Source organism: Paramisgurnus dabryanus, chromosome 20 (assembly GCF_030506205.2).
Source record: "Paramisgurnus dabryanus chromosome 20, PD_genome_1.1, whole genome shotgun sequence".
NCBI lineage: Eukaryota > Metazoa > Chordata > Actinopteri > Cypriniformes > Cobitidae > Paramisgurnus > Paramisgurnus dabryanus.
This window is the reverse complement of record NC_133356.1, coordinates 15542726-15785248: the sequence shown is the minus strand read 5'-3', so window position 1 is coordinate 15785248 and position 242523 is coordinate 15542726. Positions and strand designations below refer to the sequence as shown.

At 38.4% G+C, this 242523-nt stretch overlaps 6 protein-coding genes across 12 annotated transcripts; 2 read left to right on the top strand and 4 right to left on the bottom strand.

Moving 5' to 3' along the window:
* The first annotated feature begins 8845 nt into the window (after positions 1-8845).
* On the top strand, positions 8846-27381 carry b3gat2 (beta-1,3-glucuronyltransferase 2 (glucuronosyltransferase S)). Its single transcript, XM_065296653.1, has 4 exons — positions 8846-9897; positions 15407-15551; positions 21651-21799; positions 26899-27381. Exons 1-4 carry the CDS (start codon positions 9286-9288, stop codon positions 26983-26985), a joined length of 993 nt encoding a protein of 330 aa, XP_065152725.1. The 5' UTR covers positions 8846-9285; the 3' UTR covers positions 26986-27381.
* A 143-nt stretch (positions 27382-27524) lies between these two features.
* On the bottom strand, positions 27525-195617 carry smap1 (small ArfGAP 1). Of its 4 annotated transcripts, none has more exons than XM_065296649.1 (11): positions 195311-195617; positions 161572-161705; positions 117172-117257; positions 112450-112525; positions 102077-102148; positions 100534-100614; positions 54008-54086; positions 48778-48896; positions 36704-36929; positions 35833-36149; positions 27525-28680 (listed from the first exon to the last, which is right to left on the bottom strand). In XM_065296649.1, the coding sequence occupies exons 1-11, from the start codon at positions 195426-195428 to the stop codon at positions 28546-28548; spliced, it is 1443 nt and encodes a 480-aa protein (XP_065152721.1). In that variant the 5' UTR covers positions 195429-195617; the 3' UTR covers positions 27525-28545. The 4 variants fall into 4 exon arrangements, with proteins under 4 accessions (XP_065152721.1, XP_065152722.1, XP_065152724.1 ...); XM_065296650.1 differs by having other exon boundaries at positions 100534-100611; XM_065296652.1 differs by lacking the exon at positions 102077-102148 and having other exon boundaries at positions 100534-100611.
* On the top strand, positions 184056-191275 carry LOC135786987 (uncharacterized). 4 transcript variants are annotated; one of them, XM_065296646.2, is made up of 10 exons: positions 184056-184131; positions 184260-184380; positions 185062-185157; positions 185290-185464; positions 186188-186777; positions 186969-187148; positions 187536-187676; positions 187946-188000; positions 188165-188318; positions 190419-191275. In XM_065296646.2, exons 2-10 carry the CDS (start codon positions 184354-184356, stop codon positions 190564-190566), a joined length of 1566 nt encoding a protein of 521 aa, XP_065152718.1. In that variant the 5' UTR covers positions 184056-184131; positions 184260-184353; the 3' UTR covers positions 190567-191275. The 4 variants fall into 4 exon arrangements, with proteins under 4 accessions (XP_065152718.1, XP_073668951.1, XP_065152719.1 ...); XM_073812850.1 differs by lacking the exon at positions 190419-191275 and having other exon boundaries at positions 187946-187998; positions 188165-188301; XM_065296647.2 differs by having other exon boundaries at positions 184098-184380; positions 185294-185464.
* A 1996-nt stretch (positions 195618-197613) lies between the features above and the next one.
* On the bottom strand, positions 197614-198866 carry sdhaf4 (succinate dehydrogenase complex assembly factor 4). The gene is made up of 3 exons (XM_065297538.2): positions 198688-198866; positions 198373-198504; positions 197614-198189 (listed from the first exon to the last, which is right to left on the bottom strand). The coding sequence occupies exons 1-3, from the start codon at positions 198764-198766 to the stop codon at positions 198080-198082; spliced, it is 321 nt and encodes a 106-aa protein (XP_065153610.1). The 5' UTR covers positions 198767-198866; the 3' UTR covers positions 197614-198079.
* Positions 198867-204121: 5255 nt separating this feature from the next.
* On the bottom strand, positions 204122-207684 carry tlx1 (T cell leukemia homeobox 1). The gene is made up of 3 exons (XM_065297537.1): positions 206849-207684; positions 205674-205911; positions 204122-204430 (listed from the first exon to the last, which is right to left on the bottom strand). Exons 1-3 carry the CDS (start codon positions 207315-207317, stop codon positions 204220-204222), a joined length of 918 nt encoding a protein of 305 aa, XP_065153609.1. The 5' UTR covers positions 207318-207684; the 3' UTR covers positions 204122-204219.
* Positions 207685-229146: 21462 nt separating this feature from the next.
* Positions 229147-231817, bottom strand: lbx1a (ladybird homeobox 1a). Its single transcript, XM_065297536.1, has 2 exons — positions 230719-231817; positions 229147-230351 (listed from the first exon to the last, which is right to left on the bottom strand). The coding sequence occupies exons 1-2, from the start codon at positions 231041-231043 to the stop codon at positions 229867-229869; spliced, it is 810 nt and encodes a 269-aa protein (XP_065153608.1). The 5' UTR covers positions 231044-231817; the 3' UTR covers positions 229147-229866.
* Positions 231818-242523: the final 10706 nt, after the last annotated feature.

The following is a 242523-nucleotide window of genomic DNA, read 5'->3' as shown; positions in this document are numbered from 1 at the left end:
CTCAACACACTGCATGTCTGTGAAGTTTAATTAAGAAAGTCTTCTTTTAAAACCCTTCCTGTGCATACTAACTAACAGCCCTTAGTGGACACTCAATCCTTCTTAGGGACTGTGAACCTTTCTGCTCCATCCTAATATCTCCCATCACTGAACAATGAAGCTAAAAGATCGCTGCTCTGTCATGGTTAAAAGTATACTAGAAGAACAGCACTAAAAGATATTTCATCGGCTGCTCACTCCATTAAACATTTGGTTTTCTGAACTCATAAAATGTTGATAGTTCTGCCTGTCATAAAGAAATTAATTCTGTACTGCACTGTTTTTGCTGAATTAAATTTTTAAGTATAATTGGCTGTAAATTTCAGCTATTTTAAGTCTAGTGATGAATTGCTATAACTTTAAATGAAGAGTTTGGTTCCAAAACACGATAAATGACATTAGTTACCACCAAAATCAGTATTGTATCAGGTCAGTATTAAAAAGTAAATCCTTAATTTAACGCAAAATCCGATATCCGCCGTGTTATTCTGTCATCTTTTCTCCTTTTTTTCCCAGAACGCACTAAACGCCAGTCCTCCTTCTCTGCAGAATGCAATAAATCCACTCAACCCATCACAGCGCACCATTCCACGAATTGTAAACAATGATGTCGCCGCTTTGAATAAACATGGAATCCTAGTTTTCCTCGTCTACTTTGTACTCCGTGATCAACAAACAAACAAAAACTAAATCATAATTTTGATGGCATTGGTTTTCTGTGGTGGGGAAGAAATGCACGTCATCAAAATCGAATAATTTACGCAAGAGGCACTCGGGCGATAGAAAAATGGCGGCTGTTGCTTGTTCTCACACGACAATCAAGCTTCTGTCATGCTAACACATTGACCCCAGGGGATCTAATGAAAAAACGTTCTATTATTTTACTCGAAGTCAACGAAAATCAAGCAGGACCAAAAATTTTACAGCTGATCGCTGTCAAAAAAGTTCAAGGATGTCGCAAGGATGCAGCAGGAATTAAAGTGTTCTTAACATGACAAAGTAAGTGTTTTGATTAATGCCATTAATATTATTTAGTTGATTTTTTAATCAGTGTATACCACTAGGCAACTAAATGAATATAATATGGCAAAGATGAATGCACATTTATATATTGATTCAATAAATTTACAGCATTTTGAAAAAAACTTTGATTTATTGCATTTTGCTGAAAAAAATAATTTTTTATAATAAATCTTTGAAAATCAAATTATGGATTTGAATTTTTTATGTTACTATAACCTAAAGATGTTATGTGAAAGTTTGTAACAGAAAATAGTGGTTTTCATTTTGTCACTTGGTATAGAAAACATATTTTTACCGAAATTAGTCAAAATGGATTTATTGCGTTTTGGAACCAAACTCAAAATTAGTTTTTCATACAAAACCTGACCATTAGAAATTAATAGTTTCAACTGCATGACAAAAACCTACCATATTATACAAAAGCCATTTGAATCCTCTCTGTATCTAACTAAATACGACCTATTGAAAAATGTTATATATTGTGTGTCTCCTAAAGAGTTTTAGAATAGATCAAAACAATATCACAGACTCTGCTCATATTTACCAAGATACCAAGCCTGCAATCACAAGTCAGAGATTTCAATATGAACTCAAACATTTCATCAACTTCCTCCTAGACACAATTATCTGGGCGATGCCATCCTGATGGATTTCATAGCTCCGTACTCCTACTGTATGTCTGTACATCTCTTGTATGTAACGGTCTCGTTGGCTTCTATTTTCATTTCTCCAAAGAAATTTTGGCAGAGATGAGCTCCAGGTGAGCACACCGCTCAAGGTGATGGAGAACATACACCAACCACTAGACTGCCGTTTCATTAATATCAAAAGAAAAAGAGACATTGTTGAATTTTAAATGAAACATAGCAGGGAACTTGACTGAACAACCTCTGGCCAATACAGTTTTCCTCCGTATATTTATCTGAGTGTCCTTTTCCCAGATTAAATACATTTTAAAGGTGACATAGAATAATTGAACGGGGTATTTATCCTTGTTCTGTGATGTGACATGTAGACAAAACATTTTTTGTTTGGGTCTGTAATGCCTTAAAAGCTTCTTCAAAACCTCTCTCAGATGGCTCTATTAGGATGGGGGATTTTAAACAAGTGGTTTTGCACCTATTTGGCTCCCCCTACTGGCTTAACTTGCAATCTCATTACTGATTGGCTGACTTTGCTGCCACTCAAAAAATGTAGCCAATTATTTTAAAGTGGAGGAGCAGTGAGATGCCTGTGATGTCATTAGCATCAGTTTTTCAGATTGGGACGATTTCTGGCTGACATTTCTAAAAGAGGAATTTCTATGAGACTGAGATGTTTAGCATGTCTAGCACTTTTTGTATGTTCGCGAATGCGGGTAGACTACCATTATTCAACAAAGACCAGGTAAAAATGGTTTTTCATTCTCTGTCCCCTTTAAGGGGAGGCAATCATTTATCATTGGGAGAGAAAGGAGTCAGGGGTCTAATTGGGAGAATGAGGGTCTCTGTACAGAAAATCCATCCAGTATGCAAGTGGAAACAACACTGTGGGGTCTGCTGGTACACATAGAGTTCAGTTCCCAGTGGAACTAAACAAACCAAATCAAGAGAGTTTCCAAAGAGTACAGAACAGTCCAGAGAAAGACAAGCTTAATTGATCACCCTGTCACTGCTCTTTATTGTTAACGGCTTCGTGTCACGGTAACAAATTAGATTGTTGCGGGATGAGACCAATTAATTGTGATGTTAGACGGCCCTGTCAAGTTCTCTGTGCCAGATGCGATTGCGAACATGGGTGATTTCTTGAGTTTACTGGAGCACTCTATCAAAACGCCATTTTCTATTCTGCATCTTTCAAGATTTGTGTAGGTAGGAGCAGACAAATTTAAAAAGAATTTTCAGTAGTCACATCTACAATTTCTCTTTCACTTCTCCGTCACATCAACATGCACCTCACACATGCGTCAACCCTTTAAAGCTATATTAAGATATCTGATGGATGCAATGGTTTTGATACTAAGATGGTAATATTTGCTATACTTTCATAATGATTCTCTTCTCTGTTTTGATGTGTGTGAGAGCAGTTTAGTCTCAGCCTCAGACGTCACACCCACGAACTGTTGGCTTAATTGGAAACACCTCAGCAGTCGTTCTCTGATGGGTGGAATTTTTCAGGATTTCTGGGAAACGTGCGCATCACGTTCTTTAACCGTACGCCTGGAAACAAAACAGCTGTCTGATTGAGAGAAGGCTGTCGTGTTTGCATTAGTTATTATGAGAATTCATCAAGACTAAATGCTGGATTCTTAAAAGTGAGTCTTATGCACACTGTAAAAAGTGAAATTTGGATTAACTTAAAATAATCTGTAATACCTAAAAAAATATTAATTTTTTTATAACAAATACAAATGTGACACACTTTCAATAAAGATTAATGTTTCTACGGGTGAAATGCTCCTTTAAGTGAAAATTTAAGTTGACAAACATATTTTTTTAAATGTTACCAATTGAAGTAATTTGTTAAAGTACACATCATTTCCACTTTTCTAAATATGACACAGCACAAAACGAAACATGATTGGATGCCACTTTGGTGGTTTTCAGACCTTCTGCCGTCAGTCTGATGGTTTGGCTATGGGAGACTACATTGTAAAAATTCCTTGTTGCACTTAAAGGAAAACACCACAGTTTTTCAATATTTTACTATATTCTTCCCTCAACTTAGATGATTGAATACATACCTATCTTTATTCAATGCGTGCACTTAAAGGTGTAGCGAAGGATTTTCACGAATTTTAGAAAAGAATCGCCTTTTCCACTTTTAAAAAAAAATGCAATTGTGCAACACTCCTGATTGACAACTAGGAGGAGCAATAGTCTTGATGATCCACCCGGAAAAAGAAAATCCTCCGCAATACTTTTAATCTTTGTACAGTGCTTCATGAATGTGTTAGCACTTAGCCTAGCCCCATTCATTTCTTAGGATCCAAACACGGCTGAATTAAGAAGCCACCAAACAATTCCATGTTTTTTTGGGTGAAAGAGCATTTAGATTGAAGCACTTCGACATCAGGCGCAGTAATATTGACGGAAGTTTGAGCGAGAGGGGGAGTAGTCAGGAGTAATGATGTTTCTGCACGCCGAGATTGAACTGCTGCAAACTAAGTGCTCTTCCGCCATACAATATAGTTCTCATTTTATCTGGTTAAAAAAAATCGCCACGTTTTATTTTGTGTCACCATACTTACTCATGTAACTACTCATGTAACAGTCTTTAAATAGGGAAAACATGGAAGTGTTTGGTGGCTTCTAAATCCTTTCGTGTTTGGATCCTAAGGAATGAATGGGGCTAGGCTAAATGCTAACACATTCACGACGCACTGTAAAAGATTAAGTGCACACATTAAAAAAGATAGGTATGTATTAATAAAAAAGTTGAGGTAAGTACATAATAAAATATTTAAAAACAGTGGTGTTTTCCTTTAAATGTTTAAGTTTAAACAACTTAAATGAATAATTTTTTTTAAACAAAATTAAAATTTCTTAAATGTAAATGTTTTTGAATAATTAGAAGTTGTTATAAAATATAAAAATAAAGTTGTAATAATTTTTAAGCCTATTCAATGTTTTTTTTAATCCATACCAACTTCTCAGTAGTAAAGAAAGTTAAAATTACTTGTTTAAGTTAAGTTGTTGTTAAAATTGAAGTGCAACAAGGATTTTCCAGTGTAGTCCGGCCAGTATACACAATACACATTTAAAATCATCTTGTGTAAAGATCAAGGCCTGAATCGATCCAAATCAGCCGTCCATAAGATGCTGCAGGTTAGTAAACACTCTTAATCCATCCATTCTACTCTAGAATCTCAGCATATATCAAATAGATCATTTCCTCATGAATTAATTAAAAACCTAAATGACCTTTTACTGCATGCATGTTTCACAGTCTGAATATAGAGAGCAGTGATTAAGGAAAACGCTATATGGCCATCAGTGTGATGGTCTGAGGGTCTCACAGGCTGCGTATCATTAAATCACCAATCTGCCCTGCTAGTTCCAGGAGACAATTAATATTCTGTGTGGGCTAACAAACACAACTAAGCTTAGCATCTCGGAGGAGCCACAGTAGCAGGTAATTGCTGAAGCAAGTCACAGTGTGCTATTTGGTATCACAGGTGCTAATATGTGTTGATCCGGAGGCTTATACCTTTGATGTAGGCTCGGATGAAGGAGTGTCATAATCTACTAATGTAGCCATAATGTGGTTGGTGGAATGGCACATTAGCACTTTGGCTCTATATTTACTTGAGATTGAACTCTCAGAGATATCTTTTGTTATGTAAATCAAACCTAGAGCAGATATTCTGGAGTATGGTTTCAAGGTTATTACAACACATATCGCTGTCCTAGGGCAGTGCACTTATTTTGGAGTTAAAGAAGTGGAGGGTTCCCTCTGCTCGCATAGTTAACTAAAACGCAGGTGTTTGTGAAATCTTAAAGACTGCATTAAAAAAAATTGCAAACGATTGATTGCATGCTTGGTACACTAAGTGTTGTCTCAGATATCCTTGAAAAGAAAGAACTTGCAAAGTTTGACAAACCGTCATTTAGAGAACTACTGTAGTTGCATGACCAGCACATATCCAGCCTGATCTCAAGAGAATTCGTACATATTTTACGAGTTGGCTAATTCGTATGAATTAGTACGAAGTTAATCGTGCAAAAACGTATGATTATAAAAAAACAATAACGAAAGCCCAACCCTTACTCCGCCCCTAACCCAATTTGTACGAATGTGGTTGTACAAATTAATCGGATTAGCCACCTCCTAAAATACGTACGAATTGTCATTTAGAGATCTACAGTAGTTGCATGATGAGCACATATCCAGCCTGATCTCATGAGAATTCATACATATTTTACGAGTTGGCTAATTCGTATGAATTAGTACAAAGATAATTGTGTAAAAACGTATGATTATTATTAAAAATATACAATAATAACGAAAGCCCACACCTAACTCCGCCCCTAACCCCATTGTCACAGGCGTCAAGGCAAATCATTAAAAATTTGTACGAATGTGGACCTACAAATTACTATGAATTAGCCACCTCGTAAAATACGTACGAATTGCCATTTAGAGATCTACAGTAGTTGCATGATGAGCACACATCCAGTCTGATCTCACGAGAATTCGTACATATTGTACGAGTTGGCTAATTCGTATGAATTGGTACAAAGTTAATCGTGCAAAAACGTACGATTATTATAAAAAATTAATAATAATAACGAAAGCCCACCCCAAACTCCCTCCCTAACCCCATTGTCACAGGGGTCAAAGCAAATCGTTAAAAAATTTACGAATGTGGTCGTACAAATTGCTATGAATTAGCCACCTCGTAAAATACGTACGAATTACCATTTAGAGATCTACAGAAGTTGCATGATGAGAACATGTCCAGCCTGATCTCATGAGAATTTTTACATATTTTACGAGTTGGCTAAATCGTATGAATTAGTACTAAGTTAATTGTGCAAAAACGTACGATTATCATTAAACAAATAACAAAATAAAATACGTACGAATTGCCATTAGCCTTGCAACATCTAATGTTGTTCCTGAAATGAACCAACCCTGCAATTCTCACTAAGACCGTTGGTGTTTTTAAGAGATAGTTGAATTGGATATAAAGCAAATTTTGCTTTACTGCTAAAAATCCCATTTAACTGCAACACTATAATGGTTTGTAAACAATAAAATTTATTTTACATAAACCGTTATCATGTTAAAAAACCTTTTCGAGTTACACTTTTCAAGAATTGCATTAGACTCGGAACAAATATAACTATTTGAGTGCTTCGATTTTTTTGTTTAACATCATTATAAGTCAAACTGCAACTTGTTTCCGTAGCTTTTAAAACAAAGACCTGCGTTAGATACAGACCAATTGATTCCATTGATTTATGTTGAGAAAATGTATCTGCTCGAGCCAAATTCACACAATAATGGAAAGCAATGAAAAGTAATTTCTATGCAAATGGTGTTGACAAATGTATTCTATATTTCCTGTTTATAGTGTGGATCCAAATTGCTTTGCCTCAGTCTTATTGAATTGAGACCTAAATTATCGTTTAATCTAGTTGCGCTCTGATCTATTTTCAAGGGGCACTGCTTTAATTGGTTATTATTGCATTCTGTGGGCTGAACAGCAGGTATGAGTATTGAAAGGATATTTCTCCATCAATAACTGCTTTTCTTTGCCTCCTCCCCCTCACTGAAAGCCATTAAACAGTCTAGTCCATTCCCTACTGCATAGCATCATCGGAATAAAGGAAGATGGAAGAATCACGGAATTACACTGAAAAAATGCATGTTTTATACAACCATCACTTTCTTTCTGAAAGAGTCCATTTGAACAGCATAAATCCTCATTATTCCACCACATCTTATTTTCTCCACTTGCACAAATAACAGAACAGTTCCCTTCGGATCAGTTCAATTAAATGTGAAGCTAGTTTTTGAATAAACAGTCCATAACCATTTGGTTTTCTATTCAAGATCAAAGGAAAATCACAATAGTCAGTTTTACCTGTCAGATTTTAGTCATCTGCAACAAAAGAGTCACCACAATAAGACAGCAGTCGGTGGCAGTGCCTTCTATTTTCTGTGATTGACATTGTCTGCGCTTGGCAAGGGTGGCACTTCAGGGAAAAGAGAGGACAAGGCGGGATGTCACAATCCGTACCGTAGCTGTCAGCATACTGTGAATAGAGACACAAGACAGTCAAACAGACACAACCAGCATTGAAATGAACATATAAGCCTGCAGGCCAATTAAAATGTCAGCCATTTTGATTACAATGCAGACTGTTCTTTGAAAATGTAGTGTTGATTTTATCTTGTTTTTTTTTTCAAATGAGAATGAATTTTAAAGGAAATTTGTACACAGAGTCAAGCTTACTAACAAATGATGCAACATTTTAAGTTGCACTAATAACCACATTATCTGCTTATTACATGGCCACCTGCTACATTTAATATTTGGACACAAAATATTCATTTGAAATATTTTAATTTTAAGAAATTGAAGCTGTCTTTAGAAAAGAGACCTGTGAGATACATCAATCAAAAGTAGTCCCGCCATTTTTAGTAATACCCGGATGAGAAAACTAGCGGATTGTCACAACAGACTAATCAGAATCAGGCATTTTAGAAAGTCGTGCAAAAATTTTATAGGCTACCCTCCATCTTTAAAGGAACACTTCACCCATTTGCATTAAGCTTTGTATAGTTAGAACCCCAATCATGTTTTTGAATGGTCATGCATCATTTCCTCAGTTGCCGCTGAGACAGGAGAAATACAGATTTCAGTGTTGCACTTCCTTCTTTCAATGATGTAAAAATCATCAGTTTGCATCATTAAAAGAAGGAAGTCTTTGTTGAGGTGGTGACACTACAAACACCCCTTTTCTCGGTCAGATAGGCACCAAATTCTAAATGTATTTTACATTTCGTTTACAAATATGACACACTTTCAATAAAGATTAATGTTTCTATGGGTGAAATGCTCCTTTAACAAAAATCAATAACTTACAATTGTTAAATAAAAAAATGTACGCATATCATTTAAAAAACGATTTAAATGCCGCACTTTTTAGGTTTAGCTTGGTATTATGCGTTTGACAATATAGGCTAATCTTCATCTAGACCCTTGGGAACAAACACGTGGTGTTAGTCTGAGAGTTAATCCCATTTGTTTTAAAGTAAATGTAATGAACAAGTGAAATGTCAGTGTGGATATCATCCCTCTCTTCTATGTTCGCCAGTGCGCAAGCGGGAAGGGGGGGATCTCAGTTTGAAGTCTCCGCGTCTTCTTCATCTGTCAGACCATCAGCTCAGTCACATCATATCGATATACAGCAGTTTATTTCGAGTACCTACACCTCACAAGGCTTTGAACGTAACGAAAACAATGACCTGTTGTTATTTTTTGGTATTTGTTTAAGTGCTGATCGGTTGAGGACGCGGCATCATCCATCGGAAACGAGCGCAGGACGGGATGGGATCGCAACAGCGCATTTAGGATCGGCACGGGAATGGGAAGTTTAAACGCGCACGGACTGCGAGGACTGCAGAGCCTGGTTAACAACAACCCAGGATCTGTTTTTAAAGAAGTTTGCTTGGGTAAATGCGTTTTAAAGTAATCCTCACCAACAGCACATGATGTGCGACAGTCTGTGAATGTGGGTTAATAAATTGCTAGACTGCTCTTTGGCCACAATGAAATCCATCTTCTACACTCGCTTTTTCATCCTGCTTCCGTGGATTTTGATCGTGATCATAGTGATCGACATCGACACTAAAAGATCGTCGGTTCGGAACACGGCCAGCTTCTATTTATCACGGCTGGGAAATGCTCAGCAGCGGCAAGACGTCCGAGCGACTCGAACCAGCAGCAGCATCAGCATCAGCAGCAGCCGGGGCGGGAGTAACGGCACATCACTCCCGGTCATCTATGCCATCACTCCCACTTACAGCAGAGCAGTGCAGAAAGCGGAGCTCACCCGGCTGGCCAATACTTTTCGCCAGGTCCCGCAGTTTCACTGGATCGTAGTGGAGGACGCAAACTCTCGAACGGAGCTCGTGTCGCGGTTTCTCGCCCGCTCCGGGTTGCGGTACACCCATCTGAACGTGTTCACCCCGCGCAGATTCAAGCGGACGGGGATGCCCCGGGCTACCGAGCAGAGAAACGCAGCGCTCGGCTGGCTCAGAGGACATCGCATCTCTAAAGATAAAGGAGTTGTTTTCTTCGCCGATGATGATAACACTTACAGCCTTGAGTTATTTGAAGAGGTAAATAACACTTCTTCAAGCAACTACACTTGAAAAATAGTATTACAACAGTTAAAATAGTAGAGTACTTTCGTATTTACTATTGTAAACTGCAGTCAATTGTACAATGCTATATATATAGGCTATATAGGCAAACATTTGGTTATACCGTGTATAAGATATTACCCCTAAAATCATGGTTACTAGTTAAACTATGGTCACCACAAAATAACAATGGTTATAATGTAGTAAATGATAATCAATATGCAAAAAAAAACATGGTTACTACAAAAATCATGGATAATATTTATAAAGGCAACATACATTTTGTTACAATAGCAATGACGTGTATGTTGTGGAAAGCAGGTCCAATAATTACAATAGATTATATTAGATTCAGCATTGCTGTCTGTGGAGAGTACAATATGTGTACCTAGCTCAATGCAAATGACTACATGCAAGTGCATTTAATACAGCAGGTGGTATAATGAGGTAAGAATGTGCAAAAGGAATGGACAAAAATATCAGTAATGTGTGAAGATGTCAATAGACAGAATGGCAAGAGAAACCTTAGATGAAAAAATGTTTACAATGTTTTTTTAAATATTTTTTATACAGTATACAAGTGCTACTCTTATGCAGAACAGTTCAAAAGCATTTACTGTCTATCAAAAAATCATTTTGGACAGCAAACATTTGGTTACACACACACACCGTATATGATATATATCCCTAAAATCATGGCTACCAGTTCTTAACCAAATGTTTGCCTTCCAAAATTATGCTTGATAAAAAGTAAATGCTTTTAAACTGCTCTGCATTTAAGAATTGGGGCAATTAACCTCAATTTTTGTTGTTGTTGTTATTTACTTAAGTATAAATCAATATACAGTTTTAGGCAAAAATATTGGCACCCTTGGTAAATATGAGCAAAGAAAGCTGTGAAAATAAATCTATGTTTCTCCTTTTGAGCTTTCATTTAAAAAACAATTCACAAAAATCCAATGTTTCATTGATAAAAATATTTAAAAGCAACATGGTAATCACATCATTTTTTTTTTTCAAATTGACCACATCAATTATTAGCCCCACTTCATTTAACTCCCATTTATATCTCATAACAGCTTTGAGTCTTCTTTTATCATGTCCAATGAGGTTAAAGAATCCATGGCAAGTGATCTTAGATTATTCCTCCACACAGAATTTCTCCAGACCCTTTAAATGTTGGTGGTCTTTCCTCTTCAGTTCACTCTAGTCATTTTATGTATGGTTCAGGTCAGGTCAGCTTATAGTGATAGTGACCCATTTTTTGTTGATTTTGATGTTTGTTTTGAACCAATTTCTTGATGGAAGAACAAACCATCATAATTTCTAGCAGAGCAACATTATGTTGGTTTTTGAAATAATTCATAATTCCATGTATCTGAATAAGATGTCCAGGACCTCTGGTATAAAAGTAGGTTCACAGCAATAATGATTTGGAGGTATTGGACCTATAGACATGGAGCACGTATTAATCCTTATGTGAACCAAAGCTATCTTGTGTTCCTGCTGCCAATAAACTCTTTTGTTTCATATGGCCACAGAATCAAGTCATGTTTAGTTCCAGTACGGCAAATAAATATGCTGGAGGGTTTTTTTAGCATGAGAGCAGAGGATTTGTTAACAGCTCCCAAACAGCTTGTGGTAATGGTGGTGCAATTTACTTTATTTTTTTAAGCTTTCTGTCTCCAAGATTCAATTGATTTCTGAAGTTCCCCATCTGTGATGCTTGGAGAGTCTTTGTCCACTCAAATTATTCTCCTTAAGACAATATAAACACACGTCCTCTTTCAGGCAGATTTTAAACGTTTTATTAAACGTCTTCATTGGGGAGATTTTTATAGTTTTAAGTAACTATTTCCTTTAAGCCAGTTTCTACTTTGTGTAGGTCAACAATCTTTTGCTGCACATCAGAACTATAGCCTTTGGGTTTACCCATTGTGATAAATGAATAAGAGGATTTGGGCTTTGTATATTTCTTCCCCTATGAAACAGGAAGTCATGACTGGACAACATCATGTTTCTGGTAACCTTGGTGTGCTAAAAATGTTAATATCAATGGGAATATACTTCAGAGACTTTTTACTAATAAACATTTCTAGGGGTGCCAATAATTGTGACCAGTGTCTATTAGAAAAAAACATTTCTGTTACCCACCCCCGCCCAATTTCAATTGTTTTACTTCAATAAAACATTGTATTTTTGTGATTTTTTTTATCAAATCTCAAACGGAGAAACATTGTAGATTTATTTTCACAGCTTTCTTTGCTTATATTTACCAAGGGTGCCAATATTTTTTTCCACAACTGTATAATTAATATGAATAGTGCAATGAATTGCTCTAGAGTGAATCTAACGTTCATGTTGTGTGCAATCTATTTCTCATGACATTCTAAATACACCGTGCTTCCTGCACTTAAATGAAGGCGACCCATCACACTGTGTATCCAAGCAGAGTGAATTAACCCAGTTTAAAGCAGTGGAAATCATAGAGAAACGACAGAGTGACCTGACAGCTGGGAAATGAGAATGTGTCTATTTAAACGCTGGTCTGCAGAGGACAGACAAAACAGATAACAGGTTGAGGTGATGAGAGACACTTAGTTGGCAGTTGGCTTTGATTCACTTAGTTTTCTAAATTGTGCAAAATATGTACTTTTGGCTAGTCACCGGGGCAGTGCCCTGCACTGTGACCTTTAATAGCCTACTCCTTATAACGTACAACCTCAATATGTAACCTAGATAAGGTACCGTACAACATACATTTCGACTGATGTGAAGGGGACAGCAGATGTCCCATTTAAGGGTGCTGTGACAAGATAAAGATAAGCAGCTATATAGATGTTTTCTGTATAGCATTTGTCCCTAACTGGCGCATGAAAACAAAAACTAGGGTTAGTCAATTTAGATCTCAGTCAAACATGACTCTTCCTTGGCCAGAATAAGATGCATATTGGAGCAGACATCAGACAACTATATATGCAGTAACACAGAAATCCTCAAAATAATCTCATCGTCTCATTTATCTTATTGATTAATCTAGCCTTTAGTTTGTCGTGTCTAAACTGAGCCGCCCGCCCTTGTTTCCTCAGCTCTCTTACTCCTTTCCTTATTTCCTCAATGCTTGCTTTGTGCATCTCCCCTCCTTCCGTCTTACTCGCTACATTTCTCAAGAACACAGCTGGACGTGTGCATGAACATGAAATAGACCCTGAGGGGTAGAGCACCATCAGAGTGCTGATCACCTCTGCCCTATGAATACAAACACATTACACGGCTCAACACTGAAAGCTCACTAATATCATTTTACTACTCTACCAATGTTTGATAATGACAAATATTAATGACACATTAAAGCAGACACCCAGAAAATACATTAAGATTTATGCATTTGCAAGATGCTTTTATCCAAAGCTATTTTTATGTCCTCAGTGCAATATGTGTGTTCGCTAGGAGTCAAACCCACAATCTTTTGCGCTGCTAATGCAATACTTTACCAATTGAGCTCTAGTAGAAAATTCTCCCAAAAAGGCTTGACTTACCAGTGCTGTAATCTTATTCACAATATGAATTCAAGTGCGTATACTGATGTAATAGCAACAGCACAATGGCACTCAGCACGCTTAAACCCTTGCCAACAATTTACATCTTCTAAATGCATTCCCACTGCTGCTACAACAATTAAAAATTAGACGGTAATTGCTTGAAAATCACAGAAGGTATTTTTATACGAAGAAACATAGTGTTTTACCAATCCACCCTGTTCGACTAGTGTCGAACCTGACCTGAATGATTGGCGGTGAAGGCAGGAATCAAACCAGCTTTGTCTAAAGATGTTTGAGTATTGATGCTTGAGTTCCACTGATAATGAGAGACATAAAATAGGTGAGGCAGTGCAGTTTTATCCATTAGCAATACACGCGTTTAATGAATAAGTTAATTAACGTTATTACACCGTGCACTGAAATGCTAGATTCTGATTGGCCAGTGGCAACATTCCAAAGTTTGTTATTCCCAGAGTCTGAAACTAACAAACTAACAGCCTCATCCGTGTACATATTAACATAAATATGCATAATTAATAACGTATATGAGGTTATATTTACAAATGAATAATATACCAATGCATGTTTGAATGTTAAACTAACGCTGGGATTTCTTCTGCAATAACTATCAGCCGGCTGTACATTATTCCTTATGAAACAGCTAACATGGGAATGGTCTCCTAACTAACACCAAAGCACAAGTACATGCACTTATAACAACCAGATAAAAATATTTCAATGCTACGCTGATCCCAGTCTGGACAAAAGGAACAAATTGTGTGCACATTTAGGTCGTAAGTCATGAACGTTTCTATGGCTGCCGAATCCACACATACACAGATAGCAGGCACTGTGCTATACTATAATGAGAAGTGGCATTATTGATCTGAAATAACTTATCTTACACCATAAATTTACTGCCTTATTAGATCCATTTTGTCATCGAAAGTGATTTTGCCGCCTAAAGATACTAAACACGCTCCTCTACTACAAATGCATGGGTTAGATTTTTTTTATCCCCAGTCGCTGCAGGAAAATGTGTGGATCATAAAGACCACCAGACACAGATACCTACAGTTAGATTAGACTAGATGACCATGTTTTTGTTGCCTGTCTCTATCTGGAGCTGTGGGGGTCGGCACAAATGTCTCTGTTTTTTACTATGCGCTCGAAAGCCTGCAAGGTTACATACATAATGTGGCAAGAAAAGACTATAGCTTACCTGTTTAATCATGTGGTTGCCGTTTCGACCAATCACATGATCAGTGTATATGACATTGCATTCGATGGCTTTGCCTGTTGCTTTTGTTGTCAACTCCGGCGTGTTGTCAGTCAGCACCTGCAGATGACATCCTCTTTGAATTTGCCTTTGAGCTGTCTCATTCAAGAGCACAATTATGTAGACAGGGCTTTTAAAAAATCCCCGTTCCTTGAGGAGAGAAGAAGGTAGATAGGCATAAGAAACACACAGCTAAAGGGGGAAAATCATGGCTTCAAAGCTTGTCCAACACTTACGGCCGCCAGCCACACACACACACACACACACACACACACACACACACGTCATGCTGCTGCATGCAGCACTCACATAAATAGCACAACCATTAAACTTTCAAAGGCTTTCTGACCATTTGTTAGAGAAATTACCCAGCAGTACTTGTTCGAGAGATGAATCGTTTTTATTTCTTATTTGACAGTTTCTGTGTTGTTGATGGTTCATTCAGATGTGATGGTGTTTATGAAACACGAGAGCAATGTGTGCCGTCTCCAGCAGATTGCAGGTGGATGGATTTATTTATACTGAAAATGATCCAGGACTCATGATTTGAATAGCTTTACTATACTATACACTTTTAGTTTACTATTTTTAACCCAACAGTTGAGGCAAACCTTGCATTAATTGTACTGTAACACGTCACGTGTCTATATCTGCTGCCATACAGATGAGGTCAACCAGAAGAGTGTCAGTGTGGCCAGTAGGGCTCGTTGGAGGCCGGAGGTATGAGCGACCCCTGGTGGAGAACGGAAAAGTGGTTGGTTGGTACACTGGATGGAGGGCTGACAGACCATTTGCAATTGATATGGCAGGTAAGATGCCACTAAGATATCTTTGATTTCCGTCTATTAATGGTCTTTCATTTCCTGATGAAGATCTTTTGATCAAACGTTGCCACTATTTTTATAAATATAGGGAGAAGCACAGTGTTGATTATTGAGGTCAAAGTCATAATGAAATTGAAATTAATTTTTTTTATATTCTGGTATACAAATGACTAATCTGTGAGTTTTATTATTTTTAAAAAATTCAGGTGCCCTCTTAAAGGTCCCGTTCTTTCTGTGTTTTTGAAGCTTTGATTGTGTTTACAGTGCGCAATATAACGTGTTCAAGTTTCACGTGAAAAAAAACGTGATATTTTTCACTGTCCTCAAAAGGGCTGATGTCTTCCTTATTCTATGAAGTGAAGAAATATGTATCGAGTTCTGATTGTGTAGCTTGTTTAGTGTGTTGTGATTCGATAGCAGCTTAGCTTGCCGTTAGCTTAGCTGGCGACTGACATATCCCTGTGGGCGGAGTTTAGTCAAAAACCTTTTTTTTACTGACGTCATTAAAGCAGGAAGTAGAGGGCTGTAGTCCAAACCGGACGTTCGCTGTAGGCTTTGAAAGGCGAATTCTGTTAAAGAAAATATATTGCCTTGCAGTGAAATTTGAGCTTTATCATTTTTGACAGGTATTATTTATGCTATTATAGCAACATTACACACTTACTAGGGTTTAAAAAATGTGATCAGAAAGAGCGTGACCTTTAATCTTTAATCAAAAACGCTTATTTCATCCCCTTCTCGAAACGATAGGCTTGTTCGACTTCATGAGGTGCCACAAGAACCGACAGCAAGATGACGTCAAAGTTCCTCCGTTTGATTTCGCGAATCGCTCTCGCAGTACTTTAACATTATCAGGTTGTCAATTCTTGCGGCGCCGCATGAAGTCGAACAAGCCTATTCTCTCTTTACTTCTGGTCACAAGGAACAGCACGAGGGCGGGGCCAGGGAAAAAAATGCAGCGATTAGCAACATCACCCATCTTCCAATAATCCAGTCATGAATTTAAGTCCCACCCTAGCTTTTATTCTTATTTTAGAAGCCTTTTCACTCGGATATATGTCACGAAGGGGAATATAAGACAATCGCGACTTCAGTTTCATTGTGACGTCATATCTTTATAATGGCACTTATTACACAGTATTATTAGTTCTGCTAAATGCATTGAATTGATAAATGCAAATTGAACACAACCATCAGCTCTTTTCACTTTATGCTTTGACTGAAACCTTCCATTTATATTTAATCATTTGGCAGACGCATTTATACAAAACTGTTTACAGTGCACTGAAGGTATATATTTTATTTTTATCTGTATGTGTGATGCCTGGGAATCTGCTGCCGGCCGTTTTCATTGCAAACACTGCGCTTTACCATGAGATACAGGAACCTGTACTAGATGACCTTTATTAACTGAACTGATGACGACATTTTTAAAGTTCAAAACCATTACATTACCAGCATTACTGTAAATGTCTTGAAGGTATTGGAGAGGCAGAACATTAGCTGGAACATTATGTCATCAAGTTACACCACAAGGTTTCTCGCTTTTATCTAATGTTATTAAGATATCAAACTCCCCTCACCCACAGCTCAGTCCATCTTCTTCTGAATCTAGAGGAAATTTTGCACACATGACATCATGTATTGTGGATAATCATAACATCAACAATGTGGGCAGCAGCCTGCCTGCTCCAATAAGCACATTTTTTGCAGTTTGCTTATGCTGACACTTTTCTCAACTGGAAAACGTTTTAAAAGCATGTAAATCTGGCACTTTTATCACCACAAGGTATTGCAAAATTATTTATTGTGGTCAAACAGACCCTAAACACATCCCGTAACTCAGAAATGTAGGCTAAAAATGATCCTATGATAACTTATACTTGTCCATGCATATAATGTTGTAATAGGAAAAGTATACCTAAAATAATAACTGTCAGGGAAAGAAAAACCCTATAATTATAGAAAAAATAAGGTGTCGGGCACCAACCGCACTGTGCTCCCTATAATTGGTAAAAAACTACCTTTGCCAAAGTTAAATTCAGCAATTTTGTTGTGCATTTTAGCAAACGTGAGCTCTCAGGCAATGCATTAAAGAGGGTGGGGTGAGAACATGCTGACAGGTCGGAAATATCCTAATGGAGAAAGGCAGGGCTCGTATCCAGCTCGGGGGAATGAATATAACGCTGGAGAGGAGCAGTTAGTTGAAGCATCCCTTATTCCCCAGACTCTAGGCCTGCTTCTGAATGTTTCGCTCTTCATGAAACTCTAATAACAAGAGGTGATATCATCTTACTCTCATCTAATATCTATTCCTTTTCTCTATTCTAAAAGGCCATTGCTTCTCTTCCATAGCTTGCGTTCATCTCACTTGTTCACTCACCCATAATATCATCATCAGTGATAATGTATTCATTGTTAAGCCTTAAATGACATTGAGAACATCTTTTACAAACCCTCCACACAAAATACGCTCGCTTTCTCTCATCTCTGCCCTAGACTAAACCGGCAACCCTACAAGCTGTTTAAGGTTCATAAATCTGCCCGCTCCACTACGCTTCACTCTGAACAAAAGCCGAGAACAATGAGGATATTTAGTATTCCTGTGGTACGTCTTCTTCTGAGAGCAAACACAATAGTGGAGAGAAGGTCCTGAACCGCCTCTCATTGCTTTCAAGCGCAGCTCTTTACCTGAAGAGGAGCTCAAGTGCTTGTCTTAACATCGAATCCTTTTTAAAACACAATAGCTCTGTTTTGAGCATTAGGCGGAGAGGGGGTGAAAATTATATTTATTTTAATAACCGAAACAAAAGCTTTATTTGTGCCGTACTCAGTGATTAATGTGTGTGGAGAGTCATACTAACCTTTCCACAGTTTGAGAGGGCCCAGACATAATATGAAGTCTTTAAAATTTGCAGAAGAATGGATTTACAGTATATGTGGTAAAATAGAGAGTTTTTCAGTGGTAAGAGGCTCTCACCACTAAAAGAGTCAAAACATTTAATAAATATGAAGAAGGTATACCAACTAAGTGGCAGGGATGCATAAAAGTCCCTTTAGCTCAGTATACGATGATAGGCATGCGAAGGTCAGGGGTTTGATTCCCAGGGAACACACAAACTAATAAAAAATGTATAACTTGAGATGGTTTCAGAAGCGACAGCATAAACAAACCGTGGACCAAACTTAAAGGAACACGCCCACATTTTAGGAATTTAGCTTGTATCCCCCAGAGTTAGATAAGTACAAGCATACCTTTCTCATCTCCGTGCGTGCTATAACTCTGTCTGACGCAGCCCCCGCTAGCTTAGCTTAGCACAAAGACTGGAAGTGAATGGCTCCAGCTAGCATACTGCTCCCAATAAGTGACAAAATAACGCGAATATTTTTGTATTTATATAGTCACAGCGTGTACAAATAACAAGGTCCTTTGAGACACAGCCATCTTTTAACCGTATACACACTGGGAACTATATTTTCCGAAGGCGAAGCACTGCTACTTGGGCGGAGGGATTAGCACAACTCTGACCGAACTCTCTGCTCCTCACCAGGGTGCTTCTCGGGTGCTGCGAGCAAATCACTCCGCCCAACTAGCAGTGCTTCGACTTCTGAGAATAAAGTTCCCAGTATGTATACTGTTTAAAGATAGCTGTGTCTCATATGACATTGTTATTTGTACATGCTGTGCCTGTGACTATACAAATCACAACACATAAATAGGAAAATGTTGGTGTTATTTTGTCACTTATTGGGAGCAGTATGCTAGCTGGAGCCATTCACTTCCAGTCTTTTTGCTAAGCTAAGCTAGCGGGGGCTGTGTCAGACATTTACAGCAAGCACAGAGATTAAAAAAAAGGTATGTATGGACTTATCTAACTCTGGAGGATATGGTGAATAAGCTAAATTCCTAAAATGTGGGCTTCTGCATTAAATCAGTAACAACAGAGGCCCACTAGAGAGGATTATTTCTGATAACAAGCAAAATAAATAACCAGTTAATTACCTTAGTAGTTCAAATCATAGCTACAGTATCAACCATTCCACTAATCTAACGTTACTGTGTAAAATTAACTTATACAATGTTAGATACACATACTTGAATTCTTGCGTGGCTGCAAAATCCGCACAGCAACATGTCTCCCCTCGTTTTTGGAAACCGAAACATTTTTCACGCAACGTATTTGTTCCAGAGGTCAGTTTAAGTAGCCAGACCGATAAACAAGCACAGACCGGAAGTACGTTCGGTCCAGATGCGTAACTGCGGCAACGCGCGTGTGCAAAAATCGTCAACGTAGACGCGCGCTCTTTTCTCCAGGCACGTAGGCGCCACAGCCAGTTGAAAAAAATACTTCAACTTCTTCTTCGACGCGGCCGCGTTTTCTGCGCGGTAGTAGACTCAAAATGTGAACCGCCCCTAAAGTCGCATTGGATAAAAGCATCTGCTAAATGTGTTGCTGAAGGGGCTTATCAGTTTCCGTAGGTTACCTTACAAAATACCCTGTGTTATTTCCGGTTAGCACCTACATCATTTTCTTTTTTACACGTCAAAACATTTTATATTTTTAATCTAGATTGAAATAGATTTAGATCTTCAAAAAAAAGGCTAAACGTTAATAAGGTTTAAAATCTGACTTACAAGTGCACATCAAGTCTTTTTCATTATTTCTCATGAAACTCATGTTTTATTAATGTGCAAAGAAACTTTTAAAAGAAAGTAGCAAGGCAACTAATTGTGTAACATCATTACTGACGCATTAATACTTGCTGATTTCTCATTGGCTGAGAGCGCTCTTCCAGACACGCACGCCCGCACTCACAGAGAACGAGAGAGGGGGGGGGGTGATGTTACGTATACCATTTTAAAGCTCCTAAAACTGACACAATAGGGTTTAGTGTTTTTTAATGTCAAAATGATATCAATCGGAACTGTTTATCATTTTTTATATTCAGTAACTACCATACATTTACGATTAATAGAACCTCTGGCGGTAGCCACAGAGTGCATTGTTTATGTCTCATTCAACAGAACATTCAGACAATCCCTGGAGCACTGGTGGTCCAACACCAAAAGCCCATCCGATATCAAAGCCATGTCCCTGACTCTCAGAAAATAAGTCCTTACATCATTCCCCAATACTCTTACAGTGACATCAAAAGGCAATAAAGTCATTAAATAAAGAAATAGATCTAAAGAAGGAAGCTGGCTGACTTTCAGCTGCTAATAAACCTTGCGTGTCGATGTAAGGGGAGAAATGCTGTAACTACACAAGGACACAGTTAGCTAGAGCTCAAATCTACATTACATTACTGTCATGAGGTCGCCTCTGCGGATTTGAGGAAAGCCCAGGTGGCTTTAGCTGAAATGCATGCTGGCGCCCCAGAAAAACAGCCTGTATAGAATAAAAAGCCCTACAACAGAGGATTATATTCCCTATAGTTATATTTGAAAATGTTTTGGCACTGAGAAATGGAAACGAGAAGGTGAAATATTCGTTCTGACCCACATGCAGCTGCGGGTTCATCTTGCTCCCATGAGAAAATGCACCAGGGACATCCATGAATATGGAGTCCCATTACATTTGTGAAGCATTGCAGACATTTAAACTATTAGTGTACATAAAAGAAGCTTATGATGAGAAGTAATTTTTTTTATTTTACACAAATTGTAATGCTTATTTCATGTCAAGCTCATAGTTATTGTAAGAAAAAGGAGAGAGAGAAGCTACTTTGATAAAGAATGGTAAGCACACAGTTGACCCATTGAGTTCCATAGTAGGACAAACATATGATTGTCATTGGGTGTCGTCAACTGTGTGGTTACCGTAATTTATCAAAAATCTGCTTCTGTATTAAACAGAGTAAAGGTTTATATGACAGAATTTTCATTTTTGGTGAACTATCCCTTTAAGATGTTTCATTTTAGTGATCAGTAATGTACAACACATATCTGTTTAATGTTTAAAGGAATAACAGGAGTACTTTTCAAGGGTCCTGCCCTAATGTCAAGCTCAGTGTTTCGGTGAGGGGAAACCTTTTTATTTGAAAGATAGTGTGTCATAGATATGAATCTCTTACCATTGGCAGGCTTTGCAGTGAACCTGCAGGTCATCCTGTCAAACCCTCGTGCCCTGTTTAAGAGGAGAGGAGCCAAACCAGGGATGCAGGAGTCAGATTTTCTAAAACAAATCACCAAGGTTGAGGACCTGGAGCCAAAGGCACACAACTGTACTCAGGTCAGTAGAGAAGACTGCATTTGCAATATATAAGTGTTATACAAAGATCACCAATATGCAGGTTTAATTCTGTAATTTGTATTTATTTAGAAATTAATATATATCATTTTATACCAATTATCCTCTATTATATAACAGCTCTTTGTCGAAACAACATGCAGCTAAAAATATAAGTTTGGGCATTGTGAAAACGTGTCTCTTTCTGCTTCTGTCTATTCTTAGATCTGTGTCAGTAGTGCAATAGTGGATACAGAAATAGCGCAGGAAGTGCTTGCAATTGAAAAACACATTTCTACTTATTTGACCAGTTTCTGATTTTAAAAGCTCCTACATTTCAGCCATGGCCTAATATCTCAGCTGCTGAACTCAAACCTTTTCAGTCCAAAATGCGTTCTTATACATACAGCACATCACGGCTACTGCCATCATCGTTATTACCCAATTACCCTAATGGTAGCTGCACTAGGTTATTAATAGTGACTATTAGCAGGGATGACAATTCCACTAATCACCAACATAGCAAAAGCAGGACACAGTTATAACACCGTCCAAGGAGCTAAGGCGAAACTGTTATGCGGACTGTAAACACACTTCAGAGAATTCGATTTATTCTCGCGGTGCAATTCTGTGCCAATAAACTGAAAGGAAAAGGCACTGAGAGTTACATAGAAGTGTGAGTTGCCTTCTGGATAGAGTGGGAGTTTAATATACTTATATTTGTGGCTGTGGTCCAATTAAGCTTTCACATCTTATATGCGGATAGCATTTCGGAAGTAAACAAAGGGAGGCGGAGAGAATTGTGCCAATAGTTATGGGTGTGTTCCAAGGTCTATAATACCTGGAGAAAAACAATACGTTTACATTCCTATTAATCTCAATAGCAGTTGTTTAGCTGGTGCACGACCCCCTTGGAAGTACCTTAATGGAAACGCTGAATATTTTTACTAGCCAATTACCCGACTCGTAAACGTCATGACGAAATAATTCTGAATCTGTAGGAAATACTGCTGTGACGTTGCCAATTGTGTACACTTTTTATGCATTTCGAAGCCATTACGTGTTTAAAGTTTAAACAATGCAGATATCTCAGTCTCAGATGTCTATATTTGGTGGTTTAAATATCCATGCAAGGTCTCTGTTATATGTTTTTAAGGCATTTTTCATAGTAAGTGCAGCTTTTGAAATGGTCACATAGATAGCTTTGTTTCATCATGAATATTTAAGTAAAATAAATATTTAAATATTTAGATTTATATTATGTATATTTAATTAAGTGCTTTTTTAAGAGTCACTTTTTTGTGTTTTATGGCTTCTGATTTGTGCATTTCAACTCACCGAATTCCTACAAAGGATGTTGTCTCTCAAAAACGTGTGTCCTTTTTTTGTCACATCCATAACACATGTATATTTCCCTCTAAATAGACCACGTTTATAATATATTCTCCAAGAATTTATATTTCAAAATTTGATTGCAAATTCACATTTATTACGTTGAAATTGCTCAGGTGCTAGTAAAACAATATTTGGCTAATTCTATGGAAATATCAATTTTTCTGTCCCTATAGCCTTTAAAGAAATATTACACTTGAAACACCCTTTAGGGTTAAAAATTTTTTATATTTTAAAATGAAACAATATGTTATTTGAACAATTACACCTTCTTGAGCCATCAATGTAGCAATATTTGATTTTTATTAATTTATTAGAATTCCAAGCACCACAGAAGTCCTCGTCCCCACAGTCATGTACAGAGGGAAAATGCTTTATTTTGAGCTCAAAAACAGTGTTTTCTTCCATTTAAAATACAATAATGTGTCCATAACTATCAAATATATTATGTAAATTACATCAAAAGACAAAATGTTGTGTCACTGGTGTTTAACAAAAAAGCTCTTATTTTTAAATCAAAATCACACTGATGACATCACTTGACTTTCAATTTCCTGGAGATCTATGAAGAGACACCCATATAAGTCCACTGTTTTTTTTCAGTTATCAGAAATCTTCTCATTTATCTCATGATTTCATATGAAGCTTTTAGTTTATGTCATTGGGATGACCTCCCTTATTGTTTGGGAATGGCAAAAAAACTAGAATACAAATGGATTAAACTACTTAATTTAGTGAATATACAATGATTGACAACATGTGGTTTGACACTTTGTAGCAGAAATTTTGTAAAATGCAGTTTTCATGAATATTGTCACTGGTGTTACTGTGGTGTTACCTTCCTTATGGGTAACAGCAGTGAAGATCAGTAACACCATGGTGATTTGTTGTGTCACAGGTGTTACTCTGTTTTTTTTTCTTTCACATTAAATAAAATCTTTCACATGTGACATGATGATCATTTTTCATTCATTGAATTCTGCTACACTTAAGAACTAAGCTTTAACACCTTCATAAAAACCTTTTAATATTGCTAAAGAAGTAAGGTAACACCAGTGACAAAAAAAAGGTTCTATGCAGTCTTGAAGTACATGCACACAAAAAATAAAAAATCATTAAGCTGTCATTTATGTGTACTTATAAAGTCAAAGCGTAATCTAATAATGTGGTCTTAGTTTACATGTTAAAAACGAAATACATTTTAAGACATCTTGCCATGCTAAAAGTGGACGTTTCTGTAGAATGACCCATTTACTATTGTTTAATATTTTCTTCTAATAAATAGTTTCATGAAAATAGCTAATACTAAAAAAAAACTTTGAAAGTTTAAAGTTTTAAAAGCAATTAACACGCGGTCAGTAATAAAATTGTCAAAAATATTTACCATGTAGGTACAGATATGTATACATTTGGTACCAATATGTCCCTTTAATGTATAATATGAACTCTTAGGTGCAAATGTGTACTTTAAAAAATGTATACTGCCCCAGTGACAGCTAGAGACTGTTTTTTGTCCATATTTCTTTCTAGCAGTACAGCAGGGACTCATGGGGACATGCTAACCAGCCTAACCTTGACCCTTTGGTCAGTTCTTCCTCATCATCTTAACATAAGCAGGCATGAGAGGGCATCTGGCCAAAGTGGAGCACTGCCAGAGAGGTTTTTAAGAAAGGTCACATTTATAGAAGAGTTCTTGAGGCTCCCTTGCAGATGACTGTGGCCAAGCCTGCGGGTAGGCTAATATGGCCAACTCCTAGCATGCACTTTAGTATTAAAGGCGGTCGGGCTGGGATAGATTGGGGGTTCAGCTTATGTGTTCATGTGCCGAGCAATCAGACTGAATTAATTTGACAAGGACGACACAGAAACAGAGGGTGAAAGTCAAAAAGAGAAGAGAATTTAGAGAATCTTGTTAAGATTGGGTAAGAGAGGGCAAACATATAGACAGAATGAGAAACTATTATATATATTGTCCTAATTAAACCTTCACACCATTAAGACCGTATAAAAGCCAAATCAAAATGTAAACCCAAGATCAATGAAGGTCCTCTGTGACAATAGTTTCCTTCTCACCTATAGTTTCCTGTCCCATCGAATAAATTGGTAAAAGCTAAAATAATTTGTACAGAAGCAATAAAATGCAACTCTGCCCTTGAATGTTATATAAACTCTCATATGCCCATAAATTCATAGCTAAAGATTGCTCTTAGATTAGTCCAAAAAGTATGAAGTGTTTAAATTTTAATAACCTTTTCTTGGATTCCATTTACAATTACCAAAGCCCAAATGACTGCTGGCTTCACACCTCCACACTGACTGTTATATCAATGCTTTCAACATTCCCGTGCGGAGTTGTAGCTATTATATTATCAGCATTAAAAATTAAAGGATTTATTTCGTACGAAAGGAGAAGCATATAAATCTAATTCCTTATGCATTACCTCATCTTATTAAAAAAATAAATAAGGAAGCACTGTGGTTTCTAAAGCTGCATACTAAACATCTAATGAAGTTTAACCACCCACAAACAATCAGAAACAACCACAGGAAGTTAACAGTTTATATCCCAGAACTTTAGACTAAAATTAAGGCAAAACATTTTGGAGAACTCGATACCAGTGGGATACATATAACCCTTAAACTCTGCTGACCCGCCAGTGGGTCCACAACTGCATCATCAAAAATGTATAAAAAAATGCATTCACCTAAAGGATTATTAGGAACACCGGTTTAATTTCTCATTAATGCAATGGTGTAATGGTTTGGGGGATGTTTTCTTGGCACACTTTAGGCCCCTTAGTGCCAATTGGGCATCATTTAAATGCCACAGCCTACCTAAGCATTGTTTCTGACCATGTCCATCCCTTTATGACCACCATGTACCCATCCTGTGATGGCTACTTCCAGCAGGATAATGCATCATGTCACAAAGCTCAAATCGTTTCAATTTGGTTTCTTGAACTTGACCATGAGTTCACTGTACTAAAATGGCCCCCACAGACACCAGATCTCAACCCAATAGAGCATCTTTGGGATGTGGTGGAACGGGAGCTTCGTGCCCTGGATGTGCATCCCACAAATCTCCATCAACTGCAAGATGTATCCTATCAATATGGGCCAACATTTCTAAAGAATGCTTTCAACACCTTGTTGAATCAATGCAATGTAGAATTAAGGCAGTTCTGAAGGCAAAAGGGAGTCAAACAGAGTATTAGTATGGTGTTCCTAATAATCCTTTAGGTGAGTGTATATAAGTTGTGGAGCACAAAGTTTTGTGTAAAATAAGATAATATTTATCTAATTTACTTTAAAGTGTGTGGGTAGATGACTCATATTGCTAAATAAAAAGTAGTTGGCCAATCTCTCTTCTGGTTTTGCAGAAATACCCTTGTTGTGATAAACAACCCAATTTGCAGTGCCATGCGTCACATCACACCTGGCTGCAGTCATTTTAACAGCACTTGTGCCCTGCATTGTTTCAACCGGATATAATTAAGACATGTTATAAGCAAGAGCGACTCAGAGATCCCGATCCAGCCTCCTTCACACACCAACAGACCATAAAATAGCTCCCTTGTGATATCGGACTGAAAATGACCTTATTTCTCTGTTGTGTTGTACTTTTGTGTATTTTGTTTCCTGCGCACCTGCCTGTTCCTCCTTCAAATATTTGATGGCACTGCACTTAAGATTTCAATGGTTTCTTTCAGGTCCTGGTGTGGCACACACGCACTGAGAAGGTCATCCTGGGCAACGAACCAAAGCGACAACAGGATTCTGTTTTTATTGAGGTCTAGTGGACTAAACTCACTGTCAGAGGAATTGTCGAATGGACCGGAGGGCCGTGGGTATTTGCAAAAACTGAAATATAGGATACCTGCTCTGGGGACAAGAAATGTTCTTCAACCAATCAAATGCTCTGGAGTTACAACTATGTTCCTGGTTTGTTTGTTGATCTGCTGGAGATTCTCAACACACTGGATTACCTGTTACATGGTGGTGGATAAACCATGGAAAAATAGACATCTGTATGTAAAACTTATCTATTCCCAATGCATCCGGAGTGGAGTCTGGAAAGCCAAGCATGGATGCAGATATCCATCACTGAACCAGATAAAAAGGACTGGTTTTATAAACATTGCACATTAAAAGCCTAACTACTGATGGGAGGTTATGAAGGATACACTATCACTATGAAGAAAATCTTGAATAAAAGAGGACTTTTAAGGAAAAGTAAAATTCCCTGGAAATAAAGAATAATCTGGTAAAAAGTAGACAAGTCTGAAGCAGTCTGTGTATCACAGCACACACAAGACACCATTACAGCAACAGAACATTTGGATTACAACTGTCTTTATTCCTCTTTAAAAGCAAAAAAAAAAGGATGGGTGAAATCGGGAGAACATAACTTTACAATAAATGCGTCATTAGACAAAATGATCACACAATAGTTCATGGCTATTCACTGTTTAATGCACGAAATAACATTTCTGTCTCTGTACTAGGCACCAGAAAATGTAAACACATTAGAAATAAACCTGGATGACAAGATGAAGATGTTTATATTATTGCACAGCAGAGAGAACCTGTCTCAGCGGAAAAATGCTCTGCTACAGCGTTGGATCGCATGTGTTTAATTGCACGCTTTTGTTGACTCCATACTCTCCAAAACTGGCTAAAATGTTTTGCTTGTAACAAACCCCGCTTCACCTTAATCTATATCCCCGCCCCCGTTAGCAGTAACAGATGTAAAGTCGTCCAGGTTTATTTGCTTTTCACTCACTGTGCTTCTTTGTAACGCACACATTAAAACATCACAGTAATAATGAAGTTTGTCGTGGAGCTACACGGATGTGATAGGTTGGGGGGCGAGGGTTTTCTCATGAATACATACATTACATGGGTCTATACGATATCCGCTACAGGGTTCTGGGACACAGAAGTTAGGAAAGAGAGAGGGGGTGGTCACAAATATGATAGCCATACCTCTGTCATTTAAATACTATTAATCACTATTGATTTGGTAGAGATATATTATTAGAGAAGCCTGTATAATTGGTCCAGCAGCTTTTATAGCTGATATGTGTGTGTTTTGAACCCCCCAAAAATATATATATTTATATATATAGAAGAAAAAAATGCAAATAAGACGGACAAAGCTTCCAGTCTCTTTAACTCCACGCTCCTGCTCACTTGATCAACACACAGAGGTCAGGTTGAGCTGATGCTCTCCAGAGCGGTAATGATGGGAGAGAAAAGGGAAATAAACAGTACATGAATAAAACTGGGTGCAGGTGGTGCTGGAGGAGAGATGGAGAGATGATTTGCCCCCCGTTCATCCACCTTCCCTCATCCATTTACTTCCAGAGCTGGGTACTAAGGGTCTGACCGGAGGGCGGTGCCACCCAGCCGCCCATGGTGGCACCGGGTGGGCCGAACGCCACCGGAGCAGCGGAACCGTTAAGGTTCACTCCAGACATCTGCTGGTTAATCTGTCAAAGACAAGACGACATTGTGAGAAACCAAAATAGAAAGACTTTACAAGGCTATCAAGTTTTAACATATATTTTTTTACCTGATTTCTACAATAGTTTGGAAGCACACAAACACAGTTTTTTAGTTTTTTTCTTCATAATAAAGTAGGAATAAAATCTAGAAACTGTATTACAATATGGTTATGTAAACAATATTACATAACACATAAATCATTAAAGGTTAGAATGAAAAAGTGCACAAATCTGTTTTTAAAGAAAAATATTTCCCTTAAATACCTGTTAAATGTTTCTTTTTCTTTTTTAATGTCATGGCAGCATGCTAGCGCTAAAATAATGGCCAAGGCCAGGTTTAGTTATTAAAAACAAAACTAAATGTTAAGAGTATTTATTTTAGTCCTTAAAGGACCCATATTATGCAAAATCCACTTTTACAAGGTGTTTGGACTAGGGCTGGGAAAAAGATTTATCGCAATTTTTGGCATAATATATGAGTGTGTACTGTGTGTAATTATTATGTACATATAAATACACACATTCATGTATGTATTTAAGAAACATTTACATGTGTATATATATTTATAAATATTTTTATATATTCTATATTATATATAAATAAAAAAATGATATATAAATACAAAAATCTGACATGAATATATGTATGTGTGTGTGGTTAAATATACACAATAATTACACACAGTACAAACACATATATTATGCAAAAAATTACTTTTATTTTGTATGCGATTAATCACGATTAATCTTTTCCCAGCCCTAGTTTGGACATAAATGTGTGTTAGTAGTTTGTGAACACAACCACCCTACAATGAAAAAACCCACCCTCTACTTCTTTTAAAATCCCCATTAAATCAAAGCAGTCTCATTAGACATGCTGTTTTGACTCTCTTGTTAATATGATGTCACACTAACAAAGCTCCGCCAACATCGACTGACTGATTAATTTTACCCAAAAGCTTTTTTTGTAGTTATTTTTTGGGCCATTTTTGCCTTTATTGGATAGATGGTAACTAAGGAGACGACAGGAAAGTATAGGGTTAAGAGGGGTATGGGATTGTCAAAGGACCTCGATCCGGGATTCAAACTTGGGTCGCAAGAAGTGCGTCTGCACCATGTGTTGGAGCACCGTTCACTACACCAGTGGTGCCAACCCCAAAAGCTTTTCTAAATTTGTTTGTTAGCATGTAGTGGCACTAATATGGCTAAAGATGCTATTGTCTTAGGCTGTATTCAGAGGAATCAGATCTATTTTTAACCGAAAGCAGTTCATTTGCATTTAAAAATACACCCATGAAAACAGCACTTTTTGCTCCCGCCCAAATAGGGGCATTTTGGACATGCTATAACAAACGATCTGTGGGGTATTTTGAGCTAAAATGTCACAGACATAAGGGGAAAATTAGTGTTAGAGCGCAATTACAAAAAAGTGTCGATGGGAGTGATAGTATCTGAGGGTTATTTACTAATAAAATGCAAATTAAATAACACAGGCGCAACGGCTGATTTCTGTAATGACCAATGCAATCTACTAAGAGCAGAGCAAATTAGTTCAGGGTCGCAAATAAGCGAAGCTGATCTTGAGTTCAGCACCAAGGACATCGGGGTGTGTAATCCCAGCTAACAAAGCCTCTTTTTTTTACACTGAATAGAACTGGAGGAAAGAAAGGTTTACAAGAATTTTTGAAATGTCTGCTATTGTGTGAATTCTTATAGTGACTCCTATTTTATTTACTTCAGCAAATAAAAAATAACATGGCTTGGCAAAAAATATTTTTGAATATGATATTCCCTTTGGAATTCCAAATAAACTATTACAGGTTAACACAATCCTCTGCATTGTATCATGCGTTCTCTGCTTTCTGTGATGCCTCTTTTTTAGCAGTAATCGCAGCCATTCCAAGTGCAAAGTAATTTAAGACATACTTTTTTCTGCATTAATAAATAATGCCACAAATATCAGTAAAATCACAGGTGCAAACATTGGTAATTTGCGTTGCGTGAATCATGTATATATTCTCCTTACAAAAATATTTCGTCTAAAAGGGAAACGGCAATAAGGTCAGTCGTAAAAATAACAAGACCATTTCAGCATTTATTATCCACTGCGCATCTTTAGTAATCCCGACAGTCGTTATTAAATGCCAAAATGATGATTTGCGCTATTAGTAAATCTGGCCCTTAATGTGTTAATGATATTGCACTTGCATTATCACTCTAAAGCAGTAACTCTCAAAGTCTGGTCCGCCGACCACTAGTGGTCCGCCAAACCCCCCCCCCCCCAGTGTTTATACAATCGTCACTTATTTAAGTAGATTTTTAATGCACTTGTGAAACTGTGATATCAGTTCTTGCCATTCTGTTTTAATAACGTAAAAATGGATCGGTGGCTAAACCAAAGAGGAGTCAAAAGAAAAGATCAAGCGTCAACTGAAAGCAGCTAAAATCCACAGATCTATTAGTTTTGTAATGTACTAGTTTTTGTTTCATGTGTAAAATTCCTGTAATTTCAGTGATATTAGACATTAAGGGGAACATTTTTGTCAGCATTTTATTGTTACCATAGTTACAACCATAGACTTCATATACCCCCCGACCTCAGTTTTAAACTAATGGCTCTTTGGAATGACATTAAGTGGGACCTAGGCTGTTATAGTATGTTTAATTGCAGTTTTTTTCACATGTGCAGTTTGTTGTTCATATTAAGCTGCAATTCATTTCACATTTACTATTTCAAATGAAATAAAATTCATATAATAATTTCTGAACATAGCATTGCATTTGTGTTTAAAAAATTAGTTTTTGACTTAAAACAGTTGCATATTAAACTTAAATTGAGCTTATCCTTTCTATTATGTTGTTTAATTGGGGGCGTGTTAGAGTGAGATTTTGTTAGGTGGTCCTCAGAAAAAAATTGGAAGATAAAGTGGTCCTTGGGCTGAAAAAGTTTGAGAAACACTGCTCTAAAGTTATATCCCAAACTAGATCTCTGTTAATGTAATGCAGGTAAGTTATACTGGACATAGCTTTACACTTAAAGGGCTAAAGGTTCTACACTTATAATGTCTGTGTGTACACTTTTGAAAATGTTTAATCACTTCCACTCATAAGTACTATTCGGACAGGTTAGTTGTACATAGGGATGGGGGTAAAGCAATTTTTATCAGAGCTTCTCAGTGATTTTAGTCCCGTCCAAATGCTCCATGTCAGTAATCATTACGGACAATGTCAGTAAAAATTATGCCGACTTTTACCTTCTTTAAAATGGTCTGGGAAATCACCTTAGGTAATACTAATCCAGTGCGAATAGACCAGCTGTAAATATTCACATAATCTTGTAATTTCCTGTTATTTTGCGGGTTTCTTTCACATATAAAAGCCCTTAAAAGAAGCATTTACTTGCGTTCTAGGCCGAAGAACAAGTCAGTGGCAAGTCAGTTCCTGAATACCATGACACAAAAAAAAGTCAAATTCACTTCTCAGAGGTTTCTGAAACTGACGTTCTCCCCAAACTGAATACAAAAACAGTGTTTTGAGTTTTTCTCGTCTGTGTCATGCACACGTGATATCAGGAACTAATGTGCACGTGACGACAAGAGAGGTGAAGGTGACGTGCTGTGTAATTGAGTTACCCAGGGGCGTCATGCACCATTTTTTTTAAGGGGGCACAGTGTGCACAGCTCACAGAAATTTGTGCATACACAGACAAACCAAATATTATAGAGCTTTCAGTCTTTTCCATGACACTTACATTTCTAACAATCTGAGCGCCCCAGCACCTTCATGCAAAAACTTACAAAATAAAAGTGTTGACTAACTTTTATATCAAATACTATTTAATCGGAATAATGACACATTGGCATCATATTTACATCTTAAACGGCATGTTTTGTTTATTAACGTTTTGTTTAATGCCTATTATTTAATTGTGTTATAAATGCATTTCGCACAACAACTGCATTATCCTATAAAATTAATGTCATTTTAAATCCATAAAGTATAAAAACAACGAAAATGACACAAGCTTTTAATTGATTTTAATGTTCAATAATGATAAAACAAAATGTTTATATAAAATTATTAGAGGAGCAGATTTTTGCATAAAATTTTACCTCATATGTGAGCATGTGTGACTCCGCGTCCCTGTGAACGCTGGCGAACTTGGGCGTTGTACCAAGATGAATCTAGAAATCTTTACTAATATAATGCGGAGACAGTCACATTTTAAACCATAAATTTTCTACACAGAGGAGGTTAACTGCACTTTACCGTACTGGTGTTTGGAAATGTTGTGAGTTTCTTACATGTTTTAATTCCTTAGATAGCAAAATGCAGCAGCAACAGCAAAGAGCTTGTGAGCTCGCTCAGACGCTGATGACGTCTGTGACTGCCCTGACTGCAGCGCCTGCCGCCAAAATAAAGTAATGTAACACGATCAAAAACACTATCAAAATGGCAAAAAATCTCTAAAAAGTGACACGCAGCACAGAATTGATAATATTGTGCATATTAAACAGATTAAAAGACAATAAATAGATTAATGGATGCTTCTTTGATTTCGAGGATGCAAAATCAGTTTTAATGGGCATGAAGCCTCTGGAGTTACCCCTCCCGCTTCTGAATGTTTTACTGAGATTTCTAATACCGTGCGAACTGACCATCAATATTACAGACGTCCTGTGGTAAAATCACATTACGCCATCTACCCCCGTAAAACTAATCCCGTCCGAATAGCATTTAGTGCTCTTTCATTTGTAAGTCGCTTTGGATAAACAACACATCTTCTAAGATACACGAATTTAAATGTAAGTGCTTTAACTGTATACAGTTAAGTTATGTATAGCAATAAGCAACTAAATTTTTTTTAGATAATCAACATTACGCCACAAATGCTGACACTTGAGCTTTGAACCTGTGATATTCCTTTATGAGAGTTACACATTTTTCTGGTATTAAAATGTTTGCAGCACATAGTCAAACCGAACACTGAATCTTCTGACAAATTGTTTCACCTGCACCTAGCCTTTTCTTCTAACTTTCTCTCATTTTTTTTTAAGGTTACTAAGCTGTTCTCTGATCTTTAAACTTAATCATCGCTCTTCTCACCTTTAGTTCACTCTGCTTCTCTCTCTTTTATATCCTATCTTCTATGCTTCAGCCCTTCCCCTTGACTCCCATTATCACTGCTCTTTCTGTGAGCGGAGCAGCGTGGAGTAAAGGGTCCAGAGCGTCTGCTGGCCCATCAGTGGGCTGACTGATTTATGGTGCTGGAGGAAAAACTCTTAAGAGTTTCACATAAATCTCTCTAGTTTCAATTAGCAGGCTGAACGTTGGAAATATCAGTTTGGAGACCATGATCCTGATGGAAACAGGAGGATTGTACTATGTAGATTCCCATTCCATATAATTAAAGGCATGTTATGATGTCACACTGCGTAAGTCTGCATATAACTGCACAATTATCTACGTAAACCAGCATCCTAGCCTGACCTGTCAATGATTAAATTCAAATCAATTGATAAAATCAATCTTTGATTGAAATAATTAGATCATGAGACTTTAGCCTGGATTCACAGACAGGGTCACAAATGTTCGAACATCCATCTCGGACTGTTCCCGTACGATCTTCAAATACAATCTACTCTACCACCAACTAATCTAATGATGGCATAGACCTGCATCACATTTCATTGGCGTCTTATTCAATTGCATGAGCTAAAAGCTCTTCCTGAGGTGGTGAGGGAGGTTATCCATCACCATGAACTCCTGGAGTGCTCTGCCGTTCGCAAAGTGACTAAACTGCTTTAGGCCGTGCAACGTGCGATTAGAGTGAGCGTATACAGAAATAGTTTGAAAAAAATTACCTTAAATATACTTCACGAGATCAACCCTGGACCTGGACTTCATTTTGTGCTCAAACGCACAGCAGGACATATTTCGCGCCAATCTCAGCAGGTAATTACACCTGCTTCCTCCTCACACAATACTGCCTACGCGCAAACAAACGTGTGGGCTACGAGACCATACAAATTTCTATTGAAAATATTCCAGGAACTGTGCGGGGCTATTCGGGGAGTGAACATCTAACTCTAATGAATCTTCTCCTCCCTGCGCACTGGCTCGCCTCTGATCATCCGATGTCCTCAAAGCAACAAGGAAGTCACACTGGGTGTTTGTTGGATAATGAAGAAAATCATCTAAAAGTCAGATTCATCTCTGCAAAAATGAACCATTAAACAAATGCATTTCTTTCCTCTCAAAATACCAATGCAGTGCTACGAGCCTATAAGTCAGAAAGCACACACGCACAGTTGCATTGTGGGGAGGGATTTTAATTAAAGCGGCATGAGTGTATTGATTTATGATGTGTAATTAACCTCCTGCAGGCTGAAATCTCTGACTCCCTTTGCACTCATACACAGGGAGTCAAGGGCCACTGGAGATGAGGAGGGTGGGGCAAGAGACGATTTCGGTTGAGAGGTTGATGTCACTGCGCTCTCATCTTTACGGGCCACATGCAGATAGGAGGATTACGGTTACTTTCTTGATTTTGGAAATGTGAGATGCATTTTCCAAACATTAACTTCTCACTTCGGATGGAAAATTCGGATTTGAATAAAAGGCAAGCGTTATGCTGACCTCAGCAAGAACATGGCAGGATGCATTCTGGGAAACTAAAAGGGCTGATGAATGGTAATAGCTATAGATTTAAATGTTCTTACTCTAAAAAGGCCAATAGTGATCTACTACAGTCATTGTGCTGTGCTAGTAACTAATGATGTTTTATAACCGATGACTCATGGTAGGTCATGGTTTAAAAAATACACCAAGGTAGAGCATTAGGAACCTTCAGAGTAGCATCTTTCTGAACCTTTTTTCACACATAGACTGTATTTTAGGTATTGCTTTTCATGATAAAGTAATAATTTATCTGTGTCTGCATTGGGTTCCAATATGGCCAGACTTTTTTCCCTACACTTCCTGAGTCTATGCACCGCAGGTAAACCAATGTGATTATCTTCAGCCAGTAAGACCCAAAAGTATAAATAGTAAAAAACCCATGATCTGCATTTCACATGACACCAAGAAGTAGGGAAATTCAATACATAGTCATCCACATATTTGGATCTAACATACCTGTGCCATATTCCACTGGCCCTGCTGACCTGGCTGCATGGCATACATGTTTTGAGGGGGCACCATGCCCTGAGGTCCCATCATGCCCGGGGCCAAGCCCATCACCCCCGGCTGTGCATTTCCCATGAAACCATTGGGCATCGTCATGCCAACCATCATGCCCGTGTTCTGGCCCATCATAGCTCCGCCCTGGCCCATGACGGGCCCCATCATGGTAGTGGGTGGTATGGCCCCTCCCATCCCAGGGAAGGCCTGGAAATTTCCCTGCGGCTGCGCTGGGAACTGCATCTGCGAAGGCCCCATGAACATCGCAGTCGCTGCGGGAGCAGAAACACACAAAGGTACACAATGAGAAAAGATCCATAGACGTTTACACATGACAACGTGTTCAATAGTTTCAGTGAGACAAAAGCGAAAAGCCAAAGGAGAACCTGGGCAAACAGAGCATCGGAGACAGAGGAAAGAAATCAATATCCACGCTAATGTGTGCAGTTCTTTGCCCTGAGCTCCGAGGAAATGGATCTTTCAGACAGGAGAGGTGTTCAGGATAAAAGGATACGTTTAAAAGTGCCCTGATGGTTGAGAAATAGCACGGCCTTCATTTGAAACCTCTGAGGTTTTGGGAAATGTCCTCTTTGAAGAGAAAGGCAAACGAAGCAACCACGTTCAGCAGTATCAGAGCCACGCAATGCTTAAATTATTGATACCTCCATTAAAGAAGGGGTTCTCAAGAACCTTGCATGCTTTCTTTTTCTCGTGGATACACACACGTAGCACCATTAGAAATAGATTTAGGACGTAAAACGCCATTTATAGAACTGCATTCTCCTGGATTCAGAACAAAAAGCAGCAATTCAGAGGATGCTGGTACCTTGTGCAGGCTGTTGTGGGACGGCGCTGGAGCCGTAGAGGGAGAGAATGGAGTCCTTGGAGAGCGGTTTCTTGGCCGAGTCCTCTGCTTTGCTGCTTCCACTGTTTTCGCTAAACAGGTCCAGATCTCCTTGTGCCGGAACAGCACTTCCTGTTCCTGCAGCTCCTGCCACCAGACCTCCAGAGGAGACGGACTGAGCACTCACAGCTGTCTTAGTGGAATTGGCCTATAGAGCACAAGAGACAGTTCACATTAAGAGACAGTTCACATTAAGAGACAGTTCACATTAAGAGACAGTTCACATTAAGAGACAGTTCACATTAAGAGACAGTTCACATTAAGAGACAGTTCACATTAAGAGACAGTTCACATTAAGGCACCCCATTTACACTCTTAATAACATCATATGGTTTACACAGTCAGTCACAGTATTGATTAACTTATCAGTCTATAGTGAATAAAAAGTGGAATTTGCTGAAAATAAATACATTTGCTTTTGTCAGAATGGCAAGAATTAAAAGAAAGCTTTTAGAGAAAGTGAATAAATGAATGACAAACGATAAACAGATGACGCTTTACCATTGCATAGTACCCCACGGCTTGGGTCGGGTCAGCTTACTTTTGAGGGCGTTTACACTGAGTGCAGTACGCAGTTCCAGATACTTTTTTTAGTACCACCTTGGTTGGGGTTCCAAGCGACACGAGCTGATACCAAAACGTGACGCGAAGACACTGTAGATCACTGATTGGTCTGAGAGAATCGTCACTACCAGCGTCATCGCTATAATGTGAAAGATTAGCTTTACCTTCGTGCTAGCTTGCGCTGTCTTAAGCAAACACGTTGTCATCTGTGCTTTCCTGTAAGTTTTCAAACTCCCTTTTATCAATGAAAAACATCCACAGGTTGTGAATCAGGAACACCATAACAGTTTTTTTCCAGACTTGCAGTTTGTGGCAGCACATTCGCAACGTGCACGCCCGCATATATGCTTAAATGCAAATTAAATGAGGCTCAGCGGAGCGCGTGATAAACGCGATGTGCAAATATCTAATTGTGGTGGTCAATTTTGATTTTGTGGCGGACTGAGAAATAAATAAATGTATGGGGATGTATAGCATTTCAACAACGCTCTCACTTGTATGATGTCACAGCAGTAGGCAGCGCAAATATAACCACATGCCTGTAATCCCTCCCACTCCAAAGTGTTACTAAACCTGATGAAATAGCTAACCAAGCCAAAGGGAGGTGAGCTGACCCGACCTAAACCGTGGGGTACTATGCAATGGAAAAGTGCCAAGAGTGTGTTGAGTAAACCCAATAAACAGAATACAGAACTTTGTATGTATATGTATATGTTTGTACACCCTAAAAAGCTGTTTAAAACCTTGTAAGGACGCACAGAATGATCGACAACTAATACTACTTGGCAACCGAACAGTTTTGGTTGCCAAGTAGTATTGGTTGGCAAACATTCTGTGCAATGTTCGGCAATCAATTTTCACTTATTCTTCTTATTCGGAAGAAAAAGTGAAAAGACTGATTACATTTTACTGAACAATGATGCTTTTGATGACACAATCAAATAGCAACCAGCATATACATGTGCACATGCTTCATAAACGCAGCAAACTTGTCGTCAGTGTGAAAACATTTTAAGGTGTCCTAGAAAGATGTCTTTTTGCTATTTTCAGTCAAACAAACACTTTGGTTACCGAACATTCAGCACAACCTTTGGTTGGTAAAAAAAATGGACAAACCCAATGGTTGGATTTTATTAACCTAGAATATGTCCTTATTTAACATAAATATAGGTTGTAAAAACCCAGCACAGGATAATTTAAAACAATGGTTGGGAGGTTGTCCCTATCATATCCCTCCATGGGTCAAAAAAAAGCATTTATTTTGAAGTGAAGAGAGTGTGTGTATATGCAGTATAAATATATAGACCCACCATGAATCCACAATCCACAGACAAACAATCCAAATAAGTATGCAAAAAAAGTCATCAGAGCAAAGGCGCAAACGGTACACAAACAAGCCAAAAGACTTCATCAGCTTGAAGCAGAGAAATGACATTAATTACACCGCAGCTGTGATGAATGAATCGCTCAGGAGGAAGAGTAGACACAATTCATCGTTTACATAACGTTACAGCGCACATAGGCACGCAAACAGCAGAAGATGGAGGACAGAATCAGTAAGAGACGTTTGAGTTCAGTCAAAGCACCTGCATCTGTTTACTCAATTACAGACGTATGAAGGCAGGCATGTAGTCACAAAGCTGCAGATGGTGCGGCTGATGCCATGGTTACCCTCCAAAAGTCTGTCATTATGAATCTGAGGTAAAGTTTTGTACCTAAATCATATTTCATGAATCCAGGAAGCTCAACATCCAATGCCTTACAAACTCAACAGTGTACCAAGGTCATCTGATGTGATGGTAAAGGATAAGCAATCCCACGGAACACATATACTGTATAGCTTGAATGCACTGTTAAGCCCACCATAGTGAAAATACATAGATTTAATGAGAGAAAAAGAAAGATAAAAGCAGAGTAAAGAAATAACATGGGAGAATGTGCCACATCCTTTGGATGCAAACAAAGTGATGCGAAATAGATACGTGTATCAATTGATTTCCACACAAAATCTCCCCCGCTAGTATGATTAAGTGGCAAACACACCTGCAACGATAGAAGATATCAAACAGGCTATTAATCTTTGAACTTCAACGATAAAGTATGTGCCCGAAGAGCTTCTAAATAAAATAAAAGGTAAAGGAAAGAAAAGATTCAGAGTTTCGTCCAAGCTCAGTGTCCTGCGGTTTTCCCACCAGTGTCCCGGGCATGGAAATGCTTTGCGGTAAACAGAGACAAAAAGCAAGGCCGGGGGATGGGTGGAGGTTGGCAGGGACAAATCCGACCCCTCTCATTCCATTTAGATGTGCCGGTGATACACAGCGTTGCGTTTAGGTATGCAGGACTCAACATCTTCAGCAGCTGCAGCAGGCATATCTGATAAGAACTGAAAAGCGCTGAACCCGGGTGAAACAGCACTGCGGTGTGATAAGGCAAACACTGCCTCGCAGATCTGATACACAAACTTTCCGGCTGATTAACCTGCGAGGGTCGACACTAACCCACAATTGCAAACAATAGCCAATTATGTCTACAGGTTTTGATATGACATAAAGAAAGGGGAAATAACTAAATATGAAGAGTTTGGTTCCAAAACGAAATAAATCCATTTGGACTAATTTCGGTAAAAATGGGTTTTACATATAAAGAAAGTGATAAGATGAAAACCACTATTTTCTGTTACAAAGTTTCACATAGCATCTTTAGGTTATAATAACATTAAAAATTCAAATCCATAATTTGATTTTCAAAGATTAATTATAAAAACGTATAATTTTTTCCGCAAAATGTTATAAATCTATTGAATCAATATATAAATGTGCATAAATTTTTATCATGTTATATTTTTTAGTTGACTAGTGGTATACATTGATTAAAAAAAATAAACATTAATGGATAAATTAAAACACTTTGTCATATAAAGAACTGTCATTGCTGCCGTCATCCTTAGGACGTCGTTGCTGAATTTTTTGACAGCGATCAGCTGTAAAATATTTTGGTCGTTCTCGATTTTCGTTTACTTTGAGTAAAATAATTGAAAGTTTTTAATAAGATCCCCTGAGGTCAATGTGTTAGCATGACAGAATCTTGATGCTGTCGTGTGAGAACAAGCAACAGCCGGCATTTTTCCTTCGCCCGAGTGCCTCTCACGTAAATATTTGATTTTGAGGCTTATGTTTCTTCCCCACCATAGAAAAAAAACACAGTTTTATCAATGCCATCAAAAGTATTATTTTTTTTTGTTTGTTTGTTGATCACAAAGTCCAAAGTAGATGAGGAAAACTAGGATTCTGTGTGTATTCAATGCGCCGCCATCATTGTTTACAATGTGTAGAATGATGCGCTTTGAATTGTTGAGCGGATTTATTGCATTCTGCAGAGAAGGAGGACTGGCGTTTGTGCGTTTTAGGAAAACATACAATGATGATAAAATGACACAGCGGATATCAGATTTTGCGTAAAATTAAGAATTAACTTTTTAATACTAACCTGATACAATACTGATTTTGGCGGTAACTAATAAAAGAAGCAATTTATCGCATTTTGAAACCAAACTCTTCAAATATTGACTCAACAACAAGCGAGAACATACCAGTAGGAAGTGAGGATTTGGAAAAAGAGATGGCACAGCGTCTTTTTCCCTGTTTGTGATATGAGTGACATTTGAAGTTTTCCACCGGGAGTCCACAGAGGAACAGAGGAAATGCTATTAGAATTAAAAATAGATAACATGTGGGAGATGAGGAAAGAGTCCCATACTCCACAATTCAATTGAGTCATATTACTCTAACGCTCAATAAAAGAGCAACCGAGCGTGCAGGAGACAGAAATGGCTTGCACAGGTCTGTTGTTTATTGTGAAGGTTAACACATGCATCTCAACTCCCCACACATCCATACAACATATTAACACACACAAGTAAAACTTGTTCTCATCCACCACCAATCATTCCTGCCCCCGAACCTATGAATATTTGATCTCTCCCAACCCCACATTAACGAACACGCACACAGAATACACACATTCACACGCACACACACAGTGCAGCCTGTATTTCACAGTGACATTCAAAGAGCTCTATGGATATTTTCTTGCTTTACCCACCCCCAAATGAGAGAGAGATAGAGAGATTGAAAGATTTGTGTGCAACAGAGTAAGCTTTGTCTGATTAGCAGCCCCATACAGATAATTAGCACTCCGGTGGTGCTATGGGTTGGGCTAATCTAGTTTCTACCCACAGTCTCCTTCTGCATGGGAAACCACAAAAACCTGAGGAAAATGAGTGCAGAAGAGGAGTAGTGAACCATAGCCACAAACGTCTTTGGTTGGATTTGGTGAAGATGGCTGCAGGTGCATTATGGGTTTGAGCCAGAGCACAGTCTGGTGCTCCCACTGCACTCCAGAGTCTGAGGATTAGTCAGCAGGAAGCAGTACTGTAGATGTGATGAGATCATCTGGAGCAAACATGACTACACAATTACAATAGCCTACACAATATGAAGAGAAAGACTAAAATAAATGTCTGTATAGCAAAAGGCTGTTCAAGTTTAACTGCAATTAAATATGAATTGATGCCATTTTTCCAGGCAATCTTTCTCTAAAATTTACCTAACCAACTCATTAAAATCAAAATATAATTTAAAAAGCCTTATAAAAACATATTTTCTTAGTATAACAGTACTTTGGAGACACCTCATGTTGTGCTAAAACTTGGCCAATGAAAAAGCAATTTACTGGCCAAATTAGGCCCTCTAGCTACCATTGTGACTCGAGTAATCTCTCCACTAATAAAGGGATGATGATCCAACACACCATCTATTATTTCTCAGCACTGTTGCGCTTTAAACACTTTGCATTGTGCCTGCAACTATTTAAACTTCTTCCGAATCCTTACCATGGCGAGTTTTTAACGCGTCTTTGTGTCTACAGATGCTGATCATTCTCCTTGGTCTGAAGTAAGAAAACAGCAGGAATCTTCTGTCGATCAGTACTATCTCCAAGGTTCCCACACCTTAGTTAACTTCAAATTCAAGGACCTTCAAGGACTTTCCAGGTTCAATACCCTCAAATTCAAGGACTAAATGTGGGGACACATTTCAAGTGAGAGCAAGGTTACATTGTGTTACCTTTTAAGATACATTGTTACAGTTCCCTTTCGAGGGAACTTGCGCTGCGTCAATGCGGTGACCCTTTGGGGATGCCTCCAGGGGTAAGAAGTGCGTCTGAACGTGTATATCAAATACAACCAATGGTGAGGCTTAACGACAAAGACAGGGGCTTTTTCTCAATTCTAAGAACGCAAAGAACAGACTTGCGTTCTCGTGGAGACTGGTCTTGCCAGGCGACCTTGGAGGAACGAACTCAGAAGGTCCCGAGAACACAGACCACACTTGTGAGAATTGAGATGTGTGCGATCTTCCTGCTGGTCACGTGACCTCCCCAGATTTCAACGCGCAAGTCTGTACTCGATGCATCCTCGATTTCAAGAACCCACCTGGGTATTTTCACGCGTCCTCTGTACTTGCGTTCTTGAGAATTGGAATTGAACTTCGACTGTTAATGATGACGTAGAGTGAGGACACAAGGACGCAAGATCGCTGAAGAACGTATATTGAGAAACAGCCAGCGTGACGCCAGGAAGTATATCGCTATCTGAAATATTGCCAAAGACGGTGTTACAGGGACGCAGGAAGTATGGCAAGGGAGACACAGCGTCTCGTTCCCTTCTCAGGGAACAAAAGTTACATACGTAACCCAAGACGTTTTCATGTGTCAAACACAACTACGCAAAAAAGCATTTTGGTATGAATCAACATTCACATACAGAAGATATAAGCATTTAAAGCTAACAGTTTAGCACGTGTTATACTACACCTGGAATTATATGGATTTTTTCCCAGAAAACTTCTTGCATAAAATAGATTCAAGCACTTTCAATGACCTGCATCTATGTATGTATATTTTCATAAACTTCCCAGGGCCTTGAATTTTTCCCCCAGATTCACAAACTTTCAAGGATTTCAAGGACCCGTGGGAACCCTGTATAACGGTCGTGACATGCACGCAGTGCGTCACACACTTTTTCCAAACGCATCGGCGCAGCCGCCAGCTGAAAATACTTCAACTTTTCTGAATGCCGCGTCAAAAGTGCGTTGGAAAGAAGAATGAAAGCGACACGGTTGTGATTTCCCCGTTGTTTTAGACGCGAAATGTGAACCGTCCCTAATGCTACCTAACACACCAGCCAGAGCACCAACATTGGCTCACGCACCAGAGAATGTAGGCAAAGAATATGAACCATCAAAGGAACACACATACACACAGCATGTGACAAAAACTGAACCAATTAAGGCCAGCTTACCCTTATCTGGTCGTGAAAAAAATGAAAATGTTTGGTGATTTTCTGTTCTTGAATCCTAAAATATGAATAAGCTTTCTTTAAATATCTCAATAATTTGCATGTGGTCACGAGCGATGGCTTCACCTTATATCTAAGACGCACATGCACAGTGTCGCAGATGGATTGGCTATGCTTTTAAGCTCTGTGGCTGTATTTAACATTTAGCAAATTAGGAAAGGAAAATAAATTCATGCAAGTGAGTGGATTTATCTTTCTCTCGAAACACTGGTGTTTAAACACTAATGGCATTACCGGCAACAGGTCATTTAAAAAAATTATAGTAGTTTTTCTTTCACACATACTGTATGCTTGCAAATGCGTAGCCATACAGTATCATTTAGGCTTTCAAAGTAAACTGAAGCTTTTGGATTATACAACACCACACTTTTAACACATCGCATATACACAAACCCTTGCACATCCGGATGTCAGTGGCAGTAATAGCCCTCAAACCAGATGATATGTCTGCCGGTGAGTCACTTCCCAGACAGCAGATATTTTAACAGCATCATTAAAACACAACAGTGCCAATAACAACAATGATGTAAAATCTACAACTATCAAGACAGCGACATTTCAATGCATTACAAATAAAGGCGTATGTATACATAACATACAGAGTACTATATAGTCTAAGACTATACGAAGAGACAGAATCCAACCTGAATCTAACATGATATGTTTGATCTCACTTTGATCACATTTAATTAAATAACCAAAGCAAAGAATAGTTCCTATCGACACAATAAAGCAAATCATATAAACAAAACAACATAAATAAAAACATCTACATTTCTTTATTCTGACCAAGAATTCTGCACAGTACATATAAACATATTTATATATGCATACATACGTGCTGGCCCTAGTCACAAAAAGAGTATTGTTACATAGCCATATAGATAAATGATTATTGCTGGTTAGCAACAAAGCCTGCATTTTAAACCAGAACAAAGCAGTTGTCCCCCAGCATGCCGGCCACTGCCGAATTTGCTCTTTGTAGTGATGTACACCAAACTAGCTCGGCTTTCATTAGGCATAAGTCCTACTGAGAGGCCATCTGTGCTTAAAGCACACACACACACACACACACAATACTGCCTACACTGAAGCTCACTAGTGTGTCTATATACAATGCACATATATTCATGTGTGTTTTATGCACTCTGAGGGAACTGCTTGTGCTTTTCCACTGTGCTGCATGCATGCGTGCATTGCCAAATGCGTTGGGCATGCTGGCATCACCATATGTTGAGAGCGAGGACTCATAGGGCACAAAATGAACCCAATCACTGCACTCTTAAAGGTATAGTGAAGTGTTTTGTTCTGATGAGATAATTGTATATTTTAGGTTAAATATACCAAAAATAACTGCAATGCAACTAGCTGCTGCTGAATCATGCTGCAAAGGTGCAGAGACTGTATTAGGCAAATTCTCTTAACTTCCAACATTTGAGTGTTGAAAAGTTATTACAGATAACTTTTATTTGCAGAAACAGCACTGACAGCTAGATTAGAAAGCAAGAGCGAAACAGAATGCTTGGTCAATAACGAAGAGGATTTGTTGCTAACTGAGCATCATGGGATACAGAATCAGCTGGTTGTTCACTCACACAGAGGCAGCGGGGAAGGGGAAGTACAGCAAAAAAAGGAAAACGCAACGAATGACACGTGTGTCTCAGGGGTTGAGATATGAAAGTTGGCAGCGGACGAGATGTGGAAAAGGAAGTATGCAGACAGATTAACATGCACAGGCTGGAGTCACTCTGAGGAATGGAGAATACAGAAGCCTGGCAGTGTCTCATCACGGGCTCCACGCGTCCCTCATACTCTCATCTCGCTTTCCCCTAAGGCTGAAGGAGAACTAGGAGCACATTGATTCAGACCTCTACGCCAGCCAATCAGAAATCTCCTGCATGCCTGCTCATTTCAACACACTGCATTTGGTCTTGTGGCATGGCAATATTTTTGCATTTTGTCACTTGCAGATTAGTCACATGCAGAATATGAGATAAGGCTATGTCTTGCACTTAAAAAAAAATTACTACTAATAATAAAAATGATTTTACCAGCTTTAAGGAACAGTTTACCAAAAAATTTTAATTACCTCATAAATTACCTTAATGCCATCCTACGGTAGCTGTATATAACTTCAATTCTTCCAAAACCTAGTTTTGGTTTTCTAAACCCATTCCATCATCAAAAAGTAATCCATACGTGAGTGGTATTTAGCCATCAATACATCATGTTCAAATGTGAACACAGGACCAAGTATGCAAAAAATACACAAAAAATGGCTTTGATCATTGGTTCTCGAAAGTCTCATGACAAGTTGTATATGCATCATAACTATAGACTTTAAAAAATATGGACGTATTGTCCCTGATGTCATCTGTAGGTTTGTGAAGAGCATTTTTAAAGTGCAAAAGAGGCAAAGCCTGCCGTCGCCGTCTTGGCAGCACATCACCTCACATCACTTGCAGATAACTCGGCAAAGAGGCGGAACGTGGGTGGACGTAAAGTAACTGGTTGCTGAAACCATGCCCACATAGCGGCAAGTCACCTATCACTCAAGTGGGCACACCCTTTATTATGCAGAACTTTAAGGCTTAATATAATTTAAACAGATGAGTTACACAAAAATCACCCCACTTACAGTAAACTTACAGTCACCCAACTAAAAATATGGACGTAGTGTCCATGATGTCACCCGTAGGTTTGTGAAGAGCATTTTTGAAGCCCAAAATAAGCAGAGCCGGCTAACGCCATTTTGGCAACACATCACGAGAAGATAACCGCAAATAAATCAGCTAAGAAGTGGGATGTGGGTGGATCTAAGGTGACTGGTTGATAAAACCATGCCTGCATAGCTCGACGGTAGTGACAGCAGCAGCAAGTCACCTGTCAATCAAGTGGGCACGCCCCTTTATTATGCAGAACTTTAAGGCTTAAAGAGCACCTATTGTCCGATTCACGATTTTACATTTCCTTTGGTGTATAGGTGTGTATTAGTGCATTTAACGATATGCAAAAGGTACAAACCCAAAAGTAAACGATGATGCGAGTTATCGTCTCCAACGTAAATCTCTTTTCTTGGACTACAACAAACAGCCTGTAAGTTAACTCCTGTCAGTATTGCATTGTGACCCAATCTTTCAAACATGGTAAGGAGCATTACATTTCTGGCTGACATTAGAGGTATTTAGACCACTGACAACGTACAGATTAGCTGGCCAATCAGGGACACAGAGCTTTTCAAATCCGTTCATTTCAAGAAGAAATTAAATCTGGAGATATGTGGAAAATAATATCCAAATACACAAAAAAAGTTGTTTTGAGCAATAAAATAGGTGCACTTTAATATAATTTAAACAGATGAGTTACAAAAAAAATCACCCCGCTTACAGTTGTCATGAAGGGCAAAATTAGCCATGTAGACCAAAAACACTTTTTGTACCATGTTTATTTCTGCTGTAAAGTTGGGCAGTTTAACATGGTGCCAATGTGGGGATTGACTCCCTCTTGAAGCCAGTCTCTATTGGCTATTCTCTAGGGGGGTAATATTAATTTTTGGGCAAGTTATTCCTTTGATTCACACAGAAAATTTCACATTTGTTTTGGAGAAAAAACTGTCAAGTACCTGACATGTTGATTTAATCTCCAAAGCCTGTTTTTACTTTAATTTGCCCCTGTACCTGCATACCTAAAGTGCTCATGCATGCATGCACAGAAAGGGTTCTTGCGATTCGCTTATAAAACAAAAACACAAATCCTTATTCACACACACAAGTAATCCAATTTTTATAAGTGACACATCTTCAAACATACGAAATGCTTGCAAATCCTCTATGCGTGGCTCCAAACAAAGACTCACAGAGACACAACAAACAAGAATCAAGGCATAATGCTGCCATCCTCCCTCTTCACACACCTACTGCCACTTCATTCATCTGAAGAATCAAAGCTGAGATTGACAATGTGCTGTTGACACTATCGGCTTGTGCTTTCTGAGTGATCCGACACCATTCGCACAAAAATCTATCTTTAGCTCATCTTTTTTTGTATCCCATGAGGATGCAGAATGCACACAAATGTATATCTGTGCATCGTGTATATATTTAACTGGTAAGGAAAGGGCTGATTTTACAGGGGCATCAATTATTCTGGTTGAAATGTTCAGGCCAATCCAGGAGCTCTACAACACCTCTCAATAAAACATTGATTTAAGTAGGGGAAAAAAAAACATTGTTGTCGAAGCTTTCCTGGCTTGACCAGCACCGCTTCAGGCCTCAAGGATAAAAATTTCTCCTTGTTTTGTGTGAGGACAACAGACCGGACAGGTGTGTGGAAAAGGAGGAAAAAGAGAAACAAAGAGAGGATCATGCTGGTCCCAATGTCGGAAAGGGTTTCAATACCAGTGAAGGGCGCACTGAACTACAAAGCTGTCAGTGGGGTCCCTGTGCAGGATGGCCATATGTAATGACTTTAATACACAGACCACCGAGTCCTGTGGCATCACCTTTAGCTGACTGATAGAGATAGAGGACCTACATGCACTCGCTAACCCAATTTCTCCCTTTCCTCTCCAACATCACCCTGTTCTCATCATTCTCTTCCCTTGACATTATTAAATTTCCCTTCTCTTCACTCTCCTCAACGAAGGACCATAATAAATGTTAATATCCCCTCATTATTCATGGTGCGTCCTTTGGCCAGGAAGACCCAGTCTGCAAATCAGTTCTGTCAGCCGCAACAAGACAGGCCAAACCTAATCATTTTGTTTGCTAAGGAAATTAAAACAATTGAGCTTGACCTTTTCATTGTCTCTCTTAGTCAGTAGATGCTGGATTGAATGGAGACAGGCAGGAACAGAAGGATGGCTTGTAACCTTAGAAAATAATAGTGTTTCCTGTGTATTTACAGCGGTGCCCTAAAAATAGGTCTGCTAGGCATTAGCCAGCATATGCCATGAATCTGAGCACACCTATACCTCATTTAATAGGCGACTGGTGTTTGCATTAGTTCACTCATGTACCTGGTTTGTGTTGGTGCTTGAGGGAAGAGGGTTGGATACCATTGGTCCAAAAATGTCTAGGTCATCACTGATTGGAGCAGCACTGCTTGTTCCCACCCCACTGCCTGTTGTGGGTGCATCTGAGTAAGAAAAGGGCAAAAGTAGTGGTGAGACAACATTCAACCAAAGGGATAGTTTGGCCAAAAATGATATTAAACCCATTTACTCACCCCGAAACTGTCCGAGATGCATATGTCCATCATTTTTCAGACAAACAAATTTTCTGTTATTTTAGAAAATGTTTTAGATCTTTCAGTTAATCAAATGTAAAGTTACAGGGTCCACGTCCTTCAAGTCCAAAAGATGTGCATCCATCCTTCACAAAGTAAATCCAAACGATGATAAACAAAGGCCTTCTGAGGGTAATGCGCACCGTTTTGTTGTAAAAAATATCCATATTTAAAACTTTATAAACGAAAATAACTAGCTTCCGGTAATGCCGCCATCTTAGTCGTGTCCGCATTCAAGATGAGAGCATACACGCCCTCCGCATTTGTCATACGTCACTAAGAAAATGCGTACACTACACTAATAATATCTCCTGAATACAGAGGAGTCTAAGATGGCGGCGTTATCAGAAGCTAGTTATTTTAGTTTATAAAGTTATAAATATTGATATTTCTACAACACCACCACACGGATTACCCTCAGAAGACCTTTGTTTATCTTCCTGGAGCAGTTTGGATTTCTTTGGGGAAGGATATATGCACATTTTTTAGATTTGAAGGACGTGGACCACGTAACTTTACTGTTGTAAGATATAAGACATTTTCTAAAATAACTGTAAAATGTGTTCGTCTGAAAAATTATGGACATACTCTCTTGGACGGCTTTGGGGTGAGTAAATCATGGGTTTAATATAATTTTGGGCCGAACTATCCATTTAACATGAAAAAGGCTGTTAAAAAAAACTAAGTTTGGGAATTTTACATGGGTAGACTCAAAATTATTTTATGAAATCAAATTGCAAAATTTAGACTAGTGGTGGGCAAAGATTAAACGCCTAGAAAATAAAAGTGAGTTTTTATATATACATTTTAGAAATTTTTATTTATATAACAGTTTTTTTGATTTATATTTAATATAGAATATAAAATACAAAATAAATAAACATTTTAACCTACACAGATGTAAATGTTTCTTCAAAGCAGGGTATCTGATTTGATCCAGTAACATCTTTAGATATGCTGGTTGAAAGTCTCCTCACATCCTGATAGCAATCACTATGTTAAGTAGGGCTGGGTATCGATTCAGATGTTCCAGATCGATTCGATTTCGATTCACAAGCTATCAAATCGATTTGATTCCGATTCTCGATTAAATTTTCGATTCCGGTTCTCTGGTAGGTTTTTATACTCAATTCTCGATTCAACTCAATGAATATAGATTTAATACACATACTATATTAATAAAAAAGAACAGTGAACAGCAGTTTACAAGTGGGTAATTAATCAAAAGAAATTAAAAGCCACAACACATCTTGCTTGCGAAATCTAAAATGCTTCCATTCCTCCGTTCAATGTTTGCGGAAATAAATATGAAAAAAATCGATTCTGCTCTTTGAGAATCGATTTTTAATCGACCGCGTTTTAAAAATCGATTAATCGAAAAATTGATTTTTTTGCCCAGCCCTAATGTTAAGTTATCAAAATGTATTTTTTTTTAAATATATGTCATCTGTGAAAAGTGAAGGACCAAAAAATGTTCAACAAATCATTTAAATCGGACCAAATGCAATAATTGGACGCATGCAATTTTGCTCCTCTTCTGTGAACGTTTTTTGCATGCCACTGTGCGTTGCTTATGTAGTTTGTGTACCTTTACCAATTAGCAATTAAAAATGACTAGCAAACTAGTACGTCTACACAACTTAGAAAACTTGCAGTGTCTAATTTGAATTTAAAACAGTTGTTTATGTTTGTTATTTTTGTAATGTTATTCACTTTGTACTGCAAAGTTTTCTCAGTGATGAATGAGACGTGAATGGGCATCTGGTCTGTGCTTGTTCATGTGTTTTGGAGGAGGCTTGACTGTGGATGGCGATTTAATTGGAGAGTGGGATCGTGATTTCTGTGCTAATAGGGTAAAGTAAGCATTTGTCAAAATCAGATACCCTTCCTTTAAATACATACATGAATGTCTGTGTATTTATATATACATAATAATAACACACAGCACACATTCATGTATTATGCAAAAACTCACTTTTATTTTCTATGTGATTAATCGCAGTTAATCTTTGTAATGTAATTTAGACACATTAAAAAGCATTTGTTTTATGTTGCTTTTTTAAATATCATAAAAACATGAAAACTACTGTATAATGTATTGTATATTAATAATACAGTAAGCACATGAACAGGGTTAGGCGACTGCTAAAATGTCTGTAAAAATAGTTTTCACAAAATCTTGATCCACTTGATTTGAAAACTCATTAGCTGTGAACTGAGATTCATACAGTATTTAAATGTGGCTTCAGTCCCCAAACACTTTTAATAGTAAACAATAACAGTTCTTCATCAAGTACTTAAAACTGAATATAATAAAGAAGTATCAAATCAGAACCAGAACCACTGATGATACCATTTCGTAGCTGTACAGACTCTTTTCATAACAATTCAAATACACTGAATCAGTAATGACCAGTTCCTGGCTAAACCTGTTCAGACAAGACTTTGTCTTTGTTAAAAGAAAACAAAGGACCTATCTTCTGGCAGCGGCATACACCGTCTGCTCAGCTTGCCTTTCCCCTTCCCGCTACCTATCGACTCTATCCAAGAGAGTAGGAAATCTAATCACACTCCGCATACGACTCCGCCAACGCTCCCGCTCACCCCCGACGCCGACCTGTCGCTCATACGTGCTCTCTCATTCCATTAAACTCAAAGACACCATAAGAGCCCAGGCTGTGTTCACACGTTACAGTGCACAGAGAGCCGGTGGCTTCTTATATGACTGATAAAATCTATAAGAATAAGAGCTCATAGTTATATTACTGGAGAGAAAAGCGATGCCTGTGGGGAAGAGGAGTTGATGAGATGGGGGTTCAATAAAGGGAAGAAGAAATTAGAGAACCAAGGTGTAGAGATACTTGTACAGTATGAAACCCCCTACATACGGTTTTAAATGTATTTTCATGTAAAAAAATAATAATGATGAAGGGCCTGTTTATACATAACAGACTATAGGACACCAAAAAGTCAGAAACACATAAACAGACAAATTTTCTAATTATAAACACAGGGCCAAATTTTTTTTATTAAATCAGAAACTGTCCTCCAAACAAAATCCATAACCGATTTACAAGAGACCCATATGAGGCTCATGCAAATATCAGGTACACTCTAAAAAATGCTGGGTTGTTTTTAACCCAGGGCTGGGTCACTATTGGACAGAACACATTGCTGGGTTAATATGACCCAATTAATGATTTTATTAACAATAACCCAGCAGTTGGGTTAAAACAACCCATTATTTGGGTCATTTTAACCCAGCAATGTGTTCAGTCCAATAGTAAATAATACCTTTTTTTATTATGTTTTTTGGTACCTGAGAAAAGAAAAAAGGTATGACAAATAAACAGACTTGGGTTCCATTGCTGGTGTGGTGAAGAGGTGGAGAGAGACACCAAAGCCTTGAGCAAAAACACATCAATAAGATGCATGTCTCAATCTCAACACCATCATCTCCCCCCCCTTCATCAGCTTTGACCCCTATTGCCTCGCAGCAGAAAACATACATCTAAACACACACACAAACACCCTTCTCTCTCGGTGGGCCCTGTGTACGGAAATGTATATCTTCTCTCTCGATTCCCACCAACCCTCAGTCTCTTCACTGTCTCTCTCCTTCATCATAACGGACAACTCCGTATCAGACTGAGATCGAGAGAGTGGGAGATATCGAATGAGAGCGAGAGAGAGATAGAAGAAGCGATAAAAACACAAAGATGGAGTGGCGAAGGAAAGCTCCAGGGCAGCAAACAGAAACTTTCATTTCCCAGAAAGTAATATAACATCAATTGTGTTTGGTCATCTCAAGGGCTCAAGTTGCCGGTCTGATCAATACTGCCAACCAACCAGTGTGTTTTTCTGAACCTTAATCTAAACAGCAATGGCAGTCAATGTGTTCTCTATCAGGGCACTAACGCACTTTCCAAAAAACGTCTCAAATGGGAGATCAACCCATTGTCTTGGAGTCGTTCAACTCTTTTGATACAGCTTAAGCCAGGGCTGTCAGTTGATTAAAAAATATAAATCAAAACAAATACATGATACACTGACTCATCAAATGATCTATCAAATAAAGACAAAAGAGTTTGAAAGCACGAAGGTGCGACTTAAAGGGACACTGCACTGTTTTTGAAAATATGCTCATTTTCCAGCTCCCCTAGAGTTAAACATTTTTAGTTTTTTGGAATCCATTCAGCTGATCTCCGGGTCTGGCTTAGCATAATCCATTGAATCTGATTAGTCCATTAGCATTGCGCTCAAAAATAACCAAAGAGTTTCGATACGTTTCCTATTTTAAACGTAACTGTTCTGTAGTTACATCGTGTACTAAGACCGATGAAAAATAAAAAGTTTGATTTTTTTAGGCTGATTTGGCTATGAACTATACTCTCATTCCAACGTAATAATCATTCCGACTTGCTGCCGTACCATTGGTGCAGGAGGAGCAATGATATTACGCAGTGCCCGAAAACTATTAAAAATATAAAAAAATTTAAAAGTTACCAAGGGGACAATTTTCAGGCGCTGCGTAATATCATTGTTATTTTTGAGAATGATGCTAATGGTCTAATCAGATATAATGGATTATGCTAAGCTATGCTAAAAGTGGTACCGCCAGACACGAAGAACGGCTGAATGGATTCCAAAACGGTAAAAATCTAATGTTAAACTGTAGGGGAGCTGGAAAATGAGCATATTTTCCAAAAAAGAGTGTCCCTTTAAAGGTCCAGAACACACTTATTTACATTTTAGTATTAGAGGGTCTTTATGGACATTCAAAGTCTGAACATAAATAAGATGGGATGATATCACAAATATCCTGATTAGGAAATGCCAAAACTGATAGTCCCAGTGTTGTGCAGATCAGTATTCTTTTGTTCCAGCTTGTATTAGAAACAGATTCCAGTATCAGTTTTTCTCAATGGAAATGGATGAGTAATCAATTATTCATGCCTTACCGAGACCTAGCAGGTCGATGGCGGGCTCAACATTCTTTTTAGGACTGGCTCTGGAATCTATCTGGTTATCTTCTCTTTTCTGGAATGAAGGGAGATAAAAAGAGAGAGAGACGTTATCAAGCAGTTTTAAGATTGCAATTAAGGCATAATGGCACTATTATTTATTGGTCATAACAGGTAATTCAGGGTTTTCTTATCTACTTAATTAAATTAAATTATTATATATATATATATATATATATATATATATATATATATATATATATATATATATATATATATATATATATATATATATATATATATATATATATATATATATATATATATATATATATATATATATATATATATATATTTTATATTTATGCTTTATTCAAACCAACTTATAGTACACTGAAGACATACACTTTTTTTAAATGCATGCACTCCCTGGGAATCAAACCCGTAACTGTTGCATTGCTAGCACCATGTTCCACCACTTGAGCTACAAGAACACTTGAATAATTAAAATGGCGTTCTTTACCAAACACACAGCCCTTGGGTGCAACAGTATGTATACATAGCCGGAAGCAAGTACGTCCGGATTTCTAGCTTTCTTGCGAGTATAATTCAGCCCCTAAATATTTTCGCTTCTATTTGTTCACCACCTGAACGACACTTAGCTGTTGACTGACCACACCGCTTTACAGCTGTAGTTCAAAGATGGTCTTGAGGTGGCTGTGATTTGCGATGGGCAGACAAGGGCCATCTCGGCTGAAAAGCTGAACCTTAATCCGTCCCGAACCGCCGATCGATCGGCGCTGTGTTAAAGTCTGGATCAAAGCCAGGCAGAAGCTTTTTAAAACTTCGTTCGACACAAAAACACACTCGCAAATATACACAAACAGAAGCAAACTCGAAGGGACAGCAGTGCTATGCTTTACTTGGGAGAAAACAAAGGAGAAGATGACGAAAGGCAGAGAGGACACGACAACACAAACACACACCGAATCAGAACGCGCTGTCAAATCAGAATTCGACCTCTGCCTTATAAACACATGATAAATGTGAATTCGCCAGGATGTGTCATCTAACGTCATTGTTACTCGAATGTTCCTGGCAAAAAGATTGGAATCGAGCGATGGAGATGGTGCGATTGAAAGGCAGGATTGAACTGACACAAGAGCTCTAATGAGCATCTGCCTGCTCGGTTTTGTGGCGAAGTGTCAAGCCAGGTGCATCATGGGTAGAGGATTAAAAGTGAAAAAGAACATTCGCTGTTGCTCTTCAGTGAGCCTGAGATTCAGGGCCATTCAACGGTGCAGTTTAATAAAAAAAAAAAAAAACACGTACGTAACCTAACAAAAAATGCCTGATTTTAAAAGTGTGAAATTCAGTTTCTGATAAGAAATTACATTGATCGGTTGTAATTTTACAAGCTCCTGAATTATGAAAGCTATCAGAAGAGCAGTTTTATACATCGCTGAGCCCTAAGCTCTTGAGAAAAGGTTGGAAATTGAATTAAAGTGAATTGAATCTTAATCTTTGGTGGTGAAAAGCCTTTGCAGCCTTGCATGTAAGCTTTGTGTACAACTCTGTGTGGAGTCTTTCACTTGTGACCATTTTATTTAAGCTTGTAAAAGCACAGAAATGATCAGTCAGGAACGTGAAGTACACCAACCCTTCACAAAACAGATGCAGACCTGTTATTCACCTCGATGATGGAAATCTGCAGCCTTAAAACGGTTGGCTATGGCTGAATTATGCATGAATTCAGGGGCTTAGGTGCTTTTCTATTTGTTGACTTTAACACGCACATTTTGAGGACAAATTTGAAGACGAAATCCATCAAGAATGTATTTGTGTTCCAGATGATGGAAACACATCAGCCTGAGACAAACAAAAAATATTCACAAGACAAAGAAAAAAAAAACAAAGGCACGCAAATACAAAAGACAAACATACGCACAGCTTGTATAGCATACATCATTTGTTCCCTGTGCTATGTTTTTTCCATACATACGAAATCTACAAAAACGTTTTTCTCTCATTTCCACCTTCCATCGCTCTGGGAAGGCATTCAGTGAATGGGTGTGAAATTGCTTGAACCGTGGCGTTCAGTCTCAGGAGCCTCTCCAATCAAGGTCATTTCTAATTCATGAATACTTCCCTTTGATGAAAGAGTAATTCCATTTGGGTCACATTCCCTCGCACTCAATGCGTCCGCACCACGCAAACAGGATCACAGGAGATGCTTGCATGCACTCAGGCGTTTGCACAGGGCCACTCGTTCTGCACTTCTTTCTGGACTGATGCACAGCTAAACACACTTGGCTGAGCACTCACAACTTTATGCATCCCTGCAAAGCCTATCGGGAAGCTACAGGTGCTGTATAAAAGAGTCTGCTACCTACTGATGCATTCATCAACACTAGCTGTGATGTTTATTTCTGGATATTAAAAGATTAAGAGATGTGCAAGAGCGAGAGATGGATGACTGACTTTGAAGGAGCCAGACATGTGAAAAGTTCAAACTGTAAACAGTATCATCATAAGTTTGTTTTGACAATAACACACATATGGTTGTCTGTAATGTGTATGAAAAAATACTATTTTGGGATTAAAAAGGACAGTGCATCTTTATTGGCCACCACTCATAAAAAATGTATATGACAAAGATATTCTCAAAGAATCACACACCGCCTGAAGGTCACATGTATTATGGTTTTACAGTTGTCTCTATAACAGCAGTACACTATGGTATTTTTGCAGATACTATGGTACATTTCTGTGAAGGACACACATAAGTTTACATGAAGCATTGCCATACAGTAAATGACTAAAAATAACACAAAAGTACCTGCGTAAAACTTTTTGTCTGAAAAATAAATAATTGTAGATATAAAATGAAATTGTTAGTCATATGTTACAGTATTAGTCCAATACGATGGCGTGTTAACACAGCAGCACAGAATTAAGTGTTCAAATCAACAAACTTACAAAAAATAAGCGAAAATAGCCCAACAGACGCATATTTACGCATCTGTCTATGACACTGTTGTCATGTGGTTTCTACATTAACTCTTTCCCCGCCATTGACGAGATATCTCGTCAATTAAGAGAAAACGCTTCCCCGCCAATGACGAGATTTTCCGTCTTTCCGCAATACCGCTATTATCCACCATCCCTTCCGCAACTTTTTAAAACCGGAAGTATTGCCCTATGGCAAGCTGCTGCATGTCCGTGTCTGTTTTAAAGATCGCTCTGAATGGGATCTCTATGAAAAGTCCGTCACAAAAATGGAATTATCTCTGCTTTTTGCTGAAAATATGGTGTTTTTGCAAAAACCTACCCATATTCAAAAGCTGATTGCAAAAGAACCACTAAAGGTAGGATGAAACGTTTTTTTTTGTTTGAAAGCAGAGGGTCTGTTCTTTCATTTGGTTTATTGTATGTTTATATATTTAAAGAAGAACATTTTCTGGAAGGCATTAAACTTTGGTGAAAATCATGAAAAACGCTGGCGCTGGCTGGCAACTTTTTTTAAAAACGCTGGTGAAAGAGTTAATAAAGGCGGTAACAAAGGGTAACGTGGATCAGTGTTGCCAGGTTTGCGGTTTTCCCGCACAATTGGGCTATTTTGAAAATACAGTTGCGGAAAAAAATTCGGAGCTGCGGGTTGCGTTTTTTGGGTTAGATTTATAATGTGCCGCGGCCCCGAAAATGTTTATCTGCAGACTTATAAAATGAACGTTCTTTATTTTCCTAATGTGCATTAATCCCATAAGCTATACATGTCAACACAAGGACCACTGCAGCGTCAGGAAGTCAGTGGAAAAGTGAGTGGAGGGGCGTATTTTGCTCTTAATATCACATCAGAAACAAGAAATTATCTTATGTAAGAAGTTACGTCTATACTAAAAGAGTATATTTACAGACCATGTGAACCCTTCTTTGTATGATCTTTTCAAGTTAAATAAAAAAAATTAAATACAGAAATAGTATGTTAAAAGGGCAGAGTTCATATTCTGTCTCAAAAATGGCACGGTTGGGTACACTTATATGTTCAGACGTACTAAAGTAGATTTTTTTGTATATATAGAACAGAATAGTGTGTAAAAATAGAGCACTTTAAGTGCATTAGGAAAATTTTCATCTGGAAAGTACATTTAAACGAATAGTAAGAGTTTACTTTACAGCCTTTTGTTATAATCCCGCAGTTTTCAACTGTGTTTGGACAAATAAAAAATTGGGCTAGTTTTCTTTACTTTTGGGTGGGTTGTCATTGGGCTGGAAATTTTTCTTGGACCTGGCAACCCTGACATGGATATTAACATCTGCACTGCCCCGTGTCACTTTTTAGAATTGCAATTTTCTCATAATTTACAAGTAGTTAAAAACATTAGAGATATTGTTAGTAATCAGCTGGATAAAATATATAACACTGCCCTAGTGGTTTTTGGATATTTTACTGCAAATATCTTACAAATTGTACCTTTAAAGCCACATGTAATACAAAAGCTTTTTGTACTATCCAAAGACCACTTGCACAGTGTGATATTTCAAGCAGTTGTGTACCTACATTATCCCAAATATTATTACAGATTTTAAATCTAGAGAAATTCTGGCATGGGCTCGACAATAAGGAAACCCAATGGCTTGGGACTAGCGTGAACAATGCTCGGACCAGTTGACAGAACGGTCACTAGCCTGATCGGGCACAGTCACGAAAGTTTATTATTTGCACAGGGTTTGCACGCATTTTAAATTTTGAACATAAGATGACGTGAAACAGATAAGAAGATTTGTATGTGCGCACATCCAAAGTGTGCAACCGTAAAGCACATCTCCATTCTACTTCATTATTCCTTTGAAAATGTGCCCTAGAAAAAGTTACATATTGTGCCTTTAAACAACAAACTCTAAATTGCAAAGTATTAGAAGATAAAATAAAAATAAATGATCAACCATATTTAAAAACGACCTTCTTTGGCACCGACATAATGTGTTTGCTAAACGTACAGAGAGCACCCATGAGTGTTTCAGTGGGCATGTGCCATTTTCTGTAGCCCTGTTAGAGAGCCTGTCCTTTACAGGTTCATAGACCGGGAAAGAGATTTCACTCAACACAGCTGACAGTAGAGTTATTAATTATGAGTGAAACCACCCAGTGATGAAAAGGCAGGTTAGAAATCTTGGAGACTTCTACAATCCGATTTTAGTTAATAATAAATGGAGATCGGTATGAACGGTGCTTTACAGAATACTGATCTAATGGTGATGTCTCCTACTTTGATGCTCATCTACACTAAGGCCTAAACCACAATTGGAGAAATTTCAGCTAGTGCTTGTTGTCAAAAAACTATAAATAAACTATAAATGAAACCGCGGTTATGCACAAAATCATAAGCAGGCAAACACACTTAGTTTTCAGTAATTAAAGCAAAACAAAACCCAGCCAGCGGTTAATGGCAGCATCTGCCAGCGGAGGCACAGAATGAAGAAATGGAGGCCTGTGCCGTGGGGGGAGAAAACAAGACTCTGTTATCATTTAATATGCTTATCATTAATTATAGTTCATCATTGTGCTTATCAGGGATCTAAACCGAGGGCGGCCTGAGGAGTCTTCAGCACGGGCACTTACATCCCTGATTACTTATTCCAGTTCCACTTTAATCAGCTGTTAATCCATGAGCTCTCCATCAGAGTCCACACTTCCTGCGGTACAAGGCCCACGTTGCAGCTTAATGCTGCTGAAGCTCAGAAACACACACTCATAGACCCACACACACACACACACACATGAAGGATGGAGTGACGGCTAAAAGCAAAAGGAGTGATAAAGGCAATTACAGGGACATTTTTAGTCGCAGTTGGGAATGCGAAGAAATAAGAAATGCAAATTACTCTTACTATACATAAAAGCACAACAAACGACCAACAACATTTCCTTAAATGACGCACCAAGATGCATAATGTTGCGGATTTATTTATTTATTAAGGGGGTTGCAAATTCCCAGCATGGACAGTAGCCTGACATCAGTAAGGTCTTTGCACACTGTTGTCCATAATTTTCGCATCCGTTTTTCCATATTCCGTAAACTTGATCAGATTTTATTATGATGGACAAAAGTTTCAGAGACAGTGTGTAAATGTGATTGACATAACATGAGGTCATATTTATTTTTTAAAGGTCATGTTCTTCCTGATCCCATTTTTCAAACTTTAGTTAGTGTGTAATGTTGATGTTAGAGCATAAATAATATGGTCCCTCCAGGAAAACGTGATTATGCGATCGCATGGTTCAACGCATAATCAGCAAAAGTCCGCATATTTATGCAGGGGCCGCATTTTTTTGAATATGCGGCACTTCCGCAGCATAAATTGCAGATTTCCTTGTGCAAAATATGCGAGGCTTGCATGAGTTCATAATCCCCGCATTTTTGTAGCAAAAATTACATGCATCTTAGCAGAAAGTTGAAAAATGTTGCATTTACTTCACACAAGCGCAGCCATGTGCCCTGTTGCCATGGGAACGTTAAGAAGTGATGTGATTATGTGACATGAACATCATTGAAAAGCTGCAAAAAGTTTTTGCAAGTTCCCGCAATTTTTGCAAGTTCCCGCAATTTTTGCAAATTTTTTGAGAAAACATGCTGCAAGATCAAGGATTTTTGCCTGCAACAATCACAAAAAAAATTTGTTTTTCTGGAAGGACTGATAATACCCGTCAAATGATAAAGCTCAAAGTTCACTGCCAGGCGATATATTTTCTTTAACAGAATTCCCCTTTCAAAGCCTACACAGGGAACGGACGATTTGGACTACAGCCCTCTACTTCCCGATTGAATGATGTCAATAAAATAGTTGTTGACTAAACTCCGCACACAGGAATACGTCAGTCACCAGCAAGCTAAGCTGCTGTCGAATCACAACACACTAAACAAACTACACAATCAGAACTCGTAACGTATTTTTGAACGAGGGACTTCATAGAACAAGACAGACATCAGCCCATTTTTAGGACAGTGAAAACAGCGCAGTACATATAAGTAAACTGTGTAAAAAAATACTGGGTTTTTTTACACGTAAAACATGAACAAAGTTATATTGCGAACTGTAAACACAATCAAAGCTTCAAAAAGAAAGAAAGAGGAATCTTTAACATGCAAACATTTCGGATGCAATTTTTTTTGAGTCAATGTGCACAAATATTCAGACAGTTCATGTTATAAGAAGTTATAAAGCAGTACAATTTTATGTAAAAATCATCAAAACATCTGCTATGGAGAACATGCAAATATTTCTTAATTTCCAGTGAGGACATGAAAAGGAAAACAGCTTGGTTATGCACAGCACATCCCCTGCAATGTACAGCGTATGGAATTTGTGTGCTTTAACAGTTTAAAGTAAATATGGCCATTGTAAGCTAGAATATGTATGAGGTGGATTGCGAGTGTATTTTTCAGTCAAAAGCCTTTGTTGTGGAATGGACAGGCATGAAAATTTAAAGGATCACAATAGATGTTTGGCGAGAGAGAACAGGAACGATGGTACGAGAGCAGACTTTTGTGAATGATGTACTGCAGGGGATCTGTGCAGAGCTTCTGTCCCGTCACAAACTGTCAACGCACATCACACCGAATAGACAGACTCTGGTGCGTTGAAACTTCCACGCCTGCTTGCTCACACAAACACACACACAGAGTTTCTCCCTTGACACTGCGCTTTTGTGAGGACTTCAGAAACAAACTTTGAGGGGTTAAAATCCTCCAGGCAGAAAGGCTTTTCTGCTTAATTCGTTTGACGGGCAGGGAAAAGCGTATCAGAATGTTGAGGGGGGGACTACAACAGACTGAAAGTACTGCTGCATAACCACACAAAAACTCAGTGGTATGACAAGGAAAAGCCAAAAAACGAGACATTACTTTGTGTACTAAAGGAAAAGTTAATATAAACTGGAAACATTTATTTATTTACGATCCCAAATGTCATTTCAAACCCAAATGCTCTTATTCATATTGTGGCAGTTAATAGTGACCACCTGTCTGGCTTCAAAAAAATGATAAAAAAGCTAAAGGATACCTAATATGGGAAGTTTTCATGTTTTAATAAAAGTCGTAGGTGTCCCCAAAATGTGCCTGTGAAGTTTCAAAAATACCCTATAGATAATTTATTATACTATGTAAAAAAGGCTAATTCTTGGGTTTTTGTGTGTGTGTCTCTTTAAATGCAAATGGGCTGCTGCTTTTCTCCGTTTACTGTTATTCGTTTACTTGTATTTAACAAGAAAAATCACCTTACTTTATTGTTTATATTTTTGTGATAATGAATTGTGTAAAGAAGATTTAAAACAGAACTTGTGACATAACTGTGGTCTTTGGATGCCTGTGGGCGGGGGCCTGCGCAAAATAATCAGTTTGTTAAAAAAAGGCAACAGCTTGTTGGAGTGGGCAGATTTTTATCATTACAGTGTGGTTGTGTACAAACACAGGCGACACACAATTATGTTCAAACAACTTTTAAAAGTGAATTTCTCATATTAGGTAACCTTTGAAGTACCCAATACTTTATTATAAACTATGAGTGAATAATGATTTTAATTTCATTCGGTGTCTCCCACAAAGCAACCGCACGGCCTAAGACTTCAATCCTACACTGTAAAAAATTCCTTGTTGCACTGGAGTTGCTATAAATAATAAAAAAAGTTGAATTGACCCAAGTTATTTAAAAAGAAATGTCATCATCTATGTTTTTCTGTGTACTCATTAATGGTTTCAGCGGCATTAATATTAACAAACAATGTTTGTGACACAAACGTAACTTCTATTAGATTTCCGTAAAGACTCAAGTCCTTCTAGAGTACATTTTTAATTACTAGGGATGCACTGATAGGATTTTTTTGGGCCGATACCGATATAAACAGACAACTTCTGGCCGATGCCGATACCGATATTAAACACTTGTATACAATACTATACAGTTGGTCTATTAGCTAGTTTATTTCTGCATCAAATATTTTTTACTGAACATGGATTGGATCTAATTAACATTCAACTGACCAACATAATAAGAGAGGCACAAATTAAGCTAAAACAAATATAATAAGACAGCATGACAACCTTCAAAGGTGGTTTTTGCTATTCAGCAATTATTTTATTAACAACATTAACTAATTTTTTACATATAATGGATATTTTTATGAAGTTAATTGATAAACAATCAGTATCAGCCTTTCTCGTGCTATTGCCGATATGCCGATGGTTTCAAATTCATCAAAAATCGGCCGATAAATATCGGCGGCCGATACATCGGTGCATCACTATTAATTACCTTAGTTGGAATGACGCAGTGGATAAAACACACGCCTTTGGTGTGAGAGACCTGGGTTCGAATCCACTGTGACACACCATTGTGTCCATGAGCAAGACACCTCTGACATATATAGCAATTGTAAGTCGCTTTGGATAAAAGCTTCAGCTAAATGAATAAATAAATAAAACTAAAATGAATGTATACAATGTTAGCTACAGATCCTTAAATTCTTGCCTGGCTGACAAATCTGCACAGCAGTGATCCTGTGATCCACTGTCTTCTCTCAATGTTGGAAACCGATTTTTTTATTTTCCACAAGAAATTTGTTCCATAGGTTAGTATAGTTCCTAGCCAGACTGATAAACAAGCACAGACTGAAGGTTAACTTCGGGCTAGGCGCGTAACCGCTGAAACGTCCATGCGTCCGATGAAACAGTTTAAAATTGAGGTTCCCAAAAGTTCCTTGTCAGGTTATATAATTCCATAAAGCAGTGGTTTTCAAACTGGGGGCCGGGGCCCCCAGGGGGGCCGCGCGATGGTGCCAGGGGGGCCCCAGTTTTATGACATTTTATGAAATACATTAATTTATCATGAATTCTGTGTAATTAAACCTAAAAAAAAAATAAGGCCACTAACCAAAAGCACTACTTTTTTGTATAATTTAATGTTTTTTTATTAAAATGTTGAGTTTTAGAACTGTTTTTGTCACAAATTTTCTTTGGGGGGCCGCAAAGGAATGCACCGTACACAAGGGGGGCCGCACGCTGAAAAAGTTTGGGAACCACTGCCATAAAGAACCTTTTTACGCCTGGTCACTTCATCCGTTTTCTCGGATCAGATAGCTATTCAGACAAAACTGGACAAGTGTAAATACATTTAATTGATGAAACCACATCTCAGCGCATAACTTCTCCCAAACGTAAGCACGTCAACTGGAAGTTAGCTGGCAAAGAGACAAACAAACAAAGACGACACGCTTATTGCTTTATGGAGAGACGACAGCGGGTTAAAAAGCTTTCTAGAACCAACAAAAGTACAAATGACAAACTAGAATGATATTAAACAAAGAAATAAAACTTTGAGAGAGAGTTTTGTGAAGCTTTTCACCATGTACGTTAAATCATCGCCCATCACTCACCTATTGCTCTGTACTGCGCGCTCCCGGTCATGCCGAGCAAGGAGACGTGCGTCCCTTGCCCAACATACAATACAACATACAGTAAGTGCTGCCTTTTGTTGCATAAACGTAGTCTTAAGTTTTTAAGGCGGAGTAATGAATAATGTATTTGCATAATGCGCGGGAGTAGAAGATTGGATTCATATCGGTTTTGCCAAGACGCATTTATGTGGCCAAATGGAACAATTTTAACATCAGATAGCTATCCAATCAGAGAAAACATATGAAGTGACCAGGTGTAAAAAGGCACTTTAACATCCATGTAACTTTTCTGTTGCATAGAAAGCTCTTTAGTGGAAAAGGATTCTACAGATAATATGGGTTCCTTGAAAAACCAAAAATGCTTTGTCTTATTATCAATATGCTAAAAAAGAAAATGTAATTTTAAACAGTGTACAGGTTTGGAGCAACACAGAATTAGATTTTGATATTTTTAGTTTTTTTGTTATGAGTGATATTACCATGGGTTCACACCAGCCACATTTGATGCGTCAAATTCGCGTCTACCCTGTCTAGTTTGCCACTTGAACATTTTGAGTTTACTTCCTTCATTAAAGCCTGAAAGCCGCGCGTGAAATTTTAGTCATCAAGACATTCACGCGGACATTCATGGGAGGGGTTTCTGTGACTCGATTCATGTAATCATGTCACTACTAGAGTAAGCTCCTGATTGGTTAACGCGGCGCGTTTTTCCGCCGAAGTTCAAAATTTTCAACTCACGTGTTTCCCGTGGCAATGCTCTATTCGCATAAACTAGATCAGCGAATGAGGCAATATCGCGTCTACCGCGCCGCGAGACCTCCAGATGCTTGTCAACGCGTCTTTACATTGACTTTACATTGAAATCGCTTGACGCCTCTACCGCGGCTGGTCTGAATGCAACATTACAAGTAACGTGTGTGTGTTTTTGCGTGCGCGTGTTATCACTGCTCCCCTGCTGTGTGATCTCATTCTCTAAAGGTTGCTCACACACTCATCTTTCCATAAAACCCCGATGAGATTCAAAGCTCCCACCATCTCCCTCACCTTTATTCTGACATCACTACCCCCGGCCGCCCTGCTAATGTGAATTCTGAGTGGATGGGCTGAGTTGTTAAGGTTAATGACGATGCCCTCACTGCAGTATATACGCAGCTCAGCAAGGACTGCCAGAGCCCCAGTGCCACTTCACACGTACCTCAAGCCCTAAGTCAATGAGATGGTCAGTCCTCAATCTCAAGACACACACAGGGTGGGAGTTACAGGCTCTCCACTCCAGGCTTCTAACCACACAGTCATTTTCACGCCCACTGGATCCTCACGCTCTCCAAATTGTTTTCGCAAAGGTCAAATGCAATGTTCAGCTCGGAGGGTATGACGGTGTAAATGGAGAAGAGAAGGGAGGGAGACAAACCCTTTGGCCAAAAACGAGAAGAGAAGGCTGAAGTGTACTCTGAAAACGTTTATTCTTTTCTTTTATCCTCCCACCCTCTGAAACAAAGCCATTCAGCATCCAACCATCCATAACTCTCAGCAAGTTCATTAACAATAAAAAAAAATGCGACCGGCCGAGCAGCACATTACATTTTCGCAATCTCGTATACCGCATGGATCTACAGCCATGTTATGCACAGCTGAACGGATGAATCTCGAACTTGTAAAGCTGCCAAAATTAATGAGGAGAAACGCAAAGTTTAATACAGTCCAAAGTGTGTAATTTTTGCAACTTCAAACACCAAATGTTGTGCAGGATGGGAAATACATTTTATTAAGCATATCTGGTGTTGCAAGAGGTGACCCTGATTTACCATCTGCACATTTGAAAACAAATTTAAAGACCGTGTCAGATTGGAAAAGATTGCATATTAGGAGAAAGATATGAGGAGAGATAGTGTTTGGAGTGGGTGAGAGACAGACACACAATTAAAAGAAAAAAATCTACTGACAGCTTTTAGAAGTTCCTTGCTGGCTTTCAGGATAAGCATGAAAATCTACTTGCTTAAAAAATACATTTGAAAGTAGCATTTCCATTTTTCCAAGCCAGAAAGCTGCCAGTCACTGGGTCTCTAGAACTCATTTGCTCTTTCCACATAAAAGCAATCTGCTATTTGTTCACAAAGCATTGTTAATAGCATAACAAGAGTTTTATTTGGTGCTTAATAAAAATACAACGGCTTCCACTTTGCATAAAGTAATTGGATTTGCCGTTTTTACAGGAGTGGGTCTTTGCCAATCAGCAGGCGGTTATAAAAACACCATTGTGAATCAAAACTACAGGGGATTGTCTTTGCAAGTTTGCTTGTCCAGACATTTAAATGCGAGCTCTACCTAGACAAATTTCTAAGATTATATCTTTCTTCTAACTTCACACAAAAACGCACAAAAAATGCTGTCGCCCCATTACCCATCCATCCGCCAGCCGTATACTTTTAATTAAAACTTTTCATTAATGTTTATCTTTATTACAAACAAATCCTCTGAGCTCAAAAAATTTTATCCCTCATTTCCTCAACCAAACACCTAAAACTGATGCAGATCTAATTATGATTTCGGTGTAGTGTCATCTTGACCTGCAAGTAATTTCCAAAACCCTCTAATATTAAGCCTTTAGATCAGTGGTTCTTTTTTGGCCTGCGGCCCCCCTTGTGTACAGTGCATCGCTTCATGCCCCCCCCCCTAAAGAAAATGTATGAAGTAAAACATTCCAAAACTTACATTTGAATTAATTATATTATACAAGGTAGTGATGTAGTTAGTAGTCCTATTTTTCTGAGGTTTCATTACACAGAAATTATGAGAAATTAATGCATTTTATAAAATGTCATAAAACTGGGGCCCCCTTGGCACCATCTCGCGGCCCCCAGTTTGAGAACCACTGCTTTAAATCAGGGGTGCCCAAAGTTTTTCCTGCCAAGTAAATGTTGCTGTGTTATATTAAAATAAAAGTTGCCCTGATTATCCTAATTTATAATTTTCTAATATTTAAAAAATAAATAAGCAAACATTACTATGCATAACTAATGCAGTTTTATTTTCATTTTTTTTTTTTATTTTAGGTAACTGTTGTAAAAAAAGAAATAATTTTGCCAATCATTTTTTAAAGCTGCCGTCAGCAACTCTGGAGGATTGAGCAGTTTCCAAATGTTTACAATTTCATGTCCCTCCCCCACTACCTCCGAGCAACCTCCCTCAGAGCACGTTCTCGTCAGCGCGTGTGCAAAAGTATTATTGTGAACGCATACTTAGCAAGAATACTTAGATTACTTACATAACACTCCGAAATACAATCAATGGTTGATAAAGCACAATTACCTGTCGAGAAGAAATGTGGCAAGCTCTGCATCCAGCTTGAAATCCGGTAGATTCCTTTCAAATGCCGGTCCGATATTGATCCTAGTTTTAATACGGTCACAGTCGCTTTCTATCTTTGTTTCCTTCTTTTCATTGGTTGTTTTCCTAGCTCTAGTTGTTAACCGAGAAATCGGAAGTTTGTTACTGAAAGTTCTCTCCGCCATCACGCTGCATTCAAACCAAAACAACTATGAATTCAGGCGGATGCACGTGATATTGTAACGCGCGCGAGGGGGATGGGGATCTGTGGCGCGTGCAGGTACTGTGATTGACAGGCAGATTTTACACAGCCCTGCGCTGATTGGACCAAATGAACCAGCCTGCGCTGATTGGACCAAATGAACCGGGAGCGGTGGATTTTTGCAAAACAAATAACAGGCTCCAGGTGGAGCTAGAAGCGCGGGGTTTTTTCTTAAACAGTCTAATTTATGTTGTTCTATCGGAGCATAGTGTTGGTTTCAGTGAATATGATCAAAAAATATGATAAAATAAGTTGTCGACGGCAGCTTTAATTTCCCCTGCCTCGACCTCTCCATTATTAGCCTGTAGTACCAGAGTTCATTGAGTTTCGTGATGCATGCTATACACCTTCAAGTATGCATGTTAATAAATAAAAAAAGATTCACTTGAATTGCATTTAATTTCAATTTACATTTTTGTAATGTACAAATAAAACAAAAAAATTTGCATTTTAGAAAATGTTTCATTGGAAATATGAACATCTGCGTCAATGATGTTTATCCTTTTTCCTTATCTTACGTGGCATGATGGGTCAAATTAAAGGTCATTGCGGGTCAACTTTGCCCTAGTTTGGGCACCTCTGGGATTATAGGCGTGTCGTTATATTTGCGCTGCCAACTGCTGTGAGATCATACAAATGAGAGCATTGTTGTACATTCCCATACATTCTTTATTTCGATTGTCAGTCCGCCACAAAATTAAAATTGACCACCACAAATAGATGTTTGCACATCGTGTAAATCACTACCCTGGTCTCACATGACAGTTTCTGTACAAACACCTGTGGCGTCAGTCGACGCACTCTGCTGAGCCTCATTTAAGTTGCATTTAAGCATATTTGTGGACGTTTGCATCGTGACTGTGCCGCCACAATGTATGGTGTTCCTGATTCACAACCTGTGGATGTTTTTCATCGCTAAAAGGGAGTTGGGGAACTTGCAGCAAAGCATAGATGACAACAGGTTTACTCGAGACAGCGCAAGCTAGCATGAAGGTAAAGCTAATCTTTTACATTATAGCGATGACGCTGATAGTGATTCTCTCAGACCAATCAGTGATCTATAGTGTTTTCGCGTCACGTTTTGGTATCACCTCGGGTTGCTTGGAACACTGACAGAGGTGGTACTAAAAAGAGTATCGAGTACTACGTACTGCACCCAGTGGAAAAGCCCCCAAAAGTAAGCTGACCTGACCTAAACTAAACCGTGGGGTACTATGCAATGGAAAAGCGCCATTAGAAACAAGGCATCAAACAAGCAAGGATAAAAAGTTCTTGTGTGCTTTAGTTCTGCATTCAACACCTTTAATGAACACTCTTGCAGTGGCAAGCGGACACTAGTAAATGTCCTAAGTGCTTCGATATGTGCAAGACACAAATTAATGCACACGCACGAGCGCATCATACAAAAACACATTCTGCGAATAAACCACAAACTCCCCTGACTCTGATCAGGAAACAGTCTCGGCTAAATCCACAGCTTTAAATCCAGCCAATATTGATTAGGCCCCCGCAGCGGTGATCGATCGACCCCTTGCAGGTGTGTGTGCATGCGATTACGTGTGGTTTGAAACTAAACTAGGTCTCTCTTTGCAGGGTGAGCGAGTAGATGGTGGGGGAGGGATGCGTCTAGTTAGGGTGAGGAGTGTTGTTTGTCAGAGGACGATGCTCATTTAGGGCGCCCTTCACTCTCTCTCTCTCTCACACACACCCGTGTGCATGCGCTCATCGCATTATAGCAGTCAGCAGTGGGGGCTGGAGGCAGATGTTTTGTTGAAAAGCAGAGGAAGAGATGAAGATAGTGGAGGAGTTGAAGGGAAGGAAAGCCTTTGTAACATTATATTAAGGCCATAGCAAGCAGCTACATGCTAATGGGCATCACTAACAACGATCAGTTGCTTTTGAATTCATAGTACCGTAGTTACAGCTTGTAATACAAATACACACACAAAAGTAAGGTTAAGACAATGTTAATTAATGAACAGGTACACAAGCAAAACATTAAACTAAACTAAAAGCACTCTCTTATTATCTTTACCCTTCAATTTTCCATTTTAGGGAGTTGGATTATCAGAATGAACTCATGGGAATTTGTACATATTTACGAGTTTGCTAATTGGTATGCATTTGTATGAAGTGAATCATACAAAAACGTACAATTACCTTTATAAAATAAACAATAATGAAACCCCACCCTGACCTCAATGTCACAGGGGTGAAAGCAAATTGTACAAAAACGTATGAGGAAAAGATGTACGAATTGCCATGAGATTGCGTTGGAATAACTTTACTGTTATTTTGGTATAAAATAGATACAGTATCAGTGTGTATTAGGGGTGTAACGGTACGCAAAAATCACGGTTCGGTGCGAACCCCGGTTTTGAAGCCACGGTTCGGTTCATTTTCGGTACAGTAAGGGAAAAATGCAAACATTAAACTGCAGGTTGTTTATTACTATAAACTTTTTTTTTACAATTTGTTTACACTTTTTTTTTAAAACAGTTTTTATTAAAATATAACATATAAAATATATATAAAATGAAAAAATTATAAATAAAATACTACTGCAAAGTTCTTTTTTACATTATTTTATAACAGAAGGTAACTCTTTTCTTAACCTTCTCTTAAACTTTTTCTACTAAAACCTTGAACTAACAAATTCAATTCCTGAATACATTAATGAACTATTAGCCTACATTTTTGCCACCAAAAATTTTCTGTTTTGATTTATTTTGGATTGTTTAACTCACAGTATTGAATTGGCTATGTACCATCTCTGTATAAAAAATAATATTACTGCTCTATGTGTAACTGCATAGCAAGCAACATGATGATATACTTATTATACACTCATTTTGAGATTAGTGAGCTGCATACATAGCCATCTTTGATCTTTTGCACGTTTATCCTAATCTTTGCTTGTGTCGTCAATGTAAGCTGCCTGTGACTTTACTAACGAACCCCTCCGTAGCTGAGTAACAACTGAGTAAGCCCGGGTTACAGCTCTTCTCTGTCCCGACCAGCTGATCGCATTGTGACAATGATATGATTGACGTGATCTGCAGATGAAAAATCTGATCACGCATTCCTTATTCTCGCTGTCACAGAAAGCGCGTCTCATGAATGCGTAGCAACGAAAGACGTGCATCCTCTCACGCACTTTTGAAAGAACAAAGCAGCGCGTTGACACGCGTTTAACATGCGCTTTTAGATATGACAAGTAAACGTTTACACCAATAATCAAACGGATATACAACTAAGTAAATAAAAATCTTTCTGCGGGCCGAATTATGTTATATGTTTGACAGAAGACTTGCGCTGAACGCGGAGACTTCCGCCACTTAATATGTTCGTGCGGAAACGCACGTATTATGTTCCGCACAGGCGCACACAAAATGCATTCGGCCTTTCGGTGCACGCGTGCACCGTGCCGAAAGCCCTGAACCGAAACGGTCCGGTTCGAATACACGTACCGTTACACCCCTAGTGTGTATACATACATATTTAAAGAACATTAAAGTTTTTTCATTAACGACAAACACAAAGTTATGCGTAAACCTACTTCAGACATTTGGCAAACACTTTATCTAAAGCGACCTACAGTGCATTAAAGCTATACATTTTTGTAATCAGTAAGTCAGTATGTGCGTTTCCTGTAAATCAAAATACTCTTATTAAAGGAAAACACCACAGTCATTCAATATTTTACTATGTTCTTACATTTACTTAGACGAATTAATATATACCTATCATTTATCAATGCGTGCACTTATTCTTTTTACAGCGCATCGTGAATGTGTTAGCATTTAGCCTAGCCCCATTCATTCCTTAGGATCCAAACGGATGAATTGAGAAGCCACCAAACACTTTCATGTTTTCCCTATTAAAAGACTGTTACATGAGAAGTTACATGAGTAAGTACGGTGGCACAAAATAAAATGTGGCAATTTTTTAAGCGGATGAAAAATTAGAACTATATTGTATGGCGGAAGAGCACTTAGTTTGCAGTACTTCGACCTCGGCGCGCAGTAACATCATAACTCCAGACTACTGCCCCTCTCGCTCAAACTTTCATCAATATACCGCGCCTGAGGTCGAAGTGCTGCAAACGAAGTGCTCTTCCGCCGAAAAAACATGGAAGTGTTTGGTGGCTTCTAAATTCATCACTGTTTGGATCCTAAGGAATGAATGGGGCTAGGCTAAATGCTAACACATTCACGACGCACTGTACAAGATTAGGTGTACGCATCGTAAAAAATAGGTATGTATTAATTTGTCTAAATTGAGGTAAGAACATAGTAAAATATTGAAATATTGTTTTCCTTTAAGCTCCTAACTCAATGCCATACCAACTGAGCTACTACACCAGACAGTTTGTTAAAATTATTCTAAAAAATATTTGAAATAAATTAATTGTGTTTTTTAAATGTAAAAATACAATTACACTGATAAATGTTTGTATGGCTTAAAGAAAAGCTTGCTACGGTAGTCTAAAACGGTTAAATCAAAACAGTCATTCTCATATCTTGGCTGAGGTATACAGTATCTTTGTTAGTGTTTTCTGGACTTTTTCCATGTTATCACGTCTTTCACAGACTAATCCTCCTGCAATACATAGAGCACGGCATGCTGACAAGCTCTGATCTATACGTTTACTGACTCGCAGATAGGTTGTTGACTAATACCGCACGGTTCTCCGCAGCACACGCTTGGTGCAGCCTCAAGGGACAACAAACACGAAACAGCATAAAGTTATTCATTCACATTGTAAGCCATCCTCACCCTGACACAAGCACGCGCTCCATCTCAGAATCTAGGGCCAGATCATTAGTCTTTAACATGAAGTTAAAACCATACAGCAGAGTTCTGGGAAATGTCGAGCAGACAGTATGCAATGCATATAACAAAGGGATAATTCTCTTTCTTTTTCACTCACTGATGTAGCACTTGTGTGATACAGTTCATCCTACTGATGCCACAATATTCCTCTGTGTTCAACAGTGTCTTCTAACCGCAAAAATAATGCCTGTTGTGGCCACCGTGTAAATTCTTTCAGCTATTTGGGGTTAGCAAGAATTAATATAAAAAAACAAATATTTTTCTTTGAACATTACGCAGTGTATTTGTCCACTTTTATGTACAACATGTTCCAGTTACACAGAATTAAGTATTATGGTGCAAACAACAAAAAAATTGATGTCCAGGTCTTAGGAGGTTAGGGACACGCCACTGTTTTGAAAATATGCTAATTTTCCAGTTCCCATAGAGTTAAACATTTGATTTTTACCGTTTTGGAATCCATTTAGCCGATTCTTCGGGTCTGGCAGTACCATTTTTAGCATAGCTTAGCATAATCCATTGATTCTGATTAGACCATTAGCATCACGCTAAAAAATAAAGAGTTTCAATATTTTTCCTATTTAAAACTGGTCTCTTCTGTAGTTACATCGTAGCCTATATCCACACATGTATAATAGCATATATATGCACATGAAGGGTTAAACTTCAGTCTTAAATTGACACACAGAATATGTCTTAACCATAGACTGTAAAAAAAGATAGACGACGCGACGTCGCCTCCCTCCATTGTAATGAATTGAAGCCAAAAATGTCCGTCCACGGTCGCCGCCATGTTACGTAAAAAACGTCAGTTTGGAGCCAGGGCATGCGCACAAGGAATCGTCCGTGGAGCCAGAGGCGGAGCCGCGGTATCAAACTTCCGCCTAAACGCTCGCGCGACAAATTAAACCACGCCAATCTAAACGACACGCCCCGTTTCTATAGCATCAAATAACTAGCTAAAATGAAAGTTATCACAAAAATGAACACTTGAACATATATTAATGTGATAACAACTACTTAAAAAGGACTAAAACTATCTTTCGGAAACTTTTATTGGAAGTGTAAATATTTTTTTTATTTAGAGCAGAGTCCCATTTGTTTGAATGGAGAGGGCGGGGTTATGACTTGTACTGCAGCCAGCCACCAGGGGGCGATCAAAGAGCCAGAGGCTTCACTTTTCAAGACTTATGAGGCACACCCGGTCTTAACACAAGCACCATTCCCTTCGCCTGGTCTGAAACTGCTGACTTACTGCTCCCACAGGAAAACATTGCATTTCTCACATCCTGTCGATTGACTGAGTCGGCCCCCCACTCCATTCTTTTTAACTCCATATAACATTCATCTCGTCATCACCAATGCTCTCTTTTCTTCAGTAAGAAACTTTTCCAATAAGTTAATTGTCTGATGCCATTACTTTCTTAGTGACACAATTTCTTCCATACCCCTCATGTCTTGATTGATCGTCCACAACAAGGACATTATTCCAACTCTCGCCAGGGTCTCCAACACTCTCCATTAACTGCAAGCTGCCAACATCGCCACACAAAGGCCTTTGCTCTTCAACAACTCGCACTGATTAGTCAAGATCTCATACACGCTCACTCAGAAAGAAAGCTTTGAGCGCATTCTTTAGAAGAAGATCTGTGCCAGGAAATCAAACCAACTCATAGCTGTCTTGATCAAACCAAAAAATAACAATTTCCAAACTTAGAAGTACTTTAATCTTTAAATGGCGAGTGCAGCTCTGGTCCAGAACTCAGCAAGCTCATGTGGTTTAAGAAATACAGAAACATGTGATGTTACACATGCAAAGCTTGTTATAATATGATTATGCTCCCTAACAACATCATCCTTACGAGGAGTGACGTGACAAAAGAAAAAAATACAACTGCCGATATAAAAAAAAAGAGTGATGAAGGTTCATTTTCAGAGAATAAACCTCAATCTTGAGGTGAGTCGTGCACTATAAATAACAGACGGGCAGCAGTGAGCTCAGCACAGGTGTGGAAGAAGCCTGGAGGAATGAAGCGGTGTATTGAGCATTTATTATAAGTCAGAATCATGAAGATGAGATTAAAGTTAACATACAATGGCATTTAAAACTCATTTTACTTCCCATAACCCAACAAGTCTCTGAGTAAAACGGGAGATTCAAAGACATGACTTGATTTTATCTATGGAAAATTGATTGGAACATGAAAAGTGAGCCATACGTGTGATACTATAATGAAGCTATTTAATTGAAAGAGAGGAACTAAAAGAATCAGAGAGACTGGTGAGGTCATCAAAAAGTCATTTCAGAGGCGAGACTTCCTTGATTGTTACTTGTTAGATTAAGTGACATTTTAATGGAACAAATATTTAACTAGCTGGTTATTACATTATGTTCATTTTATGTAGGGGAGAGCAGGGCAAAAGTACGATTTTTCACCATGTTTTAGACAGATATATTTTTGGGTCTGAAGTAAGTTAACACAACAAAACAAGATAGATTTTGTGTTACATTTATTTTTAGTAAATATACATGACTATGGCCTTGCTTATATGTAACTGCAAGCATATTTTGTCATTTATCTTTGCAAAAAATAATGAAGTTACATTTTCATTTTAAATTTCAGTTTTATCAAATGTTTCAAAAGCAACTCGACAGTGCAAACTTGATTTGTTGAAAATAAAAAAAAATTAACAGTTTGATCACTAGAAGTTAAATTAAATCAAATAAGAATAATATACATTTTCAACATAATGCAACAGTATTAGCAGTGGGACAAAAGAAACAAGAGTTACTTTCGTCCAGACAGGACCCCCTGACCTTATTTAAACCCGATTTACTTTTATTTCAAGAAGTCAAATTTCAGAATAGAGCAGTGGTTCTCAAACTTTTTCACCACGCGGCCCCCCTTGTATACGGTGCATTCCTTCACCGGCCCCCCCAAAGAAAATTTATGACAAATTTGTTCTAAAACGTAACATTTTAATTAGATAAAACATATTAAAGTATACAAAAAAGTGCTGTTGGTTAGTAGCCTTATTTCTTTTTAGGTTTAATTACACAGAATTCATGATAAATTAATGTTTTTTAAATAAGTCATAAAACTGGGGCCCCCCTGGCAACATCTCGCGGCCCCCAGTTTGAGAACCACTGTGTTAGAGCACTAAATAACCTAAAGATTGATCTGTATTTTAATACATGAAACGAGAAACACAACGCATTATAAGAAAAAATGACCGCTTTAGGGATTTCCCCGTTTTTTGTCATGGTTTAAAACAGCTTTCCGGACCTACACGCGCAAAACGGTAAGAAAAATAATGCGATATTTGTCAGGTCTGTCAAGGGTTGCGTGCTAAAGATGTTGTCATCATTTGGAATGCAAATGTTATCAGGGCTCTGTTACTTTCGTCCCGCGTTACTTTCGCCCCAGTTCTCCACTATCAAACTAATTGTTATCTAATAGATAGGCATTTAATAGATTGTAATTAGGGCTGTCAAAAGATTAATCGCGATTAATCGCATCCAAAATAAAAGTTTGTGTTTACATAACATATGTGTGTGTACTGTGTGTAAATATTATGAATATATAAATAGACACACAATCATGTGTATATTTAAGAAAAAAAAATTATATTTCTATATAAAATATTTATATTTCTATATAATATAAATTATATAAATGTATATACAGTATATAAATGCAAATATTTGTTAAATATATACATGAATTTGTGTATATTTATATATACATAATATTTACACACAGTACACACACATATTTTATGTAAACATAAACTTTTATTTTGGATGCGATTAATCGCGATTAATCTTTTGACAGCCCTAATTGTAATACAGTATATAATAAATAATATTGCATAATATGCATAGTACACATAATATAAAGTACCTCACAACAAAAACATAGTTTTCAGAATCTAAGCTTTGGTACATCAAAATGTGCCATATTCATATTCATATAATGTGCCAAAAAATGCCGACCAGTAAGCAAAATCTCTCAGGTCAATTTAATACATTATTTAATTTTAAAACATTATATAAAATAACTTTTTTTTTACATTTAAGACACATTTAATACAAGGGACAGAAACACTAAAGGCCGAAATATGGTCCACTTGTTATGCATACGCGAGGGTCCGTGTGCAGTGCACGTGACGCAATTTTCGCCATAAGAGTAGTGTGCACGTACTGTATGTACGTACAGAAAAATGTAGCATGTAGCCCAGAAGATGCATTGCATTTTGTAGCACTTCTGAGTACACGTATGAGTCAACGTCAAACTATACTTTGAAAGGCTGTGCGTTCGACCGCACGCGTACGTTATATACAACAATACTCCAGGCTTTGCGCACGTGCACACACACCTTTAGGCAGAGTGGACAGTGAAATCCCATTCCATGCATGAGTGACCCAGTGAGAATTTACAGCAACCTTATAGCACACACACACACACACACTTAAGCTGTGAAGTTCCTCCTTCTCCATCTCACACTAGCCGTCTTTTTCATCTTTTATCGCCTCTTCCTCTCCTCCATCTCTTTTCCTTTCATTCACACCTCTCCCTTGATACTTCCATCTTATTTTCCTTCCCTTTTGTTCTGTCTTCCCCTCTCTCGCTCTTTTTATCACAAACCTCATTTCCTTCACCATCTCTCTCATCACCGGTCTCTTGTCTTCTGTGCCCCCCCAGCAAAACCCCATCTCTCAATGACTGTTTGCTATAAGCAGAGGCCCAAGGTCATTGTTAGCCTAGATTAGGTATGAAGCGGCTATCACCATGTGACCGACTTTCTTATTATTTGGTGTCCTCAGGCTGAAAAGTAAATCAGCATCTACAGTACAGACAGACTGTGTGAGGGAAACAAATAAAACGGAGAAGCAGTTAGACTGTGCTTCAATAAGGCAACATGAAAGAGATTGCAAACTCATAAAACAACATGCACATGGTTCCTTTAAATACAAGTGAAAGGTCTGAAGTGATATCCCACCTCACCTTTTTTTCGAAACCTGTGCGATGAGCAATGTTAAAAATATATGCTAGATGGATTCGCTATTATTATTCACACAGTAAAAGAAGTCTTTACGCATAAATCTGTTAATGGATTTAATTTTTAATTCATGAATTCATTCTTTGCTTTTAAAAAAATCTGTGCTTCGACATATGGTGCAGACGCACTTTAAGCGACCCAAGTTCGATCTCGGGCTCGAGGTACTTTGCCCTCTCTCAATCCTGTCCTCTCCTATACACAGTCTATCAAATAAAGGCAAAATGGCTTAAAAATACAAATAAAGCAAAGAGAACGAGAGCTAAAGAATAAGAGAGGGAGAGATACATATGACGTGTTAATGTCAGGCCTTGAGCTTTAAATATCTCATCAGCATTAATTATGCACATTACCTCACAAAGACTTCAAAGGGAAAAATATCACCTGCCAGCACTACACTTACACAAGAGCAGAGATCACATGCATGAACGCGAACTCTTACAACAGATAAAAGCCTTTTAATACTAAAAAGCACACACACGTGTGTTTAGCTGTCAATCTACATTAACTGCAGTAATCGGGTCACGTCTTGTACACAACAGAGACATGTTCAAAAATTATTAAAATAAAAACACGCATAATGTAGATAACAGGTCATGCACTGTATTAGCAGGTAAATATGCAACTGTGCCTAACCCCCATACTAATCTCACCCGTTCCTGTTATCCTCTGAAACTCTGTGTCCCATTGCTTAACAGTACAACATTCCTGGAAGAAAGGCTTCTGAGAGGGGGTGATGTGGTTATGTATTCTCAGTTGGCTTGTGTTTCCATCCCAGCAGGGCACACTGCACAAAAGCATGCTGGGAGCATTCAAAATATGAAGCATTTCGTTCTGCTCGGTCATTCTTTCATAGCGAATAAAACGGCAGACACACAAAAACAAAGTGACGTCAGAGTCTTTTTAAAGCACCACTAACATCTACAGGCGACTATTTCCAGTAAAGCTCCTAGCTACTTGAATGGAGAACGCCAAACATGTCAAATCAACAAATAATCCTGACATCACTGGCTTAACAAAACTGGTCAAATTTGATTGTTCAGTTGTAAAGGGATGGTCACACTTGATTCACTTTATTCATGCATATGCAAATAAGAGTTTTAATGGAAAGATGTGGCTTGGTTCCCAACACTTTTTGGCTAGAGTCGCATGTAAATGTTGCATCCATCTCCCCAGCAGCAGGCTGCACATCTGGACAGCCCTTTTTTTACAGATCTTCACATGCAAATCTCTTGGTGTAAGCATCCTCTCCAGAACGCCGTCACAGAAAAAGCAGGAAGACACCAATATCTCCTCAACAAACCAAAGTGCAGAAAAGGGAATTTATAAAGAATGAATTGCATCCACCGATATGCAGCTTTAGCATCAGTTGCACAAAAGTGAACAACGAAAATTAGGTTAAGATGTAAACACGGCAATAATACCTCTGCTTAAACAGAATTTGCAATTCGCAAAACTTTTTTTCTTTACCTTGCGGTGCTTGCAGTGTTAGATTTTGGAGGAGATTTGGTATTTAATACTGGGACTGTGCAGCATCACAACACTGCTGCGATCCAGGCACCTGAACAAGCTCTTGCTTCTACTTTGATAATTTATTTATGGCCCGAACAGAGCAGTGGATGAGAGAGAAATAGAAGATAGAAAGAGAGAGAGAGAGGTTTTAGAGAGGCAAGACAGGACTTCTCATCAAAGTCTATTAATGAACAAAACGGATAAAAAACATACATTAACAACCGGAACGTGTCATTATGTATGGATTCACATGTTTTGTGTGAATGCAAACCCAGGAGACAACACAGATGCAAGCCTCACATGCTGCACATGGCAGCATCACAAGCCAATCAGAGGAAAAGATGATGTCAATTGGAGCAATAATGCACAGTTTAACCATTGTAATTCTGGACATATCGTATGGAAAAGAGGGTGGCGTGTAAACAAATAGATAATATGTTAATATGTGCAGTTACCTTGTCTACTGGCCTTGCAAAACACATGGGATGATACAGATGTGGCCTTTAAAAACGCGCGTTTTCTCCCGCGGCATTCGCCAAATCGTCTCGCGGAGTCACGCAGAATTCTGCAAGTGTTTTCGGGGGGGCTACTTTCCCTTTTCCCTTAATGTGTTTCGCTTCACAGAAAATCCACCAGGTGGCGCATAAAAAACTACATTTTTATATGCGTTGTCATTGCGGTTGTTTCCAGAAGTTATTGCTGTATTGTAGGGCATTGCTGAATATTTAACATTTCTATTAAAACACCAAAGTGAAGTCAACCAATTCTTGCAAGCATAACAGCGCATACATATATTAAGATGACTGTACGTGCAATGGGCATTTATACTAAGTGCAACAAAGAATTTAGTGTGAGCCTAATACACTTAACTCTATTTACAATGTATATCTTAATTATTTGTGTTGTCGAATTTTGACACCGTTTCATTGTTTGTTCATAATATTAATAATTATGTCCGTTTTTCTAAAAGTATTAATATTTTAAAGAGATTCATGTGGTATAAAAATACATGTTTTAAAGTTAAAAATGTTGTAAAAATATAGTAGTATTATTGTTCTTAATATATTAAGAACAATAATATGACACATGTATATTGCGCTAAATTGCTTTACATATGGAAAGAGGAATTCTACTCAACCACCACCAATAAAGTTTAAAAAATATTCTTTAAAAACGGCGTTTAAACCCACGCAGAGCGAACAAGAAAACATGGGCCTACATACTGTACAGTGGGCATATGATATCTTTATTTAGTTTTACATATTTAAAACTTTAATAATACCTTTCTTGCGCATATAGGCAGTCAGTGTTATGATTTTTTTTTTATCCTTTCAGCCGTTATTCATAACAGTAAAAATATTCAGTGGCTTTGTAAATATATTACTAAAATATTATATAAAATCTAATTTATAAATTAAAAAACAAAGTTTTAAGTTAAGACAATAATAAATATGTTTATTTTTATTGAAAGAAAAACGTAGAAAATGTTATTATGGGTATAGTTGATGCAAATAAAGTGTGCAGTATACAAAAAATGCAAACAAATTATTTCTAAAAGTGGCAAGATTTTAAAAAGATAAAGGTGGCATAAAGAAAGACATGAGAAAAGTAGAGGTATGCAAAAGAGCACAGTTTAGTTATTGTTAATTAAAGCGGTTTTATACACCTTTGTTTGAATTGACAAGCATTTTATTCGCCACTTTCAACACATTTTGTGATTGATTTACTGATTTATTACAGAAAATTGTTGTCAGAAGCAAAGCTATTTTACAAAGCATCTTTATATGTATGTTTTAAAGTTAAAAATGTTGTAAAAAATATATTAGTATTCTTTTATATTAAGAATAACAATATGATACATTTATATTGCGCTAAAATGCAATAGGCCTATACATTATTCTGCAATATAAATTATTCTCAACCACCACCAATAAAGTTTAAACATTATTCTTTAGAAAAAAAAACGGCGTTTAAACCCGTGTTGCGTGGAGCGAACAAGAAAACATATGCTTACATGCTCAATCGGCACCGGGCGGGTATCCTTTTCCTCCAGACCTTGACGCATGGTCGCGGAAAAGCGAGAAATATATTTTTTTTAAGTAAAAATATTTTGCACAATTGATATATTACTTATGAATATTTTAGGAAATTATTTTTGACACACGTAGGTTATTACGTGTATTTTGGATTTTAATTTCATTACTGTGCCTATCCGTGGCCTCATCCGAGCGCACTTTCTTTGTCTTGCGTCTTTTAAAGACATTGGTACAGCACCATGACCCAGAAAAGACTCACACACCTTTCCCTGATGCATGCCCACACAGAAATACTGAACTCCCTGGACATTCGTCCCCTAGCTCATGAGAGACTTTGGAATTTCTATTATACAACCGGCGCAATGCGCGACGCGAGTTTTTTTCTGCGCGAGTAAAGAGCGCATTGATAATATGCGTATTAATGGAATGACAACGCGGGTTTGTTTATTACATACATGGATGCGCAGCAGCACAAAAACGCTTTTTAATATGAAAAATTAAAGGATTAAAATGTAACAGATTATTATTGAGTCTCTTGGACATAAATGATGATCAATTATGAGACGTTAGAAGGCTTAAATAGCTGCTTCATCTGTAGCTAAGTAAATAAATGCTTTGCTTTAAACAAATGCATCTTCTTTTAAATGTTTTTTTTAAATGCTACCCAACGGATTTATTGTATATAATGACTCTGCACCTGTAGATATGGTGAGATGAGAAAACATTTTAAGTAATGCTTTTAAAAAAAACATTTCGCTGTCCAAGTGCTGAAATGGCTCTCCACACGTTTGTAAATTCTTTATCTTTTGTTTGTAACAAATAGAGTATTTTTACAGTACAAACCTTATATAAAGCCTATTCTAAAAATGTAATTATACACCATGTATTTCTTTATAAAAGTATACAATATCAGAACTAAACCCATCATTATTTTTGTTCAAATTATGAATTATTTATAAGTTTAAAAAAGACAGTAATAGTACTATTTAGTAAAAAAAAGATCTATATAAAAATATACTAGGTATGTTAATGTGAGAATATTTTACATCTGTCGTGTGATTCTAACTTAAAAACGAAAGTAAAATATGTTCGTCCGCATGGACATTGAAAATTGTGAAGTTTAATTAATATTATATGTTGTTATAATATTATATGTTGTATGTAAATTGTAACGAAAGTAATTCCCCCTGGGATAAGTATTTTTGCTTCTGATTAATAGCGCATATTCATCTGAGAACTGATGATGTCTGTGTGTTTCAGACCCTGGCTGTGTGCCCTGAAGTGTATATGACAATAAAGTAGTAAATCTCAATGTATTTATTTTTAAAATGTATTTTAAATAGGCCTATAGGCTCATAGGTTTTTTGGTTAAAAAATTCACAGCACCCCCTGTTCAAAATGACTTCCAGCGGCCCTGCCTTGACGCTTTGTGTGTTCGACTTTAAAAGGTTTTTTTTTTTTTTTTTTTTATTAGAGAACATATGAACATTAATACAGAAAACAGGCATCAAAATAGAAACTTCCAAAGTTGAATAACAAAATAGTTATAAAAATAAAATAGAAGACATTCACAGGACGCCAAATACAAGAGAGTGATTTCTTTTAAGAAAACCAGGTGTAAAGGATAAGATTTTAACAATCTACATTTATGAATAAAGAATTTGCCATACAAAATGAAGAAATTTACCAAATTGTAAATGTTTTTATCATCATTCTCAAAGTAACAAATAATATCTTTCATATTAAATGTTATGACTGTGTTAGTTTTAGTTGATAGGACAGAAAAACATTCATTCCAAAATGCCTGAACATTTTGGCAATCAAAAAATAAATGACATAAAGACTCCTCAGTATTATTACAAAATGAACATTCGTTCCCAATGTCCATAAATTTAGAAAGTAGTAAATTAGTTGGGTATATTTTGTGTAATATCTTCAAATGAATTTCTCTCACTTTATTTGAAATACAAAATTTATAGGGCAGCAACCATGCTTTACACCAAATTACATCTCTTAGAATGGAATTCCAATAAAATTTTCCTCTTGGAGTAACTCTCTTCCTTTCATGAAAAACTTGTCTAATATCTTTATTAGTGCATTTTTTTTCAAAAATATTTTTTCGACTTTAAATGGTGCGGCGCTGACTGGTCGGCGTATGACATCAGAGTACCGCGAGAGCAAAGGTAAAGTCGGACCATTTGTAACATTTCGACTTGCTCTCGCGGTACTTTGATGTCTTCGTTGCCGAACTGTCTGCGCAGCGCCACATAGAAACGCCCTTTGACTCTTTAAGGCAAAGTACCAGCAACATGAGAAGTGGTGGCACGCAAAAGAAAGTGAAGGTACGCAGTACGCTAAAATATAAAGCGTCTGTACTGCGAGCACTGGTATAATTATTTACATCGTGTGTTGCTCTTTCACCATTGTGCACCCGCGCACTCGCTCTGTAGTTTGTAGCTCGCGCTCCGGCTTCGATAAACACCGTTTCTCAATACCAAGTAGGGGAGAGTGAGGCAAAGTGAGCCAGTGGGTAAGTTGACCCACCCCCTTTATCTAGGCAACCATACAGATTTGTAGCCGTGTGACCACAAATACAGGTAGCAACCATAATTTATATGTTAAAGAGAAGGACAAATTAAAAAGTTATGATTAAAGTATGATTTTTTTAACAAAAAAAAAACAGTTTTTATCCTATCAAAGTAAAATTTATACATACCAGGTATAAAGGCTGTTATGTTAAAGTAGATTTATCCAGGTCTAAATATTCATACCATAAATATTTGTGATAGGCTAATGTATAAAACCATGTGAATGATTTAGCTAAAGATTAGCCTGAATTACTAAGCTAGGCAGTTTCCCAGAACGGTGGCTGTGGGGCAAAGTGAAACAGATGGGGTAAACTGAACCAGGGGTTCAACCCCACCATGAGGCACTGTAACCATTGAATATGTTTCATTAAAAAAAAATTCTGTGTAGTTTCGCACAACTGATTTGTTCATTTTTAAACATTTTAGAAAACATATCATGCTAAGACATTACCATATTAATAAATTTTTATGCATTTGGCGTTTTGCAGGTCTACACTGAAAAAACAAACATACCACTCAGAAACGTCCATTGACAATCTCCAAACAATAAGTTGTTCCTCAAAATCTGTATTTTCATCTGATACAGACTCAAACATGAGTGGATGACATCAGAGTACCGCGAGAGCGATTTAAAACCAACCTCCTCCGCTTTATTTCTCGCGGTACTCTGATGTCATCTGCTTGTCGGTTCTTGTGGCGCTGCGTAAAGTTGACCACACCTAAAAAATGTACTGCTAAACTCGACAGAAATGCTCTGTATACCAGCACCTCCTTTATTAATTTGTATAGCAGGAAAAGTTCTATTTTACTTCTCAGCGTGATAAATAGCTTACAAGGTTTGGTGTGTGAGCGTGTGAACTGACAGAAATGCGTGTGTCTCATGGCGATTGCGTGGGACTTAAGAGCCTAGGTTATATCAACATATGTCAAATTAAGTTACCTGATATCCACTTAATTTTATAAGTTATAAACATTCATTTAAAATAACATACAGCTTATGTATTAGGCCTATTTGCTTAAATTACATTTTAACAAAGAAACTGCAAAGGTTGATATTAAAACCCAACACGCTGGTGAAAACTGGATAAACCGGTTTTCTTTGATGAGGTGATCGATTAGCATTGGGGGTTGGCAAAGAATTGGCAGACCTAGGGGTGGGTGGTTTTTAATTTCTTGACTCTCTGTCACTGGTAGCTGCTAAAACAAGCAGCTAAACCATGTACAATTAATTACATTTTGGAATTAACTTCCTTCATGTCTTTTTATTTATACACTGTAAAAAATATTTTCTGAATTTTTAAGTAAAGTTAGCATTAAATATGTTTTACAAACAATTGATTTACAAACTCTGGGATGTTTGTGATTATCATCATTCAGAAAAGTGGTGCTTGTGTTTAGACTCATGTTTTACGTGATTAACCCCCAGGGGTCCAAAAACGCGGGGACGCGTTTTGACGTGTTTTCTCCTTATCATAGCAGAATCAACTTAAAATACTCCATCATTAATAATCAAACACTTACGTGTTTGACATCATTTGAAACTCTGAAGGGTCCTCTTTAATTAGTTCACATTCACAATAACAAGAGATCTTTGTGTTTTTGTCAAATAAAGAAAATAAACAGGGTGCGCATTCAGACATTTCTGTCTCCGCCAGCTGTCTCTTAAAACACGTGACAAAAATCAGTTGAAACTCCGCGAATACTCGTCACACAAACATTATACACATATCCAAAGAAAGCCTGAAATGTCTACTTTTAAACAAGCTAATTATAATCAAAAACAAATATTTCCTGTTTATATAATCTGCATTGAAGTAAAGAGAGTACAGTTTTTCCTGGCTGAGCTCATTATCTCTAATGCGGCCACGCCCTCAGGCTGTTGACATGGTAATGAAGAGACAGCAGTTCCAACAATAATAAACAAAGCGTGAAGTTTTATCAGATTTAAAGACTTTACCGCATGTTTGGATTATAAACTTTATACACACACGTGAGGAATATCTTCATTTATGTTTGGACATTGAGGAAGAGAAGCGTTTATCTTTAACGTTACCTAAGAAGAGGAACGATGGAAGACGCATTGGAGAAGGATATAACTTATTCCTGAAGAAACTGTAAGTCATTTGTCTTCATTTATATTTGCTATCATGTAATATGTTATGGCTTGTGCAGTTCAGCCTACATAAGCAACATTAGCAGACTGCACGCTTCGGATTTAAAAACGTTCGCATTGTTTACAAACGAGGGCGCGTGATTTCACGTAATGGCGGATTTCATTGATACATGCTGTAAGTTACAGTGTTAGACAGAGTTATTCACTTTCGTATCCTTCATGGCAACTTTGAGTAATGGAGCTGCACTGCTGTATCTTTTAAGTGTGTGCTGTAATATGATTCCATGTTTACATGCTTGTTTACAAACGAGTAAGTTACGCGCGTGATCACGTAATGGCGGATTTCATTGTTACATGCTGTGTACAGTGTTAGACGCAGTTATTCACTTTCGTATCCTTCATGGCAACTTTGAGTAATACTGCACTGGGGGATCTGCTGTAATATGATATTGTTTACATGCAACGCATTCCATACATTGCGCTTTACACGCGACACTGTTTTATTATGAGCTCCGCGTTGTTTACACGGAGACGCGAGCTCGCGCACATCCATTTGCGATGTGTTTTTGAAGTTCATACTCGCTTACAGAAACGCGTTTAAAACAGAAGCTAGACGATAAGGTGATGGGCATCTGAAAACAGCTTTTTATATAACTAATCATTGCAGATGTTTATTTGAGATACTAATTTAGTTTATAATAGTTTATCTGAATGTAGTGCTATCATTTACCCATCAGTTATGTATGTAAGGGTATTTCTGTGGACAATTTGTGATGACAGCTGTTCATAACTCTCTTAGAGGTCTGCATCCCTCTCATCAGTACAAAACTATGAAGTGGAAAAACATATTCACACTCTTTGGACATAAAGTTATATGGTAACATGAGCCACATGAAGTTTACAGCTCTGTTGTTTATCAGTTTCTTATACAAGTTCAGTGTTTTAATAGGGTTTGTTACCAAATACATTGAAAATGTCCTACTGACCTTCATTTCTATTTTGATTATATTGTTAACTTCTTAATAAACCTCAAACAAACATGTCCATTTGTCCTCACATTCTTTACTGTAGTTCCCTCCTGCCTCATTATTATGCAGCTCATTATGCGAGCCTTTGTTTGCTAGCTGTCAATCAATCCTTCTCGCATACGGCCACTCTAAACAAAAAGTGTCTTACAATTTCTAAAATAATATATTGGTTTATGTGAATGAGTAGGCAGGATGATTTTCACATCATTTTAAAGAAAAAACTCTAGACTACTAGATTATGTTTAGGAAAGTCTTGTTAAACCATGTTTAGTATGGGTTTTGTGAACTTATATCAGTGACTTAAAAATTTTACTTTTTTAAAAACCACGCATAAACCTTTTTCTCTCAAAAATACAAACATGTACATACATGTAGCTCATATAATATTTTAGCCCAGTTTGTGCTGAACACAGTGGTATGAGACACTTGCCATTATTATGTTTAAAAGCAACTGAAAAAAGACCAAATGTAAGAGCATGTCAGAACCTCTGAGAGTGTCCCAAAATGGTTGGACCCCAGAGGGTTAAATCAGGTTACATTAGTTTCTTTTCAGTGTAGAACAGTTTGTAATCAAAATGCAAAAATATAGTACATTTATAAACATCGCTGAAACAAAGAGTGAATTAAAATTAAAAAAGTAATAAAGTTAAAGCTGCTGATAATTTTGTTTATATTTACTAGCATTTTCTGAGTGAAAAATGTTTAGATTTTGTTAAGTAGCCTAAATCCTACTCCAATTTATTTCAGTGTAGGTTTCTCATTTTTATCAGCTTTCTTTTGCTTTTCAAAGGGCCGTCTACCTTTGCTACCGCCAGTGCTTTAATGTGGGCCAGTACCGCCACTTCCAAATATAGCTCTTGAGCGTACCACCGCCTCTCCCTGCGCCCAGAACCTACTTCTAACGTACCAGAACGCTCGTTTGCACATCTGTTTAAATCAGAGGCTTAATTTAATTATTTGGCTGCGCTGCCGCTTTTCAAAGCGCCCTTCACAATGCAAGCTACCTAATTCGTCCCACCGAGAGCAGAGACTACATTACCCATTCACCTTTGAGTTTTACAAGTTAAATGCGCATGCGTAGCTTTTGCTGCTGTCAATAGGCTTGTTCGACTTCATGCGGCGCCCCGAGAATCGACAGCCAGAAGACGTCACAGTATCGCGAGAGCGAGGCGAAATATGATTTCTTGAATCATTCTCGCGGTACTCTGACGTCATCCGGCTGTCGGTTCTTGCGGCGCCGCATGAAGTCGAACAAGTATAGTGTTAACAACGTGGTTTGGAGAGGTGTGTGAAACGCGCAACCATAGCTGCTCTGTTAAAATGAAAATACAATGAATACTTAATATGCCCTCCTGGTTTTAGACTTTAAGGAGTAAAAGAACAAGGTCAGAATCAGATGACTCTCGCTGGCTGACATCCCAACAAGCCAGAATGATATCGCTGCAGGTCAGATGCAAGCTTTTTCCAATACCCTTCTGTAGGTACGTGACAATCTCTGCTGTCGCGGCTGTCAGCTTGGTTCCCCTCGACGCAACTTCGGATTTCCTCAGACGATGTGCAGACTGATTGTATTATACATACTTGCTAAACTACAAGTGTACGAAATTTCAATGAATTTAAACGACGCGCACAGGAGTTTTACCACACGCAAAATGGAAAACAATGGGACAAAATAAAGTGATGACTTTCGAGTTTCAAATGGCCAATATTCTGTTATTCTTGAACCCATAGACATGGTCTTGGTGTCCAGAGAGTATCTTTGCCCGACAGCGACAATATGTTATTAAAAAATAAATTACATCATTATGGATAAATGAGTGCTTACAGAATATATATGTTTGAGAATGCTTATCAGTACTTTTTTGTTTCTTAAACTTTAAAGATGAATATTCTCCTTTAGAGATGGGCAATTTTCAGCAATAGCACATTATATTCAAATTTTTGAGCTCATAAAAAATATTTTTTCGCTTATTTAAATGACTTTTTTATGTTTTTATGCACGTTTAGTTTTGGTGCAATTTCATCAAAAGCTTGTAATTAGGAAATACACACAACATGCTTAACGTGTATTTTCTATATGTTAAAAAGTTTGTAAAAATTGCGTATTCTTATATAATAAGAATAACAATATGATATATTTATATTGCGCTCAAAATGATTTAGAAATGGAAAAAGGAATTCTTCTCAACTACCACCAATAAAGTTTTAAAATTCTTCTTTAGAAAAACGGCATTTAAACCCACGTGCACCGAACAAGAAAACGTATGCTTACATACAGTCCGTGTATGATATCTTTTTTATTTAGTTTTACATATTTTTATTTATATGCATTTAATAATAAGGTCATAATGTACACACTGTTAAAAATGATTCAGTGGCTTTGTAAATATCTCTAAAATAAATGATTAAAGTAACTTAATAAAATCTCTTAATGCAGTTATGCGATTTTTTTAGTTGGAAAATAAATTACTAAAAATAGAACAGATATTTTGTGTAAAATGTACATATATTATTTGATGTATACGCCTTAATAATATAAGTATTACATTTACAGATTATTTTAGTCAATATATTTAAAAAGGTCAGAGTAATATATTTAAGTTTTTAAAACTGTAATAATTGCATATTTCAAATTATTATTATTTCTATTTGACATCAAAAATGTGTAAGTTTTACGCCTAACTTGAAGTATGATTTACTTATATTTTCACATTGATATTATTTGAGTAAATGTAGGCAAAAAATAAATTAATAATAAGTAGAAAAAATGTCAATTTTAAACAATCACATAGCCAACGGTTTTTAATCAGCAACAAAGAAACTGCGCATTTTGCCGATGACAAACACATCAGAAACTCCTCGAATTTATGAATATTTACACTCACAATATGATTTTATTTCCTTAGTACAAAAGTATAACATATTATACAAATTCTCAGTGAAATGTATTAAACACCAATGCATACTTTTTATCGTGTTTCATACCATGTAAAGGGAAACATAATAATATAAAAAGTAGCCTACTGTTCAGTAATGCAGAAAAGCGCACCACAACCATGTTAAAGCTATTAAAACGTTCAGATGCAAAAATGAACTAAATGTAAAATTAGATAAACTAGTTAATGATATTGCGTAAATGCGCTCGGTCTCTTCAAAGGTCTTCGCGAATTATTTTGTTATAAGACTCGATTATCATACATCACGTCTCTTCTACTGTAAGTACACGGAAAAAATAAGACAAATGATCCGCGTTTGAGTCGGATTTTTATGAAGAATATGTGACTGTTTATGTAACTGGCAAAAGAAAACTTCGCCAACAAAATGTTTGCCAAAAAGCATGCATTTGTATGACATCAAAGTCCGTGTCATGTTACTTCAATATCATACAGTATACGCTCAGCATGAAGTCGAGCACACACATTGTCGTCAGTATGGCCTACAAGAAACACGCCTGCCCTCTACAGGTTTTTATATTTCCTGCGTCCCCCACCGAACCCCCCTTTTGCGGGATCTCGCAGAATTTCGGAAGTCTCCGCGGCATTCTGGTCTCAGAGACGCGCATTTTTAAAGGCCACATCTGTACAAGAGACGAGAGAGAGAGAAAGAGAGAAAGAGAGAGAGAGGGGGAGAGAGAGAGAGAGAGAGAGAGAGAGAGAGGGAGAGAGAGGGAGAGAGAGAGAGAGAGAGAGAGAGAGGAGAGAGAGAGAGGAGAGAGAGAGAGAGAGAGAGAGAGAGAGAGAGAGAGACTGATTGCATTCAGGTAGAGTCGCTGCAAATGAAAACAATTGTGCTGCATCTACATTCATTAGCTCAGAAAGAGGGAGCTTTTCATACTAATTCCACTTAAACCCTAATGAGCATCTCACTGAGTATTAATGAGAAACAACACAAGATATCTGGGCAGTCACTGACTGTCTATTGGTGTGATTGAAAATCCGATCACAATCTAGTAACATTAATTTAAAAAAAAAGGTAAGTCATCGAAGTGCAGTTAGTTAACTCCAATTTAGGGCCATGCATGGTCTATAATGTCTTGAAACTGCTACTAAAATGGCAACCAATACAGTTAATATTAGTTGTTGTAAAATACTAAGATTTTTTATTATTAAACCGCATAGGAAACATAATGGGGGTTACAAAGAAAGAGAGAGATTGCTTAAAGATAGATTTGCTGGGTGGCTGTGATGGTGAAGGTAACTTTAGTGGAGTCTGGGTCTGGCTCAGGTGAGCTGTTTAATAGGATTGAGCGTTTTTCTCCTCCGTCCGCACTCATTCCTTCTAACACGAACCGTCAGCACATTTCTCTTCATACACTTACAGAGATTAACCAGCTTTCCACTTCGCCCACAGAGAACTGCTCAATCTCGCTCGCTGGATCCATTTAAAAGTCATATTCAGTGTGTGAATGCACACTCACCTCTTAAAGCTTACATGCACTACTTACACTTGAAATTCAAACACATATATTTCATATTAAAATGGTAAAGCTGGACTGTTTAGAATGAAAACACAAAATAATCACTGGCGGTTTGCATGCTTAACCAAAACTGCCAGTTATATGTTGTGTTTTCATCTTGGCTATGGTGCCAAGTGAGCCAAGATGGCAACACAAAATGTGCCCATGAGTGCATGAGCCTTACTTCTCCTGCCGCTCTGTTTACCATTCCTCCTTCATGAGCATGAAACAACAATCCAAACATTGATCCTACATTACTCAGGGTTCCCACACCTTAGTTAACTTCAAATTCAAGGACCTTCAAGGACTTTCCAGGTCCAATACCTTCAAATTCAAGGAGTAAAGGTGGGGACACATTTCAAGTGGGAGTAAGGTTACATTGTGTTACCTTTTAAGATACATTGTACAGTTCCCTTTCGAGGGAACTTGCGTTGCGTCACTGCGGTGACACTTTGGGGACACTTCCAGGGATAAGTGCGTCTGAATGTGTATATCAAATTCAACTAATGGTGAGGCTTAACGACAATGACAGAGCCAGAAAGTATATCGCTATCTGAAATATTGCCAAAGACGGCGTTACAGGGACGCAGGAAGTATGGCAAGGGAGACGCAGCGTCTTGTTCCCTTCTCAGGGAACAACAGTTACATACGTAACCCAAGATGTTTTAATGTGTCCAACACAACTAGGGATGGCGAAAACGAAAAATTTTCTTGACCGGCCACCGAGCCTCATTAGCCGGTTGAAACCGGTTAACCGATAGGCCTATTAGTTTAAAATATGCTATGCTATTTAAAATAACAGCCATTTCTAGGTATGTGACAAAATGACGTAATACGCACGAGCGCTTTGTTCCCACGGCTGTGTTCCCAGCAGGTATTCAGCGCCAGACACGTTGGTGACTTAGGAAATCTGTCATATCTTTGCTTTGTGAATACCTCTAAAGCCCATATACTAGTGACATAAATTACTTCCTCACGTTGATTCTCACGTTCGAATTTCCAAGACAGCTGTCGTAAGAAGAAAGTTATAAGCGAAGCAAAATTTCTCTCGTGTTTGACATTGAAATCCTCTATGAAGGCGAGTATTTTTTTGTTTCAAACCAAATACTTTTTATAGAATATACATTTAACTTGAATTAGGTGAAGTTTGGGATTGATTGTAACATTCGCATGTGCTTTTTTAAGATCCGCAAGTGACGTTGTTGTCAAAAGCAGAATTGCCCATTCAATCATATTGGCTTCCAAAACTTCTCCGTTTTCATCAATTCGTGCAGTATTTTTCAAAGTAATCATACAGAACGAAGGATTAGACTCTCTAGATTACATTATTGGCATAATTTTGTCAAACATATAAATAAATACATGCATGCATTTATTGATTTATGAATGATAAATTACATAATCATCAATTAATGTATTAATAATATCTGACAATTTAAATTGCTCGCCAGCATTATTAGTCAATTAAGAAATATTAAAGAAACAATTAAATGTTTCTTTAATATATAAAAATACAGCAATTTTATTTGAGAGGGCTTTGATTTCATATGGAAAGATATGCGTGGATTGATGCTCTGGGTTTCATTAATTAGTGGTTAATCAAAAATAATAACATTTTTATATATCTTTTAAAAAGATGTCATCTTAATCTTGTTGGGCTTTTAATTACCTACAATGTGGTGTTTGAATTATGCAAATAGACCAAGAAATGAGTTATGATATTTTAAAGTGTTTGGTCAAGCGGAAGAGGTCACAGTTTTTCATAGTTTTATTGTTTTAATTGGGTACAAAATGCCCCCTAATTTTCGAGATAAAAAATTCCATAACTTTCTTAATAATTATCCGATTTTAATAATTTAAAAACCATGTTAAAGTTCTTTTATAGTATCTATCATATGGTTATAATTATATATGAATTTTCTAGTATTTATATTTTTTTGTCACATACCTACCATTTCGAGCCGCGCCTGCAATTTCGCAACTTGCACCTCTCTGCGCTCTGCCTCCGGCTCACACACACACACACAGACCTCACAACACTTTTTAAATCCCCTACAGCGCGAAACATAAGTCCCGCAAACGCGGCGCCGTGCTTAGTTTCGAAATAGTTTAGGTACTAGGTGATCGCGTTGAACTTGAAAATAAAGGCGTTTGTGAAGCTCATTTGAAAATTGCCGCGGCTCATTTAAGAAAATGACAGCTCAGAAGAGACTGCGCTTTAGTTTGGGGTAGTAATAATAAAGACATAGGATGATCATCATTACCTTTTCTGTTACCACTGAAATATAGATGTAATGTATTTCCAAATCTAAACCCATCTTATGCGGAATGTTGCCTAATAGACTGCAACACGATAAAACCAATGGATTAAACGGGCACCTTCAGAATGTGTAAAAGACGCACCGGCCAAAGCAGGTCTCGCACTGTGTTTGTTCTAGAACAAATGCAGCAAAGATATTTAATGCTTGTATGAGGCATATAGGCCTACGCTGAGTTTTATTTATTTATGATGAGGTGCGTTCTAATTAACAATGCAATGCAAGTAAACGCGCCGTGCTGGCGCCTTCATGCACGGACCGGTAATTATATACTCTGCTATATTTGCTTTTTATTTATTAAATACATGCATTTGGTTGATGAAACATTTATTAAAATTAAGATACAATTTATACAAAACGAAATTCACTTTAAAGAAATGCTTTCTACAAAGCAAAACTTAATAAAGTGGTAAAAATCATGGCTGAGGATTTACAGAAACAAAACTTACTCTGCACTTTATACTGTTAGCCTAAAAGACATAAGTGTTAATAATTTGGAACACAACCAGGAGAGACTTTAATTTTAATTATTTTATTGCTGTATTTTATTTACTATTCGAATAAAGGAATTTATCAAAAAATAGCCTGTAGCATTTACTTTTCGCAAACCTTGTGAGCATGCGAAACCAAACGCAGTGACCTCGCGCCAAATGTTTTTTTATTGTTTTATAAAGTACAAACAGACCAGTTATGAAAAACTGAGTGTGAGGGATTTGTTCACTTCACACAAAATGATCTTGGAAAGAAAGAGATGACTAACTGTAGTAGGGTTTAGTCCACTGTAATAGCCTAATTTACAGATCCCTTTTTTTAACCGACAACCGACAACTTTGACCGGTTAACGTTGATACGGTCAACCATCGGTCAAACGGTCATCGGTTAACATCCCTAAACACAACTATGCAAAAAAGCATTTTGGTATGAATCAACATTCGCATGCAGAAGATATAAGCATTTAAAGCGAACAGTTTAGCACGTGTGCTTAAAAAGTCTAGAATTTTTATGATATTATCCTACACTACACAGGGAATAATATGGATTTTTTTTCCAGAAAACTTCTTGCATAAAATAGATTCAAGCACTTTCAATGACCCATATCTTTGTATGTACGTTTTCAAAAACTTCCCAGGGCCTTGAATTTTTTCACCCAGATTCACAAACTTTCAAGGATTTCTAGGCCCATGGGAACCCTGATTCCTGGGGTTATGGAGAAAAAAAATTACTAACGGATTATACCAAGAACAGGCTGGTGAAGTCTGTCTGTATTTCCGGTACTAGAAACAGCAAATGCCCAGCATCCACAGCAGACAACTGAATTCAGTTTGTTTTTTATCATCTCAGAAAGGCAAACACACATTTGCTCACTCTTCAATATATATTTTTGTTTAGCTGCCTGCAGGGTGGTGTACAAATACATGCACAACTTTGCTTGTTCATTCTGTTAAGATGACAGCTGATGGTCTGCGGCTGTTTCCCTACACATTCTTTGTCTTCTTCCATTGTCACACATGAAGCCAGACTGCCAATTTAATCAGTCTACAAACTGACCTCAGGTCAGCGCTGCCAGTGACACTCTCTCTGGCTTTCTCTTTTTCACACTCCCCAAGACACACACACACGGCACTGGCAAACTCAACATGCCTCTCACAAACTGTGGATAAGCAGAGGTCAGGCTGGGGCATAACAGAGGCAACACAATCTCACACACACACACAGAGCACTGAAGGTTTAGAAGAGGCTATGAATATCATTGTAAGGTCCTCGCTCGGCTGATTTTAACATAAGCCAGCGCACGTCGTTGATGGCAAAGGAAATATGTATGGAGATTAACTGACAATGACAAACAAATGAAGGTTGTCGAGGAGGAAAATGTGCATCGGATGCCACAGCGCCCCATTATCCGCAGGAACGCTTTTGAGAGACACGTGTGGCAAATTAAGTATTGACGGATTGTCAGCTGTGAAATGATGCCTACAGTCAATGGAGACAGAGAGAGAAAGAGAGAGAGAGGGCCAGACAAAATCATGCCAGCTTTCATGTCAAATTTGGAATGGGGTGTGTGCATGTCAATGTACTTCTTGGGGAAATAAAATATTAGACTTCATCTCCACTCCATAGATCTCTATAACATGAATCAGTATATAGTTAACCTGAATTCAAGCATTAGCAAGGACCTTGATTCGCAAGTTAATACTGACATACTGAAATTATAATTACATAGTCCCTCATGTGTTTATTTTTGCATGTCATTTTTTAATAAATGCAAAAATGAGGTATAAAAACAGAAGAGAAAGACTATTAAAGCTAATACTCTTAAAAGGCACGACAACCGTAAGTACTGCACCTGACCATCTTTAATTTATGCTGCAGTCTCCGAATTTTAAGAAAACAAGATTTTCAGTGCCCTTATAAATGGATGGGTTGTGTACTTTTTAGTGTCAAAGTCAACTTAATTGTCATTATCAGCACATTGCATGGAAATAGTTAAAAACAAAAAATAGTTCCTTCAGGGAACAACGGTGGCACATAGGGGCAATTTCTCAGACAGGTTTTAGATTTATCCAGGACTAGGCCTTGGTTACATTAGGACATTTAAGTAGTTTTTACAAACCTTACAAAAACAATACAACTCAGGGCTCCAGACTGCCCCCAAATGGTGGCATTTTGCCCCTAAAATTTGAGTGTGTGCCACTGAATTTTACATCCAGTCGCACATGTGCAATCATTAAATTTGACCTTTTTTTCCAAAAGTGCACAATAAAATGTGACACTGGATTTGAAACAGCACATTGTAATTTCTGCATCTATCATCAAGTATTTATTAGTAATACAGTGGAAATTAGTAGAAATGTGAATATTTGGTTAGAATGTTGATTTACGTTGTGTGCCCCTAAATTTTCTGGTTGCGCCCCTAAAATTTTCAGTTGGGGGCCACTGTGCTCCTAGTGAAAAAAGTTAGTCTGGAGCCCTGCGACTGTGCATCTTAAGACAAAACAATGGCACTTATATATGTTAGGATATGTCAGTACAAGGTGTTTTCAAAATATGGAAGCTCAAGCATGCAATTTTGTCTGAGACTAGGATAAGTCCTGTCCGGGAAACCACCCCATATGTATAAGGTAAATACAATAGGAAAAAGAGTACCAAATGAGAAACAAATGAAGAGTTTGGTTCCAAATCGCGATAAACGCCATTTTTTTTATTAATTACTGCCAAAATCAGTATAGCATCTGGTCAGTATTAAAAAGTAAATTCTTAATTTTACGCAAAATCCAATATCCGCCGTGTTATTCTGTCATCATCTCTCTCTTTTTTCCCAAACCGCAAATAACATCAGTCCTCCTTCTCTGCCGAATGCAATAAATCCGCTTTTTTATTACATTGGAAAATGTTGCTGTATGTTTATTGTCTTGTATGTTTGGTGAGCCAAAGAAAAATTTCCACACTGGTGAACAATAAAGATTTATTCTATTCTATTCTAAATCACAGCGCACCATTCCACGCATTGTAAACAATAAGGGCGGCACTTTGAATACACACAAAATCCTAGTTTTCTTCATCTGTTTTGTACTTCGTAATCAACAAACAAACAAAAACAAAATAATAATACTTTTGAAATCTAATGATTTATGTGAGAGACACTTTGGGAGATGGAAAAATGCCGGCTGTTGCTTGTTCTACTGAGAGCATCAAGCTTCTGTCATGCTAACACATTGACCCCCAAGGGATTTTATGAAAAACTTTCCATTATTTTCCTTAAACTCAATGAAAATCGAGCAGGACCTAAACATTTTACAGCTGATCGCTGTTAAAAAAGTTCAGCAACGACGTCCCAAGGATAACAATGCCATTAATGTTTATTTTTTAAATGGTGTATACTACTAGTCAACTAAATGAATATTACATGGCAAAGATGAATGCATATTTATATATTGATTCAATAGATTTATAGCATTTTGAAAACAATTGCAAAATTTTGCAGGAAAAAAAATCAGTTTTGTAATAAATCTTTGTAAATCAAATAATGGATTTGAAAGTTTTATGTTATTATAACCTAAAGATGCTACGTGAAAGTTTGTAACAGAAAATAGTGGTTTGCATCTTGTTACTTTCTTAGTATAGAAGACACATTTTTACCGAAATTAGTCCAAATGGATTTATTGCGTTTTGGAACCAAACTCTTCAAATATAGATAATGTTACAAGGTTCAAGGAAAAGAAAGAGCAAAAATTGATTGTTGCCGTATCATGTTGAAATAAGAATGTAAGATGATATCATCATACTGAAATACTAAAAAAAAAAAACACGGTAGTGTCTTCTGTGGTCTGTACGTCCTCTGTGTGGATGTGTTAAATGTGTGCAGAGGGACACACACGAGCTGTCACATATGGCGAGAGAGTAAGGCACAAAGGTTTTAACTGGCCTGCAGAGATCCCCTCCTCTAATCCTCTATCTTTCACTTTTCTCTCTTCATCTCATCCCTCTCTCAGGGGATGAAGCGAGGACACGAGGTGGCCGTGCAGCACTAACTCTACTTTAATGCTCTGTCGTCTTGTACAGGCTCTGAATATTCTTGACTCAGTGGAGTGGAAAAACCGAAAGATTGCTGCTGGACTTCCAAAGGGCACAGCATTTCCAATCTTCCCCACCGTGACCCATGGTTGAAACAACTCACACTTGTGTCATTTCTGTCTCGTGTCTGTGTCTGTATGTAAGTGAAATAGAGAGAGACAGAGAGAAAGAGAGAGAGACAGAGACTACTATGCCCTCTACTCTCAGTCAAGGCCACAGATCCTCACCCAACTAGCTGTCAATCAAATATCACCATTGGTCCTCTGACAGCGAGATGACAATAGCCATGTTTCCAAATGACTCGCACACTGTCATTTCTCTTGTACGCACAGTTGCCATTTACTGAAGCTTATTTTCTATATTGTGATGCCAGATGACCCCAAACTGTGCTTTAGGGAGGGGAATGTTTGTACTTGTGTGTCTGAGCTTGGTTGTAAAAAGTCTCTATAGCCTCAATTGAGGCAAAGAGCCTGGAGTTAGCAGATTGTTACACAAGTACAAATATAATATGCTTGTTCAGAGGTTTTTCTGTGATCCGTGTATGTATAAATGTTGACTGGATGCATAATTTAAGTTATTGCTGCTGTGCACATTTCAGCACATTTAAGTGTTTGCTTGTTTGCACAACAAACCAATCTCTTTTTTGCCACTGTGAGCACTATATGGCAGAACACTCTCTCTAGAAAGACTAAAAAGACTGTGAAAAATGCTCACAGGGGAGTAAACACATTTTGCCAAATAATTGCTACCAAACCTGCCTCTCATTAGCAAAAGCAAACATCAAAAGGACCAAGACAACACACAAAAAATAATTAAGGTATTAAAGAGCCCCTATTACATTGCTAAAAACAACATAACTTTGTGTATTTGAAGAGTTTGGTTCCAATTCCAGAGAACTCAGTTTTTAAACATTTTTTCAAAACATGTATATTATTATGTTATGTTTTTATTGTGTTTTATTGTGCAATTAAGCTATATATTTTTTTTGATGAATGCTTAAATCAAAACAAACTGCAGTTTGATTGATATCAATTGGAATGCTATCAAAAAAGCAAGATTTTTGAAAAATAAAAAACTGAGTTATCTGGTTTTGGAACCAAAATTAATTTGCTGTAATACAATCTGTCCGCGTGGTTTGTGAAGCATGATTTTCCACATAACGTACATTATTGTTAACCAGTACGTTGTGATTGGCCTCAACACTGACAGGAGTTAATATCGCCTTTACTACCTTATCAATACAAGCTAAATCTGATAAAGAAAATGCAGATGACCAATCTGATCGATCAACTTTACCAGCGTGGCTTGAGCAGAACGTAGCAGATTGGTAAGGTAAGGATACTTAAACATAAAACCATGTCTTCATTTGTGATTGTAGAAACGACAAACAACAAGCGCTACTTTGCACGCTCAAAACTCGTTTGAATCATGGTTTAGTCCGTAGTAAATTCTTCAAATATGAAAACATAAACGTCTTATAAACTGTAAATTAGAAGCGGGCGAATTATGATAATGACTGGCGTGTACATGTCAACAGGCCAAGGAAGTTAACTGTTGCTGACAATCTGTGTGTTTGTAGTCCAAGATAAGAGATTTAAGTTAAAGAAGATAACAAGCATCATTGTTTACTTTGGGATTTGTACCTTTCCATATGGTTAACGTACTAACACACACTTACACACCAAAGGTCAAATCGTAAATTTAGTAAATTGATACTCTTCAAAGTAAAATGGATTGAAATTCTTGTTATTATGACTGATAATCCCTCCCTTTCCTGATATGACCTATTTTGATTTTTGGGTACACTTTTCCTTTAAGAAATTCAGGGTGAGGCTGATGGTCCAGTATCGGGTAACCTGCTTTTCAAACAGAACCTCCTCATTTACAATGATTTATAAATACAGCTCTCATTAAAAGGGGTAATGGCTTAGTGTTATTTTGTGAGTAATGAAGTCGATTACCTTCTCAAAAGCTGCTTGCTTGTTCCCATTATTTGTGTCCTTTTCCCTCTTCTTCTCCTCCTTTTTCTTTTCTCTTTCCTTCTGTGTCAAAATGAGAGAACAAAAAATGCAGTGTCAGGACCAACCTCACTCAGAGGAAAGACGAGCACACACACACACAAAAACACACGAGTACATCATGCTTTAACACACAACAAAAGAAAAAAAAGAAAAGAAAAAACAAGGCATGGTCACTTGTCTTCTCAAGTGCACAATGAATCAACGTTGAGGTGTTTTATTTACGGTGACAGATGATGTCTCTTGATATTGTGTCACATCTTACAGTTTTTTGTTGTTGCCCTGAGCATCCTATTTAGGACAAAGTCTAAAAATAACCCCTTTGAAGACCACTTTCAATAAGGCACCAAATAGCTTGTCTCAAACCTGTGTTCTGGTCTATTCATGTGTGCTTCATCCATCAAGATGTTTGAAAGGAAGTCGGCTATGTGCCATGTATGAATCAGTGAATGTGAATAATCCAATGAGCTTGATTAAAAGCAACGGTGTACAAAGTGCATGCAAATTCCTCTGAATAAAAAAAAGAAAACAACAAAAACGACAAACGAGCCGTGGATCGCCTGAATGACAATTTTTTTAAAGGTCTCTGTAATGTGTTAATTGGTTAAATGACAGAAAGATTCAGCACAGTTCAATGTAACAGATGTCTGAGGTCTCGACACAGTTTGAAAAGTTGGACTATTTTAACAGCTAGAGTGGAATGGTTAAATACATGGCTACTGGGGCTTAAAACAACATATTTTCAAAGTAATCACATGATGCACTCTGTCTGTTAAAAGCCTCTGCAAACCGTATATATGGTGCATTAAAGGTCCACCGTAATGGCAAACAAATCCATCATAAAAGCCTGGCCTTGATATCAAACCCTTCTCTCACTGCAAATCAATTGCAGCAAAAATGCAAGAGTTCAGGTGTGGGAGTGAGGGATCAGAGCGGGTTTTCTGCGACGAGGCGGTGTCTGGCCAGCACTAAGATTACACCCAGACAGAACAAATGGAGAACAGGCCTGGAGGTGAGGTGCGGATTGGCCGTTTGGAGCTCTTTATGGGCACATTGATTATTCCATTTCCCCTCTGCATGCTGACAGAGCTGTGCTATTGATTCCTTTCCACAGCAGAGCACAGACGCAACACACTTGAACAAAACCACAGCAGTTTTCATCAACAAATCTGATCCATTCTGCGTGATTTCTACAGACTTACCCTTTCCTGCATCATTAGCACCTCCATCAAACAAAATTGTAACAAAAAATTAACCGGTTTCCCCAAAGAGTCCATTTGGCGGGCAAACTCACGCAGGCCAACGAGCCAAATGTTTGGAAATTACCCGAAAAGCATGCATGGATACACAAATCAATCATTAGAAATAGTACACTATGCGCACACTACACACTTACGCTAAACTGGGAATTGGGATGCAGCCTAAGATACTCGTGTTATTTAGCAGCACAGATGAGCATCATACACAGAAGCACGCGTTACAGTACCTCAAGCTTGCTTTTCTCAGCCGCTTGCGAAGAGGGTGACGATACTGAAGGCAAAGCAGCATCAGAGGACTTCTGCAGGGGTGAAAGAGGAGAGACAGGACGATGAAAGAGAAGCCAAGTAATAGAGAGCAATTGAAAGAGAATGAGATAAAGTAGGATGAGGGGAAATAGAAGAAGCAGAAGGAGAGAAACCAGGATTAATAGGCTGCAGTGATCAAACCCCAAACACCGATTAATTATTCAGCCTACGGGAATGAGGGAAATGCGCAATTTATACAGCTACATCACACAAACACACATTTGTGTGTTGTGTTTCAAATAAAGCACCCATCAAAAATGTTTTGCCATCATAATTTTTTTTTAGATTTATGCTTAATACAAAAATTTTTGTTTGTTTATTTTTAAAGGATTAGTCCATTTTCATAAAAAAATTGCCCCTCAGCTAACGTGTATCATTTAACTTGGGTATGGATTGACCAGTTCTCACCATGAATACCATAGCCATAGATACTAAAATGGCATTAAAGGATTAGTCCATTTTCTTAAAAAAAATCCAGATAAACACCACCATGTCATCCAAAATGTTGATGTCTTTCTTTGTTCAGTCGAGAAGAAATTGGAAACAGGATTTTCTCATTTTAATGGACTTTAATGGACCCCAATAAATTCTTTGGCAAGAAAAATATAAAATATGCACTTTTAAACCACAACTTCTCGTATATCTCTGGTCCTGTGACGCACCAGCACGACCTCATGTAATACGTCATCACGTCAAGAGGTCACGTATGCGAAACTATGCCCCAAGTGTTTACAAGTGTGGAGAAAGAGGACCGTTCCGACGTTGTTGTATGTCGAATGATAATGTCTTTGTGTCAGTTTATTGTTTAAAATGGTCCGCAAATGTGCGTTTCATATATTTAACATGTGACCTTTCCACGTCATTACGCAATTAGGGAGGTCCCGCTGGCTCGTCAAACAGCCTGAGGAAGAAGAGAAGTTGTGAAAAGTGCATATTTTTATTTTTCTTGTGAAAAATGACAATTGTTTCACTTGCTAAGACCCTTACGCCTCGTTTGTGATTGTTTAGAATCCTTTGAAGCTGCGTTGAAACTGCATTTTTAAACTGCATTAAAACTGTTAAGTGTTGGGGTCCATTAAAGTCCATTAAAATGAGATAAATCCTTGAATGTTTTCCTCAAAAAACATAATTTTTTCTCTACTGAACAAAGAAATACATCAACATTTTGGATAAAATGGTGGTGAGTAAATTATCTGGATTTTTTTAAGAAAATTGACTAATCCTTTAATGCCATTTTAGTATCTATGGCTATGGTATTCATGGCGAGAACTGGTTGATCCATACCCAAGTTAATTGATACATGTTAGGGGAGATGCAAACTCCACACAGAGAGGTCACCTGACCTAGCCAGGGTTCGAAACAGGGACCTTCTTGCTATGAGATAAAATGTTGTAACAAACTGATCTTGTTTAAGGGTGTTCAGATATTTTTGAATGAAAATACATAAATAATTATATGTAATAACACATTTATTACAAACAATTCCTTTACCTGGTTTGAAAAGAAACACCATATCTTGTCACACATGTTGGCGTAGTTACACAAGTAGCAAACCAATTCTCAAAACACAATTTAAACAGCACAGACTCTCAGAGATGTCGAAGACTCTATAATGTAAAAAATGACTCCATCTGCAGAATCCGCAGTTAGGAGTACATCAAACACCATAGGCAAGACAGCCTCAAATCAATACAATTACCTCACAAGTGTAGCCACAGCAAATAACTGCATCAATCAGACGCAGAGTGATGCTTCAAAAGATTGCTCATATACGTTTACATATACAAAGATATAAAGCCCAGTCAAGGTTAATGGAAATCTTTTTGCAGTGTCATTAAGAATTTCAGCGTCTGGTGTGGAAGGGCATTGTTTGAGGAATGACAATCCAGACCTGAAACATTTCAATTACTGATTACATTAAAAGATTTCAGAGGTGATTCAGGATATTTTCCTGGAAATGAGGCTGAAAAGCAGTCATGTCTGACTGTATACAGTTCATATGACTGATAGCTGACAGTGTATGGAATACCAAAAGGCACAAAACTATATAAATGCGTTTGGAGCGTGAATGTTAATTTCCTATGTGATTACATGGCAAAACCTGCATAGACAGACCAAGGCACTCATTATGTATTCAAGTAAAGTATTTATTTTTGTTAAGCAATATTAACCATACCTACTGTTTCAATGCAATGCATTTGAAACAGGTTTTAAAAATAAAAATTCACCTCTTACACTTTCTGGACAGATACTTTTTGAGTAATTTGTGAACGCTTGCTTTATCATCCACTGCAATTAATCAGAACCTCTTTGACCCTTTCTTTCTTTGGTGGTCTTCTGTTTCCCCCTCACTGTGTTCCTTTCATTTGCTGGGGGGCAGTTTTTAAGGCTGTCTACCATTGGCCCTGGGGCAGATAGATGACTGTGCCCCTACACTGAATCCCACAAAGGCTCTTTCTCTCTGTGCATGAAAGATCGAGGGAGGGAGGGCATGTCTGGGTCAGGGCCAAGGTTCTTACTCAACCTCTGTATCATCACCTAAGTGGCAGTACGATCCCAAATGGAAAGATGAAAAGAGAGACAAAGGACCATTTCCACCCATCCAATCTGAAACCATTATGTGTATTTCCACTGCAAACTCTGGAGTGGAAGAACTGGCCTCTAAATTCTGCAGGTCTCGATTCAAGAGCATGTGGTATGTCTCCAACTACTTTATGTCCCCATACAGATGAAAAATGTAGTGATTGTATTCACAAATATAATGTGCGAGTGCTATGAATTTTATTTATTATAACTTTGGACTGCTGCGATGAAACATATAGCAATCAATCAAATCAAAGCTTTATTACAGAACACAACGTCCAAAATAAAAAAGAAGAATCAAGAACTGACAACAACATACTGTATATATTTAAGAAATATTTACATGTGTATATACATTTGTATATTTATGTACAATTTATATTATGTTACTGTGCCCCGCTCTCCCCTAATGCTTTTTGGTTTTGGCTCAATCATTCAAAAAATATTTGAGTTTGATTAATTATATTACACAAGCAACACAAACATCTATGCTTAAAATGAACATTTGAAGTTTGTTTCTAGTATTTACCATTCTTGGACAATTACACCAAACGTGACAGAAGTGCAAATGTTACAACTTACCCCATAGGTGGGGTTAATTGTAACAGGCAGGTGGTTAGTTGTAACACTTGCTAAAAACTAAGTTTGCAGGCAAATATTTCAATACTAATTTTTCTATATACTTTAAATGGATAATGTTTATATATCTGTCTATACTTGACAGGTATCCACACTGTATTCATTCATCCAGCCTTTTTCTTACAATAGTTCAATTATAAATAGATACAAATGTCTAAATATGTGAGAAAAAGCAGCACAATTATGACAAAAAATTTTTTTTTATATGTGACCCAGTCTGTAATAACCATACTAAAGTTTCAAAATCAAATTCTGAGATAATAAGCTTTAAAGTCTGAGTTTAGCCATTAATTTCATTATGATTTCAATCTTTGACGTGACCTTATTCAATCAATATTAAAGATATGAACAAAAATACATTTGACACACAATTTTTAATAAGACATGCACATTTATTTTGTTGGCAGCCAGTAATCAATCGTGTGTAGCCTATTTAAAACAACGGCAAGAATTACGCTAACGTTAGTGGTTTTGATATCGTAAGTGCTGAGGGGTTAGTTGTAACAAAGCATTACAATTAACCCCGCTGGGTCAAAATATTTTCAAGCCCACCAAAAAAGTTGCTAAGAGCTGCAGACATATTTCAAAATAATGCTATGTTTTAGTCAACAAGACACTGATTAATATGACATATTGGATTTGGTATCTTACACACCCAACTTAGAAACCGAAAAAATGTACTGACATGCCACTAAAAAACCATTATACATTTCCAATAATTTGCGGGAGATCGTCTTTTGGCAGCGTGAAAAAAATACCGGAAAACAAAACGCTCAACCTTGTGCATCAATGTAAACAGTCTGTGTTAAAACTAACCTGCGTTAGATTTTTTCCTGCGCACCCCTACTTAATACATAAATACATATATTTAAAAAAAATTATATATGCATGTGTGCATATTTATATATACGAAAGCCGCTTGTTTATATTGTTACTGCTGAAACGGTCTATATATCCTCATCATCTGTCAAATGCTCGGTAATAAAATGTCCAAGATAAATTACTTTCTCATTCACCTTAAGACTCTTATCAGACAGCATGAAAACAGGAAAATGTATGGTCTTATCCTCCGTAGTTCTGCAAATCATACTCATTTTTTTCCCGCATTATATAAGACATCATATTCATAGCCATAAGTAAAGCATATATATTTAAGAACATCTGCGTTCATGATGTGATTTACTAGGATTTTTCCAATCATACATCCAGATTTACAGGTTTTCATTCTAGGCAAAGGGTGACTACACTGAAGATGATAAAATATAACAAGAGTTTTGATTTGTTTTGGATGATTTTTGATTTTTATCACAACAGAATTCCTTTAGTTACATTTGTGTTATAATACGTATGCAATACTTGTAGATTGTAAGTGTATAGATATTAAAATATATAAAAATACAGAATAATATAAACAGACGTTGACTAGGTGGTGCTGAAGTAATATCACAGACAGAAAAGCAAAGAAAAATATTAATGATGGTGGCAAGACAAGTGTTCAAAGAAAGAAGAAGGGACAGGAAGACGGATAACTTTGGAAGTATTCCCCATATGGAAGTATTGGTGTCAGCAACATGGGTCCACGGAGCCCAAACCGAACAAGTAGGTCCATTATAGCCGGATTGAACGCAAAAGTGTCCGGGCTGGTTCATTACCTGCTGATGGATCCTCCTCATAATCTGTTTTTATTGGGTTAGCATCAGCACTATGCTCCACTGCAGCACAGGCCCATATTCATTAGAGAGCCATTAAATAATACCAAGCAATACTTCTTCTCTTCCTTCAATCCCTTTAATACAGCGCACCCGCCTGGGGAAATAAGTCCAGAACAGACAGCAGGAGGAGATGAAGAGCAGCGGTCAATAAGCAGAGACAGCAATCAGCCTGGAGTGTGAGAAGAGACCCGATCTCCATCTTAATGCAGCTGAAGGCGTGAAGCATCTAGACTCCCATCCTCTCGAAGAAGTAACAGCATCAGCGTGGGGTCCAAAGGTCCCCAGGCTTTCTAGCTGAGGAGTAATAGAAGGAGCGGGCAGATAAATGCCCCATAATGCAGTGCAAATGGCCAAGCAAGCCGGGTCACTAGGGGCTGAATGAGGCTTAGATGACTGCAGTAAGAAAAGAGAAACGGTGATGTATGAGAATGGGCAAACGACTGAAGTTATAATTAGTTACGCTCCAATATCTTATTTTCACATTCACACTCGCTCAGACACAGCAGCGGCGTAGAGAAACCGGCACTGTCTTCAAAAATCAAGTTACATTTTCCATAGCAGCGCTGAGCCTGTGATGCTCATACTCCTGATGCTTTATTCATATTCTGTTCTTAAGATTAAAAACGGTCCGTTGAGATTCTTCATTTAGCCCATTTTCTGTGGTTCGGAAACACTTTGATCAGAATAATGAAAAACATCACAACAAAAAAACACTAAAAAGGGGAAAGGCACGCTTTGAAAACATCAAAACAAGGAAGTGCAGACTGATGCTTAATATCCTGGGACGTTTTTTTCAGAGGTTCCGCTTCGCTGTTGGTTTCACACGCACAAGATCATTAAATGGTGCGAATCTGTGGGGAAGGATCGTGACTTCAACGCACTGACTCGGTGTGAGCCATTCAATAAGACACATTTATTCCCCATCTACTGCCAGAGCAGAACTTTCATTATTGTCATGCTGGAAAGACAATGAGGAGGAAAGTGAGGGAGGTTCTGTTAAACTCTCTTGAGCTTGTTTTAGTAATTGAAGCAAGGAGAGGCTGTAATATTGCATCTCACCTTCCATTACAGCTGGAAACAGGCAACTATTGATTTTTTTACTTTTCAGCCCAGTTGACAAAGGCAGGGAATCAGATTACTCTATTTCATTCCACATCACATCATAAGAGTTGCAGAATACCTGTACAGGGGGAAAATCCCTGGCGTAACAAAAAGTGATCCTGCTTAAACCCAGTTAAGGTGTCCAACAGCCAAGACTAGGGGTGCACAGATAAACGCTGATATACGCTTATAATACGTAGCCGATAACTATTCTGGATCGCACAGCTGATACTATTCACAGCTATTTCATGTACTACGGTTTTTGATCTTTTGTTAGTTTAAGTCATTTAAAACATGCATTTGTAAAAGCAAAACTCGTCAAACAGAATCATTACACATATTCTTTATTATCATGAAAATACCTGAAAAGGTTTGAAGAACCTGCGTGTCATATCTGCGTTTCTAACGATTGTTCTTCTACGGCCCATATTGAGTTTCTGCACGAGAGCGCCCTCTGGTTTTGGATGTAGCAGCATTTCAATGTAATTCATTGAGAAGCATGCAAGCATCATTGGCAGATATATTAGAGCACCCCTAGCTAAGACACATTGCAAGCAGTCAACTGCATTAAATGCTTAGTTTAAAATGAAAACTCTGAGGTCATTACTCTGACACCATAATGTTTTCCATACCAATTTATTGTTGTTTTTTATGAAACACAAAGTCATTTGAAGAACCTTTGCTCTATATATTTTCAAAAGCTACTGAGAGCTATTAGCTAAAGTAACTTTAATTACATTTGGTTCTTCATACAATAGGTCTTTTATAGCCTTTAGTCTGTTCACTAAGCTGTTGTTTAAAAAAAAGAGCAGCATCCAAAACCAAATCACTAACCAAACTTTTTCCCTTTTTGCTTAAAAAAAAAGAAAAAAATCAAGGAAAGTCATACAGGTTTAGAATGAAGGAGTGTAAATGATTTTGTAACTGCAGGTAAACTCTTCCTTTAGCCAACATTACTTCATATTTCTTAACTACTGTGTATATTGGAAAGCCCTAAACAAACTAAAATTATGTTGAATGATGATGTTGAATCAACCCTAACAATTCAAAACTCTTCAGTTACAACCAAATCTGTAACCCAAATGTTTTTTTGCTGGTCAGGTAACAATTTATAGATCAATGTATACATGGATTTCAGCTGACGTCACTCTCTTGTTTTCCGCCATTTTGAGGACCTGAAGTGGTCGCAAAAGAACTAGAATCCATGCCTTCAATATGCTGTGAGCATCAAAATCGCTATTTTAACAACACTAAGAAGGCTCAACACAACATGATATTTTGCTCGAAGTATCGCCTGTGTCTCTACACGTGAACTCGAGCATTGAGAACATTGTTTGTGAACACAGAGTTAACTACAAAGAAGGTTTTGAACAACTGACTTTGGATGATTTGGCGTCCGTCCGCTCGCCGCCTTCTTCCCAGTCAAGATGTATCCATCTCCAATTGCGACGTAAGGAGGGAGGAGAGTAAAGATTGATATCTCCTAAAGCATAGTTCCATAAAAATGCACGGATAATTCGTTGTTTTGTCGCAAGTGAAAAACAATATTGACCTTCTAGTTGAAAAAGGAGCCTCAGATGAGATTCATTCATTCACATTCGGAAATCGATTATTTACGTCTGGCAGAGATGACGAGCGGACATCATTACAGCCAAAGTCAGTTGTACAAAACCTTTATTTTTAGTAAACTCCGTGTACACAAACAATGTTCTCAATGCTCACGTTCATGTGTAGAGATCCAGGTGATACTTCCAGCAAAGTTTCATGTTGTGTCGCGCCTTCTTATGTTGTAAAATAGTGGTAGTTCGGTAGAAGCGGACAGCGGCTGGAAGAACGCATCAGGGATCGAGTAGGCATCACACCCTAACCAAGATATATCTTTTTAAAGTAGCGTTTATTTTCATGACAGTCGAGATGCGACATGTTGTCTTTCGTAGCCCTTTACTGCATCCGTAAGAATCATAGACAGTAAAAGATAAGAAATCCGTAAATCGTAGCAAGGTAGCCAATGCTTGTCAATAACCTACTGGTACTCGGTAGGTCCTCAAGATGGTGGCATGACGTAAAAGGTCACATGACTGAAATCCATCTATATTGCTATCTGCAGTGCTCTTTAAGATAAATTGAATACAGTATAATCCGATGCAAGAACAAACAGTGAGTCAGGTGTGAACTCAAACAAGGATCCTAGTAGCAAAAACAAATACAAGAGGTTTTATTTTGTATTTACAGAAGAGACATACAACATCCATCCATCCATCCATCCATCCATCCATCCATCCATCCATCCATCCATCCATCCATACATACATACGTCTCTTTCAAATAGATCAAACAAAGCTATGTATTATCAATTATTTGGATGTAAAAGGCTCTATCCGAACGAGTGGAAGAGGACAGTCTGGGATCACAGTTTTTAGGCAGCACCATAATGCTATAGTGTAGCACATAGCATTGGCACTGTTATGCATTTTAGTTAAACTAACTACAAACCAACTAACTTAGTGTTACAGCATAGCAAATAAAAACCCTTTCGCATTTCTTTTTTGTTTTTATTCAACTAATCAACTAGCCAGCCAACTAACTTTTTGGCACAGTGAAGCAGATTGCACGGGACTATTATTGCATTAAAGCCTTGCTTTTTCTGTTCAACTAACTAACTAACTAGTCAACTGAATGACTGTCTATCACTTTACTTTTTCCAAACACTAGGCTGCTTGCATAAAAGTGTGTTTGTGACTTCTCAGTGATTTGATTGGTTGTTTGTGCTTAGAGGTACAGACTTTAATTGGCTGACTCAGACAGGCCTGTCAGAAAACCTGAGCTCTGCTTGGGTAGGCTTAAGTAGAGAAAAAAAAAAAAAACAGTAATTGTACAGGGCAGCCTAGCAGAGTTTGATCGAAAACCTTTCACATTGCAGCCATGTTTCAGACTTCTCTGATCCAAAGCAATCAGAAAAGGGCAAGGGAGGCTGCTTGTTTAGAGCTAAAACCCACACAACATATAGAGACTGGCCAATCAGCATTCTTTGTTGGGTACTTAAATATGTCAAGCACAAACACTTAAATCCAAAAACAAAAAATACAGCAAAAAGCCATTTGACAGAATTTAATTGGCTGTTTGTCCTGTCGGAAAGCACTGCATCTATATATTTTCAGAGTCTAAGGGACAGCTGCAGCCCACCAGGCTGTGTAATGTGAATTTGAGGGCTCACTGGTCAACACAACTGTTCACCAAATCAGCCCTAATGCAATCTAGAACAGTGATTCACAACCTGAGGTTCTGATTTTACTTTGTTAAACCGATAAAACAGGTTTTACTGAACTACAGAATATCTCAAATGACCTCACAATATGATACATGACGAAAAATACACCACAGTTCAATAGCTTGTGATAAAGAAGAGTACAGTAATTGAATAAATATTAAGAAAGTTAAAGCCAGCGTGTCTGTGAGAGTGAATCTGCATGATCAGCTTTATAGACGCAACACAAACTCAAAGTTTCTGCTTTTTTAGACAACCTGCGTCCTTATTCAAAGAACTGCAGGAAGTAAAATAAATACAAGGATATATAAAATATACACAGTTATAAATACAATGATCTAGACTCTAGAGTAGTGATGCTATGTCACAAGGAAGTGTCCTCGTAAGCTTCTCATTATACATACAGTACTTTGCAAAAGTCTTAGGCCACCATGCTACCATTAGATGTGTTGTTTTTGCAATTGTATAGTGATCATATATAATTATTTCTCAGTCTTTTTATTAGAATACAACCAGAAAATACAGGAATGTGTATAAAGTATTAAAAACAGTATACAAATAAGCTGAAGTGTCAAGTATTTAGGGTAAACTCCCCTTTTACTTGAGCAATAGCAGGCAACTGCAGGATCTCTTAAACCTGAATGAAATTAAATCCTAATTTCTAATTCTAATCGAATGAATTCAGTACTACAGTTTTCTCAAAAAAAGCTCAAGATGTGTTTCGTGCCAAGAGAGGTCACACTAAACACTGAAGAAAACATTTAGTTCTGAAAAATTGTTTTGTTTTTCATTTTGTGTACATATTTCCGGTAGTTTCTGTTTTATTTTACAAGAGTGAAAAATAAAGATGGATGGGCATTAAAACTTTGCTAAAACAACAAAGCTGGTGGTGGTGGTGGACTAAGACTTTTGCATAGTCCTGTATATACATCATATACACATATATCAGAATAAAGCTTGGTAGGTAAAGTGAATGAGTGAAGATGATACTCACAATGGCTCCATTGACAGCGTTTTTATCATAATACTTCTTCCTCTCATACTTGTCCCTGATGAAGAACTCCACAGCTCTGAAATATTGCTCAGGAAAACTGAAAACACTGATGCTTTTTAACAAGACAGTTATCACAGCATAAACCATCTTCTGACAGATAGGGAGCAATTCATTAAAGACAAAGCGCTGTTTATTTGCACATCCTGTCTGCATTGCTTCAACAAACGGTTCACTAAAGGACATCAGGTAATCGTGCTAACAATCCCAAAAATCTTCAATCTATAAAGTCTATAATCTTTCTTCTCTATTGTTCTCTAACAAACACTAAATAGCATCTCATTGACATGAACTTTAAAACCACAATGTTTTGTTTGAGCCCTTGCATTGTTTTTGATAAGTCTCGCATTGGCCAAAGCGGTTTAATTGGAATCTTGCCCTGTGGGTTGCTGATCTCACAGAACACCTCTTCTCTCTCCTCATTACTAAATAGACCGGACCACCATCACCCCACCTCACCCGACCCGGACATACAACCAGACGTAACCTATTCTGAAGACAGAAAAATGGAAACGACATCTAACCAAAATGGTTTAATCTCAAAATTTTCTTTCTCAAAGCACACAACTGCTGTTGCACATACAGCGACAAAATATAGCGCTTAAATAACGACACGCACATACAGTTTATCATATTTACACTATTATGAATCCTTGATCAAAATACAAGAAAACATTTCTGATGAAATCTGAATTAGAGTGAAGTAAAAGGCAGTGTGAAGGGGGAATGAATGTCATTACATTTATTTAATTTATTTACATCAGGAGGCGGGTCTGCGAAAATCATCTAAATTCAGAGTTACTTTGAAGAAGGTGATGTTTATGTGTCTGTCACTCTGTGTGGATTTTCATTAAAGCTGACAGAAAAGTAATTTTCTCCATTACTTCGTGTTGCTTCATGAAAGGCAACAGTACAAATGAAATAAGATATAGTTTACATTTTTTCAACACAAAGGGAAAGGAAGGAATAAAGAACAATTTTATTTTTAAAAGAAGAAAGACTTTGCACCTAGTTTCATCTCTGCTCACTGTTATGATGTCCATATTAACACGGCCAACTTTTTCATTAGAGTGATCAGAGAGGGCAGAGAGGAGATGAGAGAGAGAGAGAGAGAGAGAGAGAGAGAGAGACCCAGACTACAGCACAAAGATCCGCATTTCCATCTAAAGAAACCAAACCTGTGATAAAGCAAATTCCATCAAAGCTGTTTTGTGGAAGAAGCTCACCTCCGCTGTCCAGATTAATCCATTTTGACGGTTAAGAATATTTTACCTCATCGGTCAGCATACAAATGAAGCCATTTCCATAGCCATACCAAAAGTAAGAGCTGATAACAGGCCGCGGATGCCAGTGAAATTCAATTAGGGATTCTGAAGGCGCCAACGAGGAGAATATGGAATTACCCCAACTGCCACACATACCCAATTAGACTGACGGTGTAAAATAAGTCGGAGGAGGATACCCGAGGCAAGAAGGATGCGGGGGGATATGAGAGAGATGGTGCAGTGCGGTGTAAAGGAAGGCCCTCCTCAGCTCGACTCTGTGTGAAGGTGCTGGAAACACCAGCTGTGCCTCGGAATCTCAGATCTGTAGCCAGAGGTGTAAAGTCGCACATGCCTTCTATCTGACAGACCTGCAAACTCCCACATAAACCAGTGTCTCCTGTTAAATGAGGATTTCCCTACTGGAGCCTTATGAATTTCATGATGCAGCTGCCAGGGTTTGTGTGACTGTGACAGAACTGACATTGCAAAAAAGTTTAAAGAGCTAAAATAGCTTATAAATATTTATATCACGAGCCTGATGAATGCTTTATTCTGATTGGCCGAGAAATGTTCCATGGGTGTTGATTATTTTTCTGTAAACTGCACACCTAACCTGTCAAATGTCTTACTAACCATGGTATAAGCGGATTACATTCGCGTCGTGCCGCACTACCCACCTTGGGTGTGCATTATTTTCGAATAATTCAACGACCCGTCGTCAATTATTCCTTACCTGGATTTAATTTTCACCTGATAAATAACAAAGGTTTGAACACTGAACTGAAAGTACGTAATGTAGAGATGGGAGAATTAAAAATTTGTGTGAATTTCAACTTCTTGTTTTTCCTATTGGAGAGAATTCTGCTGAAATACTACTCGTTTTTTCATTACTCCAAAACAAAGAAATTCATTTCTAGGCAAGTGAAATTGTTGGGGACTTTGTGGTTCACAGGGCGCTAATTCTTTTCACATATTTTGTGGTTGTCCTATTATTAAACGTTTTAGGAAAGATAAACAAAGTATTGGGAAACAGACATCTCAGTCGATTTCAATTTTGAGGCACTCTATATAGGAAAGGTGTCAATTGTTTCCATGGCAAAGAAAAACACACATGTATAGAATTATTCTTGCTTCAAGTAAAAAAGCTATTACTAGATGCTGGTACAAACCTAACCCACTAGACTGGATTGATATTTTTAATTACTTTCTGTATAAATAATCAAAAGATATATTTGACTTTTGGTCCGAATGGATAGAGTTATAACCCCTATTGAACCAAATGTTTTTTATTGAACATGTTTTGTGATTATATAAATATGGTACCTACATCCCCTTTCTTTTGTTAATAGTTTTTGCTACAATTGGATTATATTTTAACTCTTTCCCCGCCATTGACGAGATATCTCGTCAATTAAGAGAAAACGCTTCCCCGCCAATGACGAGATTTTCCGTCTTTCCGCAATACCGCTATTACCCTTCCGCAACTTTTTAAACCCGGAAGAATTGCCCTATGGCAAGCGGCTGCATGTCCGTGTCTGTTTTAAAGATCGCTCTGAATGGGATCTCTATGAAAAGTCCGTCAAAAAAATGGAATTATCTCTGCTTTTTGCTCAAAATGTGGTGTTTTTGCAGAAACCTACCCATATTCAAAAGTTGATTGCAAAAGAACCACTGAAGGTAGGAAGAAACGTTTTTTTTTGTTTGAAAGCAGAGGGTCTGTTCTTTCATTTGGTATATTGTATGTTTATATATTTAAAGAAGAACATTTTCTGGAAGGCATTAAACTTTGGTGAAAATCATGAAAAACGCTGGCGCTGGCTGGCAACTTTTTTAAAAAACGCTGGCGGTGAAAGAGTTAAAGAGATATATTGATCAGTCTTTGTCATGAAGAACTTGAGTAGTTTTTTTCTCTCTTTTTAAATGCTGTAAAAGTGATGTCAAAACCTGATGTTGTGAAATTGTCCAAAATCTCTTTCCAAAAAAAGCTGAAGTATAAAAAAAGTATGTAATGTATAGTTTAGCAAAACTGGTCATTTTGTGACTAAAATGTTACTTAACACTTTCACCGCCATTGACGAGATATCTCGTCAATTAAGAGAAAACGCTTCCCTGCCAATGACAAGATTTTCCGTCTTTCCGCAATACCGCTATTATCCACCAGGTGGCAACTTATACAACCCGGAAGTAGCGCCTCACGTGAAAGAGAAAGATCTCCGTGTATGTTTTAAAGATCGCTCTGCATCTGATCTCTATCAAAAGTCCTTCGCAAAAATGGAATTATCTCAGCTTTTTGCTCAAAATTGGGTGTTTTTGAAGAAACCTACCCATGTTTGAGAGGTGATTACAAGAGAACTAATGAAGGTAGGATGAAACTTTTTTTTGTTTGAAAGCAGAGGGTCTGTTCTTTCATCTGATATATTGTTTGTTTATATATTTAAAGAAGAACATTTTCTGGAAGGCATTAAACTTTTGTGAAAATCATGAAAAATGCTGGCGCTGGCTGACAACTTTTTTTAAAAAGGCTGGCGGGGAAAGAGTTAAGATTAAGCTTTTTCCCAGTATTAAGCATAAAAAAGCATAAAGTATAAAAAATATAGAAATATTGCAAATGTGCATACTGCAAAATGCAAACAACAATGGCTAGTCAAGGTGTATAGTCAAGGTGCCTGTGTATGCTTGAGTGCATGCTCATGCTCTTATACAAATGAACATATGAAAGATTATGAACGGTCAATCAGGAAGAATGTAAAACATGTATAATTGTTATAAAATTAGGTTTAAAAATAAATTTGTATATAGTTTAAATGGATTTTGCAGCCTACAGCATTATCATACTGCACATCACAGTATTTAAAGAGTTAGGACATAATGTTTTCCTTCAATGTGCAACCCTACATTTTATTATAGCAATGTAAAAGTGCTGATCTTCAAAACAGACTTCATCACCACATACACACTCTACACCTTCTTCCATTGCTCACAGGGGTAATTCACTAGGGCTGGCTACAGAATCTGCTAACTTGTTTAAATTTGGCAGCAGAGAGTAAATAGTGGGAAGGCGACAGCACAAACTCTGCTTAGACTCACAAATAAACAGTTCTCTCCATTACAACTCTGCAGTTTGTCTCCTCTGGAGCCAGAAACATTTTTTTTTCTTTGAATCTCAGAATTCGCACAGCATGACGCAGAATACATTTGTGCTATCTAAGGAAAGGAGTTACACACCACCCCTGAAGCTGTAAGTTAACAAGTAAAACGGAGTTGGAGATGCATGTTAGTGCACATGCTGTTGATATAGAAAACTCAGGTTTAAATCCAGCCTCTCTGCCAATACATTTCTGTCTCCTTTCTGCTTCTTATTGTAAAAACTACAAAAATGTACAAACAGAATTAAGGATACTGGTCAGTTTGTGGCCGTCTGAAATTTTCTGGGAGATGAGCTTCATACAGCTGTCTTGCCTTGGTGTTGCCCATGTTCTCCACACTCTGAAAGAGAGAGAAAAAGAGAAAGGTAAACACTTAAACAGAAAATGAGCACAAGACTACAGGTGGGAATAAACATTTTACATTTCCATTAAATTTGGCAGAAGCTTTTATCCAGAGGGACAAACAATGCATTTGAGCACTATTTGAGTTGCAGAAAAATGAAACTGTGACATGAGACAAATGCTTTTTTAAAGCCATGCCAGCTTCTTTGGCTATGTTCATGGCGAAAGTCTGATTTAATTATAAAAAATAAAATTAAATGTTTGTTTTAAATTAGATTTATTTTTATTTATTTAACTGCAAAACTATATTTGGACTGGGTTGGTCAAAGACTTAAAAGTATCAGAACCTGATATTGTATCAAATCAATAACTAAAGGTAAAAACTAAAATATTGTGATTATTTACATTTTTAATAGTTTTTTTAAACTGTGAAAAATCACGATATTCTTTTACTCATTTTGTTTTTTTTAAAGGAAAACACCACCTTTTTTAATATTTTACTACATTCTTACCTCAACTTAGACAAATTAATACTTGCCTATCTTTATTCAATGTGTGCACTTAATCTTTGTACAGCGCGATGTAATTGTGTTAGCATTTAGCCTAGCCCCATTCATTCCTTAGGATCCAAACAGGGATGAATTTAGAAGCCACCAAACACTTCCATGTTTTCCCTATTTAAAGACTCTTACATGAGAAGTTACACAAGTAAGTATGGTGGCACAAAATAAAACATGGTGCTGCAAACGAAGTGCTCTTCCGCCACACAATATAATTCTCAATTTCATACGCTTAAAAAAAAATCGTCCACATTTTATTTTGTGCCACCATACTTACTCATGTAGCAGTCTTTAAATAGGGAAAACATGGAAGTGTTTGGTGGCTTCTAAATTCATCCCTGTTTGGATCCTAAGGAATGAATGGGGCTAGGCTAAATGCTAAAACATTTATGACACGCATGCTATATGGCACTAAAAACAGTTCTTCTATGATTACGAGCAAAGAACCACTTTTGGTGCTATATAGCACCGTTTGTTTTTAGAGTGTACGCGGACGTCCCTAGTATACTTTTGGCTTTAGTCTTTATGCAAGTAGCTGGTTCTGAGTTTGGATTTTTGTTGAATACAAATAACAAAGTGTGCATTGAGCTAATACAGTAAGTTTTGAAATAATATCTGCATTTTTGCAAGAAATATCTATGCAAAACATTATATTACATTAAAATATTATAGGGGAAATATCATAATACAACAATACAAGCTGGTATCATTCTGTATAAGAAGAGGGTAGATAAAGTAATTCAGGACAATGGACTTATTACTCAAATCATTAGATAGAGACTTTCTAATGAATTTAAACATGTACAGTTGAGAGCATACAAAAGTAAAGGCCTTAATAACTCCTTTACATAGATCACATTCAGGGAAGAATAATCTAAATATGAGATCCAAGAAATTGCCTGTTTTCTTGAAGTGAACCATCCGTAAAAAACAATTTGTATTTTGTAAATTAACGTTTTTGCCAAGCAGCCTCATTTTGTCTATGTAAAACATTACACATCAGCAAATGATTAATACCCTGGGAGGGCAATTTAAAATACATAAATTAACTACAATGTTAGAAAGAAAACTTTTTCAGGATAAACTAAGATAGAAACATACATATTCATGTATTTTGCTGCTTATTCCCCCAGAAATCTAATCTAGATCTTCAACATCATAGGAATCCAATTACCACTAGATAAAGATCAACCTCATTCGTCATTGGAAGAGGGGGGATTTCATTGGCTGTGCAATGGGAGCGACAAAACAAAATTTATGCGGTGATTACCGTCCAACATTAACACAAAACCCCTGATATCCCCAACTAGCAAAGGTCTTGTTGAAAACATATGACCCTTCACCTGAAACAGGTGCTCATGTAGAGACCTCTGGCAGAGTTCCACTTAACCAGAACACAGATCTAATTCCTCATTAATTGTGTAATCCAGTACACAATTGCTCGGAAAACCAAGCCGTGTCAGAACATATTCAAACTAGATATGCAATTCCCAAGGAATTACCAGTGCATGAAAATGCAAAAAGTTGATTGCCAGAAATGTAAAAGAAATTTAGTCTAGTAGTTTACCTGGCTGTTGACATGTTTTAGTGTGAAGCTAGCATGATTTAAAAAAGTTATCATGATGAAATATGATGCTAGCATGATTAGCATGATTCAGCATGACGTTAGCATGATGCTAGCATGATTAGCATGAAGCTAGCATGAAGCTAGCATGACTAGCATGAAGCTAGCATGATGATAGCATGATTAGCATGAAGCTAGCATGATGCTAGCATGATTAGCATGAAGCTAACATGATGTTAGCATGATTAGCATGAAGCTAGCATGATGCTAGCATGATTAGCATGAAGCTAGCATGATGTTAGCATGATTAGCATGAAGCTAGCATGATGCTAACATGATTATCATGCTGCTAGCATGATTAGCATGATGCTAGCATGAAGCTAGCAGGATGCTAGCATGAAGCTAGCAGGATGCTAGCATGATTAGCATGAAGCTAGCAGGATGCTAGCATGATTAGCATGAAGCTAGCACAATGCTAGCATGATTAGCATGAAGCTAGCACGATGCTAGCATGATTAACATGAAGTTAGAACGTTGCTAGCATGATTAGCATGAAGCTAGCACGATGCTAGCATGATTAGCATGAAGCTAGCACAATGTTATCATGATAAACACGAAGCTAGCATGATTAGCATGAAGATAACACGATGCTAGCATGATTACCATGAAGCTAGCACGAAGCTAGCATGACTAGCATTAAGCTAGCATGATGCTAGCATGATGCTAGCATGACGTTAGCATGATGCTAGCATGACGTTAGCATGATGCTAGCATGATTAGCATGAAGCTAGCATGAAGCTAGCATGACTAGCATGAAGCTAGCATGATGCTAGCATGATTAGCATGAAGCTAGCATGATGCTAGCATGACTAGCATGAAGCTAGCATGATGCTAGCATGACTAGCATGAAGCTAGCACGATGTTAGCATGACTAGCATGAAGCTAGCACGATGCTAGCATGATTAACATGAAGCTAGCACGATGCTAGCATGATTATCATGAAGCTAGCACGATGCTAGCATGATTAGCATGAAGCTAGCACGATGCTAGCATGATTAGCATGAAGCTAGCACGATGCTAGCATGATTAGCATGAAGCTAGCACGATGTTGGCATGATTAGCATGAAGCTAGCACGATGTTAGCATGATTAGCATGAAGCTAGCACGATGCTAGCATTATTAGCATGAAGCTAGCACGATGCTAGTATGATTAGCATGAAGCTAGCACGATGTTATCATGATTAGCATGAAGCTAACACGATGTTAGTATGATTAGCATGAAGCTAGCACGATGTTATCATGATTAGCATAAAGCTAACATGATGTTAGTATGATTAGCATGAAGCTAGCATAATTTGCATGAAGCTAGCATGATGCTAGCATGATTACCATGAAGTTAGCATGAATTTAGCATGAAATTAGCATGATCCTAGCATTATTAGCATGATGCTAGCATGATTAAGATGATGCTAGCATGACTAGCATGAAGCTAGCATGATTTAGCATGAAGCTAACAAGATTTAGCATGAAGCTAGCATGATTTAACATTAAGTTAGCAAGATTTATTATAAAATTAGCATAAAGCTAGCATGAAACTAGCACGAAGCTAGCATGACTTAGCATGAAGCAAGCATGAAGCTAATATGACCCAAAGACCCAACCCCCATGTCTCTATGATGTCCGGATCCAGAGATATAAGGCTTTGTTTATTATGTTGCTAGGCTGCTCATATTTGGTTGCTAGGGGCGTGGCTTAATACCTCAATAAGGATGGTGAGAGACTGATTGGATGCCTGAGTAAAATGAGCCCACCCCCATGTCTCTGTGACACTGTGCTGCAAAGATATCCATCTGGGCATTTTATAATGGCAGTCTATGGGAGATGTTGCTAGGGTGCCCAAAATGGTTGCTAGGGGCGTGGCTTGATAGCTCAATAAGGATCCTAAGGGACTGATTGGATGCCTGAGTAAAATGAGCCCACCCCCATGTCTCTACGACACTGCGCTGCAAAGATATCCCATCTGGGACGTTTTTATTTCCTTATATGGGCATGATTCCTGCCCCATTATAAGTCTATGGGGAAATTTGGGGGCCTCTTACACCCCAGGGGTACAACTTACACCCCATTGTGAGGTATGTTCTTACAGAGCCTGCCAGCCTCTTCAAATGTGGCAAGTCACAAGTTTCTGTGAAATTCTAGGTCTGAGCTACGACTCGTCAAAGTTTGTCTCCATGTTAAGTCAATGGGATTTTTCGGCTGCTTTTTCGCCCCTGGGGCGAAGACCGTACCCCCGATCGCTTATAAAAGTCATAGCCCACTATTCCCGAATAGTCCGCACGTTTGAGAGTTTGAATGAAGTTTCTAAGTTAAGCGGTTCGAGCCGTATTAATTGCCGAAATTTGGTTGGAAGAATAATAATAATAACTAGATAGGTACATTTCCTGAAGAAAATGTGAGTGGTGCTTGCCGTGGCAAGTTTCGGGGACAATTTATGATTATACTCCAAGCCAAAGGTAAAATGGTCCAACCCCCATGTCTCTACGATGTTCTGATGCGAAGATATAAGGCTTTGTTTATTCCGTTGCTAGGGTGTTCATATTTGGTTGCTAGGGGCGTGGCTTAACACCTCTTGGCATTAACTAGTGATTACCCTTCGAGTCACGAGTAAAACGGTCCAACCCCCGTGTCTCTACGATGTTCTGATGCAGAGATATAAGGCTTTGTTTATTCCGTTGCTAGGGTGCTCAAATTTGGTTGCTAGGGGCGTGGCTTGGGAGTGGCCAATGATTTGGCCAGTGATTACACCCCGAGTCACAAGTAATACGGTCCAACCCCCGTGTCTCTACGATGTTCTGATGTGGAGATATAAGGCTTTGTTTATTCCGTTGCTAGGTGTTCATATTTGGTTGCTAGGGGCGTGGCTTAACACCTCTTGGCTTCCACTAGTGATTACCCTTCGAGTCACGAGTAAAACGGTCCAACCCCCGTGTCTCTACGATGTTCTGATGCGATGTTATAAGGCTTTGTTTATTTGGTTGCTAGGGTGTTCATATTTGGTTGCTAGGGGCGTGGCTTAACACCTCTTTGCATTAACTAGTGATTACCCTTCGAGTCACGAGTAAAACGGTCCAACCCCCGTGTCTCTACGATGTTCTGATGCAGAGATATAAGGCTTTGTTTATTCCGTTGCTAGGGTGCTCAAATTTGGTTGCTAGGGGCGTGGCTTGGGAGTGGCCAATGATTTGGCCAGTGATTACACCCCGAGTCACAAGTAATACGGTCCAACCCCCGTGTCTCTACGATGTTTTGATGTGGAGATATAAGGTTTTGTTTATTCCGTTGCTAGGTGTTCATATTTGGTTGCTAGGGGCGTGGCTTAACACCTCTTGGCTTCCACTAGTGATTACCCTACGAGTCACGAGTAAAACGGTCCAACCCCCGTGTCTCTACGATGTTCTGATGCGACGTTATAAGGCTTTGTTTATTCGGTTGCTAGGGTGTTCATATTTGGTTGCTAGGGGCGTGGCTTAACACCTCTTGGCATTAACTAGTGATTACCCTTCGAGTCACGAGTAAAACGGTCCAACCCCCGTGTCTCTACGATGTTCTGATGCAGAGATATAAGGCTTTGTTTATTCCGTTGCTAGGGTGCTCAAATTTGGTTGCTAGGGGCGTGGCTTGGGAGTTGCCAATGATGTGCCCAATTGTTACACCCCTAGTCACAAGTAAACCGGTCCAACCCCCGTGTCTCTACGATGTTCTGATGCCGAGATATAACTGTTTGAATTTTATGTTGCTAGGGTGCTCAAAAGTGGTTGCTAGGGGCGTGGCTTAGTTTGTCTTTAAGGATCCTAAGATACTGATTGGATACCTAAGTAAAATGAGCCCACCCCCATGTCTCTATGACACTGTGCTGCAAAGATATCCACCTGGGCATTTTATAATGGCAGTTTATGGGAGATGTTGCTAGGGTGCCCAAAACGGTTGCTAGGGTAACCTTACACCCCATTGTGGGGGACGTCCTGACAGAGTCTAGCACCCTCTTCAATTTTAGTAACCCACATGTTTCTATGAAATCCTCACTTGGACCTGTGACCTGTCAATTTTTTTTGGCAATGTTAGTCTATGGGATTTTCGCCCCATTGACTTTCCATTAGGGCACTTTTGGGCACCTCTTACACCCCAGGGGTACAACTTACACCCCAATGTGATCCATGTTCTTACAGAGCCTACCACCCTCTTCAAATGCTGTAACCCACATTTTTCTACAAAATCCTAGAGTGGAGCTATGACCTGCCAAAGTTCGACGCAATGTAAAGTCAATGGGACGTTTTCGGGAGGTTTTTCGCGCCCCTTTCGGAAATCCTGCACCCGATCGCTTATAAAAGTCATAGCACACCTCTCCTCAATAATCCGGTCGATTTGAGCCCTCTTTCATGGCACTACGCCAAACCGTGCGAGACGAGTTACGCGCCGAAAAAGTGTCCAGAAAAAGAAGAATAATAATAATAATATCTTTGAGGAATAGTAATAGTGATGCTTTGCATAAATGCAAGCACCACTAATAATAATAATAATAACTAGATAGGTACATTTCCTGAAGAAAATGTGAAGTGGTGCTTGCCGTGGCAAATTTCGAGTGACAATTTGTGATTGTACTCCAAGCCAAAAGTAAAATGGTCCAACCCCCGTGTCTCTACGATGTTCTGATGCAGAGATATAAGGCTTTGTTTATTCCGTTGCTAGGGTGTTAATATTTGGTTGCTAGGGGCGTGGCTAAACACCTCTTGGCATCCACTAGTGATTACCCTTCAAGTCAAGATGTAAAACGGTCCAACCACCGTGTCTCTACGATGTTCTGATGTGGAGATATTAGGCTTTGTTTATTCGGTTGCTAGGGTACTGTATTTGGTTGCTAGGGAAAAAAATGGCATCCACTAGTGATTACACTTCGAGTCACGAGTCAAACGGTCCAACCCCCGTGTCTCTACGATGTTCTGATGCAGAGATATAAGGCTTTGTTTATTCGGTTGCTAGGGTGCTGTATTTGGTTGCTAGGGAAAAAAATGGCATCCACTAGTGATTACACTCCGAGTCACGAGTCAAACGGTCCAACCCCCGTGTCTCTACGATGTTCTGATGTGGAGATATAAGGCTTTGTTTATTCCGTTGCTAGGTGTTCATATTTGGTTGCTAGGGGCGTGGCTTAACACCTCTTGGCTTCCACTAGTGATTACCCTTCGAGTTACGAGTAAAACGGTCCAACCCCCGTGTCTCTACGATGTTCTGATGCGAAGATATAAGGCTTTGTTTATTCCGTTGCTAGGGTGTTCATATTTGGTTGCTAGGGGCGTGGCATAACACCTCTTGGCATTAACTAGTGATTACCCTTTGAGTCACGAGTAAAACGGTCCAACCCCCGTGTCTCTACGATGTTCTGATGTGGAGATATTAGGCTTTGTTTATTCGGTTGCTAGGGTACTGTATTTGGTTGCTAGGGAAAAAATGGCATCCACTAGTGATTACACTTACAGTCACGAGTCAAACGTTCCAACCCCCGTGTCTCTACGATGTTCTGATGTGGAGATATAAGGCTTTGTTTATTCCGTTGCTAGGTGTTCATATTTGGTTGCTAGGGGCGTGGCTTAACACCTCTTGGCTTGCACTAGTGATTACCCTTCGAGTCACGAGTAAAACGGTCCAACCCCCGTGTCTCTACGATGTTCTGATGCAGAGATATAAGGCTTTGTTTATTCCGTTGCTAGGGTGTTCATATTTGGTTGCTAGGGGCGTGGCTTAACACCTCTTGGCATCCACTAGTGATTACACTTCGAGTCACGAGTCAAAAGGTCCAACCCCCGTGTCTCTACGATGTTCTGATGCAGAGATATAAGGCTTTGTTTATTCCGTTGCTAGGGTGTTCATATTTGGTTGCTAGGGGCGTGGCTTAACACCTCTTGGCATCCACTAGTGATTACACTTCGAGTCACGAGTCAAACGGTCCAACCCCCGTGTCTCTACGATGTTCTGATGTGGAGATATAAAGCTTTGTTTATTCCGTTGCTAGGTGTTCATATTTGGTTGCTAGGGGCGTGGCTTAACACCTCTTGGCTTCCAATAGTGATTACCCTTCGAGTCACGAGTAAAACGGTCCAACCCCCGTGTCTCTACGATGTTCTAATGCGAAGATATAAGGCTTTGTTTATTCCGTTGCTAGGGTGTTCATATTTGGTTGCTAGGGGCGTGGCTTAACACCTCTTGGCATCCAATAGTGATTACCCTTCGAGTCACGAGTAAAACGGTCCAACCCCCGTGTCTCTACGATGTTCTGATGCGAAGATATAAGGCTTTGTTTACTCTGTTGCTAGGATGTTCATATTTGGTTGCTAGGGGCGTGGCTTAACACCTCTTGGCATCCATTAGTGATTACCCTTCAAGTCACGAGTAAAACGGTCCAACCCCCATGTCTCTACGATGTTCTGATGCAGAGATATAAGGCTTTGTTTATTCCGTTGCTAGGGTGCTCAAATTTGGTTGCTAGGGGCGTGACTTGGGAGTGGCCAATGATGTGGCCAGTGATTACACTCCGAGTCACAAGTAAAACGGTCCAACCCCCGTGTCTCTACGATGTTCTGATTCCGAGATATAACTGTTTGAATTTTATGTTGCTAGGGTGCTAAAAAGTGGTTGCTAGGGGCGTGGCTTAATCCCTCTGTCAGGATCCTGAGAGACTGATTGGATGCCTGAGTAAAATGAGCCCACCCCCATGTCTCTAAGACACTGTGGTGCAAAGATATCCATCTGGGCATTTTATAATGGCAGTCTATGGTATAGGTTGCTAGGGTGCCCAAAATGGTTGCTATGGTAACCTTACACCCCATTGTGGGGGACGTCCTGACAGAGTCGAGCACCCTTTTCAAATTTAGTAACCCACATGTTTCTATGAAATCCTGGCTCGGACCTATGACCCGTCAAAATTTTTGCAATGGTAAGTCTATGGGATTTTGCCCCATTGACTTTTCATTGGGCATTTTTGGGCACCTCTTACACCCCAGGGGTACAACTTACACCCCATTATGATGTATGTTCTTAGAGAGCCTACCACCCTCTTCAAAAGTTGTAACCCACATGTTTCTATAAAATCCTCGAGCGGAGCTATGACTCGTCAAAGTTGGGCGCAATGTTAAGTCAATGGGATTTTTCGGGTGGTTTTTTGCCCCCCTTTCAGAAATCCTGCACCCGATCGCTTATAAAAGTCATAGCACACCTCTCCTCAATAATCCGGTCGATTTGAGCCCTCTTTCATGGGACTACGTTAAACCGTGCGGGACGAGTTACGCGCCGAAAAAGTGTCCAGAAAAAGAAGAATAATAACTAGATATGTACATTTCCTGAAGAAAATGTGAGTGGTGCTTGCCGTGGCAAATTTCGGGGGACAATATATGATTATACTCCAAGCCAAAAGTAAAACAGTTCAACCCACATGTCTCTACGATATTCTGATGCGAAGATATAAGGCTTTGTTTATTCGGTTGCTAGGGTACTGTATTTGGTTGCTAGGGAGAAAATTGGCATCCACTAGTGATTACACTCCGAGTCACGAGTCAAACGGTCAAACCCCCGTGTCTCTACGATGTTCTGATGCGGAGATATAAGGCTTTGTTTACTCTGTTGCTAGGGTACTGTATTTGGTTGCTAGGGGCGTGGCTTGGGAGTGGCCAATGATGTGCCCAGTGATTACACTCCGAGTCACAAGTAAAACGGTCCAACCCCCGTGTCTCTACGATGTTCTGATGCAGAGATATAAGGCTTTGTTTATTCGGTTGCTAGGGTGCTCAAATTTGGTTGCTAGGGGCGTGGCTTGGGAGTGGCCAATGATGTGCCCAATTGTTACACCCCTAGGCACAAGTAAAACGGTCCAACCCCCGTGTCTCTACAATGTTCTGATGCCGAGATATAACTGTTTGTATTTTATGTTGCTAGGGTGCTCAAAAGTGGTTGCTAGGGGCGTGGCTTAGTAAGTCTGTAAGGATCCTGAGAGACTGATTGGATGCCTGAGTAAAATGAGCCCACCCCCATGTCTCTATGACACTGTCGTGCAAAGATATCCATCCGGGCATTTTATAATGGCAGTCTATGGTATAGGTTGCTAGGGTGCCCAAAATGGTTGCTATGGTAACCTTACACCCCATTGTGGGGGACGTCCTGACAGAGTCTAGCACCCTCTTCAAATTTAGTAACCCACATGTTTCTATGAAATCCTGGCTCGGACCTATGACCCGTCAAAATTTTTGCAATGGTAAGTCTATGGGATTTTGCCCCATTGACTTTTCATTGGGGCACTTTTGGGCACCTCTTACACCCCAGGGGTACAACTTACACCCCATTATGATCCATGTTCTTACAGAGCCTACCACCCTCTTCAAATGTTGTAACCCACATGTTTCTACAAAATCCTCGAGCGGAGCTATGACTCGTCAAAGTTGGGCGCAATGTTAAGTCAATGGGATTTTTCGGGTGGTTTTTCGCCCCCCTTTCGGAAATCCTGCACCCGATCGCTTATAAAAGTCATAGCACACCTCTCCTCAATAAGCCGGTCGATTTGAGCCCTCTTTCATGGGTCTACGACAAACCGTGCGGGACGAGTTAGGTGCCGAAAAAACGTGCAGATGTAAGAATAAAATATAATAATATCCCTGAGGAATAGTAATAGTGATGCTTTGCATAAATGCAAGCACCACTAATAATAATAACTAGATAGGTACATTTCCTGAAGAAAATGTGAGTGGTGCTTGCCGTGGCAAGTTTCGTGGGACAATTTATGATTATACTCCAAGCCAAAAGTCAAACGATCCAACCCCCGTGTCTCTACGATGTTCTGATGCGGAGATATAAGGCTTTGTTTACTCTGTTGCTAGGGTACTGTATTTGGTTGCTAGGGAAAAAAATGGCATCCACTAGTGATTACCCTCCGAGTCACGAGTCAAACGGTCCAACCCCCGTGTCTCTACGATGTTCTGATGCGGAGATATAAGGCTTTGTTTACTCTGTTGCTAGGGTACTGTATTTGGTTGCTAGGGAAAAAATTGCATCCACTAGTGATTACCCTCCGAGTCATGAGTCAAACGGTCCAACCCCCGTGTCTCTACGATGTTCTGATGCGGAGATATAAGGCTTTGTTTACTCTGTTGCTAGGGTACTGTATTTGGTTGCTAGGGAAAAAAATGGGATCCACTAGTGATTACCCTCCGAGTCACGAGTCAAACGGTCCAAACCCCGTGTCTCTACGATGTTCTGATGCGGAGATATAAGGCTTTGTTTACTCTGTTGCTAGGGTACTGTATTTGGTTGCTAGGGAAAAAAATGGGATCCACTAGTGATTACCCTCCGAGTTATGAGTCAAACGGTCCAACCCCCATGTCTCTACGATGTTCTGATGCGGAGATATACGGCTTTGTTTACTCTGTTGCTAGGGTACTGTATTTGGTTGCTAGGGGCGTGGCTTGGGAGTGGCCAATGATGAGCCCAGTGATTACACTCCGAGTCACAAGTAAAACGGTCCAACCCCCGTGTCTCTACGATGTTCTGATGCGGAGATATAAGGCTTTGTTTACTCTGTTGCTAGGGTACTGTATTTGGTTGCTAGGGGCGTGGCTTGGGAGTGGCCAATGATGTGCCCAGTGATTACACTCCGAGTCACAAGTAAAACGGTCCAACCCCCGTGTCTCTACGATGTTCTGATGTGGAGATATAAGGCTTTGTTTACTCTGTTGCTAGGGTACTGTATTTGGTTGCTAGGGGCGTGGCTTGGGAGTGGCCAATGATGTGCCCAGTGATTACACTCCGAGTCACAAGTAAAACGGTCCAAACCCCGTGTCTCTACGATGTTCTGATGCGGAGATATAAGGCTTTGTTTATTCGGTTGCTAGGGTGCTCAAATTTGGTTGCTAGGGGCGTGGCTTGGGAGTGGCCAATGATGTGCCCAATTGTTACACCCCTAGTCACAAGTAAAACGGTCCAACCCCCGTGTCTCTAAGATGTTCTGATGCCGAGATATAACTGTTTGTATTTTATGTTGCTAGGGTGCTCAAAAGTGGTTGCTAGGGGCGTGGCTTAGTAAGACTGTAAGGATCCTGAGAGACTGATTGGATGCCTGAGTAAAATGAGCCCACCCCCATGTCTCTATGACACTGTGGTGCGAAGATATCCATCTAGGCATTTTATAATGGCAGTCAATGGTATAGGTTGCTAGGGTGCCCAAAATGGTTGCTATGGTAACCTTACACCCCATTGTGGGGTACGTCCTGACAGAGTCTAGCACCGTTTTCAAATTTAGTAACCCACATCTTTCTATGAAATCCTCGCTCGTACCTATGACCCGTCAAAATTTTTGCAATGGTAAGTCTATGGGATTTTGCCACATTGACTTTTCATTGGGGCACTTTTGGGCACCTCTTACACCCCAGGGGTACAACTTACACCCCATTGTGATCTATGTTTTTACAGAGCCTACCACCCTCTTCAAATGTTGTAACCCACATGTTTCTACAAAATCCACGAGCGGAGCTATGACCCATCAAAGTTGGGCCCAATGTTAAGTCAATGGGATTTTTGGGGTGGTTTTACGCCCCCCTTTCGGAAATCCTGCACCCGATCCCTTATAAAAGTCATAGCACACCTCTCCTCAATAATCCGGTCGATTTGAGCCCTCTTTCATGGGTCTACAACAAAGCGTGCGGGACGAGTTAATCGCCGAAAAAAGTGTCCGGATGTAAGAATAAAATATAACTAGATAGTAAAGTTTGAAGACAAACTTTCTGTTGGCTTGAGAAAGCGTAGCCTGAACGTTTAAAACGGTTTGACATAAGTTTAGTTTAGTAGGCTATCTGGCTGTTCGTATGTTTAAGTATGAAGGTAGCATGATTTACCATGAAGCTAGCATGATGTTAGCATGATTAACATGAAGCTAGCATGATGCTAGCATGATTAGCATGAAGCTAGCTTGATGCTAGCATGATTAGCATGAAGCTAGCATGATGCTAGCATGATTAGCATGAAGCTAGCATGATTAGCATGAAGCTAGCATGATGCTAGCATGATTAGCATGAAGCTAGCATGAAGCTAGCATGATTAGCATGAAGCTAGCATGATGCTAGCATGATTAGCATGAAGCTAGCATGAAGCTAGCATGATTAGCATGATTAGCATGAAGCTAGCATGATGCTAGCATGATTAGCATGAAGCTAGCATGATGTTAGCATGATTAGCATGAAGCTAGCATGAAGTTAGCATGATTAGCATGAAGCTAGCATGAAGTTAGCATGATTAGCATGAAGCTAGCATGATGTTAGCATGATTAGCATGAAGCTAGCATGAAGCTAGCATGATTAGCATGAAGCTAGCATGATGTTAGTATGATTAGCAGGAAGCTAGCATGAAGCTAACATTTATTGCGTTGCTAGGGTACTAAGTTTGGTTGCTAGGGAGAAAATTGGCATCCCATAATGATCACACTTCAAGCCACAAGTAAAACGGTCCAACCCCCGTGTCTCTACAATGTTCTGATGCGGAGATATAAGGCTTTGTTTATTCCGTTGCTAGGGTACTAAGTTTGGTTGCTAGGGAGAAAATTGGCATCCCATAATGATCACACTTCAAGCCACAAGTAAAACGGTCCAACCCCCGTGTCTCTATGATGTTCTGAAGCGGAGATATAAGGCTTTGTTTATTCCGTTGCTAGGGTACTAAGTTTGGTTGCTAGGGAGAAAATTGGCATCCCATAATGATTACACTTCAAGCCACAAGTAAAACGGTCCAACCCCTGTGTCTCTACGATGTTCAGATCCAGAGATATAAGGCTTTGTTTATTATGTTGCTAGGGTCTTCATATTTTGTTGCTAGGGGCGTGGCTTAATACCTCAATAAGAATCCTAAGAGACTGATTGGATGCCTGAGTAAAATGAGCCCACCCCTATGTCTCTATGACACTCTGGTGCAAAGATATCCATCTGGGCTTTTTATAATGGTAGTCAATGGGAGATGTTGCTAGGGTACCCAAAATTGTTGCTAGGGGCGTGGCTTGATAGCTCTGGGGTGATCCTAAGAGATTGATTGGATGCTTGAGTAAAATGAGCCCACCCCCATGTCTCTAAGACACTCTAAAGTGAAGATATTCCATCTGGGACGCTTTTATTCCCTTTTATGGGCATGTTTCCTGCCCCATTATAAGTCAATGGGAAATTTTGGGGGCCTCTTACACCCCAGGGGTACAGCTTACACCCCATTGTGAGGTATGTTCTTACACAGCCTGTCAGCCTCCTTAAATGTGGTAAGCCACAAGTTTCTACAAGTTTCTCACTCGCAGCTTTGACCCGTCAAAGTTTGTCTCAATGTTAAGTCAATGGAAATTTTGGGGTGTTTCAGCGCCCCGTTTAGGAATTCGGAAGGTCCCATCAGTTAGAAAAGATATAGCACACCTCGTCAGATCAGACCGAAAGTCTGTCCAAAGTTTGATGGCTGTAGCTTGAAAGCTCTAGGACGAGTTAGAGTTAGAAATTTTAGTCTCAGAAGAAAAAGAATAATAATAATAACTAGATATTAAAGTTTGAAGACAAACTTTATGTTGGCTTGAAAAAGCGTAGCCTGAACGTTTAAAACGGTTTGACAGAAGTTTAGTTTAGTAGGCTGTCTGGCAGTTAGTATGTTTAAGTATAAAGGTAGCATGATTAGCATGAAGCTAGCATGATGCTAGCATGATTAGCATGAAGCTAGCATGATTACCATGAAGCTAGCATGATGCTAGCATGATTAGCATGAAGCTAGCATGATGCTAGCATGATTAGCATGAAGCTAGCATAAAGCTAGCATGATTAGCATGAAGCTAGCATGATGCTAGCATGATTAGCATGAAGCTAGCATGATGTTAGCATGATTAGCATGAAGTTAGCATGATGCTAGCATGATTAGCATGAAGCTAGCATGATGTTAGCATGATTAGCATGAAGCTAGCATGATTAGCATGAATCTAACATGATTAACATGAATCTAACATGATGGTAGCATGATTAGCATGAAGCTAGCATGATGCTAACATGATTAACATGAAGCTAGCATGATGTTATCATGATTAGCATGAAGCTAGCATGATGCTAGCATGATTAGCATGAAGCTAACATGATGTTAGCATGATTAGCATGAAGTTAGCATGATGTTAGCATGATTAGCATGAAGCTAGCATGATGTTAGCATGATTAGCATGAATCTAACATGATTAGCATGAATCTAACATGATGGTAGCATGATTAACATGAAGCGAGCATGATGCTAACATGATTAGCATGAAGCTAGCATGATGCTATCATGATTAGCATGAAGCTAGCATGATGCTAGCATGATTAGCATGAAGCTAGCATGATGCTAGCATGATTAGCATGAAGCTAGCATGATGCTAGCATGATTAGCATGAAGCTAGCATGATGTTAGCATGATTAGCATGAAGCTAACATGATGCTAGCATGATTAACATGAAGTTAGCATGATGCTAGCATGATAAGCATGAAGCTAGCATGATGTTGGCATGATTAGCATTAAGCTAGCATAAAGCTAGCATGATTAGCATGAAGCTAGCATGATTACCATGAAGCCAGCATGATGTTAGCATGATTAACATGAAGCTAGCATGATGCTAGCATGATTAGCATGAAGCTAGCATAAAGTTAGCATGATTAGCATGAAGCTAGCATGATGCTAGCATGATTAGCATGAAGCTAGCATGATGTTAGCATAATTAGCATGAAGCTAGCATGATGTTAGCATGATTAGCATGAAGCTAGCATGATGTTAGCATGATTAGCATGAAGCTAGCATGATGTTAGCATGATTAGCATGAAGCTAGCATGATTAGCATGAATCTAACATGATTAGCATGAATCTAACATGATGGTAGCATGATTAGCATGAAGCTAGCATGATGTTATCATGATTAGCATGAAGCTAGCATTATGCTAGCATGATTAGCATGAAGCTAGCATGATGCTAGCATGATTAGCATGAAGCTAGCATGATGCTAGCATGATTAGCATGAAGCTAGCATGATGCTAGCATGATTAACATGAAGCTAGCATGATGCTAGCATGATTAGCATGAAGCTAACATGATGTTAGCATGATTAGCATGAAGCTAGCATGATGCTAGCATGATTAACATGAAGCTAGCATGATGCTAGCATGATTAGCATTAAGCTGGCATGATGCTAGCATGATTAACATGAAGCTAACATGATGTTAGCATGATTAGCATGAAGCTAGCATGATGCTAGCATGATTAGCATGAAGCTAGCATGATGGTAGCATGATTAACATGAAGTTAGCATGATGCTAGCATGAAGGTAGCATGATTAGCATGAAGCTAGCATGATGTTAGCATGATTAGCATGAAGCTAGGATGATTTAGTATGAAGCTAGCATGATGCTAGCATGATTAGCATGAAGCTAGCATGATGCTAGCATGATTAGCATGAAGCTAGCATGATTTAGCATGATTAGCATGAAGCTAGCATGATGCTAGCATTGATTAGCATTAAGCTAGCATGATGCTAGCATTGATTAGCATGAAGCTAGCATGAAGCTAGCATGATTAGCATGAAGCTAGCATGATGTTAGCATTGATTAGCATGAAGCTAGCATGATGCTAGCATTGATTATCATGAAGCTAGCATGATGCTAGCATTGATTAGCATGAAGCTAGCATGATGCTACCATTGATTAGCATGAAGCTAGCATGATTAGCATGAAGCTAGCATGAAGCTAGCATGATTAGCATGAAGCTAGCATGATGTTAGCATGATTAGCATGAAGCTAGCATGATGTTAGCAAGATTAGCATTAAGCTAGCATGAATTTAGCATGATTAGCATGAAGCTAGCATGATGTTAGCATGATGCTAGCATGAATCGCATAAAGCTAGCATGATGTTAGCATGATTAGCATGAAGCTAGCATGATGCTAGCATTGATTAGCATTAAGCTAGCATGATGCTAGCATTGATTAGCATGAAGCTTGCATTATGCTAGCATTGATTAGCATGAAGCTAGCATGATTCTAGCATGATTAGCATGAAGCTACCATGATGTTAGCATGAATAGCATGAAGCTAGCATGATGCTAGTATGATTAGCATGAAACTAGCATGAGGCTAGCATGATTAGCATGAAGAAAACATGAGGTTAGCATGATAAGCATAAAGTTAGCATGATTTAACGTGAAGCTAGCATGATTAGCATGATGCTAGCATGATTAGCATGAAGCTAGCACTATTAAGCGTGAAGCTAACAAGATTTAACATGAAGCTAGCATGATTTAACATGAAGTTAGCAAGCTATATTATGAAATTAGCATAAAGCTAGCATGAAACTAGCATGAAGCTAGTATGACTTAGCATGGAGCTAGCATGAAGCTAACATGACCCGAAGACCCAACCCCCATGTCTCTATGATGTTCAGATCCAAAGATATAAGGCTTTGTTTATTATGTTGCTAGGGTGCTCATATTTGGTTGCTAGGGGCGTGGCTTAACACCTCAATAAGAATCCTATTAAGATTGATTGGATGCCTGAGTAAAATGAGCCCACCCCTATGTCTCTATCACACTCTGGTGCAAAGATATCCATCTGGGCTTTTTATAATTGTATTCTATGGGAGATGTTGCTAGGGTACCCAAAATTGTTGCTAGGGGCGTGGCTAAATAGCTTTGGGGCGATCCTAAGAGACTGATTGGATGACTGAGTAAAATGAGCCCACCCCCATGTCTCTACGACACTCTAAAGTAAAGATATTCCATCTGGGACGCTTTTATTCCCTTATATGGGCATGTTTCCTGCCCCATTATAAGTCAATGGGAAATTTTGGGGGCCTCTTACACCCCAGGGGTATAGCTTACACCCCATTGTGATGTATGTTCTTACAGAGCCTGTCAGCCACCTTAAATGTGGTAAGCCACAAGTTTCTACAAGTTTCTCACTCACAGCTATGACCCGTCAAAGTTTGTCTCAATGTTAAGTCAATGGAAATTTTGGGGTGTTCGAGCCCCCCGTTTAAGAATTCGGAAGGTCCCATCAGTTAGAAAAGATATAGCACACTAAGTCAGACCAGTCTGAAGGTCTGTGGAAAATTTGGTGCATGTAGCTTGAAAGCTCTAGGACGAGTTAGTGTCAGAAATTTTGGGAGGAGAAGAAAGAATAATAACTAGATATTAAAGTTTGAAGACAAACTTTATGTTGGCTTGAAAAAGCGTAGCCTGAACGTTTAAAACGGATTGACAGAAGTTTAGTTTAGTAGGCTATCTGGCAGTTAGTATGTTTAAGTATGAAGCTAACATGATTAGCATGAAGCTAGCATGAAGCTAACATGATTAGCCTGAAGCTAGCATGATGCTAGCATGATTAGCATGAAGCTAGCATGATGCTAGCATGATTAGCATGAAGTAAGCATGATGCTAGCATGATTAGCATGAAGCTAGCATGATGCTAGCATGATAAGCATGAAGCTACCATGATGCTAGCATGAAGCTATCATGATTAGCATGAAGTTAGCATGAAGCTAGCATGATTAGCATGTAGCTAGCATGATGTTAGCATGATTAGTATGTAGCTAGCATGAAGCTAGCATGATGTTAGCATGATTAGCATGAAGCTAGCATGATGCTAGCATGATTAGCATGAAGCTAGCATGATTAGCATGTAGCTAGCATGATGCTAGCATGATTAGCATGAAGTTAGCATGATGCTAGCATGATTAGCATGAAGCTAGCATGATGTTAGCATGATTAGCATGTAGCTAGCATGATGTTAGCATGATTAGTATGTAGCTAGCATGAAGCTAGCATGATGTTAGCATGATTAGCATGAAGCTAGCATGATGCTAGCATGATTAGCATGAAGCTAGCATGATTAGCATGTAGCTAGCATGATGCTAGCATGATTAGCATGTAGCTAGCATGAAGCTAGCATGAAGCTAGCATGATGCTAGCATGATTAGCATGAAACTAGCATGATGCTAGCATGATTAGCATGAAGCTAGCATGATGCTAGCATGATGCTAGCATGATTAGCATGAAGCTAGCATGATTAGCATGAAGCTAGCATGATGTTAGCATGATTAGCATGTAGCTAGCATGAAGCTAGCATGATTAGCATGAAGCTAGCATGAAGCTAACATGATTAGCCTGAAGCTAGCATGATGCTAGCATGATTAGCATGAAGCTAGCATGATGCTAGCATGATTAGCATGAAGTTAGCATGATGCTAGCATGATTAACATGAAGCTAGCATGATGCTAGCATGATAAGCATGAAGCTACCATGATGCTAGCATGAAGCTATCATGATTAGCATGAAGCTAGCATGAAGCTAGCATGATTAGCATGTAGCTAGCATGATGTTAGCATGATTAGTATATAGCTAGCATGAAGCTAGCATGATGTTAGCATGATTAGCATGAAGCTAGCATGATGCTAGCATGATTAGCATGAAGCTAGCATGATTAGCATGTAGCTAGCATGATGCTAGCATGATTAGCATGAAGTTAGCATGATGCTAGCATGATTAGCATGAAGCTAGCATGATGTTAGCATGATTAGCATGTAGCTAGCATGATGTTAGCATGATTAGTATGTAGCTAGCATGAAGCTAGCATGATGTTAGCATGATTAGCATGAAGCTAGCATGATGCTAGCATGATTAGCATGAAGCTAGCATGATTAGCATGAAGCTAGCATGATTAGCATGTAGCTAGCATGATGCTAGCATTATTAGCATGTAGCTAGCATGAAGCTAGCATGAAGCTAGCATGATGCTAGCATGATTAGCATGAAGCTAGCATGATGCTAGCATGATGCTAGCATGATTAGCATGAAGCTAGCATGATGCTAGCATGATTAGCATGAAGCTAGCATGATTAGCATGAAGCTAGCATGATGCTAGCATGAAGCTAGCATGAAGCTAGCATGTTGCTAGCATTATTAGCATGAAACTAGCATGATGCTAGCATGATTAGCATGAAGCTAGCATGATGCTAGCATGATGCTAGCATGATTAGCATGAAGCTAGCATGATTAGCATGAAGCTAGCATGATGTTAGCATGATTAGCATGTAGCTAGCATGAAGCTAGCATGATTAGCATGAAGCTAGCATAAAGCTAGCATGATTAGCATGAAACTAGCATGATTCTAGCATGATTAGCATGAAGCTAGCATCATGCTAGCATGATTAGCATGAAGCTAGCATGATGCTAGCATGATTAGCATGAAGCTAGCATGAAACTAGCAAGATTAGCATGAAGCTAGCATGAAGCTAGCACGAGGCTTGCATGATTAACATGAAGTTAGCATGAGAATAGCATGATTAGCATGAAGCTAGCATGATTTAACGTGAAGCTAGCATGATTAGCATGATGCTAGCATGATTAGCATTAAGCTAGCACTATTTAGCGTGCAGCTAATAAGATTTAACATGAAGTTAGCATGATTTAGCATGAAGTTAGCAAGATTTATTATGAAATTAGCATAAAGCTAGCATGAAACTAGCATGAAGCTAGTATGACTTAGCATGGAGCTAGCATGAAGCTAACATGACCCAAAGACCTAACCCCCATGTCTCTAAGATGTTCAGATCCAGAGATATAAGGCTTTGTTTATTATGTTGCTAGGGTGCTCAAATTGGTTGCTAGGGGCGTGGTTTAATACCTCAGTAGGAATCCTAAGAGACTGATTGGATGCCTGAGTAAAATGAGCCCACCCCTATGTCTCTATGACACTCTGGTGTAAAGATATCCATCTGGGCTTTTTATAATGGTAGTCTATGGGAGATGTTGCTAGGGTACCCAAAATTGTTGCTAGGGGCGTGGCTTAATAGCTCTGGGGCGATCCTAAGAGACCTATTGGATGACTGAGTAAAATGAGCCCACCCCCATGTCTCTACGACACTCTAAAGTGAAGATATTCCATCTGGGACGCTTTTACTCCCTTATATGGGCATGTTTCCTGCCCCATTATAAGTCAATGGGAAATTTTGGGGGCCTCTTACACCCCAGGGGTACAGCTTACACCTTAATGTGATGTATGTTCTTACAGAGCCTGTCAGCCTCCTTAAATGTGGTAAGCCACAAGTTTCTACAAGTTTCTCACTCGCAGCTATGGCCCGTCAAAGTTTGTCTCCATGTTAAGTAAATGGGAAATTTGGGGTGTTTGAGCGCCCCGTTTAGGAATTCGGAAGGTCCCATCAGTTAGAAAAGATATAGCACACTAAGTCAGACCAGTCTGAAGGTCCGTGGAAAATTTGGTGCATGTAGCTTGAAAGCCCTAGGACGAGTTAGTGTCAGAAATTTTGGGGTGCTAAGAAGAATAATAATAATAAGATATAAGTTTAAAAGCAATAACAATATGTTGGCTTTTTCAAGCCAACATAATAATAAGTTTAAAAGCAATAACAGTATGTTGGCTTTTTCAAGCCAACATAATAATAATAACTAGATAGGTACATTTCCTGAAGAAAATGTGAGTGGTGCTTGCCGTGGCAAAATTCTGGGGAACGTATATGATTATACTCCAAGCCAAAAGTAAAACAATCCAACTCCCGTGTCTCTACGATGTTCTGATGCGGAGATATAAGGCTGTGTTTATCCGGTTGCTAGGGTACTGTATTTGGTTGCTAGGGAAAACATTTCCATCCACTAGTGATTACATGCCGAGTCACAAGTAAAATGGTCCAACCCCTGTGTCTCTACGATGTTCTGCTGCGGAGATGTAAGGCTTTGTTTACACTTTTGCTAGGGTACTGTATTTGGTTGCTAGGGAAAAAAATGGCATCCCATAGTGATTACACTCTGAGTCACGAGTCAAACGGTCCAACCCCCGTGTCTCTACGATCTTCTGATGCGGAGATATAAGGCTTTGTTTACTCTGTTGCTAGGGTACTGTATTTGGTTGCTAGTGAAAAAAATGGCATCCCATAATGATTACACTCTGAGTCACGAGTCAAACGGTCCAACCCCCGTGTCTCTACGATCTTCTGATGCGGAGATATAAGGCTTTGTTTACTCTGTTGCTAGGGTACTGTATTTGGTTGCTAGGGGAAAAAATGGCATCCCATAGTGATTACACGCCGAGTCACGAGTCAAACAGTCCAACCCCCGTGTCTCTACGATGTTCTGATGCGGAGATATAAGGCTTTGTTTACTCTGTTGCTAGGGTACTGTATTTGGTTGCTAGGGAAAAAATTGGCATCCCATAATAATTACACTCCGAGTCACGAGTCAAACGGTCCAACCCCCGTGTCTCTACGATGTTCTGATGCGGAGATATAAGGCTTTGTTTACTCTGTTGCTAGGGTACTGTATTTGGTTGCTAGGGAAAAAATTGGCATCCCATAATAATTACACTCCGAGTCACGAGTCAAACGGTCCAACCCCCGTGTCTCCACGATGTTCTGATGCTGAGATATAAGGCTTTGTTTACTCTGTTGCTAGGGTACTGTATTTGGTTGCTAGGGAAAAATTTGCATCCCATAATGATTACACGCCGAGTCACTAGTCAAACGGTCCAACCCCCGTGTCTCTACGATGTTCTGATGCGGAGATATAAGGCTTTGTTTACTCTGTTGCTAGGGTACTGTATTTGGTTGCTAGGGAAAAAATTGGCATCCCATAATGATTACACTCCGAGTCACGAGTCAAACGGTCCAACCCCCGTGTCTCTACGATGTTCTGGTGCGGAGATATAAGGCTTTGTTTACTCTGTTGCTAGGGTACTGTATTTGGTTGCTAGGGAAAAAATTGGCATCCCATAATGATTACACTCCGAGTCAGGAGTCAAACGGCATAGATATGTATATAAAGGCTAGATGGCTCAAGGCGGAGTCAGCTGTGTCGTCACTTGGCGGCCATCTTAGGTCAGTGCTGCCATAGTGCTGCTCCCTGCTGCTGTGGAGGGAAGGTGAGTGACATACGCCAACTAAAATGCTCGTAACTTTCTGAATTCTTGACGGATTTACAAACGGTTTGGTTTTTTACAAACGTTATTAACGTGGCTATAATTCTGGATGCTTTAACATGTTTCATGAATTTTTTATTTATTTTTAGTATACGTATTCAGTGTCATAGGTACATCTTTGACGTTTATAACAAACCAATCCGTTTGAAAATCGGTAAAAAATTAAGCAAGTTATGGTCATTTAAAAGTACCTGCATCATTAAAACTCAATGCTACGAGTGAGCGAGCGCCCTGTCCTAAGATGGCCGCCAAAATGCGGACGTTCCACTCAATTGGCCATCAGCGCGGACGAGCCATCTAGCCTTTATATACATATCTATGTCAAACGGTCCAACCCCCGTGTCTCTACGATGTTCTGATGCGGAGATATAAGGCTTTGTTTACTCTGTTGCTAGGGTACTGTATTTGGTTGCTAGGGAAAAAATTGGCATCCCATAATGATTACACTCTGAGTCACTAGTCAAACGGTCCAACCCCCGTGTCTCTATGATGTTCTGATGCAGAGATATAACTGTTTGAATTTTATGTTGCTAGGGTGCTCAAAAGTGGTTGCTAGGGGCGTGGCTTAAAAGCTTTGGGAATATCCTGATAGACTGATTGGATGTCTGAGTAAAATGAGCCCACCCCCTTGTCTTTACGACATTGTAAAGCAAAGATATCCCATCTGGAACTTTTTTATTCCCTTATATGGGCATGTTTCCTGCCCCATTACAAGTCAATGGGAAAGTTCGGGTGCCTCTTACACCCCAGGGGTACAACTTACACCCCATTGTGATCCATGTTCTTACAGAGTCTACCACCCTCTTCAAATAATGTAACCCACATGTTTTTACAAAATCCTCGCCTGTACCTATGACCCTTCAAAGTTTTTGCAATGTTAAGTCTATGGGATTTTCCCCCATTGACTTTTCATTGGGGCACTTTTGGGCGCCTCTTACACCCCAGGGGTACAACTTACACCCCAATGTGATGCATGTTCTTAAAGAGTCTACCACCCTCTTCAAATGTTGTAACTCACATGTTTCTACAAAAGCCTCGAGCGGAGCTATGACTCGTCAAAGTTGGGCGCAATGTTAAGTCAATGGGATTTTTCGGGTGGTTTTTCGCCCCCCTTTCGGAAATCCTGCACCCGATCGCTTATAAAAGTCATAGCACACCTCTCCTCAATAAGCCGGTCGATTTGAGCCCTCTTTCATGGGTCTACGACAAACCGTGCGGGACGAGTTAGGTGCCGAAAAAACGTGCAGATGTAAGAATAAAATATAACTAGATAGGTACATTTCCTGAAGAAAATGTGAGTGGTGCTTGCCGTGGCAAAATTCTGGGGAACATATATGATTATACTCCAAGCCAAAAGTAAAACGATCCAACTCCTGTGTCTATACGATGTTCTGATGCGGAGATATAAGGCTTTGTTTACTCTGTTGCTAGGGTACTGTATTTGGTTGCTAGGGAAAAAAATGGCATCCACTAGTGATTACCCTCCGAGTCACGAGTCAAACGGTCCAAACCCCATGTCTCTACGATGTTCTGATGCGGAGATATAAGGCTTTGTTTACTCTGTTGCTAGGGTACTGTATTTGGTTGCTAGGGAAAAAAATGGCATCCACTAGTGATTACCCTCCGAGTCATGAGTCAAACGGTCCAACCCCCGTGTCTCTACGATGTTCTGATGTGGAGATATAAGGCTTTGTTTACTCTGTTGCTAGGGTACTGTATTTGGTTGCTAGGGGCGTGGCTTGGGAGTGGCCAATGATGTGCCCAGTGATTACACTCCAAGTCACAAGTAAAACGGTCCAACCCCCGTGTCTCTACGATGTTCTGATGCGGAGATATAAGGCTTTGTTTACTCTGTTGCTAGGGTACTGTATTTGGTTGCTAGGGGCGTGGCTTGGGAGTGGCCAATGATGTGCCCAGTGATTACACTCCGAGTCACAAGTAAAACGGTCCAACCCCCGTGTCTCTACGATGTTCTGATGCGGAGATATAAGGCTTTGTTTACTCTGTTGCTAGGGTACTGTATTTGGTTGCTAGGGGCGTGGCTTGGGAGTGGCCAATGATGTGCCCAGTGATTACACTCCGAGTCACAAGTAAAACGGTCCAAACCCCGTGTCTCTACGATGTTCTGATGCGGAGATATAAGGCTTTGTTTACTCTGTTGCTAGGGTACTGTATTTGGTTGCTAGGGGCGTGGCTTGGGAGTGGCCAATGATGTGCCCAGTGATTACACCCCTAGTCACAAGTAAAACGGTCCAACCCCCGTGTCTCTACGATGTTCTGATGCCGAGATATAACTGTTTGTATTTTATGTTGCTAGGGTGCTCAAAAGTGGTTGCTAGGGGCGTGGCTTAGTAAGTCTGTAAGGATCCTGAGAGACTGATTGGATGCCTGAGTAAAATGAGCCCACCCCCATGTCTCTATGACACTGTGGTGCAAAGATATCCATCCGGGCATTTTATAATGGCAGTCTATGGTATAGGTTGCTAGGGTGCCCAAAATGGTTGCTATGGTAACCTTACACCCCATTGTGGGGGACGTCCTGACAGAGTCTAGCACCCTCTTCAAATTTAGTAACCCACATGTTTCTATGAAATCCTGGCTCGGACCTATGACCCGTCAAAATTTTTGCAATGGTAAGTCTATGGGATTTTGCCACATTGACTTTTCATTGGGGCACTTTTGGGCACCTCTTACACCCCAGGGGTACAACTTACACCCCATTGTGATCCATGTTCTTACAGAGCCTACCACCCTCTTCAAATGTTGTAACCCACATGTTTCTACAAAATCCTCGAGCGGAGCTATGACTCGTCAAAGTTGGGCGCAATGTTAAGTCAATGGGATTTTTTGGGTGGTTTTTCGCCCCCCTTTCGGAAATCCTGCACCCGATCGCTTATAAAAGTCATAGCACACCTCTCCTCAATAAGCCGGTCGATTTGAGCCCTAATTTATGGGTCTACGACAAAGCGTGCGGGACGAGTTACGCGCCGAAAAAGTGTCCAGAAAAAGAATAATAATAATAATAATAACTAGATAGGTACATTTCCTGAAGAAAATGTGAGTGGTGCTTGCCGTGGCAAATTTCTGGGGACAGTATATGATCATACTTCCAGTCACGAGTAAAACGATCCAAACCCCGTCTCTCTACGATGTTCTGATGCGGAGATATAAGGCTTTGTTTATTCGGTTGCTAGGGTACTGTATTTGGTTGCTAGGGAAAAATTTGACTTCCAATAGTGATTACACTCCGGGTCACGAGTCAAACGGTCCAAACCCCATGTCTCTACGATGTTCTGATGCGGAGATATAAGGCTTTGTTTACTCTGTTGCTAGGGTACTGTATTTGGTTGCTAGGGGAAAATTTGGCATCCCATAATGATTACACTCTGAGTCACGAGTCAAACGGTCCAACCCCCGTGTCTCTACGATGTTCTGATGCGGAGATATAAGGCTTTGTTTACTCTGTTGCTAGGGTACTGTATTTGGTTGCTAGGGAAAAAATTGGCATCCCATAGTGATTACACTCTGAGTCACGAATCAAACGGTCCAACCCCCGTGTCTCTACGATGTTCTGATGCGGAGATATAAGGCTTTGTTTACTCTGTTGCTAGGATACTGTATTTGGTTGCTAGGGAAAAAATTGGCATCCCATAATGATTACACTCTGAGTCACGAGTCAAACGGTCCAACCCCCGTATCTCTACGATGTTCTGATGCCGAGATATAAGGCTTTGTTTACTCTGTTGCTAGGGTACTGTATTTGGTTGCTAGGGAAAAAATTGGCATCCCATAATGATTACACTCTGAGTCACGAGTCAAACGGTCCAACCCCCGTGTCTCTACGATGTTCTGATGCGGAGATATAAGGCTTTGTTTACTCTGTTGCTAGGGTACTGTATTTGGTTGCTAGGGAAAAAATTGGCATCCCATAATGATTACACTCCGAGTCACGAGTCAAAAGGTCCAACCCCCGTGTCTCTGCGATGTTCTGATGCGGAGATATAAGGCTTTGTTTACTCTGTTGCTAGGGTACTGTATTTGGTTGCTAGGGAAAAAATTGGCATCTCATAATGATTACACTCCGAGTCACGAGTCAAACAGTCCAACCCCCGTGTCTCTACGATGTTCTGATGCGGAGATATAAGGCTTTGTTTACTCTGTTGCTAGGGTACTGTATTTGGTTGCTAGGGAAAAAATTGGCATCCCATAATGATTACACTCCGAGTCACGAGTCAAACGGTCCAACCCCCGTGTCTCTATGATGTTCTGATGCCGAGATATAAGGCTTTGTTTACTCTGTTGCTAGGGTACTGTATTTGGTTGCTAGGGAAAAAATTGGCATCCCATAATGATTACACTCTGAGTCACGAGTCAAACGGTCCAACCCCCGTGTCTCTACGATGTTCTGATGCGGAGATATAAGGCTTTGTTTACTCTGTTGCTAGGGTACTGTATTTGGTTGCTAGGGAAAAATTGGCATCCCATAATGATTACACTCTGAGTCACGAGTCAAACGGTCCAACCCCCGTGTCTCTACGATGTTCTGATGCCGAGATATAAGGCTTTGTTTACTCTGTTGCTAGGGTACTGTATTTGGTTGCTAGGGAAAAAATTGGCATCCCATAATGATTACACTCTGAGTCACGAGTCAAACGGTCCAACCCCCGTGTCTCTACGATGTTCTGATGTGGAGATATAAGGCTTTGTTTACTCTGTTGCTAGGGTACTGTATTTGGTTGCTAGGGAAAAAATTGGCATCCCATAATGATTACACTCCGAGTCACGAGTCAAAAGGTCCAACCCCCGTGTCTCTGCGATGTTCTGATGCGGAGATATAAGGCTTTGTTTACTCTGTTGCTAGGGTACTGTATTTGGTTGCTAGGGAAAAAATTGGCATCTCATAATGATTACACTCCGAGTCACGAGTCAAACAGTCCAACCCCCGTGTCTCTACGATGTTCTGATGCGGAGATATAAGGCTTTGTTTACTCTGTTGCTAGGGTACTGTATTTGGTTGCTAGGGAAAAAATTGGCATCCCATAATGATTACACTCCGAGTCACGAGTCAAACGGTCCAACCCCCGTGTCTCTATGATGTTCTGATGCCGAGATATAAGGCTTTGTTTACTCTGTTGCTAGGGTACTGTATTTGGTTGCTAGGGAAAAAATTGGCATCCCATAATGATTACACTCCGAGTCACGAGTCAAACGGTCCAACCCCCGTGTCTCTACGATGTTCTGATGCGGAGATATAAGGCTTTGTTTACTCTGTTGCTAGGGTACTGTATTTGGTTGCTAGGGAAAAATTGGCATCCCATAATGATTACACTCCGAGTCACGAGTCAAACGGTCCAACACCTGTGTCTCTACGATGTTCTGATGCGGAGATATAAGGCTTTGTTTACTCTGTTGCTAGGGTACTGTATTTGGTTGCTAGGGAAAAAATTGGCATCCCATAATGATTACACTCCGAGTCACGAGTCAAACGGTCCAACACCTGTGTCTCTACGATGTTCTGATGCCGAGATATAAGGCTTTGTTTACTCTGTTGCTAGGGTACTGTATTTGGTTGCTAGGGAAAAAATTGGCATCCCATAATGATTACACTCTGAGTCACGAGTCAAACGGTCCAACCCCCGTGTCTCTACGATGTTCTGATGCGGAGATATAAGGCTTTGTTTACTCTGTTGCTAGGGTACTGTATTTGGTTGCTAGGGAAAAATTGGCATCCCATAATGATTACACTCTGAGTCACGAGTCAAACGGTCCAACCCCCGTGTCTCTACGATGTTCTGATGCCGAGATATAAGGCTTTGTTTACTCTGTTGCTAGGGTACTGTATTTGGTTGCTAGGGAAAAAATTGGCATCCCATAATGATTACACTCTGAGTCACGAGTCAAACGGTCCAACCCCCGTGTCTCTACGATGTTCTGATGTGGAGATATAAGGCTTTGTTTACTCTGTTGCTAGGGTACTGTATTTGGTTGCTAGGGAAAAAATTGGCATCCCATAATGATTACACTCCGAGTCACGAGTCAAAAGGTCCAACCCCCGTGTCTCTGCGATGTTCTGATGCGGAGATATAAGGCTTTGTTTACTCTGTTGCTAGGGTACTGTATTTGGTTGCTAGGGAAAAAATTGGCATCTCATAATGATTACACTCCGAGTCACGAGTCAAACAGTCCAACCCCCGTGTCTCTACGATGTTCTGATGCGGAGATATAAGGCTTTGTTTACTCTGTTGCTAGGGTACTGTATTTGGTTGCTAGGGAAAAAATTGGCATCCCATAATGATTACACTCCGAGTCACGAGTCAAACGGTCCAACCCCCGTGTCTCTATGATGTTCTGATGCCGAGATATAAGGCTTTGTTTACTCTGTTGCTAGGGTACTGTATTTGGTTGCTAGGGAAAAAATTGGCATCCCATAATGATTACACTCTGAGTCACGAGTCAAACGGTCCAACCCCCGTGTCTCTACGATGTTCTGATGCGGAGATATAAGGCTTTGTTTACTCTGTTGCTAGGGTACTGTATTTGGTTGCTAGGGAAAAATTGGCATCCCATAATGATTACACTCCGAGTCACGAGTCAAACGGTCCAACACCTGTGTCTCTACGATGTTCTGATGCGGAGATATAAGGCTTTGTTTACTCTGTTGCTAGGGTACTGTATTTGGTTGCTAGGGAAAAAATTGGCATCCCATAATGATTACACTCCGAGTCACGAGTCAAACGGTCCAACACCTGTGTCTCTACGATGTTCTGATGCGGAGATATAAGGCTTTGTTTACTCTGTTGCTAGGGTACTGTATTTGGTTGCTAGGGAAAAATTGGCATCCCATAATGATTACACTCTGAGTCACGAGTCAAACGGTCCAACCCCCGTGTCTCTACGATGTTCTGATGCCGAGATATAAGGCTTTGTTTACTCTGTTGCTAGGGTACTGTATTTGGTTGCTAGGGAAAAAATTGGCATCCCATAATGATTACACTCTAAGTCACGGGTCAAACGGTCCAACCCCCGTGTCTCTACGATGTTCTGATGTGGAGATATAAGGCTTTGTTTACTCTGTTGCTAGGGTACTGTATTTGGTTGCTAGGGAAAAAATTGACATCCCATAATGATTAAACTCTGAGTCACGAGTCAAACGGTCCAACCCCCGTGTCTCTACGATGTTCTGATGCCGAGATATAACTGTTTGAATTTTAAGTTGCTAGGGTGCTCAAAAGTGGTTGCTAGGGGCGTGGCTTAATACCTATGTAAGGATCCTGAGAGACTGATTGGGTGCCTGAGTAAAATGAGCCCACCCCCATGTCTCTGTGACAGTGTGATGCAAAGATATCCATCTGGGCATTTTATAATGGCAGTCTATGGGAGATGTTGCTAGGGTGCCCAAAATTGTTGCTAGGGGCGTGGCTTAATAGCTCTGGGATGATCCTGAGAGACTGATTGGATGCCCGAGTGAAATGAGCCCACCCACTTATCTCTATGACACTGTAAAGCAAAGATATCCCATCTGGAACTGTTTTATTCCCTTATATGGGCATGTTTCCTGCCCCATTATAAGTCAATGGGAATTTTTGGGTGCCTCTTACACCCCAGGGGTACAACTTACACCCCATTGTGATCCATGTTCTTACAGAGCCTACCACCCTCTTCAAATGTTGTAACCCACATGTTTCTATAAAATCCTCGAGCGGAGCTATGACCTGTCAAAGTTGGGCGCAATGTTAAGTCAATGGGATTTTTCGGGTGGTTTTTTGCCCCCCTTTCAGAAATCCTGCACCCGATCCCTTATAAAAGTCATAGCACACCTCTCCTCAATAATCCGGTCGATTTGAGCTCTCTTTCGTGGGACTACGTTAAACCGTGCGGGACGAGTTACGCGCCGAAAAAGTGTCCAGAAAAAGAAGAATAATAATTATAAACTAGATAGGTACATTTCCTGAAGAAAATGTGAAGTGGTGCTTGCCGTGGCAAAATTCTCGGGACAATATATGATTATACTCCAACCCAAAAGTAAAACGTTCCAACCCACTATCCACTAGTGATTACACTCAGAGTCACGAGTTAAACGGTCCAACCCCCGTGTCTCTACGATGTTCTGATGCGGAGATATAAGGCTTTGTTTACACTGTTGCTAGGGTACTGTATTTGGTTGCTAGGGAAAAAATTGGCATCCACTGGTGATTACACTCTAAGTCACAAGTCAAACGGTCCAACCCCCGTGTCTCTACGATGTTCTGATGCGGAGATATAAGGGTTTGTTTACACTGTTGCTAGGGTACTGTATTTGGTTGCTAGGGAAAAAATTGGCATCCACTAGTGATTACATGCCGAGTCACGAGTAAAACGGTCCAACCCCCGTGTCTCTACGATGTTCTGATGCAGAGATATAAGGCTTTGTTTACACTGTTGCTAGGGTACTGTATTTGGTTGCTAGGGAAAAAAATTGGCATCCACTAGTGATTACATGCCGAGTCACGAGTAAAACGGTCCAACCCCCGTGTCTCTACGATGTTCTGATGCTGAGTTATAAGGCTTTGTTTACACTGTTGCTAGGGTACTGTATTTGGTTGCTAGGGAAAAAATTGGCATCCACTAGTGATTACATGCCGATTCACGGGTAAAACGGTCCAACAACCCTGTCTCTACGATGTTCTGATGCGGAGATATAAGGCTTGGTTTACACTGTTGCTAGGGTACTGTATTTGGTTGCTAGGGAAAAAATTGGCATCCACTAGTGATTACACTCTGATTCACGAGTCAAACGGTCCAACCCCCGTGTCTCTACGATGTTCTGATGCGGAGATATAAGGCTTTGTTTACTCTGTTGCTAGGGTACTGTATTTGGTTGCTAGGGAAAAAATGGCATCCCATAATGATTACACTCTGAGTCACGAGTCAAACGGTCCAACCCCCGTGTCTCTAAGATGTTCTGATGCGGAGATATAAGGCTTTGTTTACTCTGTTGCTAGGGTACTGTATTTGGTTGCTAGGGAAAAATTGGCATCCCATAATGATTACACTCTGAGTCACGAGTCAAACGGTCCAACCCCCGTGTCTCTACGATGTTCTGATGCGGAGATATAAGGTTTTGTTTACTCTGTTGCTAGGGTACTGTATTTGGTTGCTAGGGAAAAAATTGGCATCCCATAATGATTACACTCTGAGTCACAAGTCAAACGGTCCAACCCCCGTGTCTCTACGATGTTCTGATGCGGAGATATAAGGTTTTGTTTACTCTGTTGCTAGGGTACTGTATTTGGTTGCTAGGGAAAAAATTGGCATCCCATAATGATTACACTCCGAGTCACGAGTCAAACGGTCCAACCCCCGTGTCTCTACGATGTTCTGATGCGGAGATATAAGGCTTTGTTTACTCTGTTGCTAGGGTACTGTATTTGGTTGCTAGGGAAAAAATTGGCATCCCATAATGATTACACTCTGAGTCACGAGTCAAACGGTCCAACCCCCGTGTCTCTACGATGTTCTGGCGGGAGATATAAGGCTTTGTTTTCTCTGTTGCTAGGGTACTGTATTTGGTTGCTAGGGAAAAAAATGGCATCCCATAATGATTACACTCTGAGTCACTAGTCAAACGGTCCAACCCCTGTGTCTCTACGATGTTCTGGTGCGGAGATATAAGGCTTTCTTTACTCTGTTGCTAGGGTACTGTATTTGGTTGCTAGGGAAAAAAATGGCATCCCATAATGATTACACTCTGAGTCACTAGTCAAACGGTCCAACCCCTGTGTCTCTACGATGTTCTGGTGCGGAGATATAAGGCTTTCTTTACTCTGTTGCTAGGGTACTGTATTTGGTTGCTAGGGAAAAAAATGGCATCCCATAATGATTACACTCCGAGTCACAAGTCAAAAGGTCCAACCCCCGTGTCTCTACGATGTTCTGGTGCGGAGATATAAGGCTTTGTTTACTCTGTTGCTAGGGTACTGTATTTGGTTGCTAGGGAAAAAATTGGCATCCCATAATGATTACACTCTGAGTCATGAGTAAAACGGTCCAACCCCCGTGTCTCTACGACATTGTAAAGCGAAGATATCCCATCTGGAACTTTTTTATTCCCTTATATGGGCATGTTTCCTGCCCCATTATAAGTCAATGGGAATTTTCGGGTGCCTCTTACACCCCAGGGGTACAACTTACACCCCAATGTCATGTATGTTCTTACATAGCCTACCACCCTCTTCAAATAATGTAACCCACATGTTTCTATGAAATCCTCACTCGTACCTATGACGCGTCAAAATTTTTCCAATGTTAAGTCTATGGGATTTTGCCCCATTGACTTTTCATTGGGCATTTTTGGGCACCTCTTACACCCCAGGGGTACAACTTACACCCCATTGTGATCCATGTTGTTACAGAGTCTACCACCCTCTTTAAATGTTGTAACCCACATGTTTCTATAAAATCCTTGAGCGGAGCTATGACTCGTCAAAGTTGGGCGCAATGTTAAGTCAATGGGATTTTTCGGGTGGTTTTTCGCCCCCCTTTCGGAAATCCTGCACCCGATCCCTTATAAAAGTCATAGCAGACGTGTCCTCAATAAGCCGGTCATTTTGAGCCCTGTTTTATTGGTCTACGACAAACCGTGTGGGACGAGTTACGCGCCGAAAAAGTGTCCAGATATAAGAATAATAAATAAAGATATAAATAAATAATAAGTATGAGCAATAGTAATAGTGATGCCTTGCATAAATGCAAGCACCACTAACTAGATAGGTACATTTCCTGAAGAAAATGTGAAGTGGTGCTTGCCGTGGCAAATTTCGGGGGACAATATATGATTATACTCCAAGCCAAAAGTAAAACAATTCAACCCACATGTCTTTACGATATTCTGATGCGAAGATATAAGGCTTTGTTTATTCGGTTGCTAGGGTACTGTATTTGGTTGCTAGGGAAAAAATGGCATCCACTAGTGATTACCCTCCGAGTCATGAATCAAACGGTCCAACCCCCGTGTCTCTACGATGTGCTGATGCGGAGATATAAGGCTTTGTTTACTCTGTTGCTAGGGTACTGTATTTGGTTGCTAAGGAAAAAAATGGCATCCACTAGTGATTACCCTCCGAGTCACGAGTCAAACGATCCAACCCCCGTGTCTCTACGATGTTCTGATGCGGAGATATAAGGCTTTGTTTACTCTGTTGCTAGGGTACTGTATTTGGTTGCTAGGGAAAAAAATGGCATTCACTAGTGATTACCCTCCGAGTCACGAGTCAAACGGTCCAAACCCCGTGTCTCTACGATGTTCTGATGCGGAGATATAAGGCTTTGTTTACTCTGTTGCTAAGGTACTGTATTTGGTTGCTAGGGGCGTGGCTTGGGAGTGGCCAATGATGTGCCCAGTGATTACACTCCGAGTCACAAGTAAAACGGTCCAACCCCCGTGTCTCTACGATGTTCTGATGCGGAGATATAAGGCTTTGTTTACTCTGTTGCTAGGGTACTGTATTTGGTTGCTAGGGAAAAAAATGGCATTCACTAGTGATTACCCTCCGAGTCATGAGTCAAACGGTCCAAACCCCATGTCTCTACGATGTTCTGATGTGGAGATATAAGGCTTTGTTTACTCTGTTGCTAGGGTACTGTATTTGGTTGCTAGGGGCGTGGCTTGGGAGTGGCCAATGATGTGCCCAGTGATTACACTCCGAGTCACAAGTAAAACGGTCCAACCCCCGTGTCTCTACGATGTTCTGATGCGGAGATATAAGGCTTTGTTTACTCTGTTGCTAGGGTACTGTATTTGGTTGCTAGGGGCCTGGCTTGGGAGTGGCCAATTATGTGCCCAGTGATTACACTCCAAGTCACAAGTAAAACGGTCCAACCCCCGTGTCTCTACGATGTTCTGATGCGGAGATATAAGGCTTTGTTTACTCTGTTGCTAGGGTACTGTATTTGGTTGCTAGGGGCGTGGCTTGGGAGTGGCCAATGATGTGCCCAGTGATTACACTCCGAGTCACAAGTAAAACGGTCCAAACCCCGTGTCTCTACGATGTTCTGATGCGGAGATATAAGGCTTTGTTTATTCGGTTGCTAGGGTGCTCAAATTTGGTTGCTAGGGGCGTGGCTTGGGAGTGGCCAATGATGTGCCCAGTGATTACACTCCGAGTCACAAGTAAAACGGTCCAACCCCCGTGTCTCTACGATGTTCTGATGCGGAGATATAAGGCTTTGTTTACTCTGTTGCTAGGGTACTGTATTTGGTTGCTAGGGGCGTGGCTTGGGAGTGGCCAATTATGTGCCCAGTGATTACACTCCGAGTCACAAGTAAAACGGTCCAACCCCCGTGTCTCTACGATGTTCTGATGCGGAGATATAAGGCTTTGTTTACTCTGTTGCTAGGGTACTGTATTTGGTTGCTAGGGGCGTGGCTTGGGAGTGGCCAATGATGTGCCCAATTGTTACACCCCTAGTCACAAGTCAAACGGTCCAACCCCCGTGTCTCTACGATGTTCTGATGCCGAGATATAACTGTTTGAATTTTATGTTGCTAGGGTGCTCAAAAGTGGTTGCTAGGGGCGTGGCTTAGTAACTCTGCAAGGGTCCTGAGAGGCTGATTGGATGCCTGAGTAAAATGAGCCCACCCCCATGTCTCTGTGACACTGTGGTGCAAAGATATCCCTCTGGGCATTTTGTAATGGCAGTCTATGGGATAGGTTGCTAGGGTGCCCAAAATGGTTGCTAGGGTAACCTTACACCCTATTGTGGGGGACGTCCTGACAGAGTCTAGCACCCTCTTCAAATTTAGTAACCCACATGCTTCTACGAAATCCTCGCTCGGACCTGTGACCCGTCAAAGTTTTTGCAATGTTAAGTCTATGGGATTTTCCCCCATTGACTTTTCATTGGGCATTTTTGGGCACCTCTTACACCCCAGGGGTACAACTTACACCCCATTGTGATCCATGTTCTTACAGAGTCTACCACCCTCTTCACATGTTGTAACCCACATGTTTCTACAAAATCCTCGAGCGGAGCTATGACTTGTCAAAGTTTGGCGTAATGTTAAGTCAATGGGATTTTTCGGGTGTTTTTTTGCCCCCCTTTCGGAAATTCTGCACCCGACCGCTTATAAAAGTCATAGCCACCATCTCCTCAAAAAACTGGTCGATTTGAGCCCTCTTTCATGGGACTACGGCAAACCGTGCGGGACGAGTTACGCGCCGAAAAAGTGTGCAGACATAAGAATAATAATAATAACTAGATAGGTACATTTCCTGAAGAAAATGTGAAGTGGTGCTTGCCGTGGCAAATTTCGGGGGACAATATATGATTATACTCCAAGCCAAAAGTAAAACAATTCAACCCACATGTCTTTACGATATTCTGATGCGAAGATATAAGGCTTTGTTTATTCGGTTGCTAGGGTACTGTATTTGGTTGCTAGGGAAAAAATGGCATCCACTAGTGATTACCCTCCGAGTCATGAATCAAACGGTCCAACCCCCGTGTCTCTACGATGTGCTGATGCGGAGATATAAGGCTTTGTTTACTCTGTTGCTAGGGTACTGTATTTGGTTGCTAAGGAAAAAAATGGCATCCACTAGTGATTACCCTCCGAGTCACGAGTCAAACGATCCAACCCCCGTGTCTCTACGATGTTCTGATGCGGAGATATAAGGCTTTGTTTACTCTGTTGCTAGGGTACTGTATTTGGTTGCTAGGGAAAAAAATGGCATTCACTAGTGATTACCCTCCGAGTCACGAGTCAAACGGTCCAAACCCCGTGTCTCTACGATGTTCTGATGCGGAGATATAAGGCTTTGTTTACTCTGTTGCTAAGGTACTGTATTTGGTTGCTAGGGGCGTGGCTTGGGAGTGGCCAATGATGTGCCCAGTGATTACACTCCGAGTCACAAGTAAAACGGTCCAACCCCCGTGTCTCTACGATGTTCTGATGCGGAGATATAAGGCTTTGTTTACTCTGTTGCTAGGGTACTGTATTTGGTTGCTAGGGAAAAAAATGGCATTCACTAGTGATTACCCTCCGAGTCATGAGTCAAACGGTCCAAACCCCATGTCTCTACGATGTTCTGATGTGGAGATATAAGGCTTTTTTTACTCTGTTGCTAGGGTACTGTATTTGGTTGCTAGGGGCGTGGCTTGGGAGTGGCCAATGATGTGCCCAGTGATTACACTCCGAGTCACAAGTAAAACGGTCCAACCCCCGTGTCTCTACGATGTTCTGATGCGGAGATATAAGGCTTTGTTTACTCTGTTGCTAGGGTACTGTATTTGGTTGCTAGGGGCCTGGCTTGGGAGTGGCCAATTATGTGCCCAGTGATTACACTCCAAGTCACAAGTAAAACGGTCCAACCCCCGTGTCTCTACGATGTTCTGATGCGGAGATATAAGGCTTTGTTTACTCTGTTGCTAGGGTACTGTATTTGGTTGCTAGGGGCGTGGCTTGGGAGTGGCCAATGATGTGCCCAGTGATTACACTCCGAGTCACAAGTAAAACGGTCCAAACCCCGTGTCTCTACGATGTTCTGATGCGGAGATATAAGGCTTTGTTTATTCGGTTGCTAGGGTGCTCAAATTTGGTTGCTAGGGGCGTGGCTTGGGAGTGGCCAATGATGTGCCCAGTGATTACACTCCGAGTCACAAGTAAAACGGTCCAACCCCCGTGTCTCTACGATGTTCTGATGCGGAGATATAAGGCTTTGTTTACTCTGTTGCTAGGGTACTGTATTTGGTTGCTAGGGGCGTGGCTTGGGAGTGGCCAATTATGTGCCCAGTGATTACACTCCGAGTCACAAGTAAAACGGTCCAACCCCCGTGTCTCTACGATGTTCTGATGCGGAGATATAAGGCTTTGTTTACTCTGTTGCTAGGGTACTGTATTTGGTTGCTAGGGGCGTGGCTTGGGAGTGGCCAATGATGTGCCCAATTGTTACACCCCTAGTCACAAGTCAAACGGTCCAACCCCCGTGTCTCTACGATGTTCTGATGCCGAGATATAACTGTTTGAATTTTATGTTGCTAGGGTGCTCAAAAGTGGTTGCTAGGGGCGTGGCTTAGTAACTCTGCAAGGGTCCTGAGAGGCTGATTGGATGCCTGAGTAAAATGAGCCCACCCCCATGTCTCTGTGACACTGTGGTGCAAAGATATCCCTCTGGGCATTTTGTAATGGCAGTCTATGGGATAGGTTGCTAGGGTGCCCAAAATGGTTGCTAGGGTAACCTTACACCCTATTGTGGGGGACGTCCTGACAGAGTCTAGCACCCTCTTCAAATTTAGTAACCCACATGCTTCTACGAAATCCTCGCTCGGACCTGTGACCCGTCAAAGTTTTTGCAATGTTAAGTCTATGGGATTTTCCCCCATTGACTTTTCATTGGGCATTTTTGGGCACCTCTTACACCCCAGGGGTACAACTTACACCCCATTGTGATCCATGTTCTTACAGAGTCTACCACCCTCTTCACATGTTGTAACCCACATGTTTCTACAAAATCCTCGAGCGGAGCTATGACTTGTCAAAGTTTGGCGTAATGTTAAGTCAATGGGATTTTTCGGGTGTTTTTTTGCCCCCCTTTCGGAAATTCTGCACCCGACCGCTTATAAAAGTCATAGCCACCATCTCCTCAAAAAACTGGTCGATTTGAGCCCTCTTTCATGGGACTACGGCAAACCGTGCGGGACGAGTTACGCGCCGAAAAAGTGTGCAGACATAAGAATAATAATAATAATAATAACTAGATAGGTACATTTCCTGAAGAAAATGTGAAGTGGTGCTTGCCGTGGCAAGTTTCGTGGGACAATTTATGATTATACTCCAAGCCAAAAGTCAAACGATCCAACCCCGTGTCTCTACGATGTTCTGATGCGGAGATATAAGGGTTTGTTTACTCTGTTGCTAGGGTACTGTATTTGGTTGCTAGGGAAAAAATGGCATCCACTAGTGATTACCCTCCGAGTCACGAGTCAAACGGTCCAACCCCCGTGTCTCTACGATGTTCTGATGCGGAGATATAAGGCTTTGTTTACTCTGTTGCTAGGGTACTGTATTTGGTTGCTAGGGAAAAAATTGCATCCACTAGTGATTACCCTCAGAGTCATGAGTCAAACGATCCAACCCCCGTGTCTCTACGATGTTCTGATGCGGAGATATAAGGCTTTGTTTACTCTGTTGCTAGGGTATTGTATTTGGTTGCTAAGGAAAAAAATGGGATCCACTAGTGATTACCCTCCGAGTCACGAGTCAAACGGTCCAAACCCCATGTCTCTACGATGTTCTGATGTGGAGATATAAGGCTTTGTTTACTCTGTTGCTAGGGTACTGTATTTGGTTGCTAGGGAAAAAAATGGCATCCACTAGTGATTACCCTCCGAGTCATGAGTCAAACGGTCCAACCCCCATGTCTCTACGATGTTCTGATGCGGAGATATAAGGCTTTGTTTACTCTGTTGCTAGGGTACTGTATTTGGTTGCTAGGGGCGTGGCTTGGGAGTGGCCAATGATGAGCCCAGTGATTACACTCTGAGTCACAAGTAAAACGGTCCAACCCCCGTGTCTCTACGATGTTCTGATGCGGAGATATAAGGCTTTGTTTACTCTGTTGCTAGGGCACTGTATTTGGTTGCTAGGGGCGTGGCTTGGGAGTGGCCAATGATGTGCCCAGTGATTACACTCCGAGTCACAAGTAAAACGGTCCAACCCCCGTGTCTCTACGATGTTCTGATGCGGAGATATAAGGCTTTGTTTACTCTGTTGCTAGGGTACTGTATTTGGTTGCTAGGGGCGTGGCTTGGGAGTGGCCAATGATGTGCCCAGTGATTACACTCCGAGTCACAAGTAAAACGGTCCAAACCCCGTGTCTCTACGATGTTCTGATGCGGAGATATAAGGCTTTGTTTATTCGGTTGCTAGGGTGCTCAAATTTGGTTGCTAGGGTCGTGGCTTGGGAGTGGCCAATGATGTGCCCAATTGTTACACCCCTAGTCACAAGTAAAACGGTCCAAACCCCGTGTCTCTACGATGTTCTGATGCGGAGATATAAGGCTTTGTTTATTCGGTTGCTAGGGTGCTCAAATTTGGTTGCTAGGGGCGTGGCTTGGGAGTGGCCAATGATGTGCCCAATTGTTACACCCCTAGTCACAAGTAAAACGGTCCAACCCCCGTGTCTCTACGATGTTCTAATGCCGAGATATAACTGTTTGAATTTTATGTTGCTAGGGTGCTCAAAAGTGGTTGCTAGGGGCGTGGCTTAATACCTATGTAAGGATCCTGAGAGACTGATTGGATGTCTGAGTAAAATGAGCCCACCCCCATGTCTCTATGACACTGTGGCGCAAAGATATCCATCTGGGCATTTTATAATGGCAGTCTATGGGAGATGTTGCTAGGGTGCCCAAAATTGTTGCTAGGGGCGTGGCTTAATAGCTCTGGGATGATCCTAAGAGACTGATTGGATGCCCGAGTAAAATGAGCCCACCCACTTATCTCTACGACACTGTAAAGCAAAGATATCTCATCTGGAACTGTTTTATTCCCTTATATGGGCATGTTTCCTGCCCCATTATAAGTCAATGGGAATTTTCGGGTGTCGCTTACACCCCAGGGGTACAACTTACACCCCATTGTGATCCATGTTCTTACAGAGTCTACCACCCTCTTCAAATGTTGTAACCCACATGTTTCTACAAAATCCTTGAGCGGAGCTATGACCCATCAAAGTTGGGCGTAATGTTAAGTCAATGGGATTTTTTGGGTGGTTTTTCGCCCCCCTTTCGAAAACCTTGCACCCGATCGCTTATAAAAGTCATAGCAGACGTGTCCTCAATTAGCCGGTCGTTTTGAGCACTGTTTCATTGGTCTACGACAAACCGTGCGGGACGAGTTACGCGCCGAAAAAGTGTCCAGATATAAGAATAATAAATAAATAAATAATAAGTATGAGCAATAATAATAGTGATGCCTTGCATAAATGCAAGCACCACTAATAATAACTAGATAGGTACATTTCCTGAAGAAAATGTGAAGTGGTGCTTGCCGTGGCAAGTTTCGTGGGACAATTTATGATTATACTCCAAGCCAAAAGTCAAACGATCCAACCCCGTGTCTCTACGATGTTCTGATGCGGAGATATAAGGGTTTGTTTACTCTGTTGCTAGGGTACTGTATTTGGTTGCTAGGGAAAAAATGGCATCCACTAGTGATTACCCTCCGAGTCACGAGTCAAACGGTCCAACCCCCGTGTCTCTACGATGTTCTGATGCGGAGATATAAGGCTTTGTTTACTCTGTTGCTAGGGTACTGTATTTGGTTGCTAGGGAAAAAATTGCATCCACTAGTGATTACCCTCAGAGTCATGAGTCAAACGATCCAACCCCCGTGTCTCTACGATGTTCTGATGCGGAGATATAAGGCTTTGTTTACTCTGTTGCTAGGGTACTGTATTTGGTTGCTAAGGAAAAAAATGGGATCCACTAGTGATTACCCTCCGAGTCACGAGTCAAACGGTCCAAACCCCATGTCTCTACGATGTTCTGATGTGGAGATATAAGGCTTTGTTTACTCTGTTGCTAGGGTACTGTATTTGGTTGCTAGGGAAAAAAATGGCATCCACTAGTGATTACCCTCCGAGTCATGAGTCAAACGGTCCAACCCCCATGTCTCTACGATGTTCTGATGCGGAGATATAAGGCTTTGTTTACTCTGTTGCTAGGGTACTGTATTTGGTTGCTAGGGGCGTGGCTTGGGAGTGGCCAATGATGAGCCCAGTGATTACACTCTGAGTCACAAGTAAAACGGTCCAACCCCCGTGTCTCTACGATGTTCTGATGCGGAGATATAAGGCTTTGTTTACTCTGTTGCTAGGGCACTGTATTTGGTTGCTAGGGGCGTGGCTTGGGAGTGGCCAATGATGTGCCCAGTGATTACACTCCGAGTCACAAGTAAAACGGTCCAACCCCCGTGTCTCTACGATGTTCTGATGCGGAGATATAAGGCTTTGTTTACTCTGTTGCTAGGGTACTGTATTTGGTTGCTAGGGGCGTGGCTTGGGAGTGGCCAATGATGTGCCCAGTGATTACACTCCGAGTCACAAGTAAAACGGTCCAAACCCCGTGTCTCTACGATGTTCTGATGCGGAGATATAAGGCTTTGTTTATTCGGTTGCTAGGGTGCTCAAATTTGGTTGCTAGGGTCGTGGCTTGGGAGTGGCCAATGATGTGCCCAATTGTTACACCCCTAGTCACAAGTAAAACGGTCCAAACCCCGTGTCTCTACGATGTTCTGATGCGGAGATATAAGGCTTTGTTTATTCGGTTGCTAGGGTGCTCAAATTTGGTTGCTAGGGGCGTGGCTTGGGAGTGGCCAATGATGTGCCCAATTGTTACACCCCTAGTCACAAGTAAAACGGTCCAACCCCCGTGTCTCTACGATGTTCTAATGCCGAGATATAACTGTTTGAATTTTATGTTGCTAGGGTGCTCAAAAGTGGTTGCTAGGGGCGTGGCTTAATACCTATGTAAGGATCCTGAGAGACTGATTGGATGTCTGAGTAAAATGAGCCCACCCCCATGTCTCTATGACACTGTGGCGCAAAGATATCCATCTGGGCATTTTATAATGGCAGTCTATGGGAGATGTTGCTAGGGTGCCCAAAATTGTTGCTAGGGGCGTGGCTTAATAGCTCTGGGATGATCCTAAGAGACTGATTGGATGCCCGAGTAAAATGAGCCCACCCACTTATCTCTACGACACTGTAAAGCAAAGATATCTCATCTGGAACTGTTTTATTCCCTTATATGGGCATGTTTCCTGCCCCATTATAAGTCAATGGGAATTTTCGGGTGTCGCTTACACCCCAGGGGTACAACTTACACCCCATTGTGATCCATGTTCTTACAGAGTCTACCACCCTCTTCAAATGTTGTAACCCACATGTTTCTACAAAATCCTTGAGCGGAGCTATGACCCATCAAAGTTGGGCGTAATGTTAAGTCAATGGGATTTTTTGGGTGGTTTTTCGCCCCCCTTTCGAAAACCTTGCACCCGATCGCTTATAAAAGTCATAGCAGACGTGTCCTCAATTAGCCGGTCGTTTTGAGCACTGTTTCATTGGTCTACGACAAACCGTGCGGGACGAGTTACGCGCCGAAAAAGTGTCCAGATATAAGAATAATAAATAAATAAATAATAAGTATGAGCAATAATAATAGTGATGCCTTGCATAAATGCAAGCACCACTAATAATATCCCTGAGCAATAATAATAGTGATGCTTTGCATAAATGCAAGCACCACTAATAATAATAATAAGTATGCAAGATAGTAATAGTGATGCTTTGCATAAATGCAAGCACCACTAATAATAAAAAGCCCAGTAAGAACAGTACAGCGCATTTTCAATGCACTGTAATTACACGTATTTGGGTGATCGGTTCAATGTCACGTTCATCCCAGTCTGTCAGAGACTAATTAATGTAAGAATGATTGATCAGACTGAAGGAAAAGTAGATGCAGAAAAACAGACAAGTAATTACTCATCAAGAATTAATTACCCACCCAGACGTCAATTAGTATGCGAAGAAGAGATGCAAGGCTCCCTTGCGGTTGCTTAAGCTCACGTGGAGGAATAAATATTTTTCGAGATGGTGCCTCTCACAGCAACACACAAACAGTCACACAAATACAAGCTCAAGCTCCTTCCTGTAATGGCAAATGCAACTTAAAGGAACAGTTAACCTAAATATGAAATCGCCTCATTACTTATAAGAAAGGAAGTCACAGACATCTGGGATGGCATGAGGGTGAATTACAAGAGAACTGGGTCAACTATTCCTTTAAGACTGAAGTACATGCCCAATGTCTCATTTTCTGTTGTGTACTCTTTGCACAACTAAAACAGACCATGCACTAAATTACAAGATCGATCTTATTTCCGACCGTGATTATTGACAACAAACAGCAAAAAGAAATAGTTTGCTGCAGAGTTGGCTACGATCTCACGGCAGATTGGTCGCAGACATCAAACATCAAAACATTAAGATGAATAAACGTTATTTGGACTACAAAAAGCTGTGTGTCATGCGTTTATCACTAAAAGTTTTGCTTCTTAACTTTAGGAAACCAAGATAGGGAAGTCTTGCAGACACAAACACACTTACTTGTATCTGCTCGGGGGTCCATTGGTCTAGGTTGACTGATTTGACGCGTGATATGTGCACTCCCAGGTTCCGGTGGATTCCAGCACAGCGGATACAAATAAACACACCGAGATTCCAAGAAGCCCATCGAGGTCCTGCAGAGAAAGAGAGAGAAAGAGAGAGACAGCATGATTTTTAGACCTGAAGTGAACAGCACTGAAACAGATAACAGCGTCGTAACAGGCAGTGAAGAAGCAGCAGTTTAAAATGAGTCATGGTGTAGCCTCAAGCTCTGACTCGCTAAGACATTGAATAAACTGCTTTCTGATTTGAAAAAGAAAAAGAATATCTAAACTAGGGCTGCACAATTTGGTCCAAAACTAATATTGTGAATACCCTGACAAAGACTTGAACTACATGATAACAAACAACCGTATACTGATGCTGCTTGTATATCAAGGCTACAAAGAAACAAATCCGTGCCTGGTAACACGAAATCAGATTTGTACATATGTGGATATAGTTTAGTATGAATACACTGTTCTGGTTAGAGATGCAGCGATACCGATACTGGTATCGGGTATCGGCCTCGATACCACATTTTCTAAAGTACTCGTACTCGTTAAAAGTCCCCCGATACCAGGGATCGATACCACGGTCTGAGAAATGTCTCTGTTTGAGCGGCGTGTAAGGGGTTAATGCCTCTTGTGTTGTCCAAAGAGGCAGAGTTTACAACAAACTGGAAAACTAGTCCCTTGTTTTTTTGTTAAATTATATGACTAAAGCTGTTACCTGTAAATTTAAATCATGTTTTTTATTAAGTACTCTGTATCGGTATCGGCAAGTACTGAAATGCAAGTACTCGTACTCGTACTCGTATTCCAAAAAAGTGGTATCGGCGCATCCCTAGTTCTGGTACTTACAAGGTGTGCCATGTGCACTTGCTGAATGTGCACAGACTACGGCACCCACTGGTGCCTTTTCACTTTGAAGTATGCACACTATGCATTTAAGCCTTGTGGTTTAATAATTGCACTTTCAAATTTTATTTCCCATAACGGTTCAGCCCTAAGCAAAACATTCAATCAAAAGTTTGAAGAAAGGCTAATTATATTTGATCCAAGCAAGCATTACATTAAGACAGCAGGTACCCCACCACCAGCTTACAAAATCAACAGAGCCAATAACCTCAGTTACACAAATAAAATCTGCTTTGGTGAAACTGCATTGCGAGACGTTTGATCACATCAGCCGCAGAAGAGGGAAAAATTACATTTATGCTAGAATACAGACAGTATGCCATAAACTTTATTCTGGCATCTGCAATATAGAGATCTCAGAGGTAACTGTAATAGCATGTGGGCGAGTGGCACAGGCTCAGTCTGCCTATAGATGCTAAGAGACCAAGGTCATGCATCTTTCAGCACCCCTCAAAGCTCGCTTATAGAGAGTAAGCCGAGTTGATAGGATTCGGGTGAAGAAATGTGTATGTGAGGGTAGAAGTGGGTAGGGGTGCACTGGAGCGGTCCTGACAGCTCTCAGGTGAACGGTTGGTGTCGGTAAAAAGCACCGCTCCTGATGGGCTATAAATCAAAAGGTTTGCTGGGAAATGGATTCCTGTGGTTAACCCGCCCTTTTGGGCTTTATCTACACATGTCTGCCATCTTAGGACATGTCCGATTCTTTTCTCTGTCTCATGCTATCTTGTAGCATGATGCTTTATGCGTGGAATCCTGTGGTGGGCACTCGGGAGTATCGGTAAAATCTCATTCTGGCGTAATAATCAAGGACTTTGCTGCCGTAACATGGCTGCAGAAGGCGCAATGATATTACACAGCAGCCGAAAATAGTCCCCTTAATATCTTTCAATCGCAGGGGACTATTTTCTGGCACTACGTAATATCATTGCGCCTCCTGCAGCCATGTTACGGAAGCAAAGTCCTTGATTATTACGCCAGTTTGAAAGTATAGTTCCTAGCCATATCTGCATGGAAAATCGCAACTTTTAATTTTCCATTGGTCTTAGTACACGATGTAACTACAGAAGAGTCATGTTTTAAATATGAAAATATTGAAACTCTTTGGTTATTTTTTTTAGGCGCGATGCTAATGGACTAATCAGATTCAATGGGTTATGCTAAGATATGCTAAAGTGGTAGCACCAGACACGGAGATCGGCTGAATGGATTCCAAAACGGTAAGAATCAAATGTTTAACTCTAGAGTAGCTGGAAAATGAGCATATTTTCAAAAAAAGTGGAGTGTCCCTTTAAGCCTCTAAATCCCAACAAAAACTACATTCTCTTTTGCATTATGCAAGTTCCTCCATTGCTAATGCATTGTATCTGATGCATTAGCAATGTTTTAGCATTACTCTGTTCATCGCTCTTTCGTGTCAATAACATGAGGCACTAATTCCCACTGTAAACTTCATATGCATAAAATTTGATATATCAATATCTTAACGAATTATATATATATATATATATATATATATATATATATATATATATATATATATATATATATATATATATATATATATATATATATATATATATATATATATATATATATATATATATATTCACAATATTCTGTCATTTAATATGTCTCGATAATATCTCAAATTCTATATTGCCTAGTGCTTCTGTTAACCATACAGATATAAATCCAGAATACAAACAGTATAGCAATGCGTACACCATCAAACTGCAACTGCACGGCCCTAGCCGATCAATTAGCATTACAAACACAAAGGCACTGTTTCTCCATTTTTAACCCAGCTCATAATTCATCCTGCATGATTGCTTGGGATATTAATGGCCATCTTGCTTTGTTCTCCTCCCAGTTGACAAAAGAGGACGGTGACGAGCGAACAGGCTGATAAGATTCCCCCAAACTCCGGTAAAACTGTGGTAATGAGAGACAGCGGGTTTCAGAGTCTCTTATCTCTCACCCACCCCAAACTACCATCCGGCTGGCTGCACAGGCTCCGTCTGCCACCCTCCCAGATTTATTAGCTCAATAAAAGGCTGCAAGATTGTGTCTCACAACGCTGCACCAGGAGCTGCATAACTCACCCACAATTAAAGAGGGTTAATTTGTCATTGAGTGGAGCCCGGTGCAGTCAAGGGTGCTGCTGTGCCCCTGTGGAGGGAGGAACTGTTCACCAACCCTGCTAGACTGAAACTTTGCAGTGGGGACTGGATATTCTCAGGTCTCCAGAACACAAGCAGATGGGAAACCGGTAGACTGCCTCTTATCCCATTTACACAGATTAACATCTGGTGATCTAATTGGAAAATACTACATGCAAGTGTAAACAGGGAATAATTCTTGGAGATGCACATTTGTATTGTAAAGGGAAAACAAGAACCCAATCAAAACTATTTGGGAAAGCTCACATGCGAACCTGGACAAATAGTTTTAATATGCCTGCAGTGATGCACTGATGCATGTAGTCGTGAAACTGACTTTCCCTGATGAAATCCAATCACATGTGATCTCTGGAGACACATCTCAGATGCATGTTAACACCAGATGTAAATCTCTCAGTTGACCACTCACAAGCGGATGTCATCTGAGATGTAATAAATAAAATAAAAAAATAAACATATGAGGAGTTATATCAACAAAACCAATCATCGAAGCAGCAAATAAAAATCCTAATATAATTATAACTGCTAGAAATTCTATCCAAAATGTGTTTTTATTTTATTTTGTGCAACTATTTAATTATCATGTCTATTCCCAAGTGCATTTTTATCATTTATCAACCCTGCAAAAAATAAGACATTTCAAGCTCCCTTTTGATTATTTTTTCTTTTAACTGGAATTGGGTAAATATCCTTCTTATTTGGACATACCAAATAATAAGGCCATTTATAACAAATTGATGATAAATCTGGCATAAATTTAAAAATAAGCAGTAATTCATCATAAAAACTCCTATCCAGAGGAGTTAAACATTAGCTGTTTTGCACCCAACTGTGACAGCATGAAGGCACATCAAGTTGATTTCTATATTAACACAGCAAGTCACTACATTGCTTGGCAACCATCTTTACATCTGCAGTTACACATGTCTACACAATCAGCATAGCATGTCGAAACTAAATCACTCCTATTATAAATTAATGAAGCTGCAAGTGCTTGTCTATGACATTTTGAAGACTATAGATTTATAGATTTCTACGGTCACACAGCGAATATATCATCCAACTGTCCAGTCCGACCAAGATGGATGTTAAGACCCAAATCACTGATAACCAACCCACAGTACATAAACTGGAAGTGCAGTAACAGAGGGGAACCAGCAGAAGTCAAAACCGAGATAGGTCATTACCAATGACCCGCAGCTCTGTCTGCCTCGAAGGTTCTGAGAATAAAAGATGGCCGCTAGTGTTCATAACACTCAATTTCTATCATTCACTTTCACATATTCCCCTTCCAGTCCATTTATTACATGCACACCTGGTTGCAGCAGATGTGTAGAAGAGCTGGCAAGTCCCTTGGTCACCACACACTGGCTAATAATTCAGCATTCATCTCAGAAGAAACTGGAACCTGATGGTGTAACAAGTCCTCACATGACAGCAATAAGAGCGAGATATAAAGCGCTGCATGAAAATGTCTCAGAAAGAATGGCTGAGGAATGCTATATTTAGACCTAAAGAGAACATACTGCATTCAGCAGCTGGGTTGTGAGATAACATTTTTTTGGGAAAGTCTACAAACACGGAGGAGTCTGTATGCGTGTGGCCATCCCCGGAGAACTCAATTAAAAAGGCAGGCTAAATAAATTATTCAGTGTCTAAACATTCAGATCAGAGCTCGCTGTGCCCCAGGACTTTTGCGAGAAAGTACAGCAGGAGATTTACAGTTGGCTCTGTGGTCCCCGGGCCCTTGCCCACTTCATTGTAGAGTGACACCAGATTTATAAGTCGGTAGCTTATTTGCCTGCATATAACACCCAAACAATGTGCTGTGCCCAATACAGAATGTGGCACGAATGCACACTTCATCTTTTTGTCCCTCACACGTCACTTGTGCCTTTGTGGCACCTGTCTCACCGAAAATTGAGTAGCCACGCCGTTTCATCAATGTCACCCCAAGGCTACAACAGAGCATTTGTCAAAATAAACAACAGTCCCTTTTGCCCTCCATCTTTCAATTCTGGGTGCATGGGTAACCATGGGCCTCTCTCTCTCTCTTTTCATTTCCTACCTAATCCCCTCCATCAGGTTTGCCAAAAGAGGAGGAGAGAGAGAAAGAACAGAGGAATGTAAAAAAAAAGGACAAACGAAAGAGAACCCAAAAAACTCAAAGAACTTGAGCATCCTCCAGCTACGGTTGGGTAACACTTCAAAAGGCTGTCTTGTCTCAGGACCCAGCATGGCTGTCCACCACATTGCCGGAGTCGCTTTTAAAAACCTATTAGGACCCAGCCGCTGCAACAAATACCTAGGGATCATATTTAATTTAACATGAACTAATCTTGGTTCAATATCTTGTACTGTCAAAATGTTTTAGGACACGCATTTGGGTTTAGTGGAAAATATTGACATTTTATAGTAGTAATAATTTACTTCATAATGCTAAATCGATATTTTGACACCAAGAAAAATATTTTTTACAATGTTTTTATGAAAAAGCTGAAAAGAGAATTTTACACCAAATAAACAAAAATCACAATATTATTGTACTGTAACCCAGATATCTATATATGACCAAGTCCATTAAATATCTAATATAATAGAATGGACTAGAATTCTCTTTCTCTCTCTCAAAGCATTATTTTTATTTAAGTCAAATTAAACATGGCATGTACCCTGACTCCGTTCTATAAATGTGTGAGTGTGCATGTATCCCAGAATGCACTTCAACACAGTGATGTTGGCCACACACACAATTCAGTTTCTTTAAACAGAGCTTCTAAATAGCATATGACAGTTCTGATGACGTTTATATAATAGGCTGTGTGAATGTGTGTGTGAAAGGGCAAGCCACACTTGTGCAGTGCATCTGTGTGCATCTCACTGTGAGAGTATAGGTCAATGCATAAAGCATGCTGGGAATGCGACAGTGCGATGCAGTCATAAACAGGAAGTGAAGCGGCAGGAGCTTCCTGTGGTGGTACTCACCTTCATCCCTAGGTCCAAAGAGAGAATGAAATCAACCGAGCACTCCATCAAACACACACATTAAAATCCGAGTATACATGCACATACTTTTTGACTATGTAAGTTCACCCATTAAGCCTTTTATAATTGCTAAAGCCACTTTCTTAAAAGCTGTAATTTTTCTTTCATTAAAAAAAGTGAAGCGAAAAACAACCACATCACAAAGCACAACAATCACATCCATCTTAATCTGAACCTTTACAACAACATTGATAGCACCAATTTAATTTCATTAGTTGCCTGAGACTTGTTTTTTATGTTAAAATGTAAGCATAAGGATAAGCTCAATGGCAATGAACATTTTCCTTTCCACCCCCTGGTTAACCTTAGAAACGCCTACATAAGAAAACAATCCTAAAAAGCGAAAAACAGAAGCAGGTGGTAAGTATACCCCTCCCCAACACAACCGTAACAGAGGTGGCAACCAACGGAGCCAAGAGGATTTATCTGAAAGCCAACCATGATATACAACACTGAGACTGAATACAGACTTGAGACTATATAAGAGAGAGAGAGACCAATACTGGAAGAGACCGAACGTAATAAATGTCCCCGTTAACGCAAGACCTCACATGAACCAAATTACAACCTGTCAGACTCTCAGCTGGGGCTTCCTAAAACGCTGTGAAGACTGATCAGCCCCCGTTATGCTAAAGATACTCAAAGCAGTCAATGGAGAGGTATCAGATAAGAGGGTGCAGGGTACACAGATGGGTTTTTGGATTGAATTGCTCCAGTACTTGGAGCTTTTGTACAGTTGGATTTTGATTTAAAGGACTAAAAAAATAAAGAGATGGGACGGGCACCCTGCCCAGAAAGGAGACAGAGAGGACTTCACAGCACTGCTTTACCTATAGTGTAACCTCAGAGCGCCACCTGGAGGAGAAGAATGTTAGGGATTGAAGATTAATAGCATTTCCTTTAAAGAGTTTTTGACTCATATTAGAGAGGTGCACAACATTTTATCACTGTGAGATTATTATTTGGGCAAACATTTATATATCTAAAATTTAAAAAGGAATTAATTTCAGAAATATGTATATCATTTGCCATCATTATATTTTAAAGGGACACTACGCTTTTTTTGTGAAAATATACTTATTTTTCAGCTCCCCTAGAGTTAAACATTTGATTTTAACAGTTAACTTTTAGCATAGCTTAGCACAATAGCTTAGCAGAGCATAGTTCCTAGCCATATCTGCCTAAAAAAAAAAATCACAACTTTTAATCGGTCTTAGTACACAATGAGGCTGTTTACACTTGGCATTAACATGCGTTTTCGTCAATCGGATCACAGATGGACGACGTTAATGCCAGGTGTAAACGGTGTTCAAAATATTTTGAACGCGTCCACTTTCGACCACTTTCAACCACATCCAGAGGTAGTCGAAACCACTTTATCTAATCTGAGGTATTAAACACAAATTTTATGTCTTTTTTTGACTTCTGGCGTGAACATACGGTGAACAGCGCTATTTTTAGCCTTTCATTGATAAAACTACTGCGGGTGTTCTCCGTAGTTTCGTTTTGAAAGCTTGAAAGTTGCGCGATCATATTTCATCAATTGTGCTAAAAATTCAGAGAAAGCTCCAACAAATAAACGTACAAAACACTGTGCAGCATGTATACTTGCTAAACAAGCAGCGGGCTCCGACATAATATTAGATTGCGTCCATATAAACTCATAATTACTCCCGCTCAGGTTTGAATGACAGCAGAGAGACTCGCCCACCGTCTCACAGACCACCCCCTCACAGTATTCAGGACAGATGCGATCGAAAGTGGACAAAAGAGACGGATTTAAATACCAGGTGTAAACGTAATGTGTCTCTCTCGTCCACTTGTGATCCGATCGATGAAAACAACACATCTTAAAACCAAGTGTAAACAGCCCCAATGTAACTAAAGAAGAGTCAAGTTTTAAATAGGAAAAATATTTAAACTCTTTGGTTATTTTTTAGCACGATGCTAATGGTCTAATCAGATTCAATGGATTATGCTAAGCTATGCTAAAAGTTGTACTGCCAGACCCGGAGATCAGCTGAATGGATTCCAAAAAGGTAAAAATCAACTGTTTCTCTCAAAGGGAGCTGGGAAATTAGTATATTTTCAAAAAAAGTGAAGTGTCCCTTTAAAGATGCAGAGAAACAAAGAGATAGAGGCATTGTTATTGGATCTGTTTTAAACCCATATCGATCAACCACAAATTAACAGTGTAGCCCAAGTTCCCCTTCTTCTCTTATATTGATTCACTGTGGTCAAGACAGACAACAGCCCTGGACCAGTAACAGCATCCTGACAACAAAGCTGCAAAGCATTGTGGGAGAAACGGCATCACACTGTGAACAGTATGAGAGTCAATGACCTGCTGAGACACTCCAAGTGTATTTTTGACTGATCCTAGACCTGTCAAAGTGTCCCAGACAGCCATAAAAACAACACAAAAATCACAGCGGTGCAGTCAGCATAAGCAATACACACTATCATTAACAAATGATTGATGGGATTTTAATAATTTACATAAAACGAGCTGCTTTAAAAGCACTAAAAAGCCAAAGATAAAAAGAGCCAAAAGTAAAAGATACATCTTTACAAAACAGCAAAAGCTCTTTGATTTTACAGAACTGAAATCAGCGCAAAACAGATATCTTCACAAAACCTTCATCTTTACAGACACGACAGCAGATGCCATGTGACAAGACATTCTACAAAGCCCCCAAATAAATTAAGACTTCAATTAAAGATTAAAGCACGTCACAGAGATCCTGAGAGAACCAATGCCGCCATCAGAGGCAAAAAAAGACTCTGTTCAAAGCAAAGCTCTGCTTCGCCAGTCCTCTGAGGTACGAGAACGCACACATACATACTGAGCATCTCAAAACTGGCAGTCAAGTCCAACTGAGTGACAGTCGAGTTCGGCCTCAGAGAGGAAAGACTAGCAGAGCATGAAATTAGAGCCTCTATTCCAGTCTGGCAGGAGAAAGACGTCTACCAGAGTCTGACAGTAAAGGTATGCCATCTCAGACTGCTGAGGGAAAGAAAGTGGGAGAACTTTGGGAGGTAAAGGTCTCAACAGTGGCTTTCTGTCAAGCGGACAGGTAGAGATATAAAAAAATTGACCTCTGCGAACAACCATAATGGTCTCTTTAAGATGTGGTGTAAAGCAAGTTTTGAAAAATATGACCTGCAGCTAAGGAGCCCGAGTCATTTAACATTAAGAATAGAATTGAGAAGAGGGGTATATGTCTCACCAGCTTTAGGCTGTGCTGCCCCCTGCTGGTGAGCGACGATGGAAATTTGTACAGCATAGATCCAAAGCAGCATTTCCCCCAACCCTGTTCGTGGAGACTATATCAGACAGTGCACGTCTGGAGGTCTCCAACATCTGACTCTTGAGCCTTAACTAATAAGCTGATACAAGTGTGTTTTAATAGAAAGAGTTGGAAAATGTTTGCGTCCAGGAACAGGTTTGGGAACTGATATAAAGCACAATTCACGACTGACATTAAATGTTATCACAGTAAGTCATAAGGTCTTGTAGGTTGCCTTGCCACTGGTTTGTCAGTGGTGACCTGTGCAACTGGCTGAAGCTTCTGAAAATCTGTCAGTAAAACTAGATCTGGATTAATGGCAGCTTCTTTTTGACCAGGAATCCTTGATTTTTTCTGCTAAAAATAAACTTTCTGCAGGCCAGGGTTTTGTATGTACATCAATCCAACTTTTTTAAAATGCTGAACATTTCTAACATTACTTCCAAACATTTTTTTAATGACATCCCTATGCATGTTAACAGACAAACCATTACATCAAATTAAAGAGCACCTATTTCATTGCTAAAAACAACATTATTTTGTGTATTTGGTATAATATAATGTGTTTGTGGTTTATGGTTAAAAAAAAGCTAATCGGTACATTGTGATTGGCTTGAATACCTCTGACGTCAGCCGGAAATGTGACGCTACTTACCATGTTTGAAAGATTCGCTCACAATGCAATTTCCTGTCTGTGAGTCAGAAGCGGGAGGAATTAAGATAATGTCGGTCTTGTCTACATCACCAGTCCCAGGAAGTAAACGGTTGCCTACAACGTGTGTGTTTGTTGTAATCCAAGAAAAGAGATTTATGTTGGAGATAACATGCGTCAATGTTTATTTTAGGGTATGTATCTTTTGCTTATCATTAACATGTACTAATATACACTTACACACCAAAGGAAATTTAAAAACATGACAATAGGTGCTCTTTAATAGAAATCCTTCAAAAAAATAACATCCTAGTCTTGCCAACATTCTGCTGCAAGTAACTTACAGGACCTTCACTGTTTGCATTGCTGTTCATTTGCATAAAGGGAAGCTTGTCCAGACTTGCTGATATAAATGTAAATATAAATATATTTAAATGCATTGTATGAATGTGGAATTTCAGGAAACACCACACAAACCAATGTTGACACTTGAGTCTTGTAAACAGAGGAAGCTGTATACAAATGTTCTGTGCTGTCTAAGCATAGACCCTTTTACAGCTCACGTGATCAAATAGCCTGCGCGCGCATTTGGGCAACGGAAGTAGTGTTATTCCCCATTGGTTCTAACGTGGTAGCAACTCAGAACGTTTATTAAAACGGTTTCCCAGCATCAAATTGTCTGGCTGTTGCGTTTGGTTGCTCAAATATAATATACTAATATACGTATATATGTATCTGGCAACTTTATTTTTGGCCATCTGCTAACGTCTTCTATCCACTCCACTATAGTACACGGATCTGGTAGCCGTGTTGAAAATGTTCATAAAGTCAACTTTTTTAAAATAACTTACTGTTTGTGTTGCTTCACTGCTGATTCTTACGATACTTCCGTTGCCTAAATGCGCGCGCATACGCTGCCACGTCATCATTGTGTACAAACAGTAAAAGGGTCTATAGACATCCATTTACCAATGCTTTCTTTCAGAGAAAATCCCAAAAAGAAAGCTAAATTCCTACACGGTTTCAAGCACTAAGCTAAGGAGAATTAAGCCAAAACACAGCACAATGAATGAAGACATAAATCTCAAGAATTTAACCACATATTTCGGCAGGGCAGCAAGAAACATCTCACTTGCACCCCCTGCTGACAATCTAAAGTAAAGCAGATTTCCAGACTACTTAAAAACACTATTGATTTCTTGAGCGTAAAGCAGACATACTTCAGTCAAGTCCTTTAACGCATTTAACAATTACTAAAATAATAAAATCCAATAAGTAATTTAAAACTATGCTGTAGCAGGAGGTAAAGGCTTTCTGAGAGGAAGTAAGCCTACATCATTCTGGCACAAGCTCACAAATATAAAAAAATCAAGACTGGCCGGTTCCATAAACATAGCCGTGACCTAAAGACTGCGTCTTAAGAATGATTCTGACTAACTAGCAATTAGTTAGGGCTAATCAGTCTTATTATTTGGATTTAAATACTTAAAACAGTTTTGATCATTCTTGAAAAAAAAATTCATGACTAACTTTTTAGACTAGTCTTAAAGTTTTATGCAACCGGCCACAGATCATGACTTAAACCCTTAAAGGCACAAAATCACTGATTCCTACAAACACATAACTCCATCTCAACAGTCAAAGACTCCATGATTACACATACGGACCAGTTTCTTCTGGCCTGTGAACTGAATGAAATCTGTCTCAAAAGCAATTAAAGTCGGGCAACAGCTGGTCCAGACTCCAGACAATTCCAGATGGAAGTAAAACAAGAGGCTAATATTTGGGGACTACTTAGTACTGTGTGAGACACGTTTATGGAAATCCTTAAATTGGTTGTAAATTGAGTTTCTCCCCAGGCACCTGATTAGAGGTAATAAAACAGGTTTTTGAAAACAGCAGTAAATTCTCATAGAAAGGCTTTATGTCAAAATAATGGCACATTAAGTAAATCTGACTAATAAGAAGACCTAAATGTGTATCTACAGATTTACCCAGACAGATATTTAGATATATAAACTCTACGCATGCTTTACCCTTTCATGTTATATTGTCTAATATTTAGTAAAGCTTAAATTTTGCATTGACTGAAAATGCATTCTTTATAAATTATTATGAATATTCTGTATATAATTATTATAATTTATTACACGGCTCTCAGGAATGCTTGATTCTGATTGGTCAGTTGAGACATTTGCAGGTTCGTTCTTTTCAAATAATAACCGCTCCAAAGTAATAACGCATAGCCGGTACTACTTGTATGTTTAAAATCCCTCCGCGCCAACATAGATTACTGTTTGGCGCCATCTTGTGACAAACACTGGACAACCACAATTAAGAATGGAAAATTTTGACATTAATTTTAACATGTACAGAAAAAACAAAACATTTAAACAGTGGATAGAAGAACGAACAACGACAAGACACAGAGAGCTTACTGAGACTGAACTTGACAAAATAGAGCATGACAGCAGAATGGGCATTAAAACTTCTCAAAGACTGGCTAAAACAGAAAAAAATGGAGACAGACAAGTATGAAGCAGAGGATCTTAATAAGGTATTACGATTGTTTTATGCATCTGTGCAAAGTTTTGCGGAAGGATAAAAATGCTAATTTAAAACAAATATGCCAATAAAATGTTTCAAATTCATGTCCAGTTTTTTTTCTTACGTGGCAAGTAGCCGTGTAATAAGCGGGATAATGTAGAGGCAGCCGATAGTTATCGGGAAATAAGCCCAAACAGTGTGATCAGTCTTGTATCACACTGAAGGGGCTTATTACATTATCCCTTACATAATGAATAATAGTCTAAAATACAGTATGTATACTGCTTTATATAAAAAGTATATGGAATGTAAATTTAAAATTTTATAGCACGACCAATAGAATTCCACAGATTTTTTTCCCACATTTTTTGCAAGAGATGTATGCCACACTTTCATCTGCCTTTTATTTTAAAATCTCTATTATATTATAAAGAAACGACATGTTTAGACACAAGCTGAAACAGGGGCGACTGCTGCACGTGTGCGTCAGAAGGCGAGAATCCAGCCCAAAGGAAAACAGATATCTGCTACAAGGCATTTCTAGAATGCATTAGCAGAGATAGTGATCACACACATCATTTCTGACAAGTAAAAAGAGGAAAAGACTGAGGTTTCATGTTGCAAGGGAAATCCCTATAATGTGTAAAAACAGGACTGTGCTGTCATCACTTGGACACAGAACAGAGATCTGGGATCAAGAGATGTTACGCAACATCTAAACATCATTTATTAAACATTCATATAGTTGGCTTCTGCTTTCCCTGTCAGATTGTGAAATATATTCTTCCTCATAATCATAAAATACCTTCTGTAAGCTAATAAGGTCAAACACAGAGAAACATGCTGACGTAGATTTTCATCAGTTCTTATCTCTGGGAGTGACAGTTTTAAAGAGAGAGCACACGGGAGGAAGTACCAGAGCACATTTCCTGTCTGTCCATGTGGCATAGGCTGTGTATGTACAGGGGAAGTAAAGGCTGGAAACACATTCAAATAGACATCACTCTCAACACTCTCCAGTAGCGCGCACACACAGACACAGACACTTCTATAAGCACTTAAAGCAGGATGGGCACACACATACACACAGCACTCTCTTCTGCTGCTGTCTGGAGACCTATGACTGGATAATTTCTCAGTGCTGCTTGAGATCTTCCCAGAATCTGTGCTTACAGACTTTACCACAATATCACTCATTTTAAAATGTTAAAGTTGTTCATTTAGTCCACCCTTGCTTGTTTTCATAAATATTTTGGCTATTTGATTATACATTTCAACTACTGAGAGTGTAGTACTCTCAACTCTTTAAAACTCTTAAAAAGCAAATCTACACCAGATGTCCATCATCCATTGCCAATAAAAATGTCCAACAGATTTCCTTGTTATTAGCTGGACATTTGTACAGTCTGACGAACTGGTAGTAGTAGGTTAATGTTCTGATTTGAGGTGGGTTTTGATGAAGTCTACACACTAGGGATGGGCATGATTAATCGACGATCGATAATTGATTGTTAAGAATTTAGTCGATGACTTTAATTTGTTATTGATTAATCGAATACTTTTTTTTATCTAATGCAGGTTGCGTTGCCTAGCGTAAAGTGTGTCTTGAAGCAATTAAATGAATTTCACTGTGTGGCAGCAATTCAACATTTTACCACCAGGGTGCAATATTTGACACCATACTCCGTTATCTGTGACCTTCTGTTATGATTTAAAAAAAATAATCATGAAGAGGTCATGTTTTTTTGGAACAAATTAAGTCTCTGTTTAAGAATGCGGATCGCAGCTGCAGGTTCCGCTGCTTTAGAGCACCGCATATTCAAGCGCATATATGTTCCATTTGTCTAACTAAATGTAGTTTAACTGTTTGCCACAAGTTGATCTTGTAATAAAGGTCTCATGGAGGAAAACGCGCTGTATTTTTGTATTCAACATTTTTGAATTATAAAAGTTAAATAATTATTTTTATGATAAAAATATTAATGATTAATCGATAGTCGATCGTTAATTCTCCCGACGATCGACTAAAAAAATTTAATCGAATGCCCATCCCTACTACACACAGATTTCTCTAACAAAATCTGACCAATAATAAAATCCTATCCTCATTATAGTTCTCAATGGCCAACTCCTGATAACATTTTTTCATATTTATAACACTAAAATAACTACCCCAACTGTAACAAGATACTAATGAAAGAAAAAAACTTTCAAGTTAGCTTAACATCAGACCTGGTTCTTATCATCACATAACAGGCGTATGTGTGTGTGTGTGTGTGTGTGTGCACCTGGCTCATCACATTGTGGGGACAAATGTCCGCACAAAGATAGGAATACCAGTAAATGTTTGACCTTCTGGGGACATTTTAAAGTATGTATGAGGAAACAAGCTTATAAATCAACGGAATGATGTTTCTTGGAAATTTAAAGTAGGAGAAAGTTATCTCTGACAGTTAGGGCTTTTGTTAGGAGAAGGGAATAAAATATAGTTTGTACAGTACAAAAACAATTACATCTATGGATTGTTCCCACAAAACATGGAAACCAGAATGTGTGTGTGTGTGTGTGTGTGTGTGTGTAGCCAAGGGCACCTGTGTCACCCAAGTCACACAAAGCAGGTACACAAAGCCTTTGCTGCGGGGACAAACAGCTTCACTAACTTAACAAACCCAGAGACGTAAAAAAACAAACACTGAGTATGTGTGCAGCTTCCATTTAACGTCGTATTTGGTTTACGTGTAAGGTGGTAGTGTTGTGCATGTTTGTGACAGTTTGGCATAGTGGCATCAGGCAGCGTGAGAGCAGCACCGAACAAAGTAAATCAAACCGCGTCGACACCGTGTTCAGTCATGTCTACTATTCTGTCATGATTTCATGCAGTGCCATGCTCTCCACATCAACTGTGCAGCATCTATATTCTTTCACAGGGTTTTTGCAGGATAGTGAATTTAGAGACGTCTGCCTGCACCAAATTTTGTGTTGTTTCCAATTGTCGACAGGTGTTTGTATCGTGTCTTCACGGAAAACACAATAGTAATTTGTGAATGAGGTTGCAGCATTACCCCATGGCACATTTTGTTATCACAGTGAGGCACTGACTAAACTTTACAAGAAGAGTTTACAAGTTTTTTACTTTGCTGTTAACTGTAAAATAAAACTTTAGCTGCTTTGTTGCATTTAATTAATTTCATGTATTATATAATAAAAAGTTAGTTGTAATTTTCTTATCATCTAGATATGTAAACAGTTAAAATACATAATTCGTAAAGTGTTTGTGGTGCCATGTTACACACAGGCATGTGTTAAGGATGGCACCAACACCATCTCATTTTGAGAAGGGACAAACCCAGTGTTGTATTTCACAACAAGTTCATAAAAATCTCACCTGAAATGTGAAGACAACACAATCATAGGAGTGGAGCTTTGAAGAGGCCAATTAACCTCTGCTATGACACACTTCTTGGTCAAAACTGGACATACAACAGTAACAAAACTATTTGGCTTTAATGGAAGTTGACTGGATTGTGAAAAGTAGATGTTTCAGACCAGAATAGGTCCACACTCACTTCTGAAGAGGCTTTCTGTCTGGAAATTCATACTGACGATCAAATATATCTGCACTTAATTAAACTGCTTCATTTTGACTTTGTTAACCATGCATTATTTAATCACTCATAAACTATTTGCAATGGATTTTAAAAGGGCTGTACTGCCTTCAACAGTACCTGACACAGTATACATAGAAATTTGCCTATTGATATTATGTTAACCAATAGTCTGTGGTCTGAATGACATCAGCTAAAAAAAGGTTGTCTGTTCCCTATTCTTTAGAATAATGTGGGCCACTAGTTGTATATAAATATTTTTTTGACCAGTCATTTTCAAACTGTTCCCAGGGAACCAACACTCTTCACATTTTGCATGTCTCCCTTATCCAACACACCTGATTCAGATCATCAGCTCAGTAAGGGAGAGATCCATGAACAGAACTGGGTGTGTCAGTTAAGGGAGACATACAAAATATGCAGAGCAGTGGGTCCCCTGGGACAAGATTGAAAACCACTGGTTTAGTCTAGTCTTACAAGTTAGTTTTCTATGTTTATGCAACCGGCCCCTGGTAAAATACCCAAAATAATACTAGGAACATATGACACATTTTCATGTTTCATGTTTCACATTACTCTCTCTTATAGCAGTCCAGATCTGCCAACCTTGGAAATTTTTTTGAGTACCATCAGCCAAAGGGACAAAGCACAGGTTTTCAACATAAATTTAACACGCTGATCACGTGGGTGTTCAAGACACAAGATATTCTCCATATACAAAACTTACTTTAAATCGCCTGCAATTGTCATGCGTGCTTCATAAGTAAAGCCGGTTCCTTGATTAGTAGTAAATCGCCATCAGCTGCTTTCAGATGGAGCGGCATTTACTACACAGATCCGTAGTTCACCAAGAAGCTAGGCAAAATGGAGTTCCGGTTAGTGACTGATGGCGTAAAGACGTGGCTCCGGGAGCTCCTGCAGAAACTCTATATAAAGACTATCAGGGTGTTTTCGACTGACGCGGTGTGTACAGATTTTGAAATCATAGTGCCTTCTTGATTGTACTAAATGCCGTTATGCCTCCAAAACCCAGAAATACAGACAGTCAGACAACATCGAGAGCGCGGCCTAACACAGGGGCTACATCCTCGCCCCAGTGTGATCCTGTCGGACCGCAGCCTCATGATGGAGATGGCGTTAGCATTGCCAACACCGTCACAGCTTTGAGTGTAGCCTCCGCAGATTTTAAAGCTGAACTTCTTGTTGCTCTCCGAGAAGAGATGGTAGGCATTTTCAAATCTGAACTACAAATGGCTATGACTGAAAACTTATCCCAAATAAAGTCAGAACTGCAAAGTGTGAAAACTGAGCTGACGGCTAACCTAGCCGCTACAAAATCGGACGTAGGTGAGCTAAAGGGGACTGTGATTGCGATGGAGGAATCGCTGTCAACCTGCACAGACGACGTGACATACCTTAAGAGTAAAGTGGAGAGCCTGTCTAATAAAGTTCTGGCTCTTGAGAATAAATGTGAAGATCTAGAAGGCAGATCTCGCCGTAATAACATCCGTATAATCGGGTTATCAGAGCAATATGGCACGGTTACCGCGGCATCTACCTCCGCTTTGCTTAAGGAAGCCCTTAACTTGGATAAAGCACCTCTTATTGATCGTGCTCATCGATCCTTAAACCCCAAGCCCAAACCCGGAGAGCGGCCACGTCCTATTATAGCACGTTTACATTATTACGCAGATTGTGTCGACATCCTTCAACGTGCCAGGACCCAACAGCGAATCAAAATTGGGGACTCTTCAATCTCCATCTTTCCGGATCACACCGCCCGGACGGCAAGAGCACGCGCTGCCTTTAATGATGTCAGGAGGCAACTCAGAGACATTCCAGGCATACGGTATGGTCTTATATATCCTGCCCTCCTCCGGATCACAACGAGTGGAGGGGCTACAAAGGATTTTACATCCCCTGGAGAGGCTGCTGTCTTTATTAAAACTCTTAAATAGTTATAACTGATTTTGAGAGTCACTTGCCGACAAAATGACTTTCATGTTACATATCTGTGTTATATAGATATTCAAAGTAAATTTGACTTTGAGACATAAGTAAGAGTGGCACAACTACTTTATTATTGTGAAATACAGATATCTTTCTCGGGTTCACACGAGTCACACTGTTCTAGTTGAATGTACACCCTGTAACTTAAGTTACACATTTCATTATTGTTATGCAGGAGCTCCTGCTGTATTTGGAGAAGCATGAAGATGACTGTTAGGTCCAATACACGGAGTTTAGTTGTTTTGTTAATGACTCCTAATGGAGTTTGCACCGGTATCTTATCGTTTGAAGATGGGGTAATAGTAGGTGCGGGGGGAGGGGGGTCTGGGTTCATCTCTCATTTTCTGCCTTTTTTTTTTTTTTTTTTTTTTTTTTTTGGGAGGTCGAATTGTGGTCGGTTGCAGTTTCAGTTGTGATATAAATTAAACATGACAAGTACAAAGGCTTCAAATACGAGATTTGTTAGTTGGAATATCAAAGGTTTGGGGAGTGCTGTCAAACGCTCAAAGGTGTTTTCTCATTTAAAGCGTTTAAAGCCTGATATTGTCTTTCTGCAGGAGACCCACATGCGAAACAATGACCAGACACGGCTGAGGTGTCCCTGGGTTGCGGAAGTATTCCATTCCAGCTTTAATTCTAAAGCCAGAGGGGTTGCCATTCTGATTAGTAAATCAGTTCCATTCACACAGACCAAAATAATTTCTGACAAGGACGGCAGGTATTTGATCATTTTAGGGACCATATACCAGGTTCCAGTGCTACTTGTCAATGTTTATGCGCCAAATTTTGATAATCCAAATTTTTTTAATAATCTGTTTAAGAAACTACCATCTTTAAATGATGTATTTTTGGTGTTCGGCGGGGACATGAATTGTGTTGTGAATTCTCAACTAGACCGTTCTGCAGTCAGCGTGAGTCAGTCACAAATGGCTAGAACTCTAAGTAGTTTTATGTCCAATAATGGCTACATTGACCCCTGGAGGATTCGCAATCCAACTGGCAGACAATACTCCTTTTATTCACATGTACACCAGAAATTTTCCCGTATCGACTGTTTTTTTATTGACACCAGATTGATGCCCAAAGTGACAGATACCTGTTACCATCCTATTATTATTTCAGACCATTCACCTTTAACCTTGGATATTCAGTTCTCGTCTGAACCTCGTTACCCCACCCACTGGAGATTTAACATATCTCTTCTATCTGATGACAAATTTCATAAATTTATTATAAGTACAATTGAGGATTTTATATCTCTCAACCAATCTGAATTGGAACCCATTTCTAAGACGCTCCTGTGGGAATCTTTAAAGGCCTATTTACGGGGTCAGATTATTTCATATTCAGCTCATTTGAAGAAATTAAGAACGTCAACCATTCAAAAATTATCAGCTGATTTGAAATCTGTGGATCAACAGCTGGCCTCATCCACGTCTCCTGATTTATTAAGGCAGCGTGTGGTATTAAAAACAGAATTAGACTTGATCACAACTAATGATGCAGAGCGGCTACTTCTACATTCTCGGGCCAAATATTACGAGTATGGAGACAAGTCTGGTAAATTATTAGCTCATAGATTGCGTCGACAAGCAGCCTCACGTTTAATACCTCATGTTAGAGATGAGTCGGGGATGTTGGTGGAGGAACCTGATCTTATAAATTCAGTATTTTCATCCTTTTATAAATCTTTGTATACTTCTGAATCTCCTTCGGATTTGACTGATATGGATGCGTTTTTGCATGATATAGACTTTCCGGATATTAGCACAGATGCAATTGATCAGTTGGATTCTCCACTGACTACGCAAGAACTTACACTGGCACTACAAAATATGCAAAATAATAAGTCACCTGGGCCAGACGGGTTCCCGGTTGAATTTTTCAAGGCATTTCATAATCGACTTATCCCGCTATTACACGCTGTTTATGTAGAATCTTTGTCAAATGACTCTCTTCCTTCCACTTTAAGACAGGCCTCTATTAGCGTCCTTCTAAAAAAGGGCAAGGATCCCGAGCTTTGTACTTCTTATAGACCTATCTCTTTGATGAATGTCGATACAAAAATTCTTGCGAAAGCCTTGGCATGTCGTCTAGAGCAGTGGTTTTCAAACTGGGGGCCGGGGCCCCCAGGGGGGCCGCGAGATGATGCCAGGGGGGCCCCAGTTTTATGACATTTTATGAAATACATTAATTTATCATGAATTCTGTGTAATTAAACCTAAAAAAATTAGGCTACTAACCAAAAGCACTACTTTTTTGTATAATTGAATGTTTTTTTTTTTATTAAAATGTTGACTTTTAGAACAGTTTTTTGTCACAAATTTTCTTTGGGGGGCCGCGAAGAAATGCACCGTACACAAGGGGGGCCGCACGCTGAAAAAGTTTGGGAACCACTGGTCTAGAGAAGGTGCTTCCGACAATTATATCTCAGGAGCAGACAGGCTTCATAAAAGGACGCCAGCTCTTCTACAATGTTCGTACTTTATTAAATATTATTTACTCGAAAGGAACTGCCGCCATTCCAGAAGTTGTAATCTCTGTTGACGCAGAAAAGGCGTTTGACAGAGTCGAATGGAGTTACTTGTTTGCAGTTTTGAAGAAATTTGGTTTCGGTAGTGTTTTTATATCATGGATACGACTTCTCTATACGTCACCTTGTGTCAGTATCATAACCAATAATATTCAATCTAGTTATTTTTCCTTAAATCGTGGCTGTAGACAAGGTTGTCCTCTGTCTCCCCTCCTCTTTGCTCTTGCCGTAGAACCTCTGTCCATTTATTTGAGATCTCTCCCCATTTTTAGCGGCATTACGCGCTCTCATGTTGAATTCAAACTTTCTTTATACGCTGATGATCTGCTTTTGTATATCACTAATCCTGTAGAGGCGTGCCCTGCTATCCTTTCTTTTTTTCACAGATTCGGTTTGTTCTCGGGATACAAGATCAATGTCTCGAAGAGCGAATGTTACCCGGTCAATGCCCTAGCAATGCAGCTCTCTCAGTCTGATATCCCCTTCAAACTGAGTCCTTCGGGATTTAAGTATTTGGGGGTTCATGTGGCCAGATCCTACAAAACTCTTTATAATGTAAATTTTTCTCCCCTATTGACTGAGATTAAAGCCGACTTCCAAAGATGGGGTTCCCTCCCCCTGTCCCTGATCGGTAGAATTAATGTGGTTAAAATGAGTGTCCTCCCAAAATTCCTGTTTTTGTTCCAGTGCCTACCTATTTTTTTATCTAAAGGTTTTTTCAAAAACATTGATTCAGTTGTATCTCATTTTCTATGGAATGGTAAGACACCTAGAGTAAGGCTGAAAATACTTCAGAGCTGCAAATTCAATGGTGGCCTCTCCTTACCAAATTTCAAATTGTATTACTGGGCTGCGAATATAACTAAAACTATATTTTGGCTAGAACTGGCTAACATACCTTGGTGTCAGTTGGAAATACAATCATCCCCTACGTCCTCTTTACTGGCAATACTGTCTGGCATGGCTTCAGTCAACCCCTCTGGCTTTACCAGCAACCCAGTGGTCATTTCCACATTAAAGATATGGTTTCAATTTAGGAAGCATTTTAAATTTCTTACTCCCACTACTTCAGGTCCACTGTTGAGGAATTATGCGTTCAAACCTGCATTAACTGATTCTATTTTCACTTTATGGCATGATAAGGGTCTGAAATGTTTTAAGGATTTTTATAAAGACGGGGTTTTCTGTTCTTTCACAAATCTTGCTAGTGAGTTCGACCTCCCACTTTCACATCTCTTTAGGTATTTCCAAATTAGGAACTGTGTAAAAACCTTATTTCCTAATTTTCCACAACTCCCTCCTGAACAGACATGGGACAGTCTTTTACGGTTGAACCCTTCACAAAGATCTTTAATCTCGAAAGTTTATGGTACCATTCAGTCCTACGATGATCATCTAGCCTCTAAGACAAAGGAGGCCTGGGAGAAAGAGTTGGGGTTGGACTTTGATGTTGACTGGTGGGACTCTGTTTTAAACGGCATTCACAAAGCCTCAATTTGTGCCCGCTTGACTTTAATACAATTTAAAGTACACTGTTAAAAAAATCCGTAAATTTAGGGGTCCCTTTACCGTGAATTTGCTACGGATTCGCTCCGTTTTGCGAAATACGGAAAGTGTGCTGTTGCGCAAGGCAGTATGGGTAGATTTTTTCCCCCAGCCAGAATTTTCCGACGCCATTACACTCAGCGCGGTCAGTGCCAGCCTGAAGTTCTGCGAGTCACGTGGAAAGTTGTAAACAGGTTGGTTGTGTGTAATGAGAATAGGAATGGAGTGCCACCTCTCAAACAAAATATATTAAGTTTAACACATGATAATCACGTTTTTGTTCATTTCATCAAATTATTAGTTGGTTAATTTTGTCTCGAAGGTTTCTAACAGCATTCCAACCGGCGCTATACAGGCCAGGGTAGTGGCTCGCAGCTGAGCACGGGACCTTTGCTGCTAGCTGCGTTAGCATTGGCATGTCGGCTGCGCTTCCTATGTACCAGGTACGTCAAAAGCCCATTTTTTGTTCCCCCTCATACATTAAGTTGGTCTCGACAGGCAGTTGGTAGTCGTGTGTGTGTTTCATGTCGACATCTGAATGTGTGTGTTTCGCGTATTTTGAAGCGTGAGTGGACGTTTGCTGCTAGCTGCGCTAGCATTAGCCCGCCGCATGCGCTTCATAAGTACGTCAAAAGCCAATTTTTTATTCCTCGTACATGAAATTTGGTCTCGATAGTCAGTTGGTAGCCGTGTTTATTTCATGTCGACATCTGAATATGTGCGTTTCGCGTAATTTTGAAGCGTGAGTGGACGTTTGCTGCTAGCTCCGCTAGCATTAGCCCGCCGCCTGCGCTTCGTAAGTAGGTCAAAAGCAAATTTTTTGTTCCTCGTACATGAAATTTGGTCTCGATAGTCAGTTGGTAGCCGTGTGTGTTTCATTGTAACATTTGAATGTGTGCGTATTGCGTTATTTTGAAGCGTGGGTGGACGATGGCCCGTTTGCCCAGCTAATGTTAGCCCATACGTTTTGTGTATGTAAATTAGCCACGTGTGTGTGTATGTAAATTAGCCACGTGTGTGTGTATTGTTTTAGCTCGCTGTGTTACGTTACCATACTACTGAGAATGGCAATAATTAAAAGGGGTGATGATTAAGTAGAATCAGATTTCCCCTGTGTATTATAGGACTTTCCATTCCCTAAAGTGAAACAAGCAGTGAGGAAAACATTGCTGCCCAAAGAGAGTGGCCCATGCAGCCCAAAGCAGATTGCTCATTTGAAGGTATCTGAAAAGTGAATGTGCTTCACTGTGCTGATCTGAATTTATTGTTTTCATATTGATTCTGTTCTGATTCTGTTCTGATTCTGTCCATCCTTCACTTGGCAAATTTAATCTCTTAAACATGTTGACAAGAAAGCAATGCCATCGCTTAGTAGTGATCAGATGGATACACTGATGGCTAAACTGGAGGAATTAGGAGTTCTCTCTGTAGATGACCTGAGCCTTGTTGACCCGGAGGACATTAAAGACACTCTGCCATTTATTCAGTGCAAAAGATTCGTCAGAGCTGTCAAAGCATTGGAATCAGGTGAGTTTTTGCCCCTCTGTTTTAATGCAAGTTTTCTGAGACTAAAAAGGTTTATTCAAAAAAATGCAAAAAAAGGTTGCCATCAGCTGTACATGGTGAAAAAGAAGTACACTTCCATAGTCTACTTAAAGTGCTTTATTTTCATGCACTAATTTTGTACTTAATATACTAAAAATTCTTCTTTAGTACTTCTTAAGATAATCTTAAGAACATCCAAGTGTACTTCACTGTGCTATTTTGAGACACCATAAATATGAACTAAAATGTGCTAAAAATGTATTTAAAAATGTATTTAGGTACCACTTGTAGCAAACTTAAACGCATCTTTGTTTGAAATTTGGGTTCAAGTTTAATACAAGTGTTAAATGAGTACATTTTTTAATACAGAGATAGTATGTTAAAAGTGCATTTTAGTTCAAATTTATGGTGTCTCAAAATAGCACAGTGAAGTACACTTAGATAATCTTAAGAACATCTTAAGAAGCACTAAAGATGAACTTTTAGTTTATTAAGTACAAAATTAGTGTGCGAAAATAAAGCACTTTAAGTATATTATGAAAGTGTACTACTTTTTCACCTGGGTACCCTATAATTGGTTTTCATAATTAGGTCCATTTGTATTCCTGGTGGACCCATACTGGACATTAAGGACCAATGTATTAATTGATTCGTAACAATCGTGATGTGTTTAATTTATGGAGATGTGTGTCATGTCATCCATAGATTCACAAGCTCCACCGCAGTTTACCAGGCCTGGCCCCTCATCAACACCTGAGCCACATAGGTTTCAGCTGCCTTCAACACCACCTGAGACAGCCGACTCCCCATCCCAAGACACATATTCTGTTCCATGGCACAAATTTCCCTCAAAAGTCATGGATGACTTGCGTGAAAAGAAGTACATAATGGGGAAAGACAGACGAGAGATGGTTCGGATCGTCGCTGAAGATTACCTCCACAAACACCCAGGAAGACCTGGTAGACAAAAGCTGAGGGAACTCGCCAGTATGATTGTAGGACAATATCCTGCCTCCTTCAAGCTGACAGAGCCGTTTGGAAACAAACCTTTTGCAAAAGATGGTTCTGAAACTCTATTTCGTCAGCTGGAACACAGAATTGAAAATATGAAGAGGCCACAAAGCTCACTGAAGAGGCGAGCAGGGGGTGAAAATTCAACAAAGAAAAGGCCCAGGAATTCAGATCAGTATGGATGTGTGGCGTGGGATCCAATCATTGAGGGGACTGTGTGTAGAGAAGACCTGCTGTCTAAACGAGATGACTTGAAACGTGCCTTTCAAACCCAGGATCTTCAGGTGGGTCTGCAATCATCCATTATTTTCTTGTGTTGTAAGGACACGTGAAATTGTAGGACACATTGTGAAATTGTAGATCGTCTGACATCACTACGCCCATAGTCTATTGAAATGTATATCCTGTTTTATTATTTTAATTGGTTAGTTTGAATAACTGTTTGACTGTTTGACTAACTGCCTTATATCTTAAGGAGTCATCTGTTAGAAAATTGATGACCGAAACATATCCCATTCAGCGTGAAATCCTCAACGATGCTGATACCTTTATTGGCGTTGTAAAGGAGGAGTGGCCGTTCCTGTTTGAAGTTCCTCACCTGTTTGATCATGCATCTAAACTCCTTGGCTTCTCTGTACAAAACAAGCTGGCACAGGTGTGTTGTTACTGTTATTATTATGATTGTGCTGTGCTGCTCCATATGGAGAGAATTTTGTCTTTATTAATCAATCAAAAAAAAGATTTGCAACCAAAAAGAGAGTTGAGACCAAAAAAAAGATAAACTGGCAATCAATCAAATAGAATAAATTGGATGAACAATCAAATAGAATAGATTTGAGACCAAAAATCAGGAAGTGGCAACCAAAAAAGCAGAACATTTGAGATCAAAACAGAACAGGTTGCAAATAAAAAAGGAAATAATTCGAATTTTGTTTTTTTGTGTTCAAATTTCTCTCCATAGCTGCATTTATTTGGAGACCAAACAAAAATGAGTGTTAGTCTTATGTACCTGTACAAAATTAACACCTTGAACCTTAAACAGGAACTTTCCAAAAAAGAAAAGGGGATCAATGACTTCCTTGACTCAAAAGGGATGAAGACGGGCGAAGGTCCAATACAGCTCATCTGTGGCATTGCAAAATACTTCAAGGAAGACTCTTACAAACTCTTCGACAAAAAAGAGGTAGATGTTGTAAATTTTAAACTATGTGCAAGATAATTATTTGCATCCAGTGGTGAACCAAGTAACCAATCACAGTATATGAAGTATAGATTCCCCTAATTGTGCTGCTAATATTCTCTATAAACTCTCTCTCTATAAACTATTTACATTAATGTCTGTGCTTAATGGCTACCTCTGTCTTATGAAGACACTAGCAGATAGTCAATTTGCCAGCAGGTTTGTGTGCACTAGAAACATTAATTCATGTGTTATGTCTGTCACCAAAACAGATCTCTGCAGATCCTGAAGTCGAACTCCCAGTGACCCCATGCATCCTAGTCAGAGGTTTGTAGTTAAATATTTTTTGTATCTCAGCGAGCTGTTTTATAAGCTGTTGTTTTGTCGTATTTATCAAAGAAATGTTTTCCTTGCCTTAAAATATAGGATTTTTTTACATGGTGCTCAGAATTGTTATTTTTTTCTTTATCTTTTTTTTATATGTGTTAAAGGTGACCAGCAATTCAAGATTGCTCTTGATGGGTTACTTGTCAATGACCACATCACCTCTCCCATTGTGGCTTTGAGCTACGTCTTCTCCATGTTTTATGTCTGCAACATCCAATACCCACCGGAGATGGCTTTTACTCTCGAATTCATGCAAAGGTAAGCACTCATTGTTTGGAAATACTTTGTAAATGTGACTTTTCCATGCCTTTCTGCATCCGACCTGCTTTTTGTCAATCTACACCAAACCCCTTTGTCTGAGATGTACAGGCTCAAAATGTGTCGCCACATGCTGTGAGCTTTTAGATCAGCTGTTATTTGCTTATGATCCCCCTGAATATGGATTTGTTCGTAGATTTTGTAGCTTCCCGTTGAAGACTATTGTTGGAATAAATGTTTCATATTTTTTAAAATGGCAGGTAACATGCTTTTTGCTTTACATGGTGTCCGAGGTCAATCAAAAACAAAACAAACATAAAATGATTCTAGTTGGAAAATTGAGCAAAAACATATTTTTCTTGGAATGGATTCTTGAGACAAAATTCGTTTGAGCTATCTCTTTAAAACCATTAGCACCTGAGACCAGGTTATGTCAGTGGTGGTCAAACCTTTTCATGTCAAAGACACACAAACTGAAATGTATTTGGCTGCAGACTCAAACCTAAAAATATGTTGTTCCAGGGACCCCCTCCAAAAGTAAAGTCTAAACATATTCATTTAAAAAATAATACATGCTGGATTCATGCCCAAATGTTAATACTTTGATTAGGGGTGTGACGAGACTCTTAATCCATGAGACGAGACGAAACACGAGATTGGGTTCACGAGAACGAGACGATATTTTTTACACTTTTTAAGAAAGCCTCAATGATAAAATAAATGAATAAGAAACTGAAATCACATTATTTTTAAATGTTTTAACTAATCAAGGACTGGCCTTAACAATTATTTTGCTAACTGATAATGAAGTGATTTGTTATTTTGGGGTAATAAAAATAGACCCAAGTGAGCAGTAGCATTTAAAATTATTAAATAATATTAAATTATTAAATAATAACGAAGATGCAATAATAATTGGTTCAAATAAAGTATTAAAACCAAGTTACATTAAACAACATTAAAGGTGCAGTGTGTAATTTTTAGAAGGATCTCTTGACAGAAATGCAAAATAATATACAAAACTAAATTATCAGGGGTGTTTAAAGACATCTAATAATGAACCGTTATGTGTTTATTGCCTTAGAGTTAGATGTTTTATCTACATACACAGAGGGTCCCCTTACATGGAAGCCGCCATTTTGTGCAGCCATGTTTCTATAGAAGCCCTTAACGGACAAACTTTTTTACTAAGTTGTCTCCAACGATGACATGTTTGTCCGGTGGCGGCTACTGTAGCTTCTCTATGTGTTTCAAAATCAAGAGGTGAGCAGTGGACTGAGCCGTTGGTTGCAATTCACAACCTCACCACTAGATGCCGCTAAAATTTACACACTGCACCTTTAACAAACACATTACATTTGTGCCCTACAAATAAAAAGCATTATGTATGTATTATAACAAATGCCTGCCGACATTAAATCATGTACACTCTGTGTGAGGGTTTAATCTGCTGAGACTTCTCATCTGACACTGATTAACATACAAACATAACGCGTCTCAGACTTCACACGAGTTCCCAAACGAACAGTATTGAAAACCCAAACAAAAAAGCAAACGCAGTAAAAGACAAATATAATGCATGCGCTATAAAAGGGTCAAACAGAAAGCTGCATCCCCCGGAGGTCGCATTTGCAGGCTGCATACGTCATCAAGGTTCATTTCAGATCATTAACTGAGCATTACATTCGCAAGTCGTGAGCATATTACAAGAATTTGCGATTAACTAAATAATTAGTAAACTTTATAATTGTTAATAGTCTCTAATCCCTGCAATATCCCTGCACACATGTTGAGGTTGCATGCTGTCATGTCTTGGTGATAAGCAGACTTCTCGCCCTTGCAAACATTTCTTTATATGCGCAGTGTGAATGCATGTGTCTTGAAAAGACAAAGGAAGAGATAAGCTTAGCCACTGGCACCAGCACCACAATAACATTGGGTACTAGACAGATGGTCAACTAGAATGATAGAGAGGTTCACACATAGGGGCATATTGAAGAAAACAAATGTATGATTTTATAGAACTGTTCCACTCCTGTCAAGCCACACAACACGTGCAAACTTTGTCTGCATCTCACTATTCTTATTATTTTTTCTCAGAGTTTTCTTTGGGATCAATCCTGAGCGAGGCTCCAAGGCAGAGAAGAAAGGGAAGAAACAGCACTTCATACTTCCACAGGTGTGCAAGCTGGTTTCTCAGCTGAAGGAATTTGAATGCCAGCAGAAGGACTCTGAGTGGGCCATTTGAGCTGTTCTCAAAGCTCAGAAAATACCTTTTTGGACTGTATGTACAATTTTTATAGTATTATGTGAGTTCAGATGTTTTAACTAGATGCCCACAACACACATGCTGCAGTTTCAAATCCCCCATGTTAAGGGTGAGGGAAGGTGGGCGATATTTGTCATTCCAGGTAGAGCTTTGCCTTTGTCTGTTTTACAGAAATCTCTTTATGGCATGTTGCACAGAGTCATCCTTATAAGGTTATGATTGTTATTGCTGCTGCACTGATGTTTTATAGAAAATTTATATAATGTAATACTTCTAATGTTCTACTTGTTTTTTGTAGAAAGGTCAGACACTGGTTGCAGAGCTCTGCCTGTCGGTGTGATATGTGGAGTTGGAGGTGTAGGTTTCTGCATCCTCCTGGAGGGGGCTCCTCATTTTGCACTGACAGGTGAGACAGCAACAGCAATGCTGGCAGTTTTATTGTTATTTATTGTTATTTTGTCAATGTCTTTAACAAATCCATTTGTTATTAATGCCTGTCAGCCTGTGGGTGCTAAAAAGTTGCTAGATTTGGCAGCTCCCTGTTAAAGGACATGGCTGTAGTTCTTTAAGAGAACAGCTGGTTTATGTATGTAAAATTGCTCTGAATGTGAAGGTGATGTTCTGAATGTTTTAGTGGTTGTAATGTAAATATTGCAATTCATTCACTACAAAAAGTGCAATCACTTTAAAGCATCAGCAGCTGTTAAAATAAATAAAGAATTGTTGTGATTCTACATTTGTGCTTTATTGATGATAAACGGTATAGAGAACTGTACGGAAATAAAAAATCTAGGATTTGTGTCCGTAAATGGTACGGATTGAGTACTTTAATAATACGGAATATTCCATTTTAGGTTTGATGGAAGTGTCAGTAAATGGTTAAGAAAAAGACAGGTAAATCTACGGAAATATCTGTTATAGGGTTTACGTAATTGTCCGTACAATAACGGAAAAATGTACGGAAAATACGGAATTTTCCATTTTAGGTTTGACGGAAATGTCCGTAAATGGTAAAGAAAAAGACCAGTAAATCTACAGAAATATCCGTTTTAAGGTTTACGGAAGTGCCCGTACAATAATGGAAAAAGTGCTGGTAATTAATTACCAGCACTTTTTCCGTTTTTTAACGGAACTTTTTTTAACAGTGTAGTGTTCAGATGTCACTATTCTAAATCCAGACTATCTCAAATTTTTCCTAATACACTTGATGTCTGTGACAGATGCTCTGGCTCACCCTGTACTCTTGCACATATGTTTTTCTTTTGTCCAACTCTAAGAAATGTCTGGCAAACTTATTTTGACACCATGTCTAAAGTGCTCCTCAAAACCATTAATATCTCTCCGCATATAGCCATTTTTGGTACTCCTCAAGAATACCATCTCTTTTCATCTGTGCAATTAGAAATCCTGGCTTTCACTTCCTTAATAGTGAGACGCCATCTCCTCCTTAATTGGAAAGCAACAAATGCCCCATCCAGTACATTTTGGATGACTGATGTTATGTCCTTTTTAAAATTGGAAAAAATAAGATATTCCAAAAAAGGTAATCTCGCCAAATTTTACAACAAGTGGCAACCATTTAGGCAATTTTTCCAAGCTAACTAGGCCTGACTCCCTCTCTCTCTTTTTTTTTTTTTTTTTTTTTTTTTTCTCATTGTTATTATTAGTTTTATATATGTATATATTTTTACAATATTTATTTTATTTGTTTGCTTATTTATTTATTTATTTATTTTTTTTTGTGGGGGTTAAGGGGGGGGGGAAAAAAAAGGAAAATGTTGTGTACAAATATGTTGGTTATTGTTATCCAAGTGTCTTTAATGTTTACTTTTTTGTTTTTTTGTGTGCAAACCAATAAATATATGAAACAGAGAAGCTAGGCAAAATCGCATAGATTATCAGAGTCGATTATGAATGCGATTTTGCCTAGCTCCTCTGTGAAATACGGATCTGTGTAATAAATGATGATGCCGATTTACTACTAATCAAGGAACCGGCTTTACTGATGAAGCATGCATGAGAATCGCAGGCGATTTTTTTGCACAGCCCTATTCTCCATATATAAAACTTAATTTGAGGTGGTTTGTCTATGACGTTTTATTTTATTGACAATTATCAAGAGCGCGTTATTCTGAAATCTCTTCACAGAGAGAGAACTTTCCATTTTCCGTTCCATTCTACTGGATGCTCTCAGTGCACGTCATTGAGTGTGAGAATCCACCAGCGGAATCTGCGCCAAAAGGATCGTGAAATCATGGTAACTTTTTGTAAGCGCTTATTTATAAATTGAACTCATTTACAAATCAGAAGTAATGTTAGCATAATGTTAGTAATGTTAGAATTCATAGAATTAAACTAATTCAGCATTTTAACTTTCCACATGCACCCCAATCCATTTACCTTAGGGGTCAAACGTCTTGACTCTACGTTTTAAAACAATTGTCAAAAGTGGGTGAAAGGGGATCACACTGGGTTTTGTGGCTCCGTCAGTTGCAAACTCTTATTATTGCTAGGCCATATGACTTGTCAATCATCCTCGCTTTCTATTTGGTGGATGAACCCAATGCTATCATTGGACAACTTTTTTCTGTTGCTTGTTTTGAGTACTGCGAGTGGCAGTGGCTTAGGTTTTTGCGTAGTTTAGAGTGTCGAATTGTACCAGCGTACTTTATAGGTCACATATCATGAAAATCTGACTTTTCCAAGTTTTATTGCTATAATTGGGTTCCCATTGCTTCTATCAACCTAGAAAATGCATAAAGGAACAACCCAGTAACTTAGTTTTGGGAAACCATTCTTTGCAAGCATGTAAAAATAGGTCATTGAAATTTGGCTCCCCTTGTGATGTCAGATGGGGATAATACCACCCCTTAATCTGCACTATCTAACCACGGCACTGCCATGTAGTGCAGAGATCAGCTCATTTGGATTTAAAAGGACACCCAAAATGGCACATTTTTGCTCACACCTACAAAGTGGCAATTTTAACATGATATAATAAATTATCTATATGATATTTTAAGCTAAAACTTCACATTTGTACTTTGGGGACACCAAAGATTTATTTGACATCTTAATGTCCCCTTTAAAGTTAAAATGCTTCGCAAAATGCGTACAGGTTGGCAGATCTGACAGTCACACAAAAATGAGGGTTAATGAAGCTACAAAACTCCAGCCCTTCATCACTGGCATTATGTAAGAGACAGAAAGAGAGAGCGAGAGAGACAGAGATCAGGCAATATGAGCAGTGAGGTGTGGCCGCTGTTAAGAAACTAGAGAGCTCAGAGTAAAAGAAACTGATCTGTCTAAGAAAGTAGAGAGGAACCCTTGAGAAGTTTCTGGCCTGGTACATCACTACAGAGCTGATGAGTGCCTTCTGCCCTGGTCTCAGAAAAGCAAAAGACGACTTTTCACTAAATGACATGACAGCAAGACTTACTCGCTGAATCTGGAGTAATGGAAGGACAGAAGGAAAACAACATACAATTTGTTCTTTATGTTCTTATTCTAGCACACCTGCATGTGAATGATCATAGATAATCCAGTAATATCAACAAAAGGACTCTAAACAAGGTCATCGAAACTAGGCATGTGAATAGAGAGGAAGCCCTGAAGCAACTGTAAGGAAATGAAAATGCATTATTTTGCTTTTCACTATTTGAGGCACGTCACAAACACAATGTTGAATGCCAGTTGTAAGCCATATGATGCCATTAATTAAAGCAACAATATGCGAATACATTTACAGCTTGTTCTCATTTGCTGTCATGTAACAAGACTTAATCTGTGCAACATTTAGACTTCTTATCTATTCTTACTTCTATAAATTCTAATATTAATAATAATACAGTGTTTTCTATGAGCAAAAATTAAAAAAAAATATTTGCCAAGAAAACAAACATAAAAATCTTTATTTGAAAATAGTCACAATCTAAATGGAAGCTTTACTGATTATGCCATTTGATTTGCTTAATGTAAACATATTGGTTCAGGCTCTATAGGCCCTATATATATTGAATTGGGAGTTACGCACTACTGCACTGACGTAACAATAATAAACCCTGTTAGGTAGATATGTGGAAGAAAAGGAAACTACGAGACATAATAAATACACCTCCCCAAAGCACTTTTTCATTAGCTCAAAGTTGTCATACTTGTTTCAATGGATTGGGACGTATACAAGCACAAGTTAAACCCTCTCACCTCTTAAACCCTTGCTGAACAGAAGATTTTTTTCGTAGATCATCAAAGCTGTCATACTTGTTTCAGTGCAACAAAGCTGGGAGGTACACACGCACACGTTCATCCCGCCTATGTACTTAAACTATTACATCACATCTGACTCAATGAAACATCAGGATTCAGGATGACACTGTATAGCAGACATGCCGATCAGTTCAACTCCTCACTGGTTTTCCATTCATGAATAAATAATGTTTTTGGTCAAGGACACATGGCTGAATACTGATGGGCTGGAGTGTCAAACGGAAATCAGATTCTTAACTAAACAACGAGTGTGTTCGCATAAAAATTGATGCCCAAAAATGCAGTCTATTGAATTCCCAAGGTAGATTTTGACAAGTATGGCTTACTGGGTGATTCAGATACATTAGCCTTGAGAAACCGAAACAGCCACGTACGTTAACAGTGCCGGTTATCAAAATATCACACAAGTTTAAAAGCGACGTAGAGGTGATTTTAAAGGTAAGTTAGGTCATCTCACCTTTCGCCTCGCAGTCGGCGCAGTATTTGTTATCATCCTCCCTCAGCATTTTAGACAGAATGGCCTGATGCTGTTCGTTCAGTTTCTGAGCCTTTTCCCTCTCCGATCGCGTCGTCATCTCGGCCGGTTTTCTGTCAACGTCTCCGGATAAAATCACCTGCCTTTCCCCCGATTCACTCTAGTTCAGTTGAAGCAAAATAAAATGAAGACCATCCCCCGATGAATGAAACTATGATGGGCTAACGGCTGCGGTGCTGACTTGAGACAGATCGGCGGAATATGGCCGATTGGAGGAAGTGACCGGAAGCGGAAACGAAGTCAAGAAAGGTACGATAAACTGACTGAAATTATTTTAATATTCACAAATGTTGACTCCGGGTTTAATCAAGCTATTCGCCGCTATAATTTTTTTTAAAATATATATATATATTTTTTAAATCGACAGTGTCCTTTGTTAGATAGTAATGTACATTTCGATCCCACTTTAACATTTACGTCATTGCTGACGTACCTATGCGTTTCGTACAGTAGGTACCGGTTTAAAGCTTGCGAGAAATATAGGTGTGTTCGACTTTATACAGCGTTGCGCAAACAGATCGGCCGATGACAGCAAAGTACAGCGATATTGAGTCAAAAGCACAGCTTTTGAAACCCTCCCGTGGCAGGCTACTTTGATCGGTCTGCACAGAGCCGCATGCAAGTTGAGTATATGGTTATTAAACCAAACGTGGTTCAAATCAACGTCACCAGGGTTTAAATTGGGCCGGGGCCGTCCGGGGCTAAGCCCCGGCACATAGGCTGAAGGTCGCGCTCTGCTCTTGCCAGTGTACTCGCTGCGCTGGTGCGTGTGCACTGACGCGAAGGGAATAATGTGTTTTCATTCATTATGGGGCATACTTACCAACGCAAATTCAACGATTTGCGCGAGCAGATTACATACAAAGTCAATGCAAAGACGCAACCAGGCGCGTCCACGCGCGGGGCGATGAAAATGACGCGAATTGGGCGCCGCAATTGCCGCGAAAACACGCGCTTTTCCCTTTAAATGCGTCTTCGCGCAAGTTATGCAACTCAAGCGAAAAAACTCAGAACTTCAAGAACGCGCTCTCACGCAGGATCATTTGACGAGAGAGAGAGAGAGACAGAGAGAGAGACAGAGAGAGAGAGAGGTAATAATGGTGCCCACGTCGAGAAAACTTCATAGAAGACAAGAAACGTGTAAAGGATTAAAGTATGGATGTCACTCATCTAATTACATTATGTTAAGGATAACACTGGATATAACTATTGTATAGTTGAATAAAATAATGTATTTTAATTACACAAATCAAAGTTTGATTTGTGTAGTTAAAATACATTATTTTATTCAAATTATGATGATCAAACCTAACTATATGATTGTTTTAGCTGCTGACCAGCATAGGGAATCTCCATGGCTAATTTCTAAGACATGTTGCTGATACAGTACTGTGTGTTGTACCTTTTCTTGTTAATTTAGTCTTATGGGATAGCCTATCTTATGCCTAGAATTATTAAAGGAGGTTGATTCTTTTAACTTCCTTTAAAGTTTGATCAATTGTGCATAATGACATGTGGAACAAATGGATATAGGGTGTCAAACTCATAGATTTGCATCATTTAAAATTCAGATGCTCTTTTTAAAATATTTTGGGTCAACCTCTGGCACAGCTTTAAAGCTGAAACTTATCAAATCCTGTCAGAGGTCCAGAATGTCATTGAAACACACCAGTGGCTTTGCTATCATCAGTATTAAACATGTTACCCCTTGAAGTACCCCTCCCCGCAGAGCCCCCCCACATAACAAATCCCAATTTAACCCCTGAACGTCACCTATTCCTAAGCAGACTAGTTTCTAGTTTCTAACCTAAATATAGGTTTATCAATATAGGTTATATTATTTTCCATTTCCTGATGTACATTTCATATGCAAATACACGGTAAATACTAAGTATTTGTACAAACAACAGTAGCCCAAACCATACCTACAAACTCAATAACTGTAATAAAATAACCCCATTAATAGATTAACCATTGCTCTGTTACATTTTTGCCAGAATGCCAGTCACTACAGTTAATTTGTTTGTAATATAACCATGGTAAGTTTTTGTAAATGCTGGTCATGTTATCTCTTTAAGCATTACTGTTGTGCCCTGAGAAGATAATGCGTTCAACCATGTGTGTGCGTGTAATCTGCAAAGGCAACAGTGTATTTTATAAAGTGTAATGAAACATATTCACATGACACAGGAAAACTTTTTCAATCAAAATTTTATTTATTTTTTCATATTATTTTCCACCAAAGTATAATAAATACAAGTAATTTTAACCATTATGTTTATTAAAATGTTTAATAAACAAAAATGTTTATAAAATATTTTGTCACATTTCAAACTATTTAGTTTTTACATTTAAAACCTTTCAAAATGTTTAAAATGTGACAAAATATTATGAATAAACATTATGCCTTTGTTCATGCATTAAACCATACATTCTTTGCAAAGACATTAAATTGTGCCGTTTCCAATAGGAAAAATATCAGAATCAAATTTCAAACAGGCTAAATCAAACCACTTACAAAAGAAAATAAATGTTTGTTTAGTACCATACTACAAAAGTAGGCCCATAACTTCAGGAAGGGTGATGAAAAATGTATGGTCTTGAGTTTCTCTATTTTGTTTATACAAAACAGTGATTAACAGGTGTCCATTTAAGTGATCAAATGAAAAACTTTGGATTTTTTACAGTGATCTAAAAATCAATACAACGACCCTTCCTCTCCCAGTCCCCATATCGTGTGGGTTCTGGGCCTTTGGGACCACCTTTCTCTTTGGTTTCTGGATTCACATCATCTGGAAATCCTGTTTAGGGAGAAAGTAAACATTATTCAATAATAATCAAAATATAGTGAGTTTTGCAAATGCAACTGTGTGCATATTTTGTAACAAACAATAGTTTATGTGCACATACTATCTTAAATTTTTCAAGCATGTCATGCTATAGTTATTTTACTGGTAACAAAGGTTCTGTGTGCTATTAATTACTTTCAAGAACGTCTTTAAAGTTTGACTCATTTTCGTCCATGTCAAATCGTCCTTGCGGTGTTTTCGCTTTCTTTAGAGGTTCTTTATCTTTGTTCACCTCACCAGATCCATATCCTGCTGCTCTTTGACATTCTGCAGTAAAAATCAGACTGTAACGTTTGAATAAATCTAAGGCAAATGGCAAACACACTTTAGGCGACTCAGTAATTGACCACTATCAAAAAATAAACGCGATTGTCAATGACGGCAAAAGAGAATCCGACAATATGCAGACAAATCGGTTCAGCCAGTGTTAAGGTGACTGGTTGCACTTACCTAATATAGTCGACTCCAAAAACAATCCCCGGTTTACAAAACATCTAGCTGTAGTACAGCAAATGCGTAAAATAGACATTTTGAGTGACACTTTTGTTTTGATTAATTTGCCTGTTGTAATCGATGGTTGCAAGTTACAAAACTGTAATACTCCGACGATGAAAAATGACGTTTCGCGCGTCATCATTATGAGACAAGAAACACATTTGAGAGGGTGGTGTTCGCGCTTAAAAAGTGCAGACGCTTTCAGAAAAATCGTGTCTGACGAGAAAGTGACTGCTGGAAAGTCTATACAGACTGTTTAAGGGATAGTTCACCCAAAAATGAAAATTCTGTCATCATGCACTCACTCTCATGTTGTTACAAAACTAAATGTAATTTGTTCTGATGAACACAAAGGAAGATATTTTGAGAAATGTTTGTAACCAAACCATTCGTGGACCATATTCACTTGCATAGTAGGAAAAAAGAATACAATGGAAGTAAATGGGGTCCACAAATGGTTTGGTTACAAAAATTTCTTCAAATATTTTCTTCATCAGAACAAAGAATGCATACAGGTTTGTAACAAATTAAGGGTGAGTAAATAATGACAGAATTTTCATTTTTGGGTGAACTATCTCATTAAAATCTATAATTCTATTTCAGCAAATATAACAAATGTATAATCTGTTGTGTGTGTTTGATTTTCATTTTTGGTTTAAAGTTTCACTGTTAAAGCTATGTACAATTAAGTGAAAAACTAAAAAGCATATATTTTATTACGATATGTGTAATTGCATTAAATGTCTTTAGCACTTAAAAAGGCATTTTAAAAAAGAAACATAAACATAAACTTACAACACTGTATCATGCTTTGCAATGAATCTGATCCATAAAACTGCATTAACCTATTAATTAATGTAATTGAGTGGCTACAACAATAATGTGAAACAAAAGATATCTTCTCCGTATTAATTATCTAAGATAATATATTACCCTCCGTAAACATTAAGGTTCACACAAGTTACTCTGATGACAATTTCAGATAGTCTTATCCTTTGTATTTTATGGTGAAGGCAGATTTTTATTTTATTTTAGTATATTTTAAAATGTATTTTATTTTAAGATGAAGATTGCGTGGCTTTGGTGGTCAGACTTTTCACTTTTCTTAGGGAGAATAAGGTCTTTGTCATTTACATTGGGATCATTGAAAATGGCTAGTGTCACATCAACGTTCTGGAACCTTTTAAACGACGCTTATGTAACATGTTACAAGATTTTGGAAGATATGATGATACGTAAACCATATTCCGTTTCAGGACTTAAAAAGCATCTGGTTAGTTTTAGGCACACCATGCACAGCTGGACATAGTTAATATCACAAACACATTTTGCACTCTTCGTACAATAGAAAAGAAATATACATTTATCATGCGACGAAAACTGTCATTCACATTGGGAAGAGATCCATCTGGGATCTATCCAAAATTACAAACAAAACTTACAAGGCGTTGCTATGGGTACTTAATAATATAAAAAGCTAAACAAGTCGAACAGTTAAAGTGACTCAGAGAGTAAATATTCAATATTTTATGATGAAAAATAAGTGCCATTCTCAGGGGCGAAAATCTCATCTAAATGTTGGGGGGGACAATAAACATAAAATTTTTCAAGAACAATTTTTGAAGGGGACACCAATAATACAGGCAAAATTGTACTTGCAAGGAAATGGGTACAGATAGAAAACGTTTCTCTTTCTCTATGAACGGACGCAAATTTAATTTTAATACATATGAATGCAGAGGTGAAAAGAGTAATACAATTTTCTACTTAAGTAATAGTAAAGTTACTTTAATAATATGTTACTTAAGTAAAAGTAAAGTTACTTTAATAATATTTTACTTAAGTAAAAGTAAAGTTACTGGTCTAAAAATCTACTCAAGTAAAAAGTCATTTTAATTTTAAGAGTTACTTTTTTACAGCGGGGAGAGGTTTCTAGTATAGTTCACAAAGGAAGGATATATACATCTCAAACTATGTTTTTAATTGTAAACATCTCTACAATTAAAGTGCAATAACAAATGTTAATAAAATAAAAAGCTTTTTATAACTAAGAAACATTTATGGAATTATTTAATGATTTTTACAGGTGAGTTATGCACTTTTGAAGCAAAAATAATATGAGGTCAGCAGCTAGTAAATACAATCATTATATGAAGGTTGTAATTGATGTATTGCTGGTAACATACATTGTTATTAAACTATATACATAAATGAACATATAATGAGATGAGTGCCATGGCTATACACTATACATCCTTTACACGTTTATTAGCTCCCAGACCTGTGTACCTGATGTCTTTCAATCTATCTCTCTCGCGCTCTCTCTCTCTCTGCAATGTCTAATGATCTGCGCATTCTCGAGGACGTTCTCAAGTTGTTTGACTTGACGCGAAGCTGCTAGACCTCGGAAGATAATGCGCATGTATTAAAAATGCATCGTGCAAATTAGCGGTTAAACACGGTCGGCAATTCTCAAACTCCGTACTCAAGAGCATGAACCCTACCTGAATGAAACAATCGCTTTGCGTCAATGGCCAGGGGTTTCTTTCGTAAGAATTGAATTGAGGGTCTGCATTAGCCTGCGCCTGTCTCGTCCCTCTCCATGGTTCTTTTTGCGCGTTCCCCCGCCCATCAATCAATCATCCGACCGTGGCGCGTCTTTATCACCTTACTTTTTTATTTATTTTTACTCAGTAACGGATATGATTTAACATGTAGCGAAGTAACCAACAATACTTTAAACATACTTAAGTAAAAGTAAAGTACAGATTTTAAAAACTACTCAAAGTAAAAGTACACAAAAAACTCAGTTACAGCAAGGTGAGTAAATGTAATTTGTTACTTTCAGCTCTGCCTCACCTCTGCATGAATGCATAAAAATGTTTTCTTGATCGTTTATCTGCTTCTGTTCTCAGAAAACGAAATATGTTCATGTTTATATGTCAAAATAGTCCAGTTTTAAAACATATGAGGATAAACTGATAAGTGATGGGAAACGTTGTATTGTATATAGCTTATTAACACGTCGGCTCCGTACACTTCTCTACCACCGGAATGTGTGGTGGTGAGGTAAAAGGGGCGTGGGCAGTGGACCAAACCACTGTGAGGCAAGGGAGGGGGAATCCAAATATTTAAAACGTTTTTTTGTTGTTGCTCCGTTTGCATTTGTATTGTTTCACTTCTTACACAACTAGTTTAAGTATTATAAATCATTAAATTATTTTCAATACACATATTCTAATGATAATTTAGGGGGGACAACCCTCAGATAGGGGGGGTCCTGTCCCCCCCGACCCCCCCGGGATTTCCGCCCATGGCCATTCTCAACTTTGGAGAACTTACGTCTGCTTTTAAGCAATTTAAAATCAAGTGTTATATGTATTAATTAGCCTACTTTGTATTAATTAATAAAATGTATTTTATAAAGAACAATCAGAACAATCTCTGAAAAAAGTGAAAGAAAATTAATGTCGTGCCACTGAATACATTTCCATTTCAGTACGTTTCAAATAAAATTGTAAAAGCATACAAATAACAGTAAAACTTTCGATTGTGTAAAAATGATCAGACAATAAATGCATACTACTGTGCAGGTACAAACCATTGATAAGTATTTTTGTGTCTTTAATTTGTATCAATTAATCGATAATTCTCCCATTTGCACGAAACAGGCAAAAGAAAAGACAAACTGTTCGGCTAAAATCAACAAATACTTTAAAAAACATAAAACATATGTGACAAAGAGAAGTTTTTCTTTCTGGAAAGTCACAATTGCTTATTTTTCTCTGTATAACAAGTGCTTAAGTGATCTATTTAACACGCTCCGTTTCACCTCACTGAGAATGTTTTCCTTTATTACAAAATAGCCTATAAAATAAAAGCCGTAGGTCAATTTTCTTTATCCTGTAGGTTGTTTTTAAATAACAGTTTTGTTCAAAGTAGTAATTAACAAGCATGCAAAATGTAATCCATCCACATACTGATTGTGTGATAAATGCAATGTCAAACGGATGTAGTCACCTGCAGGACAATGGCGAAATCACACCATTTAATACAACTAAATGCATAAACTTTACACAATGTTAATATCAATTTTGTCAATATTAATTTATGTATTTTATCTAAAGATTACGTTATATCTTTACAAATTCAATTATATCCCAATGTTAAATATATTCTTATTAAATCTTAGATAACGAAGTAGGTGCACAAACACCGTGGCGTCCTATTAAACTGTTTAGTTATTTGACGGCAATGGTGTAATGTGCTTTGCACACCATAACGAAATACCTATTATTTAAAATGCCTAATGCTGCATGAAGAACGACAATATAATAAAAGTCTTGTGCTTTTCTGCATGGATAAGACACCCTCATAATATCCCTAAAGCGTACTTTCAGCTCTCTCGAGCACTTAATCCTCGTAACAAAGTGAACTTTGTTACATTTAATATCTTTGTCAATGGCATAATACATAATCAGTCACAAGGCCCCAGCGGATAACCGCTGACTCCATATATACACTGAAAGAGGCATCACTGTGTGACAGAAATTTCTTTACAAAAATTACAAAATTATGTTATAATTGTATTCCATTAGGATATTTTAATTATGTACGTTTACACAATTACTGTTTATGATGTTCAATTGCAGATGTAAACTATACCAGGTGCTCTATAACGATTAGATTTTAATCACAAAGATAATTAATTTGTTAGTCAAGTGGTGCAAGTCTCTGAGAGTCCAATGGGGACTGCTCATAAGATGATACGAGAACGTCGTCACACAATACAGATGGACACAAATCCTGTATTTGTATTCAACCTAATTACTTATTAGTTTATAATGTCCTTACGTTTGTGTTTAATTATGCATTCATGTTAGATCAATATCAATAAGTAAAAAATTTGACTAGGAATTGGCACTCAATATGCGAAATTGTAATTTTTAGCTTGTCCTGCAGGTGACTGCTTGAGGCATTTTCTATACCAAATAAATTATGAAGCTTTTGTGAAAGCCTGTAATTAACCTTCGGTATTATATTATTTTGGGAAAAGAAGCCCTGTTAATCAGTACAGAATATTTAAAGATGACTTATTTATAAACGTTATTTTATAGTGTTTACCACAAGAAATGAACCGAATATGATATGGATGAGGTACAAACAAATGCTAATGAAATATAAATATAATATACTATCATATAGGATATAGCTTATTGTAATTGCATTTTGAAAATGAATGAATTTTAACCCTGGAGAACCCACGGGGTCAAATTTGTTTAATAAAATAAATGGGTTTTTGGATTTTCCTGGGTTCTCCAGGGTTAAAACAACTTAAAAAAAAATAAGTTTCTATTGTGGAACAGCATTATTCTTTCAGCTCTTAACTGTTGCTTAACCTATGCAGTGTTATTTTGAAAATAATGTGTAATTTGAATGTCTTGACCAATGCTTCTGTTCATCTTAAGTCTATAAAAGTTTCTCATCTTAATCACAGTTGGGAACGCTGCTGATTTTCGCCGTGTTCTCAGTCCAGGGCTGAAGGTTCTGAAGTGCGAATAAAGAGCTGTTGTGTAGACATATTGGGTCCGGATTAACAGGTTGGTTTATAGTCTTTTGAAAAGCTTCTTGTTGAAGTTGCATAAGGATTCGGTTCGCTTGCTGTCGCTCGGCTTCTCTCTCCTCCGCTGTCTGCCTCCTGTATTTAAATCACAGCATATGTGGCACACTGTTTATTACGTTATTATGATTTCAACCATGATTTCAAATAGTTATGTTTATTTAGCGTCTATTTTCATATTTAAAAATGTAGGCTATTTCACGCTACGATTTGGTTAATAGAGATGAATACAGAAAACAAAAACAGGCTTTCAGTATATCTGCAAAAACTGCAATTACTCTACAAAAATCGTGTACAAATGTGTCAACCAAACAACCCTTAAATGGTTTTTACACGTTTATTTATTTTTTTATATTGTTGCCAAGACATTATTTTTGTCATTATGCTGTCACTCAGACAAATAGAATATAATAAATGCTAAAATATAAATTTAAATAATTACAGTTAATTATTGTAATACATTAAGAGTTTGGTTCCAAAACGAGATTACTTTGTTTTTGACATTTTTCAAAAATCAATTTTTTTTTATTGTGCATTCCAATTAATATCAATCATAGGCTACTGCAGTTGGTTTGTTTTGATTCAATCTTTCATAACTAAAAAAAAATACAGCTAAGTAGCACAATAAAACACAATAAAAACATGATAACATAATAATAATAATAAACTTGTTTTGAAAAAAAAACACGGAAATTTGGAAACAAACTCAAATAGAAATTTACGTTTGGCAGGCTCTTTTTTTTCAAAAGTGACCAACAGTACATTAGGTCTGTAGTTTTATCAGTGTGTATGTTCCTGGGAATCGAACTCATGACATTTGCTTTGCGAATGCAATGTTAGTTGGAACAGTAGCTTCCAAATGTTAACAATTAGTTTCAATAGTTATAATGAAACATTATACAGCTGCCTAATAACTCATCAATTTATGATAAACTCACTTAAAGCCTGTTGAAATAAAAATTATATTCTTATATCAGTTTATAATAATCAGTAAAAAATAATTGAGTAAATTATAAAAGTTCTGATGAGAAGTCAAAGTAAGAATATAAACTGTTCAGCTGTTTTTAATTGTTAAAAATATAAATATTTTACATACAGTAATGTTGGTTATTTCTGAGTGAAGTTAGTATCTAATTAAATATTGATGTATTGACTAAAAAGTACAACAAATAGGCCTAACAAACAGAATATCATTGAATGCTGTAAGTCATCGTATTGACCTCAAACACTTATAATAGTTTAAATACTTCGCTGTTTTTACTGATAAGGTAAACAACATTTACTTTTTGAATGTGTTTTAGCAGTAAAGATAAAAACTCACCTCCATTTGGTTCTTCTGTTCTGAAACCATGTTTTGACCTGCGCATCAGTCATTTTAAGTGCTTTCGCTAAGGCTGCTCTCTCTGCTGAGGCCAGGTACTTCTGACGGTGAAAACGTTTCTCCAGCTCACAGATCTGAAGACGCGTGAACGACGTCCTGGGCTTCTTCTTCTTCGGAGGGGTTCGGTTCTGGTACGGATGACCTATACGGCGTGTTACAGTGAACGGTGAGAGGGCCACTGGATTGAGAGATAGGGTGAAAGCAAGCGGGAGAAATCAGCAAAAACGAGAGAGAGCCAAGCAGTAAAAAGCACACGAAACCTCCAAAGGAAATGATTTTGGTCCTTTAAAACAACATGCATCAACCAGAGAAAAATTAAACAAGCTTAGCCAAGCAAGCAAACAGACAGGAATATCTCTTAATCACAATATTTGGATATTATTAGATATTTAATAGGCTATGATGTGTTTGTCCATTCAGAGATCAGACATATTGCCATATATATATATATATATATATATATATATATATATATATATATATATATATATATACGTGTAACAATAGCCTACAATTTATTCAGTTCTCTTGTGTAAGTAATAGCCTAGATTTAATTATTGTTGACTGTATTTTTCACATACACAGTTATGTAAATATACAACTAGCAGTGAAACGTAAACAGACAGACATATTTGAATTGTGCAAAAAAGAAAATTAATATGTCAACCTATAAAACTGACAATTGAATGCAATATGCAAACCTAACATTTATGTAATTCTTATTTAAACAAAACAAAACATACAATACATTACATTAAAGAAGAGATTAACTTAACATGCTCTGACCAAGTAAATATTGTCAATGTGTAAGCTAATTTTATGTGGCCTACAGAAGCAGCGTATGATTAATAAAGTGCGTAAAAATTGTATTGTTACTTTGTTAATTTGTATTGTTATAGGCATATCTTACCAGAAGCAAATTATAATAAAATTTAGAGCAAAATGTCTGCAGATGAGGATACTTTATGAAGTAAACAATAACAGCAATACAACAACTTACAATTAATACATAAATAAGCTTATGAATTGTGCATCCACATTAATAATAAATAAGAACGAATAAGATCAACTGAAGCACAGAAAGACCGCTAAAAGTTAAGTGTGACAGCTGTTACCTGTAAATCTGTCTTTGGTGTATCTCCTGTTACTCTCCATCCAAGGAAATGTTAATCCTGTGAGATTGTTAATGGTGCCCATGCTTCCCATACTTGGCACCGCGGTACCGCTGGTGGGAATGGATGAGTGAACGGTGCTCAGCGGCCGGTGCGCTGGAACTCTGATCACCCCTGAAGAATTAAGGCAGTTCCCATTAACATTCGTGTTCAAGTTCATGTTGTATGAGCCGCCGAGGGAGCTAACGCTGCACGAGTTCCCATTGTATCCAGCCGAGTTATTGACATTATAGTTGCCAGTCATGGTATTGTAGGCTGTGCTGACTATGCACCCCAAGCCGTAGTCCAAGTCCTGCATTCTGGGGTTGGAGATCATGCAACTTCCCTGCTCTGCATTGTTAAGAATCTGATCGATCCCAAAACTGATGGTGTCTGCGTGCGTCTGGTGGAGATGCGCTCCCATATGATCCATGGTGTAGAGAGGCGCGCGCGCTCCTGCAAGCCTACAGGATCCTCCACGTCACCCACGTTATCATACAGCAACTAAAACGCAGTTTAGTCCTGACTTGTCGTTATCTAATAGCGTTGACTGCATGAGTATGTGTGAGTAAGGATGAACTACTGAAGATTGTCTTTTTTACTGCCTCTCTTTACCCTTATAGCTTTAGCCTGCCGGATGAAGCAACGGGAACATCAATCAAAATGCCAAAGAGGCTGGGTAAAATTAAGCCTCCAATTCAGAGCTGAGAGACCCAATTGGCTAAAGAAAGCACGACGAGTCTGTTCAATGAAATTCAGTGGAATTCCCTTTTCAACACAAGGGAACCCGCAGTGATTTATTAAACCAAACGATACACAGACTCAACAAAAAATGACAATATTGGTTACCATTATGTAGTTTCTGCCTTTGAAATATTTTGTCTTTGGATACTTTTTAAAATACCTTTTTGTCATGGGAAGAGGAGGCAATGATTTCGAGGTTAGGTATTTTTTACTCTTGTTAGACAAATTACTTAACGAGAAGCATTTTTATGTGAATGAATATTTTTTTTCTCTCGGATTGAAATGTGACAATAATAAATATGAGAAATGACAACTTAAATATGACATATTGCAAAAAAATCAATTAATACATTACATTTAAATAACCTGCATGGGTGGTTAAGTATAGGCCTACTTAAAATTTTGTTTTATATTTTTACATATCAAATTTATGTTTAATTTCATTTATTTTTTATTTTCTTATACGTAAATTGATAAGTAATGATAGCAGAATTGATTTATTATTCAGATTAATTTGGTAAGAGAAATTGACTCACCGCAGTGTGCCCCAGTATTAACTTTTATATGAATTATTAATTTTATTTTCTATGCATTAATCATAATATCAAATAAACAGTTTACGTAAAAGTTAACACAGGATGTAATTTTTTTCTATGTCGGGGTGATTATTTAACAGAGAGATGCTTTAAGTATTAATATCTGCATTAATTAATTAATGCTATCTATTATATTAATCCATTAATATTATATAGGCTATGATTAATGATTTAATTAATGAAAAATATTAATATTATATATATATAATATATAATATAAATAATAATATAATATAATACATATAATATATATTTGCTATCTGAAATAAAACGATGAAGTCAGAATGTTAAGTGCTTTATCAGAACATTATTAACCCACCAAGGCCCACTTTACAAGTGGCATTTATTGACAGGCAACTAATATTTCAGTCCTGTGATCTTTTCCTGGGATCGAAATGCGTTGATCCAAATAAAACGAATTTGTTGAAGGACCTGTCGGTCACGACCGTGAGATTTGCTTGATACTTACATAAATATATGATTATAACTTGATAATATTAAGGAATTTAAAGCTAAGAAGTAAAACCTTTGAGGACATTGAAGACACATTTTCAGCTCAGTTGAAGTCTCTGTAGTGCATCAGTCTACCTGTGTAGTGTTTGACATCTGAGCCTGAGCGCACTGGCGCCACTTCCATCAGCTGCATCTCTGAACGAGAGCTCACAGCCCTGCTGCTGACAGCTTCAAGAGTATCTACATAAATGCATCACAACACCAGAGTTTATCCTCGCTTCATTTGCATGTAATAGTTTGACAAATAATCACTTAAAATGATTCATATTTCTGCAACAGAAATAAACGCACTATATAAAGTAAATCATAAGTACACTTAGACTAATATTATGAGTATATAATTTGGTGGTGTATTTTCGTTTTAAAGCTCACTATACCCTACATCTGAAATAACACTCCTTACAAAGACAAATATTCAATCTTCCTGTTTACGGAGTTCATTGGAGTTCATCCTCTGAGAAATTCTGTGCAAGGTTATAACTCAACAAAAACACGTTGTCCAAAATGATTGTGATTGATGGTGTAGTTTTTTTTATTGTCGTCGTCATCTTTTGTGTGTTAAAAGTGCTAGGTATTGAAAATAAAAAGGAACAAATTGATGTAGGGAGCTTGCTCACATTTGTAGACCTATGCTATATGTTCTCAGCTTTATGAAAAGAGAAACAGACTTTAATTTTAGAAGCTCAAAATATTTGGTTCACTATCTTTAACCTCTGAAATAGATTAATGAGCTTGGCAGAACATTTTAATGCATTATGTCAAATGGGAAGGGCCCATGAATATTTTGGACTGTATTGCTGAAAAGAAAATATAAGAACAAGCATTTCATTTACCACCATATAAACTTAGGCTACATTTGACTTAAACCAACAAAAGAAAGACAAATATGGTTGTTTTAAATCTTAAACACTCTTTAAGGTGTATGGCCTCTTTAGACTCTTTTACACTAAAGGTGAGAATGTGTTTACTAAACTGATTAGTTAGTGTTAAGAATCGAAATGATGACCAAGCACCGGTTAACAAATGTCCAGATCAGTTGCTGAGGTGTTGAGGGACAGGACATCCATTAACTTGTTGTGTCTCCCATGTTAATGGCTTGTTTTACTGGATAACATGTCTCTCAAAACAGAGTTTGAACAATTATTTGATCAATTTGCCATCCCTTATATTTCAGTCCAGAGAGAAAGAATGCATGCTTGTGTAATAAAAAGAGAATTTGACTAATGCAGAATCATTTACAAGTTAATACTGTAATTATTGAACTAGTTATAGTGCCTGTCTCAACATCACATTTAAGTCAAAACAAGCTATATGTTATGACTCTGTTTTGACATTTAATACGACTGCTTTCATAACAATGTTCATTTAATGTCATTATCAAGTCTTCTGAATGGACAATCTTCCACTTCAAAGAGCTTTCCTGTTTATGTAATTTGTGTCCACCTATGTTATTGGTTTGTATGCGTCTCTTAAATCAATTTATTTTGGAATAGAAAACATCAAACGGTTCATCAGTTTTATTTACTACTTCATCATATCAGCAGTGTTACACCATCTCATCCATTTTCCAGTTTGTCACTCTTCACAGCCATCCGCTTCCTGACGCTGTTAAGCAATTTTCACACTCAACCTAATGAGAAAACTTGCCATTGTAAACTCCATTCCCATAATGTTTCCTTTTTTTTTGCCAGAGGCATGCTTGCGATATCTACACAGGTTGAATTGGAGCACAGATTTATTGCACTGAAGCCCCAATTCTCACTCCCACTAGCAAATGGGAAGTCTCATCTCATACTCCAGGCACCATGTGGATTCACTCTTCGGTCTAATAGTGGACATGACACCAGTGACAGCGGAAGCTGCTCCTCCCCAATAGCCAGTGGATGGTGTGTCTGTCCTCTTGAGTGTGGGTGCATCCTGTCGCCTGTTTCATTTAGGGGAGGCGAGTGAGCCCGGCCTCACTTCCCTTTTCCATCCTGAACGCAGCAGCCCAGCTGGGACCTGTTTACTTCACTGTGATGGATGGATTCATCCCATCCCACCAGCTACTGGTCATTACGTGTGACATCGACACTATTGCGCTATCGCTCCTCCCCCCCCTCCCCACATCACCATTTCCAGCCCAAAAGAAGACTTCACTTTTATAGCACTCTGTGTGCTACGATTCCCTGCCAATGCTAAGATTCAAATTTCCAGTAACATATTTTAATTACTAAAACATTTGGTCCTCTCATCGACTATTAGAAAGGTTTTAGTTATATCACTATTGCATATGAAAATGAAGGTTTGCAGATGGATCTAAGCAGTCTAAATACAGTTTTATAGAATAGATAATAATAGTTTACTTTTATGCATTTGGCAGATACTTTCCAAAAGGACTTATAGTGCATTCAAGGTGCACAATTGATCAGTATGTGTGTTCCTCGGAAGTCAAACCCACAACCTTTGCACTGCTAATGCAATGCACTACCAACTGAGCTACAGGAACATGTGTGTTGATAAAAATAATAGTGACAGGGTTAGAAAGGAGCAAATGAAAAGCAGCAGATATGGAAAGAAAGAAAAGCAGAGGAGTGAAAAAGCACTAGGGGAAAAGAACAAAATATTAATTCAGCAATTTTAGTATAACCAGGGAGGGTGACATTAATCAAAATTACACGTTATATGTGACCTAATTTTTCTTTTTCATTATCTTCATTATATTCCACACCGCACCATCTTTTCTGAATGCATAAAGAGATATTCATACATATATTCATGATCACATTATTGAAAAAGACGGCAATATTTTTTCATTAAACCACCGAGCGCAAAACAAAATCTACATATATTTATATCGAAACGTCGTCGGATTGTGGAGTTATCCAAACAATATCATTAATTTCCTTTATTACCCAACAGCACTGCACACTGGGAAACCCAAGACATCATAATCTGTCATCGTACGGTGAGTTTAACAGGTAGCCTGTTTTTGTGTTTATCTTTTTTCCTTGTTCGCTCTGCCCTCATCCCAATTATGCAGCCCGGTACACCATAACAAACAGGTACTCTAGCCAAAACCTACAACCCCAAAAACACAGGCACAGACTAGCTGGTGCCTGCGCAGGCCTCGGGGGCTTCACCTCACACCTAATGATCTGTTTTGACGGACAGGGGCTGTGGGCCAAAGCTTAGCGTCTCCCCTGATACTTCACCCGCTCCATATAAAGCAAAGTATGCATCAGCTGATGCACTTATTCAACATTGACCCTTCCTTCAGACTTTTATCAAGAAATTGACAAAAAAAGCATTCTGTCTTTGCAAAAATCATAAAAAAGTAACGCTTGTAACCAACTCGCGTTATAATAGAAAACCATCAGGCGCCTTAGAAAGGAAAACAGACTGAAACGCATATGAGACATTTATCTAAGCCTTACAGCGCAACAGGACAGACATCACTCTCAGAGGTCAAAGGTCATCTCTAATTGGGTGGAGAAAAGAAAACAAGCACTCTTTCAGGGTGGTAGATCTAAGGAGGGCAATCACAACAACTCCAAACAGAAGGGACTAAAACTTCAATAACTATTTCCATCAGAGAGGTCTAAGTGAAGTCAATAAAAGAGATGGGGCAGTTGGAAAGTTTCTGTTTACACTTTCCCTCATAACTTACAGATTACTACAAATCTACTCGCCATCTTTTGGAATAAGAAATATTTGTATTTCAGACATAATTGTACCATTTATAGCCTTTAACAATAATTGGAAGCCATTGCAACATTTGTAAAATAGTCTATATCGGGGGTCTCCAACCCTTTTGAGAGCGAATTGATAAAACAATGTGGAGGGCTACTTTTTTTGATAGAGTCTACTCAAAACATTTGATTTTACACGTTTACATGTTTCTCACTGTTTAAAATGTTAGCATACATAAAAGAAGCCAAGCTAATATAAAAAATATGTAATAAATAAATGTTAAGAGTGAGCGGACCCTGTACTGGGTCCAAAATGACTTATTATTACTTAATATAAAATATTCCCTTAAATTTTAATGGTCTGTCATGGCCCAGTACATATGAGATACTGTTTGAAAGCTAAGAGTCTCTACTTTCTGCAGATATGTATCACTTTGACACATCTTTTACTGTAAGAAAGTTATTTACACTTAATTTACACTACCCCCCCCCTTTTTTTATATAATTTAATATTCACATATTTCATATTTTTCAAATATGACAAACATGGGCAAGTCTTATATCAAATGAAAGCTCTCATTCCCAGGAACATCGTAATTTTTGTTCGATTATCATCACATATCCAACAATCGTCGAAGGAATAATAAGGTAAAAAGTGGTCTACTAAGTATGTGAAACTTGAGCATGAGCTGCCTCAGATAGCACAGATAGCCACAAATGCTACACCATCTTTTATCTTTGGTCCTACTCTACAAAATTATTCCATTCACAATATTTTCTTTGGTTGTGTGCACGAATACTCGCTTGCTATTTATTATATGTGCAAAACAAAACAAAAAGTATTTTTAGATGAAAAATGTATTTTCACTCCCTTCAGTGAAATAAGAATAACTTTTGAATTCGACATGCTAAAGAGATCATTCTATTTGGGTGTTTACTGCCACAACAACAGAACAACCAGAACTTTCTGCAGTCTGCTAGACCAAACAGAACCAAGAATTATCCACTTTCAAAGACACCGTTTACAACACAAAAAAAGAAAATTTGGTGGTTCAACAACATAAATAATAATATTGGTCACAAACAGCAGCAGTTTATGTAACCCCGAAGGGTTTTCTGTAAAATGATATAAAGATATTGCATTTATTCCACTGTATGTGGTTATGGGAACACTTCAAATGTTTTTGGCAGAAAATGAATGCAAAAATTGATTAGAATAGAATAACTTTTGCATCCATTACGGTAGAGAAAAAAATCCTTTTTCCTCTGTTAGCCGACATTTGCTGGAATCAAACAAAACTGTCTGCAGGTTTCGGGACCACTCAGGGTCAATGTTATAGACTTTCAAATACAGACTTTAGAAAAAAAACAAAAAGTGCCTTTTTATTTTTGTGTTTATTAGAGGACTGATAACACCTACAACCATGTTTAGCACTTTCAACAGTGTTTTATGTTATTTCAAAGGGTTTCCTGTCAAATGATACCAAACTTTTGTATGTAAACCTCTGCATGTGGGTATGGGAAGCTTTTGAAATTGGGTAGGCCAAATCCAGGCGGAACACCCCAAAATAACCTCAGAGCTTGGCAGGTTAATAAAATGTGCTTTGGCGGGCAAATCACAAACTCTATGGGGACACCATGTTGGAGACCACTGCCTACTTCCTAGCTGTCATTGGGGCATGTGGTTGTATTTGTTAACATCAGTAATTGCATTAGCTAACATGAACTAACAATGAACTGGTGTTGTAGTCAAGGCCACCTTAACCGAGACCAAGTCATGACCCAGACGAAGACAGGCAGAGGCCGAGACAAGACCAAGACTTTGAAGGGTCGAGACCAAGTCAAGACCAAGAACAAAACAGGCCGAGACCAAGTCAAGACCAAGACCAGTGCAAGTCACTGCATTAAAACACTTATGATCAAATTTGAAATAGCCTATGCACATGATTAGGCACTTCTTGTGTATGTATGTGTGTATATGTGTGTGTGTGTGTGTGTGTGTGTGTGTGTGTGTGTGTGTGTGTGTGTGTGTGTATGCCATGAGAGAAGATGATAAAATAATAAAATAATAATAATAAATTGTCACCGTAAAAATCAGTAAATTATAATAATTATTAAATAGTTATTTATAAAAAAAATATTTTGTGATATGCCATCAGTTGTGGTCTTGAAATAAAATTGAGACCGAGACGAGACGGAGTAAAAAAGTGGTCTCAAGACCGATCTCGAGTACTACAACACTACAATGAACAAAACAATAACAGCATGTATTCATCTTCACATTACTTACAGTATTTAACATCAAAAGATGTTAACATTACCCAAATCACCATGATCTAATATGAATAACTGTATTGGCAACAACAAACATTAAATGGTGATAAACTGTATTGCTAATTGTTACTTCATGTTAGCTAATGTATTTACTAATGTTAACAAATACAACTTAATTGTAAACTTTTTGTGCTAACTGTTTGTACTGTTTCTTAGTACAATAACTTATGTTAACAGAATTTTGAAGTGACACCATTTATAACTTTTAAGAGATGAGGTTTAACCTTGAACTTTGGCCACCAGAAGAAAAATACTAGACATGCAAAAAATCTTTTTGTACCTCAAACTCAATGAAGGTATCTTACTTCACAAAAGTGAAGCGACTGCACTTTTTTCCTCAGGCACAAAGAGAACTTTGCTGAGCATGTGCTGAGTAAGTTTCATCACTTGGCTTACTTGTAACTGCAGAAATCTCATCTACTGAATACTTCATTACATGCCTTGTAAGAACAAAAGTTAAAGTAAATTAAACCCCTCATCCTTCATTCAAAAACATGCTTATAAACAACAATTCTGTCAACTCTTGAGTGTGGTTATATTTTTATATATTTATTTATAGCTTCATCTCATTCATAGTGCACTCCAGTAATGCCCTTTAGTTCCAGAGCCATTAATACATTTTATTAATGCAATATCCAAGTAGCAATCTGGAGACGTGCACTAAGTCGGGTCTTGTGGGATTACGAAAAACGGTTCTTTCCCATCCCAAAATCCAAGTGTGGTGCTTTCGGAGAGCTTCCAGTGGTCTTACATTCATCTGGGAAATACATTTTTCTTACCAAATGCTGCTACCTTGAAAAATCAAACAAAAACTACTGACATGATGTATTGGGCATTATAAATTTCTATCTAGCCAGCAAAACAGATGCGATCATCTTTCACAGTAACTTCATGTTTACTGAAGATAGCACTTATTTTGTCAAGGGGGGCTCTGCAATGGAGAGTTATGCTCTATTAAGCTGGGTAATGGTCAAAGCCAGTTTGACATCCTTCAGCCCTGTAAACAATGTCAGGTCGTAACATTGCGCAGGCGCTACTCCTCTGTCTTGCAGGGAACGCGTTCACTTGTCAACATGACCCACGATGGGTGCGTAACCACCACCACCAAAGAAAAGGGGGCAGGAAAGGGGACAACAATAATGATCTGCTGCTTTTGTTGTTTTTTATTGAGCAAACTTTTAGTACATCCCTTAAAAACAACAAAGCAGTCAATTTGGTGGCAATTAAAACAGACTCATGTTGGGAAGTCATGCTTGCTTACAACAACTGCCTTTCGTACTGACAGGCTGATGATTGATTACCCGGCCCGGGTCGTCTTTTATAACGCGATAAGCCAAATTAAACCCTTGACTGCGGGGGCCCATCTGAGGTCTGGCTGGGCAAATTAAATCTTCTGCACTGATGTCTCTCTTTTCCTCTCATTCTCTCTTTTCCTCTTTCCTACCTTTCTTTTTTCTGTCTAGCTCTTTGGACGTCATACCAACAGACACTATATCACTCGAAAAACAAGTGCGAGGAAAATAAAGGAAACAAAACATGGCACAAATAGCCGCAATCTCTCAGGCAGCTCTCGGGGGACCGGCATGCAGGTGATCCGCAGCAGCAGGAAAGCTGAGGACATTAAGACATATTAAACGTACTAAAGACTTAATGAAGTTCAGGCAAGCAGTGCCACAGTTGACTTTATTAGTTTACACCAGATTAATGGAGATAATCATTTAAGTGATGGAGATGGATTACCCTCTGCAAGATGCTCCTTGGCTCTGGCTGGCCCAGCTACAGACTAAACCAGTGGCTCTCAAACTGACGAAGCCTTTTTATGGCTCGAGTCAGACGTAAAACTAATAGAAGCGAATAGATCAGGCTGAAATGTGACAATTATTCATTAAAAAGTTAACAATTAAAAATTTAAATAAACTGTTCGGCCATACTTTAGACATGACGGTTAATCAGATTTATCAATTGAACAAAGTAAGATGCATTATGCACAATACAATACAACTTACACGTTTAACAGAATAAGAATTAAATAATAAATAAATTATTTTTATAATTTTATACATACAGTAATATCAGACTTTTTCTTATTCTTCCCTCCTTATAGGTATTTGTAATCTTTAAGTGTTTTTGTAAAAAAAAAGTGTAACTGTCCTCCTTAAAAGCACTGAGTAAAACATGTTGTGATGCTCTTTTTATGGCTCCTTTCTATCGGCTAACTGCTTTTTTTAGGGGGGGGGGTGCTGTTGTCTGCAATAAATATGTTTAGATATGTTGAATGATCAATGGTGAAACACTGCTACTATGACAACCATTAACCGTGCTAACAAAATGTAGTGTGAAAAAAATCTGTTGGAGCAGTCATTATAAGAAAAATCGTGTTTCCCTTGCAGGCAGCAAAGCTAAAGAGATGAGATGATAAAACACAAACTTGTACATGAAAATGAAAGGTTTGTAGCGGAAATATCAGATTACCATTGAGGTTATTATTTTAGTTTTACCCCAGAGATAAACAGCAAGAGTGTTGGAGCATTACTCCCTGTCAAGAAAAATGCAATCCATAAATCACACTTTTAAATCACATTGTCCGCGAGTTTATTCCAGCTCCACATCTGAATAAACTGTAGACCTTTGGTGTTTTAATGGTTGTTGCAATGCTTATACATTGTTTTTTAAGGAAAAAAATTACTTTTGTAATATACAGTACTGTGCAAAAGTCTTAAGTAGTGATGCACCGATGTATCGGCCGCCGATATTTATCGGCCGATTTTTGATGAATTTGAAACCATCGGCATATCGGCAATAGCACGAGAAAGGCAGATACCGATTGTTTATTAATTAACTGCATAAAGAAATCCATTATATGTAAAAAAAAATTGAGTTAATGTTGTTAATAAAATAAATGCTGAATAGCAAAAACCACCTTTGAAGGTTGTCATGCTGTCTAATTATATTTGTTTTAGCTTAATTTGTGCCTCTCTTATTATGTTGGTCAGTTGAATGTTAATTAGATCCAATCCATTTTCAGTAAAAATAATTTGATGCAGAAATAAACTAGCTAATAGACCAACTGTATAGTATTGTATACAAGTGTTTAATATCGGCATCGGCCAGAAGTTGTCTGTTTAAATCGGTATCGGCCTAAAAAAATACTATCGGTGCATCCCTAGTCTTAAGCCACCATGCCATAATTAGATTGCTGTTTTTGCAATGTTATAGCTTACATTTAATTGTTTTTCAGTCTCTTTAATAGAATACATCCCAAAAATACAGGAAATATGTATATAGTATTAAAAACTGTATAAAAATGTAAACTGATGCGTCAAGCTTTTAAGGGTAAACTCCCTTTACACTTGAGCAATAGCAGGAAACTGCAGGATCTCTTAAATTTAAATAAAATTAAATCCTAATTTCTAATTTTAAAGAACTTAATCTTTTTTCTTCATTCTGCTCAAAAATGCTCAAGATGTGTTTAGTGCCAAGAGAGGTCACACTAAACACTGACGATGCCTAAAGAAGACATTTAGTCATGAAAATTTAATTTGTTGTACATATTTCCTGTATTTTCTGTTTGTATCTCAATAAAATAGACTTGAAAATAAATATGGATGGACTTGACTTTTGCACAGTACTGTTATTAGAGATGCACCAATAGAAAGACCAATAATCGGTATTGGTGAATAAAAAGCAATTTTTCACACAATTTGTCTTCACACCATGTTTGTCATTTCACTTTATTTATTATGACTCAACTTGTATACTTAAATGTTCAGATTTCTTTGTATGAATTAAATATTCGGCTTGGTGGCTACATCTGATGGAATTTTTGTGTCAATTTCCCCTGGATTTTCCCCCAAAATTCCCTTACTGATAAAAATGCTAATGTGTCACATACTTATTTCCCCCCGCTGTTTAACCACCAAACTATCGGTATTGGCAAATATCAATATGAATAATCAAAATCGGTGGATAAAAAAATATCGGTGCATCTTTAAATATATATTCAATAACAAATATAAACAATGTAAAGTAGCACGGACAACATTAATACTTTCATTCGCAGTAACCATGGCTACAATAAACATTTTTCTATTCCCTGTTAAATATATCAGCATGCATAAACTAGATGGCAAGAACCACCAGCACATGGCTCTGGCAGGATATTGCATTTCTGACAACAATAAAAGTGTCAAACACATCCCCCATACCCCCTCCACACACACACAATGTTATATCAACCTTCGCAAGAAGGTTTAATTATTGTCTTGAGTCCTCTAAGACAGATCCGAGTGTCAGAAAATGTGACAGATAAACAGTGAAGGTTGCCCCCATCCTAAAATCAGCATTTCTCTACAAGCCACCATGCACTCTCCACTAACTGTCACCTACCCATCAAACCCATATGTAGTATCTTTATTTAAAAGTCTATTTTAATTGGTGTCTCTCACAGTCTCATGGATTCTGCGATGTAAGCAGGACTTCCCCAAATGATGATGGAAAGTCGCACTTAAACATAAGGACTGAAGAGCCCCATGCTGTTGAGTAACGGGGCATGAGACTGGGGGGACATCTGTCAGAAAAACTGCACAAATACATCCTGTGGAAGACAAAGTTCAAAGAGATTTTACAGTGATATCTGGCATACTGTAGTCATATTGTGTGCATCTACACTTTAAAAGACTCAATGGAAGTCAACATTTTATTTTATTGCTGTTTCCTGGTATCCAGCAGCACTACTATATCATTTATGTTAAGATGCAACACTGTAAATTATACTGTAATATTTATAACAATTATAAGATTTTATTAATCATTTAACATCTTTTATTGCATTTCACTAGGAAATAGAAAAAGAATAATACAGACAATAATTAATATTGTTATTTTATATATATATATATATATATATATATTAAAATAACAAATCTTAAGCTGTTTAGTCTGATAGCTGTTTATTAAAGGCTACTTCTTTCTTTAAATTATAGTTGTTATTTTTGACCTAGTGATGGCTGGGACAAATATGGACAAAGTCAACCCTTGGGTTTAAACTAACTAATGCTGGCTGTTTTATGCAGAGTTGTTTCATAGCAACTGTAGGTCGCATGGACATTAATCCACCAGTTAAGTTTTGTCCATAATTTTCTCCAACAATATTATTTTATTAAGTGTACATACATTAATTCTTACACCAAAGATAGTACAGCTAACCTGTGAACAGAATTTATATTTAATAAAAGAATAAAAAATCTAAAAAATATATGGTTGCCCACTAATGTTTTAGTTGACAACAAACACTTTGTTTTCAACCATTTCAGTATGTATTGTAATATACAGCCATTAATATTTAAATTCAGTATGCACTGAGGGTCTCAGATTCAACACTGACATACGAATAAAACAAATTATTTGCATAGACATCTACATACACATGTATGTACATATGCCATTTTCCCAATAATTATGTATATTTGGAGCTGCTATATTTCAATGAAATACTGATATCAAAATGTTAAATGATTGAAAGCATGCATAGTAAAATGCGAGCTTTAAATGCAGATTAATAAAATCATGACAGAATAAAGTTCATAGCTATAAAAAAATAGCAGCTGAATTTATATGTTTATAAAACGACAAGCACACATTAATATCCATGAGATTCTGTGGTATCCAAATGATACAGTGGTGCTTCCCCTCTTCAATATGAGTAACAGACAGGACACATTCATCAAAATCAAATTTTAACAAATGCTCAAGCGCCCTCTAGTGGTAAAACATAGTACTTCCTTTAAGAGCTTGAATGAGCAATTTGCACTCCACATAGCAAGGATGCTGTTGTTTGTAGGTTTTAAAACAGAACATTCATTGATCGGTCCGTGTCTAACGTTTGTTTTGTTGATGAAAGGATCAAGACTAATGGGCCTATTTTGTTAAATCTCTGCTTTCTTTCTATAAAGTTATGATCAATAAAGTTTGGTTGAGCATATTTCTCTCTCTCTCTCTATCAGGCCTGTATGAGGTCATGTCAACAGAAGCTCTTACTTATCTGTGTGAGTTATGGGCTTGTCTACAGTAATGGTCTGTCAGACACTCACTGCCAGTGCCTGCCTTTCTGTTTTACTCCTGCCCTCTTCTCCTATCTAATATACACCAGCAGACCAGAGCAACTGACCATTGTCAGTAAAAGTGAGAAAGCCAGGAAGAAAAGAAATGGAGGAAATGGGGAAAAGGGGGGATTTGGTCTAACCTAATCTAATAATGTACAGAAAATATTATTTAACTGAAAACAATGCAAAAACAACGTGCATATGTTATTTTAAACACGCAGTAAACGCACAGCAGTAAAATCCTTCACAATGAAAGAGGAAAGCAAATGATGCTAGAATGCCAGATATGTTGCTGCCTAAAGATTCTATAGACAGCTTATATTCATTAGTAGAAAATGAGGGATGGGTCAACAAATTGGTCAGCCAACCAGTGAAACACTTTAAACTCAGAGGAGTAGGAACAATCAGAGGAGCATGGAGGAGTCACACTTTAAGCCATGTAGTGAGTATCCATTTTAACAATTATTGAGTATAAGTAGTTAGTCTATTTTTCATCTCTCCCATTTATAGTGTAATAAAATGTTTAATGTTACACCTTGATTATTTATTTTGATAACTAGCTTAGTGTTGAACAGTTTGTAAAATTCAAGTTTTTCACTTTTTACATTCATACATTAAAAAAAATCACAGTGCACACATTAAATAATGTATAAATGTTGCATAGATTTTTCATCTAAAATGGGGTACAAGGCAAGGTACAATCCTTGCCAAGGTACAACAGTTGTCTTGTCAGGCTATAATTACATGCAAAATCATACCTAAATGTTAATAAACAGTTCATCACCCAAATACAATTTATAATTTAATCGCCCTTATGTCATCTTTTATAGCCTATGTTATTTTCTTATATGGGACCCGACATGCAAATATCCATCATTAAAGTAGCCTAATCCAAATAACTCCAGTGGGTATATGAGGAGTTCACATGCAAAACCCTCTAAGTGCGTTTGTTTTTCGTTTTTTATTATTTCTTGTGTTTAGGTTTGGGACAGCTTGCATATACTTACTTATGTTTGCAACATAATACTTAATTCTATGTAACTGGAAACTGTTGTACACGAACGTGGACAATCACACTGCTTCTTTTTCACAGAAAAATATTTGGTTATTATATGTATTGGTTCTTCCTAGAAATCTGAAAAAATACAAACCAAAGCTCGGGTCTTAGGAGGTTAATGGAAATGAAAAGGTTTTTAGTCATTGATTGAAATGCATTATTTTTATAAATGTCACTTTAGTCATTTTATTGTTATTTAACTAATTTAACTGTATTTCGCTGCAAAACCCTCTAAGTGCATGCCATGACCGTTGCCAGAGTTTGAAAAGTAGTGAGGTCCAGGCCAGGGTGGGGTGTTAAAAGTTACCAAATGCTATTCAGGTGAAAAAAGTGCACTTAAATACACTTTTTTTAAAGTACACTTAGTAAATGTACTATTTTTGTGCACTAATTTTGTAGCTAAGTTAAGAACATCTAAGTGTACACACCTGTGCTATTTTGAGACACAATTTATTTCATTACACTTTAAACTCTATTAAAATATTTATTATATTAATTATACTTTTTCATGTGCACTGAAGTAATAATAAAATAGAACGTCACTTTCAATTAGAATATTTGTAGCATAACTTTACATAACTAACAAATGTTCTATTAAATGTATTATTAAAGTGTAGTTTTAGTATATTCAAGTAGGCTAAACATTTTTTTTTTACCTGGGATCTAATGTGTTCTGTCTTAACCTTTGTGCCATTTTACACTTGGGGGATGGACTGTTGACTAAGGTGGATTATTTATCTATTTTTCATGCAACAATGCTTATTATTGTAATCATTAAACAAGCAATATTATAAGAACTTTACAAGATACTGAACAAGAACTGTGTTTAGTGCTCTTATGAATGTTTTCAGGATGACTTTGTTAAATGTTAACTGCTAAATTGAATGAAATAACAGAATTCTTAATGGATTTGTTCTGAAGAGGATTTTTAATAATGGGATCTGGCAACACTTATGCACTCGCGCCCTAGCGTAAATCTCGGTCATTTTACACTAAATTATACAGTAAACTGTCCAAACTTCATAACGAATATTATTGCCAACATTAGTAAATACTGCATTTATGCACATCCGAAGCTTAGAGAATCCATTGACATTACAGATGAACATCATGAACACAATTTATATGGTGAAGAGAAGATAAATCTGCATTCATGATTTGAATCTTCATAGCGCATCATCACCGATCTTCATTACGTCTAAAGTTTACACTCTGATGGTGGACTTTTGCTCTGTTTATTTGCATTATTTATAATGTTCAAGTGTCTTATTTTTATTTATTTATTTATTTTAGTAACATTGTCTTTGATAATGCCAAAAGAGTTTTTTTTCTCAGTTTAATGTCAATATGAGTCGTTTTGAAGAAAAAAAACGAATTAGTCATTCAGGGAACTCCAAATTAGATTTTTTTAATATGAAAAATTACCGAGGTCCAGACCTAACTGAAGCCCACATAAGGGGGCGCTGTGGCCAATGTAAGTCTAAGCGAATTTAAAGAGAAGTTACCTATTTGAACATTATGTGCTAAGGGCACTCGGTTAATATCATCACATTTTTAAAGAAGGTGGTGTTTAGCGGCTTTCTTCACAGTGATACCAGAAGAACTCATTTAGTTAAATAAAGTTCTGTGGCTTTTATTAGCCTACCTCTTATAATCTAAAAAATCCTTCTTTTTAAGGTTTACTATGGAACCAGAAATGGTTATGGTATTAAAGCACCTTAATTTTTAAGTGTATTTAGCGTTCGATATTCGAAAACATATGAAGTTTGGTTCCAAAACGAGACAACTTTTTTGTGCATTCCAATTAATATCAATAAAACTAACGAGAGCCAACCAAAGTACAGCTAAGTAGCACAATAAAAACATGATAACACATAATAAAGATGTTTTGACATTTTTTTTAAACCGAGTTATCTCGTTTTGGAAGCAGACTCTTTATATACATCGGTGTAATAAGTGGCAACACGTCGATAACGCAGAAACTCATTAGTTAGTTCTTTCGTGTCTCATGACAAAATGTGCATACGCCAACTAGTAACTGACTTGGAGTAATTAAATCAAATGTTGTATTTTTTACTTAAACAATATCCTATATTAGCATATACCTCCGTTTCACGTCTGCATACTCATAGACCTCCTTTGGTTTCCCACTTCTTGTGAAGTGAATCCATCTCTAATGTGTTAAGCAGGTCAAGACTACACGCAGGCCTCTCACACAAGACATTGAACAGCACTTCCACACCCAGAGTAGAGTTACTACATTAAGATAACAGAGGTCAGGGATTGTCACTCTCATTCAACCACTAAGGTTGATCTCCGCTGCTCTGGATATACTTGAAAAAAAAACATCACAGTAGCCTACTTTTTACAACAAAAATATAGATCACTGACAGCTTGCATGATACATCACTTTTCATTACATGTTGGCCTGTATTGACTAAAATAGTGGTCTAAAGCAATCTTACAGACACATTATATTCGTATATCAAATATATTTGCATATTAAATAATTGTAATATACTTGCATTACGAATAAAGGAAAACGTTGGCCTGTTTTATTGTTATTTGGAAGAGGAATACATAACTCAGTGAAATATCTGATCCATATTGACATGGCAGCGTAGATGTGTTGTATATGTATATATATCTCACCACTAGATGGTGGAATAAGATCAAAAACCCATGCTATGATGAGCCACTAAAGAGTCTTGCTGTATGTGGATATTATTGACCACATGATGGCACCCTTTGCTTTTAACAAAACTCAAAAACAAGAAAGAAAGACAATATGTGAGCTGTCCTTGGATCATGAAATTAGAAAACCACAACAATAACATTTGTTATTGTAATTAGCTTATATTGTAATACTTGTATAAAAAATGTTTGTTACTTCATTCTTCATTCAGTTCTCTCTCTCTCTGGCTGGAAAAAACAATAGACAGTTTATCACCAGAAAGTGTTAAATATATATAGTGGTATTTATTTATTTTTACTCTCTCTTTCTTTAATCTCTTTCATTCGTTCACATAAATGTGTACCACTACATATTGCATTACACTGAATTATCCTATAAACTAATTACTACAGAGAAGTGTCATGTGGCTGTTAGTTTAACTAAGGGACAGCATGTGGTCTATGCTCTCTTTAACAGGCTGACTGCAGTACTACAGAGAAAAGCCTGACTGTTTAACTGGGTAACCTAGAAATCAGTAAAATGCTTCTGAAGATTTGCTCGTGTTTCATTTAAACGTACTTCAATAACGTGCCATGTTGTAGCACAGTATTGAAAATATGAAATGATTGCAGTGGCATCCTTTAATGTTTTCTTCAAGTTCGATATCCTAAATGCTTTTATATCGGCGAAACCAAAATGATAGCAAATTCATTAAAATTAGTGTTTCTTCTTATATTTACGCCTGTATTACAACATACAGAATGCAATTACAACATCCTGGTGTAGCAGCAAGATGAGCTGAAGTCTTCAGAAGAAAAAAATCAATACAATTGTATTGTGACAACTTTGAAATATAAACTGAAAACAAAAACACAACAACAATATACAGTTACCTGCCCTCATATTAATAAGACTGCAGCCTTTTTCCAGATCAGATCTGAATTTATTAGGGTACTTTTACTGACCCTTGCTTATAACAAACGTAGCGTAAATTAAAACAGCCTAAAATGACATTTATATTAAAGGGGGCATATCATAAATTTAGTTTTTCCATGTTGAAGTGCTATAAATGGTTTCCCGGTACTTATCAACCTATAACATGTGGAAAAAAAACATTAACTTTTTGTTTTGGTAAACTATTCTCTGCAAGCATGTGAAAAGATAGGTCATTGAAATTTGGCTCCCCTTGTGATGTCAGAAGGGGATAATACCGCCTCTTAATCTGCACTATCCAACCCCGGCACTGCCATTTAGTGCAGAGATCAGCTCATTTGCATTTAAAAGGACACACCCCAAAGTAGCAAGAAAAATTCAAAGTGGCAATTTTAACATGCTATAATAAATTATCTATATGGTATTTTAAACTAGAACTTCACATATGTACTCTGGAGACACCAAAGATTTATTTTGTATCTTAAAAAAGTCTTGTGAAATGTCCCCTTTAAATACGTAAAATAATTTAAATGCGTGCTCTTGCAATGAAAATGTCTTGACAAAGTTTGTCTAAATATTCTTCGTGTGTAAACAGTAAAACGAGTAAAAAAAGTTTCTATGGCAAACTACACATGAAAGGCCACTGCTCCTTTTCTAAAACACACACACAGCTTATATGTTGAATAGGCCTCTTTCCCCTTTAAATCTTAGACATTTTGACAGGACACATTAAGATCTGCCTGCTCAGCATGAACACATCATAAAACTGGACAGGCAATTTCTGTTTTCACCAAATAGCCAGGCTAACTCGTTCTGCATCTTTGATTTTAATACACTAGACACGCAGCTTAGCAGCAAGGGAGGGGAAAATATCTGGCTAGGTATTTTTTCGAGTTATACCCCTCAACTCCCTCAGATCTATTTTTTCGTTTGAATTATCAACTAGAATTTGATTAATATGCAAATTTAAGGCGAAAAGTCTCGTATAATTCTTGCAGTGGAGAGTAATTAATCAACAGTTAAAGAAAATTAATACATATATCAATTTTGTCAGGGACATGCTTAGTTCAATCGTCCGTAAAATTGAAGTTTGAAGTATTAAGGGGGTCCCGCAGAAGCGTTATAACTAAAACACTGGAATCCACCCCTATTTAGTGATCAATCAAGCTTTCCCCTCAGGTAAATCTGCTTAATTTTTCACCTCGAATCATACACTGTTGTGACATGTAGTCTTGCGTGGAGTCGATGAAAGTTTTTTTAAAATGTTTAAAGCATGGAGAGAACTCTCAAATGATCTAGCATCTATCCATCTATCTATGAAATGCCATTCATTTTTAATTAAGGCAGAAAATCGCTAGTATAAGCGCTCCTCTTTTCTAATCAAACAATTAGCCAAAAAAAGAAAGAGTAAATGGTTGAGGTGGGAAAGAGAGATTGTCTGTGAGAGAGAGAGACAGAGAGAAAGAGAGAGGATAAGGGAGGGTGCAAACCCCATTGTTTCAGCAGGGACTCATGCATCAAACTTCAATTTTCCGGGCGATTGAATTAGAGATTTTTTTCTCTCTCTCTTGAGCTGAAATACACTTAAGACTTTGGGATTAATTACCACGTTATGCTCTTTCGGATTGTAGTATTACTTATCTTTGCCACATTTGACAACACCTCATAAAATAAGGAACTGAACCCCACCAGCTAGCGCGCGTGAGATATATCAGCACCCCTTATATATATTTTACACTTTGTATGTTTGCCTTTGCAAACAACACTAAGAGAGGAGGGAAGAACTGTCATGGCACGGCCTTAATAAAGATATCAGAGGCTAATATACTTTTGGTTAACCTCTCACATACTAACCCTTTAATGTATTCCTCTGGTCTGTGCGATGTGGGCGTATCAACAAATTAAACTTTTAAAACTAGCAGAAAAGCTGTTAATAAAATGTAAATCATACAAAATTATATATATTTTTTTTGTTTATTGTATGGAACTAAAAAGACTAAAAGACCCGGCTGACATGGTGCAGTGAAGCAGTGCTGGTGAGGTTTAAAGCATGTGAATCTGGCGTCTGCTCATGTTAATGGAGCGATGACAAATAATATCACATTGCCTGCATTTCACTTTAAGACTAATTTTACTTCATGTTTTTTTTCTTCGATAATCTGTTAAAATTTATGTTTACAAATTTTATAATATTTTGCTTTAGCATATTTCGTTATCGAAATTGCACAAAGTAAATTTTAATTTATGCAGCATAATGCCATACTTTTCCCACAATAGTCAAATCTGTCCATACCTTTGAAAACAACGGATGGTACCCAAATATGTTTTAGGGTACATGACAGATTTCTTATAGGTAAAATATTTCAAATTAGTGCAATAAAAAAATCTGAGATTAAGAAAAATAGGCTACGCATATTTAATCTGAGATTAAGAAAAATAGTACCCATTAAATATTAGGCTACATAATATTATATTGTAGTCATTATAAAATTAATACATTATAAATAAAATCAATCTTATTATTTTATTATTAATGTTAACAATAATAATAAACTAATAATAACAACAACAATAATAAATAAATCAAAATAATAATAATAAAAGTCCGTACCAGTACACATGCAGGTGCACATGTAAATACAAACAATTTAATTTAGTGCACAAATGAATGTCGTCTTTAACGCTGTGAAAAAAAACTGATCGAAAATAAGAAAAGAAAGAAGATAATAAATTTCTAAATGCAAAAACAATCCGAATAAAAACCCCGTGTCACTCTAGCCATGGGTGCTTTTACATGTAACAAAAAAATGGTAACTTTATTATTTTAAGCCAAACGATCAAACAAACAAAGGCTGTAGACAACTTCTTAACAAGACGAGTCAGAATCATTGTAATTCATAGACTTGTTTAAAACAGCCGAGTGAAAGGGAAAAGAATAGAGGGGACATTAATAGGCCCAGATGCCCTCGCCCCTGTGCGCATTATTGCCTTTGTGAAAACTGAGCGAAACACTTTAAAAAGAAGGCCAGCTCAATCCATCAAATTGTCTGAAAATTGTGAGGAAAATTCAAAAACCATATGGCCTCCAAACGTTTGTGTCCTTTTTGTTCGGTGGGACACGCTTGTCTCCGTATTGAGAGCCGCGGGAGGCAGAGCATGCTTCATTGTAGCTTGTCACATCAGGGGAGACTGCTCATTTGTCCCCAGTTTTCACGCCTTACGCTATAAACGACTGCCTCTCTTCAGTTTGTAGGGAAATAGCTTCTTTCAACCGCAGAGAAACGAGCCAAAAACCCTGCGTTTTAGGCATCCTTTATTCGCGCATTCATCAATCCAGATTTGCGTTTCTCACACACATCCATTGTGGATATTGAAAACACTTCGGGAGGACAGAAAAACATGTTATGGCGTTTGAAAATCAAAAGCGTAAACAACTCGAAACTAGAAAATATTCAATAGATTTTTAAAATAGCGTCCGTGTAAATTTCAATAAATTAAAGTGGGCAGTCAGAGGCGTAGGAAAATAAACGCTTCTACAGACACAATGGAGGCCTTTGTTACTGGCTACATTTTTTATTTAAATTAATTGAATACTTACTAAGTACCCAACATAATAAATAAAACTGTCAGACTGACATCAAAATTTAGAGAAAGACATTTTTATTTCTTTTAAATACATTACACTTTGTACACTTGGTTTAAATGGTTTCCTGGCTTAAAAAGGCACTTACAGGCATACAAACAATAAGAAATATATTAAAACGTGACAGTCCATATTTAATCAGAGAAGTCGATTTTTTCTCTTTTTGTCCTGTGATAGCTTTTGTAGGAAATGTACTATAATACACTCTTTTATCAAACGATTTTGATATAGGCCAAAAGGCAGAATAGGGACACGTAGCGGTGCTGCACATGTGAATTAAATTTCGGATGTTTTGAAATATCTATATACGATATGCAGCTATTTCGAATAAAATCATTTCGTGAAACAAAATAAAACATGCATTGAACTTTAAATTCAAAACAGGGTAAAAAAACTTTAGTGTGGGCAATCGTGCTTTAAGTGTGTATGTGTGTGTGTTTATATCTGACTCGAATATTGTCAACTTACTTATTGCTCTTCAGCTATTTGTTTAAACGAATAGGCTAAAGGATTACGATATTAGATAAATGTCACTGCATAAATAGATCTGAAGAAACTGTCCCATGCTTGCTTTGATTTTTTTGTATATCGATTTGTTTTGCTTTTAATACAACTCATTTCATACATTTGGTGCATTAATGGCACTTTCAACTTGTATGGTTTTTCGAGGACCATCTCAGAAAAAGGTAAATAATACCGATGCAGTTCAAAGACAATCAGTCATCGACATCAATTTCCTCGTCTTCATCCTCTGAACACTCTTTGCTCGTTGTGTGGTCTGTAAATGGTGATGATGGCGACATGTACAGTTTGTTGTTGCCCTCGTGCTCGTGATTAGATCGACTTGGAGACTTGGCCAGTGATTCTCCGAGAGTACCATTCACACATTTCTCAAGGTCTGCCAGTTTGGCAATTTTTTCTAAAGGTACATTGCCTACCGCTTTAGCCGATTCCACATCCGCTTTCATCTCTTCCAGGTCTCTTTTAAGTTTGGCTCGGCGGTTCTGGAACCATGTGATGACTTGAGCATTCGTGAGCCCGAGCTGCTGAGCAATCTGATCTCGATCAGCAGGAGACAGATATTTCTGATAAAGAAACCTTTTCTCCAGTTCATAGATTTGGTGATTGGTAAAGGCTGTTCTCGACTTTCTTCGCTTTTTGGGCGTATTCCTCTGACCAAAGAGTGTCATGCCGTCCCTTCCTAAAACAAACAATACAAAATGTTGCAATATTAATATGCATTCAGAAGTCTGCTTTGACGAATGCTAAATATAGGTCTGTATTTGTTATATATATATAGGGGTTATAAAGACAATTGTATGAAATAATTCCTAGAAATTCATTTTTAATTCCAAAATCGTAAAAGAAACGTTTGTCTGTCTAATTTATATTTTAGCATGTGTTTTCAATCCAAACATATTTCGACATTTTTAACAAAATGATATACCTTTAAAAATCGAAAAATATATATTTTACATCTTACGATTCATTCAAACGGCATTAAAATTATATTACAACATGTGAGCCAGAATAAAATTCCCTGCAAATGAAACAGGCCTTCTGTTTACCTTCTGCCGCTTGCAGAACGCTGACTTCCAGTCCTTTGAAGGTTTTGCTGGCGAGTTCCTCCAGAGCGCACAGTGGAGATGTCTGGGTGAGCAGCGACCGAGTGGAAAGCGGATGCCCACTGTTCGGGTGTTTCTCACCGGAAGAAAGCAGGTGTGCTGTACCGCAAAGTGTGTAACTTCGTTTGACAGAAGGTTTATTTAAAATATCCTCTATGCTGAACGGAGTAAGAGGCTTGTTCGAGTTAGCAGGTGGAGGAAGGTGGTCCAACGGGCTGCGCCTTCGATCCTCAACCGAGGCGCCTTTTGCGTCTTCTTTGGAGGTCATTGTGTGTCTTTTTAAGCTTTACGCTTTTAAAGTTTCAAAGTATGTTAGAGCTACAGTAGAGCAGAAAATGTTTCGAAATCGCACAACTCTAAATAGCTCAGCTTATACAAATAATAAAAACACTGCGTAAACTAAATGAAAATATATCCCCAAAATCCGTGGAATTAGATGTAGCCGATCAGCAGCATGTTGTTGCTTTTGCCGCAGGGCTGGAGAACTTTTAAGTCTTTTTTCTTAAAAATGCCGCGTCTGCTGTCCTCAGTTCCTGGATAGCGGTTTAGCTTCAGTGAGTACCAGCCTGACAACCTCTGATGCTTTAGTGGAAACAGTCAGCCTCAAAAGCAGCCAGAATTGACTATTACTAACAAGTTATTCTTGATAGCAAGACAATCAATTACATCCAGTGGCAGTTTTCTCTCTCTCTCTCTCCCCCTCACTTTCTCTCTTTCTTTCTTTCTCTCTCCCTCTTGCTCTTTGACTATGTTGCAGTCCGATGCAGACTTTAGCAGGAAAGGAGCCCCGTTAATTAGAGGGCATGGCCGGGAGGAGGAGCTCAGTCGGATTACAATATACTTAACGCTCCCACTCTTTATTACAAATTAATGATTTGTCGATATTCCTGTTCGATCTTATTTAAACATTTCTAACATTTAATTTTAATAAGCACGTTTAAGAATTTTTAATAATAATAATTTTTAGCTAACGTTTAATGATAATAATATAATACATACACTACAAGTAGCTTAATGCCTCTACCAGTTATATTTTATACCAAATATTTTATACCAAAATTATATTAAAAAAATGCAATGATTTGTTAAATAAGTGTATTTTGGTAAATAAGTGCAGCCAGGCAGTATATCACAGCCGATAATACTTGTGGGTAGAACAAAGTGTGTGTGTTAGTGTGTGTGTTTGTGTGTGCATGTAAGGGAGAAAGAGAGAGAGAGAGAGGGAGGGAGAGAGAGAGAGATCGTCCCCTTCAGCTGCACCAAATCTTCTTTGCCATAATTCAAACGCAAAGGGCCAGCTCACTTCAGCAGTAAGATATTTCATCTCTAAAAATCGCCCGCTGTTCATGCCGCTGCATATCTGGCATTATGGGACCTTTTTCGTCGATTTACACGGGGTAAATTTGCTGATATGCACATAAATGAAACTACAACCATTAAGAAATTTATTTTTGAAATTCAGAAAAAAATATTACCTCAATTGATTGCAAAGCGTATTTAAAAATACAAACGGACTGTTATTTGCGTATGTATTTTCCTATAATTATGCTTTGAACGGCGCTGTTTTTAGTTGTTTCCGTCATGCATCTTAGAAAAACAAGGCCTCGGTTAAACTGGCAGAATGAAGTTGAAGCTCACCGCGAGGGACAGCGGATAACAGCCTTTTATGGCGGAGTGAGGCTGATCTACAGCAGAAGAAAGTGTGCGTTTGATTGGTTAGTAGACTAGCACCAGTAAAACTGTTTTTGCTGCCCAACTTTTGATTAAAGTAGGCTATTTGTTTTACTTCAATTAAACAAGTTAAAATATTGCAATCGTAAATAAAAACAAATAGGCTAATTTAAGCATAATATTAATATTATTTATTTTATTACTTATTTATGCGATACGGGCACTTATTTAAGATCGACAGAAAAGTAACCATAACAAATACTAAAACGTTATTAATTAAAATTAGCAACACACACAAAAAAAAAATCGCACCTTTGTATATATTCGTCGTTTTGGAAAAAAATGAAGTCCTCCGATAACTGAAGGAAAATGCACTAATAAAGGATACATGCAGGTGCTTACGCTTCTGTGACCTGATCATTTGTGCTTACAGTGAGCAAAATGCTTGCGTAAGCAGATATGACGCAATGAAATGGAATGGAAGATACCACTACTGAAAAACTTGTAATCAGCATATTCTGTAAATACAGCTTAATTTTAAATTAATATAAATTAAATTGTTGGGGCATAAATTATCGCGTTCAAATTATTTATTAAATTAATATATGTATAATTAATATCCAGATTTGATATGTTAGAAAGCTTGATTAACCATGCATTGAAGAAGCAAGAATATGGTCTGGCTTTTGATTAACGAGTAAAGCATTTTTAATACAGCCTTCAAAAGAAGCGAAAGAACGGAAAGACTAAACAAAAATATTTAGCAGTAATTTCTTTGTAAACCGGGTCTATGAGATACACTGTGACTCAGAGAGATTTGTCACTTTGTTATACTCCAGTGAATGTCTGTCTGGACAGTTTTATTTTATAATTTATTCTTTGCTTCCGAGCCTAAGAGCTCCAATTTCACAGGCAATATCGGATCTTTTCTTTAACTTTTATTCACATGACCTTTCTGAGGATTGTAAATTATCCCACACATCTGGTAAGATAGATATAATGTTTTCATGGGATACTTTCTAAACCTAGAGGTACTTTTTCACGTCTTGATTTACTATATAGGTAAATATCACAAGACAAATGTTTTATTTGATACAAGTCAACTTTATTTCGTTTCCCCCGCAACACATCTCTTTTACAGCATCAAATTCACCCGGCTGTTTCTACTCAAACCAAAATAATAATGATATAATTAATAAATCAATAATTTATCATAATAATAATAATTATTACATTTTGGGGGGTATGAAATAAATTATTCTTTAAAGAACCTTTGACTAAATGGTTATTTGAGTAACCAAAAATTGTTCTTCAATAGCATCGCTGTGAAGAACCTTTTAAGCAACTTTATTTTTAAAAGTGCAATATTCAAATATTTGACATGAGGAAAATCTATTAAATTTAACAGCCAAAAATGTATCATATTCCCCCATATCCTGGGACATATATATCGGGTTTTATTTTAGTTTATTTTGGGTTATTTCTAACATAGGCCCTATTCATAAGATCACATATCCAATGGTTGGCATCACCTATGATGTCAATTAAACAAACAAGTATTACTTTTCAAAGGAAATAAGATCTTTCAAAACGATTTAAGCACCATATCTTGAATATCAAAACTTACAAAAGCTTTTTTCGGACACAATAGAGGGTAAGACACCTAAACAAGTAGATTGAAAAGTCTTTGATTCTTAAAAATGACTTTGGGTTCAATCCTTTTGAATAGTTTTTTTTTACTTAAATAACACCAAATGAACCAAATGGTTGCTTAAGTTCTTAATTAAACTCTATGGGTATAGTTATACTTTATGATTACTTTTGCAAGAACAATATTTTTTATTGATTGTCTTGAATCAATAATTTAAACTTAAGGCAGTCGATTTTGGCTAATTCTAAACAATATTAGTAATGTGATGTGGTAGTGACATGTTTTATTTTTCCGATATCCCAGTTTCTCACCCACTTGCTGGGATTCATGCAGTGAAGAAATATAACGCTGTTCGTAACAGCAAGGACATATGCAGTTTCCTAATATCAAGGATGATAAGACATGAGCTTACAAATCTTGTTAACCAGGCTCGTTATCTATTATTTTCAACAGTAGCTTGGATTGCTGCCCAAAATAGGTGGATTAACATTTGGCAAGTAGCATTGGCAATGAAAGACTTGCCATTCTAATGTAAATGACCTCCTTTCAAAAACAAAGAAAAGACACAAGGTCAGTCTAATGTGATTAGGAAATTTCATTGAAGAGACAATTAATTTCTTTCTAATTTCTTTCTGTCGCCTTGTATGTTCTGTACCTCAAACTTTAAACATCAAAACCACAAACTTAAACTTGGGGCACTGCTGGAAACAAAGGAAATACCCAAGAATTAAATAAAAGAACCAATGCTTACCCCTCTTATCTATACAAGCAATCATCAACAACTTAAAACAAAAGGCTGTGCTTGCTTACTTCTCAGAACAGTCAGTAGCATTATTATTATTTTGGCTGACATCCATACCATAGTCATCATACTCCAAACACCATAAATGCTCCCTGTTTCTCCCCATGCCCTCCGGAGCAGGACAGAGTAATGTAACACTAGATGAAACTCTGGACCGAGCTGCTCTATTGGCCGCAATGGCTGCAGTGAAAATAATTCTGGGCGTTTAATCTGCGGGGCGACAGCACAGCTTTCAGGCCTGAACATCAATTATGTGAGTAATAGATGTGGACCTGGCGCAAGATGTGGGTGATACCAGAGCTGACAACTTGCAGAAAAACAAGTAGAGAGACCTGCATGAGGTCTGTATGGAAGGAGGATGCATGCTAACACTAAATGTAGACTATGTGCGATGGCGTGGGGGGTATTCAAAGTGTGAGTAAGGCATGAATGCACTGAGTCCAGTGATATTTCAGTCTAATTGCAGGTCTGGGCTTTGACTGCTCCGTTAAGAGAAAATGAGTTAGGATAAAGTATAAAGTCATGCTTAAATGGTCCCATCATTACTTAAATGGTAAGAATGGGAAAGCGAAAGAACTTTCTGCTGCATGTGGAATTACTGATATTAAAGCCATTTTTTGAAAAGCTTTCAGACATGATTAAGTCGAAGATATAGCACTTGACGAATTATGGCTACTTATCATTAAAAGAAAAACATGACATACTTGAAAACATTAAGAACTTTTGACATGTGGAAGACAATGATCATGCAGCTATGCAGACCATCTGGAGCAGAAGACATCAGAAATAAGCAGAACTGAAAGAATTAGAAAGTTGATATGAGTTTCAAAATGACAATCTTTTGGGCATTTGTCATGGTTAAGCTGAATGTGCAATAATAACAGAGCCCTATAAGAGAACGCTACTGTTTTTGGAGGATTTTTCTCTTATTCTTTCTAGAAACATGAAACCCAGCATTGTAGGCTAAGGGGTGGTTTCCCGGACAGGGCTTATCCTAGTCCCAGACTAAAATGCATGTTTGAGCTGCTTTCATTTATAAACATATTGTCCTGACTAATTTTAACATATATCGGTGACATTGTTTTGTCTACACCTGTAGGTTTTTTTTAATGTACGTTTGGAAAAACTTCTTAAATGACCTAATATAAATAAGGCCTAGTCCTGGATTAGCCTAAACCGCCCCTAAAAGTTCCAGGTCATCAGCTATAGAGGGCTACATAACATTTAACAAAATTTGAACATCAAGACCCAAGTTTTTAAATAAATAAAATCAATTAAATCAATTAAAATGTACTACTGCATCATTAAAATGTATATTTATTTATATATACAATTAGGCTATATATTTAAATAACACGTATATTTAACTAATAAAACTCAAGTCCATGCTATATGAGGCAACATGAATTGAAGTGCCCGCGAACCTACACTGTAAAAAATTCTTTGCTGCCTTAATTTTTTTTGTTGAATCTACTCAGATTTACAAGTCATGTCAACTTACTATTATTTATCTTGACAAGAGATGTGTTGCTACAACTTATAAAATGCATTTGACTTTTTCAACTATATTTTATAAGTTATAACAACTCATCCATAGTTATAACAACTCATCTTTAGTCAGGATAAAATAATAGTAAGTAGTAATGACTTAAAAAATTAAGGCAGCAATTTTTTTTACAGTGTATAAGAAATTAACACAATTTATAATTAAATCTTAACACAAGCTCATTAAAATGTGTACGCCATTTCTACACTGTAAAAAAAAACAATTTGCTGCCTTAATTTTTTTTCGTTCAATTAACTTACTATTATTTATCTTTACAAGAGATGAGTTGTTACAACTTATAAAATGAAGTTGACAGTCATAACAAGATAAATAATAGCAAGTTGAAATGACTTGTACATCTGAGTTAATTAAACAAAAAAAAATGTAAGGAAGCATTTTTTACAGTATACCAGTTTTCATGAATTGCGTATAGCACATTTTCTAAAAAGTCATGCAATACATACGCCCGTTCACTTAATACCATACATCTTTTCGTGTCATTTTATGTATTGGTTTCTTAATTTCTTTCTATTTTTTAAAGCATTGCCAGGGGTTGGGGTTAGATTTGGGGCTTTGGTTAGGATGTCATTTTATGTATTGGTTGCTTAATTTTTAAAAGGTATGGCTCCTGGCATATACCTAATTAAGCAACTAAAATAATGATGGGTGCTGCATGTAGTAATTTGGCGCATTTTTTTATAGCTAATAATCAAACCAGCATCAAATACTAGTGATGGGGATGAGACCGCCCTATGCAGAGTCCGAGTCAAAACCGAGTCTTTGAAGGGTCGAGACCGAGTCGAAATAGAGTCCTTTGGTTTTTAAATACCGTCGAGTCCGAGTCAAGACAGAGTCTTTGAAGGGTCGAGACCGAGTCAAGACAGAGTCCTTTGGTTTTTAAATACTGTCCAGTCCGAGTCAAGACCGAGTCTTTGAAGGGTCGAGACCGAGTCGAGAAAGAGTCCTTTGGTTTTTAAATTCTGTTGAGTCCGAGTCAAGACAGAGTCTTTGAAGGGTCGAGACCGAGTCGAGACAGAGTCCTTTGGTTTTTAAATACTGTCGAGTCCGAGTCAAGACCGAGTCTTTGAAGGGTCGAGACCGAGTCGAGATAGAGTCCTTTGGTTTTTAAATACAGTCGAGTCCGAGTCAAGACCGAGTCTTTGAAGGGTCGAGACCGAGTCGAGATAGAGTACTTTGGTTTTTAAATACAGTCGAGTCCGAGTCAAGACCGAGTCTTTGAGGAAGCAAGTCTGAGTTGAGACCCAGTCCTTTAGTCGTTGAGACAGAGTCGAGACCAAGACCATAAAAACATGTCAGTTTTCATATTCATGATTTAATATATCCCCAGTTAATAATCAACAGTCAGGCCTACAGACTAAGCTAGATTGGGAATTGTTTAGAGAAGCAGTCTTAACGTCTTAATATGGACTATGCTTTTACTAACATGCATCATTTTCTGCCCATTTTTCTAGAGATAAATAAACCGCCCTGATGGCAGTATCTTTGCATCGCACCATGGGATGTCATTTTTAAATAATGCCCGTCAACATTGCATTTTATTGTTATTGTTATGTGTTGTGTGGTTTTTTATATGAACATTTAAAAAATGCTTTGGTCCCAAGGACACGGACTGAAATTACGAGTACTCAAGTACTAGATTACTATCAAATACTAAAACTTTCTATTTTGTAATACCAAAAAAAAAACACATTCCCTCACAAGTTTATCTTACACAACTAAACGTGCATCAATATAGTAGGCACTAGTTTGGAATTTGACACACTTAGTACAACAACTCTAAAAATCCATCAAACCTCCATCTGACAGTCCTGTGGAGGAAAGAGGAGGCATAGATAACAAGTAGCTCATAGTCAGACACAGCACACTTATCGCCTCTCACTTTCTGACAGACCCCTTTCTAATGCCACAGCCTGGAGAAGTTCTGTGGCAGACATGAGAAATAGATCCTTGTCAGAGAAAAGATATTGGGAGGACAAAGTGTGTCAGGTCAACACCTGAGGAAAGCTGCCATCATGGCAAAAACCCAACCTCTGCCACCGAACGGCACTGAGAGCCTCCTGCGGCAGACAGGAGAGAGCGATGACCTATCCCTCTGCCCCTGATGCCCTTATTACAGATATTATCCACTACCAGAGATTGACTCAATGTATGGAAAGAATTCACAGTATGTACAGTACGAGTGGAGTCTCATAACAGTAGACTCACTGTGTGTGCCGTAAGAGCAATCTGGTATTTCGTGGCAAGATTTAATTGAATAAATACACAATTTCAAGTATCACCAGTTTTTCAAGTCACGAACAGTTGATAAAGACGTTTAGGTCAATTCAACATGGTAATTCATTTATAATTTTATCTTAGTTTGTAATCATACTAAATAATTCGACGTTCTTTATTACAAAATTAAAACTGACGGCCGGCGGAGATCTATCAGTCACGTAAGGCTGCGTCTGCTCATCAGAGCTAATTTGGGTGTGCGGTTAATACTTCCATAAGCAAAGAGAGAGAACGTGGCCTATTAACGATTGCCTGCTGACAACAGGACAGAAATATTCCTCCCCAGCTGTGAAAGCTTTGCTTTTTTTCAACCAAATGAACATGTCATGCTTCACCTGCGTTTCCAACAGCATTGCCAAAAGTAAATAAACACAAACACGCAGCAAACGTGAGTCGAGCACAACAGAAGCTCTTTTCCTTTGGGCTGCTTAACTCATTAGGGTTTAATCTGTGGCACCCAACTGACACCCTGCCAGTAAAATAACTATACAGCTTTTATTCAATACTTGCTCCCAAAAGTAAAGAAAAGAAAATATTAGATAAGTGTGAACAGTCGTACGTTTTACTTTAACGCTGTATCTGGACCTGTACTGTAGGAATGGTGCGAAAATACTTCGGCTCTAAAAACGACAACAACTCTGGAGGCTTGGGAAATCTATGGGCTCGGTGAGCGAGTCCTCTATCAATCACAGGTGAAGAGCGGTGTGCAAAGAGACTGATGTGCAGCAGAGAGAGAGAGAGAGAGAGAGAGAGAGAGTGGGTGAGAGCGCCCATCCTTCACCTGTTATAATTAGCCCTGGCCTTTTCAAAGGATTAATTAAAACAAGTTTCTTTCCTCATTTAACCACAAGGGATGACCTGCAGTGATACAACTATAGGGAAATAGAGGAGATGCGGTACAGATGAAGTATGCAGAGATGTCTCCAGATCCTCTCTCTTTCGCCTCGTGGATAATGCCTCTATTTTTCTTTCTCCTGATCTGTTGACCCTGCTGACTTCAGCTTTGAGGCCTCACTCACAGCTCACTCAAATGGGCTCAGCCTATCTACTAAAGATTTATGAGATGACCTCTTTATGTCAGTGTGCGTTTGCACGCACGCACACACACACTTTCTCCCTTTTGCTTTCCCTCTCAGGTACGAGGGGTCTTGTTATCCTCCCAGTGGCTGCGACGTTGCATTTATATGACTGCAAGTTGTGTTTTCTATTAGAGAGAAGGATAAGAGGTCTGATGAATATCTTTACCTGCGCGGCTAAAAGCGGAAAGGAGGACGAGTGGACCTTGAGCAGCGTGAGGGGAGTGTTGCTCTTATGATGGATGGTGAGGCACTTGTGTGTCTGGATCAATGCTGTGAGCTCTGCAGTGTGGAACAGGTGAGAGGAAGATGAGAAATGAGGTCTGGCATCGGCGTGCAGTTTGCCATTTCAAAGAGCACTGATAATCGTCGCAGACATACCCCAGACGTGCGCACAAAAAAGCACCCCAACCTATTTGCATCATCCTCAATGTGTCTTCTCGAACCACTTGAGAATGGCTAATTCGGTTAGCCTTTCCTCGCCCCTCTTCTTCATGTCCGCACGAGAAGCGTCTGGGCGGGTGTTGGACTGAACTGATATGTTCATTAGCGGTGAGCGATGCCCCTGGATGAGTCTGGCAGCTGCCTGGCCCATTGTGACAGCAGAGTGGAAAGAGCGAGCCGAGCAACTAATCTTTCATTGACAGACAGCCGGACAGCCGCTCACCGCTCAACTCTCAGATGTCAGACTGGAAAATTGCTGAATTATACAGTTTTTCATAAACCTACCAGGAACGTGATTGGTTGAATCGTATTTGTGTAGTATGGTATGTGCTAGATACTTGAATATCGTGGTACTGCTGTGGTACATATCCAAAAGTATGCTTTCATGGGCGATACTGACAATGATATGTAGATTTGTACTGAATTGTCTACTACTCAATTCACACAAAAAAAATTCAATTTACAGCGCTGTCCATGGTTTATAAATATTTTTAATTGCAAAATTGTGACCCTGCCTGTGAAAATACAGCTAAAGTAATTTTTTGTGATTTTTTTTTAAATAAAATCATCTTATGCATACGTGGAAATCCTGGGGATGTGGATCAGGTCCCCTATGAAATTAATATTAAACACCATGTGTATTATAAATAATATAAAGATATATGGGTGATTCTCGTGAAATTAGACTTATGAGGTTTTATGAAACATTTTGATAAAAAAAGTAAATGCAAAGTAAGAGTATCAAAATAAGAAGCATACAGTTACAAACATCTCTTCATGTACTATTTTGCACATGATTTCAAATAACATAATACAAACCAATTTTTTTTTCCACATTTAAAGGGAAAAGTTTCATTACTGCAATGTGTCCATGACTGGATTTGGGTTCTTTGACATGGAAATATTGATAATTAAAAAATCTAAAAAAATAAAAAGCTTCAGTGCATGATATACTATAAACATTTACTGTAAAGAAACATGTGGTATTTGATGATCATTGGTAAATGTAGAGACAATAATAAGGAATATAAATGTGTCCAAGACCAATTTTCTCATCCTCCGCAACAATTTTCAATCATTGCTTAAGCCCTCAAGGAACCAACATTTTAAAAAAAATATTGGAAGGGACATAATTGACTGTGACACTCAAGATGGCTAACAGGTAAGCAGTTCTTATTTTTTTTCTCAAGATAAAAGTTAAAATTTTGTATGTTATAGTACCTAGACAACTTTTTAGTTCTCATTACCGAAACATGTGTTTGTAAATGCATATATTTAATGTAATATCATGTTGCGGTAATGATATTTTTTATAATGATAATCTAAAAAATGTAAATAATTCTATAGGTAATATTTTTTAAAATCCTCTAAAAATAATGGTTATAGTAAGTTCAGACCTTAATCTTATATGTGCAAAAAATGGCTTCAAGGGCTTTTTAAAAAAATCTGATGCTGGACACCTTTTAAGTCTGGATTTCATGAGAATCACCCACATACTTTAAAAACAGTGTTATGGTAAACCAATACAAATCCAAACAAGGCAGAAGAAATGCGTTTTACGTTTTAAAAACATTATGAGTTCCCTCTCCTTTGCCTCACAGTGGTTGGGTCCACTGCCTGCTTTCTCGTTTACCTCATTTACACACACACACACAAGTCCAGTGAGAGAGAACAAAGTTGTTCAGTAGTTGTGAAACTTCAGTAAGTCGGCTGTCAAAGCTACACTCTAAACATGGTGCTAAATAGCACCAAAAGTGTTTCACTGGCTTGTAATCATATTGGAACCATTTTTGGTTCTAAAAACCACCTATGTAGCACCTGTGTAGAACCATATTGTGGCATGTTGAACCACAAGTGATGTTATAGTCATGCTTTAGCACCACTTATTGTTCTACAAAGGTGCTACAGTATATAGGCGCTCTGTAGCGCTAAAAATGGTTCCCCTACACTCTCAGAAATAAAGGTACAAAAGCTGTCACTGGGTCTCTGTACCCTTTCAAAAACTACAACTTCGTTCCTAAAAAAAGTATATTAGTACCTCAAAGATACATATTTGTATCAAATGTATACATATCTGTACCTAAATGGTCCTTTTCAAAGGGTACCTTTCCAAATGCTTTTGTACCTTTATTTCTGATAGTGTATTGTGTACCTTTAAAGGTACAGTTAACTGTTTTTTACCCCTAAAATTTAACTGTACAAGATTTTTCCTTAAGATATAATATTTTTCCTTTAATATTTGTAAGGTATATATTTAAATGAA

Excerpts from the sequence above, each read along its gene's own strand:
- lbx1a (XM_065297536.1), bottom strand. The coding sequence starts at position 231,043 with ATGACCTCCAAAGAAGACGCAAAAGGCGCCTCGGTTGAGGATCGAAGG. Across the intron at positions 230,352-230,718 it reads CGTTCTGCAAGCGGCAGAAG|GAAGGGACGGCATGACACTC; the intron begins GTAAACAGAAGG and ends TGTTTGTTTTAG.
- smap1 (XM_065296649.1), bottom strand. The coding sequence starts at position 195,428 with ATGACGACGCGATCGGAGAGGGAAAAGGCTCAGAAACTGAACGAACAG. Across the intron at positions 100,615-102,076 it reads CTGAGAAAAGCAAGCTTGAG|AAGGAAAGAGAAAAGAAAAA; the intron begins GTACTGTAACGC and ends ATTTTGACACAG. Across the intron at positions 48,897-54,007 it reads CATCGACCTGCTAGGTCTCG|ATGCACCCACAACAGGCAGT; the intron begins GTAAGGCATGAA and ends TTTCTTACTCAG.
- tlx1 (XM_065297537.1), bottom strand. The coding sequence starts at position 207,317 with ATGGATCATATGGGAGCGCATCTCCACCAGACGCACGCAGACACCATC. Across the intron at positions 205,912-206,848 it reads CACCAAAGACAGATTTACAG|TGGCCCTCTCACCGTTCACT; the intron begins GTAACAGCTGTC and ends CTCTCAATCCAG. Across the intron at positions 204,431-205,673 it reads AACAGAAGAACCAAATGGAG|GAGGCAGACAGCGGAGGAGA; the intron begins GTGAGTTTTTAT and ends ATTTAAATACAG.
- sdhaf4 (XM_065297538.2), bottom strand. The coding sequence starts at position 198,766 with ATGTCTATTTTACGCATTTGCTGTACTACAGCTAGATGTTTTGTAAAC. Across the intron at positions 198,505-198,687 it reads TTTGGAGTCGACTATATTAG|AATGTCAAAGAGCAGCAGGA; the intron begins GTAAGTGCAACC and ends TTTTTACTGCAG. Across the intron at positions 198,190-198,372 it reads CTTTAAAGACGTTCTTGAAA|GATTTCCAGATGATGTGAAT; the intron begins GTAATTAATAGC and ends CTCCCTAAACAG.
- LOC135786987 (XM_065296646.2), top strand. The coding sequence starts at position 184,354 with ATGTCGGCTGCGCTTCCTATGTACCAG. Across the intron at positions 184,381-185,061 it reads CTGCGCTTCCTATGTACCAG|GACTTTCCATTCCCTAAAGT; the intron begins GTACGTCAAAAG and ends TGTGTATTATAG. Across the intron at positions 188,001-188,164 it reads CCCATGCATCCTAGTCAGAG|GTGACCAGCAATTCAAGATT; the intron begins GTTTGTAGTTAA and ends TATGTGTTAAAG.
- b3gat2 (XM_065296653.1), top strand. The coding sequence starts at position 9,286 with ATGTGGGTTAATAAATTGCTAGACTGCTCTTTGGCCACAATGAAATCC. Across the intron at positions 15,552-21,650 it reads ATTTGCAATTGATATGGCAG|GCTTTGCAGTGAACCTGCAG; the intron begins GTAAGATGCCAC and ends TACCATTGGCAG. Across the intron at positions 21,800-26,898 it reads AGGCACACAACTGTACTCAG|GTCCTGGTGTGGCACACACG; the intron begins GTCAGTAGAGAA and ends GGTTTCTTTCAG.